Source organism: Theobroma cacao, chromosome 9 (assembly GCF_053813885.1).
Source record: "Theobroma cacao isolate CCN51 chromosome 9, ASM5381388v1, whole genome shotgun sequence".
In the NCBI taxonomy this organism is placed as follows: Eukaryota; Viridiplantae; Streptophyta; class Magnoliopsida; order Malvales; family Malvaceae; genus Theobroma; species Theobroma cacao.
The window spans coordinates 5451010-5725625 of record NC_142647.1 but is presented as its reverse complement, the minus strand read 5'-3'; the positions used below and the strand labels follow the sequence as shown (position 1 = coordinate 5725625).

Here is a 274616-nt window from a genome sequence, read left to right as displayed (position 1 = left end):
GACAAGAACAAGCAGGATTGTGTGTAATTTGATGCTAAGGAAAAAGAATTATTTTGCAGCTAATCTTGGATGACCAAAGTCCCATACAAGAGTGGGCTAAAATTCAAAAAACCCCCTCTGTTGCCGACGATCGTCGTCGTCGACGCCGATGAGTTTTGTATTCGGGGACAACTTTGATATAGCGCTGTTGATAGTCAAATTCAGAATCATCCCTAAGTCAATGGGGTATGTTGACTTGTTGACTCCTCTGTTTCACTTTGGACTAGGCCCAGACCAATAAAAAAGGTCCGTTAAAGTATGTTACATGTCATCTGTTGATTTTGACGCCAGCACCTAAGCTTCGAAGTCATTCCACCAAGTTTCACACATTCAACTATATATACTAGAAGAAACATTAGTGTTCTGCCACGTGTCTTTAAAAATCATTTTGTTAATTTAGATTATTATCTTAATCACTATGAACGCTTTTAATGAAGTTATGTTAGAAAGAAAAAAACAGTATATGAAAGAAAAATTATTCAATGCATTAATATAATAACATTTTAATTTTCTTTGTATAATTTAAAAATTCATTTGATATAATATATAGAGTAATGGTTTTATATATAAAGTTACAACTTTAAATATAAAATTTTGACCTAAAAAATTTAAGATTAAGTTAACTGAAAGTGATAGCTCGGGAAATTGTTAGCTTTTCATATATACTAGCACTAGTACTGCTAGTAGTATAATTTACACAGTAGGTCCAAATCAATGATAATGAGAGTTTATAAATAAGAGATCCTCTGTAAAGTGTTACGAAGACTTGGAGTCTTCAACCAAAACAAAACAGAGTCAATCTTGCTTTGTATGGGTCAAGTCACTCCTAAATATAAATACTCCACTATCACATTTTAAACCACTTAAAAATTTTAATTATGTATTAAATTTATACAGTATTTTCATATCAACATCGTCATGTTTATCAATAACAGTATTGAGTAATGCTAAAATGAGTAGTAGATTATTTTTACTAATGGTTACTTTTTTATCAACGTATTTATCAAAGGTATTTGAACAGAAAAAATGAAAAAAAAAATATATATATATATATATATATGTTTAGAATTACTGTTTCGTAAAATTACTTTTTCATTCAATATGGTGGCCGAATAAATATAAAAGGTACTAGTATTTGTGTTTATTTATTTTGTATAATCTCTATAATTTATAGATAATACAATGCATTGAGAAATATTAATTTAAGAGCATTAAAACTTGTTTAACAAACAAATAAGTGTAAATATGATCTAGACTCCTAGTGAACTAGCTTTTTTAAATCAAAATCTCGAACCACCTATATAGGTTTGGTTTTAAAACTTTTGGATTATGAACCGATTTATGCCTTCATAGGACTAACCTTACAGTCCAGTGCAATCTAAGATCCATCTTAGATCTTATAATTTGTTTAAATAATAATTAAAGTAATAATCTTTCATTATGACAAATATAAATTACGCTCAACTAGTGTATTGAATTCAACTACAGGAAAATTCTTACATTTATGTTATAATTTCATTTATTCAAGTATTATTAGGTTTTATTCATTTAAAATTTCAATGCTTCGTTTAGTGATGTTGGTTGTTATTTTTTCATTCTTTTATTATTAGTAATAGATACAATTGTTCTAAGTTAGTGAATCTTTAACTTAAAAATTAAGATTTTAAAATAAAAATTCAAATCTCACATTTTACAACTGTTTAATTTAGTTTTTTATACAGTGATAATTAGTTTAGGGAAAACTTGTTTCGATGATTCAATGTGGATGGATGAATGTTTAGATCATATGTCATCATAAAAGCACCTATTTAAAAAAAAATCATAAATCATCGGTCAAGTCATGAAATTATTTTAAAATTGATTTAAATTCAACAATTTAAAACTAACTTCACTGGTACTTATCATTGAATCACTACCGACAAATATTGTTATAGTCAATTTTCATTTACAAGACATCATAGTCATTTGAGTTGTGAACGCAATAAAATGAAGCTATGGTGTGAACTTGGAAAATCATTCACGAAAAGCCATAAATTTAGTTCGTCGAAACATCTTCTTGGAAAATCATTCACGAAAAGCCATAAATTTCGTTCGTCGAAACATCTTCTTTCATAAAGGAGACAAAAGAACAACAACCCAAACGTTGACCGCGGTTGTTAGAGATGTAAAACGACGTAGTTCCTACATCCTATTGCCGCGATTTTCATGGGATCAAGATTAGACCGCCACGCCAAAATCCACGTGGCACACGAGGTATTAGGAATATTTGTTACACTTTACTTATCGGAAAAAAAAAATAAAAAAAGAAAATGGAAATATATATATATATTTTAAGTCGAATTTCATTTTCCACACTTTGATCATCGCCACTCAAAGACTATATAAAATGCGAAGCACAGGGATTAAAGCTCCTTTATATCTTCTTTGGAGAAAACGCAGAAAAAAGAGCTAAAAGAGCGATGGCGCAAATTCGAGTGACGATGGAGGTCGGAAACGACGGCGTTGCAGTGATCACCATGTCCAACCCTCCCGTTAACGCCTTAGCTATTCCCAGTAAGGCTCTGCTTAGCCAAACTGTATCTCCTTCTTTTGATGTCTTTCTTGGTCTTCATTTCTGACGTGGTGATGTGATTTTTCTTTCCTTTTCTTTGTTACTGTTCAGTAATTTCGGGATTGAAGGAGAAATTCGATGAGGCAACGAGGAGAAGTGATGTCAAAGCTATTGTTTTAACCGGTAAATTTCCAGATTTTAAATCAAATTCAATAAACTCTGTTTTCTTTCTTTCTTTTTTTTAATGATTATCTTATGTTAGAATTTTTATTATAAGGTAGGCATGTTAATTATTGGAACTCTCTTTACTGATTTTATTTATTATTATTATTATTTGAATTGGTTAATGAAGGCAACGGAGGAAGGTTTTCTGGTGGTTTTGATATCAATGTTTTCCAGAAAGTTCACGGAACCGGTATGAGATAGTTCGTTAGTTAATTAGACTCTTTGCAGTTTTTGTTGCGGTTAATTTTACTAATTTACAAGTAATTACTGAAACTTACTTAATGAGAAGTGGAAATTTACAATCAGTATTTTATTGGTGGTTAAACAGGTGATATATCGATTATGCCTGATGTATCCATCGATCTTGTTGTTAATGCAATGGAAGGTCTTCCCTCATCCTTTTATATATATTCAGTGTTTTGTGAAGTTATTAATTACTGATTTTTTTCCCTTTTTACTTTTATTTATGATCCTCTCATACGGTTCTGTTTTGGTCGTTTCTTTTTTTTTGCTCAAACTGTTTTGGTCATTTCAGATTGTAAGAAGCCTCTTGTGGCAGCTGTTGAAGGATTGGCTCTTGGAGGTGGCTTAGAATTAGCAATGGTTTGTTGTTTTCTCTTTTGATTAGTAGTATTTTTTGTGTTTAACTTCTGCGAACTATTTTTTTTTGTTTGTACAGTTGTCTGATCCTTGTTATTCATATTGCAGGGTTGCCATGCACGTATTGCTGCTCCTAGAGCTCAACTTGGCTTGCCAGAGTTGTCACTTGGAGTGATTCCTGGATTTGGAGGTATAGTCACTAGTATATGTTGACAAAAATATTCACAGATGTGCAATTGTTCTGAGTTTGGAATTTGGATAACTACTAGTTTGTACTTTACAAGCATTGACTGATTTCTTATGCTATGGCTCTTTCACAAGGCACACAACGTCTTCCAAGGCTTATAGGGCTGTCAAAGGCCATTGAAATGATGCTGGTAACACTCCCTGTCTGTGATGCCTTTTGAAATTTTAATGGCTTGTTAACTTATTTTGCCTATTATTAATGGCTTGTAATTAATTCTGCCTTGTCATTTACCTATTCATGACTATAAAAAGGGAGGTAGGGTGAGAGAGAGGTATTGCTCAGCACATTAAAAGGTCCAGGCATTAATTCCATTCTCTACTAGAGTTAGAAAACTTTGTCATTAGGTTTTTATTCTTTTGTTTTAAACTAGCTGCTGGACATATTGTGTGGATTAATTTAATTTTAGTTTTCAACTAAGAATGTTTTTTTGATGAAAAGATTTTTAAATAATGATTTATGGTTAAAACCAATAATTGGATTTAATTTTCCTTCAATGGTTCTAATAGCATGCTAGGGCGAAACAGCAAATCTACATGTGTTCTTTATCATAAGCCACTAAGCTAATGCTATATCCTTCACCATTGAAACTTTATCTCTTAAAAGCTTTTCATTGTTAATGGTCATGGAGTCATATTTTTTTTCTCTTAGTAAATCTAATTCATATATATGTATAATATCTTTGCAGTTATCCAAACCAATCATGTCTGAAGAAGGAAAGAAGCTGGGTCTTATTGATGCTATTGTCCCTTCTGAAGAGTTACTGAAAGTTTCTTGCAGATGGGCTTTAGACATTGCAGAGAGACGTAAGCCATGGTTGCGTTCCCTTCACAGAACAGACAAGATTGGGTCCCTCTCTGAAGCACGGGAAGTGTTAAGAACTGCAAGACAACAAGCAAAAAAGACTGCCCCAAATTTGCCTCAGCATCAGGCATGTCTAGATGTAATCGAGGAGGGCATTGTCCATGGGGGATATGATGGAGTTCTAAAGGTAATTTTTTTGAGACCTATTTCATTTGCATAACTGTCTTCCTTGCTGATGAAATGGCTTCTGCTGTTTACCTGTTATAGTAGAATGCGGTTTTTTTCTTGGCAATGGAGCATTTATAATATCTCATAAACTTTTGGGGTGTGCAGTATGGATTTCATAGGATCCCTTGCATTTAATATTGCTATCTATTCATTTATATTTTTCACATAGGAATTTATCTACACAGGAGGCCAAAGTTTTTAAGGAGTTAGTCCTTTCAGACACTGCAAAAGGTCTTGTTCATGTTTTCCTTGCCCAACGTGCTACATCAAAGGTAATTTGCTGATACCTGGAATACTTTGCACCTTTTTCTTATTTTTAATTCCTCCAGCAGTAATTAAGCTAGTGATGGCACTTGCCATGTGTAATACTTGGCTGTCTGGTGGAGGATCCAAAATAGTTGATATTGAAGTCTCACAAGCAATTGGGATCTTTTGTGGCTTTTTTCTCTGAAATTCGCAGGTGCCAAATGTTACAGATGTTGGCCTCAAACCAAGGCAAACAAAGAAAGTTGCTGTAATTGGTGGAGGCCTAATGGGTTCTGGAATTGCTACGGCTCTTATTGTGAGCAATATATTTGTTGTTCTCAAGGAAGTTAATTCTGAATATCTCCTGAAGGGAATAAAAATGATAGAAGGTGGTTATTTCGTCCATAGGTTATGATAGCTCTTTCAGTAGCCAACAAACTGACAATAGTAGTATTTTCTTGGCAAGGAATTATAACATTCTAATTCTTATTTTTAAAATATAACGGTAATAATTATTTTAGATATATATGTTGCAGATGGAACTATTCATGTTTTAGAAATTTAATACTATCGTTTTTCTCCTCTTCTTTATTTTTGTTGGCAGCAAATGTTCAAGGTTTAGTAAGTAGAGGAAAATTGACAAAGGATAAGGCAGAAAAAGCTCTCTCAATGCTTAAAGGAGTTTTGGATTACTCTGAATTTAGAGATGTGGACATGGTCATAGAGGTGAGCCATGCTATGGAATTTATAACATTTCCAAACCATCGATTGCTTCAGTTTGTGTATAAAATGGCCCATCAGCTAGCATTTTCCACTTGGCCACACATAAACTTTCATGATTATCTTTACTCAGAATATGTCAATCTCTACTTAGTAACTTTGGATTTTTTGATGTTGGAGGATTTGCAATTAAAGATTTCTAATGTAGTTCCTCTTTGCAGGCTGTTATTGAAAATGTTCCTTTAAAGCAAAAAATATTTAGTGAGATAGAGAAGGCCTGCCCTCCTCACTGCATTTTGGCAACAAACACCTCCACTATTGACCTCAATGTAATTGGAGAAAAAATTAAATCACAAGATCGTGTTATAGGAGCACACTTTTTCAGGTGATCAAACTTCATTGCCATTCTAATTTTTTATCATATGCCTTATATATGGAGGAATCTAACATCTCAAACCTCCATGACTTTATGTTGGCATTACTTTTGAAAGGCATTATTTGGCACTTTTGGAGCATAGCCTTTCTTATTGCATCTTGTGGCCCTCATGGATATGGTGAGAGGCTAGCATTTCTGCAAGAGCGTTGAATGATTATAAGGAGCTATCTCAATATAATCTGTATAAGTGAATAAGTGCTGTACATGAAGAATACAGTGCCAAGCTGTTAAACTTTCTCATCAGTTCTCTCGCATACCTTAAATTTTTTTTTATTTTCAACTCCAGTAGGAGTAATCACTAGGTACACTTCAATCATAGTTAAGATGGATCTTCTTAGATCAAATAGATCCTCATAAAGCTGTTGACGAACAATAGGTTATTTGAACTTTTCACTTTTTACCACCTTTCTCATCTTTCATTTGGTAGATTGAATTTTTGTGGTTGGCATATCCCGAGAGTGGTTTTTAGGGATCCTGACATAATTTGGATTCTGAGTGTTTCTTATGTGGACACTTTTGGAGTCAGTGGCACTTTTCACCCATAGTAATTTTGATAACACAAATGCTATTTCTCAGAAGCTTCAATTTCTTCCTTTCCTAATTTCCTTTTTCCCCTTCCTCTTCACACCATTTTCAATTTATTAATTTGCAGGGATTTGCTTGTTTATTAGGAAACCCTGTTATAACAAACATCAATTATGGCCTTTGGACAAATCATGGATGGTGTATGATTTCTTTGTTCAGGTTAAATAAATGAATATTTAAGGAAGTAATTATACCTGAATAAAACAGATTAGACCTTAAATAAAAAGATTGCCGGTTCCATAACTGTCAGTAAGTATGCTCTCTCTCTCTTTTTTTATATGGTACATGTGAGGGTCACTTTGACTACACAAAGAGAGGTAGCTTTCTCCCATTCCATAAGCCCCACCCTGCCCTCCCCGAGATTTGAACCTGTGGCCTCTAGATTGAAGTTACAAGTTTTAGCTATTGGGGCATATCTTTTGCTCTCTGCTTAACTGAAGTTGAACCATTTGGACAAATTTGCATTATATTTTGTATTTTCTAATATTGACCTTAATAAACCTGCTCTTTTATCTTATTATTTGACTTTTCTCTCTGATAAACAGTCCTGCCCATGTGATGCCTCTTTTGGAGATTGTACGAACACAAAAAACTTCCCCGCAAGCAATTCTTGATCTTATGACAGTTGGGAAAATAATAAAGAAAGTTCCTGTTGTGGTGGGTAACTGCACCGGCTTTGCAGTCAATCGGACATTCTTCCCCTATACTCAAGGTGCACACATATTGGTCAATTTAGGTGTTGACGTGTTCAGAATTGACCGAGTGATCAGCAATTTTGGCCTTCCTATGGGGCCCTTCCAGTAATGTTCTTTCCTTTGCATCAGATAGCTTTTTCATGATTTTCAGTACATATGTTTCCAACTTTAATGATCTCTTGTACAAAATAAAGAAGGGATGGAGAGGGAATTAATCAAATAAATTCCGTGTCATGGAACTGTCATGTTATTTTTTTTTTAATGAGAAGCATGGAACTGTCATCTTACTTGATTGTAGCTTGGGTGTAACGATGATTACTGCATAACATATGCTTCTGCAACTCACAAGCTGGGAACCAGCTGTCTTTCTGTAAGGGGGGAAATCTAAGAAGTGAAAAATTACTGCCACATATTGGTACATCTGCACAAATACTTACAACTGATGATTCATATTTGTATCTGGATGTTACTGATGGCAAAGTAGGTAATGGACCAGTTAAACATAGAGCTCTGTTACTGATCAGATTTCAGTTCATCTGCTTGTGGAGATTTGGTTTGGAGGAATACATATGAAAGTATATGTCCAGGTATATTTTTGATGGATGGTGATAAGTTATACTTCTCTTTTGCAATACTTGTAGGCTTCAAGACTTAGCTGGCTATGGGGTGGCCTTGGCAGTGGGAAAAGAATTTGCAAATGCGTTCCCAGATCGAACATTCAGATCTCCATTGATTGAACTTTTGGTGAAAAGTGGACGGAATGGTAAAGATTCATTCCTGGAATATTCTTTTCCCCTTAGATAGTGTTGTCAATTCTTGTTCCTCTATTGTTGGGGCATTTTATGAATTGTTGGTATTTCAGGAAAAAACAATGGGAAAGGATACTATATTTACGAGAAGGGAAGCAAGCCAAAGCCTGATCCTTCAGTGTTACCTAGTATTGAGGAGTGTAGAAAGCATACGAAAATTATGCCCAATGGAAAGGTAAAATTTGCTTTCAAAAACATTCTATAGGCATGATATTTTGTCAACCAAATGCCAACTTCAAGTTTTATGGGCCCATAATATAGTTATAAGCAACAGGCTATAAAAGACAAGACAACAACTGCCATCAACTTTCTGTTTCCTTCATAGGCAAAATAGCTAATGTATTTGTTATTGGCAATTGTTCAACAGCCTATATCAGTTTCTGATAAAGAAATTCTGGAGATGGTACTCTTCCCAGTAGTCAATGAGGCATGCCGGGTGCTCGATGAAGGAGTCGTCGTTCGAGCATCAGACCTTGATATTGCATCTGTTCTTGGAATGAGCTTCCCATCTTATCGGTAAGTGCTTTTGGGGCAGTTTCTCTTTTGTCCTTTCTTTGTGGTTGGGGGGACGAAAATTGAGGGACAGTCTTTATTTTATTTTATTTATAGCTAATTTGATGGTTTCCTAATGTCATTGCAAAGTTTATCCTAAATAGTACTTGCTTACGTCTGAGTCACGTGCATAGTATCTTGTTGGTTAGTGTACAAATTAGTACCTTAATAGATATGTAGAAGGGGAGTAACATTATCGTGGAAGGTTATGTTTAGAGTCATTCGTACCTGCATTATGAGGAAGTTCATGTGTGGAATCTATTTGGGTATAGTCATTTGTTGTATGATTCAGGATTAATCCAGAAAATCAACTTGTTCTTGTCTAGTCCTTTTCTCTGATTATTGTTTAGCCTGATCTGACGGTGATTATCTCCTTTTTTGGCAGTGGTGGTTTAGTATTTTGGGCAGATACGGTTGGGGCAAATCATGTATATAAAAGTCTAAAGAAATGGTCAGAAATGTACGGTAGCTTCTATAAACCATCAAAGTTTTTGGAAGAAAGAGCCCTTAAGGGCATCCCATTGGTAAGAACCTTACTATATTTTGTTTGATTTTCATTTTCTTCTATGTGTGTCAGAATTTTATTGGACTTGAGACACATCCCTTGGATCTCATGCTACTCAGTTTCCTATTGACATTATTGCAACTTCAAAGCATCTCCATTGTTTAGTTTAGGCTCGAATGCATTTTTCCGCACGCAGACGAAATGTCTGTCCCGTTTAATTCTCTCTCTCTCAATTGAGTTTAGAAAGGAAAAAGATTCTGACGTTCTTATCTTTCTCTATTTGCAGAGTGCAGCGGCAACGTCATCTTCATCATCAATGTCAAGGCTCTAAGGCAAATGAAGTTCAAACCCATCCTCAGTCATTACGCGTGCGTGGTGGATGAGGATTGTTATACAAAAGCAATAAGAATTTGTTTTCATAGAAATATGCCTGCCTTCCTATTTCCTTCTGTTATTCTCAGAAACTCTGAAAGCAATAAAATTTATAGTAAGTGAGCGAATTGGCTATGATTTGCTTTGCCTCTTCGAAATCATTGAAGGTTAAATTAGGAGGAGCAGTCAATGGGATGAATTATTATGTGCTATGAACAGATGAAAGAACGGAGTAGTTTGTTCAGAGGAACTGAGATTTTCCATATTCTTCTTCGGCTTGATCCGCCGTCAACCTGTTCCATCGCCGATCTGGCAGCCAAAGACCAAATATGTTAGTGGCCGCTTCACCTGCTCCCTTCCCCTCACTCCTCTCTCCGCCTTTCACTGTCACCATTAATCTTTCCTTCACGTAGAAAACAATTTTCCCAACATCTAACATACCAGGTGTAGCGGATATCGTGTGCCTTTTAGAGGCTAGATAAAATATAAATACAAGAACAATCACTTTTACGAATTTTTAAATCTTGAACTTTCTTTCACAAAACAGAGCTGCAACATACTTATATGTATATATATATACATATATTTTAATTTTCTACACGTACATTCCTATCGACAAATGCGATCCAGAACTATTAACTTAGCATCCAGACAAAAAACAGGGGTGAAGACTAGTCAAACAGTTTGGACCTTTTTTGAATTTTTTTTTCTCAGTTTGTAAAATAAAAAGAGCGTTTCAATTTTGTTCATCTTCTTCCCTTTCCCTTTCTTGTTCTGAACCATCTATGAAAGAAGAGGCATAATCCAATTGTCTGTTTGAAGAGGAAAGAGCAAATAGCGAACCGACTTGAGGACCATGCAGCCATGATATAGCAAAGAGAAAGAAAATTTTTCATTTCAAGAAGAATAATATACATATAAACAATGAGGACATTAATTGTTGAGGCAACTCCATGCTATAAAAAAAATCCCTCAAAAAATATGGATGGGCAAGTAGCACCCGATACAAGACAACTAATTTCCACGTGTTCTTTGACCATCACTCACCAATTAAGCACCTAATCAGCTTTCCCTTGGTCGGAAACTCTAAGCTACATACTCCATGAAAAATTATAAAATTGCTCTTTGTCTTTGCTAAAAATAGGAGTAGATTAACGAAATTCCTAGCATCTAACAACAGAAGCTATGGTGGTCATTAGCATGTAGCCTATATGGTACCGTGCAATTTACACTGGTATGAGCTCAAGCTATTGTTGAGACAGAAAACTGATCAATATTATCAATAATGGGAGAAATTAATCAGAGCTCTGGTCAATTCCAAGAATGATGCCCACAATCACCTCGATATTGCATCAGAACTGAATGTGGAGTGATCAGTGGTATAGTGCAGAGAACTGCAGTATCATACCTTGGGACAATTGTCAGCATTTGGGATCTTTACATCTGCTTTTCAGCTTTTGTTTTAGCATCCCCATTTTCAGGAAGGGATGGAACTCTAGGGAGATCATTATTAGCAGTGGTGACCACCGCAGCAGCCATCTGAGATGTCTTGACTGTAAGTGGACTGACAGTTTTCGCAACTCCATTGGTAATGGATCCCTGTCGATTCCCAGCCTCAGTTCTGACAATTTCAGTTCCATTGCTGAGTGGGCCTCTTTGACTAACTATCTCTGTTCTAGCTAATGATGAACACTGCGTTTCTGTGATTGAAACAGAGCAGCATTGTCAATTCCCAATAGTTTTATGCATGGAACAGATAATACACCATAAGATAGAAGTATATAAATTGAACAAGTGCACTCTCTGCCAATTTACAGAAAGCAATTTACTTCAGCACTCCACGATCAGAAATTTGCACCTAGCCTAAAAAATATAGCAATCACAACATAGGATATGTAAATCTCAGCGGGCTGATTGTGCTGATGCAAACTTCTTCCATGATAGAGAACCCATCAAACATGAACCATGTTTTACATATACCATCATAAAACTACTATGCCAAAAAAATAAAATTACGTAAAGTTAATTCAACTATCAGTGAAACAATATTATCTTAACTTTCTAAAGTCCAACATATCCCCTTTATTTTATTTTTTTTTTCATATCCCCTTACTTTACACATCCATAAACTGAATATTGGGTTGATAAACTGGTTCTTTCCTAGTTATTGAGGAAGTTTTTCATTGACTGAGGAAGTTTTTCATTGACTGTGCTCTGCAAAGATGGTTTCATCATTTGAAACAATCTTCATTTTCATGAGCACAATATAATTAGTTGTGAATGAAATTTTCAGAAAAGGAAGAGGGAAACTTGCCCTTTATGTCTCCAAAAGTGATAAGCCTATTGAGACAATCTCGGAACTTTGTCAGAACAATTCTTTCCTGCTCTGCATAAATCTCTGTCATGCCCTGTCCATAAGGCAATTGAGAAGATGTGCTGCAGCCATGGCCCATGATCCCATTAGGAGAAGCAGCTGCCATGAACATTGTATCTTGTTCATCACACATCAATGCCAAAGTTCCTGGTGACATAGGTCTTCCCTTTGGCATATCAGCACCATCTGAGCTGGAATCCTCAGGGCCAGCTTTATCAGCCTGGTTTGCACTTGAACAATCGTCAGCCGTGGTTTTCTCAGCATCAGAATCCTTCTGGCTTTGCAGCCTGTCTTGAGTGGATGATGCAAGGGAAGTTTCTGTCTGATCTTCTGCCCGTTTTTCGGTTAAACTTCTCTGATCTGAATGCATACAGAAATTGAAGGAAGATCCATTAGATGAAAAAGTGGCACAATAATCACCTTCTTCTAACTGACTCAAAAGTTAATTGCAAAAAAAATTTACAGCTGACATACACGGGGAATGTCCTACTATTAGTTCTTACAAGTACTCACTAAGGCCAGAATGCAAAGAAGTCAAAAGAAAATATTTATGGAACCAACATCAATATTGTTATTAAAACAGTTTTAACACAGCATGTGTTCACAAAGGAAGTCTCCAACTTTCAATCCGGATAGTATGTTTTTATTTGAAACAAAAGTTGTAACATTAATTACTCATCACATGAAAGAAAACGTACCATTAATGTTTTTACATACATGTACTAGCAGAATAATCAAATAAACCAGCATCATACAAATTTTTTTCTATTAGATAATAACATATCAGTAGACAAAAACAGCTAGAGATGAATAAAACTGCAAAGCAAGTATAAGCTGATCATCATACATGATAACATTCACACTGTTTTCCAAAGAACAAGGACAAGTAACCATATCCATGCTTACTCATGCAAACGCATGAATAAAGCAGAGAAGTATGTCAGACATTAGCCATTGCAAAGGTAGCCTGTAGTCCAGCGGTTTTAATTGTTTTACATGCATTCCCATTTACCTGCAAGTGTCTTTGCAGCTTCTCCAGATAAAACTACCAAAACAGAGCAAAGCTCCCTCAGGTCCTGCTTTTGAATGATGTCTGCTAACAGAGACCTTCCACCAAAATGCACAAGTTAGTTCATGAACATGCAGACTACAAATATCTTTCCATCAAGACACTCCATTTACCTATATGTGAATTTTGATGGGCCTACTGCAGCAGTTGCACCAGCACGAGAAACTGGCATGGAAGACAAGGAAGAGGACGGTGCAGAAGCTCTGATATGATTTGCCTGATTAACATATAAAATTAGTAGCAAATATAAGTTCTACAAGCATAAACTAGTAATGATGAGAAAGTTTTATGGTGACAAATGAAGAACAAATCAAATGTTAAGCAACAGCAAAAGAAAGAGAATGTAAAAGTTTAATTCACTAGCTGAGGAAACATTCTTTTCTTTTTTAAGCAAAACGAGTATTACCTTAAGACAAAGTAAAGTATAATTGAAATAAGATTCACAATGTTTCTCAAAATACAAATGTTAATACATATGCAAAGACCTGTTTACCTGAGGAAACTGTCCAAGCCTGTGAACAGATGGATCCTTGGCAGTTGAGCCAAAGAACAGTTCTTGACCTTTTCTCTTTTTAGATACTGGAAGGGATGCATAACCAGAGGATCCAATAGCTCCAGTTATGGCAGCATTTGCTGCCTGCTGAATATATGCCATGTTGTTGGCATGGTCTCCATGAAATAGAGCCTGTCTCTCTTCACTTCCCTCAAAATTCTTGCAGTCCATACATTTGCAGTTTTCAGAGCAAAGAATGTTGGCTTGGAAACACTCACAGTACTTTTTAAGGCACCCAGATTTCTTGCAGTGGCATCCTTTGTTGTGCTTTCCCAACATTAAACCTTCCCCAGCCTCTTCCTAAAAATAATTCAAAACTAGACCATAAGAGAACACTAATTGTAGTAAGCAAAACCAAATCACAAAGGCATCTGCGCTATACTTTGAATTTTACATTTTGCAATCAATACCCAGGCTCTTTTTTCATAAGATCAATTTCCAATAGCCCAACCAGATAGAATTCAGAGAAGAGGATATTAACTATGTGCTAAAATCAAATGGATATACATTTCAACAGAAGAATATCATTTTAAAAGATTCTGAATATTTCAACAGGCCCATCGATGAGTAAAGGCAACAAAACCTGTGACCCCAGCTAGACATTTTATGAGACCCATGAATATTAGTATCTCCACAGATAAAAATTAACTAGTAAATTTTTTGGCTGTTGTTGAATCTATATTGTGCAAATCTGTAAGGTAAATTTGTATTTTATACATGTGAAAGAAAAACTAAAACAAAACAAATCAGGTTTGACCCACATACTCTGCAATCCCGAGCACCATGAGGGCTGCTAGCAATTTTTGGCCTGAATGCGTTTGGATTACGCTCCAAAGTTGCTTCAACAGCATCTCGCCTTGCAGCTTCATTCTCAACATTGTTATAACAATTAACACAGTTGCACCCATCACAATATATTCCAGATGCAAAGCACTCACAGTACCTGATCAAGGCATTGCATTATTAACTTTATTTTATAACATTGAACAAGTTGATTATAGCTCACATACAAAAACGGCTTAATCACATTATATGAATGGAAAAATCACACATGAGAAAGAGTAAGGTAAAAAAATAGTATCTAAAATGCCAAGGCATGCTGCCTAATGCTACCTATAAAAGTCATAAATCTATCTTCATCTATTTCCTGTCATGCACACTTCTCAACAGATGAAACATACAAGAACTGTGAATCTTATCAGTGTGCTGGAGCACATCTATACATCTATAATCAAGATCCTAAGCTAGAAAACCATTTTAGATAACATATAGCGAAGAGGGTAGAGATTAAGTAGACTGAAAGGTTAGCTTAAGGAAATTTTTTAACAGAAGCATCTGTTATTGAAGCATGCCTAGGGTTTTGGCACAATTGGATGGAGAATGAAGTGCATTTTTGAAAACTGAAGGCATGGTCCTCCTATTTCTGCAATTAGTACAGTTCCTCTTATTTCTGCAATTAGTACAGAAGGAAATATTCCTACACCTTGCACTAATTACATTTCAAGGCTGCTTGGGCCAAACCAATCTAAATTTGGAAAAGGTTTGGAAAGGTGATGCAGAACAAACTTATAAGCCAGGAATTACCCCTTATCAGCCTGAAAAAAAAAGGCAAGATTGAATTCAGCTAGAGGCTAATGATAAAAAAATTAATGTTTGCGAGACATATTTCTAAGAACTATGCATTAACTATATCAGTGCAAAATATAGAAAAGAGTATTTACTTGATTGTTGCTGATTAGTTCTAGTCTTCTTTCCATTAAAACATAGATAGATATAAACACTACACCAAATAGGAAATAATAAACTTCCCTATTTATGGCATAATATTTCCTTCTATTATCCAACTCAACTTTTCAGGTTTTTTCTCTTAATAGTCTCCAAAGTCATTTGACATTTCTTTCCCTAAAAAATTTGAAAGAAGAAGACAAATCAAATAACAAAGTTTAAGGTAATCAGATCAGGGACATTGTTAAAGTACCACGATAAGTTAGGCCCAAAAAATCCTAAATGATTATGGTCACAAAACAAAACCTTAATCTTTCTAGCTAACCAAATCTGCTGTTTCTCCATAATCATTATGCAAGTAATGATTAAATGGATCAATACATACAGATGGTCACCTCACCATGCACAGAGAGGAGAGGTGGTGGACAGAAGCTGCAGATAAGTGTGATCTATCATCTTTCCAAAAAGAAACATCTGATTTCTGCAAAATGATACACTAAAAGATACTAGCTACAACCTAAATAGTTTATTTGCCCTGCCCATTTCATGAACCCTAAAGTTGCACATAAGGAACAAAGCTGATTTCTTATCTTGCACAAAAAAGAGATTGCATGTCTTTGTGAATACAAAATCTATGATCACATGGCACAAGGAACCCAATGTAGAACAGTTTGTAAGAAATATACCACTAGAGCCAACAGGTAGAATAGTTACAACAGCTGTTCAAGAAGATATCAAGAGCAAAGCAGCATTGAATCACGGAAGAAGAACTCATTAATCTCAAAAAAGGATATATAATGCACTTACAGTTTCAGACACCGAGAATGTTTACAGTTACACTGCTTCTGCTTCTTTGGAGTACCATCTTTTAGTTCATTTGGTCTTGGTTTTGCTTTTGGAGATTCTGGTTTTCTGAAGAGAGCAAGAAAGAAAGAAAGAAAAAGAATAGAGTTAGAGTAAAGGTAACTAAATTCCATATAAAAATTTTCAAACAATGACAGATTGTAAAGTAATCCAGCAGTTCTTGAAGTTTGAAGCATTGACTCCTGCAGTGTTTAAACAATTAACTTCAAGTTTTGAGTGAATATCTTCAATAAATGCAACACATATCTGAGAAGATCAGCATTAATAATTACAACAAGAATTCCATCTGCATTTTTTAAGATTAATAATCATCAGAGATAGAAAGGGAAAAGCAATGCCAAACACATCCTCAGTAGAGATGCAAGAAGCTATATATGGTGACTGATAAAGCTCAAACAAAACCAAAGTCCCTACAAAGCAACTGATTCATGCCTTCATTCCAAAACAATGTTTACAGAAGAAATTAAAGCAAAACAATTAATTTAGAAGAGAAAAAGGATGCAAAAGTACCAATTAACCTCCAAGAGATCAATTCCCAGAAAAAAAAAAAAAAAAAAACCCAAATTCTTCTTATCAGAAGCAAGAATCACTCAACCTTTATAAAACATAGTTATTAAAAAAAATAATCAGAGTTTGATTCAAAATCATTGAAACTAAAGAATTAATTTTGAAGCGTGTGAAAGTAAAATGTTAATCAGGACAGGGAAGACCGTAACCCCAGGCTTCCTAACTATATACACTCCCAAAAAGGGGAAAAAAATTAATTTTTCTAAAATAAAAAATTAATGCACAGAGCAAACACCAAAAAGATAACAAACTAAAAGAAAAAAAATCACAAATTGAGATTGCAAAAACTCACACAACCCTCGATGATGCTGTAGTAAGAGGAGGAGGTTGCGTGGCGGCCACAGGGGTGGTCGCTATCACCGGCGGCTTTATCTGTTGCTGTTGTTGCTGTTGATGTTGCTGAGTAACAGCAGCCGCCGCAGCCGTAGCTATCCCTTGTGTGGATTGCGGGTGTTCCGGCAAAACTACACCTCCAGAAGAAACCCCGCCAAAACCGGCCGTGAAATCAAGCTGCCTTGCTAGTTTCTTCGCCGGAAAATCCGCCGTATCCGATTGCACCTTTTTTGGCGGGAAGTCACCTCCTTCTCCTTCTCCTTCCCCCATCCAATTCTAACTCCCTTAAGTTTCAAAAAAGTTTAATCAAATTCCAATATTTTTCCAATTCCCCCACAGAGCCACAGCTGAAAATCGACCAAATAATCTCACAAATTGCCTTGAATCAACTCAAATTCACCCACTTTTAGATCCCAATCTCAATCTACAATCTCCAAAACCTCAAATTACAAAATATCCGCGATTTCTCCAAGCTCGAGATTTCCACCAAAAAGTGCCAAAATATCGAGAAGATTTTGATTCCGATCGATGCATAGAGTGGTAAAAACTAAAGAACTTTAGAGAGAAAGAAAGGACTAGGGTTTTTATAGCAATGATTTGGTAAAAAAAAAAAACGAAGGGAGAGAGGCAAAGAGGGGGCCTTTTTTATTTCTTGTTGGTGTCCTTCTCTTCTTCTTCTTCTTCTGCTTCGTTCCTCCTCCCTCTCTCTTGCTAAGTTTTGAAATTTCAATTTTTTTGTGTTTATTGAAGGGTGAGATTCGCGTGGGTTTTAGATCCGACGGTTCATATCGAAAGAATTGATCTGACGGGTGAAATTCATAGGAGTGAGTGTGGTGAGTTGGTAATCGTTGGATCTGATTAATCGCAACCTTTCCACAAAAGCTGTGCGGGTTAAAACTTAAAAGGGTGTGAGTGAGGGGAGATTGTAAAGTGAGATTGCGACTATGGAGTGGGAGTTGTTCACCATTGTGGTTGTGACACGTGGAGGATACGTTTGGGGAGATTATCTTTTGACGTTTGGCGTGATGGGATTGGGTGATAGGATTGGAGGAAGATATGTGAAAAAAAAACGAGGGAACATTTCCAAGATTCGGCTCCGTTAAAAGGTAAAAATAAAAATAAAAATAAAATTGGCGCTAAAAGGGCTTAGACGTTTGCTGACTCGGACGGTTAAAAGTACTAGTCCCAGTGAAAACCAAGATTCAAGAACCAGGCAAATGCTTGAGTTACGTCTGGCCAAAAATAAAACAATGAGGGATTTTACGAGAGTGACGTGTGAACGTGGAACAAATGCTTGAATTATGTAGTATTGCAATCATTTTTCTGGTTTCACAAAAGGTATTGCTTGTTTGATTTAGTAAATGTGTGTACTAATAACCAGTGGTAGCATTAAATGCTTTTCTTCTGTTTTATTTTTGCTGACTAACAATAATTAAATAAAATGAATTATAGAATTTGATTATGGAAATAATTTGAAATTTTTTGATAATACAGGAAAAAATATAACTGCAACTGCACAAAAGGCCCTTGATCGAGTCCGAGATACACTAGAATATACATGAACGCAGATCTTTATCTTATCTTATACTACTAAGATATAAAAAGCAGTTAATATAGAAACCTCAAGACGGATTCAGCAGACTGAAATTCAGAACAAAAAGGGGTAGGAACACTAGTCAAAGCTCCATTAATTCATGTTGAACTGTGGTCAAAGTCTACGCCTTACAAAGATCGTAAAGAATCGTCAGACGGTGAGAGTGAAAGACATAGATGATAGCATTTGTTCCAATGATTTTGCGTCAACCAAGTCAAGTTGCAACGTAGGGTCTGGGCAAGAAAGAAAGCGCAGCCTCCTACCTCCTGCATTTTAAATAGACTACACCGCTAACAGTAGTTTCTTCTTTCAAGTCAACAAAAACAATACTGAATAACGAGACCCACAAGAGAATGCATCAATCCTCAAGTCTCACAAATTTACCAAATGTCTTGGGGGAAATGGAAATAATAAACAAAGCACTGACTATTTAAGTCCTAGCAGTCCCCTTAACACTTCCCTCAATTTACAGAAAACACATGCTCCATGTAAACCAATACTAAAAATTCTACCCTTGCTAATATGCATCTCCCATTCGGTCTCGTCCCACACCACGTCGATCCTCTCGTCCTCGTTCCAAGTACATATCGCGACGATATTCTTTTGGTGGAGGAGCACCCCTGACTGGTGATCTGCTCCTCTCTCTCACATCACGTGGCCATCTTCCTCGGGGAGGGAGCTGTGGAGGTGGTGGAGGTGGAGATGGTGGACGCCTTTCATACCCTTTCCTTTCATTGAAGAAGTTCTCTCTTCCCCGATCCCGATGTCCCCAATCCATTGGCATTGGCCTGTCAAATCTATTTCTCCCCCTGTAGTCATCATCTAGAAAATCCAGCCGATCTCTACGCATGCTATGATCAGAAAACCTGCCTTCATGCCTCGGAGGTGGTGGACCACCAGCTCCAAACTCTCTGGGGCCCTCCCTAGCCCAACCACGAGGAGGAGATCTAAAGCCATTCATATTCCTCCCAGGCGGTGATAGATCCATGGGAGAGCCAGGAAAGCGCCTGGGAGGAGCATGTGAAGGTGGAGGACCAGGATAGCCTCCACGAGGACTTCCCACAGGTGCATATCGAAATCTCCTGCAGTTGTTACAGTATTCTCTCCTTGCAAAGTTTAAGTTTCTACATCTGAGACATGGCAAGGACATAAAGTAAAATGGCAATGTCAGATGCTTCAAAGTTGTAAATGTATAAAGGTGCGTTTAGCATCACAGGAACCCCCTTTTTGCCCCAGTTGCCACTGGAGTCCCACCGCACTGTGCTGTGGTGCCAAACAGCACTTAAGAAAAGGCAATAAACAGAAAATAGAATCTGTCATCTGTGCTAGGAAAGCAGAACAAAACTTTAAAAAGTTGAGATTTATAACTCTTTCTAATTAACATATGTTCATCCATCAACATAAAATTACACAATCTAGGTTTCTTCTCAATTTTGAAGGACAAGGATCAGCACAAGAGTGCCTCAATTGATATAAAATTAATAAACAGGGAAAAAAGAATGTGTTAAAAAAAATGCAACACAAGAAGCATAAAAATATTTAAAAGAGGAAAACTAGAAACAAAATTCACATCATGAAGGTTATAACTTACAAAGGATCTGGGCAGACCCAGTCTCCTTCCCTTGGACGCACATTAGGATTATTTCTAGTCATGCCTTCACCTCTGAAGGGTCCAGGACCATATCCAGGCCCATCAAAACCTCTGCCGAGTGGCCTGCCACCACCCGGTCCTCGATTATAAGGAGGTGAAGAGTCTCGATATCTACCAGGATCCCTCCCATTACCAAAATCACGGCTTCGTGATGGGCCACCTGAGCGATCAAAATTGGAACCATAACGGTGATCTGCATCCCTACGACGTACAGGGGAACTAGAACCTGCACGAATTCTATATCCTGGAAAAAAGCCAATAATGCCTATAGATAAGCAAAATCCAATTACATAAGGGAAATATAATGGAATATGATGTATTTATGATGTCGGAATCCATATGGCCAATGAAATGTCCAAATGACCAATAAAATAAAGTTTGCCAGGACAGTTACCACTGATCAAGATCTCCTCATCATGGGTATGGAAAGAAAAATCCAGAATAGAAGGGAATACTTATTTCAAACGTTAACTGTCCTTGTAACTTTTGAAACACAACATTTTACCAGTACATAAGCGGAGGCAACGAGCAAATCTAAACCATGAGTATTACCAGTACCCAATGCACGTTAGAACAGCTCACAGTCCTCAGGGAAGAAATGAGATCGAGTTTTCCTAGATCGCCAAACCCATCTATCTTGTAACTTTACATGCTTAAAGATGGATTATCAACCTAAAAATATGTACTATCAACCCCAAAATCATAAATCTGGAGCAACCACATTTGAAGTATCAGGGAGGTAGAAGTAGGAAAAGAACAGCATCCACTTCTGCAGCATGTAGATAATAAAATGTACATACACCTAATACAAGACAGTCCAAGACAAAAACCTTTAACCACCACAATTCAAACCAAAAACTGTCGTCCAAATTGCCTTATTCTGAGCAACGAAGCAAAACTAAGCGGAGTAAACCACCAAATAATATCCACCCATGTGGAAATAGATTAAACCAGTAAGTCAACAGCTACCAAATGGTCCGCTTTTCTGAATAGCTGGTCTCAGCACACTGTTTGAAAAGGTTCCACCAAGCACCCAAAACATGACTTGCAAGCAAACAACATTAAGAGTTACCACCCAAACCTGAGTTTACTATCCCTATACACAACCTGGTGGGTAGAAAGTAGAAACCAGCAGGGCTTCTTCAATCCCAAGGAGCAATGCATCATTCACTGACCACTTTTTATATATGCTTATATCTCCAGTAACTTTCTCCACCAGCTTAACTACTCAATTAAACACAAATAACAAAACACGCAAGACGCCTTGAGAAGATAGAATTTAATGCATGAAGGAAATTCCACAATATCCCAAGCACTTGTAAAGACTACTACTAACCACAAGAAATTATTATTCTAGAGCCATCTAAACAAAACCTAGTTATCCATCCTAGAGAAAAAAGAAAAAATAAAATAAAATAAAAACCATAAGCAAACCAAGTAAAACTCCACCCCAAACGCTCCATTGCCGGTTACCAGATACTCCACCATCAAGCACTTCCATAAATTAACAAAACTAACAAAAGTCTAAGAGAGCAGAGCTCCATTCCCACCAAAAAATTTAGTTATCATGGTCCAATACTGTCTTCCATTAATACATACACCGAAGCCCTCAAACACACTAGTTTTTCCAGCCAATAGACCAACCTTACCATTGAGCATACCCAAAACTTTGATGTTGTCAGTATTCTGATTCCCAGACCATGCTTTGCAACGATCTTGAAACACTTAACCACAAACTTCTTAAATTGACATTTAAAATTAGCATTTCAAATTATATATGATATTCTATCGAACCCAACCCCATAGTCACTATCTTCAAACTCTTGCCCAAGCTGACACAAGTGATAATAGCTTCAAAACCGAGATGCAATAGCTTGTCTTTAGTGATCAGCACCACAAGTTCATTCATCATACCCAACACAAATAGATGGCATTTGGCACAAAACATTAACCCCTTTAACACAAAAAAACAATAAACCCCAACAATGATCCAAGATTGCACTCACACCAACATGCCTTCGTCAAGACCCAAGTTCTTGCAGGCAACATTCACAGCTGTAACACACAACAGGAAAATTTATTCGCAACTCGATACTCCATAAGGGTATTAGATCCACATGCTCGACATGCAACATAAGGAAGAGATAACAGGTTGTAAAAACCCATCTGTTATGTAATTAGTACATAGTCATTGAACAAAATACAATGTAATTAGTACATTTATGTATAACCATCTGTCATGCTTATGTCAGATTCAGATATGTCATATAGCATCATGGTAAGAGGACTATTGAAACAACACAAACAGGACAGATTACAGGACATTGCAATACAAACATAAACAAGGCCCTTTGTATGACCTATTTGTCACAAAGATGTATTCATACGAAGTACAAAATAAACTGCAATTATGCTGTTTCCCTCACAGCTGAGTTTCCTCTCTCAGGAACATTAATCATACAGGCGCCCCTAAATTCACTCAGTAACCTATCAATCATATACAAACTCCTAAAAAGCACAAATCGTGCATAAATCCGCTGAAAATGTAAATTGGCATTAAATTAAAGTCATTTAAATTCACCAATGCCTTCTATAAAGCTGCAAACTCAATCACACAGTAAATTGCCCATTTCACTTTAAATTCCAAATCCTACTTCGATCTAGGGTTTCAAATCACATGATTCGTTGTACTTTCAATTAAAGCAATGCCGCAAAAGTAACTTGACTCTACACTGTCAGTACATTAATAAAAATATTGAAACAAAATCAAACAATAAACAAAGAATTGATTAATAAATTAAGAAAGAAAGAAAGAAAAACGAACCAGGTTCATCGTTGTATCGATCAGAGCGAGAATAAGGAGGCGGCTCACGACGGACCTCTCCAGGCTCGTAATCGCTACCACCACCACGGCCTCCTCCTCCACCACCACCGCCATCAGCTCCGTCGCTGGCCGAAGGCCGCACAACGAGGCTGCTAAGGAGCGGCTGGTGATGCGACAGCTTTTGGTCCTTGTCTCTAGACCCCATTGCTCTGTCTTTTTCCTTCCCTTTGTGTGGGAGCGCTTGTCTGACACCAGATCGCGCAGAGATTTCGGATACCGCGGTGCTGGTGGGGTATATCAACCCTAGCGCCACGTATTTGGTTTTTGGCCGTGAATTTACGTGAGCGGCGGTTCTTTTTTTGAATTTTGCAAAAGAATCCAAAGAGTGGTTCGTTTTGCCCCCGATGTTTCCTTTTGTTTTGGAAATAGCCCCCGATTCTTCTTAATTTTATACTTTATTCCACAATTTTTCCCGTTTATTACATATAATTCCTTTTAATTGACATAACAGTAAAGTTTTCGTAAAAATTTTAGATGCTCTCTTTTACTTCCACGAACTAAACTAAAATAATCTTCTTATGTTACAGAATTACATTTTTTGTCTCCTTTATATTATCTTCTTAGCATGTTTCTAAAAATATATATTGTCTTCTTGACACGTACATACTATTCATTGTATACCTATTGAATAAATAAGTAATTAAATAAGATGATATCACTCAAATTTGCATCTCTTCTATTTTTTATTTTTGGAGAATAGTTTATTCATCCATCATAACTAAATTTCATGTATTTATTCTCTCATTGACCCCTTCTTTGGGTTTAAAATCTCAATAAGAGATTACTTTGAAAATAAGATAAATTACTTATCTTATAGTTTAATAAAATGCCAAGCTAACTCTTATTTTTTATTTCTTTTTTGAATTTTTGAATGTTTATTTGACAATCTCATTTTTATAACTTTTTAATAAGAATAAAAATTTTATATTTTGCTCAATGTCATGTCTTTTTTATAATATTGTCACTCTTAAGATAAACGATAAAGACTAAGGTTTCAAGTCTCCCTAAGTAATCCTTTCTTTTCAAGCTCAATTTATTGTTAACAATCAAAGTTTGTCCTACAAGGAATTCGTTGTCATGACTAGGTATTGATAGAATGTTTTTGATGTTATTATTTTGCTCATTTCCTTTTCCTTTTTCTTGTGAGATTGCATTTCTTTTTTAGAGTATAAAAGTTTCATTAAGTCTAGTGTCACGAGTCGGAATTTAAACTTAACTTCGTGTTTTCTTAAGTTTTGATCCACAACATTTGGTACTATAATAGACTTGAATCTTTACTAACATAAGCTCCATAAAAGATACAAGGATCGAGGTAAATTCGAACTAGTATAAGAATCATTTTCCTTTACGAGTAAAAAACCAATGCAAAGGGGGCGTTATGCAATTTGATGTGGTAAAATATCACAGTTCTCGTATCTGTACAAAATTGGGTGAATTTTAGATATAAAAATATGGGTCTTCCATTAAGAGTCCTAGGTGAATTATAAGCGATAACTTTGTATACTCCATAAGGTTAGCCTTTTGAGAAAAGGGTAATGCCCTTGTAATAAGTGGTATTAGAGCATATCCAACCTTAACGTGACAAATGGTTTCCAGATTAAGCACTTTCTAGGGAAGGCAAGTATGGTGGCTGACAGTGAAAAGGACGTTGTTGGATTGAGTGGGTGAGGATGTCGCACCTAACCCTTTAGGAAGGAAGTAGGCAGGGGACTTCCAAAAATCCCATATCGGGCAGGTAAGGGAGTCTTAGGTAACTTATAAGCAATAACGTTACACACCCCATCAAGTTAGCTTTTTAAGGAAAGGATAATAGCTTCGTAACAAGTGGTATTAGAGCAAACCAAACCTTGATCCAATTCCACGCCAAGCACCTGGAGGGGGAGGTAGGCATGGTAAACGACGACGACAAAGGTGTCATCATATTGGGTGGGTGAGGATGTTATGCTTAGCACTCTAGGAAGGAAGTAGGCAAAGTGCTTCCAAAATCCCACATTGGGCAGGTGTGGGAATCTTGAGTGACTTACAAGCAATAGTATAAGGTTGTCAATGTGTAGAGTACTTCTTAATTTTGAAGTACTTGAACCCTAACCCTATAAGAAATAAAATACCCAACCCTATTAACTACTCGAATATTTTTAAAAATTACTACCATAACTCTAATACATCCCCACTACCTTATAATTACCCTAACCCGTTTAAAAATCTAAGTATGTAAAAAAATTATTAAAATGCTATTCATGGGTACCTAATTACTCAAACCCGAATCCGTACCTATATCCATATACCATAATATTTCTCTTACATATTTCATATAATTTACTAATAATTAAATTAATAAAAACACACAAATAATAAGATTTAAATTTAAATGATCAAAAACAAATGTCTCAAACATAATTAATAATTTTATAAGTTATAATTTTTTGAATGTTAATACAAAATATAAAGTAAATATGTTCATATTTAAAGTGTATACATATTAAAAGTATTTTAGTATATATATATATATATATATATATATAATAGTAATTACATTTCTTATAAATGAACCCAAATGCATATAAAGTATATATTAAATGATATTACAAGTCAATTAATATATCATATTTCATTGATTTATTTAATTAACTATATAAGTTTGTCCTTAATTATATGAAATTAAAAAAAAACTAAGTTTTAAAACTATTATAATCTCACAACTTCCTTTTAGATTTATATATTATAAGTTTATATAAACAAAGATATATATATATTATAATTAATAATTTTATAACTTATAATTTTTGTAATGTTAACATAAAATAGAAAGTAAATATGTTTATATTTAAAGTATATATATACTAAAAATATTTTAGTATATATATAATAGTTATTATATTTCTTATAAATTAACACAATATATAAATTATATATATTAAAAGACATTATAAGTTAATTAATAATCATAGTTTCATGAATTAATTTAATTAACTATATAGATTTGCCCTTAATTTCATGAAAATAAAAAAAAAATGGTTAGGTTCCAAAACTTTTATAATTTCAAAAACTCTCTTTAAGTGTATATTTTATAAGTTTATATAAATAATTATATATATTATAATTAATAATTTTATAAGTTATAATTTTTTTAATGTCAACAAAAAATATAAAGTAAATATATTTATATAAAAAAATATATAATAATAATAATAATTATTATTATTATTATTATTATATTTCGTTTTAATATGATATGATGTTCATATGATTTAAACATAATTAATAATTTTTAAAATTTTAATTTAAATATATTAATGTCATCACATTAATAATTAGAGTAATCATACTTTTCATATATTTGTTAGTTTTTTAATAAAATGAATTGCTAGTAAAGTTGGTAAAAAATATATATTTTTTATTTAATTATTTAAATAATAATAAAATATTTATAAATGGTATTCGAGTAGCGAGTACCCAAGGGGTGGTACTCAAACCCATTCTAAACTAGATTATAGGATATCCTAACCTTATATAACCGGGTCGAGTATCTGTAGGTACCCTATAACAGGGTATCCATTGCCATCTCTACTTAGTGGCACTGCATACCTTATCAGGTTAGCCTTTTGGGATAAGGTAATGGCCACGTGACAAGAATGTCACGGATCTCACATCAGTAAAATAAGGGATAGGTATTGGGTATATAAATATAAGTATTCCACTACCTATCAAGTATGCCTTTTCGATTAGGAATGTGAAACTGTGATTTATAAACTTATTTAAACTCTATTTTCAGAGTTAGACAACATGACGTTGGGTAAATACAAAGTTTGAGGTAGACTTGAATTAATGTAAAAGTTCTTATCCTATAAGTAAAGAGAAAATGCAACAAAGGCGTTGCACAATTGGGTGGGATGGAACGTTATAGTTCTCACATTAATAAGAGATGGAGTAGGTCTTAGGTATATAAACATGAGTCTCCACCACTTATCATATATATATTTTGAGTTGAAAACGTGAGTTTGTGATTTATAAACTTAGTTAAGTTATATTTTCAAAATTTAAGTTTGCACGAGGTTAGGCCTAAATTTGGACCTGTAACATCTAAGTCGTATCAAAAGGTGATTTGTCTCAAAATTGAAATATATATATATATAGTCATTGCCTTCGAAAACAAAATGAATCTAAAATCTAAAAACTAAAAATTTAGAAAGTGAAAAATATTAAATTGTGAAAATATATATTTTGAAATATGATAGAACATACACTTTTTGCATAAGTTTTTTGCACTTGACATTTAAAGGAGCTTTTAAATTAAGTTTCAAATTGTAATTTGTTTTTATTACACTAAGTGTTTATTTGCCCTAATTTTTTTTTAGTTTATCTATATCTTAAAAATAAAAGTCAAGTTAAAGAGGATTTTTGAGAAACTCTTAAAAAAGTAGCTTTATCTAAAAAATAAAATTGTAAAAAATATGTTTAAAAAGAAACTTTAGAGAGGAGCTTTTGTTTCTTTTTTTATTTAAAAAAAACAGGTCAATTTTTAAGGAAATAACTTTTTCTCTATCAATCTTCCTCCCCTCTCATTCTTATTCAAATCACCATTAATCTCGATCTCCCTTTCCTCTACCTCTTTTTATAAAAACTAATAGAAAAAAAGAAAAAAAATATAAAACTCAAAAACAAAGTAGCAACATTTAAGATTTTTTTGTTCTTAAAAAGATTAAGAGAAAATAAAATTCAAAATTTAAAGCTGCATTATGATATTATTTAAAAGTTTTCTTTCTTCTTCACTAAAAAGGATTTTAATGTCATATGTATCGTTTCCTCTTTTTTTTTTTTGGGGAATTGAAGCATTTGATTGCTTGCTAGATCAATAAAAATCTAATACTATTATTACTATGTAAGTTTGAGTATTGTTCCATTTTTTTAATTTTAATATTTAAAATCGTGTATAAACTTGAAGAAGAGTTGTTTCGTTTTGATTTATTAAGTAATCAAAGATGACATAAATACCATTTATGATAATTTTAACTAAACTTAAAGCTTGTATAATTTATTTTGTCAAACAGCTTATCAAACAGTTTTAATTAAATTTTAAAAGTTATTTTGAAAGTTATTATTTTTTATAAAAACTTCAAAATAACTTTTAAGTTAAAAAAAGTTAGGCCAAACAAGTACTCAAGATAATAAAAAACTTAATGCTTAAGTAGACCAGAGATGTCAAGAAGAATTATTAATTTTTTAAAATTACGTAAGGACAGAAGATTTTAATATATAGTAAAACCTCTATAAACTATTACCTTTAAAACCATGAAAATTTATTAATTAATCAAGATATATTTTATCAATAAATTAATAAATTATTAATTTAGAAATTTATTAATAAAAATTGTTTTGTCAAGATATTCTTTATTTTTTTTCAAAACATTAAACTTAATACATCTATTATGTATTGTGATTATACAAATATTACCAAATTACAAATTATTATTATTCGTGATGAACAAATTTTTGAAAATGTTATGGAAAATGACAAAAAATACGAAGTTGAGGACTATAGTTTTATACCAGAGCCTATCTCGTGCAAAGATGTACTTAAAGCAATAATCACATTATATAATTTTTTCTTGCAATACGAAAACATAATAGTAAAACTTTTTTATGTACTAAAAAAAATTAGAAATAATATCCAAAGAGACATCAATTTAAAAAAGAAACAAATAACATTGAAGTAATATTTTATAAAGGCCTTATAGTTGAGTTATATATATATATATATATGATTTTGATAAATAAGGAGATTATTAGTTTATATATCAAGTGAGATTTATGTATTTTTTTTAATGTATTATCTTATAAATTTAGTGAATTATTAATTTAATACGTTAATTTCAAATTGAGATCGATTAAAATTAGTAATTTATAAAATTTTTACTATATATTATTATTATATAATAATAATAAATTTTTTTATAAATTTATGTATATTGTTATAGTCCATTCGTAAAACTAAGAACAGTGACAAACATTACACACTTTCTTTAACATAAAATTTTGAGATGTTAATCGTTGGTACATCTATTTCATTATACATATTGCTTTTGGATATATGAAAGGAATTTGCTTATCTTACTCTATCCTTTTTGGATGTTTGATTCAATATGGGAATGCCAATCCTGTTAAAAAAAAAAACAGTATACAAATCTATTATAGAAGGCCACAAAAGGTGAAACTTGCCATAAACCTAAATCCTATTTGCAGTAAGATTAACTTATTTACACCACTCCGAGGAGTGGCAGGCGTCGTAAATCAACGGAACTGCAAGGTGCTATAAGGATAAAGTCATAAAGACATCAGCACTACCTTGCCTTACGCAACGGCGACTTCCACAGGGCACAGACCAACAGGTCTTTAGTGCTGCAATAATTCAAACTTCTCTCATTTCTAGACGCTTGCCACTTGTCCTGCATACGACCGTGGAATAAAATTCCCCATACCCTAATTGACTAAACTACCCCCATCATCATCTCCTTCCACCGACCTGTCAACTTCGACTGGAAGACAGGTGTCCAACTGGAAAAAACCAGTCGAAACACCGAATCGAAACCCCTTTTTTTCTCGTACGCGACTGACAGTGAGATCATAAATAACGTTTTTTTTAAGACTTAAATTTGATTTCCCAGCTGTGCAAATTTGTTTTTTAGCTACTAATAAACTTAATTAAATTAAAAAAAGATTTATTAAGTAGCATTAGCAAACTTGTTCCTTTCCCGTGCTTTTTAATACAGCCCAGTTCGCTGTGGAAAAAGAACCATTGCCTTTGCTCTGTTTCCTTGCAGCAGTATTTAAGAAGCCTCCAGTCCCCACTCCTCATAAACCAACCCCCGGCGCACGATAGCCCCTAACCGCACTTTTTTTTTACATTTTCCTTTACTTATAAATAACTCGAGAGCTTTCTCTTTGTCGCGAAATTTCGTAACCTTAAAGTGAAGTTGTCTCCAAAATTCTATGCTGATTATGTACGGCAGATCTATCAAATCATCTTAAGCGAGGTGATTTTAATTTTAACTTTTTTCATCGAATATTAACTTTTTTAGCGTTAATCTTTGTTGTATTTCTTTTAAATGATCATTTTGTCGTGCAATTTTTACTGTGATTTTATATTTCTGTAAGTTATTTGGTTTGATTGATGAAGGCGATCAATTATAGTTTCATAGGTTTTAGTTTAGTTTAATACGAAGATCATCTGTTTTTCCTTTTCCTTCTGTTTGGTTGTTAGAAAAATCAAGGAAAAGAGCCTTTCAAAAAAAAAAAAATCAAGGAAAAGAGAAAATGAAGTGAGTTTTGAACGGTAAGGATAGAAGTTAGCTTTAATTTTCAGATTTTTAGTGTCAACCTAGTGAAAGTGGGAGGTTAGTTTTTGTGTTATTATGATAGCAATAGAGAGTCGTTTGCTTTTTATTGACGCTAAGTGCGATCTAAACAGTTCTCTTTCGGATTAATCTTTGTTATGAACTGTAGATTGAGATTTTGTTTGACTTGTTTTGAATTGATGGGAATTGGCCAAAATACAAGCTGTTGAATGTGAATTTGTTTCAGTTTTGTATTACAGTTCTAATACAGGCAAATAAACAGAGCTTTGCATGTTAAGTGTTCTTTGATGAATGAAGGAAATGAGATTTTGATGTTAAATGCTAATTTATGTGCAATGTGACAGTAAGTCTTTACCAAGACTAGCGAGATCAAGTGATTTGAAGGCCAGAGCTGGCTGCTTTAGTTTGGCATGTGGGGACGTCAACGTGAAGCACTCTCAATGTACAAGAGGTTGTCATCAAGAGATCATTCAACTGTAATGGATGTAGAAGAGAATTCAGGTAAATTTATCTATTGACCAGCTGAGGGTCTCTGCACAGCCATGGTTGTCTAGTTGATAGACCCAGAACCAACAAACTTCAGTTCGATTCTAATTGCCTGAAGCGCTCACTGGTATTTATCCCCTGAGTTGCGTCTTTTTGAATTCTGTATGCAGAAAATTTTTAACCAATGGCAGGATTTTGAAATTTGATTTTTCTTCTTTTTTAGCGCTACATTTTTCAGTTGCATAGTTCTTTTGCTCTCTTTTTAGTTCACCCTTCAGAAATTTGCATTTGGTGATCCATGATGCGAAAAACAGATTAAAAAAATTAGAGGTTGTTTTAGGATATCTAACCAATTTCCTGGAAAATTATGAAAAGGGTTGCTTGAATGAATTCTTTAAAATTTTTTATGAGCATTCAAGAAGATTTTTGTGCTTAACTATTGTGTATGTTTAGCTCTCTTACAGAACAGCATGGATGTGGAAAGTACAAATCCTTCATGGAGGCTTTCTTTCCCGCATGTACTAGTGGCAACCATATCTTCATTCCTATTTGGCTACCACCTTGGGTTCGTGTTCTATATCAAACTGTCATCTCTATATTATTTTCCTGCTTATTCTTTTTGATTAGTTAACATGACTAGAAGCTTATGGTTTGCATATTGACTATTCTATACAGGGTAGTTAATGAACCGCTTGAGAGCATCTCTTTAGATTTAGGTTTCAGTGGGAATACTCTGGCTGAAGGTGACAACTTTTTCCCATCTTTCTTTTTTTTTTCTTTCTGACTTTCACATCTAAAGTAACATGATCGGCTTTATTATAAAATGTTAAATGTAGGTCTGGTGGTGAGTACATGTTTGGGTGGTGCCCTTATTGGATCTTTGTTCAGTGGTTGGATTGCTGATGGTGTTGGGCGCCGTAGGGCATTTCAGTTGTGTGCTGTGCCTATGATTATTGGTGCTTCTATGAGGTAATATGCAATGGTAATCAAATGCTGGTGATAGTTAATTTTTTTGCCATGCTCATTTCTTTCTTACTGACTGCCGTGTTCTTTTTTTTATTTCCTAGTGCTGCTAATAATAACTTGCGATTTGCACTTGACACCCTCCCTTTTTTAATATATTAGTTTACTTTTGATGCATTGAATTATATTTTTTTTATATCTGAGGAAGATGGATTAGAAGTTTATAACCTTGAGAAAAACTTATGTGTCACTTAAACTCTACCGTCTTGAATTAAGTTAGAATAGATAGGACCTTGATTAATACATGTTACATAATTATTTTTCTTCTATTTTGACCTGTGGTAACTTTTGCTCTTACATCATTAGTTGTGCAGAGGTCATGTAGTGAACTTGTTAATATGTGATATACAGAGTATTTCCTTAATGTCCTATGAAACTTTAATTTACTTGCTTTAGTCCCCACATGATTCTGTTCTCTTTGTTTCACTTTGTAAAGTCTGAGTTTATAAGGAAAGCAATAGGACTCTGAAAAACAAAATTTTCATTTCAGTGCAACAACAAAAAATTTGGTGGGTATGCTCATTGGAAGGTTCTTAGTTGGGACTGGAATGGGACTTGGTCCACCTGTTGCAGCTCTATATGTGACAGAGGTATCCACACTGTTGATTTTGTGATGCATTAATTGTCGACTTATATAGCACTCTCTCTTTTGTGCATGAACATAAAGCGGATTTTTGTTACCTGATTTATGTACTCAATGCTTGTAGGTTTCCCCTGCTTCTGTGAGGGGTACTTTCGGAAGCTTCATCCAGATTGCAACATGTCTGGGACTTATGGGGGCTTTGTTTATCGGAATCCCTGTCAAAGACATTGCTGGCTGGTATGAATCATGCTTTAGGTAGAATTTTTTATTGATATGTTACTTTTCTGACTTATTTTGCTTAATTTGCTCAGGTGGCGCATTTGTTTTTGGGTCTCCACGATTCCTGCTGGGTTACTTGCATTTGCCATGATGTTTTGTGCTGAGAGTCCACATTGGTTATACAAGGTTTGCTCCCTCTTTTTCATGATCTGCAATTTTAAATATTAACTATTCAATCTTAATAGTATCATATGAATATTGAAACAAAGCCTTGGATATTGATTCTTAACATAACTTTTTTCCCCTTAACTGTGCGTTGCTCTAATTATCTGATTTTATGTAATATAATCTCCATGGGTGTATGTGTCGCTTCCTTGCTTTTATAGATGCAATTCATTGGTTAGAATCAGTATCAAGTTTTACTAGATCCCTTTTGGTCATGTTATTTGTTCTTTGACTTTTGCTGCATAAAACAGTCCCATTCTTCTATTGAAATGTTTCCGAAATGTGCCCACCACCTGTAGCATGCAACCAAATTCGACAAAAACAGATTGTCAGTTTTGTTAAAGTTCAAGTTGAAGTAAAATGCTTATGTTGTCTTGGTGGTGTCACACAGCAAGGAAGAAGTGCTGAAGCGGAAGCTGAATTTGAGAGGCTTTTAGGTGGATCACATGTCAAATATGCCATGTTAGAATTATCCAAATTTGACAGAGGGGATGATGCGGACACTGTGAAACTCTCAGAATTGCTCTATGGCTGCCATTTTAGAGGTAGATATTACTCTTTAGGCTTTCTGAGCAGTTTTTTATTGGCATAATGCTTTAAAAAGTCCTGAACAATTCAAGAAAATTCAAATAAGCTCTTTTTCTTTTATTGGATTCAATCAAGCTCTATTCTTTTTTTGGGGGTCAAATATACTCTTATGACTAATTGTTGACTAATTACCATTCGTCAAAATGAAATTTTTTAATTTATGCTCATGTGGTACTGACACGGCATGTTGACTGGTCATAGTAAAGGGGTTGAAATTGCCATGTGACAATGTCGTCATGCTACATCACCATCAATTATGACAAGTCAGCACACCATGTGGCATAAAAATGACATGTGTCATTTTGACTAATGCCAATTAGTGAACTATTGGTCATAAAGATTTATTTGGCTCAAAATAAAAGTACAAGAGATTAATTGAACATAATAAAAAATAAGGGTTTATTTGAATTTTCTTAAATAGTTCAGAAACTTTTTCGGTTTTATGCCTTGTTTATTCTCTCCATTTTTTGCATCTACAGCTGCTATTGCTGCCACCACTGTAGCTTCCTGTTCTGCTTTGATTTTTCCCTTTTAGGCTTTGTTATTCATGTTCTCCTTTTGCAGTTGTTTTTATTGGGTCAACCCTCTTTGCTTTACAACAGCTGTCTGGTATAAATGCTGTATTTTATTTCTCTTCATCTGTATTTAAAAGTGCGGGAGTACCATCAGACCTTGCGAATGTGTTCATTGGAGTTGCAAATTTAACAGGTATACCTTATTTCCTTAATGCCTGTCTTGTGCATGTTGTATTATGGCATTTTGCCTTGTCTCATGATCTATGATTTTTCATTCATGATAGGATCTATCATTGCGATGCTATTAATGGACAAACTTGGAAGGAAGGTGCTTCTTCTGTGGAGTTTCTTTGGCATGGTAAATATAATTCTTCTCACCAATTTTCTCCTGGAAAGCCCTTTCATGTATAAGTAGTATTCTAATATTGCTCCATGACATGTATTCAGAGAAATAAAGAAAAAAAAGGCATATTGTCTACCCATGGGCGTCTGAATTTACGTTCGTCAATGCTTTACACATGTTTTGTCTTTTGTGCCAAGAGAAAGGAGCCCTCCTTTGTTAAAGTGTTCCATTTATCTCATTTTGAAATGAAATCAAAATGATTTTTTCTGTGAAAGAAGCTAGTATATCCTTCATAACAAGGACCATGGAAGTACAGTTATTTAGACTGCTGTTACCATGTTATGGATGGCTCAGCTAAAAGCAAATATATTTTCTTTTCTTGAATGCAAATTATGACTAGAAATTGGTATTTATGTGTGCATATGATTTACACAGACTATATCAATGGTTCTTCAAGTCACTGCAGCAAATACTTATGTGTCAGGCTCTGGATCTTTATACCTATCAGTTGGCGGCATGCTAATGTAAGTATTGATTAAATTTACCTGTTTTTAAAAACCTCTCAACACCAAGGTCTTACACGGCAGAAAGTATTCAAAATCTGTGGAAGTCATAGTTGGAAATCTTGGTTGTAAGTTTAAATGTGTTTGGATCCTCAGAGGCTCAGACCTGACTGACTCTGACCAATGAAATAAGCAAAAGCTTAGATGTGTAATTGAATGTCCTGCAAATAATGAAAAGATTATCAAATATATTTAATATTACTCTTTTATAAACCACGAGCAGAACTGTTAGTTTGATTATGTTCATAATTATGGAGATATAAATTGCCTATGATGTAAAATGTTAGCCTTGGGCGCTGGAAGGCAGTTAGAGATACAATTTCCGGATATGGACTCTAATTTGAACTTTGTGCAGGTTCGTCTTTACATTTGCACTAGGAGCAGGTCCTGTTCCAGGTCTCCTTCTACCAGAAATTTTCCCTAGTCGAATCAGGGCAAAAGCTATGGCAATCTGTATGTCAGTGCACTGGGTAATTTTCTTTTCTTTCCTTCCATTTTCTTTGTTGGTTGTTTGCTTCTCTTCTTCCAAGAATGAATTTGTATCCTTGTGAGTTGTGACAGCATATGCAATCAAATTTAGTTACACAAGTTGGGATATCAAATTTTAGCAGAGAAATCAGAAATAGATCCCTACTGCTATATTATCTTCTGATGGTTTTTTGTTGGTTGCTTCTGCACTGCTCTTCAGGTAATTAATTTCTTTGTGGGCTTGCTGTTCCTTCGTTTGCTGGAGCAACTTGGGCCACAGCTCTTATACTCGATGTTTGCAAGTGTTTGCATGATGGCTGTGGTCTTCGTTAAAAGGAATGTAATGGAGACAAAAGGAAAATCTCTTCAAGAAATTGAGATAGCTCTTCTCCCACAGGAATAGAGGGTATATTTTCTTCTCGATTCAATCTTATTGATGAAGTTGCTAGTATAAGCTGATCTTACTTATATATAGAGCAACCAAAACGAACCGCCCCAACACGTACAGACGCATCTGCTTGTGCACACAAGCACATGTTGCTTGCATTTGTGTGCATGCACACGTACTGTTAAGAGAGTTTCTTGTATATAATTCCTTCTCATTCGGTGGAATGGATTCATATGCAGGTCAAAACATAAACAAATGGGAAGGGCAGGAATTTTGATTGAACAATAGATCTCATGGAAACCAAGTTTGGCACCAGGCAGATGTTTGACATGAAGTAATAGTTATAAATCCATCTGGCCCTTAATTCATCTGGGGCCAATTGTATTTTGTGGAGAGTTCATAATATTGTAGTGAGAGCGATGTATTCCGGCATCAAATGATATTAGATGCGCTGTGTATGTGACATTTTTTTATCAAATCTTTATGGTTCAATTTGTTTTTGCTTGGTTCCGAGGTAAAATTTCGTATCTTTCCATTTAGGGTCACGCGAGCTGCACTAAATCCTATGCTTATATATAATTAAAAAATATCATATGCTTATATGTAATAATCTAAGAAAATTTTAATAAAGTGTATAATATGTTCATGATGCTTTTTATTAATAATTAAATCAAAATTCTTTTACTGAAATAATTTCATTTGGAGTAACGGATTTTTTTTACTAACAGCGTAAGTGGGATTGAAAGAATCCGACAACATTAACATTAATATATTCGCCGCATATATAGTCAATGCACACTGAAGTGCTTCTGCGGTGCTGCGTCCTTGACTGTTTTCAGTCGCATTATTATGTTATTGCGGATGAATGGATAGACTTGCCATACATGCGTCTGCAGTGAATCAAATTTAGTCGCCCCAAATGATTCTCTTCCTTGTTCACGGCAGTGTGCACACCTGTTAAGCTAAGTTGTTGAAGGTGGTTTGCCAAACGATTCTTGCTTCCAGACTATGTTGCTGAATACAAGAACATATTCCTATGGGCTGAGGACCTTGGAGAAGATAATTTTGATCAAAGGCAGCAAGTATATTCTTCATTTTATGTGAATAAGATTTTAAATGTACTAAGTCCTTCATGTCAAACTCCTAATCTTGTCTGCATACGTACATACTTACATGTCAAACTCAGTTTAGCTAGGTGGGTAACCATGTTTGCACCCCCAATTATTGAGAAATCATATAGCCCTGTTCATTTTTAGATTTTTACCCTCATTTTTCACAGTTACTAGAACTGAAATTTTGGTTTTGAGCTTAAAACATATCCAACTTTTTGTAGATATTTGTCTATAGGTAAAGGCGAGGGACTGAAGATATCACAAAGCACTTGATCAGTTGATCTGAGGTGCATCATCGAATCACAGCACACTGAAGGAATTCAAGAGTGCACATGTTGGTTGTGTAAACTATTGCAGACTCCTTTCGAGAACAAGTCCCCTGTTTCCTAAATTATATATATAATTAATCTTATTCATAATTTAATTTTAATGAATTAATAATATTATAATAATATAATTTTCATTAATATAATAATTTAATAAAATAATAAATATTATATAATAATTTTATTTAAATAATTTAGATAATTATTTTAAGGACTCGATATGCCGCTTAATTATTATGCACAAATAATTTTTCAATTTATGGATTGGGATACTAAGTAGTGTTTGTTTGACTCGACTTTTTTTCAACTTATTTATTTTTTAAAAGTAAAAAACAGATCAAAAATAAATTTTAAAAAGCTTTTAAAAAAGTAATTTTTTTGAAAAAAATAAAATTTTGAAAAAAAGAGTTTCAAGAAAAACTCCTACAAAGAGTTTTTTATTTTTTAAATATAAGAAATTTTTTTTGTTTCAAAAATATCTTTTATCTGTTAAAAATAATTACAATATTATCTTCTAAAGAAATACTTTTTACGATAATTTTAATCAAAGCTATAACTTATAAAAAAAATTTATTAAATAATTTTAGTTTAATTTTAAAAATTATTATTTTTTATAAAAATTTTATATTAACTTTTAAATTAAAAAAAATTAAGTCAAACAAGCTGGTAATGTACATGAGTTCATTTGAATTTGAAAATGAGACAAGTATTTAGGCAGCATATGGTGTAAGAGATGTGATTATTTAAATTACATTTACATTATCGGGTAAGAAAATAACCAACCTTGCAGCAAAGTAATGGAAAAACCAATGGAGTCTCAGATTGGGCCACTTATTCTACAAGGTTAAAATATCTATTTAACATTTTGCCTTTCTTCACTCGGCAAGATTATCGAATCCTTTTTCCCCCACCCTAAGCACATGCTTTCGTTCGTCCTGCTTCTTCTTCCTGCTATTGAAGTCCGAAATTGCTAGGGTTGAAATCTGAACTTTTTGCTTAGTCTTTCTTCTTTCTCTTTTTCTTTAAATCTGATTTTTTCTTTTCTTTTTTTAATTTGGGTTAGGGTTCTTCTTCTTCCTCTTTCTCTTCTTCAAATCTGGGTTTTCTTGATTTGGGTTTAGGGTTCAATGAGGTCTGATTTATCTACTTTTTTTATTGTAGGAAAACAAGACTCTAGCCATCAAGTTTTGACTCTTTCACAGGTAAATATCGGATTTTTAGCCAAGATTTTTCTTCCATTTTACTTGTTTTATTTGTTGACTTTGCTGAAGATGGAATTACTTCTTGGTGTTCTTGTATTGGCTTGCTTGCTTCCTTTTGTATCTGCTGATTTACAAGGTAAAGAGTTACTCTTCTCTGCTTGTGTCTTCCTATGAATTCTTCTGTCTGGTCTACTACTTGGTTTGGTATACACTATTGGTTTGCTTGCTGCTGTCTGCTCAAACATATTCGGCTAAGGCACCTCATCTCTGGCTTTTGTACTGCGTTCACTTTAAGTACAAAACATAATGATAAGTAACAGAATTCACATATATCAGCATCTACATCAGGAAAATTTCTTTTTCTTTAGGAAAAAAATGAGCCAAAAAGATACGTTAAAAGTAAGAGACAACAATTAGATATTGCAATTATAAAGGAAAGTTTGCGAGCTGTTCTCTAGCAAGTTTTTATAATAAAATTTGGCGAACATTTTCTGGAATGGTATCCAATGAGTGATTTTCATAAAAGGGAGAGCTCCTTAATTGGAAGGAGCAGAAACATCAGCAAAGAAATTGGGTTTAAATTTGGCACTTTGCCTACCCACCTGGTCTGTATGACGTATGATTCAGAGTTCAGACAGCTAACTTGCAATCTTTTGAAGATTATTTAATTTCCCCACCTTCCCTCTAATATATTATTACAGCTCAAAACTAAGATATCTGTCTAAATCCTAGTTGGCATTTGTGCTTAGCCTAGAGAAATGGCAATGAGCTTGATCCTTGATTTGGGGGTTGGTTTCATGTGTGTTTAGCTTAAAAGCAGTGCTAGCAAAATCCCGATTTGACTTTTTTAATTTTGTATAAATAAACAAGATATGGTGGCTTGTTCAGGAACAAAAGATATGTTTGGAAGGAAGTTGGAAATTAGAACTGACTTTGCAATGAAAATTATTGGGACTAACATGATTGGGATAGAATTTGATTAGATATGAACGAGACAGGACAGCTGAACTGCCAATTTGATACCTCATATACACATTATCACATGGTTGTAATTTTAGGAAGGAGGCTGGCGGCAGCTCAGTTTTGTGTCCTGCAGATGTCTGTTTTTATTAAAAACACATGATTTTTCTTTGTTTCTTTCTTGTATTTCCTTTCATGTTTATTTCATCTTGCATGCTAATTCTGGTTGGACCTTTCATGTGTTGCCCTGCCTTCCCTTCTCACATTAGAGCTGCAAGGACTGTTTGTGATTTGGTGCTAGCTTTGAATCTGTTGGTTCTTGGCTGCATTTGCTCTATGATTAAAAACAACAATTAAATGAAGCCTGGTGTTCGTTAGTTGAATAAGATTTGAATACATAGCTAAGGTATTGAAGTTAGTGAGGTAGTTTAGTAAAGACTATATAGCTCATATAAGGAGCACCAAATATTAGAAACTTGTTTTCCCCATCTCATTCGAATGCGGGATGGGTAAGTTCGAACGCACATTGTTTTGTTCTTCATATTGTTTGTCACAATCAAATGAATTAGATGCTAATATTGTTGATGAGAAGTAAAATAACAAATTCTGACCGAAAAAAGGGCCTGCACAAATGGAAGTCATAATGTAATTTATGGAATGTAATAACATTTGCTATTTAATAGTCTTTTAAAACATGTAGAATTTTTTTTTAAATGATAAAATAAAACAGGTATATAAATTACTTTTTAAGGAGAACTTCACATGTATAGAGAGTATAAAACTCTCATTTTTTGTGAAGGCCTCCTTTATATAAAGGGGTGTCCTCTCTCTTAGAGTATTGTTTTCCTAGTGTTTCTGCTATTTATTTTCTTGGTATATCTCTCCCTCTCTCGCCGGTTATTCTCTTATCTAGGGTTGTTTCAAAGCCAATCCAATTTCTTTTCTTTTCCTTTTAGCATGCTCGTTCTAGGGTTTTGTTTTTCGCTAATGTTATTTTGATTAAAGTCATTAATTGATGTAAATAATATTCTGACACTGTGGTATTACTAAATATTAATCAATTTTTACCACCAGTGCAGGCCGGGGACAAAAATCATGGCTTCACGATTATTTATGACTGCTGCAGAGAAGATCAGGCCTGCAGCCATGAGGCGGCAAGCCCTGTCATTGACCGATGCAGCCGCCTCCAGAATCTGTCAGCTTCTTCAACAGCGTCAAAGACCGTTCCTTCGATTGGGTGTCAAGGCTCGTGGTTGCAATGGCTTATCCTACACCCTCAATTACGCTGATGAGAAAGGAAAGTTTGATGAATTGGTTGAAGACAAGGGTGTGAAAATATTAATTGATCCAAAAGCTTTGATGCATGTGATTGGAACCAAGATGGACTTTGTAGATGATAAACTCAGGTCTGAGTTCATTTTTATCAACCCAAACTCTAAAGGGCAGTGTGGATGTGGTGAATCTTTCATGACAACAGCTGGTACTAGTGGTGGAGCTGCTAAACAGGGTAGTGATTGAAAATTACTAGAAGACTTGTAATAAGATAGGATTTGTACTAACCAACAAACTAACGGGAAAAGAAGTTCAGCATACAGGTGAGCTTTTATAGCAATTTATAGGTTCAAAACATTCCTTTAATACTGATGCTAGTTTGGCATCTGAAATTGATTCCATTTGTTTATGCAATTGTCATGTTACATAAGTTCTAATAGAAGTTGAAGTAGTTCATTATAGAAGCTAAAATATTAATCAATGTTTGAAAATTTAATCAGCTAGTAGGAGAAAGGAGAAAGCAAAAATGGTTCTATCAGAAGATGAAATTAAGAGGTTGTTTCTTATTTAGGGTTATTTCGAAGTCAATTTTTTTTTTTTATTTTCTTTATAGCATGCCCTTGTTTTCTGCTAAGTTTATTTTGATTAAATAAATAATATTAGGCACAATACTTAAATTAGTCTCTAAATTATTAAAAAAAAAGGAAGTGTCAGTGTTTACTGTTATATAGTTAGAACTGGATAATAGGGTTTTAATCAAATAATCCTATCAACGGTATAATGTCTAAGCATGTTTCCTGTTACATGAGCATTTACCTAGTAAAAACTGAATAATATGGTTTTAATCAAAAGCACAAGTAATAATCCTATCAAATTGGTTAGTGGTCTCAAAACCCGATGGATTTTAGTTAGGGCATGAAGATAACCACGATGCTAGTTTAATGCAATTCTGGGTTTTGGTCAGTAGCATCACTAGCAATGATAATGTAATCTCTTTGAAAAAATTGATTTATTTAACATGAAAGTATTTCCACCTCCTGGCAATTGCCAAATGGGGTTGTTGTGAAGGAATATTTGATTTTGTGCTCAATTGTTAGCTCTGTTCAACACAGTAATTTTGTGTCCTGATAGAATAGTATTCCCTTTGTAGGCTTGTAATAAACATTAAGTATGTATTGGAACAAAAGCTGGAATCAAAAAGAAAATTACAAAGGATAATCATCAACCAATGGCATCAAAAAATACAGTTATTAATCAGCTTTTTATAAACTAGGCAGTACCTAAATTCTCTAAAGTATGTATTGCTGCTTTGCTCTCAAGATGAAATCAACTTCAATTGGGATAGGTTGCCCCAAGAAAGGGATGGGATAATCAAGCATGGGAAGGTACCCATCACAATCCATAAAAGATTGCAAATCCCCTGCCCTGAATGGGTGCCCTCCTTTTTGGCCCTTATTTAATATTATACCATGTGTCATCTGCTAATGAAACTAAGACCCCTTTGATTTTTGATGGAAAAGGGGAGTTTGTATAAATGAATTGCATTGAATTTGATCAGGTAATTGACAATTTTGGCGACATAATTTTGAACGGATTACGCTTGGTTATGTGATAGTTTTTTGATTACATAACTACGTCTTGATTGATTCATTAACACATATCACGTTAAATATTAATTTTTTAATACAAGTATTGCATTATAATATAAAGGTCAAATGTGACATTACTCTTAATTTTTTTTTAAAACAAGTGTTTTATGGATTGACCGACGCTCAATGTAAAGAGACATTAATGAATTAACGGTATGTTTTGGTTTGTAAAATGAAATAAAAATTGTAAGAATATAATATAACATAAATAATTATTTTATAATTTCATAGAATGATGTTTAGTTAGTTAAAGCATATAGAAGAATATGCAAAGAATAAATATAAAAATATCATTTTACCCCTCAATTAAAAATTAATATTTAAAACTCTCATATATATATATATATATATATATTTGTCTAACATCATTTTATTATTAAATAAAATAATAACTTAAATTTTTAATTAAAAATTTTCATCACATTTGTTAACTCCTACAAAAATATCATCTCAACTTTTTTCAAAAATAATAAATGTTTTTATATACCAAAACAAATTTTTTTTTATATTTTCTTTTTCTCTTATCCCTTCTGCCTTCTTTTTCTTTTTTGTTTGTCATTTTTCACCCACCGTTGGAAAGAATCTACTCGCCCGAGTTGCTGATCTTAAGCGGCCTTTTGCCATCTGAAAATTGGAATGAGGTAAGACAATACTCTTTTGATTATGCCTTTCATCAACTACACTAAATTTTTGGCGTTTTTAACAAAAAAAACAAAAAAAGGGGAGGAAAAGCTTACACTTTACCACATGTATATATTTCTGGTTTTCACAATTAATGCAGTGCATACAACATACTGTTTTAATACAGAGACATGCAACTTCCAAAGATTCATGATCTCTCATCTTTCTAATTGCTGATTTTTTAACTATACCTTAAAACAAATTGGAATATATAATTTAACTGTTCAACGATATACCTCAATACCGACCAAGCTCAAGAGAATTGCATGGAAAAACCACTGCTGGTGGTCCTGACATTAACAGGGCCAAAATCATCGAAATCAGAGTCAGAACCCATGTCATTATAATCATTCCACCCACCAGGGGAATCCTCATCGTGGTCATTCTTTGTAAGAGGGACATGCAGCTCAGATATTGGAACTGGAAGAGGCTCTTCATTGAAATACTTGTCATTGAGCAGTTCCATTGCAGTAGCTCTATTAGCTGGGTCATAACAAACAAGCCTTTTGACAAGAGAAATTTCATAGGGGGACCGATTGGGTAAGCAGGCTTCTAAACCAGTTGGATTTTCTATCTTGGCAAAAGAAATTGTTCTGTAATCAGGAAGTTTACAACAGCCTGGCCAGACCTCTTCAGTCAAGTTTCCCAAAACACTAATGATTCTGCCCAGCTGATCAATGTCAGAAATCCCTGGAAAAAGGGGCTCAAGAGTTAGCAGCTCTGAAAAGATGCAACCCAATGACCACAAGTCCACCTCTAGTCCATAGTCTGTTGATCCATAGAGTAGTTCAGGGGCTCTGAACCAGCGGGTACCAACACAAGATGTGAGGGCACCATGTTCATCATCCCCCCCTTCTTCAGCCTCGTATGAGTAAGAACTCTTGAGAGGATCATCTTCAATGTCACTTATAGTACCTGTTGCAAGACAAGATGTGTTTCCGTCATTAATATTTGTTTCTTTGTCAGTTTCATCCAAGGCGTGTCGTTTAGCCTTGAGCTCAACGAATTGTCTAAAATATTCTTCTCTACTCATGTCCTCCTCCACTTGGTTATTATATCCTGGATTTTGTAAACTGTCAGTTCCAGGGACAGCATCTAATGGTGGCGAAATGTTTTCGTGATATCCTGTGTTCTGCTCGTATGGTTGTTGGTTATCATTGTCAGCAACAAATCTGGGCTCCATGAGCATCCTTGCCTGAAAACAAAGCCAAACAGACATATGACACATCGAAGATAACAAATTAAATAAACAGCACAGCTCTTTTATAGACAATAACTCACACAGCACTCGGCGGTCTTGAGAAACACACTAGAGACACTAATCACATTCATACAAGAATATGTACCAAGGCTGTGAGATAGATGTTGCAATCAAGACTAACTACTCAAAACTAGCAGTTGGAGAGTTCTAGCAGCCGAGTTGTCAAGTTAACACAGCCACCAAGGAACCACTAATACTTAGTCGAGACAAAATCTCCACTTCTTTCAATTCCTTGATCCCATCATTCTTTTGATATACCTAGTATGAAACATGAGAACATGAAAAGCGCAAGATGCGGGCCCAGACCAAAATCCACAAAATTTAAATTACTGAAAGCACGTTAGTAACAATCAAAACAAATGACATTGATGCCAAATCTTTACAGCCTGTGCCTGTACTAACCGTTTATTGACACCGAAAAGTCATATTATGATATAATGCATGGGGCCAATGCGCTAAGCTTTCCTGTAATTATCAGGAAACCAATGGGACGTCCTAATGATATTGTAGCAAGTCAATAGAAAAAGCAATAGTATTTCATAATTTAGCATCAACACCTCTTATTAATGCAAATGCATCACCTCATTTACCATTACAAATACAACATTTGGATGACAAAAACACCCAGAATGCAGAAATTTGAAAAAATCCCGTCAAACCCAAAGCATCCAAATTTTCTTCTCTGAACTTTGGTACAGATCAATTTGATCACATGTTTTGAAGCATCTGCTAAAAGAACAAAGGAATAGACATAGTTTGAGAACAAAAAATTTCAACATATTCCTAATCAGATTATTATTCTACACACTGGCGGTGGACTTTATAAACGCAATGGGCGGGTTTATACACTTGATAAATGGTCATTGAACTTAATCATCGGGCTATTATCTTGAACACTTAGAAGCTCTGGGTTTATACACTTGCTATGTGTCCCGTTAAATTAAAGCAAATCTTCCAATCAAAACTAAACTTCATTCAAGATCACCAGTCACCACACTTTTCTTCCCAAAGCTTCACATTTCAACTATATATCTTGTAAGAAGCAATAAAAAGGAAGAGCACATACATTTCGCAAAACCGAAGTTCCCCAACAGAACCGTTAACTCAAAAAACCAAAATCAAACTAAAGCTAAGAAAATCCAATAAAATTTACCTGACCAAAATCAGCTAACTTAAGAACCCCATCATCAGAAACCAACAAATTCCCAGGCTTTAAATCCCGATGAACGATCATGTTCCGATGACAGGCGTCGACCCCGCATAAAATCTGAAGCATCCATCTTTTAACTTCTCCAAGTCGGACCCCACCTTCCTTTCTTTTCGCTTCGCGAATAACCGCCGCTAAATCGGTCCTCAAGAACTCCAAGACGAGCACGGCGTCCTCGTCCTCCCGCCAGAAGTACTCGTGCAAAACGACGATGTTGGGGCAGTTTTGGAGCATTTGCAAGGCCTCGATTTCTCGGAACGCCGATTGGTAGTCGTGGACTTCCTTGAGGGCGACTATGAGGTTGTCGGAGAGTCGACGGGCCCTGTAGACGTCGGAGTAGGCGCCTGAACCGACGCGTTCCATGATCTCGTACTTGGCGACGATCTCGGGTCTGGTGTGGATACTCCAGCTCTTTGGTGGTGGACGCTCCATTTTTCTTTCTTTGTCTGATGATGTTCGAGGTTGCCTTTTTTCTGTTGTGCTTCGAAGAATCGATCTGAAAGAGGAAAGAGCGAGCATAAGAAGTTATAAGCAACGACGACGTTTGATGAAGTGGGGTCACATTGCAGCACATTGTTTGGTCCCATTATTGGGCCCGACATCAAAGCCCAGGAGGCAAAGAGTTCTTTTAGCAGAATGTTCTTCCGGGTCTTAATTGAAGAGCTAAAAGGGCACAACAGAGTTTGTCCAGAAGGCTTAATATCAAGTCAGGGACGGATCAGAATTGGTAAGCCGCAATCAGACAAACTTAATTTTTAGAATATTAACTTAAAATTAATCCGAACGATAAATGGATTTTGATTTGATTCACATTTTAAAAAATATAGTAAAATATCAATAAAATTTGAATTTTGATATAATGGAAGACATAACTATCATGTCTGCATATATCCAATGATCCCATACTTCGTTTCTTGAGCCGATGATTCTGACACCTATGCGTGGTTAGATAAGAGAGGGGAAGTTGCCTCCTTACATGCAAATTTAAGAAGCCGATCTACCTTCCCCACTTCATATCATTTATTATGGTTCAGTCCCTGTCCTAAAATCCGCTGGTTCCTTCCTTGTTCTTATCAGGGACACAATTGAACCTCATAAATTGACAATTTTTAAGTGAATGAACGTTACCGCTGTACATGTGGTTGAAGTCTTGGAAGAAATGGATTATCATCCGTCCTTTTTTTCGGTGGCGCATGTGCTTCGAATAAATGGACGATGACACACAACCACCAGTGAGCATTGCCAAAATCCTTGTCAAAAGGAAGATTGTTGATCACTTGGATTCAATTAATACCTGATTTTGTTGATAAATGTCGCTTATTGCTTGTAAATTCCTTGTCTAAGCAAAAGGATTCTATTATCCATAACTCTTATATCAGGAGTTCGCTTGCACTATCTTTTCTGCTCAATAATTTTTCAAGAACCAGAAGATGTTGAACAAAGAAGTAACATGAGATCCTAGCTGAAGGGTAAAAAGCAAATGACCCGTGGATAAGGAGTTAAACAACATATTTAATTCATAGCAAGTTATATTTTCAGCAGCAACCACAAAAGAAGTTTTACAAAGTAATACTAATAATACACGAGAGAATGAACAATTCCCTCTGTCTTTCTCCCCGTCAGTTTCTTGGTCCAGCACAAGTCATTGAGTACCCAAAAACATGAAAGCATCTATGAAGTTTGCTTAGTCAGGAAGCAGCACTTGTCAGTGGCTGATGACTATGGATCCACAACCACACCATCTCCTAATCAAGCATCACATCCTCCACAGACCAAACTCCTGCTACAGATGGCAAATAATTAGTACTATATATGCACCCAAGGCAGTGAAACATTTGCTAAGTGGTCTTATATTCCATATCGGTTAAGTTGAAAGATTTATAGTGACCTTATTCAGGTCAAGTCTCTTCACCAATGGTTACTTTGTTTTCTGATTGCAATGCCCTCAAATTGGCACACAAACCAGACCAGAGCCTTGGGATGCCTTAAATAAGTCTAACCATGTAGAGTGATCTGAATTCATAGGAAACTTTTCCTAGAATGTTGATCCTATAAAAAAGGGGGCATTAATAGAAGATACGGTGCTTCATTTAAAAGCATTGCCCGAACAGTTCACGTGTCCTTTCCATTTTCCTCCCTGATTCCCTGTTCTAAGGGAGGCTTTGGCATGATGCAAAGTTCCAGAAGACTTTTTTTAACTCATCAAGGACCAAAAACAAATTTTAAGGGGTGCCCTCCCTATAATTCCAGTTGTCTTTGTTTCGGAAACCTATCCCTTCCAGTTCATCAGTGATAATCTGACAGAACTCAGCCTCTCTATGACCATGAGGATTCTGTAACCTTGTCTGAATTATTTGTTATAATGGTACAACACGACTTAAGAATGAACACTAATATACCAATCTTTTCAAATGACAGGAATAAATCTTAAGGCTTAAAAGCAACCAAAACTACCGAAAGAGAAGAAATGAACTACTTACGCAATTGAGCAGCCAGACCTTCGGTGCCTTTTCTTCCTTGCCACCTCCTTCCTCCTTGGGGGTTGAAGAACAACCTTGATTGCAGTATCAAAGACTGCTTTGACATTCTGAACAGTCAACAAAGATCAAGTTTTATTCATTAAAACATTTACAAAACAATACACAAAAGGAAATATATATATATAAAGAAGGAAAAGACAACAGAACAAGCCTTAGTATAACGACATGAAGAATTCACCTGCTGAGTCTTGGAGCTGCATTCAATATAAGCAGCTGCACCAATTTGTTTCCTCAGTTCCTCTCCCTGTGTAGCATAATCTGAATGAGCTACTTTACTTCATGCTAAAACCCAAATACTATCCACAAATAAAAAGTTCACAATAAAGCTAAACTTAAGAAAAGCATTACCTGAGCAGATGTTATAATGTTAGACCCCATTTGATCAGCAAGATATGCTCTATCCTCCCGCAGATCTGATATAGATAGAAAGAACATAATTCAATGTTACTCATCAAATCCTTTCAATATGTATGAACATACTTCTGTGCATAGTTATAAGATAAAAAAATTCTCAGATAGCTGCCTACCTAGCTTTGTTCCAACCAGAACAATCGGAACATTTGGTGCAAATCGACGTAATTCTGGCATCCACTGTGAACAAATCAAATGGATAATTTAGGATATTGGATATGACACAGTAAAACAGCTCCTGACGTGATGCCATTAATCCAATTTTCCTAACATCAAGATTCCATTAAAAGACATTTGTGCTGAGAAAGAATACAAAGCCAACAGCCATTTGACTTTAATTTGAATTGGAATAAATCCACTTTTTTCAAACATGATCTAAAAATATCAATAGCCAAAAGTCCTCTTTTTTTTTTTTTTTTTTTTTGCTTATAGAACGGAAGAAAAGTTAAAAGTAGAAGTCATTAGCATCGAAAATAGTACCTTCTTGAGAACGTTTTCATAGCTTGCTCTGCTAATGAGTGAGAATGCTAAGACAAATATGTCTGCACCTCGGTAACTCAGTGGCCTTAACCTGCTATAATCCTCCTGACCTTTGAATCAGATGAAAAACGAAAACTCAATCAGAAAAGAAGCATCGAGCAAAACCCATCAAGTTATTCAACCAATCATAGCAAGCAGCGAAGAAGAGCTCAAGTTTACATGTAAGAAACCCCAAATACCTGCAGTATCCCATAAACCCAAATTAACAACGCTCCCATCCACAGCCACATTGGCACTGAAATTGTCAAACACTGTTGGTATGTAATCCTGACACAGAAAAAAAAGCAATAAAGCTTGAGAAAAAGAGCAAGCTTACTACTCCTAAGTTGCATAAATAAGAAAAAAAAATACCCAGTGTGTAAACTTTTGAGAGGAACCACTCCTGAGTTTCAAAGTACATAAATGCAATAAAACAAGGATAAGAGCGAATTTCAGCAGGTTGGTACTTCAAAAAACTTACAGTTGGGAACTTGTTGCTGGTGTAACAAATGAGCATACAGGTTTTTCCAACAGCTCCATCTCCAACTGTAACACATTTAATGAACTTTGAAGCACTCATCTTCCTAAACTGGAAACACTGGTAGTTCTTTAGCTACAGCACTAATATATATTAAAACTCCTTGAAAAGTTCAGTTAAAGGAAGCAAGGTGCAGCTTCAGAGTAAAAGACTAATATAAAAGTTAAACAAGAGAAAGCAGGAGGTAAGAGAGAGAAGTGTTCTAAGGTGAGATAAAGAGTGAGAAGATTGTGGAGTTGAAGTCTCCCTTGCAAGTGTCAAGAGAAAAACTAATAAAAAAACACATCAGCTTGTGAGAGAAGTAATCATCTGTAGTCAAAGGGTCCTATAGCACTTTATCGTCCCTCTCAATAGATTTCAAAAATCTAACAGATAAATATTTTGAAATGCAGAAAATGGGGCCCCCTCTCAAACGGCAACCTATGGCCCTTCTTCATTGTTGGTTTCCAGCTTGTGTTTTTGACATTATTTATTACTGCTAAGGTAGATATGATTAAACAAATAAACCTCCCATAAATTCTAGTCCAATAAGTTTCAACTGCTCATCCAACTGTTTAAATTTCCATAGAGCATCTTCAGTATTTCTCATGTCTTTAAATGATATGTAGTTTCCTTTTATCAATAGTTCAATACTTAACTCTTGAAGGATTGATTGAGTCTGAACCTGAAAAACAATGTTAGTATTACAAAGTTTAAATATTTATCCCAAGTTCCAAAACTCTTAAACAACTTACTAGTGTCAGCAACTTCATTCAATCTTTGATAGTAAGTGATTTTGGATTCTTTAATGTTAACCTTGAATGTTGAAGCCTTGTGAAACTCAACGTTATCATACCTTAACAAAGAGATGGACCAACTTATCTACCTTGAATTAAGGTACCAAAGTCTTAATAAATTGCCCCATATTTATGGGCATAATAAATTTATATTATTTTGAAAAGATCATCCTATTTTACCGCGGCCAAAAGGTAATTAGAAAAGACCCAAGGGCAACATCATTTTTCTTGAGGCCCAGAACAAAGGTGTAACAATCCATTATCAAATGTCTTTTCTGCATCTGTGCTCCACATAAAAAACACAGTAACAGGTGGAGAAATGGTTTCTTTAATACTCTACCATTTTAAACAGTTTTTTGAAACGAATGCGACCGTTAGGTTCATTCAATTTATTACATCAACAATCGTGATGTCCTCTTGTCGTTTGTTCCTATTTATCATACACATGCAAACTACTGCAAAGGACAAAGTAGATTAGCCATATTTTTCTGCAGTTGCCCACCATGCTACTTTCCATGCTTGGCCCAAATCTCTATTTTTTTTTTTTTCAGGTGTTCTTTTACTGAAGCCTGTAATAAATAAACGTGGGGTAAGAAAGTATTTTTCTTGTTTCTTTGGTCACCAGGTTTCTGCTGCTTTTCTTGAAAAGAATGACCAGTCTTGGGGGACTGTGTTTTTGTGTTTCATGTTATTTATGTTTGATGGCAAAGGTTGGTTGGGTTCGTTGGCATTAAATGCTTAGCAGGCGGGGAGAACATGAAATGGCAAAAATTGATTTGGTTGTTCTCCTGTTTCCATTGTAGAGTTCGGTTTTTTCACCTGCCCTTGAATTGTCACAACTTGTGCGTTAAATGGATTCAAGGAAGAGTTAAACCTGAACAAGAAAATGGTGTGTTCTAATGCAAAGAGTTCACCTTAAGTTCAGTAATAATGTGAAATTATTATCACAGTATATTGTTTTTTCTGCCAAAAATTATTCTGTTTTTTTCAGGGGAGAAAAGAAAAACTGGGGTGTTTGTGGGGAGCAAAGAAAAGATCTTACAAGATCCAGCTGTCTTGAACCCAACTTACAGTAGATGTTGACAAACCATCACTAAAAATAGTGACAGTGTCCAAATTCACTGAAGAGACAAAGTGTCCCTTAATTGGAGGATATTTGACAAGTATGCAAATTCACGACTTCATTACACTTGCATTATTTGAACAAATACGGTTCATGTGAATGATGAATTCTTCGCGTTCTTTCAAACAGGGAATTTCAGCTTAGCAAGCACTTCCCTTCCTCCCCTCGGGGGAGTGGGGTTTTATTATAGGCCTAACTCAAATACCAAAATCTTACAATCCCGTTGTTTCTTTTTTGGTTGGAAAAAATCAGACATTGGGAGACTTGTCACCCTCATATTTTTTGAAAGGCTGACAAAAGAGACTTGAACCTGCATACAAATCTTGCAAATGCTTCCTCAGACCTAAGCTGGAGTCATGATTTAACTATAGAACAACCAAATGAACTAATACTGAGGTTTAAAATTAAGTATTGAACTATAAAATACAAGTGCAAACCACTGCACGATTGGTTTCTGCGGTAAAGGATGATACTACAAGCTTAATTTTGTATCCCTCCCCTCTTTCATTTCCTAATTTACATCACAGTTTGTCAAATGACAAATAATAGGAAACTATGGAATAGAAGATAATGTAACTGTTGAGCTTCAATCCAAATGGATACTGTTGGAGTCAATAATTTACTTATCTCTTAACTCCAAAAGCTCACTTGTCCAGAGGATTAGATTTGTCATAGATTGCCTCGGAATGCTGAGTTTTCATTTTGCTTACTCTTTTTTTTGGTTATATTCAAAAGGATGAAACCAATCTTTATTTTGTAGCACTTTATTTCAGAGTCTAATGTCTATTTTTGTTTTTTTTTTTCACTCACCTAAATGTGATATGAAAAAACATTATAATAGAATGGAATTGAAAAGATTGGAACCAGACCAGACAATAAGCTCCCATCAAAATTGAAGCTCATACTTTGGGGATGGAATCTGATATTCTGGAATTCCAGAAGGTAAAGTATATCTGATGTCCGATCCTCCACTAGCACCATGAGTTGAAACATGTCAGCCCAAGTTTCCTTAGAACCTCGTGAAACTCATAACTAAGCACCCAAAAGGGGAAAAAAAAGCCAAACAATGGAGAAGCTGAAATAATTTCACTGGCCTAGTTCACGTTTTTTGGCATCATTTCTGTCAGAATGATCATGCAGATCTATAATTGATTTAGGTATTGTATTAAATTAAGCTATGGGGTTTGGTTGGCTAACCGATGTCTTTGACCTTGTAAGGCATGATTCTTATTAAGGGTTCAAGTGTAATTTGAAATCATGTAACTGGCAATTACTATATATTATTTTAATAGTTAAGGTTGTTGATCAAAATGATAAGGTGAACCTTAAATTTCCAAAATTTCCCAAGCTCGGCAGTCAGTACCAGTGCCATCATTTGCCACAAGGACATGATAACAAGCTGGAGTTTTGTTGAGGTTTGAGGGATGGGCTTAACTAGGCCATTAAAGCAAGAGCCCAAAAAATTGCTTATGGAGCACCTCAAAGTGCTGATGATTTAGCCCAAGAAGGGGTTCTGCTGATCTGATATCCTGAGAGTTTTCTACAATGGAGCCTTTTCAAAGATTGTGTCGTTTTTTCTATTATTATTCTTTTTTTTTTTTGAATTGGTGGGTACATATAGGATGGTTGCATTTTTATGTCTCTTGGAAATAAGCTGTGTAACTCTTTATTTCTACCCCTTGATTTTTTTTTTTCTGTAAATGATGCTGGGGCTAACGTTTAGTAGCCCTGTGATTTTTGTTTTGTGCAGGGATGAATGCTATTTTGATCTGTTGCTGGGTGGTCTTTTGTACATGCGTTTTGTTTTCTGATTGGCAAGCAGGTTCCCTTTGTTATTGAGTGACAACAAGGGCTCGATGAACTTCCAAGGCAGCAAACAAACCTCCGAGACGGTAATAAGGCTTTGGAGAGATTAGCGGGGAATGGGCCTTTGATGCCAAACAAATCATCTTAAGCTCCATCTGCCATCAGGCATATTGCATTTTCATCTTTAGATGAACAACTCTCTCAAGAAGAGTAATCTAATTTTAGTTTCTGCAGAAGAATGGTAACGTATCTAATAAATAATCATTTCCTTGCTTCCTAGTTTCTACCCTCTAGCACAAGTCCTTTAACATGGAAGAGGCCCTGCTAAAATCTTGAATGTGCAAATGATCCAACTCCCCTTACACTCTTACACACCTAATTACCCCTATAGGGAATGCAACTATCTACCATTCAAACAGAGAAGCACTCTGAGAATTTGACTCGGTAGTTGGAGCCCTCAAGCATTTGACTTGGTAATTGATGCATGATTTCCCCACCCAAAGAGTAAGATTCGAATCTTCTCTTTCCCCCTCCTCCCCCACCCCCTCCCTCCTAAAGAAGATAAGAGAGAGAGAGAGAGAGAGAGAGAGAGAGAGTAACCAAACAGTTTCAATATATTTAGCTGCCAATTGATCATAGTTCTTGCAAGAGCATTTCCTCTTACCATGCCAATTACAGCATTGCATACAAGTATATAACATTCTCATCATGCCACATACAATGAAAGAAATTAAAGAAAGGTATCTGTTATTACCATAACCATCAAGTGCTACATATAACAATCCACATCCCAAGCCACTAGCATAAAGACAAAAGGATAGTTCAACAAGATGGCTAGGAATTTCAAAGCCAAAAGGACACACCTCTGTGGACAAAGCAAATCTAAAGAGCTTTAAGGATGTCATCGGCACTGGAGACGGTAAACTCTCCTCCAGATTCAACATTTGCAGCCTTCACCTTGAGGTCCTCGACCAAGAGAGCAAACCTCCTAGAACGAGTGCCAAGCCCCTTCTCGCCAAGGTCAAGCTCAAGACCAAGAGCATGGGTGTATTTCGCTGAACCATCAGCCAGAAATTTGACATCCTTGTTCTCTGGGTAAGTTTTGGCCCAAGCTTTCATCACAAAGGGGTCATTCACTGCAAATTCAATTCAATACTAAAGTCAGATTAAAGCAACTTTACGAATGCTACAAAACCAGGACTAAGTTTCCTTTACCTTCAAACACAACAAGATTGAAATTTTGTCAACCGTCTAAAGTCAAATCTGGTATTCACGTATCAAAAAGTGTAGAGTTTGCATTCTACTGCTTGCAATTTTTTGTTTTTTTATAAATTTTTTTTATGATTTCAAAGCAACAACTTTTCAAAGAGAATGTCCTCTAATGATATGTTATTCATATCAAGATAGGACCTTAATTCTATTGAGTCTTGACCATCAACCAAAAAACAAGGAAAGATAAATTTAAACTAAAAAAAGAAGAAAATCAAAGCAGCAGAACAAAAAAAGATTTATTAGATTTCATGGAAAAACATTTCATAAGGCAAAACAACACACACTTTGTTTGATACTAAGATTGCTAATATTTGTTTCCTCAAAATTAGAGTGCAAATGTAAATACTAAAAACGAACAAATAACCAAAATAAAAGTTAAAATCGTGCATTTTGTAATGGAAAAACTGCATATTTCCTTTTATATACAAACTCAATCCTAATTTCTACTCTACGAACACTATTTTTTTTTTATCAAGAAATGAAGATTTTAATCACAGAAATGACGTCAACATTCTATAACAATATATATCCTCAATCTACGCTAAAAATTTTAGACTAATTTGATGCTAATTGAACATTAATTTAAAGTAAAACAGACAAAAACAATATAAAGGAAAAATGAAAACTAAAAAGTTACCGCTGATGCAAATGATCTCATCAACACCCTTGAGTTTAAGCTCCTCAGCTTTCTCGATGAATCCAGGCACATGTTTCAAGCTGAGTCACACCAAATCAAAACCCTCCATTGAAATATCCGCTAAAAAATAATCAGCCACGTTGACGGGCAACAAACGGTTAAAATACGAGAGGAAGAAGAGAATTGTTTTATTTTTTTTACCTGCAGGTGGGGGTAAAGGCACCGGGAACACCAAAAAGGATGACCTTTTTACCGGCAGCGAGTGAGTGTACGGACACCTCCTGGAGCTTATCCTCTGCGTCGAAGTAGGAGAGAGAACCGTCCGGAAGCACGTCGCCGACAGCAATCGGAGCCATTGGATAAAATCAACGGTGATGTTGTTAGTTTGGCAGATGAGGCACTTGATCGGATGGGACAAATGAAGGCTCCGATGAAATGAATCGAAATGTGAAAATAGTGTGAGAGTATTTATAGGGTTTTAGGACTTTGAGATCGTGATTTTTGGAAGAAGGTTCTATTAGCTGGATTTGAATTACTTTGAGATCCGCAAACCAAAATAGAGGGAGATAAAATCTATGCGATCCCATTTTATTGGTAAGGCAATAACGCTGTGCCACGTAATCAAAATTACACAAAAGTTTACTTAAACTAGCTGACCCTCCACGCCATCAAAGGATTGTTCCGCAGCATCCCTTATTTTTTAGTTTTACTCACACATGTGGCTAATTGGAGAATTCTTTTGGAAATCTTGTTAAGATTTAAAATTCAACTGATTTGACGAAGAGCTTATTTGACTTAATTTTTTTTAATTTAAAAATTATTACAAAGTTTTTATAAAAAATAATAATTTTTAAAATTAAATTAAAGTTATTTAATAAATTTTTTTTAATAATTTTTTTTTATAAATTATAATTTTGATTAAAATTATTGTAAAGAGTATTTTTTTAGAAGATAATATTATAATTATTTTAATAGATGAGAATATTTTTGAAATAAAAATAAAAATTTTCTTATATTTTTAAAAGAAGAGAAAAAAAACTTCTAATAAAAGCTTTTTCTGAAATTTTTTTTTAAATTTTATTTTTTAAAAGAAAATTATTTTTTTAAGAATTTTTTAAAATTTTATATTTAATCTGATTTTTACTTTTAAAAAATAAATAAATTAAAAAAAAATCAAACTAAACAAACACGAAATGTGAAAATCTCGTCGGCACTTCCTTTTAAAGATGCTATAAACACCTTTTTGATGAGGTTGACTTGCGCTTGGCCGTGGCGCTGCTGACCGTGTCTAAGGTCGGCTCGAACCACCGATTCAAATCCTCCAAAAAAGGAAAGCCTGCTTATGGACAATGGCATTCTTTGTTTAAACGAAGACCAAATAGTATACAAGCACTTCTTTGTTTTTGGGTGGGGTAGGTCAATTGATAATTGGTCAAAAAATTAAGATATTTCTGTATTATAGTATTTTTTTAATTTAGTCATTTTATTTAAAATTGTAATATTTTAATTTTTTATTTTTAAAATTATTTTAATTTATTTTTTTTAATATTTTTCATATAAATTGATTATTACAGTATTAACAAAGCATTGATATAACATTAAATATTGACATGACATATAAAATAAAATTAAATTACTGATGTGATATTACCATGTCAATATATCAAAGTAACATAACAATGTCACATTACACTTTGAATTTTGGTTATTGACGTGGTAGTGTCTTGGCTTATGGACACGCTAATGTGGCAATGATCAATATTTGATGTTACATCAACGTTGACGTTAACACCATAACAATCAATTTAAAAGGAAAATGTTAAAGTGAGTTTAGGTTGCTAATGTGATACTACTATGTCAACGTGTTAGTGTGACGTGATAATGCCACATAACACTTTGAATTCTGGTTGCTGACATGGTAGTGTCACGTTGATTTGGTAGTACCACGTTCAACAACCTAAGCCCACTCTATATGCCAGATCAATATTTATAGTGTCACGCAAACGCTGACGTCAACACTATAATGATTAATTTAAAATAAAAATATTAAAAGAATTAAATTAAGATAATTTTTAAAATAAAAAAATTAAAATATTATAATTTTGAGTAAAAGAACTGAATTGAATAAAATGCCTTAATATAAGAACTTTTTAGATATTTTGATTATTGATAATTTCACAGCTTTTTGAGCTGTTATCTTTAATTCTTGATTTATATCTTTTGAGAGGTGCTAAATGATCTGAATCTAAAAAGAAAAAAATAAAAATAATAACACTGAAACTAAATAATACTCTTTTTTTACACTGATTAAAGATGAACTTAGATAAAATAATTTATAATTAAAGCATTTTTTAAAATAAATTGTACTTATTCTTAATTAAATAAGTATGCATCGAGGATTGTTCAACCAACGACCAGCATGGGACAGGTCATGTTTCTCCCATTTGGATGTTTTGCCAAGATTTCAATTGATTTTTATCGTGTACTAGAGATGTGCCGCTTGCTGACTATTTCTTGAGAGTTGAAGCGGTCAAGAAACGCTTATGAAAGTGGAGTAATTTCACATCGTGTATGGGCTTTTCTAAGCTGTTACGTTTAGATTCTCGATCAATTATTCCATTCACAATGGTCAAAATCTCCAGGTCCTCCATGGAGTCAAAGCCGGAAAAGGAGAAATCACTTACCCTGCTTGGAAAAGCTATATGGCAAAAGGAAAAATAATAGATGAAATAAAGGAACTATTGTCTGTCTCTTCATTTTTCAGATTCAAGGTTCTCTTCTCGATATAATTATAAAGAAATTCATTGTCTCCCCATTTAATATATAGATTTTAAGTTTCTAGGTTTGGACTAGCCTAACATAAGCCTTTACCATAAAGAGGATGTTCCAATTTTCAAATTCTATCCTTATATAGTAATCTAAAAAGAACCAAAAAATAAAAATTTTCGCAGTTAGATATTAACCAGTGAGAAATTTCTTTATGTACAACTTATTGCTTATATTGTAATTGCCGAATGTCCAGATCAACACCAACCCAAACACAATTGGGAATTCCTTAAACTCGTCCACCTCTTCATCTTTTTCACCTTTTTCCTTAGTATTCTTGACAAGATTCACAAGAATATGGATCTGTGGCAGTCAATTGAAGCCTGCCTGGTGGTGAAGGTGATCAACTTGAATCTCTTCTACTTATCTGACCAAGTAGAGATTCAATGTTTCCAAGGCCCCCAACCATCAAAGCCTTGAGTTTATCTCAAGGTTTCTGATCGGGCAAACTTTATTAAGAAACTAAAGGTGCGCTGAAGGAAAATAATACAAAATCATTCTTAGGCAACCAACTTGAATCAGTAAAATGTAAAAGTTTTGCTTTATCTGACATTAATGGAATCTAGATATGAGTACCAAGGACCAAATAGACAAAAACTTTAACAAAATAACTGAAAATGCTTTTTGAAGCATAAACTGACCAATTAATACATATCATATAAGCCATTTTATTATAATATCATCAATGACTATGTCTACCTTGGTTTCTTCGTTGCTGTATTGAGCTTTTAACCTTTAGGATAGTCATATCCATCAGAATCCTATTGTGGCAAACGTTAGGTGATTGATCTTACATGCTGCCACGTGGACTTGGGGAATGCTAAATGAGCACTTGTTTGTCTTTTACACATAGGGAAGAACTCAAGGAGAACATGACAATCGAAAAGATCATGAGTCCTATTGGCACTCTGAAGACCACAACTCATCCAGCTTCAATCTTCAATATAAACTACATCAGTAATAAAATCATAATTGCAATTCCAACCAAAGCATAATACCAGTTGAAGCAGCTGATGAAGAGCCCCTCAATTTAAGGGTGTTAGGATTGCCAAAACGATGCAACATGGTCAACCAACAAGCCTTAGTGCCAGCAGCTCCTATAGGAGTAAGAATAAATGACAATATAAAAGCACCAGCTGGGCTGGTTTTGGAGACATACAACAACTTATTATTTGGTGGTTGCAATCTGGATATGGAGGTCTAGTTTGTTATTGTATTGCTGTTAAGTTTCAACTGTCATTGTTCCCCAAAAGGGACAAAATGTTGTAAAATGTATCATAAAAACAATTAAGAAAGAACATGATGTGGGTGCTAGCTAGAATTATAAGTTAATAATCCCATGCAGGGTAATCAATAACAAGGTACAAAGCAAATAGAAAGAGGAAATCATGCATGTGATGAGTAGCATTTCACATTATGTGTTTCCAATACCCAGATTAAAATTCCTCAAGCAACAAGGTAAAGCAAAAACATAGTATCTGGACATGTATCTCCATAAAAATATATAGTAACTTTCAACCAGAGATTTTGTTTTTCCCTATAAGCATGTGAAATTGCATGCATTAATTGTTTCCAGCAAATTGACACTAAAAAGCTGCATTACCTTAAAGTTGGTTCCAAGCACACTATTAAGTCCTTTGAGACAAAGATGTGATTTCTTCAGAGTACATAAGTAAAGATAGATACCTCTGAACATAATCCCACATATTGTGTTCTGCCGAACCCTAATCAATGAGGAACTTTAGCAAATAGCTTTCTGAAAAAAGACTAATGACTGATCCTGGTGAAATTAGATGAACCTAATCCAAGTACGAACCAACAAAGAAAGGCTCCCAGAACAGGAAAGAAATTTCAAATGGCTGATCAAATGAACAATATATTTGTTCCTATAGAATTGAATATTTGATATTCATCAAGTGCAAGATCATATATGCTTGAATGCTCATGATTACAAGCTTCTCAAATGTCTCATTTTCTTTTTCACCATTTTCTCAGATGTCTCATTAGCATAACAAATAAAACTTGAAAAGTCATGACATTATCCTGACGGTAACTTGCATGTGTGATTGCATAGAAATCTCAACACCCATATGGAGTCCATCAAGAAAAGCATGTTCTTATCTAAGACTGGAAAAGGCAATGGCTCCAACAAGTTGGCAAAATTAGACTACTGAATCATTTTATCGAAGACTGTAATATGCTTAAAATAGATATTTCAAATCATATACCTGAAGAGAAAACTGAACTTCCCCAAAGCATATGACTTTCCAGAAAGGTGGTAATCAGAGGGACCAGTTAGACTGAAGCATAAGAGCCAGGGTTCTGGAATTTCCATCTACGACATAAGCAATGCCTGGCTTCAAGTTAAATCTCTTACCCAGGTTAAATTTTATATAGGATTCAATCTGAAACTTGTCCCAGTTTCCTGGAACTTCAACAATCCCACCAAGACTCATACCCCAACCAAATACATCTTCAGAAAAATCAGTCAAATTAACAGCCCATTGTAAATGTTTTGAATTTGTTTGTTTCATCTCAATCCAACCTGCAAGTCTTTTGTATTCATCAAGTTCTGACTCCAACTTTAGGGCAATAGACCCAGTTTCCAGGATGTTTGTCGTAAAAGGTGGAGAAGATGCTTCAATTATTGTATCAGCATCTTCAAGATGTCTTGAAAAACCAATTGGCATAGCAAAGGCTCCAAGGCGGACATTACGACTTGCTAATTTAGGCCCTCGGTGAAGGCCTAAGAATGAGAATTTCAATCCTATTGGAAGCTGACAAACAACTTGAACAAAAGTACTACAGCAATGTTCATATCTCATCCCAGAGACAGATTGAGCCAGCGAAGCAATGATATTTGACTTTCTCACTGTCATCCCAATTGCACCTCCATTATGCTGATGCAACAGGGGTGGCCCAAATGATAAATCAGTGAGGCCCTTTTCCTCCTAGACAACAAAACAGAAATTCCAGGTTAGTGCCGAAAAGAGTTTGAGACAATAACTAAAAGTTCACATCATTATGGAGTCTGATCGGTAATAACAGTAAAATTCATGCAAATAGATGCAACTCGATAAAATGGAATGCGCAGAACCATACAGCAAGAACACATAGTTTGCACAATTTAGTTAAAACACTTCTCCACAGTTATAAGTTCATAAATAATTTACAAGCCAGACCCTACAAGACATCTATGTCAATGGTTAAAACTTGAGATTCCAGGTCTCAAGTTCGAATCTTAGGAATAGTTGCGAGGCTTACAGAAAGCGGAAGAACTACCTCACCTTATGTAATCCAAGGTCTAGTGGATTGTACCTGAAGGGAAATGTCGGAGGCAACATCGAAATCTCGAAACTGAGCTCCAAATGGAATTGCGATAGCAGAAAACCAATCACCAGCATTTGCTTTGTAAAACAACTTAGACAGCGAAAGTGGAGTTCCATATACATCACCATCAGTACTTGTATCCCTTTTCTGATTAGCCACGAACTCAACCCCAACCGAATCTTTATCCCGAACAGTTGTCTCAAATCTAAACCTGGAACCAACCCCAGTTCTGATTCCTGCCCGTCCAACCCCATCCCAATGTTCCTCGTCGACATTAGACATTAACAATACGGCCCCAAGAAGATCAACTTCACCCCTCAAATGGGTACTTGATTCTTGGAACGGGTTCCCCTTTGATGTTCTGTAAAATGAAAGTAAACGTTCGACTTTGTCTTGTCGGTCTCGGAGTTTCATCAGGTCAGAAAAAGATTCTCGCTGAAGCCGCTTCAGGATTTCAATCTTTAAAACAAAAAAAAATGGTTAAAATTAGGAAAAGAAATCGACAGAGAAAGAGATTACAAAAATGAAAAGAAAAAAAGATAAATACCGGATTGCTGCGAGATGAAGATTTAACGAAACCTTTTAGCTTCTCCACTGCTGAGGTTATGCAATCCATTTCCTCGAAGGTTTTTGTGGGTTTTCGATGAAGGGATTGCTGGAAATGTTAAGTCAGGGTTTTACCTTCTCTATTTGAAAAGCGGGAGCGGCAAGGTTTGTTTTGTGAGCTTGGTGGATTAACAATTACTACAAATTTATTATTTGACCTCGATAAATTCCCATAACTTAGAATGAAGAAAAAGAATAAGCATCAGTTACTGCCGATCTCAAAATTTACTATGTGGAACTTAGATCAGAATGAGACACGTACCAATCGGTCCACATAATATAATAAGAGTGGGAGGACTCAGAAAAAAGAAAGGGCCATAGATTAATTAAGAAAATGAGTTTTGGGCTTGGACATCGAGTGGGAGCAGCTCTGTATGTATATTGCGAGCTGGAGAATGGAGATAATCGCGAATAATTTTTTAACTTATTAATGCGATTTACCTTTAGTAAATGAGAATATCTGTCATAAAAAGTCGTAAAAGAGTAATACATGGTTAAGTCATAGCATTACAATGAACAATTTTGTTTCATCTTATATACAATTGTCAAGAATGAAGTCTGAAAATGAGGACTCTTTGTTTTTGTTTTCTTCTTTTTCTACTTTTTCCAGGTACCCAAAATGGGTTTTTGAACGGTGCACAACGTATCTTAAATTAGCAATCAAGTCCATTTGTAGGCTGCAAAAGAATGTTCAGTGGAATTATTATCTCTTCCAAATTGTTATGTCATCAAATCAATGTGCTCTCTCCATCATTTACAGCTTCCTTTCTCCTTTCCTGCTTTTCTAACTCAATCCCCATGCCTGCAGAGTAAACAAGCTTTGACAGTTAACTATCACGGCATATCATTCAATTTTAGTGAATGTTTGAAGGTTGGATGAGGCATGCATCAAATCTGTTGAAGATAAAGAGCAAAGGAAATTTTTTTTGTTTACCTGAATTCTGCCATCAGAGGTTCCGATAACTAAAACTTCTTCATTAGCATCAAGAGTCATGCATAGAACTTTACTATTAGTTCCAGTTTGCAATATTTCAATTCTAGTATGTTTTTTCTGATCCCAAACTTCCACAATTCCTCCTCTGCATCCCAAGTATATCAGCTCTGAGCTTAGTGCCATGGACCTCACTTCTGAAGTAGTTGGCAGTGATCCTACCATACTATAATTTGCAGCGCTCCAAATCTTTGCAGGAAAAACAAATGAAAGGTAAAAAGGAAGAAAAAGTCATTGTTTGTCACCAAAATGAAGAAGATCTAAAGGGAAGTATAGCCAAAAAGAAAAAGAAACCTTCACAGCCACTCCATCTAAGGGAGGGCTGGCTGAATATATCAGTCCATTGTGAACTTGGAGGGCATGGACAGGATGTGCTTTGCCTAGTAATTTTCTAGAACCACTTTGAATGGTACTGAGCGTTCCTGACGCCAAATCAAGTTCCTGAAAATCAAAATTCTTGGATTAGGAATTTAGGATTTCAAATGACTGAAAAAAATGAAAAACAAATTCCAGAGAAGCTTCCAGCTTTTAATTTTGTCAAAGAAAACCCAATACCTGGATACTGTTATCATGGCATCCACAATACAATCTTCCATGTACAAGAGCCAAGCACTTGATGTATTTGTTTTGATTCAATAGTTTTGATTGTCCATTCCATGCGTGAACCTGCAAGGTGTAGAATAAAAAAATTTTAATTTCAGTTATACATTCAAGTACCCTTTTCAGATGCAGAAAGCTAAGAAAATACAGCTACTCCTTGTGGAATGAAGCGTGAAATGATACCCAGCACAGAGAAGAAGAGTTAATTGATCTGATACCTTGACACCAGCTCCTTGCGGAATGAAGCAGGAAATGCTGTTGGCAACAACTAAGTTATGAACCTGATCCTTCATATCATGTACTTGTACACAATGTATTAGTTCATCGCCAATGGACCAGACCTGCTCATCGCAAACAAAATGTATCAGTGTCGCCATTGAGTTGATGTAATCTGGAAGAAGCATAAGAGCATACCCTTGCAGTTTTATCAAGTGAACCACTATATAATCTTTCCCCAGATTGTAGAATATACAAGCTTGTAACAGGCTTGGAATGTTCTCTAATTTCTTGGACAAGATGAAGAATGCTGCCTCTACCAGTCCAGACCTTCAACATTTTGACAGAATAGTGAAACTCAAATTTCATAACTTTCTACATCAAGTACAGTTTCAGCTAGAATAAAGTAGCAGTTCAAAAAGCAGTCTTAATGTGTTCATGCTTGAGTGCTTTAGTTTATCATATATAGGGCCAAGACTCCACTTTACAGTCAGGTGAGATAATCACCAGGATCAGTGCCAAACTTGTATCATCAGTTAAGGGCTGCAATTTCTCCATAAATAAATTCCACATAGGAGAAGTGGCTGAATAAACCAATTGAATACTACCCCTCATCCATTGAAAGCTCATATACATATTGGTGAAACCCTTTCTAAGCATGCTTGTATACCACCATTTAGAACATAAGGAGCAGGACTTCAGGAATGGGAAAACTGCAAGTTGTTTTCGTCCAAACAGGATGCAAATGCAATTTCTTTTTTAACATTTATATGGTATAGAATCTGACATATGTCCATGTAGTTGAATATCCTATGTATGTTTATGTACAATAAAATTTAACATTAACTGTCGTGCAATAAAATTGGTACAATTACCAAACAGTCAGTGTGAGGATTGTGAAATATAACATCAGAACAGAGCGTTACCTTGATAGTTCCATCTGAATGGCCTGAAAAGATCTTGTCTTTGAAACTAACCATTGACAATACTTCTCCATTCTCACTGGAGTCTACTTGAACTAGTTCTTTATGATTCCACATGTCCTGCAGCACGACAGAAATAGACAATTTCACTTAGATACCTCTTCTTCTTCTGGAATCATAACAATCAGAAGTTTAACAAACTTACAGCACTGGACTCTTGTCCTTTAGAGAGAACTTTGATAATTTCGAATGCCAAGGGGGAGGATTTCCTAAGCTCTCTTAGACCTTTCAAAATGTCCTTCATATAGGAAGCCAGATCACGCAGTCCTTCTGAAATTCAGATAATCATCCATTGTTAGCCAACTTCATAGCTAAATTTGCAAATAGATCTGAGCGATGAACTGGTGTATAATTTCCCGTTACAGGAAATTTGCTATAATTTATTACTCTATCCACTAAATGCTATGAAAAATAAGTCATGATTGTTATCCTGTTGGCACCAAAGACAGCCACAAGATGAGAAGAAAAGAATAAATGGATTTCAAGCTCAAAGAGATACCTCAGAGCATTTTTGTGCATCTTTTAAGCATGTATGCATCAATTTTTTACTTCAAAAATTAGAACCTACCAGGGTCATGAATGAAGCTTTTGAGAGCCAACAAGGAAAGAGTTCTGTCTTCAATGTCCTTCGCAGTCTTGAATATCGATATAAAGCGCTTGAGTAGGCAGACTCGAGCTGCTCCTCTTATTCCTGTGTCTGGAATAACACTGAGCATGTGTACAAGCCATGTTGCTGCCACAAAGCACGCTGAACATAGCTCTGCAGATCTGCTCTTCAGCCCTTCTGCTAAAGCTTCAAAGAGCAGACCAAATTCATGACTTACTAAAACAAATGCCATTTTTCTTTCCCAAGCATCAGCTGCCTTCTCTTCTTGCTATTGATGCCATTGCCCATCGTCAAAAAAAAAAAGATGAAAAACATGTAATAGCTTCAGTATTGTAAAGTAGCAAAAAAGGCAAGCAGCATTGATGATCAACAACCAGTTTGCACTTTTTCGAGAAGACTCACAGATATATCTTCAAATTTTCCAGGATTGTTGTGTAACTGCTCCATCCGCATGAGGTTTCTGTAATTTTTCTCAAGTCCAGCACGTTTTAGAAGAAAAGGCCGTGTAAGGGGCTTCCCAGAGCCAGTGAACCTCCCCTGCAGTGATACAATTGTCTCCGCAGCTGCAATTTGAGCAGCGGGGAATTCTGAATTTCTGAGGCATGAAATGAGAGTATCTATTGCCTCTTCACGGTATATACTCATCTTTCTTGGCTCAACCTAAAAAGCAAGATATACTATTAATAGTTTAATGCTATCATCTTAGGAGATGTAACCATCTAAGCAATTGTGAAAGATTATTGAAGCCAATTACTGCATGAAATAAACAAATCCTAGAATCCATAGACACAGATTTCTCATATATTAAATTCTGGAGGGAAATTTTAGGTCCAAACCAGAAGATCAAGTTGGAGTAGGAGACCCGCCACAATAGGACATTGGTCTTGGAGAGCTGTCTGTAAATAAACAAGGAGACTGTGCATTGTACTAAAAGCACCTTCATCCCTGATGACGTTGAGAACTTGCTCGTTGAATGTCCTCCTGGAGAAAACCAAATATTGGAAATTCATTCATGCAGGCATGCGACAATAATGTATATTGACTAACACGAAGATAATATACCTGTGTAATTTGACTAACTCATAAAAAAAGTAAACTATCTCAAATCGTTCTTCACCGCTTGTGCCCAAGAAGCTTTCTAAAACTGGAGCCAACTGAGCTTTATCAGCTATGATGTTTCTGCATTTACCATCTTCCTGTATGCATCTTCGTAGGATACCAACTGCAGCAATCCTCTCAACTGCCCATTCAGCTTCCAAGCTGCTGACAATACTTTCAATCACTTTTGAAGAAACAATTATACTGATAATTGAAGATGCAACATTCTCTTCATTGCTCTGAAGAATTTGTCGCAATAAGAGAACAGAAGCTGTTTTTGGCTTCATACACATTTTAGGCATATCATCATCTCTCTTCTTTATAATTGCTAGGAGGGACTCCACCACATCCATTGCTACTAGGCCAGTGGTTGAAGGTTGTAACAGATATATCAGCACAACCGCCTCCTCCAACCCTTCCTTAAATAGAGCCACAATACGTTCTACATCAGAGTCAACTCGGGTAAGTGTATGGATCACAGCATCGTCTCTTGACCCCAGTTCACACAGGAGAAAAAAAGTGGCTTTCAACACTTGGAGGTCGACAGAATTGAACAGGATCTCCACAAACCCATTGATTACTGGAGGTTTTGAGAGCATAGTTAGAATATCTGGCTCTATATTCATGTCTTGCCAGAACCTCTCTATTTGGAGGACAGCCCTTTCAGACTCCTTCAGAATTTCAGACATACAAAGATTGGTAATCGCTTGGCGTAACTCATTAATAGTTCTATCCATGGTGGCTTGGCTTATGACGCTATTAGGGGAAGTTGCAGGAACTATTGACTTGACCATTGGCTTAGATTCTATATCTTGATGGTTCTCAGACTGATGTGGGACTGGACCTGGATTCTTTTCTTGCCAGCTTCCTATGAGCCTCTTGAGGACATAATTTGTTTTCGGCAGCTGAGTGCTTTGTAGATTCTGGCGGGTAATTGGGCATGTTGAGTTTCCTCGATCCAGCCATTCCTGGATTGCTCTGCGCTCATATGTCTGACCTGTCTCAAGGGTGACTGGATCATCAAATATATGGCTTGTGATGGGGCATACAAAATCCTTAGGAGGTGTATGTTTCCCACTACCAGGGGGGTTACCATTATCTGCCATTAGATAATCCAGGGAGCTGATAGATATCAGGAAGAATCCAAATATCAGAAAGTGAAGTACACAATGCAAAGATTATTACTAATTTTCTGTATTACATACCGACTGGAATCAGCAAAAACAGGCTGCTTTTGTTTTTGTGTTAGGCTCTTTCCATTTTCCAACAATGCAATTTCTCTGTTGTTTTCCTACAAGAGACAAACACAATATTTCAAAACTAGAATACCTGCATAGTTGGACCAGTCAGGGTGGAGATTTCATTTCTTGTTTGTATCGGTTACCTCCATCTCGGCTTCAGGTTCCGAGGAACAAGAGTTGGCCTCGGAAATAGACTCCAGTTCAGAATCAGAATTCAAATTGGACGATGTTGTCAATGTCCTGGAATTTTGTTTTTTGAGGATCTTTACAGAGACTCTCTGAGGAAAAAATGGAGATTTGGATGTGCTGCTGCTGCTACTATAAAATTCAACTGACCTTTCTCCTTCAGCCCATATTGGCTGCAGGAATTGAAGCGAAAGTCATTGACCTTGAATAGCAAGCAGGACTAAACTAAGAATAGTCAAAGTGAATCCAGAGAACTGTTCTTTCACACAGAAAGGTATGCATCCATTAACCAAAAATATACAACGATAGCCCACTTGTGCAATAGCTGTAGCCCCTATATGCTGTGCAGAAGAGATCATAATGATAACATTTTAAAACAACAAAAATCATGGGCATAATTACAAACCATTTTCTTCAAGTTGGAAGTTGAAACCTTGGAATAATCCAATTGATATGATACAGAAAAAATTATAAAAAAAAAAAAAAAAAAATCATGGAAGGCTGATTTAGTTATTGGAAAAATGTAGCAATCAGATGATTTTATGTTGAAATCTATTAATGATTAGTTGTTGTAAGAATTAAATTACAAAAGATTAGTGGCCCACTATTTATCAATAGAAATTCCTGAAGAGCTCTTTCAATCTAATTTGCAAAGACACATTATTAAGGCTGTCTGGATCTAATTAACCGCTTTTAACCATATTATTTGCAGACTAAAGATGCTTTCAGAGGGTCCACTGCCTCTGGTCCAGCTCCCGGAAGGTGTGAGGCACACCAACACCAACACAAGAATAATTCCTTATTTATATATGTATAAATGTATGTGTGTATTCTTCCTTTTGTTTTGTATACTATTCTCTTTGTTTGACAGATTCAAAGATAATCTACCAAACACACACAGTGGAGAAGAATTTCAAGCACAAGAGAAAACACGCGGTTAATAGATTTATATGAATAAATGAAACATGGACCAGAAAGTGTCAACCCGATTTCACCGCAGGAGATCCTCGAGATAGGAACAACTGCAGTGAATGGTAATTATACTAGGCAAAAAAATTTTGACCGTTGAAGAAGTAGAGCTGTCAACTAGTAAGGTAGATATTATTTTTTAAGACTCTATTATTTGATAAAATATTTAAATGTTATAAACACTCGATTAAATTTTTTTAATTTTTAATCAAACTCTGTATCTAAATATGTTAGACGTTACTTGTTAAATATCCATACTCATTTAATATCTAATTAAAATAAATTTAAAATTATTTTTTATGTATATTATTAGTGAAAATTAAAGTAATAAATTAAAATAAATTTATAAAAAATAAATTAAAGTTTAAAATTATAATTAAAATAATTAATGAATTTTAGTATGCATTACATTAATTATAAAAAATTTATAAACAAAAATAATATATATAAATCTAAAATTTAATATTAAAAATTATAATTTATTATCGATTTCGAGCAGTGAATATCCTAAAATCACTACCCGATCAGCTTACCCCAATTTGTGAACTCTATCCAAATCTGATCATCTTGATGTAACTTAATCGAGCACACATTATCCCACCCGATTATAACCTACCACCCTGACTCAAAAGAGGTAATTTAGGCGAAGCAATTCAAGTATAATTATGTAACTACAACTATCGTGAGCAGGTCATGCACATTAATAACAAGAAAAGGAAATTCAACTGAAGAAGAAACTATTAAAAGCTGCAGCATTACATTATACCGTCCGTTTTTCAGTCCAAGTTCCTTGGTTTTGATGTTCTTATCTTCCTGGTAGTAGTCTAGTTCTTCATCTTTCTCTGTTTGTTTCAAAACCAAAGCCGGTGGACTAATCAATCTGTTTCCATCATCACTATTTTCTAAAACCTCTTTGAAATACTTAACAAGAACCCTGCAATTTTCATCAAGAACCTCTTCATAATTTCTTTCCAATTCCTTTAGCTCTAAAGCTTGATCACCACTCATTTTCGATAACAGTTTCGAGCATGGAACGACCACGGATACATCACATATGGAATAATCATCAGCATCATGATTCACATTTGGTGATAAAGATGATAAAATGGTTGATCTTTGTTCATTGAACCGTTGAAGAACAGGCAGAAAATGAACGAGAAAGAGGTCCTCGAAAAGAGTAGGTGCTAGTTCTGATCGAGCCAATGAAGGGTCAAGATAAAAAACTTGTAGGAGACTGAGGGAGGATTTGATGGGTTGGTTGGAGAGAGAGTAAATGAGGGATAGAAGGAAAGAGGAGAAAGTGGCTTCAGGATAGGAAAGGAGGAGCTTTTGAGCAACGCGGAGAGAGGAGGATTGGATGGAGGCATTAGAGGCGGAAACGGCGTTTTCTAGAGTTTCAGCTGCGAGGTTTAAGGGTTTGAGAGTGAGTTGATCAGAGGGCAAAAGTTTGCGGCGAAGGGTCGAGAGAATGCGGTGGCGGAGCTCAGATTGTGAAAGGATTTCGGAGGTGAAGGCGGTGGTGTGATGCAGGATTCGGGATGATGTAGTGGCAGTGGCCGCGGTGGTCATGGCGGTGCAGTGTTGCTACTGCCTAATGGAAGCGGTTGGTGTTAACTGTCAAGTAAAAAGTTCCGAGAGAGGTTTTCGGTGTAGGGTTTTTGAGGGACTGAAGATGAAACGTAGGCCGGAAGGGAGACGATTGTAACGGAAATACCCAATTTTTGGGCTGGCGCGAAGACTATGGGACGGCTCATCTAAATGACCGACCAGTCCTCCTTCGTCTTGCTGGAAATTTTAGAACTATCACGAAAAGGGCTTTAACAACATTTCCGCTGAAGATGTTAAAAAGGTAATTTAACAAAAGCGAACTTTAGCGGCGAATTGAATCCTTTGATAGATGATGCAAATCGAAGAAAAGACAAGTAAGACGAGCCCCACTTGCCGACCAGGCCGGCCTCGCTGAAACGCGCTTCTGGCTTACTGAGACTGCTTCCAAAGTGGGCTATGCCCAGTTTCCTTGCAGGTGCAACAGGTTCTTCCATTTGTCGTCAGGTTTTCCTTATGATCAAAGCAGGACACTTGGAATTCTAGATGGGGCCATCCCTTTGCTGAATTGGCCTCCTAAAAATGGATTAAGATTCCATGGAATGCCTGCTATATCTTTCAAACCTGTAGCCATTGATATGGACATAGCTATGCACTATGAATGATAAATTATATTCAGCTGGGACGGGACAATATATTCTTAGCCCCACTTTCTTGTATGTTTTCTTGCCTCAGTGGGCTGAGCCGATTATACACAGTGCATTTTCATAGATTAGTTCAAGTTCAATTAAATAAAGATTTGGTCATACCAAAAAATGAAGACGTATTGGATTGACAACTTGCAGCAAATTTTGATTGATGTGAAATCAACTTGTCATCTTCGCAGCTTACTTGTACCCTCGAACATTAGTATCTGCCCTTATATTCATTCACTTTATTGCCTTGCCTGTAATACGGAATTGGAAGTAGAGGATATAATCCTTCTGCCAATTTTGTTGAGGCAACCCTTTAAAGATCAGAGAAGCTCTAGGCTTCTAGAAAAGCTTCAGCTAGATGTTCATAATTATTCATGCAAACAGGTCTAAGCACAAGGAAATATGAAAAACTAGCGTTTCAAACCAATGTTATCAAATACAAATGAGACCCAACGCTCACAAGGGTGTTGGAACTTACATAATTGTACTAGTAACTATCAAAATCCAAATTAGAATTTTAAAAATCCAAACAGGATGTCTTAGAAGAAAAGGTGCATATACTCATGAAGACAATAGGGAAATGAATCCAAGCAGAACACTGACTGAATTTTGGGCCGCCAAAGTGGCAAACACAGCAGCTTCATTTGACAAGGCAGAACCCCCGCCAGCTAAATCAGACAAGGATCTAAATGCAATAAAAGGCATCTTTTGTTGGTGACAGACCAGAGCAATTGCAGCGGTCTCCATGTCGATTGCAGTTGCATTGAACTTGGAGTATAAGAATTCTCGATAAGCTCTATTGTCCGTAAAGACATTAGCGCTGATCCCTCTTTTTACTCTCACCACCATTGGATTTCTTGGTAAGCAAGTTGTATTAACGCATCTACCAAGGCTCAAACCCTGTTTCAAAAAATTGAAATCAGAATCTACTGAAAGAATGTGCTTGTCTTTTTTTAACCAAACATGCAGTCAAAGACAGAAATATAATGGATCTTTTGGGATGCATTTAATTTACCTGAACTCTTTCTGCAATGGCAAAGTAATGCTTGTTGACTGGAACCCAAAAGGCATGCTGCCTCTGCTCAGGAATTCCATTCACTGGAAATATTTCTTCAGGCTGATACCAAACATTGTTGAGGAGGTTCTCTGAAGACTTACTGCATTCTGTGCCATTGTTGTAATCTGAAAACTTAAGGTAACCGATTTTTCTGGTGTAGTCTCCATTGGATTCTAAAGCTAGCTCATCCTCAGGTCCATCTCCATACCTCTTTAAACATTAATTAATTGTAAAAGGAAGATTATAAGGAACTGGTCAATGTATAATTTTAATAATTAAAAGGAAAGACAAGATTTCTGGCCTCTTAAGGCACGATAATATATATATAGAAGGTTTTGTATCTATAGTTTGCACTTCTCAAACAAAAGACCTTTTTGATCTTTCTTATTGCAAACAAGAAATTCTTGAAATGGAAGAAAAAATTAGTGCATTGCAATTGATTGCACTCCCAATGGATCCCACACATGTGATTCCAATGGTTTTTGTAGTAACTTTTGGAAAACCAGGTAACATGTCTGCAAGATCCATACACAAAGCAATCTAAAATGTCTACTACGAAATAATAAGGGGTAAATTGATCGGTACGCATGCAGCATGTATCAAAACTCGTTTGGCGTGGTGGAATAGGGCAAAATACTCAAGTGGAGACTTTTCCATTAATGATTTTCTTCTTATACCGAAATGTCTGATTCAGGGAAACAATTACAAGGCTATTACTAGGAGCAGGTAATTTCATGGACACCACCACCTGCTGGTAGTTTTAAGTTAACGGGGATGGATCAGTGTTGGGTAAACCAGGCCCGGCAGGCGTTTTTAGGGTTGAGAATGGAATTGTGAAGGTTGTTTTCCCCAAATCCATAGGGGGGGATAGACTCAAACTTCTCCGAGTTCCTAGCTACTTGAGAGGCCCCCTTGTTTGTGGCTGACATCTGCTAATTCACATACATTGATCATTAAAGGCGATTCAGCCAATGCAGTTTTATGGGCAAATAATCCTGATAAAACTCCTTGGCGTTTGAAAATCTTGTCCAATCATGTAGTGAGAAACTGGAAACAAATTTTCAAGTTCAAGTGATTAAAATTCCTCTAGAGTGCAAATCTCTAGCAGATGCCCTTGCCAGGGAAGGGGTGAATAGGCCCAAGGACTTGGTAGGATGGCTGTGAACAGGGGGCTTCATGTGGGCAGTGATGATAAATTTCTTCGATAAACAAGAACCAGTATAAGGGTTCAATGATGGAATCTGGCATTAAGTTACCCTTCAAAGCTGAAAATCCAATAATCTTTAATGCTAAATATATCACCATATCACATAGATCATTGGGGGTAGGGAGGAGGAAAAAATAAGAAGTTCTAGTACCTGCCAATTCCAAAGACCTGTATGAGCCCAATATTGAGGGATGGTTACATCTCCAATTTGAAGCTGAGGATTTGCACTTCCTGCTACTCCATAGTGCAGAACTCCTTTCACCTTGAATAGGCTGAGCAGCAATTGTGTAGCTATACCTGCATTTAGCTATAAAAATTCCAGGGGAAGAATCAATAACATCGAGCAACCAACAAGATAGAGAAATATTAAAAAAAAAAAAAAAACAGGGAGGATCCAAAATTCACGTACCATGCTTAACCCTGTCATGACAATAATAACCTTTTCATTTTTCAAGCGCCCGATTCGAAACCTCCTCCCTGGACAAACAGAGTCATTGGTTTAATCTACATATAATTTAAAATTTAACCCAGAAAATGCCATGACAAAGAAATTTCATGTACCTGAAAAATCCAAGTAAGGAAGCTCGAGATCGGCCACAAAACTACCAGATTGCATGAGAGGATTCATCTCAAAGGAATTTGGCACTATTATACCTAAGTATGGACCCTCCTCGTTTATTCTACTGATCTTGCTCAAAGTGGAAGAAGAAACTGCACCATAGACTCCATTGCTACCAAACCCCAAAACAAGAACAACCAGAAGCAACACCATTCTCAAGCACAACACCATTTCTTCAGAGTCAACGCTCACTTTTGTATGCTTCACATCTCCATAAACATGGAAATATATGTATATATATATGCTTCACGTTTCATATACTGACTTACATGTTTGGATACAAAATGCTGAATTCCCACGGTTTAAATTATTTCCATGATTAAATAGAAAGTCAAGAACGGACAAATTGTTTTGTCGACAACCAAACATTGGAGGATGAGATATGAGGATAGTACTCGTAACGTAGTGAAGGAAAGGAAAGAAGAGTTGCGCTGTTAAGTGGGTCCCTACTGCCTAGCCGTATAAGTTCAACTATTAGAATATGGGGACCTGGTGTGATGTAAACATGATCTCGTGTAATTCAAGTTAGGTTGGCTGGCTTGGCTGCTGCTTGTTACTCGTTAGGCTTGCAAACCTGGCTGGAATCAGGAATCCGGAAGCAAATTGTAAATTCATTTTAATTTTTTTATAAAAAAAGAAAAGAAAATTCAAAGTTGACTCATTAAATAAAGAATACGTACACTTACGATCCAACAAAATAATTAAGCGTATTAAATTCATTTATATCTTAAACTTATTATTGTAACATACTACACTTGAACATTTAATGTACTGAGTCCATGGCTCATCCTCATCTCAAATTGCAGATAATCGCTCCACGTCGGTCCAAATCAGGCTCATGGTGTTCAATGGGAAACTGCCCTATAAGCCAATCTGGTCGTCTATGGAAACTTTATCAAAATGAAATTTGCGTCAAGTAAAGAAAGAAAACTAATGTATCCAAAAAAATACCAAACTTTTCAACTGAATTATGTATATATTTTGGCTACTGACTATACCCATCTATTGACATATAAAAGAGTTTGATGAAAATGAACTTCTTCTACTTTATCTTCAGAATAGTCATCAAATAACATAATAATATATCCTGATCAAGATAAAGAAAAAGAGATTATTGATATTTGCAGTCTGCAGAAGAAGTAGAGAAGTCTAACTGTTGGATCATAAAGCCCACTGACAACATCAACGTTTCCTAGGCAACCCTCAACACTATGTGGCCCAGAAGAAAATTAAGAAGAAAAAAATCATGGCCCAAAACATAATGGGCCACGGTTTCTCATTCTAGTTCTGTTATAAAGTTTGAATTGACGTTACAAGATTCAAATCCAAGTATTATACAAGGTTCGGTTATACAATGAGCGAGATTGGAACTTTATTTTATTTAACATTGTCAGTTTTTATATAGAAAACCAATTAACACACACATATATATTGCAAAATATGTTAATTAGTTATGATAATTTTTGGGTTTTTCATGACTAATTAAGTTTAAGAATGGGATATAGATTGAAATTTGGAGGGAAAGTTTGAGCCACATGGGCTCATTAATTTAATGCCTTCGTCACTGTTACTATTTTATTCAAAATCCAAGTAATTCATCATATAGGAAGAGCAGTTATCAAATAATGATCAAACTGGTGGTAGTTTTATTTTTAAAGAGAAAGTGATAATATGCATTAATGAGCTATACATTAGTCCAAGTCACGTCTCTAGAAAGCATTAAAATCAAATGTGCATTAAGAAAACCTTATTAAGATATCCTTATTCTTTTTTCTTTTTTTATTTATTTGAGAATAGAATATTCCAATCGCATTATTTAAGTAAGAGATATATGCAATTATTATATATCCTAAATTCCTAATTTGCAAGCAATATTTCCAGCAGAATTGTTTGGTTTTGGTAGGGTTGCATATATTTTTAGTAGGAAATACGTATGGGACACCATTATTGTGCTTGTACTCGTACTAGGGGGCGAAAGAAAGACATTAATTCTTTAGGGAAAAAAAAGAAAAGAAAAGAAAAGGAAGATTTAGCTAGCTTTGCTTGGAGTAGTGGGGTTGGTGACATTGCAAACCATGCCAAACAAATAACATCATATTGACATGAAATGCATGCGCCACATGGGACAGAATCATTGACACATGACACGTGTCACATCTTGAACATTGATGTTAGAACCAATAAAAATACTTATGATTTGTGGGTTGAATTGATGACATAAATAGGGGTGTTGCATCTTGCACGTAAATTGGAGTATGATGTAATTTCCTTCTTGTTAGAATCTTATATAAAAAAAATACGCACGTGGGACTCTTGTCACCATATATTTTTGGAGACATTTTCCATGAAAGGGCTTGGAAAAAAGGAAGAAAAAATAATTTTATGGAAGTCTAATATTGGTAAACTCTAGGCTTTATTATCTTAAAGCCTGAATTCCTTAATTTGGCTTATATAGTTATATATATGCTTAAAATTAATATCAAATATAAGGTAAGATACCATACTGCCGAAGATGATGATGATTCAGGAATGCTGCTTTCAGTCAATGCAGCATTAAAATGATTAAATCATACTACTAGAGAACTGGATATACATGAAAGCAAATAGTGTAGCAGCAGCTAATCATAATTTAAAGTTAAAGCTAAGAAAAATAACGATAAGCTTAAAATCTCAGTAAATTAGAGAGAGGTAGGTCTCTGAATCACCCAAGCTAGAGCTTAGCACACAAACATCTACAAGTCCAAGAAAGATTGTATAGCATCATGAGCAATCAGCCTTAGACTTTTTAGCAGAGTGACTGCTCATGATGTTATATCGTTTCATGAAGCTGCTCTTTAGTCTTCTTTTTTGTTGCTTTTTTTTTTTTTTTTGAAGTCATGTGCTGGATAAAGCTGCTAGCTGCCCTTCCAACAGTTGTAATAACCATTTTCTATCGGAATCCGGCGCCAAGGGCAGGAGCCCAGTAATCTGCTCCATTGTCACTCCCAACTTGCAGTGTGCATGACACAGGAACCAGGCACAGCCCTCTACTCCTCAGGTCCTTCTTCGGTTCTTCATGAGAATCCTGGAAAATGGAAAAGTAAATTTATTAATAATTCCATTTTATATCATGCATGTAAAGGGAAAAAAGAAGGAAGAAGGAGGAATAATGTTACAGGGCGGCGAGAGTTACCTGCTGATCAGGACCACCTTTCCTCTTCATGCAGTTATCGTTCAACAGCTAAACAAAAAGATGGCATCCGAAAAAGTATTAGCATTTTAATTGATTTGTCAAACCAAGCATCATTGTTTCTTATTTGTTTATAAGATGTTAATTATTTCAAAATGCAAACAAAGGGTACTGATAATAATTCTATTCTTTTATAGATCTTAATAAAGAATAAAGCTATAAAGCTGAGAACATTGTTCTTTTGACACTATCTTTATTGGTCCTCAAAAAGAAAACACAGTAAACGGGTAGCTATTCCAATTAAATTCAAGTTTCCCACTTCCCACCAAGTTCCTTTGAGGCAATGGATCCAATAAAGCTTATTATACATACCTGACCGGGGTCTTCAGGAAATATACAATTTCTCTCCCCTTGAACCTAAACAAAAAGAGTATAATCATTAATCAATTAATACCACATTATTCAAAATTTATATTCTTCATGCACATGCATACATACACAATTCCACGTGCAGACGGATTTTTATCCTTTTGTTTTTTGGCTTCGGGAAGTGAGAAATATTAAGGATGATGGAAATAGTTTTCTTACAGATTGTTGCTGCCTCATGTTTCCTGATCCACTGCCCAAGTACGGTAAGCTGAGAGCCTACATTCAAGGGGGATATACATACTATAAGCGAAGGAAGACTTCAATATAAGTAAAGGAATGTTAAAGGAACATTGTGAGGCTGAGGCTTTAAACACTGTGCCGTCACTGGTTCATGGTTGTTTGCAAAAAAGAGTGGGGGAAGGAAGAAACATCACCTCAATTTGACTCTGAAGGAATCTGATGTACCCAATAGCCTCTAACAAGACAGAGGCTGTGTCAGTCTGCAAAAGAGAAAAATATCACACCACAACCCTCCAAAGTAATATTTAATGTCTTTTTCTTTAAAAAAAAATGCTTAAAGAGGGGGAGGGAAAAAAAACACTATGAAGAAGGAAGGAAACTTTCATCTTTGGAAAAAGTCCTTCTTTATGGGTTTCCCCGTAAAGAATACAAATGTTTTTTATTCCATTTTCGTCTGCAAGATCTAAATCTTTGAGCCTTCTTAACTTCATTGATTAAAGCTAATTACCTTCCCAAATGGAGAAACGAGCTGGTGAAGTGCAGTAATTCTGTCTCCTAATTTTTCCTTCCTCACCTGGTATTAATTTGCACAAATTAATCAGAAAAAACAAGTTGATGAGAACTTGATTAGGTTCCGCCATTAATTACTTTTAACTAAATTATGATAGTAGTATTCTTTTTGTTCTACATTAACAGAAGAAAAGGGATCATAGCTATAGCCAAAGAATCGTCATCCGTGAAGAAATGGACAATCAAGTGAAGGACAACTACTTTACCAGCCCACGGATGTGTGTTTTTCTGCTTGTGGGTATCTTGTGGGTGTGCGTGCAAATTGCGTTTTTGTGGAGTGTAGGACAGAGAGAGAAGGAGAGAAGGCTGAAAGGGTTAGGTATTTTTACTGGGTATTTTTTGTACATTACCTTGAAGGTAGATTGGGTTGCAGAAGGTTGAACCCTAGCTTTCTTTAATGTCCCACCAGTTGCAGTGCTGTTACACTACAGAAAAAGAAAAGAAAAGGAAGAAAGTAAGATGAGAATTCTGATTGGACAGCAATCTGATAAATCAGAGACGGTTAGTTAAAAAAAAAAACCCTTCAAGGCCTAGAAGAAGACATTCAGCTAACTAACCTTGTTATATAAAACACTATTCATCAACCACCGGTTGTACTACTTTATCAAAGTAGAATAGATCAAATTATGGGTATAATTCATGCATAAATTTGATAAGTACTTCAAATAAATCAGGAAACCCTAAAATGTCTGGAAATTTTTTTTCTATCTATCATTGTATATATATCATGAAGAATTAATACTCTCTGCTCTTTCCTTTTGTCCCGTTCTCAGTACCTCAGAAGAGCGATCTGGAGGTGGATGCCTTACATCAGCTTTGTTGCCAGAAAAATCCAACATGTTACTGCTGAAACTTGTTACGCAGGATTTGGGGGATGAGGCAGGCATTATCTGATGAGACCAAGCTGGTTTAGTTGCCTGATGAAAATCTTCATTTGCATGCCCATACACATAGCTGCTTGCGGAGTTTTCTTGCTTCACATCCACAACAGAAGCATTTGAGGCTTGGTGTAATGCTTGTTCCTCCCAGTTCTCCACCTTCTTGGGTACTTGAACTTGAAACTGGCCTATACCACCCTTTTCTTCTTCACCCACGAATCCACCCCTAAAATAACATGTAATAACTCAATTAAACTGCCTGTCTTTTATCAGCTCATCAAGTCAATTTAAAGATCGAGTCCAAAACATGCATCGTGTATGTATAATACTGTAAGAGTATGTGTAGAAAACAAAAGATAGCATTAATCTAAAGCCGATACACAATAGATAGAGAAAGAGAGAGAGAGTTACAAGAGTAGTTGACTCCAGGACTCAGGAAGCTCCTGGTTATCATGCCAAGAAGGAATAGGAAGTGAAGAAGAGGAGGAGGAAGAAGAAGAAGAGGTGGGAGTGTATTGAGGGAAGAAAGTAGGAGGAGGAGGCAGGAAAGGAGAAGGTTGTTGATGATGAGTTGGTGGGCGCATGCTGTTAATGCTCCACCAGTTAGGGTTTCCGGCCATCATCTGCTGCACTGTTGAGCTCTGCAAGACTCCTCGGTTCATGGCCTTTCCTTAGCAAAAACTTTGATGATGATGACGGCGGTCACTTGAAACTCTCTCTTTTAATTACTCCTTGTTTTCGTTTCCCTTTTTTTTGTTTGCTTGAAGCTAGCTCCCAAACAAGTCTTTGAAGAAACTTTGAGAGGTCTTCAAACTCTGGTTTAAGTAGAGAGAAGAAAAGAGAAAGACCCTCAAGTCCTATTTCTTGAGGAGAATTTGAATCATGGAGTTTTGAGAACCTTTATTTTTCTCTCTTTCCTTTCTTTCTTTATGACTCTGCCTTTTTCTTTCTTCCTTTCTTTTATGTTTTTCTTTTTCTTTCTTGCTTTTTCGCTGCTTTTGCTTTATCTCAAAGTGGGACAGAAAAGGCGCAAGCAATTCTCAATTTCTTAATTAAATAACAAAACAAATTAAAAAAATAAAAGAATTCACCGGCTACTGTAACTTTTGACATAAACCATTTTTCCGTCATAACTACTCAAGTTTTCACTCTACTAATTAATTATAAATCCTAATTAATTAGTTCATAAAATTGGGTTTTTTTATCCTTTTCGGTGCTTGGCAAGAATTAATTTCTAGACCAATAGAAAGATTGTAAAGAATAATGTTCTATCTCTTTAATAATAGTAGTATCAAAGAAAAACATAAAAAAATATAGAAATAAATTCGAAAACATTTGAAGAAAGCAAAGTAGAAATGAAGTAACTAAATATATTTAATCAAAAGGAAATAAAATTGAATAATTATTGTTATCCAATTATCAAAAACTTGAGTGATGAGCAAAGTTAGTCGATCAGCTATATAAATGACGGTTATTGGATAGGGGATATATACGGAGTCACAATTATTTGATGGGTCTAGTGATTATTGATCATATTATATATATATATATATATATATATATATATATATATATATATATATATATAGCCATCTAGCTAGCTATGAGCAAGTATGATTTCTCGGTTGAAATCAAGATTGAATTTGTCTGGTCTTGGTATAGTGAACTTTCCTTAATTCTGAGGTTACATAAATATTACAAAACATTATCCATATATAGCATGTGGTTAATACACCAACTTCCAGCTAGCTATGGTATTTGCTTTCGACTTATACTATACTTTTTGGAGGACCACATGTCTGTAGTTATGATTTCATTATTTCATCAAAAAATAAAAATATCTAGCTGTATTACTTTGATTTAAAAAAAAAAATTGGGTCGATTAATTGAACATAGAATATTAACTAATAATTTTGGGTCGATTCAAGTTCAACACAGTAGAATATTTGGAGGTAGTGGCGGTAATTGACGTCAGGATGATGGGAAAAACGGAAAATATATATATATAGGAGTAAGGTAAGGGTGTGTTTGGATTAATAAGCTAATGAACGTGTGGAAAATGAATTATTGTACAGAACGATGACCCGCCAGTGAGAGGACAGACAGGCCACACTTTTCAAGAGGTCAAAATCTAGGGTTTGGAGGTCCCTAGGCCCAGGTCTTCAAGAGAATGATTACCATTTCCGAGATCAATATTTCATCTAGTACTAGTACTATTATATAGTATATTAGTACTAGCAGTAGTATTTTTCTTTTCAGATTATTTTAAAAGAAATACATCTTTCCTCCCTTGTCACCTTCTCTATTTTTTCAATCAAAATTCAGTTTCAAATCTCGTTTTTAATTAATAAAAACTTTTGTATCTATAAATCATCATCTCTAAAATATATTTACATTAAAATAGTGATAAAAGAAACTTCGCATCTATTAAAATTAGGAATATCTTAAACATATATACCTATAGTCAATTGATTTTATATTAAATACTCATTTTAAAGAATTCAATATTATATTAGAATAGACACTCTTCCCATTTGTTGACTCCTTTATGGGTTCTTATTTTGTTAATTCACGACACATGATAAGTCAATAATATAACAAAATTCTCTCCACTTATTAATTATTGATTTTTTAAATTAAATATACATCTTAAAATATCAATAGTTTATTATTTTTATAAAAGTATAATTTTAAAAAATAAAATTTTAAACTTTTAATGTTATTATCGAATCACACTTTGAGATGTGAATATGTCCCCCCTTTGATAGCATTGCAAAATGAAAAGGAAAAAAAAAAAAAAGTGTTACTCCATCTCTATTGTATCGATACATTGTAAAGTATTAACTAGTAATATTCTACCAAAATGTTCTTGCAAACTGTAAATGTCGAAAGGACAATTATTAATTTCTTCTTTTAGAATTTACACTTTCTTGTTAGCATGCCCTAAACTGAAAACCATGTACAGTTAATTGACAAAAATAAGATGACAGCCAATAAAGTTAAAAGAGAAGAATACTAGTACTAGTTTTAAACATCCAAGTATAGGGCACGAGATTTATAAAGTTTTTTTTTAATCAAAATATTAAAAATAATCATTATTGTTGCACCAAATTAATATCCCAATTGATTTTACATACAAAATTAAAAAATTTTAGGCTTCCAAACTTTTTCAATAACTAGAATTAATGTTAGTTATGTAAGAATGGGTCTCAACTTAGGATTAATAAATGAAATTAATTATTGGTATTTATGCTCCAGATTAACTCAACATGTGGAAAAAGGCCATGAAAGCAATAATTGTTTGATAAAAAATCTCTAGACCTTAGGAGTGCACATTTTCAAATCTAACCGCCAACAAATCAATCTTTGCTTGCGGATTCTAAACTTACATTATTTTGTTATTTTAAAATGAAATCTTGTAATATAAAACAAATAAAATTATTCTCTCGGAATAATTTAAGGGATTATTCCCTTGACAAACATTCCCTTGAACCGCATTTCAAAGTTGCAAACAAACAAGCAAAAAAACCCTTAAATCTCGAGCTAACCTGACAAGCGACTTAGGAACACGAAAACATTATTCTTGGGTAGGTTTGAAGGGGAAGGGAAAGAGGGGGGGGTGTGGAAATGGCCATGTCTTTTGTCCGTACTGCCAAAATCTTTGTCGCGGGCGCCGTGTCTTTTCCCATGTACCTCCATTTTTTTACCCTCCCCCTTTTTCCTATTTTATGTTGCTTGCCTCTATTCCGGGTAATTCCCCTTCCCCCATCCAAAGAACAAAGATGGAGCAAACCCCTCTCTCTTGTCTTCTTCCTCTTTCCCTTATATTCTTTCTTTTTCTGTTTCCACTTTTTGTTCACTAGATCTACATCCATTTTTATATTAGGGGGGAGTTCATAATTCTAATTGATAGATTAACCTCATTCCTCTAAAACCTTTTCATTGTTAATTAACTAAAGTATTTGAACTTTGATTTTTGTTTTAATTTATCAAGTCAGCTATACAGTAATGAATTTAACAATTGTTCTCTCTTTTAATAGGATTATACTATACTCCAATTAAAATTTACAAATTTTTTTCAACTTATAAGATCATGAACAATGTAAGTTTCTTTTTTGAATAATTAGGATATAAAATAAAAAATTGAGTTTAAATTGTTCGCTGAGATTTCAATAATGATTTTAAGTTCACACCGACTAGTTAAAAAATTGTCCAAAATTTAATGAGTAACAAAACAATTATTAGCTCCTCGACAGACAGTTCATTTAATTAAAATTCTTGCTTAAAAAACAACAAAATTGATGCATCATCACAGTCAGCTAAATTAATGTTTATGTTAGGCAAAGCATGATGAGTTTTTGAATCATCTAATTGTCATTACACCAAAACAAAATCTTAGAAAGAATGATACCGACACCTTTGAATTGGCATGACTTGCCGCAGCTTGTTGTTTCCACAGTAATATATTGTATCCCCCTAAACTATCGAAATCAACAATTAATTAATATCGAAATCGACAATTAATGTTTCAAACCTTGGCCATGTCGTTTCCTCAGAACTCGAATATTAACCCCATCAAAGGTTGTGTTTTTTTGTTTCATCTTGTTCATGCTTTAATCATTGGATTCCTCATCACATGCTTTTATACTAATAAATTAGGGTTTAATTAAAGCCATAAATTCTTCTTTGTGATCCCAAGACAGCTTGTTTTTATATAAGCCCGTGTACCTTAAAACCCTCGCCTTTGTTCCTCATTTTAGAGGCTCCCCAAAACCAAAGGGGGAATGCTATAACTAGGTACATTTTTTTCACCTAATTGTAGTTAATGGTTAAAAACAGAGACAAACAACATAGCTAAGAAACATGTATTGTAAGTATGATGTAAACGTACACTTTCATTTTTGTTTGTCCTATATGTGGCAGATGAAATGAAACCCACAAAAGAAATCCACTTGCCTCCTTTCAAAATTCACCAGTTTGTGAATCGCACTTAAAATTTGTACTCGAAAAGCTAGCTATGAGCAAATTGCAATTGTATAGTTGAATTTTTGAACTTTTTTTTATTGAAATATTCATTAAAGTGGACATATAAAAGTTGGGGTCGATGATTAACTATGTCTAATTGCCTAATGAGCATTTATAAACCGGCTTATCTCATCTTTAATTAATTCTAGGCCTTTTATAAGTGTGTTTAATTGATAATTAAATTGATAGGTAAGTAGAGAAAAAGAAAAGAAAGATATTGTATATACTGGGGAAAAAGTGATAGAAAGAGAGTTTGGTCTTTATGTGATTTTTGCTTTTCTAATTGTTTGAATTGGGAGTAATGATAAGAACAATAAGATAATTCTTTTTTTTAAAAAACACACATACATACCAAAGGCTGGCCAACCTTTTTTCCTGTCCAATAATTTGTTTTAAGATATAGTTTCGTGACCAAGTCCGTGGGTTAACCTTTCATCACATTCTAATAATTTTTCAAATTTATACAAAAGAAAAATAAAATATTTTTCTTTTCGATATAATCATTTACAAATATAATCAACTAAGAAATAATTTCATAAATAGTATATAGTTGGAGACAATTCAACAAATTAAAAGAATTGGATTGACCGCATACATGCATAATATGATAAATGTAAAACTCGATAATTTCAAAATTTTTATTTTCTAATTAAGATAAAATCTCGTTGATAGAATTTAATTCACGTGTTATTAATAAACATTTTGATATAATTATTTCTATAATTGATTTTATAAATATATTTTTCTCAGTATAATTGATTTTATGTTACTTCTCTTTAATTGGCGAGATAACCAAAGAATCAAATATATATTTTTTTTATTAAAATTAAAAAAAGATGTTACATATATAAAATCCCTTGAAGAATATATATATACCCAAAGCTGAAATTTCCTTAAATTTTCTGTGACGACAATGCTGGTTTAATCATTAATAATTAAACAATCATCGAAAAAAAAAAAGTAAAAGACACTTTGGTTTTCATTTGAAAATCAAGGGGCAGATATTTTTAATAGTTGAAAAATCAGCATATATCTAGAGTTGGTGGCAATAAAGAAGAAAGACATCTTGTTTGCATTTTCATGTTTTTGTCAGTTTCTCGTGCAAAAAGTATATGAAATAGCTTACGCCTTTAAGAAAAGGAAATAAAACTCTATTTTATACCATGGAAAATGCCCTTTTTGTAACCTAATTCCCGCATAAAATTGAAGTACATATTATAATTAGTTTGCTGAACCTCCAATCTATAGACATCATGCTTATTGGTAGTAAGTCTTATTTTCCTTATCTATTTTGCAAAAAAAAGAAAAAGAAAAAAAGAAGTGTAGGTAAATCTCCTACCAAATTTGAAGAAATGATTGCCCAAGTGCATGCTGTCAATCTATTATATTTCGGAATTATTAAGAATGCTAGCATTTTCGTGAACACAAATCATTTCCTGCCCAAAAGAACATCATTTCCCATATCAACATCAAATCCAATTTACTTAGTAGTCTGAAAAATATTTCACCAAACCATATATCGTAAAATCATTGATAGTCAATTTTGCAACTTGTCAACTAAATATAAACATTATTTGAAAGAAAAATAAAAAGTTTAACAATTAATTTATTCCTCATTAGACGATTTGTATTGACTGAGAATTTCCCTGAGTTGTCTAACAAAGATTGAAGAGGCATTTTTAGGTGAAAATGATATCCTGGTGCTTTGTTGGCTTGGCGTGCACGCATTTCAAAGCATCCAATCAATCTCATCCAGACATGGTTTTTTTTTTTTTGTGGGATCAAAATCAGCTAATCATTCCATAGTTTTTTTTTTTTTTTGCTTTTCTCACCTTTTTCTTAGGTTCTCCTTTTAATTAATTTTAATTTATGCTTCATATATAGTTCTAGTTTTTTAATTTTGCATATTCTTCATAAGGCATCATTTTTTTTAATCAGATATTAAAATAATATAGAATACAAATTATTTTAATAAGGGTGTATAGATAGGTTATTAAAGTAGTTATATAATTAAAAAATTAAAAAGGAATAATCTTGGCAGACAATAGAAAGAACCATATCTCAGTAGAGTATAAACAATTCCATCAATCATTCTCATTTTGAAATAATTAATCAGATTTCTCCCTTTCTTTTTCTTATGTCCTACTAAAATACTGATCCCAAAACCCTCTCACACCAAGCCTTTATTTTTTTTTTCTATTTTAATCCCTATTCTTTTGTCTTCTTATATATCATATGGGAAAAAATAATCCCCACTTTGCAGTTTTTTCTCTCCACTCATTCAGCTATATTGTTTTTTTATTATATATTAAAATAATTAACAATCGGTTATTTCTACACTAGCCTTTTCTAGCTTCCATGTGTCGAAAGTGTGCTGAAACAGAACAAGTCAATGGGGTAGAGGCCACAAAGTGAAGAAAAAGAAAGATTTAATTTTCAACCAATCTATTTGTTATGAGGCAAGTGTTTTTCCGAAGTCATTTTCATAAACTTTAGAAAAAGCTTAATTTCTGCTTTTATTACCTTACCAATTACATATTTAATATGATGCAATGAGTGAAGGAGATATATCCCGGGCCAAAAAACAACCAGCAGCTGTAACTCTACTTCTTTTAATAAAGTTGTGCTTATTTGCATACGTGTTATATATATATATTATCATACACTAAAAGAAAGATTCTAACACGATCTATTTTTAAACTTTAAGAGAAATTATTGACATTTGTTTTGCAAAGTTTGATTTTCTTGGTTTCCTCTTATGAAAGTCTCCTATTGTTGAAGTGAGATTACATTAATGTCAAATTGAATCTAATGGACAACATCAGACTTAAAATGACATAACAATCTACAATCAGACTAAACTTACTGCACATACCCCTCCTATGGAAGCTTAAATGAAAAACCCTTTTCCTCAGCATACAAGACGATCACCCGACCCTTAAGAAAAGTATATATCTAATCACGAGATACTTTTGGATTAAGAAGATCGAATGTGAAAAGTTGAGATATAGCTAAATTTTGAATTGAGTTAGAGCATGAACATTGCTTGGAGAGGTAAGGGAACAAAGAAATGAAAGTAATAAGTACGTAGTTACAGCCTACAAGACATTTGAAGCGTTGGATTAAACACGATTGTGATTATTGAAAACATGTAGGAAGGTGAAATGTATATAGCTTAATATATTTTAATTTGATGTAAACACGATCATGCTTGATGTTTTAGTAAATACCATAATTAATTAAATATAACTCTTTTATTAATAAAACTCTTTACCTTTCAAAAAAAAAATTGACGATAGATAACTCTTAATAATTGTAAGAGGACAAGGTGAGTTTGCAATAATCACTCCTTAAAGTATGCACATACATTAAATGAAGTTAGGGGCAGGGTGACGAGGTGTAGTCAAATATCGCATGTAAAGAATAAAATTGTACAAAATTTTATTATTTTTTAAATTAAAAAACAAAAGATTTACATGAAAAAATTTATATATCTTAATTATTTGAGATTTGGTGAATGTAAAATACTATACTTTATTTTTTTTTATAATTACGATAATGAAGATTCGAATTTTATTCTTTATACAAATGATCCATACATCAATCAACGAGTCAAATGCTCAGAATACTATTATACTTTATGTTTATATTTTATGAAAGTATAAAATTAAATCAATAATTCTATAACCATAATTATACAGATTCATAATGAGAATGATCTTTTGTTATAATTTATTATGTGATAACTATATTAAGTTTCACAAAGTTTTTTTTATGTGATTACACGTAAGAGTAAATCTAAATTAATTTAATAAAATATTATTTAACATACATGATATATTTGTTACATTTAATGCGAAATCAAGGAACAAACTAAATAAACCAACAACGAAAACATAAAATTGGACAAAATCCATACTTAGTGAGACTTAAATTTGAGATCTAAAATATTGATAAATGGATAAAGTTAAACCACTGATCTAACCTCCTTTCCACTTTTAAAATAAAGGAGAAAATTGAAAATAAAAATAAAAATGAAGGAAAGCAAAAGAAGGAAGAAAGTGGGTGAGTGGGTTATATATTTATTTAAACTCTTCAATCGAAAACATTAATTGCATGTCTCACAAAATTTGTCTCATTACAAAATAATAATAAAAACAAAATCATATTCCTCGTTCCGAATAGAATAATCTTTCATAAATAAGCGGAAAGGAATATGCTGATTGGAAATTAACGGTTAAGGGGGGGGTATTTCAGAAGAGGGTCCCATGACCAGACTGTCCGTTAACATTCGATTTTCAGAAGCGTGGGACAATAGAAACAATGTCATCAGATCCGACGGTGGACAATCATTCGAGTTTAAGCAATAGTGCCAAGCGAAGTACGAACGCAAAAAGGGCTATCTACCTGACATGGCAGATCACGTGCCTGGCAGCCCATTAATCAAACCGAACTTTATGGCCATGGTCGAGTCCAAGGCGCTAGAGGACGAACCATAAACTGAGATGGGTCCGTTGCCCACGTGCCACCACACGTGTAAACCAAGCAATATAAATATAAATATATTATTATTTTAAATTACTCAAGAAAAAAGAAATTGTCCAAAATGACTTATTCAACTTAAAATTTTCTAATTCAAATACTGAAAAGATAAGATTAAAATTTATAAAAGGCGAAAAAGATACAAAGTGCTTTTCACCGAGTAATGCTCATCAATTTTTCATACGTACTAAAAATAAAGCACGTGTAAGCATCATATTTAAGCATGTCAACCTAGATTCATGTTTTGACCTAAAAACTTTAAAAAAATAAAGTAAAAGGTGCAGATTCATGTACAACTTGAAAAAAGGAAGAAGAAAGTAGTCAGAGTTCAATTGGATGAGGTTGTCCACTAAATTGGCATACATTACAAATGGGATTAGTCAAATACTCAAATTTAGTTTTTCTTCTTGTGCATAATTATGTTAAGGGTTTGTGCAATGATGTTTACTTTTACCTTATTTTTATTGTATCATCATTTTGGGTAAGAACTTTGATGCTTGTACGCTTCTTAGATTAATGGGTTTCCTTTTATTTAAATTAACAAAAAAAAAAAAAAAGAAAAGGCAATGTATCAAAATTTCAACTACTTTATATAAGACAATGAACATCTCTATTGACCAATTTATATCTTTGCAATAATTAACCACAATACTCATCTGCCAAAAAGAGAAGGAAATAAACAAAATTTTACAATTAATTTTAGTATTGATAAAGAGGAGGTGTTCACAAATCCAAAAGATAAGGGAGAATTCCACAAACAATTTGGGTTTTGATTTGTTTGGAAAAAGAGAATAAATAAATAAGTACTTGTTTAATTTGGTTTTTCTTTTTCAGCTTATGTACTTTTGAAAGTAAAAGTCTCAATTTTTCAAAAAATACCATCTCTCTCTTAATCAATCTCCCTCTCATCTTTCTCCCTTTGCGAATCAGTCTTCTCCGATGTAAATTATGATTTCCTTCTCCTCTATTTCTCTCTCTCCAAATACTACTAAAAAAAATGTAGCAATAAAATAACAAAATTTAATTTTTTTTTATTTTTACAAATATTAAGAGAAAAAAAGATAAAAAAATTCAAAACTGGATTTAGGTATTATCTAAAAGTTTTCTCTCATTTACCAAAAAGAAATTTAATGTCAAATATATTATTTTCTCTTTTCTCTTTTTTCTTGGAGAATTAAAGCATCATGGTTCGATTATTTACTAAATTAACAAAAATTTAATACTATTACAACTATATAAAATTTGAGAACTGTTCCATTTTTGTATGAATTTTTTTATTTTAATATCTAAAATCATATATAAACTCAAAATAGATTTATTATGTTTTGATTTATTTGGTGATTGTAGATGACCTGAATACTTTTGATGATAATTTTAATTAAAGAGTTTATATAATTTCTTTTGCTAAATTGCTCACCAAATAGTTTTAATTTAATTTTAAAAATTATTATACTATTATTTTTCATAAGAGTTTTATAATAACTTTTAAATTAAAAAAAAACTAAGTCAAACAAGTTCTAAAAAATAATTTGTTTGGGTCTTATTTGCCAATTTGATGATTGTTGGTGAAGATTTTAAATATGATACAAGTAATTAATCAAATGAAAAATTAGAAGTTGACATTAATTTGGGGCTATGCTTGGAAAAAAACTCAATAATCCAAGTTCAAGACTTTGGAGTCAACTTGTCGGGTCGATTCATGCGTATAAATCAAGTTTGTGAAATTAGATTTACTTCTAGCCTTTAGACTTTTATAATCAGGCCAAGGAAAAATATAGGAGATGCTAGTCTAATGAGGTAGCCTGTCAACTAATTTCCTTTATGTACATTGTTTTGTCGTAATTTATTTATCTGCGCATTTAAGTCTCCAAATCTATGATAAGCTTTTTGATTTATCTCATCGCTTATATTTTACTTTAGTATTTTAATTAAAAACCATTTTAAAAAAGTATTTTATTAATTGAAATTAATTATTGGTAATAATTAATGTCGATTTTGAGTTATTATTTTACAAGCGAATATCATTATCACTACTAGTTAGTTAACCCAAAAATTTGTTTACAAAAATTAAAATCTAAACTTAATAAAAATTCATTTCTATGAGATTGGAACTATGGATTCAGTGCATTTCATGCACATAAATAAACGCAATTAAAAATACATCACTAGACATATTAATATATATTAATTCATTAAATCTAAGTTGCATGAAAAAATTAATGAGAAGAAAGAGAGTTAGGTTTCATGTGTTTGTTACTAATTTAATACTTACATTTTTTTATATACTTTTTGGATAAATATAAAACGTGTATATTGTGATTGAGGAGAAAAAAAATTGCTCTCGTTGAGACTTATATCTGACATATAATTATCTTAGGTTGCTTTTTACTTTAGAGTATATTTGGATACGATTAATCATGGAATAATTAAAATATTTTTTATTTTATTAAATTAATATTAACAATAAAATAAAAACTAAAAAAATTTGAAAGCTTTTGAAAGTAAAGTTAACTATGTTAAGTAGAAACATAACGGAAATAAATACTGTCATATTTTAAATCTAAAGGGGCAAATTTTTATTATCTCAAACCACAAGGTTTTTTTTTTGTAATTTAGTTTTCTTCTTTAAAATTTCCTAAAAACTAACAGAAAAAATGTATTTAATAAAAAACAAGAAAATGATTAGAATGTTATATTTATTATATAATAATTTATTGTAAAAGTAAATTCATTCATTTTGTTATTAAATAAAAATTAATTTTTAATTTTAAGAAAAATATTATTTACTTTCAAAAGAAATTTTAAAAAATAAAAATTAAATAGAATTTAATTATGAGAAATTAACATATGGACAAGATCACAACTATTCCAAACATTTTTCAATAGAACAAACATGTATCAAAGTGTCACACAACAAAAAGGTAAAGAAATAAAGAAACAGGCTACATTTAAAAATGGATTTAGATTAGATTATTGGAGCCCTATAATTAGGCGAAAATTATCATGATTAATTATGCAAATTAAATAATTGGGAGGGGATAAAGAAATTTGAGATTGACCTTGGTTTCAAAGGAGGTCAGAGAGGCGGTTTGTGGGGACAGCTAGCTAATACAAATACAACTCTTTTTTTTTCATTTCTCTATGGGCTTTCCATGTTTGAAAGGGACTTAAAGTTTTTGGACTGTAATGCCTGGCTAGTGGGGTGGGCCCCTACTTGGGCCCACCCGGCCCTCCTTTGCCTCCCTACTCTCAGATAAAAGAGAAAATTGTCCCTGGACGCCGACCTCTAACAACTTCTTCCTCTTGTTTCCCTTTTTTGTTTATTTTTTACTTTTTATGTTTTTGTATTTTCGCCAAAATCAAAACCTGGGCCCCTCCTGTAATTATTTCACTCGGACTTGCATTTATATTTGTTTCTTTATTTTTCTTTTAGGTTGACGTCAGCCTAACATCAACAATGACATGTCAACCCATGTCAATTTTTGTGGCCCGAACCCATGACTCCCAACCAGGCTCGGTTCTGATTTTCATTTTTCAAACCATGGAGCCTCACCTCTGGCCAGGGCCACTCTCTAGAAATGGGTCCTTTCACCTTTGTGAGGTGTTTTGTTACGGTTTTTGTATGAATGTGAATTTTGTATCGTATTTTCAACGAACAGGGTTGTAAAGTTTCATTTTGTAAACAAATTTTCAACGTAAAATAAGAGAGAATGTCATGATCTTACAAAAAAATTATGAATTTCACATTAATTATATACTAAAATGATATTAAACATACAAAAATTCACATTACTTTTAACTTAAAAAGTGCTTTTTATGAAAAAAAATCATAAAACCAATAGATCAAAATGAACAATTACAAAAATTGATGTGAACCGTGACATGCTGCCTCACATAAAGTTAAGAATTATAGTATGCCCCTTTGAAAAGATAATGTTAAAAAATTAGGTTAAATTCAAATTATTGGACATGAGTTTTTTTTTTTGTATATGTTAATGATAATTATTGTAAGACTCAAAGTTAAAACTTATTGATATTGAATGTATCATTTGGAGATTAAATCATGCAGTTATATCTTTCGTTCCCATATTTTTCCCATCTTATGGCCTCCTTGTCTTCTCATACCCTTCCTAATTAGTCTCATTGTATCCATATATATCCAAATATAAACTAAGTGTAAATTAAAATTCAATTGGTTGACATGTGATAAAAAAATTAATTTATTAAAATATTAAAACTTATTACTAATAAAAAGTGAATGGCGGGAAAAAAAAGGGAAATGTGTTACTAATAATTTATGCTTACACCAAATCGGTCCACTATCATTTCCTTTGTCAACTTTTAATGATACTTTGGTCATGTAAATCCGACAAAGTTAATCCAAGCAGATCTAGCTATAAACCACGATTATAATTGGATAAACTCTGTAAAGAGCAAGACTCTTTCTCATTTGAGAGAGAGGGAAAGGGAGGAGAACAAAACCAAACAAAAAGGAGAGATGGGTGTTCTTACCTAACTTGTTTTCGCAGTTAAATGTCTTCAAAGTTTGCCTATGGTTGACCTCTACATGCTTCGGTTGTTGAGAAATGTTTCGAGACCAACGGTCCCAATTCGTCAACTTTCACAATCATCTCTAAAGCTAAACACACATTCTAATTATTCAAGTTTCCGACTCTCAAACAATGATGACACTTTGTGTTCTTTTTCTTTTCTAACACCGTCCTACTTCTTATACTTGTTGCCCAATGGCCTTCCCTTTCTTAAGACTTTACTCTTACGCTAGACAGAGAGATCAAATTTTCATGCCTCCGAATCATCATTGTCTTAATACCCAAGTTTCAATGTATTTTCATTATCAGAACAAGAAGGACGTTGTTTGTGTTCATATTAGTACTACGTAAGTACAGTACACCTTAATCTCAACATGTGAAAGTTTTGTATTATTGTATTCTTAGCATATGTATTATCAGTCACATTTGTCACAAAATTGGGCAAATTCCATTTAAAGCTTATTTAATGAATTTTTTTTAATTTTAAAATTTTAATTTTTTTTCTTTAAAGCACAAGATTTATAAACAATAAGTATTTATTGTCCCTAAAAACCATCCCATTAGGTATAATTTGTTATCATCAACTTGAAAATTTTAGTATTTGTATATAAAAAAAGATAGTAAACTTATATGCTTACAAAAAAATTAACATAAATACGTTATTGTATAATCAAAATCTCGTAAAATCTTTTGTGAATTCTCTAGGAGGTTTGTTTATCAGTAACAGATATATGTATGCTTGATGCAATTTATTATTCTCATTAAAAGTTCAACTTGCTGGTGAAAAAATAGAGAGAATAATTTGAAGTTTGCTTCAACAATTATGACTCATGAGATGGCAAAATTGTTTATTTACCAGAAAAGAAAACAGAAGAAAAACCCGGCCCACTAAAATTGGGATGTGAGAGTGGGCCAAAGCCTAAGGATCATTAGTTGGGCTAAAACCACAAGACAAACCCAATTCTAACATCGGACCGTCAAGCCCAAATCGAAGTCTTTCTCCTTCCTGTAGTTTGAAAAACGGATTCCCTAGCTTTGCGTCTCTGTCCTAAAACCCCCCTTAAAACCTCCGATTCAATTTTCAATTTCGTTTTTTTGAAAGAAAATAAAAAAAATGGCAATATTTGGAGCAAGAAAATTTCTATCGCGAAGCTTTTCGACTCTTTCTCCTCTACCCTTACGCGTGTGCATTGTCGGAAGCGGTCCCGCAGGCTTCTACGCCGCCGAAAAGGTATTCAATTTATCATACTTGATTGATCACTTCATAATTAAGCTTAATTGAATCTGAATTAGCTGATTTTCTGATTTGAACTAAATCACTAGATGTTGAAGACGCATCAAGGATCACAAGTTGACATCATTGATCGATTACCTACGCCCTATGGATTGGTACGCTCCGGCGTTGCACCTGATCATCCTGAAACTAAGGTCTATTCCCCCACTCCCCCCCTTTTTTTAATGAGTGGCCAATTGTTTTTTTTTTCTTAATCGTTTTGTTGTTGTGTAAATTAATGTTCTTAGTTAAGCTAAGTTTTGGTAGAATGCCTGCAACAGAATGTAATTAATCAATTCTCTCGGGTTGCGCAAAATGGAAGGTGCTCCTTTTGGGGGAATATCACTCTGGGATCTTCTGTATCTCTGGCGGAGCTGCGGGAGCTTTACCATGTTGTAAGATGTTAGATTACTGACGTTTTCTAGTGTTTGTTTTGTAGGCTATAGCGGTTAATCTGTTTACCTTTATTTTTTTATTTTTTGGTATGCTTGTTTATTTTGACGAAATTTGAATTGAATTGAGCAGGTTGTGCTTGCTTATGGCGCGGAAAGTGACAGAGTTCTAGGCATTCCAGGGGAAGTATGTTCAATGGAAATTAGAGTTTTCCTGATACAGTTGCAGTGGCTAATTGTTAAATATTTTGAATCTGTGGGAAATGGTGATTTTTAAATGGAGCTGTAATGGCTGTTGCTCATGAATTTTTTATGTAAATTTTGTATATAGGATCTGAAAGGGGTTCATTCAGCTAGAGAGTTTGTTTGGTGGTATAATGGGCACCCGGATGGAACAAACCTGGACCCTGACTTGAAGAGCACTGATACAGCTGTTATCCTTGGTCAGGTACATTTTGTCTTTCATCAATTGCTATGAAGTTAGCTTGATAGCATTATGGCAATGCTTAGGCTGGTCATTTGAAGGTTTTTTTTCTCATTTAAGTTAAAAAATTTCGTAGTTGAGTAGTTATTAAATTCGAGTTGGATAGGGCATAGTACCAATTCAAGGGGAGGTAAGGACAAGTGGAAAGGATCTGTGAGGCATTAGTTAAGATTAAGGGCTATAGTCAAGTGTAATGACTTAGAGGATTTGATCAGAGACATTTTGATTTCAAGTTTTCAACAAATGAGATTTGTGCAGTCATTCTATGATCAGGTATGCTTTGAAGGCATTCATTGGGTACATTCAATAAATGTAATAAAAAATATATGACTCTTATGATATGCAAGCTTATTAATGATATGAATAAAGATCAAGATCTCAGTTAGGAGATAAATTTTTTTATTGTGGTAATTTATACCCAAACCTCTCTAATAGTGAGTGTTGTTCAAGGCTGCTATAGATATGTTAGTATCTGTTGAGGATGTGTTATATGTCAGATATATGCAACTTTCTAATTTTGGGTCCCTGGAAATGACTGGTTTGCCAGATTTATAATTTTTTTTTTCTTCAACCATAAGTGAAATGAAGACTTGTTGCTGATAATATATTTTCTACATGTGGGCCTCCATGTCATAGACTTGGCATTATTAGCATGCTGCAGTTTGAATCGTCTCGTCCTTTGCAGACATGCCAGCTAGGCTTGTGTCCATCCTTACAGCAATGCAAATCCATAATTTTCAATGCTTTCCCATCCTGCACTGTTATGGTTGGATGTGATCCCTGATATGTGTGTTGGAGTATAGATAGCTGTAGTATTGATGTGTTAACTTTTCAGGGAAATGTGGCTCTTGATGTTGCTCGTATCCTTTTACGACCAACATCTGAATTGGCAACAACTGATATCGCCAGCCATGCTTTGACTGCTTTGGAGCAAAGCTCTATAAGGTTTCTCATCCTGTTCCTTAAAAGTAATTCCATAAATCTGTTCGCAATTTATCAGATTTTATGTTTAACGAACTCAATATTATTACAGGAAAGTATATCTGATTGGAAGACGTGGACCAGTCCAAGCAGCTTGTACTGCAAAAGAGCTCCGTGAAGTTCTTGGTAATTCCATAGTGTATTGGAATGCATTATTTTCTTAATCACAGAGTCAAGAATGTTTAAATAAGGATATGCTGTTTCGCCTACTAATAATTCTTTTTTGGTGTTGACCCTTGTCTGTGGAGATGGAGGAATATTTGTCAATCTGAACTTTGTTTGGAAGGTGGACATTGTATTCTTGAAGTTGTAGCTTAGTATGACTGGTGTGGAGTTGCTGTTGTCAAATGATCCATTTCTCACACTCTATTCTGCATAGTTTGTGGTCAATTATAACATACTTCAGATTACTTGCAATATGACTTATTGCTACTTTCCATGTGAGGTCTATGGATTATTAATACTTTGAGAAAATTGCTGTTCGTGGAATAGAAAATTGTTCTAATTCTTTGCAATTTAGATAAGTTTTAACCCTTGTTTTGCAGGTATTAGGGATTTGTGTATTGACATAAAGGAAGCTGATTTGAAGATAACCCCAGCAGATGAGGTACATCTTACCTTCTAATCCTAGCTGGTTTTCCAAACTAATGTACGTCATTTGTTTTTTAATACAAAAAATAATAACGATTATTGGTATTTGCTATTTTTAGAATTTTTTTGGGGTTGGGCGTTGGGAGGGGGGGGGGGGGGGGGGTGTGTACTAGGTCTTTGGCTAAGCAATGAGAGGTATCCTTTTCATTAGCTTCTTTAGCGTCCAGTTCTTTGTATTTATGTTTTTGCCATCTTCATGTTATCTTTTTATAAAGGAAGAAATGAAAAACAGTCGTATTCATCGGAGGATTTATGAGTTACTCTCTAAGGCAGCCATTGCTGGACCTTCCCAACCTAGTTCAGGTCAACGTGAACTTCATTTTGTTTTCTTCCGTCAACCTGATAGGTTTCTAGAATCATATGACAATGAGGGATATGTTTCTGCGGTGCACCTTGAGAAGACAGCTCTAAAGGGTATCTCTTCTCTCTTTAAATTTTTGCAGTATATCTGCTCTCTCTCATATGCAAATTTGTGAACTAAACAGTATTGAGGCTGTGAAACACGAGAAATGATCCATTAAATATAACTTCATTTTGTAGGTGTTGGCCCTGGAAAACAGATTGCCACGGGTACTGGACAATTCGAAGATCTTGCTTGTGGGTAATTTCTTTCCTTCTTTCATTTTTTTTCCTCCCTGGATATCAGGCTTTAACTTTTAATATACATTTCCATCTATGATGTTGATGTTTTCCCCTACTCATTTGAGGAACTTGGTTGTAGATATTTCAAATATTTATTTTGTTGCACTTCATGTTGTCATGTAATGACATAGGGCATATTGCTGATTGCTTGTCCAAAAGGCAAATGGTTTGAGTTATAGTGAGTAAAAATCCCTTGTTTATAGTGATATGACCTGCTTTCTCACTGAAATTTAACAATGAGTTGTGACCTACTGAGAGAATTTCTTCTTCCCTGTTTTTGGAACCTCAAGTTTGATTTCTAGTAACTCTGTTGTGGTACCATGTAGTAATGTTTTTCTTCCTGCAGGATTGTGCTAAAGAGTATTGGCTATAAATCAGTGCCAGTGGACGGTTTGCCATTTGACAATCAGAAAGGTAAAGAAAAGAATAGCTTAACTAGTAATCTGGTATTATTTCCTACTTTTTTGAGAAATAAGCTAATATAATTTTGTATAGAATTTCTCTGGCCAGCTCAAGCTTTTCTTACAAAATTTGAAAAGAAAAAAAGATTGCTTACTTCTCAACTCATGCAATTTTCTCCAGGTGTGGTACCAAATATAAAAGGTCGAGTTCTAAGTGATAATTCAGGAGATCCTACATTGCTTGAGAATGGCTTGTATGTCTGTGGGTGGTTGAAGAGAGGGCCAACAGGCATTATTGGCACAAACCTTTACTGTGCTGAGGAAACTGTAAGTTCTCTCATGTTGCCTAAACAGATATTTTGAGTTTGTTTTGAAGACCAGGACTGGCTTTGTTGATTGTAATGTTTAGCATCTTATTAAGAGTTACATGTATGTTCCTAACTGCACCCTTGTTATGGCAGGTTGCAAGCGTATCAGAAGATCTTGAACAAGGAGTGTTACCATCAACAACCAGCTTGCCGAAACTTGGACGAGAAGGACTCCTCCAGATTTTGGACGATAGAAACGTCAGAGTTGTTCCATTCAGTGCTTGGGAAAAGATTGATGAGGAGGAGAAGAGACTAGGGAGTTTGATAAATAAACCCAGAGAGAAATTGACGACATGGGAGGAGCTACTGAAAGCTGCCACGGAATGAATGTGCCCCTTCTCAAGTGTTTTCTTTGTCGTCCGAGACAGGACACAGCACTTTGGAAGGCTTGAACCACAAGAATATGCCCCTTCTCTAATCAAATACTTATATTTTTCCCTAATTTTTTAGGCCATAAGATTTTTTTTTGTTGGTGAAAAGGAAAAAGATGGTTGTTGTCCCTTGTAACAAGTTGGGCTTGAAGGGAAACTGATTTTTTATTTTTCTTAGCCATTAAATTGAATTGTCAAATAAAATTTGAATTTTAAATTTGTTCCAAATTATTTGTGAATTTTTCTCATGAACCTGAATACCTGATTGTCTAGTGCTTGATTAACGTGGAGTGATTCATAGGCCATTTCAGATCTTACCTTATTGGGCCATGCACCCACCAATTTTCCCAAATCCAGCCCCAATAATAGGGCCATGACGATATGGGCAATGTTGTCAGCTATTTTTCATTTGTTTTCCACTTTTTACTATTTAAAAGTCCTGCACTGCATTGCTGCTGTTAATAGTGGCTGATTGAGAATGAGCAGTACCATCTTTGAATCCATTAGATACTAAGAAAAGGTTGTAGGAGCCTAGAGCTGGCACCGAATTGCAGGGATTGCATGCCTTTTGTTCTTTTTGGTACTCTCTTGGATTTTTTAAGGGTACCCTCTACAGTTTTATTGATGTGTTTCCACAGATATTTGTCTTCATCTTTCTTGGAAACTAGTAATCTGCTGCTACCTTGTCAAGCATCAAGTTTTTTTCATTGCTTCGGCAAATTTAATTGGCCGTTGATTGACCAGAGCCATCTTAAATCATTGTTTCACTTTTGACTGAGGGTGGTTTGGAGCCTAGATCAAGGCTTGCATTGAGTTGCAGTTACTGCATGCTTTTTGGTAATACTCTCTTGGATTGTTTGAAGATCCCTTTGTGAATTACGACTTTATCTCTGTGCTTCTACGGATATTTTGCCTTTTTATCTTTCCTGGATATTAGTACTCTGATACCATGAACAAGCATCACGCATCTTTCGACTTTCATTTGTTTGCCTGTAGATAAATTCATTAATGGATTTGGGGTGGGGGTTAAGGCTTTGATCAGAAACATCTCTCCTCGATCCTGACATGACATGTAACTATGGCATTTGCTTCACCATTTCAATAGCCAGCTAGTTCCTTTCCTAATTAGGATAAATTAATAGGTGCTAAATTTTATCTTGTTTATTTATTTTTTTCATTTCAATTGTGTATCATGAGCCAACGCCCAACTGACAATTCCTTATGGGCAAAATAGATTGTGAACAAAGTCAAATTCCACCCATGTTTTTCAATGCCAACCACTTGCCAAAAGCCAGCATCTCCAGAGTGATTTAGCTGCTCCAAAGTCTACACTATTCTGGATATTATCATGAGAAGATTGAAGGTTGAAGCCTGAATTACTTTCCAGACTCCTCAGGGCTCCTGATGTCACATCAACCTGTCACTTCTTGCACCAAAAAGGATTCCAACTATAACTTCCACTAAAGATATTATGACCCCAAGCCTTTAGAAACAGCAAATTGAAAGGGACTTTCCCATTTTGGGGAAAACAGCCATAGTTTTCCCTCTTGCCCCCTCAATTTACTCTCAAAAGCTCTCCCCTATATAACACTTGGTTTTAAATTATTACGCTTCCAAAACGTGACATGATACTTTCATGCATATTCACCTCCCAATATCTCTTTGATTTTGAATTCTGACCTTATAGTATGGTTCAGGAGTCATATCATATATTTTGCAGTTCAAATGTCAACCCAATTTTGATCTTTCTTTCTTTTGTTTTAAATATGATCATTACAGATTTTCCTGTCTGTACCTCATCGGAGTTTAATGATGTATTTAATGCAACACACTAACAAACACGGTTCTCACATCCAATCTTAGACTCTAGACTATAGCCTCTAAATAATCAAGTTGGATCCCTTGTTCCTGTTTGCTGCTGTGGTTATGCTCAAAGAGAGAGACTGACTTGACCTTCTTAAGCATCCATCAGTTAGCCTATAACTTTTGCATGTCAAAGGAAAGGTCCCGTTCGATGTCAAACTCTGAACAAACTCAACCCCATTTCTCAGCCAAGAGATTTTAGAGATTTCCTGGGTTTTGATCGTAAAAATTACTTGAATTTCTGATTCTGGTGTCACCAAAATGGAGCCAGACATCATAAGGAACAAAGCACAGTATTTACAAGAGGAAAATCTTTCTTTCCCTTTTCTTTTTCCTACTAAACTTGATTGCATGCATATGAACAGGGCCTGATAGGACATGTACTTGACCTGCTTTAAACCAAAATTTTCAAGTAGGATGACTAGTGATTAAAAATTTTGCCCTCAATTGGCACTGCTGGGTAATCTCTTTTCTTCTTTTGCTATGTATTTTTACTTTACGGGTTGAACTTTTACGCTGAACTCTGCTGCCATTCTGTCAGCTAGCCAGTAGCTAGTATGATTCTACTCTCACTCCCGATTGTTATTTCATGATTTCTCCATGAAAGCCGGCACTGACATGTCTTTTTGGTCATATGCTCGTATTTTCTCTGCATCCAGCAGCAGCATCTAAAAACTTTCTTTTCCTGCTTTTAAATTGAAGGGTTTTGCTATTATAACTTTATCATAGAAGTAAACGAAAGCCATGATTCCATGAGACTCTCCTCTAAGACACATGCTAGCCATAGATTGAATTCTTCAATAAACCAATGCAGATGCCTACTATGTCGCCGGAATGGTTCAGATGACCGCCTGGATAGTTGATGTCTTGGAGAACAGCTATACATAAGTTTTCAATCACACAGAAAAACCTTGATCAATTATGTACTGATTGTTGGTACATGAGGTAGGATTCAAGCCCCCTCGCTCTCAATAATTCAGATGATATGCATGGGGGCCCTTTGATAGAAAGCTAGTGGGAGTACGATAAAAGCCTGCATTCCCACTACCTATCAGTTCTAGGACATCAAGCTCGAACTCTTGTCTTCATAAGACCCACAGTTTCCAGTAACAGGTACGAAGGGCCTTTGAATGTGACAATTCTTGGATGAAGGAAAGTTGAACTCACAAATTTGCTTGTTAATTCACACACTTCACAGTTCACGGAATTGGAGCCAATTCTACAGAGCCTTAGTAATGAATTCCAAATCTCTTCTGCTTCAATAGGAAAAAATATTTGTTGTATGTGATTGACCTTTCAGGGCTGATCAGCTTGGGAGGAACTGAGTTCATTTCTTACTAGAGTCACATTTCGCCAGCTAGAATGTTAATCAAAGTTTGGCTTAACTATTCTATAATTGGAATAGATTCTTGTGGTGATGAAGTTGATCACCTTGATTTTCAGCAGGGAGCAGTGGATTTCTATTTGCATCTTGAAGTTGTACAGTGATCTATAAACCTATGGCGGTGGGGTTCCATGGTTCATGGCCTTCCTCCTGATATAAAAGCTTAAGTGTCTGATGCGCAGCTGTTGTTATTATTCATATATAGGGTATGATGGTCTATTCGGGACTTGGGAAAAGTTTGTGATTCCTCCCCATTTGTTTAATCAAATCCCGCATGGGGTCGAGGGGTCCTGTTTTGAAGATTCATGTTGTCTCCTATCTCTTACCAGAAAGTCTTTGGTCCGATTATGACCACCATTTTCACTTTTTGGATGTTGGACATTAGTTAAAGGTCCTGTTTGCTTTGTCAGTCTAATGAAACCTTGCATTTCCAATAGTTTGGACTATGATTCACTTTGAAACTAAATTAACTAACCAAGTTTTCAATAACAATTTGATCAGCTCTCTACAGGGGTGTCTCAATTTCTTCGTAGTATTCTCAAACTTATGTCATCTTCAGGCAATGAGACACTGGAACAGAAACAGGCAACCTTAATGTTATGTTATCCATTGTCAAATGGCAAAAACGTCAGACTATAAATCCTTGTTTCATACTGAATCTTCCTTCCTCCGATAATTGTATTCTTCTCTTTGCCAAGGGAAACCAATGATTAAAGGGAGTAGTTACTCATGTTCAGCCTTTCTTAATACGTTAACTTCTAAAAAAAAGAACTCAATGCATACAAAATTCTAATAAATAACTTTTGGAGAAAGAAGTCAGATCTTAAAAATCATATGTAACATAAAATATCATTAAAATCCAAAATAATTCACTTTTCTATAAGCTTTTTTGCGAAGTTCACACGTGCAGCTTTAATAAAATTTTTAAGTTACAACTTAACTTCAGTCATATCAAAATAATCATGATTAAAAAGAGAATTAATATTACGAGATTAACGGACACGAGTCTATAGCCTTAGGTACTGGGACTCAAAACTCAAAACCCTTCCTCTCCTGTTCATCAAAACAAATATGGAAGTAATATTCAACCTGTCTGTAAAGTATAAAATGACCCTATACATCTAGCAGTAGAGAACTTGAGTTTGCTCTTGGATTTAAACACTCTGGCAATGATCTCCTCCCTCCCTCGCTGACTGTGACTGCCATTAGTGTAGAATTGATACCCTGTCGAAGCATTGAAGGGGGAGAACAAAAAAATATACTAGAATCATGATGTGAGTGGAGGTTAAAAAGCTTAGCTTATCCCATTATCCTGTTAACCACGTGGGTACTTCCCTGTAAGGAAAAAAAAAAGTGCAAGGAACAGAGGACCCGCAAAGTTGCAAATGCCCACCACAAAAAGGAAAAAACATAGGATTAGGGAAGATAGTTGAGCTTGGCCAAACACCAAATACAATGAAAAGCAGAGAAGGAGCCAAAAGGGGCCATCTTTCATGGAAGTGGGCTGGCCACACCACACGCTTTCTTCTTTCATGCGAACACCCGCTCCCTAACTGGTTACGCTGCCAAGCTTGAATCTACTATTCTACTATATACTTGGCACGGATATTAGTATACTCTCACTTTGCTGGCCATTTTTCGGGGTCCCACCGTAGAGAATTTTGGGCATCGGGGGGGCCCCATTATTGCTCTCCAATGGGTGGGGCCCTGTTGCGAGATTCTCTTTCTCTCTTTTTCATCGAGCTGATAAGTTTGGCTAATGATGGATGGTGGAGGGTACTTCCAACACTGGCAAGTGTAAGATGACGATTGGCGGTCGGCCATGGTTAGGGTGGCGTTTGAGCTTTGCTGGGTTGAGAAGGGAAGTTCTGGTTCGTGTGTTTTTCGGTTGATTTCTGACGACACACACGAGCTTGAAGAGTTGCTGGCAAACTCTGGAAACTATAATGGTTAAACTAACTAGTCCGTTCATAAAGGTGAACAGGTTTTATATTCCAATTGAGACACATTTTTTCGTTTTCACTCTTTTGTTCTTAACCGTAAAATACATAAAGAAAAATTTACTATTTTACATGAACTTGTTTGACTTGATTTTTTTTTAATTTAAAAGTTACTATTAAGTTTTTATGAAAAATAATAATTTTTAAAATTAAATTAAAGTTATTTGATAAATTTTTTTTATAAATTATAATTTTGATTAAAATTATCATAAAAAATATTTTTTTAAAAGATAATATTATAATTATATTTAACAGATGAAGATATTTTTGAAACAAAAATAAAATTTTCTTACATTTTTTAAAAAAAAAAAAAAAAAGTTCCTCATATGAGCTTTTCCAGAAGTTATTTTTTTTCAAAATTTTATTTTTAAAAAAAATTACTTTTTTTTAAGAGTTTTTCAAAATTTATATTTGACCTAACTTTTACTTCTAAGATATAGATAAACTAAAAAAAACAGGTCAAACAAGCACATACGAAATTAGTTCATTGTCCTATTTTTATTATAGTTTTTACTTTAAAAAAATGAGAAGAAGTTAGTGATAAGAGAAAGCTTACTTTCTATGATATTACAGAAAAGTACTGGATTAACATGATCCTGGGACTAATTTTGCTACTTAGTAATTTTTCTTATAAAAAAATTATGTTATGAAAATTCGGGGTTTACTTATACTTAATTAAATTTTTTTAATTAAGAAAAAGAGATTTCAAATTTTATTATTTAAATACAAAAATTATGTACTAATTAATAAATTAAATACACATATGTATATATTTAATTAAAATTGGCTAAATGTTAAATAGTGATATTGCTGTATGATATTGCTAAACAGCTTTAAAGTTTCTTTGTTTTTTCTTGTATTTCTACATTGCTTTTGGACATCATAAACAGGTTAAATTCTTTGGTTTTTTAAAGCTTTGTCATAAAATCAGACAGGTACAAAATTGAAGAGAGTACATCATGAAAAACAAATCTAGATTCAGAGCCAGGAAATTTTTGCTTTTATTTTTTTTTTTTTTACTTTTAAAGATTTTACCAACTGGCATGAAATCTTGGGTGTCTGACTTATTACAAGTTCAAGATGTTGACAAATTCTGAGACATTGGGTGAAGTTCAAGAAAGACCAATTATAAAAAAAAAAAAAAAAAAGGGAAAAAGAAATGTTTTAGACCTTGGAGAATTGACAAGTTGGGAAGTCCATTGTCACACCCTTGTGCTCCGACCCTACTCCAACAGTCCACAAAACATCTGTACTTTGGAAAAATTGGCCATTGAAAGTGATTTCATGGCTCTGCTCCATCAACTCCCAACACTATCATTAATCACATACTTAACAATAATGCAAAAGGGTTAGCAGATAAAGCAAAAACAACGCAAAGGGTAAACCACTAATCTGATGAATGATGATGTTTTGGGGACTAACTATGGCTAGGTTTTTTAAGGGAAGAGCATCACACCTAACACACCGTGCAATACAAGGGCCAAGACAAATTTGCATTTGGGGAAATATTGTTTCCAATTCAACTAGTAATTAACAAGTACTACTTTAAGGGATACCGGTCATTTGGAACGATGCCGTCTTGTCCCTCAACGACCCAAGTGGCATGGATGAGTGGACTTTTCTTTTAAACCGTGCAAACTTTAATTATTAAGATATTTAGTAACTTACTATTTATAGTGCAATTATTAAACTAATAAATTTGAGGCAAACGCTAAGCTATTTTGTACTTTCATTATTATTCAAAGCGTAAGATCAGACATTATCATTTACAGCAATGTCGACAAGATTTCTTCGTATCATTATCAACAGAAAGGTTTTTTTTTTCCTTTTTTTTTCTAGAAAAAGGGGGGATGGAGATTGCCCTATTTGCTTTAATTACTATTCCACGCCCCACTAATTGCACATTATCTTCAAATTTCTTTATCATATAATTCTGTTATATTTCTTGCAATAATATTAAAAATAAAAAAAATTTTATTTGTAATTAATGTTTCACTTTATGTTCATTTCATAATTTTTACGTTAAGTATTAAATTTTAAGAGAGTGACATTTTATATCGTGATGGACCAAGCGTTGAATCTTATACATTAAGAAGTGCAATTAGTTTGGATCATTTAGGTGGATAACAGTTTGCCAATCTTTAGTTTAGTTTACCCATTAAGATTATTTAATAAACAAATTATGTTTAATGTTTAAAAGCTATTAATGTCTCACTTGATTACAAACAAAACAATGTTCTAAGCTATTGCTAAAAAGAGCTTTCACATATTAAGCTATTATTCATGTCCTACTTAACTACGAGCAATGATCCGACCATGAGAACCTTAAAAACAAACTTGGAAGAAACTTTTTATTGCTTGAAATTTGTTCCATAACCGAGACAGACAACCAAATAAAAAACAGAACATAACAAATACAAAATATTTTCCAACAGGGTCACTTACCTTTCAATTCCCCACCAGCACCTTCGAACTGCCGTTTTTGCCTTTTCTTTCTGCCCCTCTCTCTCACTTTGACAGCGTTTTATTTTCTTTTTTCCTGCAACCCAAACACCAAATCAGCCAAAATACTACCGATCTAAGTAGATTTTATATTTATTTTTTTGTTTTTTCACTTTAAAATGCGAGCAGTTTTGGCCGTTTAAAGAGGTAACGCACACAGCAACAGCTCTCGTCTCGTCCTTTCCTTTTCTGTGATTCCGTGCGGTTTCTCTCTCTCTCTCGCTTTTTTTTCTTTCTCTCGTCTCCAAACACTGTCTGAAAGAGGGGTGCACTTTAGATAAGCTCCTTGACACGTCAAAATAATGACGGTGCACGTTAGTACACCCGGCGCATTTTCATTAGCTTACATATTTTTAAAAGGGACATAATCGGAAAGTTTGCTGGGGGAGGAGATTTTCTGTGACTATTGTCGGAAGTGGTTCCCCACAAAAAGGCCGTTTATGTATAAGTTTTAAAAGTTTATACCTTTACAAAAACTCCCAAAAAGAAACTATTTTTCTTTGGATAGAAGTACAATAAACAGTTCCATTTTTAACTGGATTTTTACTTCATCTTCTTACAGTGTTGAGACTAAAGATATAGAGTTCTGTTTTGTGTGTGTGTGTGTGTGTGTGTTATTGTTATTATATAGAAACAAAACCCAAAGGCCAAAAGTTTAACGGAAGCTTCTTTTTCTTTGCTTCATGATCAAACCTCCAATCTTTCTCTCAGTTTCAATCTAAAAGAAACGAAAGCTCTTTTTTTTTTTTTCATTTGTTTTTGTTTTGTGGTTGAGCTCTGCTTTTACTTCTTGATGTTCTCTTTTTGATGTCTAAGCCAATAGAGCACGATTACATAGGCTTGTCAGAGCAGCAGCTTCCTTCAATGGAGAAAAGCTCTGATGCTGGTAATAAAAAGAATGGTTTACACTTAAAAGCTACTGAGTTGAGACTCGGGTTACCTGGCTCCGAGTCACCAGAGAGGGAGGATCATGACCATAAACTGCTTTCACTGAAGAGTTTTGTGTCAGGGGCGAAAAGGGGTTTTTCTGATACACTCAACGGTGGCGGGAAATGGGTTTTTGGTGGTGGGAGTGGAGGTGGATCTGAAGGCTTGTTTTCTCCTAGAAGTGGCGGTAGTAATGGAGGAAACGGTCTTTCCGGGTCGGATTCGGGTGTGGGCGGTCCTGTTTTGAAGGATGAAGCCGCTCAGAAGCCCGTGGTGGGTCAGGAGAAGAAGCCTCAGGTTGCCGGTGGTAGTGGCCATGGGAATGGGAATATTGCTCCTGTTTCAAAGTAAACTCATTGCTTTACTTCCTTTTATTTTTAATTTTGAGAGGAGAAAATAATCTCTTCTGTGGTAATTGGTACAATGAGAAAATAACTTCTGTTGACTTTTTTTCTTTTCTCCCCTTAAGTTATTTCTTTTTATTTTTTTAGTGGCAGGTTTATAGATTTTGATGGGCTTTTCTTTATACCTCTTTTTGTTCGTTAGAGCAGGTATTAGGAAAGATGAAAAATGTGATTAGTGGTATGATTCTCCTTATTTTGGTTTCTATAAAGGGAAATATTAAAATTATTTTAAAAGAAAAATAAAATGCTAGTAACAACATTGACTGGGGTGAGCAGTGGAGTAAGGCTAAAAAGAACGTGTGAATTATGTGTGAAGAATTTGTTCTTTCAGGATCTACATGCTTTAGCTAGTTTTCAAACTTTCGATCTGTCATACAATTAAATGGTATTTTAACTATTAACAATTGTTCTAAGGTTGATCTGATATTGGGGATTTTTCATTTTTCTTCTCTATGAACAATTGAGTTGCTTCATTAATTCTGTTGCATTGATCACTTATTATTTGCTTGCGAATTGAACTTCTTTGTTTTACCTGCCGCATATATTTTTATTGTACGAACTTGTCTGCTATGTAGTTATTAAAACAAGAAGATATAAGTTACGGCCTTGCTATTTTGGTATCATAATTGCAAATTATTCTCAATGTAAGAAATTTGATCCCTCATTTTTCTGTTCAAATTTAGCAGGGCACAAGTGGTTGGATGGCCACCAATTCGCTCTTTCCGGAAGAATACAATGGCTTCTCATCCTCCGAAGAATGACGATGATGCAGAAGCCAAGTTGGGATCAGGATGTCTGTATGTCAAAGTTAGTATGGATGGTGCTCCATATCTGAGGAAAGTTGACCTCAAATTCTACGGCAGCTATAAAGAACTCTCCTCAGCACTTGAAAAGATGTTCAGCTGCTTCACAATTGGTATTTTTTTTTTCTTAACCTATCCTGTGTGCTTTTTCAACGCTTTTAAATGTCAATCTCTATATTCCTTACTCAGGCTATCCACAAGTACAAACATGCGAGTGCCTCACTCAGGCACACTCAAAATCACAGACTAAAACTGTTTGGTTGCCAACTTGGCATAATCCTGTCAATTGTTTTGATGATTGGAAATGGTATGCACAAAAAAATACATAAGGGAAATTTTCTTTATGAATATAGAGCAAAAACCTTCTCTTTGTCTTCACCCATTCTCTTGCTTTTTTCTTTTCATTTGGTGAGAAGAGAGGAGAAACAAGGTGAGACGGTGGACGAAGGACAAAGGTGGAATGTTAAATGTATCTTATTAGAATTGTAGGGTATGGTTGGAAGACTCATGCTACCTAAATCAGGAAATTGTGTCTTACAGAATGGACATGTGATGATAAATAAAAAATGATATTAAAAGAGGTTCTTTGATTCTAAAAGTGAAAGTGCTCTTTTAACCACGATAGAAAGAACTGTTGGTCCTGTGATGTTAGCTTAGATTAAACTTCTCTGGCATCACCATGGCAGCAAATTTGAGTTTTTTTTTTTAGGTTTTTAATTATTTAAAATTGTTTTCAAATAACCAGTTTGTCTTAGTTGTGTGAAAACCAACATGCATGTTGAAAGGATCTGCATGTGATATAATGATGATTAAATTGGGGAGGCATTTGCAAATCTGCAGGAATGCCCCTGTCTGAAAGGGTTTAATTTATGGTTTCTTATTAACTGGTTCAGGTCAGTGTGGTTCTCATGGAGTTCCTAGCCGAGATGGGTTGAGTGAGAGTCGATTAATTGATCTTCTGCATGGCTCCGAGTATGTACTCACATATGAAGATAAAGATGGTGACTGGATGCTCGTCGGTGATGTTCCCTGGGAGTAAGTTGTTTTGCAACTCAACTAAGTAAAGTATCCCATGAAGGAAAATTGGTTGGATGATATGAAATATATCAAGTTATTCTGAATCAGATTTTTCATGCAAATTTATTAATTGAAAGCTGGAAGTAATTATAGAAACATCTTGAGTTAGTTTTAAATCTGTTCCAATTAAATGATTCTAATTTCATAATTAAAGTTTCCAGAGTGTAAGAGTTGCAAAAATAATCCACTAATTTGAGCGACCTGCTTTGTTGCAGGATGTTTACTGACTCTTGTAAGAGGTTGAGGATCATGAAGAGTTCAGAGGCCATCGGCCTAGGTATGCTATTTCCTGATTTACATTTCCATGTGGTTATCAAATTTAATCCAAAAAATTCTACTATGTTCTTGTTGAGTTTTGATTGCCTAGTCATGTAATGCAAAATGGCTATCCTGTCTAAGTTTTAACTTGTTATGTCAGCATATGAAATGTTTGTTAAAAAATGTGATGGTGTGAGATTTTTTTTATGATACTTGTTGGTTGTAAAAATCCTGTTCAACTGGTTTTTGGTTAGCCACATGACGATGATTAATTGTGGAAGAAGCAATCATTAACACATGTTTCTGCATTATGCAGCCCCAAGGGCGATGGAGAAGTGCAAGAATCGTACCTAGACGATTTGATGCTGTTGTAATTACTGAGGCAAAAGATGGAGGTTGCTAGTTGCTACTATCCGAATGTCAAAGCCTTTTACTGCTATCAAAACTGGGTCGTCTATTTCCTCCTAAGTATGTTTCTAAGCATTGAACAAGTTATGTACTGTATAAGGGCTAAACAAAAAAGACTCCCTAGTAGGCAATATATACTATTTAGACATATCCCGGTTTTTAGGTTTGTTCTCTCCCTCATGTTTCTGTCATGTATTTGATTGTCGTCTCTGCTTAAGGCTACATTGTTTCATATGTAAATGGTTTGCTGCCTGTCTAATCTCTCTCTCTCTCTCTGAACAAAATAGGGTGCCATCCATTACAGATTTGTTCTCGCATTCGGTTGCTGAGAAATTGAAAAAGGGCAGTGAAAAGTTGAGAAATTCTGCATTTCATTGGAAATACACAGCCAGATAAACTGAACTGTTAACATATAAAACTACCTGGTCTGACAGTTTCCGATAATCTATAATCAAATTTGACAGGTTGTCAATCCTAAAACTTGACCGAACTATTATCCCTGAAATCAAGATTTGGTTGGCGAGGTAGAAAGGATGGAGGCGGGTATGTAGGAGGAAGGGTTTGTTACATAGATTACGTGATGAAAGGTAATGAATTAGAAAAGGCATGTCGTCAGAGGACGTTTAAGAGTTCCTTTCTCACCTCACCTATTAACTATGAGATTGCGGCTTGGTCATGTTCAAATAATGAAATGCTTTTGTCGTTCCTGTGTTTTAAATCCTTGAGGTTCTTTTAGAAGAAATTGGTACAAACCCACCAACCATCCCTAAGAAAATAGTGAGAAGTGGAGAAGTTCCAGCTCCATTTCTTGTCAACTAGGTCTAACATCAAGGAATGGGACTCTGGAATATGCATGAACTGAATCCACTTACTTACCGGCAACTACTAAATCAATTATTGTCCGTTTATTACAGGCCCATAAAGGGCAATTATCAAGACGCAAAAATACTCTATGGGCTATGGCGTTGCGCAAGCCTCTTTCAAGACCAGAGCTAAAATGTGAGCACAAAATCAACTATTCCTTCACCTTTCAATAACTACAGGATCAAAGCCGCCTATTTGGCAATTGCCAAGAGGTGAAAACACTTTCGTGTTACATAAAACAATTTTACAGAATGTCAGGGAATATAAACATTTAGCAAAACAGAATTGTCATTTGGTTTTGAGATGAAACAAGAATAGAATACACAGAAATTGGAACACAAAGAAATTAGCTAAACGAGATTACACTAACATTACAAGTAATGCTACTGAGCAAAACCCAGAATTGCATTCAAACTAGCATCTTAGTTGTCTCCATGCCCTAACTACAATCCATTAGGTTTTGAGACCACCAGCCGATTTGATAGAATTATACAGTTGTGCTTTCAATTAAACCCCTGCTATCCAGTTCTAACTAAAGTAGGTAAATGCTCATGTAACAACTGATCAAAAAAAAAAAAATAACACATGTAACAGGAACCATGCTTAGACAACATATCGGTAGGTGACATAACGACCAGCAGTCTCACTGGGCCGAATTATCTTCACAACTTGTCCACGCTTCAGCCCATAGTATCTTGCAATTGGATCGCTCACCTGAATACGGGGCAGCTGCATTCAATCCATTCCAAAAACACAATGATCAGAGACTGGTAAGACTTGTAAGAGAGAAAATAAATGCATTCAAAAAAATGACACCAGATCAATGGCTGCCTTTTTCAAATAGAGATTGATTGTCATTTCCCTCTCTACATTAAACAAAAGACACCAGAAACACACATCCATCATAAAACACAAGCCAGCCTTCAAAAGGCATTTACTATGAACCAATATCTAAAGAATTGCATTGTCCTTATACACACTTCTTTTAGCTACTGAGCATACATGCAAACAAATTAAGCATTCCTACTAGGGCAGCTCATGTTCCAATTTGAAGTTGCAGTGATTCTACAAAACAAGATTCATGTATCTGTGATTCTATACCCAGTTAACCAATTAGCTCAGAGAATATATTACATGAAGTATAACCCTGTAAAACAACTAATATCATACACCAATAAAGATTTGTGCAAATCACTTTAAAATACTTGAATCTACCAATACATAGTAATTAAGATCAGATAAAACTGACCTGTGTTTCCTTTACAGTATATCTTTGCAGCAGAGTCTTTTTCTCCTCATTAGTAAGCACCTGATGCTCAGGAACAAGAGAATGTTCTTTTACATTAACCAGGAGCTCTGATTCCTGCACCAATGAAGAAAAAAAAGCAAGCCTTCCCTATAAGATTTAATTACAGATGATTGAAATAAATTCCTCAGGTAAAAACGTAGAATAAGTTAATCAAAATAAGTTCAAAAAACATCCTTAAAACATCAATGCTTCACTATATATTGCTATAATGGGATGGAAAAATATACTGATGTTAGAGCAAAATTTCTAAAAAAATTTGTGTTCACCAGATAAACATAGTCATTCAGTCTAACCATCACACCAACCTGTAGTATAGTGTTTGGCTATCATCTCGATGAGCTCAAGAAAGTACAGTTAATTAGATAAATCATTGCCTTAAAGCTTTTCATTATAGAAGAACATACGCCAAGCATCCCATCAAGATTTATTAATGCAGTCCTTGATTAAGAAAATGATCAACAAGCATGATGATGACTTAAATGGAATCAGAATATCATATAAGCAAATAAATTTGACCTGGAAAACTTCCAAGTGAAATTTTGAAGAAATTTCATTAATACATGTCCGGGCAAAGGGAGTTAAATTCTGTTGCACAACCAGTACAGCCCTGAATACATTCTCTGATTTCATGCGGTTAGTATACGTCTTCATTGTCTTGACACCAACCTTGGCTTCATCAGGGAAAAAAACATAGATCTAGTCCACCAAAAAAACAATAACCCGTAAATCAATGCAGCAACATACAAAAATAACTGCAGATCAAAATAACATAAGCAACAACAAGTAATTAGACATATGACAGGGCCATATTATTATACATTCAAAAGCAATTGAAAAATGACTTGAACTAATTGCTAAAATGAGTTGAAAGTTGAGATATATTTAGGGGATACCTGATCAGAGTTGTCGTTTCGCTTAGTTTTATTGATAACCAGATCTTCCCTTTTCATGTTTTCGCCATATTTGGAAATAAATTGAGCTTTGGTCATGGTAATCTCAAAGTCTCCCACGAAATAACCCCTATCTTTCAACATCTGCATTACCGTCTTTCGGATTCGAAACAACCTCTTGATTTCATCATCCGATAGAACCATTTTTGTTGTCCTTTTTCCTGATTAAATTTTCAAACATTGAATAATATTTAATATTTAGTAATAAAAGAGTGAAATAACTCAATAACAATATTGTTTACATTAATCAATGGTTTAATCAAAATATACTTAGCAGAAAACAAAACCCTAAAACTTGAAAAGGCATGTGAAAAAGAAAATAGAAGATGATGGCTTCGAAATAACCCTAGAAAAGAGAATTACCCGCTAGAGAGGGCGAGTGATACCAAGAACGACGAACAGCAGAAACTCTAGGAAGAAAATTCTCTTTGAGTCTTCTCCGAATGCTAATGTAAAGAGGAAGCCAGTTTCGCCTCGCGAGTTTCGCTATCTCTTTTTCGTTTGATTAAAAAAGGCGGTTAAGAGATGAGGGGTTCCCTCACGGACCAAGTTACTAACTCGGTCGTATTGCTTAACTCAGCGGTTTTGTCTTTCCTTTACACGCTGTGATTTTATTTATTTAATTATTTTAATTTATTGGAAGGTTCTGCATTTTTGGATATTGTAGTTTAATTAAGTAATAGTATTCTATAATAACTTTAATTAGATATTTTATATAATTATTTTAACAAATATAATCTTATATGTCTTAAATTTTTTATTTTTCTCCAATTATTTCGGACTATTGTTTTCAAGGTATAGAAAAAATTAGTTGTACTGTAATGTTTTTATTTAATGAACAGAATATAACATTTGAAATGTGATTTAGAGAAAAAAAAAAGGAGAAATGTAATTAAGATAATAAAAAGTGGACATAATACCTAAAGAGCGTTAATGAAATATTTAAAAAATTTAAATGAGTTTTAATATTTTATTATATTCAATCAAGTCTTTATTTTTTAATTATGTTTAATCAAACTCTTTTATTTTTATTTTAAATTAAATAAATCCTTATAATAAACTTTTTAAAATTTTTATTAGTCAAAGCATCACTTATTATTTTTTATATCATATAATACTAATATGGTATCCTAACATGTTATAATGCAGGGTAACATCACATATTTATATAGCATGATAACATGATTACATGACATTTTACTTTTTTTGTTAGTGTCGTATGAACATAAAAATAATAAATAATATTTTGATAAATAATAGTTAATCAACCATTAACTATACAAAATTTATTTGACCAAAAATAAAAAAACTAAATTTGATTGGATGTAATAAAAAAATAAGTATTTGGTTGAATTTTCTTAAATATTTTGAAAACCTTTTAAAATATTAATGACATGTTTGGTACAAGGAATAGCTAAGTCATTCGTCTCTTATTTTATTCATTTTTTTATTTTTTAATTTAGTTAATTTTTAAACTTGAAAAAAAATGACAACTCTTCAAACTCTTGGTTTAGCCATTTCCCACCTCCTCATGATATTGGCTATTCCATGACTATGGAATAGAGTCCAAAATTTATTGGACAAAAATATTCCTATTTATTAAAAATAATTACAATCCTACAAAGAAAAAATAAAAATAAAAAAAGTAAATTAAAAATTTATATTAGTAATTTAATACTAAATTATTAATGTTTAAATTTTAATGAAATAGAATTAAAAGATTAAAAAATAAAAATACAACTAAAAAATAAAAAGAATTTGAAATAAAAATTATATTAATAATTTAATGATAAATTAATTAATATTTAAAATTTTAATAAAAATATAAATTAAAAGGTTAAATATGAAAAATTATTATTAAGTTATAGTAATGAGTAATTTTTTCTAATTTAATTAATTATAATAAAGAGTATTTTATTTTGATGAAAATAAACTTTACTATAATAAAGGCGATTTTGTCATTTTATCATTTATTCTTTAACTATTTCAAAATTATTCTTACAAACTAAATATTAGAATGAGTTATAATAATAATTTTTATTTTATTCTATTTCATAAACCAAACTACATAATAACAATTCTACTATATTAATTCATTATTCTATTCTTACATAATAACTGTTTTATTCTATATTATACTGCAAACCAAACGTGTCTTAAAATTTAAAACTAAACAGAACCTTGTACCTTGTCAAAGTGATAGATTTAGTTCTTATACAATAATTTGTAAAAATTGAATCTCTTTACTTTTCAAAATTAATAATATCAATTCAATCGTTAATGATGTTAATTTTTTGGGTAAAAAACCCTCACTTTCTTAAGTTTTAATTGAAATTACACGAATGTCCATTAGTTATCAAAACAGACACTCCACCCTAAAATATATTTTTCGCTGGACATATAGATCCAGCCATTTCTCAACTATTAGTGTTTTTGTCAGTTTGATAATGTGGTGAGGATAGCAAAATAATATTCTCTTAATTAATTTTTAAAATTACTATTATATAATTTTATTTATTTTTATTAATTAAAAAAACAAAGCTCATCATCTGAGGAGCCTCGATCTGATGCCCCTTTCCTTTAGGAGCACCGCCCAGTTCTCCCCTTTCTTGGAGAGCTGAGGAGCACCGATCGATGCTTCTTATTTTTTTAAAAAAATATAATAATAATTGTTTAAATTAATAAATAAAAAAATAACATTTTAGTTATTTCATAATCTTTGTTAACAGTGTTTATACTCTTGGGGTAAAGTGTTCATTTTAAAAAATAATTGACTCGCTTGAAATTTTAATTAAAACTTAAGAAGGTGGGAGTATTTTACTTTAATTTTTTTATTTTCTATGCTAACATGACATTTAATTGTGTTAATATAATATTTTTTATTGATGTGACATTAACTCTGATGTCATGACAATAATTATATGACATTGTATGAATGTAATAATAATGTTGACATTATCTGACTAAACATTAACGTGAATTTTATAAGTGCTGACGTTGGATTCAATGGAGGAGAAAATGGATAAAGGTGAGCAATCAGGTGGTTCGGTTCATCATATATGAGAACCAAATAGATCAAACATTTTTAAAAAATCGATCAGAATTGACAAAATATAAAAAAGAACCAAAACGATCAAATATCGAATTAGTTTGGTTGGTTTGATTATAGACCAATGAATCAAAATTTTATCACTTTTTTTTTTTGTAAATTACAATATTAAAACTTATAAATTTCATTTATAATTATAAAATATACAAATAACCTAAACATAAAAGAAAAACAAAACATTTGTTCATTCACTTGTACGATTGTGTCTTTTACCATAAACCATCAAATTAATATTTAAAATTATTTATAAAAAATTTAAAATTTAATATAATAAAGAGTCAAGCTAATATATTTAATATTCACAAAATAAAACTATTTAGGTTTAGGTTTTTAAGAAAGAAAGAGTAGAGATTAAAAAAAGAGTAAAGGTGAGAAAGAAAGAAAGAGTTAAGAAGAACGGATGGTTAAAAATGAGGATGTGATGCGGGGTGCGGGGTACAAGCTGAAATGGCAGCTGTAATAACTTAGCAATTAAAAATTGAAAATATTAAATATTTTATATTTTATATAAATTTAAAAATAATATATAATATTATATATATTAATATATATAAAATATTAATTTGATCCTTTGATTGGTTCAATTTAAAAATTTAAAAATGGAGAATCGATCAAATAAATTAAATTGACCAAACGTTTTAGACTAATTTGACCAAACTGTTTTACCAAAATCACATTTAATTCGGATGAATATTAATTTGATATAATTTTACTCACTCGTGTAAATGGGGGGTTAGTAGGACTCTTGTCTCTTAAAAATTTAAAAATTTTATAATATATATTTTTATTTTTTAAAAATTTATTTTTATAATAATTTTTTTATTTGGTGAGACATTTCATACCAATTAATCAACAACTAATTTTACTAGACTTAAAAGACTAAAGTAACACAGTAAAATTATTCTCCATGCTGCATTGCCCCAAGATCCCGTGATTTGACCACCTCTTGTTTACCTCTTTAAATGCGAAATTCTAACTTTGTCATTGATTGGATTGTTCAATGTGAAGTTGCCATGTGAAATATATTATTGTTAAATGGAAAGAAGGTCACAATTTGGGTTCCTAAACATAAAATTTTTATTTAGATTTTTGATTTATCACGATGAGTTACTATTTTAATTGATTTTTCACTTGACAGTAATAAATTTCATATGTCGACTTCAAATTAAACAATTTCACATCAATACTTATAAAATCTATTTCTATATTTAATCATGCCATGTTAACACTATTCTTACGTCATTATTGAGAATAGGATGCAAATTTCCCAATACCAAACGACTAAGACTTATTGCATAAATGTAAATGTAGGAAATGAAGCAATAATAAGATTCTACTTCAAAAGATGAAAGGGACTCAATTTAAAGAAAAAGAAAGTAACCTTACACGTTGGCATAATTTGTAGTATTTTATTTATTAATTACACAAAGAAAAAAATTGTCAACCAAAAAGTTAGAAAAAGATAAAAGAGAAAAAGGCTCAAAACTTGTAAAAAGACAAAAGCTAAATTCCCCATGCATGATGTAAAAAAAAGAAAAAGAAAAAGAAAAAAGCAGAAGCCAAAAAGAAAATACAATTTGCAAGCTTTTTGTATTAATTAAAATTAGAAGGAACCTTTGAAAACCCATTGTTGTAATTTCAAAACGTGGAATTCTAGTATACGTATATTCCCCACATATTCACAAAACATCTGAAAAAAAATACCTAGGGCTAATTAAAAGAAAGAAGAAGCAGCTGCTGAATCTTCTATTCTGTGCTTTTGTTAAAAGGATTCCCAAAGAAAAACCATGAAGCTGAAACAACTGGAAAGCCTCTTAGGCGGTCTTCAACAGTTCTCAAACCCAAAGGTCTTCCCTTTTCTGTCTGTTTCTCTCCCTTAACCCCAAATAAGGAAAAACATAATTTGTTAAAATGACAGTAGTTGTTGAATCAGTTCGTGGTGGGATATCTGTTTTCTAGTGCAGGTGGAGCTGGAACAGTACCCTACTGGACCTCACATCGCCGCTGGGTTGCTCTACACGGTACCGAACTTTTGATGCTTCATTTTTCTTAACCTTCTTTCATTTCCCATGTAAATGACTACTTGGGTATTAAGCTTTTCCTTATTCGTTTTTTAATTTTTTAGGCTGAGAATTCATTTGATGATATTAGCAACAAGGTTGTGGCTGATTTTGGTTGTGGATGTGGCACTCTAGGTGCTGCTGCTGCTCTATTGGGTGCTGAGTGAGTTTACCTTTTGCCCCTCTCTTCTCCATTCTCATTCTCATTCTCATTCATTCTTCCCTTGTACTTGTAGATTCCTTAACTTGAGCTGAATTTGAATATCTAAAAGAATTTATGTTTTTAAATGAGAGAGAGAAAAAAGCTCTGTATTTGCTTCCATATCTTTTGTTTTTATGTGGGCGTTCTGTTGCTTGGAATAGGCAGGTTATCGGAATTGATATTGATTCTCAATCTCTTGAGATAGCAACAATGAACGCCGAGGATCTTGAGGTGCTCTCTCTTTATTGATTTCGATCTATAGTAAGGCCTAGAGCTTTTGTTGGCCTCATTGACATAGTTCTGACGTCTTTTTCTCTCTATCAGTCTATCTATTCAATGCAGTTTTAATCTATGCTAGTTGATTTGATTATTTTCTTAGTAATTTATACATTTCATGATGCGTTGCTTTCTTAATTGAACTTGCAGTTGGACATAGACTTTATTCAGTGTGACATCAGTAACCTAGGATGGAGAGGTAACAATTCCTTCTCCTTTCCTCTCTATTTCCCTGTCAGCGTATGCACACACTTGAAGCATAATTGTCCTAATTGGTTTTTACCCCTGGAAATTACCAGTCATTCTGATATGAACATGTTATTCTCTTATGAGATGTAATCAACAGTTAGCTTGCAGGAAACGGTGATTCTCTAGCACATTGAAATATTTGGGTAATAAAATACAGGAAGTATATGGCTAATCATTTTCATGCTTAGAATTTGTAGGTACATGGATGACTGGCTCCACAGTAATTGAACTTCTTTCTTCTTTGATTTATTATATTTGTAGGAGATGTACTAAACATAATCTATTCATTACTTTGTGGCCACTATGTTATGAGTATTGAATCAATCAAGAGAAAAAAATAGTAAAAATTAAGTTTAAAACAATATGTATGTTAAAGGAATGATCTACTGCCTGTTTCCCAATTTTAAATTCTTGTGATTTTTATCTTCATCTTACGGTCTCCATCTGTTTTTCAGGTCAAATTGTTGATACCGTTGTGATGAATCCTCCATTTGGAACTCGAAAGAAGGGTGCTGACATGGATTTTCTATTTGTAGCATTGAAGGTAAAACCACTGACAAAGTCAAGATGTTTCAAATCCTTTTTTTTTTCAGCTTGTTTGATCTAATAAGCATATTTGTCCATATCTTGTATGTGCCAGGTTGCTTCTCAAGCTGTTTATTCATTGCATAAGACCTCAACAAGAGATGTAAGTAATTCGCTTTGCATTTTCTAGTAGTTGAATGGAAATCTATTGAAATTACTTGCTCTGCCCTTAATTTATTTTGTGTACATGATGGATTTAAAACTAAAATAGCAAATTAACTAGTCATTGATTAACATTTGGTCTCCTGTGTTTCATGTTTTAGTTCGCATAGGTATTTTGGTAGTCAATAGTTCCCTCTAATTTAAAGAGTGCAAAGTAATCGTCTTATTGTTGTGAAAGCGATTATTTGCTCTTAATTATCTTCACTGTAAAATCAGTTATGTTTATACTATCAAAACAGTCCTGCATTTTTATTTGCCCAAATTTGCTTGCTAATTAGCAACATTATTTCATCTTTTGTTGCCAATGTAATTTCTCATCGATTTGTCCCATATAGTCTGTTTCTTCCATGCACAACGTTAGCTGCTTGTGCTGTTTGCATAAGGATTTTACTGTGACTAAAAATTGAGATAATTTTCTTTCCTCACTGTAGCATGTGAAAAGAGTGGCCTTGAGGGACTTAAATGCTAGCAGCGCTGAGGTCTTGTGTGAGGTGGGTAAAACAAGCTTCACAATCTGATGATATTTCTTTTATGACCATAAACGAACGTTGCCATTATGCATAAGCCTTCACAGATGAGATTATGCTGATGGTTTGCTGAGTAAGCTGTCAGCATGATCTGGGCTTAGGCATATATTCTACTGCTTGTTGCTTGCATTGCACTCTTTGAAATTGCTTTTACTCTAATTTTTATTAAAATATTTGCTTCCTATTTTCTCTCTTCCCCACCCCATTTTATGACCAGCTCCGTTTTGATGTTCCCCAACTATACAAGTTTCACAAGAAAAAAGAGGTGGATATTGCTGTGGACCTCTGGCGATTTGTACCCAAAAGGAGTAGGGGAAAAGACATTTAACTGCCTAAATGCTCATCGAGACCATGCTTGAAGTATATCTCACATTAAACGAACAAAAAGGATGATCCTTTTAACTCCCCTTGATTTTGGTACTGGAGGTGGCAGGTGTGGCTCTGTAGGAGAAACAGATTCAGGAATGTGACTTCATGTAATAGTTGATGAGAAATCAAGAAAGTCCTCCGGCTCCTTATGTGTTTGCTTCGCTATCTTAATTTGAGACACTTTGTAAAATCTCTATATATCAATTTTGCAGTCTCATCTGGATTAGGGAAACTAGCTCAGAGCTGGGGCTTTCAATCAAAATCTCACTTATCCTAAACGTTGGACATATCCCTGTGAATGACCTGGGGAAAATTTAGTATATGTAACAGCTAAATATTAGTGTCCGACGGGCAAGAATATTCTTAATTGGGGCAGAAATTATCACAGTTAGAAAGGCAGCACATTCGGAGATAGCAGCGGGCAACCTGAGCCTGGCCCTCAATAGCCTGCAGGGAAAAGGTCTTTGAACCTGGACCTGTCACTCTTCTCTTGCAAGTACGAAGCCAACTTTTGAGTTAATTTAATAATTCCTCACAAGTTTCAGTATTTCCATTTTTGCAAAACAATTGGAAAGATACTAATCTCATCTTACAAAATCAGAAGTAGCTTTTAATACAATGACGCCCACTACATTGAAAACTTGCTTAATCACATCAAAAAAGAATCACGTTCCTCTCGACCAAAATTAATTCCTACCACCAACCAGATCTCTCAGTCGCCTCCATTGTTTCCCATTGGTATCATTGGAAGTTCCATCTTAAAGCAACATCTTCCTGTGTCATTCTTCAGTTCCTATTTTAGTATCTTCAACTGTCTCTCCAAGAGTAAATCGAACAAACCTTCGGACTTTTATGTTCTCACCAAGTGCTGCAACAGTTTGCTTTACCAGGTCTTTAACCAGCACACTGTCATCCTTAATGAACGGCTGTTCCAAAAGGGCAAGCTCTCCAAGCCTCTTTGAGACCCTCCCTTCGACAATTTTCTCTCTAATGTTCTCTGGTTTTGATGCAAGATCTTCTCTTTGCATCTCAAGTTCTTTTTCTTTACTCACAACACTCTCTGGAACTTCTTCAATGGATACAAACTGCACCTGTGGACAGGCCACGACTTGCATTGCTAAGTCATCAACCAACTCTTTGAATTTTTCGCTTCTACCAACAAAGTCGGTCTCACAGTTGACTTCAATTAGTACACCAATGCGAGAGTCGTGAATGTAGGAACCAATTCTGCCTTCAGCTGCAAGCCGGCTGGATTTCTTGTCAGCAGTTGAAAGGCCCTTCTTTCTAAGGTATTCCTGAGCCTTCTCAAGATCGCCTCCAGTTTCAGTCAGAGCTTTCTTGCAGTCCATCATCCCAGCTCCTGTTTCATCACGCAGTTGTTTAACAAGTGCAGCAGAGACTGCTACTGTTGGTCTGCAAAAGAGATATGGGTGAATATAAACCATGCAAGAAATTATTGGAATAAAAACAAGGCCACATTTATTTTCTACAAGTATTTTTAGCACACATGGTGAAAAGGCAATGCAATAGAACAAATACATACAAAAGGGAAATTTTCGCATTGTCGGAGGCAACAACTGATTTTCATTCTCAAACCTACTGCCTAATCTACCAAACATATATACAAACACAAAAGTGCCATGTTCTTAAATACTTCAGAAATTCAAATTATAGACAAAGCATTGACCACTATGATATTGTAGGGAGTAAGAAACCAGAACCATGGAAAACAGCCACTTACTTCTGATCAACTTCCTTGGCTTCCACTGAACCTGATTGCTCTTTTCCAGCAGTAGACACTGGTTTTGCTGCAGTTTGGGCAGCCACTTCAGCAGCAAAATCCTGGCTTTTCTTCTCCAGGCCCTCTCCAAGATTGAACCTCACAAATCTTTTCACTTTTATATTTTCTCCAATGGTTGCAATAGTCTGCTTCACCCAATCTTTCACCACCACCTTATCATTCTTAATGTAGGACTGCTCGAGTAAAGCCAAGTCCTCAAGTCTCTTCCTTATCCGACCTTCAACAATCTTTGATCTGATCTGCTCTGGTTTCGATAAGAGATCTTCCTTTTGCATCTCTATTTCTCGTTCCTTGTTTACAACATCCTCAGGAACATCTTCTGGAACAAGATATTGTACTTGAGAGCAGGCAGCGACCTGCATGGCTAGATCATCAACAAGCTCCTTAAAAATGTCACCTCGGGAGACAAAATCTGTCTCACAGTTAACCTCTACCAGGACACCAATCCTGCTATCATGAATGTAAGAACCTATTCTTCCTTCAGCTGTAACTCGACTGGCTTTTTTTGCTGCACTTGCCAAGCCTTTCTTGCGGAGAAACTCCTGAGCTTTAACAATGTCCCCTCCAGTCTCTGAGAGAGCTTTCTTGCAATCCATCATTCCTGCTCCTGTTTCTTCACGGAGCTGCTTTACAAGAGCCGGTGATATAGTTGCTGCTGTTCATGCATATGAATCAATAAATTGAGGAAGATAAAATAAATGTCTTAAAAAAAATATAAATATTGTATAAAAACACAATAAGTATCATGAATGTCTTAATACACACACACTCCGCCCATCCAAATTGAATGTCCACATACAAGAGTTTTAGGAGTCCAACGATAAAAACAAGGCACAGTTTCAGGATATCCCAAAATGAATAGTGGACATTCAATTTGAGATGGAGGGAGCATACTGTATTGAAAAGCACAGACAAACAATACATTTTTGCAGCTTTAAAGTTTCCTTGCTGGATTAGAGCTTAATTCAAAAGTTTGTAAGATGCCTCTAATAGGTTAGAAGAACTGCCAAAGTGGATAAATTATAAACCTTTAGTCACATTTTCCTTAGGGGCAGAGCCATTCGAATCTGTAACCTCATCATTCTTCTGAGGTGCAGGTTCTGCCTCTTCAACTTGTGAAGTAGAAGGAATTTCAACCTTAGAAACTGGTGTCTCTATCTGCACTTCAACTTTGGTATCCTCAACTTGATTCTCTGCTTCTTCAATCACTTCACTTCCTGAAGACTTAATCTGATCATCAGCAGATTCTTGAGATGGATCAGAAGTTACATTGTTTTCCACTGTATCTGTATGCAAGATCAACAATAAGAAATACATATACCAAAAACAGAGTGAACAAAAATAACATATCCTTATTTTCTCTATTTCTTTTTTCACGAAACAACTATTGCTTAGTTAGGGATGAGAATATGGAACGCCATAACTGACACAATAGTCATTCTATTGCATCAAAAACTGTACTTCCCAAACATCTTGTAAAAGAAACAGAGAAATGAACTAATGGAGTTGGATATATCTCAAGTAATTCAAGAAAAAAATAGTACATTTATGAAAAGGTTGTTTTTCACTCTATAACTAATTTAATAGAACCTTGAGCTGTATCCTCTTGCAAATTATATCTTGCTAATAAACCATTGCTTAACAAAATCCTTGAAAATAGATTTTTAGCTCTTCATTTATTTTGTTTATCAGACAGTGATCCCTTGTATATGATGCAGAATCATAGATATTGTGTTTCCATTCATCATTTGGTGATGATTTTTGTCACAACATAGCTACCAGTGTTATGGATATCTACCTTCAGGATCCTTGGGAACATGAACGTCAGGTTGTACACCTGTGCTGGCAATGCTGCCATTTTCTCCAGGAATAGCTCCAACTTCCTCATCTTGAGCTGATGCAGCAGAAGGACTTTTGCCCTCAGCTAGAGGTGTTTCTACTTGTACTTCATCTTTCAGTGTGGAAATTTCATCAGCTACTGAATTTGCTGAAGTCGTAACTTGATCAACTACTTCTCCAGATGATCCAGCTGTTTCATCATTTTCCACCTCATCTACTGAAGGAGACTCGGCACTACCTTCAGGGGATAAAACTTCAGAACTCTCCTCTGTTTCTTTTTCTGTGGTTTCCTCAGCCTTGTTTGCAGTATCAGCTACTGTATCTGTTTCCTTTTCAGCTATTTCTGTTTCCTTTTCAACTATTTCATTTGCTGCAGTAGAAACAGTGGCCGACTCCTCAACTGGTTGAACCTTTATTTCCTCTGACTTTTCTCTCTGATCCAAAAATGCAGCAATCTCCTTATTCTCACGGAAAGCTAGCACAAAAGGATTTGTTGCAGTATGAACCACACCTTGGCTGAGCTGTGAGTCCAATTTGTTGTCATCCTCTTCTTTCTTCATCGTCAAGGTTACTCGTCCCCTTGAGATGCGTAACACACGTACATTGACTTCTTGGCCAACCTGCAGTGATGAGCCTCCCATCATACTCATAAGTCCATCATCAGATTCTTCTGATGTCGGCAAGAATCCTTCTTCCCCCTCAGGAAGGGATATAAAAGCACCAGACCTAGTTAAATTCTTCACCGTGCCCTCTAGGTCTTGTCCCTTGACGAATTTTGAACTTTTCACCTCCTCCTTTCTCTGGCTGGGCTTTGAAGCATTCTTCCTAGCAGGCCTTGCCCTATCAGTAGCGGCAGGACCATCTTTTCGTGGCTGGCGTTTACTAGCATCATCATTTTCACGCATAGAAAGAGATATCCTCCCACTATCAGTGTTCACTTCAACTAACCTCACCTTCACCTCTTGTCCAACAGACACAAAACTTGCAACATCCTTAACAAAGCTATCACTCAACTGGGAAACATGCACCAGCCCATCTGTGAAAGCTCCAAAATCAACAAACGCACCAAATGGTTGGATTGATCTTACTTTCCCAGTAAACATTGCACCGGGGATAAGCTCCTCATTCTTAATAGGTGGCATCTCACTCTTTCTAACAGGTCTTGTTTGTCTGGACTGAGTTGGAGCAGGACTGGAGTCTGATTTGCTGGTCGATTTTTCACTTGTTTCAACTGCATCTGATTGTATTTCTGAGCCTCCACTTGAAACGTCTGTCACAGTAGAATCAGATTCCTCCACTGCTACATCAGTCCCTGTGGCCGATATATGTACTCCAGGTTTTCTATGTAAAGCATACCCTGTTCTGTATTGTGGAAACAGTGTCACACAAGTTGAGAGAGGTAGGATAAATCTTTGTGAGGGTAAAGCATATCTTGTATGTTTTCTTGGTAAACTGCATCTTGTTAAACAAGTATTCTTCCTTACTGTACAGGCAGTTCCAGGAATAAGTGTGATGTTGCTAATGGAACAGGGGATTACAGGAGTCATGTTGACTTGAATGGCAAAAGTTAAAATACTGTCTGCACTAAAATAAGTGTTTCATCTGTTTCTTCACCTGCAAGAACAAGAATGATGTGCTCAAACACATAAATTTCCCCTGAGTTTGAGATAAGGCATAAGATGTCCAAGCACCAGTTGTTCTAAAATCAAGATGCCTAATATCTTCTATAAATACAGAAAGAATTAGTAATTTAATTCAGCACGCAGCAATTTCAATCATAGGCAAGATTCTGGTGATTATATTTTTCATGCAAATCAAAATATTTCATGTTCAACTAAAGGCTTGATATGCCAGGCACAATAGGTTCCAAGTGTATATTAACTGTTTTGCAGCAAACACATTAGTTTCTGATAATAAAGAGAGGTGTATTTAGCTGATAATTATGCTTTTTAGATATTTCACAAATCATTGAGAGTTCAAATTTTCACTTTGCTTTGATTAACAGATTCTCAATTATGTGTCTTCTCTGCCTATTTGGCCAAAATCATAAGTTTAAAAACACAAGACACGCATATGCAACATTTTTAATCTAACTGTTCTACAGCTAGGAAAAGTCTCTATCTTCAATTTAAGAAAATAATATTGAATTTAAAGAAAACGAAATTCGACAACTTTTTCTCTTTTAAGCAGGATTTCAAAGCAAAGAAACAATAACCAAATTATCACACTGTGCATTTGAACATTATATCAACTAGCAAAAGCCCTTACCTTCAGAAACAAGAGTTAATTCTTATAAAGTGCATTATGGACCAATGACATGACTTCGATAAAAAACTAACCAAATTCTTTCTTAACAGAATAGAAGAGTTCCTTATCAAAATTCAATTCGTTCACAGTTTCTTTTTCTTTTTGGGATAAATGTGTTGTTTTATTCACTTTGTTCACTGTAACAGTAATAGAATTCCACTCAAAAACTAAATCCCAACATTTCCTTCCCAATTCGATAACAAGCATAGCAAATTCATTACCAAAAAACCAAACAATTTCAAACTTGACATGACTGCGGCCAAAGAGAACCAAAACAGGAAAAAAAATTAACAACAACCCATCATTAGAAAATCACAGAAAAACAGAAAGCAACTTCAAAACCAAAGACCCATTGGCTTATAATCAAGCAAAAATGATACCTTTTTGAGAGCTAAAGCTTTCTGGGAAAAGTTTTCAGAATGAACTAAAAATAAGTATCAGAAACAAACCCAAGGTGTCGTTTGGTGATAAAGCCTATTCATCACAAGTGAAGAAGGAGGAGAGGGAAATGAAAGGTGGGGCTTTAAATCCTTATCTTTGGTTTCATTCATGGTTAGGAAAAAGTAAAAAATACGATGATGATTATGGGCTCGGCTCGGCTCTTGCACAAGTTTCCTTTTTTTTTTTTTTCTTTTTTCCAGCCTTTAGCTTATGATTGGCTAAAAAGCAAAGCTGGTTAGGATGGACTTGTATTCTAGGGCAGAGGGGCCTATATTTTTCTTAAGGGGCCGAAGATAAAACCCAAACCTGTTTCCTAGACGTCGATTTGGACCTCTAGTTCTTTGTTTCTTCTTCTAGAAAGAAAGTTGGACCTTTTACTTCGGTTTCAGATAGTTTGCTCTACTCCTGGGCTACTTTAATTCTTTTATCTGATAAAATGAAAATTCAAACTTTTCAACTCAATCCCTTGTTTTCCTTTTGATGTTGAATGATGCATAGATATGCATGAAATCAGAATCTCCTTCTTATGAATTTTTAGAAAAGTAAAGAAAATAGTGTCTAAAGAAAGTGGGATTTTTTCTTTAGTAAATTTGTATCAACTTTTCAGGGACAAAGCAACAAGAGAGAGATTGTAATTAGCTTTTGTTTTAAGCGTTATGATAGTTGCGGTTGGAAATTGACATGAATCACATCAAAAGCAACAGCTTCAGTTCATGCGGGAAATTCTTTAGAATCTGTCAGCAGTTTTTTGCATGGGAATTCCAATGCCATTTGCAAGCAATTGTGCCACAACAAGTACGACACATGAAGCTTACCAAAGTATTGAATTCTCCTACAATTTCTTAGGGATATTGGAAACCATATACATCATATTTCTTCAAATTGTCAGATTCAGGCACTATTACTGAACTGATGTAGTATAAAATCAATCCCTTTGTTCTGGATTCCTTGTAGATTTGCAATGAATCTGCCTCATCGATATCATGTCAGGCCAATCCTCTTCAAAGATATGGCTTAGCTTACATAAACTGATAAACAAGCTCTTTTAAACATTTTTCCACATCTTCCACTTTTTTGAACAGTGAACCCAATGATCTTGATAGACTGGAAATATTAAAAAAGAGAGTGATGCATGTCACTTTCTTGACTTATTATTATGTGAAGGATCAAAACCTTTTTGTTACCTAACACATTTATAATGGTAAAGAGCAGCAAATGTGAACTCATAAAATATATAGTATATTTGCCCACATGCATGCATGCAGGCTAGCTATGCCTTTTTGTACCTTGAAAACAAGTGTTGGGCAGCAGAAACCAAATTCCGCAGATTCATCATGAAAGTATAATAAACTAATAATGCAAGCATGGGCAGAAACCATAAACAATACATCACCCCTGGAGGAGAATGACCTCATACCTTGCATAACACTGCAATTACATGACAAATTTTCAGGATTGTCGAACAAGGAAAGTTCATAGGGCTGATACTCCTTTATTCCCAATGCTAGAAAAAGCAGAGTTTTATAATCCTACCCACGTGGGAAGGTGACAAATTGTGGCTCATATTTTGTCAAAACTGCCTGCAATTTGATCATCTTGAGTCTAGTTAAAGGCTTTGTACAAAGAAAGAATAAAGTCTATTCAAAGGTTAATGCAAATCTAATTATGAAATATTATGAACATTTGCCCCCAGAAAACAACAATTTAATAGTAAGTTTCCTTTAAGCATCCCCTTCATAGTCTCAAATTAAATCTTCACATGTGCATTGAAACTTGAATACTCTTCCTTCCTTTTATCAAATGTTCATTGAGTTTGAGAACTTGAAAACTGTTTATTAAGTGGCAGAAATGATTAAGCTAATAAGATTTCATTGTTCAAGTGAGCTTACTCTAATTGGATGATTGAATGGATGGAAAATTTGATAGAAATCCTCTATTTGTTATTTAAAAAGAGAAAAAGAATAAGCCAGCTTGATTTTGTTTAGGCACCATACATGGGACTTGTAAGCTCCACTAATTGATAGTCATAGAAAAAACCAATTACTTTCACAAAAAGTTGACTTGTTTTCCTCAGAAATTAAACTTGAATAGGTAAAACAAAGGTTAATTAAAAGCTAGTTGGACTGACATCTGCAACTTAAAATTTATGGAAGCTGGCAAAATGTGTGTGGATATAATAAAAATCCCCAATTGAATAAATAAAATGATATGAATCTTTAATTTAAAAGTGTTTCTTAACATAATTGATTGACAATGCAATACATGTAACGTATATCATTGGAAGGAAACAATATTTATTGGAATTTTAAGCCAAGAGACTTAGGTGATCATTCTGGATTTCTAAATCAAACAACATCAGAAAACCATATCCAAGATAGATCATAAGAGCACTGGGGATGTTGGTTTTATGAGTGGTATTTTCAATAATACAGGAGACAATGAGGACCAAATGCATTGATAGTGCCCCATTTCCAAGTCATCAGTGGGGCCCATCAAAAGGGTTTGTTTTTTCAATTAGGCATTGCCATTGCCATATCCAAAGAAACCAGCCAGGTGTTGAATTCTGCAGCATCTTCCACATGTGGGTCAGGAGCTCTCCTTGCAGTTTCCAGTTGTGCCAGACACCCATCAATCTTAATTATACAATTCTTAGAGGCTTCTTGCATTTTAAAATATGCAAGGAAATCTTCCACCTAAGCCAAACATGGATTTAAGGTTTATTTTTCCTTGGCTCAGCTCTCCGTAAGCTGATTAAAGGGATCTAGGTATCCTCAAGGTTTATTAACTCAATCATGCAGCCTTTTTTTTTTGGGATGGTTAAAGCATGGGATCTTGGTCACTACCTAAAGCATTTTAGTATATAATTTGTGTTAAAACGCACATGATCCACCAAACCATAGGCTGTATAATTGGTTGAATATAATATAACAAAATATTGTGATTAATTTCTAACAGGAAAGAAACACAGGAATCTTAACAAGGGGAGAAAATAAAAAGATATTTATTGAAGAATATATACTATGGTATGGTTACTGTTTGATTCAGGAGAAAATATTATATAGAAATTAGAGGAAGAGCTCTCTCTTAAACTCTGTCATATATAAATAGAAAAGAATGTCGAGACTCAACATTTTTTTAAGCATATGATGTAATATTTATCTGTTAGCCTTGGCACTTTTTTGCTGCAATTTCAACCTCAAGAAGAAAATTTTTAACATATTAAACACATTAATAGACAATCTCTACATATACATTTCGGGAATTCAGTTTAGATTTAATTTGTTAGTGACACATTTATAGTATAAGATTTGATTCATAGGATACATATGTCAGTACCTTTATCTTGATGCTACATAGCTTGCAGCTGTTTTGGAACCAAATTGTATGGAGGAAACCAAAGCACCCCAAAAAGAAAAAAGAACCAAATTCTAAACGTCCAGAAGGTTAACATGCAATTCCCTGCCTTGGTACATCGAACAGCTGATAATCATCTCCTGAAGGGACTACCTTTTTGTTTCCAACATATATTATAAATATGTTAATAGTTGCATGATCGTATATAATTAAACCGAAAAAAAAAAGACTGCAAAGTAATGCATTTAGATGTTGTATTATAAATATGGTACACCTTTGTGTGAAATAATAGTTGGGGCATGCATGATCTGACTTCTTTTTGCACAAAGGGGTCAAAGCAAATGTTTATAGTTTATTATGCACTTTTTTCTAAGCCATGGCACTAGAAAACCAAATGCAGTACTGATACACAACTATATACATTGTGTAAACAGAAAATTTTTAAATAAAAAAAAAGAATATGGTTACTAATTATATACTAAAAGTAAAGATCACATCACACTAGCTGATGTTGAATCAATCTTTTCCGAGAATCTTAGGATATTCTTAGCTGCATAATTTATATATACACCCAAAGCTGAGATACCTAGACTCTTTCTATCCTCCCACATCTCTCTTCATCTTAACCGTAGATTTTGAAAAAAGAAAGAGAGACAAACCGATAAAGAAAATGCCCTAAACTAGCTAGAACAGCTTTGGGAACAAGTCCCCATACCAATATTTCAGATTAAATAAAGGTTTAGAATCTCATATAAAATAGGATTGCGGGTGATTTTAGTGTTGTAGTTGGATCATGGACGGATTTGGGAATGGTGGGGAGGGGCTGCTCCCTTTGCCTTTGGCTCTCCGAAAAAAAAAAAAAAAAAACTATACATAGACACAGCGTTTTCCTAGGGATTACATTTGCTTTGCAAATCGTGTGAAGTAATGCAACCTGTAAGGTTTGCATGTGCCCACAAATCTATAGTAGATATGATATTCTCTACATCTCTCTCCACTAGACTTTGTCTTTGTTGTTTCTAATATTTTATCATTGCTAACTACATCACTCATCAAATCACACCAAATCAACATAATCCCCTCTTTTCTTCTCTGTTTTTATTAATTAATTATGATCATTTTAATTTCATCATTATAATTATGTTACAATGTGGTTTAAAATATTAAGCCATCCCCCCCCCCCCCCCCCTGTAACCAGAAAAAAGTTAATTAAATTTCTCATTTCTCAACTCTATATCTCCTTTTGGGAGGGGTCAGTTGGTCTTACCAAGTTAATCCCCATGTAGACTTTCTGAGAGTTTTTAGGGTTAAGCAATTCATGGAACATCAGCTGCATGTTTACTTCCTCCTTACAATTCTTATCTTTTTTATATGGTTTTTATTTTAATTAATCATTGTTAACTTGGACTGATTGGGGTTTTATTTAAAGGGGATTATCATGAGCAAAGAAGAATATTCATGCGTCAGCATTGAACGACAACACGTGGCGTAATACTAGTAGTGAATCCATGGCCAGTTAGCGGTCACATTGCTTAACATAACAAATTAATTTTTATATTTTCCTGAATCATCTGATTCACGACTATGGAATTAAATAATTGTTGTTGAAAATGATAATAATAATTATTATATATCTTATTGAGCAAGGCAGCATTTTTCACAGGTTTGCATCGAAGCTTAGCATCGGAAATCGAATAAAAATTTATTTTTTGGGGGGTGCATGCAAGACCACAACAATAACAAATTCAGGAACCAAAACAAGTGTTGGATTTGTGTGATACATGTTTTCTTCCTTAAGCCAATACTTTTAGGATGCTTTAATTTAATCTCTAAATGCTCATTTGTTTCAAACATGTTTGGAGGAAAAAAGAGTGATGGGGAGTCCCTCAATATTATATAGAATAATTAACCAAACCTTTGAATTGGGATTCATAATTTAACCAATGATCCCTCGCCCCGCTTTGACTTACTTTGCTTTTTAATGTTGTGCAACGCAAATTTATCCTCTTTTATATAACCCCATTCCCTGTATATTTTAATGAAATCTCTTATATCGATGTATTTCTGTCATAATCGATTGGTGTATAATTTTAATAATTTTGAAAATATTAATCAAACGGACTCTTAATAATTTTAAAAAGAGTTTATGATGAGCTTCGGGTGATTTAATTTCCAAAAAAAAAAAAAAAAACTCGAAAAAGTCTCCAGAGGTGTGATGAGTTTAAACTGTGGGTATTATTATAAGGACTTTTGCTTTCTGAATGAGGGAACTCATATTTTAGTGTAAAAAAGAAAAGGTTATGCCTGCAATTACCCAGCAAATGCCATACTCTGGGAGGGATTTAAGGGGGTTTCTTTGGTAATTGCAAGAGGTTCACATGTCTTTATAAGAAATTGGAAGATTCTCACTTTCCACCACACAAACAACTCATAAAATATGACCCACAAATCATGCGTTAAACAGCTCAATTAGATTTGGTTCCCCTTTGGCTAATTCTTAAACAGGATATCTTCCCTCAAATTATCGCGATCTTTCGGTCAAATTAGCCTCTCCCTCTCTCTCCCTCTCTCTATATATATATATACATATACATATACATATTTATTCAGCATTAATTCTTCACAAAATTTAGTTATATTTTTTTGTATAATATAAAGAAATACTTGATTTTGGAGAATTGAACCCTTTTGAGAAATATATATTTTACATTGCAATCTCTTTTATGGAAACATTCAAACAAAAATTTCGAGATTGATACAAGTTTGGATATAATCCCAAAAATCCCTGTTAAGCTGCAACCAGGATTTCTAGAATCTATACTTGAAGGCCATGCTATATGCCTTTAGAGTAGTAAGTTTTTTCCCCCTTTTGCTTAATATATAGAGAATGTTGTCTAGAACAAGACGAGATAGAAATCAAAAACTAAATACACAAATGAAAGATACACAAAGCAAAAACCTTAGATTTCAACCTTAACTTGGACGTGAAATCCTGTCTTACCTTCTTTTGAAGGAGCGTGACATGGACCCTTGCAGTGTAGGTAAAGTTGAAGCTATCAACGCACTGCAATGGCGCGTAGGGTTTGAGATTTTGGCTAAGCTTAATTTTGAAAGAGACAATCCCTTTCAGGTCTTAGGCTTCGAGGTCTATTTAAAATTATTAAAATAAATTAAAGAAATAATATAATACTAATTTGGTTTTTTTTTTTTATTGCTTTTGGTGTTGTCATTAAAAAAATATATAAGGTAAGTACTCAAAAAAAAAAAGGCAACACAGAGGTAGTGGAAAAAAATGAGCATAAAATCTATGTGTATATATATATATATATATATATATATGGCTAGTAAATCTGTACACAATCTGATCCAGCGATGCAATAATTACTTAGGTGCAAACAGCTTAAAAAGGGAGCGGAGATCTCTGATTCCTCAGCAGCTCTCCTTTGCCAGAAAGTTTGCTGCAAGAGAAGGCTTGGGATTTGCAAAGCTAAACTATCTCTCTCTTTTCTTTCTTCTTCTTTTTTCTTGTTTTATCTCTGTCTTTGACATATTATCACGGAAAAAACATAGAAGATGGGTAGCAGTTATTTTGGAGAACCAAACATGGGAAATGAAAGAGGAGGGTCGTCTTCGAGAAAAGGCAAGAAGAGTAATTCAGACAAGCCTAAGCAACCCCAGAGAGGGCTTGGTGTGGCTCAATTGGAGAAGATCAGATTACATGGACAAATGGGCTGTAGCTACCATCCTTCTCTTCACGGACCTTACCCTGGAAATTTCAACCAGGTAACTCCTCACTCTTTTTTCCTTTTTTTTGCCTTCCCTAAACCCTTCTTGTGTTTTTTAAGTGCTTAAAAGATTATCTGGCTATAGCAGGTGAAGTTTTTATTTGGGGAATTTCATTAAATTTTTCTGTACATGCAGGAAGACATGAGAGTGCAGACAGCTTATCCATCTATGCCATCATCATCCTTTTCTTATTCATCAACCTCATCAACATCCTCAGCTTCTTATGGTTTCCACCCCAGCATGATGGTAGGTGAACCTGCTCTTTGTTGTCTCCAAAGAGTACCATAAAATTCCAATTTTTTTTTCTTCAAAAAATTGATGGGTCATTGAGTGCATCTTTGAAATGATTTTCTGTGTCACCCATTTGTAACTGCTGTTTCCTAATAGATGATGAGGTAGTGTACCGCTAAGAGGAGAAAATACATGGCAGAAGATTTTTGGTGGATATTGCAATATTTGTTTAGCATCCTCATCATGATCATGGCATACAAGCTTTGATGGAAATAGTTGTCTCTTTCTTTATGAATTTGTCGAAATTATGTTTGTATAAGGATCCTTGAAGTTGCTGACTTTGTTTACTTGGTGCTAACCCTAGATACTTTTCCCCCAAGAAATAAATTTTCAGTACTTCATATAATCATATTGTCATCCCCCACCTTGATTGCTGTATATAAATTATTATATTGGTGAATAGAAGTGTTCCAATGAGAACAAGAATTTAAGAAATTAAGGAAACTGAATTGATTGTTTATGTATTACTTTATTAGTAATTCTCTATAGTCTTGAATTGCAAAGTAAATTAGTCAAATTTACCTGATATTACAGATGGGGCTAGGTGAATATGATCAAAGAGCAAACATCAGATATGGTGATTCCCAACCTAGTACTGCAGCAAGGTGAGTGTAATTGACTTTCCTATCCTATTTCTTTTCACAAGAATGACCTTTTGGTGAAAATCTGATTTCTCCTTAGAAGCTTGTTCTAGGGTATTTTGTGCTTATAATTAATATCTCCAATCATTTGCAACAGTTGGAACCCCGGCAGTGGCATCTTAGACACTCAACATTTTGCACAACCAAACATGACCAGACAGCTTCTAAACCTACATGTCGAGGTTGCTACATACTCCCTTCATATGTAGATGTCCACATTAAATGTAGAAATGAAAGCTACATAGATGGCATGTCAAGATTCTGTTTTGTATCTTTGAGCAAAAAAAAAAAAAAAGATTCTGTTTTATATAGAATTTAATATTTTTTCCCTTCCTTTTCCTATATACTTATAGGATTCACAACCAAAAAAGAGCAAGAAACACAGGAGCAACTCATTGGGATCTAGCAGTCAGAATTCTGAATCAAGTGACACGCAAGAGCTGGATTTGGAGCTTAGACTGTCATTGTAATCAGCAGTTTTCCACCAGTTAAATGCATGGACTGCATTTTATGCTTCCCTTAGAATTGTAAGTTCAAAATAAGCAGTTTGGTCTTGCAATTCACATACAAGTTGAGCAAGTTGATGAACTTGTTTGAATTTACATTTGAAAGGAATCTTATGTAATGAGAGGTAGATTGACTTGCTGCATGAGATATAGTAAAAATTTCATATTCTTGTTCATGAATTTTCAAAGAAATGAGGATTAAAGTCATAATTCTCACAAAATTCAATTATTTTGAGCCTAGCAGTCAGCATCTAACAGTCGCAACTTCATGAAATCATATTAAATCCCATTAATGCATTTGAACCTTAGTCCTATTGTTCAATAGTTAGTCACTTTATTAAAGAAGGTAAAAAAGGAGATTAGGAATATAACCGATCAGGGAAACTGTGGTCAACCCAGTACGTGCTAAGTGGGGATTAAAGCTTCTCAATTAAGGTAAAAGTAATAAGGGACAACTTTGGATGTCTCCGAATCCTTTTCTTCAAATACATGAACTTACTATGTGGCATTGTTGCAAGCGACTGACTTCATGGTCAAGCAGGTGCTTTTGCCTTTAGAAAAATGAAAATGAAACTAATATTAAATCCACTAAATTAGGGTTATGTCAAACAAGAAATTTATATCTTTTGTCACCTAAATACAAGCCCTAGCTATCTATACTACAGCTAGGAATTTCTAAGGAGCCAATCAATTGGCATGCGAGAAATTGCACTTGACACAAACAGGAACATACTAAATTTGAATCACAGTGCCATATTATTATGAATATGGTCTATATATACTTTGATTTTTTGAGATTTAATAGGTGGTATAAACCTACGAGGTAACTAGTGGAGAGAGGAAAAGGTGAACTGCTTTAGCCTATGGAATCAGTACTTTCAATCTTATGCAATTTGCTTTCCTAGTGGCTCCCAGCTGCATCAAAAGTTTAAGTTTGGTTTTGGTTTGGAATCTTAATTTGATCAACTGATTATGTGTCTGCTTTGAACAATGAAGTGGAGAGAGATAAGGTATATGCTTTATATTTCATGAATATGTGTCAGATCTTCAACAATGCCACAAAGAGAAGTACTGCAACTGCTTGACAAGGTTCAGTTTTAGTGATGTTTATTCCATATTAAAGTCGATTTTTTGTTAAGGAATATCATTTTCTTTTTGTTTGAGAGGTTTGGGGACCAGGAGAATGGTTTCAAATAAAGTTTTTGATCACAAAGTTAATTACTTACACATGTCTTAGATTCAGCTCTGAGGAGGCAGATCATTAGCAGCATTTTCATAGCCTTCCCTCTTGAGTTTTTTATGACATAGACGTAGCAAACCCAGCTTGGCAAAGATTAGATTGTTTGGCAGCAAGTAGCATGTGTATATAGGTACCAAATCCTAAAGTTGCTGCTCTATATATTTAAATGCCTCTCTTTTCCGTTTTTTAATGTGTCTTTTTGGATTATTAATTCAGAAAGAATACGGCAAAAAGAAGAATGGTTCCGTTCCAATGCCCATCAATCAACTGTTGGAGACATTGGAGCAGCCATTGTGAATGTAATTTTTCACATGTAAAATCTCTTTTATTAGCCCTAATGCTGACCAATAAGCTTTATATGATGACCAGTCAGATTAATCCTCGATTGCCCTTTTACTTTAATCAAGCCTAACTAGATAAAACCCTAGGAACTAGGGTTTCTGTCATCCTTTATTTCTTAATTTTTCTTTCTTCTGCTGAGTTTTTTTTTTTTTTTTTCTGAAAGGCTTTCTTCTGCTGAATTGAAACTTAGGGTTTCTGATTACTGTTATGTAGGATCTTAGCTCAACCTGTCTGGCTCCAATCTTTTGCATCAAATTTGTTTGTCATTATACCATGAGAGGAGTGCATCACAACTGAGCTTGACGTGTTTGTTTTTTGCTTTCACTATACATAAAGTTGCCTACTTTAATATGCAGTGTAAAAGCTATGAATATACCCCCAGATACAGCTGTATTAATTTGTCAATCATGGAAAAGATATGTTTGTCATCAAGACCAAAAAAGCTTATTAAAATTACTTTTGGTGTAATGAGATTTGAACCAAAACCACTCTCTTGATGTGTGTTGATAAATATCTAATCTAGGCAGCAACCCAAGGTAAATTCTAGTCAATTGCATAAACATCAACACTAATTACAATTAGAGTGAAGCGATGGGACCAAAGCACAGATGTGTAGGGGTGTTTTGGAATGGCTTTGGCTTGGATAAAACAAACTCAGTTGCCCACAATCTTAATTTCATCATGGAAGAGAGAGAAGGAAAACTTTGTCACAGTACCAAATAGCATTAATTTCTTCCTTAAAGGGAAATATGAGAGAATGTTCAATAAACCTTTCCCAAACCAGAAAACAGGACACCGTGCTAATTTTGAAAACTTTCACAAACAGGAATTAACAGGGATATGTGCCCCTCTAAGTAAACAAGAAAGGACCTCATTTCCTCGCGCCTATTTGTTTTTCAGTTTTATGATTTCTTGTCATTAGTCTTTTCAATCATTATTGTAAAAATAAATAGAAAATACAACATTAACGTTAAATAAAGATTATAGAGATTTGAATCCTTGTAATCAATCAAATGAGCATAAAGATAAATTATATATGTGTATGTATATATAAAATTGTTAATAAAAAAATAATCGAGTTTTTCGACATAATCAATTTTGATCATTGGATTCTCCTTATTTAGTTTTAAATTTACCTAAATTACAATACAAGCATTAAAACTACCCATGCCCCTGAAGAGAAAAGAGTTTGGAAGTATTGATAAAATAAAATGAAGACTTTTGGATTGGCCTGTGCATAGCGGGTATATTTGCCTGAGTCATCGTCTGGAATAGCTACTATCATTGTTGAAAACTGTCATTAGTTTTAATTCAATTTTAGCTTGTAGATCATCATTGATATTTCTTTGCTGATACGGTAACTTCCAAGTCATTATCTTCTCCTTAGCAATTAAGAAAAACAAATTTCAAAATACCAATACTAAGCAGCCCCACAGAGGAAATATATCATTCAAAAGATAAGATCAAAGTTCAAATCTGGAGGAGGGTGGGTGGGAACTCTAAACTGTGACAGTCCAGTCAAAAGAGAGACTACCACAATTTCAATTTCTTGCTTTGCGAGCCAGGGTGGGCAACTCTCCATTTGCTCCCCTATTTACCTTGCACAACCGAAAAGGGGGAAAGCTTGGATCATTGTATAGCACCATCAAACTTTCTTTCATTGAAATTTGTAGGAAACTTGGCTTATGAGTATTTTGTCTGTTTGATGGAATTTTCAATGCCAAGCCCTACAACAGAATCTAAGGGACTGAATTAGAGCTTGTGCAATGTACCCTGTTGCCATAAATGTTGCTCTTACGGATATTTGAAAGGAGACAAGGCACAAGGGGTTAAGACAAAGGGACCAAATGTCTCCTTATCCTTTGATTTTTCTGATCCTCAATCATTCAAAGTCCCCCTTGCAACATATACCTTCCTGTGAATCCCTGTCTTTCCTTGTACTCTTAACCCTTTTGCCAAGCCGAGGAGATGGATGGTTAGAAGCTAGCAGACATTCTTTCTGTTTTGATTGGGGGCTAATTCATCTCCGCTTGGTTTGCCATAAATCAGGTGCTGTCTAACATATTGGAAAAAGTGGTTACTTGGCGTTAATAGAGAATGTAAAATAATTTTTTTCAATGAATGTGACTGTCTACCTGTGGAAGAATTTGTTTGAAAGACGATTTTGGGCCGTGTATGGCAATTACCAGACCGACCTGGGTTACAAAGTGTTGTGCTGAACGTGCAGTATGTGTTTTGGTGTTCTTAATTATCTGAAGATATATACATGCCTTGATTTGATTGATATTATATTCTGATTTCATGCGTTAACAACAATTGCCTTGATGAGGGGGGTTCGGTTCTACTCATCTTCTCAAAATCTATAGGCATTGAGAACCCAAATGAAATCTACCAGAAAGTCTAGCCATCAGAAAAACATTCGTGATATTTGTCCCATCAAAATGGGTAGATTCACATAATCTTACCATTTTTAATGATTTTACAAATGCGGTAAATTGGGTCTTAGGGCCGCTAACATCGCCTCGGAATGTGAAGAAATGTGATATTGCGGATTGAAGACCTTAACAGGAAGGTGGGAAGGTGGCAGGTTCAACACATCCTAGGGGAGGCAGATGTGATGGCTGAGGGCTGGACAAAGCCGGGATGCAAAGACAACATGACATGATGTGATGATGTGATTGGTGGGGAACTCGGGAGGTGCTGCTTCTTTGTGCAACGCAAGGTAGAAACCTTTATTTCATGGCTTGATGTAAACTGGAGGAAGTTAATCGGCAATAGAAAGTCGTGATTTGTGGATATTTTTCTTATTGAAAACTCTGCAAACAACTTGCGAGTCGCTGTGTTGTAACCCGAAAGGGGTAAGGTCCTGTTGAAGGGCGGCTTTGGGGGGAACTTCTGATATGGTTTGAGTCTATACCTGGTGAAAAGCAAGAAATAATGTTGTGGCTGGATTTTTGAATGTGAAATCCTGGGTGGATTGTATGGTGAGCTGCTGAAGGGCTGTTTTTATGCCGTTCCTCTGTGTCTAGGTAGTTGGTCTGCTGACATAGCTGTGTGGTTGGGAACGTGGGATGCTAGAGGCTGGTTCTGATCTGTAAACGATTAGCAGTGGCTGTTACGTATTTTCGTTCATCATGTCTTACTTGCGGATACAGACACCGTCTACTCCGTTTGTAACAAAACAATGTTATTAATAGAAATCGTTTGCTTAAGGCCTGAGAACCAGTGAATGAAAATCAGGTGAAATCAGTCAATTTCAAGTAGTTGTGAATTCAACAATCCAAGAAGTATTGCACGCAGTACGATTTAAGTCCCCAACAAACAAAGACCTTAGCCAATATGAACACCCCAAAAATAGTTTTTTTTTTTTTTTGCTTACATTGATCCCACTAAAATTAAATAAAACTTAAAGAAAAAAATATCAAAAGTTAAATTTCATCTATTATCCCATACAAAAAATTAAGCATCCAAATATTAATATGTATCCAATCTTTAACGCTTATATATGAATTTTTAAAATCTAAAATTTGTATTGCTTATTGTTATTATTAATTGATAAAAAAAATTCTTCTTGAGTGATAAGTAATCTAACCATTTGCTTTTTTTAATGATTGTAAAAGGAATTAAAGTTAATTGTCAGAATTATAAGAAAAAAGGGATTGATGCTATTTTTGAAAAAAACCACAATAAAAAACAAAAAAAAATATTACAATTGTCCAATTACATGCATCACTGCACGGATACACCTATTTATGAATATTACAATGTATTCGATTACTATCATTTTTTTTAAATAATGGAATAATATACTTAATTTTATTATTTATATAATAAATCTGTAATTTACGTATAACTTGTTCAAATGATATTATAAGATTATTTGAGTTTCTTGTTTTTTATGATTAACTATTAGATAATCCCACTGAAAAGGCTTTTTGGGCTATGGCACTGGAAAATCCATGTTTGAAAATTTAGTAATAGTATACCAATGGCAATAAACAAAAGATAGAAGGCCTGTAGACAGATTTGGCTGCCGCGACGTCTTCCTAACGAGCTCAACTCCATTAGAGTTTCTGGTTACCTGCTGAACTCTTTCCGAAATTAAGCTTCTTCAGGGCCACCATTGAAATGAATACAATGTTCCTATAATTAGCTAAGCTAACTCTTATTTTAGGTGTCCTCTAAACAGGGAGCCAGCGCTAATTTTCCATGATTTGTACGTAACTGATCATGTTGGAAAGCCTTGGATTAGAAAGATGCGGAGAGGAATGAGGGGAAGGGAATTTGGAAGCTAAGACAACATTTATATATATAAAGGAGGGAGGAGGCTGTATAAAGAAGCCGCAGCAGGGATTAGACAAGTAAATAAAGTGTACAATTATGACGATGTTATGGAGAGGCCTGTGTATTCTACCTCTCCTTTTTGTCTCCGGGAACTGTCAATTTTTGTTCCCTTTTTTCCATCCGTTTAATAATCCAGGCAACGGCCTCAACCTAGGTGGCGTCGTTCCACAAAATGCTAATGGCTTCTTTCCATTTTCGGGTGGCTCCCCTTCTGGTGGAAGCTTATCTGCTCAAAACAAGGATGACGGGAGCTTAAATTCAGGCTCCGTCAACGTTGCTGGTGGCTCTGCTGACAATAAAAAATGGGAAAGCAATGCAAAGGACAAAATCAAGACTGGATACAAGGGCAAGTGGGAGCTGTTTGTTAGAAATGCCGGTGTCTCGGCCATGCACTTGATCTTGCTTCCCAAGATTGACCAGGCTTTGATGTTTGACGCCACTGTTTGGAAGCAGTCAAAATTAAAGTTGCCTGGCCCGCCTTGCCGTGACGTCGAGGGAACCAATGAGCAAGACTGCTTTTGCCATTCTATTCTCTTGGACATTGACACAGCAAAGATTAGGCCACTCAGGGTACATTTTGCTTTCCTATTTTTTCATGCATTTATGGTGCCTTTGACAGAGACGGTGGAAAGAAGGGCGGGAAGAATTATTCAGTTGGCCTACTTATAATATAATCTCATCTTATAAATGAAAATGTTTTCACATTTTTTTTGGTAACAGTTGAAATATGACACTTGGTGTTCATCTGGTGCCCTTGATGTAAACGGACGGCTAGTGAGCACTGGTGGATATAATAACGGATCAGACACTGTCAGAATTCTCGACCTTTGTCCTACCTGCGATTGGAAAGAATATCCTGGAACACTTGGAAATGGAAGATGGTATTTAACTTGACTTATGCACTATAAAATTTTCATTTTCATGCATTTTCGAAGTTGAAGCTGAGTTGTTTTTGTCATTGAAGGTATGCGACACAGGTAACCTTAGGAGATGGTAGGTTCATGGTTTTTGGTGGTCGTAACTTCCCAACTTACGAGTTCGTCCCACCAGAAGGGCAACGCAATGATAAAAGCAAAGTCATCCCTTTCAAATTCCTGGCAGAAACCCATGATAAAGTGGAGAACAATTTGTACCCTTTTGTCTATCTCTCAACCGACGGAAACCTCTTCGTCTTTGCCAACAACCGTTCCATTCTGCTCAATCCAAACAATCAGAAAATCCTCCACGAGTTCCCCGTTCTCCCAGGTGGTGCCCGGAACTATCCAGCATCGGGAAGTTCTTGTCTCCTCCCTATTACACTTCAACCAGATGAAAAGCGTAAAGTCATCCCTGCTGAGGTCTTGATATGCGGCGGTACATCACACGATGCCTTTACCCTGGCAGATTTAAAGCGCCCGAAAGTGTTTGTCCAAGCAAGCAAAGACTGTGCCCGCATCGATATCACCAAGAGGAATGGAAAATGGAAGATCCAAAGCATGCCATCGCCTCGTCTTATGGGAGACGCCGTGGTTCTTCCAACAGGAGATGTGCTGCTCATCAACGGTGCCAAGAGTGGTTCAGCCGGATGGGACGATGCCAGGGAACCAAATTTCACTCCCGTCTTGTATAATTTCCGAGTAAAAGAAGGTGGTTCCAAGTTCACAGAGCTTGCACCTTCGACTATTCCCCGTATGTACCACTCATCCTTCGCACTCCTTCCTGATGGAAAAATCCTCATAGCTGGTAGCAACACAAACCCTGGATACCAAGATAACGCCCTCTTCCCCACTGAGGTTCGTGTAGAAAAATTCTCGCCACATTACCTGGATCCAGCATTGGCCAAGTTTAGGCCTGAGATCGTACCTGACCAGTCCGCCAATAAGATTCATTACGGAAAGAGATTCACGGTGCAAATACGTGGTGCTGATCGGACCCTGGATGACGAGGATCTCCAAGTAAATATTTACTATCCGGCTTTCACAACACACGGGATCTCCATGAATCAGAGGCTGGTTCGATTAGGAATTGTTCAAGTGGATAAAAACGTTTCCTCTCGAACCCACAGCATCAAAGTTCAAGCACCCATAAACGGCAACATTGCTCCTCCTGGTTATTACATGCTCTTCGTGATTCAAAAAGGGGTGCCTTGCCGCCGTGCCATGTGGGTTCAGATGCTCCCCTAGGCCTCATTACTTCAAGCTCCAGTTTAAAAAAATTTCAACAACCAAAAAGAAAAAAAAGTCAGAAGAATTCAAAGTCTTGACAGCTGATTAGCCTCTCTAAATTAGTATATTCAATATAAATTATGATTTCTTGTCCACATTTTGTTAACCAATTGTAATGTTGGTTGTTCAAATCATGAAGTCTTGAGGACAATTTTTTTTTTTTTTTTTTTGTGTTTCGTTACTCCTCAATCTAAATTCTTCAATTTTTTTTTTATTTTCTTTTTTGGGATTTCTGCAATTGACACGAGAATAAATGTTGGTTGCTCAAACATCCACGTCTGCCAAAGCAATTAGAACTTCAAGGGGATGACAGGAGACAACTCTGTCTTTCAACAAAACACGAAAACTTTAACGTTGTCAATGCGCGTGCACGTCTAAGACTAAGAAAGACATTGATATTTCTATTAGTCTCATGCACGATATTTCATTTCTCTTCCTACTCCTACCGTGTACCAGCTGGGCTCAACTGACCAAACTTTTACTTTAATTATATGATTAATAGTATTTCTGATTAACATCTAAAAGTAAGACCATAAAACTAGCTGCTAGCCAGTATATACTTGATTTTTATTTTAGTTTGTGCACTCCTCAGACTAAATTCGCATTGTTTTTCTTTTAATTTGGACATAAATTCTTCGGAAGTTTGTCAAATTTGACAGAACAACAAATAAAATAGCCAACGGGGCAATATTTCTCCAGCAAATCCTTGCCAAGAGTTATGATTTATAGTACCTCATTTATCGTAATATACCCCCAAAATTACAAGGGTTAATTATGTAGTATCACGCATAGTTCAAAACTGGCTGTCTGAGGGGAGCACCGATCATGTAATTAACCATAATACAAAATAAAAACTGAAAAAGTCTTTATATGATTGCAATATATGAACTGAACTACATGTTTCTACATTGTATATGCACTTTGTTTTGAGTTTTCTAATTTTTGGTGAAATGATAACATATTCCTTTTCTTTGCTCTCAAATAATTTTATGGGGGAGTCAAAAATCACGACAAGTTCAGCATATTTCAAATTTTAATTAAAAAATTGTAATATAATGGTTATCTTAGTCAGGCATATGTTGTGGAACAGGCTATATAAAGCCATCAAGAACAATGGGGAAAAGCATCCCTTCTCAACGGCATTGATTGACAAATACAGAGCCAGCTTCTCCATTGCAGTTGAAAATGGCTAGTTTGCAAGCTTCGTTGTTGGCTCTATTCATCTCTGCACTTGCATTTAACCAAAGTTTTGTTGAAGCAAGGTTTTCGAATAGCATGTACATAAATTGGGGCGCTTACCATTCAACTTTTACAAGCAATGGTGAAGACCTTCAACTTGTGTTGGATCAAACTTCAGGTAAAACAGTTCCGTTTTCATACACTTGCAGGTGCTTGGTTAAGCTATTCTAATGCTAAAGCAAACATCTAAGTAAACTGAATCATATTGCTTGCTCTTTTGACATTACAATGCTGCCTTTGATTTTGCAGGTTCTGCTGTTAAATCCAAGAGGGCATTCTTATTTGGAAGCATTGAGATGCTAATAAAGTTGGTACCAGGAAACTCAGCTGGAACAGTCACAGCCTACTATGTAAGTTTAAGCACAAACAACTACCTACATGTCTACATCAAATAAAATAGCAATCACTTTTGATAATTGTCAGCAAAGCTTCTAAATTCAGGTGTCTTTCATCCTGTTATCATAAGTCAAAACTGAATTCCTCAAGAAAACCACATTCAAGAAGATTAAAAGTTGGTAATTAAAATACAAGTGAAGGGAAACTTAATTCCAACTAAATATTTTGAAGTAAAAATATTCGTTCACAGCATCAATGACCACATATAGATGGATTTAAACCCAGAGTACTGGTCTTTAAAACACTCGAGAGGAAATAGAAAGAACAAGAAGAAAATTACATAAATTTTAATCTTTCATTCTCAAATATATGCAGCTGTCCTCTACCAGGGACAAGCACGATGAGATCGACTTCGAGTTCTTAGGTAATGTTTCCGGACAACCATATATTGTTCACACAAACATCTACACTCAAGGAAATGGAAGCAGAGAACAGCAATTTTACCTGTGGTTTGACCCAACTGCTGATTTCCACAACTACACCATACACTGGAATCCCACCGAAGTCGTGTAAGTTAACTTCCCTTCAATTACACTAGAACATCATGTTCCTTTTCTCTAAATATATTCATTTGAAATCCAGTTCAAAAACATGGCCAATGCGGACCATTTTTCTGCTGTTGTTAACTTTTCAGTGAATTCCAAGACAACCAAAACATGAAATTACAAATCTTAATGCATTTCCCTATTCTCATGAAACTAACCAAAAATACTTAATGGTTTTAGGTGGTACATCGACAACCTGCCAATTCGTGTTTTCCGAAACTATGAGAAAGAGGGGATTGCTTTTCCAAACAAGCAAGGAATGAGGGTATACTCCAGTTTATGGAATGCGGACAACTGGGCAACTAGAGGTGGGCTTGTCAAGATTGACTGGAATAGTGCACCTTTCATTGCCAGATTCCGTAGGTTTAGGGCAAAAGCTTGCAAGTGGGATGGGCCAGTGAGTATCAATCAATGTGCCTCCAGATCCCCAGCAAACTGGTGGACTTCCCCAACTTACAGCCAGTTGAGCAGTAGTAAGATGGGTCAGATGAAGTGGGTCAGAGATAATTTCATGATCTACGACTACTGCAAAGATACTAAAAGATTCAATGGACAAATGCCTCCTGAATGTTTTAAACCGCAGTTCTAATCCATATTCCCATTTCTTTTCCTACTGCATTAACCAAAAAATTATTTTGTTACATTCCGCATTTCATTGCTTTTTTCCTCTAATTTTTGATTGAGCAAATTTTGTACGGTTCATAGTGTTTCAATTGTATTGCAGCTTTTTCCTTTTTCCGTTCATTCAATAAATTCAGCTCGTTTAATCATTGCTTCTACTATTTTATTTTGCTTTACAAGAAAAAAGTTAGGAAAAAGTAACAGCAAATGGTACAAAGCAAAATCATAGGAATAGATTCAAAATGATAAATCACTAAAACATAACACTATTTCTCACAGAATCGTTCTACATAATAATAAAATTATGTATCTAATCGAAGAAAGGAAAAAAAAAAGAGCAACGCACATGCAGATCACGTGATACAAAGCCAAACACCCAAAACAATAAAACCCGTACCCAATAGTGCATGACCGACCCGGGTCTCCTCACCCAGCAGGATTCCAAACACGGCGGTGGCAGCAAACGTCGTCGCATTGGTGACGGGGACGGCAAGCGAAATCGGGGCCTGGCTTAAGATAGTGAAAAAGGTGGCGGAAGCGGAGAGGTTGATGAGGAAAGGGAGGGAGTATTGCCAAAAGAAAAGGAGGGTCAGCCAATTGGATAAGGAATCGAGGAGCTTTTGGTGGAGTTTGTGGGGTGGATCCCGAGGGGGTGGAGTGGATTTGAGAGATTGATCCCACAGGAGTGCGCCGCGGCGCATTGCGGCGTTGGTTGCACCCCAGATTAGGCCCACCGCCAACATTTTCTCCACGCCTCCGATCATTGTTTCTGATCGTTGTTTGGGCTGGCACAAAAAAAGATCTTGCAAGAAGTGACCGCAATGCACGAGCAAACTCAAAACGACTTCGTTTTCGTTGTAAGAAGAAGGGATGGCTTCATTGACTTGTGTTTAAGTGAAGTCCTACCTGGTCATTGGTTTTACTTTGTTTTTCCCATATCCGGATCCCTTTTGGGGTCTGGAGAGGGCAGTCCGCATCTAAGATGCAAACACGTGTCCTGGTATAAAACAAACGACAAGGATTTCCCATGAAGTGATACAATAAAACAAACCGTTGTCAGTTAACTTTTGAGGCAAACGGCGCCTACAATCCAAAGATTCCTGCTAATCTCACTGGAAAAACATGGAAAATCTCATCGGAATCTTCACCTGAAACGATTTTGGTTCTCAAGTTCTATCTTAAAATAAAAAATTTCCAACAAAACCCACTATTCATTCTCTTAATAAAATTTTTGAATTTATGTGTGAGAAAGAAAGCCTCAGATGCTGGCAATTGTAAATTGATCGGAAAGTAATGTCAGGGGATATTATCTCTGATATGCTCTTAAGCTGTATGTGAATTTTGTTAATCTGACGGCATGATGATGAGCCAACAATCAATTATTACTTTGGCCACTTCAACCCATGCAGGCTTACATGTTCCTTTTCTGCTATTGTTTGATCCTTCTTCGACCTTAACAAACATGCTTTTCCAATCCATGTAAAACTCAGTTAGATTCCATATTTAGCTAGAAATCATAAGTCCTTTGTCCTGTTAAGTTTTCATTAATCAAAAGTAATGTTCTTGTATATGGCAGAGAAAAAGCAAAGAACTAATTTTATAAGCAAGAACGGATGAAGAGTTCAAACTCTTACTAATTAGCTGATTACTATCAAATAACAAGCTAATTTCTTCCTTGTTTCGCTTTCTATTAATCTTTCTAGCTAGATGTTAACTTGACAATTATGATGGCTACTGATTTAATTTGTAGGAAGTTTATTATGTTGGTGACAATTTTTTATTTTTTAAGATTTGGAATTAATTGAAAGAGAGAGAATTACAAACTTGATATTAATTTCTTACATATATAAGATAACACAGTAGTTTAGAAAATCCTTCATGGGGTCATCATGGTGTATCTTTTTCATCCAATATGCCTCCATATCTTCAGCAGTAACCTCATCATTCCATCTGATGTTATACTTACGTTTTCTTTCATCCTCCTCCTTAAGAGCCTCGGTGAGAAGTTTTTCGTCAATAACCAGGTCGTAAGGAACATCAGTTCCCCAGGTAGCAAGTTTCTTCTCCTCTGCAGGAGGAGGAACATCCTCTGAGACTGCTTTACGTGCAATATTAGCCTTCATCAAGTCTGTTGCTGCTTCTGCAGCCTCAATGACAGCGGCACCAGTACAGTAACTATTCCGAATTGTTCGCTTACAACCAGAGGCGGAGGGGAGGGGCGTAGTGGGGGCAATTTCAAAATTTTTCTAATTTACATTTATTTTTAAAATTTTAAAATTTTTTCGCCTCTACAAAAATTTTTAAATTTTTTTAACATATTTTAATTTTTTTAGAATTTAATAATTTTATCCCTATAATAATTTTTTATTTGATAAGACATCCCACAACAATTAGTTAACAATAAATTTTAATAGTATTAAAATAAAATCTATTACAATAGAATTATTCTCAAACCTTATTTCTCTAAAACCTCACAACCACCTCCTATTGTTCTTTTTTCTTTTTACTAAATACTATAGAAACTAAAAAAAAAGTTACACCTTTTTGCTTGTCAACTTTCTTTGAATAAAAAACTTTTAGTCGATAACTCAATTTTTCTGTCATGATAATTAGTAAGTTTGATTTATTTACTTATTTTTTTTAAATATTTTTAATTTTTAATTTTTTCTTTATTTAATAATTTTTACTTGATGATTTTGATTTAGAATTTACTGTCTTAGTCATTTTTTTGTTAAAAGCAACAAAATAAGAATTTGATTAAGTACTTAATGTTAGTTGTTACTTATTTATTTAGGGATTATTTGATTGTTTTCCTACAAATTATTTGTGTTTTTTTAATTTACTTATATTCTTGTAAATAATTAAGTTTTTTATTCAAAATTACTTCTTCATTGAATTGTTTATTGATATTGTATTTAATTTTTGTGATTAATTTTAAAAAATTGCTTCCCGTTGAATTATTTATTGATAACCTTTAATATTTTTTTAATGAATTACTTTCCATTAAGATTTTTGTTATTATATTTATTAATTTTTGTTTGTTGTTAATTTTATCTATAAATTGGGATTATTATCGTAATTAAATTATTTATGATTATATTAGTTAATTCTTTTAAATAATTAATTAAAATTAATTTTTTAAATAATTTTAAAATTTTATTTATATATTTTTATATGAATTTGTTTCATCTAAATTACTTTATATTGTTTTCGACTTTTCACTCCCCCCAAAACACAAAATCCTGACTTGCTTACAACATTTGTAGCCCCATCGGTGACCCTTCCACCTCGAACCCCAAACACTTGTGTGGTTCTTAATAAAAACATCTTCTTCATACTTGCTTTTCGGAAACAACGTTTCCATTCCCTTTATAACTCTGCCAGCACGATCATATTCAACTTGCCTCTCACTTAATTTGTCCCAAGAGGAGCTCCATTGGTATCTCTTCTTCAGTTGCTGCATTGCCATGCTTTTCCGTGATGGTATCTTTGGTCTTTGATTTCAATTTCTCCTTGATGACCTTATAATTCCTGAACAGGAGTTGAGCTTGAGATAGAGCAGCCTGCATGTGAATATCTTGACCTTTATCAAATGCTTCCCACGCATGAATATTGAGCTGCTTGAACTCCAAAGCTTGCCCACTCATTCTATATTGATTATCACCTCCATAGAACTTCTCGTTATGGTCAGCATCAGGAAGAGGATCTTCACGCATAGATCGAGTTTTAGGATCATAATAAGCGGAATTGACATCTAAGATTCAAAAGATATTTCGCTGTGTCTTCTCGAATACGCAAATTCCTGGCCATACCCATGCTTCCTCCACCTGTGGTCCGGACAACGCTTCTCGACTTCAGCAAAATCCATCTGTTTGCTCTCATCAACCTTCAGAGCGTCATCATCGTCATCTTCGTCACTAACCTCTTCCTCCCCATTGTTTTTACTATTTTTCTCTTCCAACTTTTTCAGCAGGGGTGGAGCCTCCTTATGGAATGTGGGGCCAAATTTTAAAATTTTTTTTACATACTAAATAAATTTTTTTATTTTTTTATAAATTTTCTTAATGACCCATCAAAATATATTTTTATTTAATAATTAATACAAATCAAGAATAACAAAATAATTTTACATGCTTGACTCAATTTTAAAGTTTTTTATTTTTTTAATTTATATTATTATTTATTTTTATTCTATATACTTATATTTTTTAAATCTCTATAGATTTTCTTTCACAAATTTATACAAACCATCAATCATATTCTTTTTCTTTCTTTTTTTATTATGTCATATACGGATTCTATCTTCTACTTGTCATGTTTTTCTTTTTTCTGTTATGCGAATTTTATTTTCTCTAATTTCAATCTTTAAAAATAAATAAATTATTATATAATTCTCAAATATAAGTTACATATTGCTTAACATTTTATCAATATATTATTTTTTATTCAAAATAACCAGTGTATCCTAGCATGTATGTTGCAAACTTTAAGTAATAAAAATATAAATATAAATTGATAAAATGAAATAATTGTATTTATTTCAATACAATTTATTTATTATATTTATTTTCAATGGCTCTCAAAATAATTTTTATTTAATATTAATTTTATTCTTTAAATTGTTTGATAAAATTAGAGTCATTATGGTTAGCATATTCTTAGTTAAGCCCAACAAATAAATTCTAAACTAATATGTTAAGCCTATCAAATTTACAAAAAACTAAAAGTAAGTTTATTAATCCAAACCTATTAAGTTTTAATATAAAGTTTAGCTTATTATAACATATTATATCTTAACAGTCCAACCTAATAACCTATCATAACATATTATATCTCAATTGTTCAATCTAATAACCCAATATGTTAATTAGCAATTTAAGAGGCAAATAGAAAATAAGATAAGAGTTACAACACACAAAGTAAAGAGGTAATTCATTTAAGTTTAAAAAATTATTTTCTCTTCCATTCTTGAGTACAAAAAGTAAGAAAGACTCATTTTATAGTTTCATTTAATCATATATATATAAATGATACCATTATTACTATTAATGTACATTTTTTTATATAGTCAATGTCTTTTGAATTTTATTTAATTTTTTAAATAATTAAATTATATATAAAATTCTCTTTAACTGTTTAATGTCTTTTTCTATTTGGTTTCCTTTTGAAAATGCTCTAGCTCTGTCCCTGTTTTTTAGCTGCTGTTCTTTCAGATTCTTCCTTCTAGCCTCATCCCTTGCCTCATACCTTTCAATGACACGGGCATATGTGGATGCATCATAACCATTCCATCAATTTCGCTTGTCATCATAATCCAGTTCAAAGGTCTCCATCTTTTCATCAGGTGCAATATGCATGTTTGTTCAATTTACTTCCTTCGTACGAGGCCTCTCTATGCATGCCTTTGAATCATGTGTGATTGCCACACAATTTTCGCAAGCACCTTTTGGATAATTATTTGCCTGAATTATCTTTGCACCTCTATCAAACCAAGACTTCGTGTAATTGGGATCAGATTTCCATTTCCTTTAATGCTTCAATCTTGGTCTTTCAACATTAAGATACCAAGGTATCGATGACATACACTGAGGAATATGAGGGCTAATTTCTTTTCCATCGTCATCGACTTCAGTAGATGCAAGCCCTGCTTTTCGAGTTTTTTCTAATTCTAGCTGTTTCCGGTGATCCTCCCTTGATTTAAATGCAACTGATGCGATAGCCATGGTTGAATCAAGAAAAGTTAAGCAGAAAATAGTGAATTTAGGATAAAATTTCACAAATTCAATAAAAAAAAACCTCACAGATTTGGCATCCAATAAACCCTAATCAAAGAGAAAGGATTGTGAATTTGCAAGTTACGATTATTAAAATTAACTAGTACTAGCGTTATGCAATGGTTTTATAAAATTTCATAAATAGTTAAATGTAATGAAAACTGAAAATTGTATTTGAAAGGATTTATAAAATATTAATGAAGAAATATAAACACACTTAATTCAAAGTTTAAAAGACACAAATGATTAAATTATAGACTTGAGATTTCAAAAATAACTTAATCATACAATAAAATCGTAAAACAAATTCCTCTCAAAATTAACAAAAAACATAACACAAATGCAATCCTTCTTCATTTTATTTCACGTAATATTTATAATTATATTATGTTTCAAGTGTTTAACTGCTGTTACCTTGAATTCAATTTAAGCATTTGAAATGAAATCAAAATAATTGGTCAACAATTGATTACATTAACAGCAGGAGATAAAATTAAATTGTTTTAGTAAAATCACAAATTATTAGAATTCCCTAAATCAAGCTCATCAATTGAATTAAAAGCTTGAATAAAAATAAAAACAATAAAGAATTCAAATAATAAAAGCTTGAATAAACAAATGAAATGAGATAAAAAAATTAGAAACTTACACTAATAGTTTCTGGTTTCTGTATATAAGCAATAACATTATTAAAAAACATAATAAAAACCCAAATAAAAAAAACTGGATAAACAAAAAATCATGGAATTAATTATTTTATTTTTATTCTTACCATTTTTTAAACTAATTTCATAAATTTAAATTAATGCATAAATTGAAATTAAATAAATCAAATAAATAATTAAAAAGTAAAACAATTAGAAGAAAGAAGAAAAATAAGAGAGAAGCCAATTTATCTGTATCTAATCTGTTCAATCAATTAAAAAAATTAAAAAATTGAATTTATATTTAAATGCTCTTGACCTTCCTGTTTGTTTTTTCCTTTCTCTTCTCTCCTCTTTTCTCACCCCATTCTTTCATTCCTTCTCCAGATTCTTCCTCTAAGCAAAGAGAGAAAGCGGGGAACACTCCAATGAAGAGAAAAAATTCTGGATGCATGGCATTACAAAATGACGAAAATGCCATGACCTCTCAAAAACACAAAAACCCTTAAAAACCTTAGAGTAAGAATAAATAAAAAAACTTTAAAACAAAAGCATACATAAATAAAAACTATATAAGAATAAATAAAAGAAAAATCAAACTTGAAAAATAACAGCGCAAAAAAAAAAAAAAAAAACCATGAGCATATGAAAGGGAAAAACCGAAAGTAAAATACAACTTCTTAAGAACCAAAACATAAAGCAAATTAACACAGTCAAACCAAAGCAACACAAAAACTACAAATCAAAACAAAATGAAAATCACAAACAAAGAAAGATTCATACAATGATAAAACCGAAATGCAAAAAATAAAAAAAAATACAAATCACAAATCAAAAAAAAAAAAAAAAGGAAAGAACAATGGTTGAACAAATCAAAGACCAAACAAAACAAAGAAAAAAACACCAAAACAAACAAAGAAAGCCAAAGAATAAAAAAGTAAAAAACGAAAAGAGTTGTAAAAATTGAACAAAAAGATGAAAACAATGTGGAAAGTACGTAAAAGAAGAGAGAAGGCGGAGAAATCCAGGGGAGAAGCCAAAAATTAGAATGGAGAAAGCAAAGTAGAAACGGTGGAGAAACCTAAGAAAGGGAAAAATGACAACCAATTGAACTCTTACGGGACAACTCTCACTCAATTAGAGTGCCACATATCAACTAATTGAACTATTGATGTATCACTCTAATTGAGCTCAATTGTCCCCTCCAGAGGACAATGTAGATAAGTGAAATAATCTGTATTTATAATATTATAAAAATATTTAAAAATCATTTTTATTATTTTTTAAATAATAATAACCATGAGAGAAAGTATTTAAAGTTTGGATGAAAATGTTATTAAAGTGAGTATTTACAAATAAAGTGAGAGGTTAATTTATAGGATAATTACTCTGTAAATTTTAATCTTAATCTGATCCAATCTATACATAATCAAAATTTAATATATATATATATATATTCAAATTTAAGAATTTAAATATATACTTTTCGTGTTTAATCTGTTGCTTTGTTTGATTTTGTCTGAATTTCTTGTATTATAACATAATATACATTTACATATATATATTCATAATATATTTGTCATTTAAAATAAATTTTAATTATTATATAAATAATACAATTATACATAGTACTATCAAATAAGAATCGAAATTCAAATTAAAAAGTTCTAAAATTGTCCTTATCAAATAAGAGTTTTAATGCATTCAATGATTTTTATTAAAGTATTTTTTTATATATTGAGGATAAAGCAACTAGTTACATCATTCTAACTCATGAAACACTTCAAATGCCCGCAAGTAAGAAAGTCTTAATAGTTAATATATTCCGGTGGAGAGTTAAATAAGTGTGATCATTTTTCATGAAATATAGTCATCCAATCGACATACTGATTAGTTTCATCGTATATGTTAAAAAATGTACAATCTCAATTCCACTTAAGAAGTTTCTTGATTCCTTTCAACATATGAGGATTCGAATTTGATGAAGATATAGGCTTGGATAATTTCTGTAATGTTATCAATGAATCCAATTGAACCAAAACATTCATGAAGCTTTTTTTCCAACATAAGATGAGTCTATGATAAAGAGCCCATAGTTCAACTGTAATATTTTTTAATCTTAATAATATTTTTTAATTTTAATAATATTGAATAAAATACTTTTTAAATATTTTAAATCTAATAACATTGAATAATTTATAAATTACTATTATAAAATTTCAATTATTTATATTTCACACTTTATATTTTATTTTTATAGTTATTATTTAAAACTTTATTAAAAAATATTCACATACAACTCATGTAAAAATACATACTAATAACATCTAAATATAATCTACAAACTTTCATACCTTTGAGAGAGGTAAGATAATTGATAAGACTTAAATACCGTATCTTTGGCACATTTATTATCTATACATGAGAACATATTTATCTTTTATGATGGTTATATATTATTAAGTGTACCAAAAGATAATATAATTTACTAAATCAAAGCTTATAAATGTCTTACAAATGATATCTTCCAAACCAGATAACTTAAATTCAAATTTTCATTTTAATACAAAAACAATTCTAGCTTGAAGGCAGAGTAGGTATAAAAATATGAGAAAATCATATCTATTTAAATAACTGTAACTCATGTAATTGTTTGAAAAAAAAGGTAAAATTCAGAAATTAGCAATCATTAATGGTTAAATTTCATCTAGCATCTTCTCTTTGAAAAGTCTCAATGTTTTTTTTTCTCGGAAACGTCAATAAATCGTGAGAGACAATAATTATGCGTACATATAGCATAACTGACAATGTTTAATTTTTTTAAAAAATTATTGAGAAGAAAAGGTAAGAAATCTTAAGATTGAAAATTTTATAATTTATGAGAATTTATTAAATATGAAAAAAAGAAAATATTTTTATTATGTAGAATTAAGTAAGAAATAGCTATTTTTTAAAATAAAAACAGCGTCATCTAGCAATATGTTTATGTTAAAGGGGGTAATTTGTTTTTTTATTATAACAAATCTTTCTTGTTTCCTCTTTTTATTTTGTTCCAATGGAAAGAAAGTCGCAAATTAAATTGTGCCTGAGTGGCACCGGTTTGCGTGGTGGCTTTGTCGTGGGATTAGACCAAACTCGTTGCGTCCGAGTCTAAACATTCCGCGGTCCCGCCAACCTCATTGATAGCTCTTGCTATTATCCAATAGCATCCCGCCACCTAATCTTTAATTTTCCTCATCGCTTTATTCGTCTAATTTGGGAGAGGCAACATTTTCGCATTGGATTGGGCTTTTCAACCCACATGGATATAGACATGTAAATGATAATCTATTACCTATTTAAAAGGAAAATTTTCATTTAACCACGTGTCAGTTATATCATTGCCCACGTTTTTTAATCTACTAACCCATGAGTCAGCCAAACTTTGCAGGAGAATTAGTCAAGCAACGTTTACCCATAAGTCAAATTGATATCTCTTTTGCTCATGAGTCAGTCAAGGCACATTTTCAAGTTAGTAGTTTTATATCTTTGTCAATCATGCTCAAGCTTTAACAAAGGAGATTGAAATCTCTGATTTTGCTTAATAGGGAGGCTACGCCAAGTTCTATTATATGGAAGCTCTCAATTGTCAATTTAAAAAAAAATATCATCATTATCGTGGTAGCTACGTCAAAAAATTCATTCAATAAAAATAATTTTTTGAAAATGATAAGAGTTCAGAATTGATAGATTTATCACAGTGTCTATTAATACTTAAAAGAAAATTACATAATATAAAAGTCTTTTGATAAATAATAAAAATAACAACTAATTGAATAAAGTTATTGATGACTTACCAAAATTATTGGAAGATCCTAAAATTATTTTCACAAAGTTGATTAATTTTAAATAATTATAAAAGCATAAGATAAAAAAGTAGTAATTAAAATTGACAATAATTTAGAAAATTTCATCATCAAAACTAAACAATTTTCAATAAGTGTAATTAATATTCATTTTATTTTGACTTTCAAAAAATATTCATTTTATTTTAATAATTTTATTATATAAATTATGTAACTTACCAATAATTACTTTTAATATATTATAGTTTCTCAATATAAATTTTATTTCACTGTTAGAATCATTTAATTAACAAAATATGATTCTGTCAACTTTAGTATATATTAAGATATAAAAAATCAAATATTTTCAAAAAAATTATTTAATAAAAAATTTTGCTTAGTAAAACATGAGAAAATATTTTGAAAATATTAATTTTGTAAAATAATTATTTTAATTTATTATTATTGCTATTATTATAACATTTTTGCAATTTAAATTTATTTATTATTTTTATTATTATTTATATTTATAATATTATTAAATTTAAAATTATTTTTAATGAAAAATTTAACACCCATGCGAAGCGGTCACCACTTTAGTTATAGATGTATAACTTGGCTTTCGTTTCAGAGAGTGATGTATCATATAGGTAATCACTCGTTTCGCAAAGAGGCTGGGGTTAGATGATTAAAGACGCCACCGCGCGGGCGCCGCAGCCAGAGGATGAGAAAACACGTTTAATGTTGAGAGCCGCCCAGATTTGCCCTCCGTCACTATTTTATACCCATATTTTAAAAAAAAAATCATTTAGCAGCGGGCAGATTAATTTACCATTCTATCCTTCCCAAAATGACCAAATTTCCAACCATAGGGACCGCCGCGAATAAATGCAAGAGGAATAAAAGCCTCTAAAATCTAAAATTACCTACCTACCCCTTTCGCATCACGAATCCCATCACCAGTCAACAGGTCAACGTGCGTCCTTTGCACCTAACCCAAATCCCCAAACTACCCCTTACACACATTTTCATTTCTCTTTATCCTCTTCCTTTCTCTTTCTCAAAAGCCACGCAGTTTCTTTCTGTCCTTTTTTGCGAGTCTGCTCCTGTGTTTGGTTTCAGTTTCTAACAAGAAAAAAACGAAGGAAAAAGAAAAGGATAAAACCTGAAAAACCAAAAAATAAAAAAGTCGTTATCAAAATCCTTCAAAGCTCTTTCTCTAGCTTTGATGATCTGATTGATCGAACTCGTCGATAAGCATGGAACGAATCGTCGGTGGCAAATATAAGCTCGGCCGTAAGATCGGCAGTGGATCTTTCGGTGAAATTTTTCTTGGTTCGTCTCTTCCTTGTCTTCTTTCTTCTTTTAACTATCTTTTTCATTTTTTTCTTCTTTTTATATGAAGTGATTTATAGCGATTTTGATTTCGTTTCGGCAGCTACGCATATTGATACGTTCGAGATCGTCGCTGTTAAGATGGTAAGTGTCTTCTAATGCTTTGCAGATTCATGATCTGATTATCGTTTAAGCTTTTTTGTGTAGAAATAATAGCTAGAACTAAAAATCATTTTTTTTTCAAAAAGATTATATATTTTTTAATTTAATTTTGGCGGTTACAGGAGAACAATAAAACGAAGCATCCGCAACTGCTTTACGAAGCAAAATTGTACAATATTCTTCAAGGAGGAAGTAAGTACTGTACTGCTTCAGTTTATTTATTTATTTTATGAAGATTTTAGAAATTAGAATAAATGAAATAACGAGTTATTTTTTATGATTTTAATTGATGTATAGGTGGAATTCCAAGCATAAAATGGTCAGGTGTTAATGGGGAAGATAATGTACTTGTTCTCGATTTACTCGGACCTAGTCTCGAGGATCTCTTTGTGTACTGTGGCAGGAAGTTTTCGCTGAAAACTGTCTTAATGTTGGCTGATCAAATGGTGAGCTTAAATTGGTGACATTTTGTATTCAATTGTTGCATGAATGATTACATGTTTTAATCTTAAATCGTTGGATTTTCTTTTTAGATTACAAGAATCGAATATGTTCACGCCAAGGGATTTCTTCATAGAGACATAAAGCCTGATAACTTCCTAATGGGACTTGGTCGCAAAGCAAATCAGGTTTATATAATTGATTTTGGCCTTGCCAAAAGATACCGAGACTCCACAACTAATCGCCATATTCCTTACAGGTAGTTTTTGGGTTTAGTTGGTATTTATTACTCCTCGCCTTCATGTTTTTCTGATTTGCTACATATAAACCACTTCTGCAGCATTTATGTCAGTCTTGATTGCTGTTACTGAAATAATTAACTTTTGCCTCTAACAGAGAAAACAAAAATTTAACGGGGACTGCTCGTTATGCAAGTTGCAATACTCATCTTGGAATAGGTAAGGAAAGAGGTTTTCTTTTTGGTCATCCATTGAGATGAAGCACTTAATTCATTAACTTGGATATTTATATCGTTATGTTTTTGTTGTAGAGCAAAGTCGGCGGGATGATTTGGAGTCACTTGGCTATGTGCTTTTATATTTTCTCAGAGGAAGGTAGCCAACCTGTTTTCACTGATTTTTATTGCAAATAAGTTTCTTGCATTTGGCTATTTTGGTATTTATTTGTGTGTATTTAGCTGACTAAATGTTTCTGCATATAGTCTTCCATGGCAAGGTTTGAAAGCTGCCACAAAGAAGCAGAAATATGATAAAATATGTGAGAAGAAGTTGTCCACTCCTATTGAGGTGTGTCTGCATTTTATATATCTTTCAGTTCTACATTGTGGTTCCAGCATGATTTGATTAACATGGCTGCTGTTTTCTCTGACTGTTGTTATCAAGGTTCTATGCAAGTCTCATCCTGTGGAGTTTGCATCATACTTTCATTATTGCCATTCTTTGACATTTGATCAACGTCCTGATTATGGGTTCCTGAAGCGTTTGTTCCGTGATTTATTTCTTCGTGAAGGTATTGTAGGATGCATTTTACCTTTCAATTCTGTAAAAACCCCTCAACATTTTTTTGCTTGAAATTGTTGAATGCCTGTGTCGCGTGGTGGTTGTAATTTTTCTACAGTTGGATGTGCTATACTCTTATGCCTTCATCTATGTTCAGTAAGGCTCTTGTTTCAAAGCATGAGGCTTATGAATGCTATTGAACAAGCTGATTGTGATCTAGAGTGATGTCCTTTGACATTGTTGGTTAAATTATGCTATTGAAGGGGGAAGAAAAGGCCTCCTGCCAGCTGGCTTGATGGATGTCACAGATGTAGATGAATAATTTTATACATAATCTTCTGCAAACTAATATTTGGTTTTTTATTATGGTAGGTTATGAGCTTGACTACATATTTGACTGGACAATCATCAAGTACCAGCAGGCCCAGAAAACTAGATCTCAGCCTCGATTGTCTGTCAGTATCTCAAACTTATACCAAAATTTGTTATTGCATTTAGATTGAATATGGTATCTGGTATTTTAAATTGTAGAACCTGCATAGTAATTTGGTAGTTGTATCCTTTAAATGGAACATTGCCATTTTGACATGATTATATTTCCCAAATTACAGCCAGTTACTGGAGGTAGCAGCAGTCATCCATTACCTGTGGATGTGGATCATCATCAAGGTTAGCTCCTGCTGCTGCGCTTTCTTCTCAAATGACGGAATGGTGTCTTGAGGAATTTATCTATTGGATAAAAGAATTATAGAAGACCTTTAATAAGTCAAAAGCAAAGATCTAATATTTGTGTCAGATTATGGTGTCTTTAGTAACTAAGTTATGCTTTCAGATTTGGATGTTGCATCAAGGTTGGAAGAGCTTTAATCTTGGTGTCACTTTTTTTTCTTTTTCTTTTTTTTTTTTTGGTTTAGTGAACATTATTAGTTTATTTGCCCTTCTGAAAAATCTTTCAACAGTATGAGTTTAATTTCCCATCTGAGGGAAACTTTTATATAAAAAAAATGATTTTCTGAAATTTTCTTTACATATGTTGCGTCTTGAATGGTAAAATGTATACCATAAAATTAGCCATCCTCTCTTGTTGGGGATATTTTAGCAATACCATTATAAGAATCCATAAAATTGCGTCTTGAATGGTAAAATGTATACCATAAGTCAATGGGCCTAGTCTAAGGTAATGCCTAAAGTAACCTTTTTTGCTGTCTTTCTTACTGGGACTGGCACTGGATTTTATATATCCATAAGAATAAGATTACATAGGTAAAAATGATAATTTAAAGAACAAAATAGTGAACTTTCAACTGGAGACTATGTCGATTGTAGATTACTGAAGCTAGGTAACTATTTTGTTCAACCTGAATTTCCTCATTGAAAACTGGTTTCTAAAGTTTTCACATCCCGCCTCCAATGATTTCACCTTTTTTTTCTTTTGGTAGGTTGGGTGGGTAGAGGCTTGACTAGACACAGATGCCTGGTTGCTTTCAGTAACAGGCGACTGATATGATTATTCATATGCTTTGGAAGCACATATCTATTAATTTATGAAATTGATAGATAATACAAATCATATATGTAGGAATATTTATGTTAGCTATTTTGTTGTATTGTATAAAAAGCAAGGAGATAAGGCTGAGGTTTAAAACCATTTTATGATCATTATCTTTAGAGAGATTTCAAATTCTGTTATTCTTGATGTTAGTTTTATTTGGAAATAATATTAAGATTTGGTTGTTATTTGATTGCCAGCAGGCTTCAATGCCACTTATTCGAATGACGTCACAGAGCGCATTAGATCAAGTAATGTTTCTGGTCCAGGTGTTCGCATGCAATTTAAATCAGCAACAGGGAAGAACTTGGTTTCTGATGCTACAGTTGACAAAAATGTAAGTTTGTTGATCTTGTTTCAAACTAAGACGGAAAATTTATGCTAACTATTCTTGTTGCTTTTTAATAGCACTTATGCATGTGTAGGTATTAATGGATACAGTTCTATGTACTTGATTTGTCTTCATTTTTTTTTTCTTGCGTTTAAATTTTGGAATGCGCTGTAGCATCCTTGCATTATTAATTTTCGTGTCTATTTTGGCAGATTTTTGACTCTCATACACCCTCATCATCGTTTGCACCTGCTGGCACCTCAAAAAGAAATGGTCAGAAATTGCCCACTGAAGCTGCCAATTCTGGCCATGGAAATGGAAACAAAATCGGACCTTCCAGTAGTTGGATTTCATCATTGCAGCGCATTTCGTCTGCCAAATGATGAAAATGGTAATTTATCCACGCATAGATCAGTTTATATTAATTTGGATTCTATCCAAATTTTCTGGCATCATTGTCCATATATTCTGAAATATACCTTTAGCTATGATTCTGGTCAAGGAGACTCTAGTGATGTATCGTTTGAGTCAGTGGGTTTTGGTGATTTCATGTTATGCATTCTCGCCTTGTATTTGATTGAGAGCTCTTAGTGATGTGTTTATGGAGGCCTGCAAATTTGCGGCTAATATGAAGATTTGTATTAGTTAGCCTAGAATGGCAGTTTCCCATGGTACAAACACATTGGTTGTTATGTAATACGGATACGTGAAGCTTGTTTGAATCCTGAGCTGTACATAGATGTCATAAATGACCCACAGCAATCTTTATGTTTATGGTTTTATGTGAACATGAATTACATGTGATGAAATATATTGCTACCCAGAAAATAATTCAATTTCATCTTGACATATGATTGGCAAAAAGTAATTTTAATTTGCGTAGTTTACAATTTTATCAGCTACCTTTAAGGGACTCATTAAGTCATGAAATTTTTTTTCTTCAATGTTTTCTTCTTGCTTCATTCTTTCTCTTCTCAAAAGCCTTTGCAATATATATTTGTTTCCATGCATAACTTCAATATCCTCATGTTGGACTTAAGAAGACTAAAATATTCTCTAGGCCATCCTATATTAGAACAATGAGAAGTTAGTTGTTCTGTCCTTTCAAAATTTATGGTATGAAAATTTTTCTAGCATATTGTTGGTCATGAAACTAATTTTAAATAATCCTCTCAATTATCAGTTAATACTTTCTAATTTGCAGGACTCATTTCTGCCTACAGTACTGTTGGAAAGGGTGGAATAGGGAATTACAATTCAGGAATGCATACAAAGACCATAAAACATATATTTCTCTGCATGCTAACCATGGAAGATCTAGTAATGGCTGCAAACTACTGACTGGTGAACACTGAAGAAACCATTTATGGTTGGTATTTTGTCTTGTATCCTGAATTCTGCAAATATCAACAGTGTACATGCAGTAAAGCTCAGTTGTATGTTCGATTTCAAGTTGATGATTTTGGAATTGATTGGTCTACTTCAAGGAGCACATTGCCTCAGACTGGAATGTTGACAGGCGGTGTGCCAACAATGTGTAACTAGTAACTACCCAGCTTGTCTTATTATGTAAAAATTCTGATAGAAGCTGTTCAGGATAATTAGAGAAGATAGAAAGTCGACTACTATTTGCATATGCTGTGGCTACTTGGGTTCTGGAGATCTGAAGAGCTCTGTGGGGCAAAGCTGGACTTTGAGAACATTTTATGTCTGGTTTGAAGTTTGAACCAGGTGGGGGATAAAACATTTTCTCTCATCAATTGTTGGTCTAGGAATAGTATTGCTTTTCTTGGTCAGTTGACACTTGTATTAGTCAGGGCTCAAGATTTTGTGCATCTGAAACCAGATGACGGTAGCATTGCTTCAAGCTGCTTCAAGTATGTACAGCTTCTGACATCCTCTTCTGATAATTATTCTATTCCAGAAAGTGGTGCAATTTATGCCATTAGTGGAGTTTGTGAAATCTGAAGTTAGATGATCAGGAATATTCTGTTCCTTCCCCAGATAAGTGGGGCTCCTTAGGATACATTTTCGGTCTTCCTTGACGAGGAAAGAGGAGTGAGGGGAGGATGTCAGACCTGAAGGAGTAGGGCTGGTTCAGGAAAAGATCTGGGAAACTAGTTGGAAGGCAGTTAGTATTGGCATGAATTCTTGAGAAGGGGGGACATGCAAGCGTTGTGTTATGGATCTTCAGCTGGGAACATCGGTAACCAAGTTATCGGTTATCAAATGTCAAATGGGTTTATTAATGCAATCTTTTTGTGTGGTCTTTTCCTTTGTTCTTTCCGGGTGTTTCTCCGCTTCTGGACGCCCCAGGTTTTATTTGGCCGTTGAAAACTAGGAAGCTGGGCACCGTCAACATGTAATAATACAAGGGTAAGAAATGTTTCGGTATGTGTGCGTATAGGGTTTTAATTATTTTATTCTTACGAAAGTTTTTAATTGTAATTTGTACCTCTTTTTATTGTGTGCATTTCATTTTGAATTATTTTGGAAGATCAGCTTGCAATTTGAAACGAAAGCAAGATAAATAAAGATTCCAGGGTGAGCTCTACTTGCATAATTTAAGTTAAAGCTAAAATATATATTTCGTGCGTTAGTTGTACGTGACATATTCAGGGAAGAGAATGCTTCTGAGAATTGTGATATCGTTTTCGTTCTTGTTCATTCAACCTAAAGGGCTGCGTTTACGCATTCATTGACAAAACGTGTCATCCTTCGCTAGCCTTGGGCACATGGTCTGAAGTCTATAGTGTGAAACCAAGATTTTTCTAGTTACCAATTGAATTAAGTAATTTTGTTGTTTATAGTCTGTCTGAAACCAAGATGTTTCCTTTGGTTTTTCAAGAGTAGTAACCTCTTTTGTGGTTATAATAATTGGTATCATCACCTTTCGAACTAAGCGCGAGGGCCGGTTTAATGAGCAAATCGGAAACAGGGAAAAGATAAATCATTTGGAAGAGATCTCAATCCATTTCTTTGAGATTCTGAACCATTAAAAAAAAATTACCATTTAATGGGATTAGCTTACCGGAGGTAGCTAATATCCATTCCTCATCTCTAAGCCTTTCAAAACGGTCACGACTTTGGCCAACACAAGCCCAGGCTCTATGCTGTTAGCCCCAACTATTCCTGCCAATAGTTTGAGTTTCTTCCTGGTTCCGTCGTCGTGAAACAAGTTATTCAGGCATCCTTCATCGTTTGAAACATCAGTACGAAAACAAGCCAATGACTCAGCGTCTGAGAAATCTTCGAGCCCGGATGGGTCACCACTCACTCTATCCAGAATCAAAGACTTTGTTCTCTTCGTAGCCCTCGAATTTGCAAGAGCATCAGTAGCCACAGGCTTCGAGATGCCAAAATGGTCTTCCCGTCTGGAGCAGAAGGCTGTAATGAAATGGTTGGAACAATCAAAGATTACATATTGCTTCCTTTCACGAGGACACAACTTTGTATCATCCGAGTCTTCTCTTGGAGCCATCTGTTTCTCTACTCCCTACTGAATTGGAAAACACGAAAAAGATGGCTCTCTCATATACAATAAAGTAAAACTTTTACACGAATGTCTTTGAATTTGCCATAAAGAAGGAACGTTACAAAGTGAGGCAGGACAGCAGACTTGTAGTAAACTCTGAAACTGAAAAGTTGAAGAAATTATGATAATATTGAATTGAATGGAGCTAAAATTTCGGGGTTTAATGGGAAATATGGTTGGCGTCATTAAGATTTTAGCATTAAGACCGAAACCACCTGACTAAGAAGGGTTTAAATCAAGAACCAACTGCCTATCTAAATGGTCAAGACTACTGGGATTTGTTGGAAAACTACAGTCAAAATAGAATATTAAATTGAGTAGTAATAGTTTTAAAGTAAAAGGGGAATGTTTCACCATACAAAATGAATTTAGCATCTAAAAGAATGTTTCAATTATGAGACTGTTCATTTTGTTGTTTGGAATCCAAAATTTAAAGCACAGTACTTGATAATGACAATAAATCCAAGCAAAATTGGAAGAATAGGGAAATCTGCAGAAAAACAAACTTCCCTGTTGAATAATTTGATTCATCCAAATATGAATTTGCTCTTTTTAATTGCCTCATAAAAGCATACAAGTGGTAAGCTTGTAGGCTTTATATTCTTGCTCAATGTTACTAATATTGTCTGATTCAATGCAGGGACATACTTGGACACGAGTTTCCAACCACTTTAAACATAGATTAATACTAATCAAATTTAAAGTAAGATATGTATTAGATTTCAATAAAAGCAAAATTCAAAATTGTTCTTTTAAACTTGTGGTTATTACACAATATTACAATAAAGTTATAGAATTTCAGGAGCAACTGCCTCATTGTCTTTGTCCTTTAAGTCATTTGTAGAATGCAAAAATTGGTCTATCGAAACCAGTTCTAGTGCCCGACAACCCTGATGTGACATCTTCTACCATTCTGAATCCAATCTGCAAATGAGATACATATCGCAAAGCAATAATGATTAACAGGAGCCTACAAAGTTAAATTTTCCATCCAACCTGAAACCTCAACATCATTAGCAAAGATGCAACACATACCTTATCCAGAAGAATTTCCTGAAAACTCTCTGGTCGGAACATTATACTGCGATAATTACTTGCTGTTGTCTGCAAAATATTGCGGAAAGGTTTTTAGAAGATCTAGTCAAGAAATGAATTTAATGAAACACTGATCAAACATGTAAATTTATGTTGAACATGTGGCAATACTTTAGTCGTAGATAATCACAGAATGCTCTTGTAAACAGAAACAAAGAAGTGAGAATATACTAGAACAGTGGTGAACATATACGAGCAAGTCAACACTGCACTCATCATACTCAAAGGTATCACCCTATAAATGTTCACATTAATTGAATAAGAATAAAGAGCTATACCTCAGAGACTCTACGGTTCTTTTCATATGATTCCCAAGGTTGAGGTTCCAACACAAAAACGCCACCCTGCTCATGATCATAAGCAGTTCAGATGATACTGTACATGCATTCTTCCATGTGTGTGCATAAGTGGAAAGAAAATTGATACTCATTGCTAAAAAAAATTTCTCCCTGACAAGGCTGTGTGTTAATTACCGGATGAAGAAGCCTCCAAATCTTTGTAAATAAAGTAATCAATCCATCATCACCCCAGTTCAGGTGAATCCACTTTGTCACGCTCAAACTGTGTTGCAGAAGAATTCATTTGAAATCAAAACCAGCACATCTATATATATTATTTTCTGGAAGTCCTTTATAATTAACCCCCCCCCCCCCCCCCCCCCCCCCAACCCCTCTTTTCTTTTTCATTTAATGTAATCTTTAATCAAAATTTTCAGGGGAAAAACTAAAAGTTCAAAAGGGAGTAATACAGAAAAAATGAAGACTTACCAAATAATTGTATCATAATGCTTATCAGGTGGACAATGGCTCTGCACAAAATTTTCTCGTCGGAAAGACACTATATCAGATAGATCTCTTTCTCCAGAAGAATGATAGTTTAGACTTTTGTTTGTGCCTTCGTTTGACGATGCATCAGTACATTGCTCCAAACTGTTTACTCCCTGTACAACCTTTACACTGGAATCTCTTGCTTGTTTCTTCTGAGCAGATTCCACTTTCGTAATTTTTCTAAGGTACCAGAATGCATCCTCAATTAGACCTGGAGGATGAAAAATGAAAATTGCTTTAGTCTTCTTTCAGTTTCAACCTGACAATGAAAAACTTCCATACTGGGGCACCACATGCAGGTGGAACCATAATATTAAACTGAAAATTATATCAATTGTAAACCCCTACTGACACAACAGAAAATATAAGCCCCAAATCAGCTTGTTTACACATGTATTCACTATGTTCAACATGCTTGAACATGACATGCACTTACAAACCTAACAATATTCCACCACAGGATCGTTTGATTTACTCTGATGTCTTAATTCTCATCAAACAATACCACAAAATAAAAATTAAGAAGACATAGAGAGAAACAAATTCCATCCTTTAATCAACATACTCAACTTATCCAACAAACTAAAATATATGCACAGACAAAATGTCAATCTTCTCACGATATTAGGACTGCTATTAGAATCTTACCAGAATCAATGTCGAGCCCAAGGATGCTGTGGCAGTTATACTCTTTTGCTGCAGAAGTAGGAATAAAATCATCAATTCCCCCATGGGCAAGTACGAGGCAAATGCTGCGAATTCACATCATATTTATGATGCTAACATCTTACAATAGAAAATACAAGAGACACACGGAAGCATGCACCCTACATTATTCCCTGGCCACACACCACCCCTCCCCAATAAAAGGGAAAAAAATGAAAAAGAAAAGCAGCATACCCACAAGATTACGTTCTACTTTCTTTCACAGCTTCCTAATATCCGATTCTTCATTCACATAAAAACGACCCGTTTTCCATCACTTAAAACTACATCTTTGACACCAAATCAAAGCATAAATATGTTTTCCAATGGCAAAGTTAAGACCCAGAATTGACAATGAGAAAACAATAGTATAAAGAAAAAAAAAAGCAAATAAGTGATTGAGAAAGAGGAATTTAGCAAAAGTACCAATATGGATTGTAATAACGCCGCTGTTACAACCGATATCCAGACAATCCTTCCCTTCAAACCACTCCTTCTTCAATACCTTAATCCGAGGATCTTCTTTTACTTCATGACCTGGTCCAATCTAGAACAACCACGTACGTGAACAATTAAAAAAAATCCAAATATTTCTAACGTTCACTTTAATTTCTAAAAAAAAAAAAACGAGAAAAGGAAAGGAAAATTTACTCGGTAGCCGTAATAGTTTTTGTAATTGCCGAAGGGGAAAACTTGTTTGCGTTTCTTGTTTGGGTTGTTCTTCACCTCCATTTGGACACTGCTTTTGGCTTCGGCTTTGGCTTCCCCCTTCTTAATCTCACGTTTCTCTTTCTGCTTTTGCGGTTTCTCCAATTTCTTGCGTTTGGTCTCGTTCTCTACTGCCATAATTTCCTTCGTATGGAAACGAAAGTGAATAACCCAACGCCGTTTTTAAACTTTTTTTTCTTTTTTTTTTTTAAAAGGAAAATCATGGGGTTTTAGGGATGAGTGAATAGGGTTTTAAAGGTTTCTGAAATGAACCGCTCCGCGCCAATGTATTCTTAGGTTCTGTAAAACTGGAACCGGACGGTTTAACCCTCTGCTCCAGCTCAATAGTCAAAAACCAATCAACTCCCTCCTCGTCACACGTCATTGTCACTCTTTTTTGTTTTTTATTTACAGAAGGTGATTCCTATCATTTCCTTGAACAGGAATTCATACGAATATACTCCCACTATATTAACGGCTGAACCATCCACAGGTGTCGATTTGTGTCATCGCCCAATCACACAGGAGCTAAACCCAACATCAATTTGGTGGGTTTCAATCGGTATTTTCTCTGACAAAAGTGTTTCAATAATCACCTCAGCGTCTAACAATTGCCTGGGAGCACAGTGCATAGTACCTGACTGCCCGTGAGTGAATCCCATCAACAGAGGGGGAAAAAAAACCTAATGAAAATGCCTATAACTTAGCTCGATTCAAGAAACATGCCCCCACCGAGATGACGTCTTGGTTATATCACATGAAATATATGGTTCAAGAATCCAATATGTACTTGAATATTATGCCGTTCACTTATTTCATGCCAATGCCAGCCAAGTTAGAAATCACGGTATTGCTTGTACCAATTGAAAGAAAAAATGGCCTGAACACCCTTACCCACAGTAAGAATAAATTCTGTCGGAGCTCACTATTTGTGCTGCATTTGTTAAAACACATCGGTTCAAGGACATATATGACTGTCTAACAGATACATAATGCAGTGATGCAAATTTTTAACTACGTCTTACACGTTTTTGGTGAATGCTTTAAACAAATTTTCCTTGGGACTCAAAAATTAGAGAATCAACTTCAAATACATAACATAGCAGACACGGATTACTATAGTACATTTTGTATGCTTACAGGCAACTCCTAACAGGCAGCTGAATCAAATGTAAGTGTTTTGTGATAATATTTCATTGAAATAAAATAAGAAAGATAATTAAACAGAAACTGACATCTCAAGATCCCTGCACTTCTGTGAAGCTAATGGCTATGCGATTGTCCCGTTCAAGATTTATCTACAAAACGGGATTGGCTGTGTTCTCATGGGAAATTTCTTCAACAAATCCTTTCAGCTCAGGTTCAGGTTCCAGTGTCAAAAGGATACTATGAGAATATGCCCGAAACTCACTCCAATTCCTTGAGGAAATCGATGTTATCAACAAAAACCTGCAAAATTAAAGAGCAAAGTGAGTCAATTACAAAAAAGAATAAGCAACACAAGTTACTTCATCTCTTAAGTAGAAACAATCAAAAAAATGAAGTGGTGCTGCATATTAATCAAAAACAGAAACCTTTTCTACAAAAAGCTAATAGAAGTCTATATTGGAGCAATGCACATGAATGAGCAAACATTCTTGATGTATGTTCTTTTCAGAGATGTTGTTGATATCTTTGTGTTGAAAGGCATTCAGCACCATAATTTTCATTGCCGTTAACTCAGTACACTCAATAAAGATGTAAAAAGTTTATGCAGAAGCTTATTTTGAAAAGTATGCTCCAAAATTTCAGACTTTTCCACTACTTGGTGGCATGAAACTGAACCAACAATAACAGACTCATCAACAACATTGAACCCCCCCCAATCTTCAACTTACAGAATACAACTAAGTTGCATCACATTTAAGAATATAGTCTTCCAACCATGCTGGACATGTTCTTTGAATGGAAGTTCACCTATCATTATTCCCAAAGAAACTGAATACATTGCTAGATGTTAATGAAACCAGATAAAGTTTCAAAAGTTCTCCAACTAAGGAAAAGATGATGAATTTGGCCCCAAAAAGAAAACAGGCATACCGTCTTCCAACCATCAGGATCTAAGCATGCAGTGATCTTGGTGTTGATACCAGGTAATGGTCCAGGTTCCCGGGTAATTTTCCCACCAAAAAGTTTGACTGCCTCTGCAGTTTTGTAAACATCATCTGTGCCAATTGCAATCTGCACAGTCGCAAGTGATAAGCCTTTAACTTGTTCCCATGAAATAAGAAATAACGGCTCGAAAAAACAAAGTAGAATCACAAACATACTGCATGGTTATGTTTTGTTTCTTTATTATTTTTTTTTGAAAATTCAATATATATTCATTACAGAGGGAACCAATGGTACTCCTCTGAATGGGAAACAGCCAAGATTCAGGTCTGTTACTTTCACAGTCCTGAAGTAATATCTCTGAATCATGGCACCAAAAACAGAACTCAACAATCAGTACAAAAGAGAAGGGTTCCCGGGCCTCTCAATTGCCTACCAGTAACCCTTCCTACAAACAAGCTCAAAAGAGAACCCCTGTTCCGGCCAACAAAACCCCCAAACATCTAAAAGTCTCTGACCATACCAAAAAACAACATATTAAACCACATATTCTTTCTTTGTAAATACATAAAAGTATAAAAACACAAGAAATCACCAAAAACAGTTGCCAAAATCCACCAAAAGAAGTTCCCCCCTGCATGCATGGTTATGTTTTCCAAACAAAGAGAAGTAAAAGCTTTTAAAGATTGAAGTGAAAAAAAAAAAAAAAAGCAGAAATATTTCTACCTGAGCATACGCATTTCCCTTGTCATAATCAGTGACCCCATAGTTGTACGTCAACTCAAGCACGGCATTTTTATCTTCAGGCCCATAGCCCATCATGGCTATTGTATACTAAAAGGAAAAATCACAAACATATGTCAGTTCATATATCTGAGGTGACAATAAGGACATGCAAGAAAGCACACACACAAACACGCAATATGCACACTTGAATCCTTCTTTGAAACCCTAAACTCCCCCAACCCCTTTTTCTCCTCTTTCTTTTTCCTTTCTTTTTCCACTTCTCTCCCCAGAATACACATTTTAACTGGTTATTTGCCAAATGAAATAGTGGATAGCTGTTTACCTTGTACTCTGGATTATCTCGTGTGCGAAGAAGCTCCATGCCAAAGGCCTGAGAGGAAAGGAGATAGAGAGTAAGACCTACTACATGACTTAAAAACATAGTAACCTCCCAAAAATGGCATGTTCATCAGTTTATGTAAAAGACTGTAAAATATCAGATATTATTGCCCAGCATTTCCCAGCAACTCTCACCTTCTCATAGAAATTTATGGAACGACCAAGATCACCAACACGTAGCATTACTTGGCACAAGGGTTCAGGAGTAGGCCCCCTTTCCAGCAGTTCAAACTTGTAACCATCAGGATCCTCAATAAATGCAATTACAGTACTACCACCTTTCACTGGACCAGGTTCTCTGGTTACTTTTCCACCCTTGGCCTTTATAAGTTCCACAGTCTTGGCAACCTAATCAGTGGAGCATACAAGCATTTGGCTTTAGAAACCAGAACCTAGAAACTCTAAGATACATAACAGTCTATCATCTTGTTAAAAATGGAAAACAGTAACACAATTTTGGAAGCCAAAGTTTGAACTTACATCCTCAACAGCAATACCAAAATGACCAAATGCAGTTCCGATGTCATACTTATCAATACCGTAATCTGGCAGGCATCATTCAATGAAAATTAATATCCACAGCTGAGCTCGTATATACTGTCAACTATAATATTCATATATGGAAAAATATTTATAACAAATAGTTACAGAATTTCAGATTTATCATCATTTAGAAAAGCAAAAGAGTATAGGATAGCTTACTGTAGGTGAGTTCAATAACAAAGTGAGAATCTTCTGGCCCATATCCAAGAAAGGCATTTGTGTATCTCTCCTCAGGTATGTCTCGTTTCCTCAACAGCTTCATTCCCAGGCACTCAGTATAGAATCTGCAACCACCATACATTCAAGTTTGGTTCAAAGATTCCAACCACAAGATTGTTTAAAAAGAACACATCTATCTCGCAATCCATTCATGAGATTAATAAAGGAAGCAAAAATAATACTAATACATCTTGACACATACTTGATGGTCCTGTCCAAATCCCCAACTCGATAAACAACATGGAGCATTCTTCTTTTATCCTTTTTAACCCACTCTAGGGCAGTTTCTTCGGCAGCTGCCGTGCTAGCTTGTACCACATTTCCGACCAGAGGCGTCCCTACCCTGCTTCCCTCAGCTATCAACAGCTTAGAAGCTTTCAAACCAAAGAATTGCAATTGCGGAACAGCTGGATAACATTCAAATAAAGGAAATGATTGAATCCATACAAATTCATTTCTTCCATTCTATAAAATTCAGCAGAATCTCCAGAAGTTGTTACTATAATTTTCGCAAGAGAGAAAAATATGCAATTATTCTAACAAATTACTGATTGTTTCAACCACTGCATTGTAAGCAGATGCATCTAAATTCCTTAAAAATCTGATATTTAAATCTTAAAACACTCTAAAATGAACTCCAGAAGTTCAACTTCAATGCCCGATACCTTCTAATTCTTCCAACAGTAATTAAATCCCCAATTAACTAAAACAATTAAAACATATATAAATAACTAAATTCTAGGGAATACAGGGGAAATAAACTTATAAAAAAATAGAAATAGTGCTTACTGCTGCCTAGATGAGAGAAAAGCAGGCGTCGAGGAAGGTGAAACGGGGAAAGGGAAACGCCAAAACGCGTACTAGGAACACCACCGGAGAACCTAAACGACGAGAGCGACGGTCGTATTGAGGAGGCCATGGGAATTATCCTCACCATCTTCGTGAATCTCCCTCTCTATATATATATATATATTAGTAATTTTTATTTAAAAAATAAAAATCTAAGCAGTTTCTATCTCCTCTAAACTCCGAGTCTGTGATGTTCGCAGGAGCTGTCTGTGACTGTGTCTGTAGCGTTTCTCTATATATATCTCTCTCTCTCTGCCTGTCTGTCTTTCTTTGTTTCTGCTTCTGTTTCTGTCCTGTGCAGTGAACGAGAGAGTGAGGTTGTAAATTTGCGATGAGAAGTTATTTATCTGGAGATGTAAATAACATTAATAATTAAAAAAGAAAATGCGAATATAGAAAAGAATAAGTAAAAGCAAAAACAGCTACTGCCTATTGGAATGTTAGAGAGTGAAGCCAAAGCCCTTTGTGTTCTTTTTTTTTTTTTTTTGATTCCAAAATGGCCGTACAATTGGACGTGGTTCACGAGTCACGACAGATGTCCAGATCCCGTTTTGAGGGGTTGCGTTTGTTTCTCTCCCTTTTGTTATCCACGATTTGCCTTGCCAGTTGCCTCTCTCTCTCTCTCTCTCTTTTCTTTTTCCCTCTTTATTTTTCTCCCTTTTTGGTTCGCAACGCAAAGAATGGGCATCATTTTTTTGTACTTAACGTGTCATCGACAAGTTTATAATTATTACTACCTTGGTGTTAAGGGTTTAATCTTGAACCTATTATCTCATAATCTAACTACATAGCCAATTTATTTTTTGCAAATACATTAAGGTTGGAATATAATAATTCTTGCTTCTTCTCAACAAAAAACCAACACCTAAGACAATAAATGGTATTAAATCTAGCCCACAAGATTTGGGCTTTACAACATTTCTCATTTCTATACTCATAATTTTGCTCCTTGAATGCAATTGAAATTGGCTTTGTCCTCTACCGTCAAGCTTACACTCTCCTCCAATCATGCACATAAGATAATTTTGTACTCTAATTAATAGCTAATCTTTTGATGGACATAAGAACTTAATGGTAAGTACATTTGACTCCCTAACTTTTTCTTTTAAATCCAAGTCCCATTTCTCCAATACTATCAAAAACTTAATGATCAAACCAGAAATTAAAATCGATTCGAATGATTAATCTAACTACCCTTTTGTGCTTTCACAAAAAACATTTAACCAAATCAAAAGTGCACTGTTAATTTTGGAGCCTTCTACGAGCAAATTGGACATTGGAAGACGAAAAGAGCCCAAACGTGGGGGGGAGATAATGAAAGAGAAGAGATATGGGCCCATAATGTCATGGACAAAGCCCGTTTACAAGCTTTTACTCCATGCATAGACAAAAATGTGGTCCATTATTTATTAGTAATGGTTTCTGCTATTTTTGGTCCTCAGGTGAGGGGAGGAAAGAAGAGGAGAGAGGTGGCTCCCCATACATAATGTTGCTGCTGCATGTAAATAGATATGCGAATGTAGTTTAAAAACATAGAATGGCAATTAAAAATCCCTTTTATGAATATCTTCCATCTGAAAATTCTTATCAAATAACATTGTAGAAGACGACAAGATCGAATATTCTCTTCCAAAATCGAATAATAAACATTCTTTTTTTTCTTTTAAATTTCAAAGTAATAATATCACTTAATCCAGCATCAAAAAGGGCCACACTTGTATCACTAAAATGGAGCACAAAGTACTCAAACAATGAACAGTGCTTTGTGCCTTCCAGAACCCGAATGTCCCAAACAAGTCTGTCTTGTTTTGTCCTTACACTTCTTAGCTCTTTATGTTGCACTTTCCACAAAAAAAATCCCATAAAATTTAGGCTAATAAAACTAAAAGAATCCTTAAAACAGTTCAAAGCCACAAAAGTTTTTTTGGCAGTTCTGTGTAAGCCTCCATGACTGTATCTGGGCATTTTTTTCATAGCTTGAAGTTAAATTAATAAAAAAATCCACCACCCACACCCCCCTCCCCCCCGGGCCTTCCCCCCACCCAATCCTTAAAATATTGCTTTAAGGAAAAAGGGGCCAAAATACAATGTTTGTTAAAGGCCCGCACTTTGTATAGAGCCAGAGGGACCAACTAAGAAAAGATCATTACTTCATTTCATCCAATGCTGATGAGCTGATCGGTGGCGGTGCAGAATTCAATAATAATGCAGACATTGGGTGAATTCTTGTGGTTTGGTGATTTTTGGTCTAAAAGCTGATGTGACATTGCCAAAAAAAAATGCACCACCCTCAAAAGAAAAGAGTAGAAACTGGGTAGGTGGGTGGAAGCCAGAAAGCTAAAGGAGGAATTCCTTTGTGTGTTTGTGTATGTGTGTGGTTGGAATGTTGTGGCTCACCCCTTTCTGAAAGAGGAAACAGGTTAATTGGGGGAATTAGGATTTTGTTGTTGTCAATTAGGTACTTGTCTTTTATTATTATAACTAATGAAATGAATTCCTTTGAATGTGACAACCCTCCATTGGAGGAACATGTGAGCTAGGTTTGAAAAGGACAGCTAGCTTTTGAAAGCCTAAGGCAGGGCCCAAAAATTCTAACAAGTAGGCATAAATATTTTTCTGCCCTATCCTTTATTTTGTTCTTGTAATTACTGATTAGTTAAAGCTCTAAGGTTTTGAATATTAGAATACTCATAAATTTTCAATAACTTCTCCTATTCTTTTGACTTTGACCTAAAAAAGGTGGAAAAAAAACAAAGGAAAAAACCTTTTGACGACACTGTAGAAATTGAGGTATCATCACTATGGGCTTTCTTTTTCTTCCTAGTAGTAGCTTCTAACACTCATTCCTAAACTCTTCCTAGCAAGTCAGATCAGCATCCAAAATGTTCTATTGTTGCAACCACCCGGAATGAAAAGTCACTTAGTTTTTTTATTTTTATTTTATGGTGCAAATTAAAAGAAAAAAATGCTTTGCCAATAGGCCATAGCACATATCTGATTAGACCATCAAATCTTTTCTTAGCTTAACCATCTAATCATCCACCTTTTCTTTTTCTTTCTCATTTAACAATTTTTTTTTTTCTTTTTGAGACTGAGTGAAAGAAAAAAGGACCACGTCAGGAACCAAACTGTGGGAATTAATTTGGCCAGCCCAAACATACCGCTCATTAATAATAGATACAAATGAGAAACAGCTTAGAGCCGCCCGCAACTCTGGGTCCGGGGGCTTGAGGGACAAATATAAGAAGAGATAACGAGGGACCCCTGGAGGGAGAAAAAGGGGGGCTTGTGATAATTATCCGACGTGGGTGGCGTTCTCAGTCCCTTTGGAGTGGCCCTTTTCTTTGTTGGTTGCCACATCGAAACCAGCCCTGAAACCCAATCAATGATTGTTACATGGAAGATTCAGCTCACACAGATTTGGAGGACTTTCAAAGTTTAAAAAAGTTTAAACTCATTCGATAATAAATAATAATAAAAGGACAGAACAAATTTTCTTTTTTCTCCTTGCAAGATTGGGAGAAACTTGTTTGTTGTTTTGTGGACTTTGTTATCTACCTGAAGAAAAAGGAGCAAAAGGGGTGAAATGGTAGAGCCTTTATAGTGGAATTGTTGATAGTCACTCGACCTGAATAAAAAAGATTTCGGCTCGTTTGGTCAGAGTCACGAGGTGGTGAATCTTTTTGAACATGATATGTCTCTGAACAATCAAATTTCTTTTTAATTTCGTAATATATATAAAATTTAATATTATTATTTGAAGCACAATGACAAAATTAACACTTGAATATGTCTCATCGCTGCTATGCATGAAATAGTTAAAAGTTTCCCTAAATAACCATATCTCTAAGATTGCCATTGGCTTGTAATTTTAAGCCAATAAATAAAAGCTGTTGACAGTGTTACAAATCTCATATTAATAAAAAATAATATAAATTTTTTATTTATAAATATGAATCTCCAATTACTTATCAAATATGCTTTTTGGATAACAATAATTATTATCAAACAAGTAAATGCATATCGAAGAAGATACTGAAGATCAAATTAAATTTTATCTTTTAATATATATTGATTTAGTTTTACACCTTTTTATATTATATTAATTTTATTTTTAAATTTCATACTCTATTCGCATAGAAGATGTACGTTAAATTCATAAAATAATTATAAATATTTATCTGCTCATTTGATACAATACAACTTTTATTGTTAAACAAAATACCAAAACAATAATATTCTCTATTGATATGATAATAATATGATATACTAAGGAAATAAATTGTTAAATTTAAGGATTCATTTTTTAAAATTCTAATAACATATAAAATATGTAAAAAGATATAAGCCTAATTAATTTTACATTAATGTAACTTTATTCTCTCTGTCTAGATACGTATATATAAGAAATGTAAATATCAAGAATATGGTTGTTATTGAGTAAATTACAAATGTCATTAAGTGGATAAAAAAATTGTGCAAATTTAACAAAAAAATTCTCAAAATGAAAAGCCATCCAATATGCACAATTACCTTTACAATGAACATAAATGGAACATGACAATTTCAGTTTCTTTGAATAATCTCTACAAAGGCATTTATTAATTGTTCAAGGAGAAGGAAACCAAACACCTTGGAAACCAAACACCCTGGAAACAAATAACTTTGGAATTAGATTCTAAGACGACAATATCAAATATAGTGGGAAAAAAAAGGGGATTGTTTTCATAATCAGACTTGAAGCCTGTTTGGTCTATTTTTTTTTTAATTTAAAAATTATTATGAAAAATAATAGTTTTTAAAATTAAGTTAAAGTTGTTTGATAATTTTTTTTATTAGTTATTTTTTATAAGTTATAATTTTTGTTCAAATTATTATAAAAAGTATTTTTAAAAAAAAGATAATATTATAATTATTTTTAATAAATGATGATATTTTTGAAATAAAAATAAAAATTTTCTTATACTTTTAAAAGAAAAGAAGAAAAAGTTCCTCATTGAAGTTTTTTTTTAATTTATTTTTTTAAATATTTTGTTATTAAAAAAAATTATTTTTTTAAAGAACTTCTCAAAAGATCATATTTGACTTGATTTTTACTTTTAAAAAGTAAATAAATTAAAAAAAAATTAAGTCAAACATGCACTTGATTCAAAAAGGTAAATAATTTTATCTAAAATTATTACAAGTGCTCTCACTTTTTTCCCTTTAATGCAAATATATCGTTGGATAGCTGTTTCCTAGCTTAAAATTAAAGAAAAAAAAGTCTAAATTATTAGACTAGGTGGTTTTAACTACTCCATGAATGATAACGACTTTAAAAACATTGTATGGGAAAACCATTAAATGCTTTCCTCTTTAATGTGAAAAACTAAAGAACCTTGCCAAATACAGAAAGACTCAATATAATTCAGTACGGTCATCATGTTATTTTTAGAAACATTGGTAATAAAAGACTCTCCCTGTTTCACTATTTTTAACTTCTAAAAATAGATTTTTTGGTAAAAATTTAAAACCTTAAAAATAGTAGCAATAAATTGAATTTATGTCGTGATTTTGCCCCTAGAAGAGAATACTCTCTCTGATTAGAATTGACTGCACTCGATAATATCATAAATCTATTTTACATCAAAAAGAGGAAAAAAAGGAAGAGCATATAGTAGTATCAGTTTAGGGAAAAGGCGTAGTACAACTTTATTCAGCCTAGGACAAGAACAAGCGCGTGAGAGAAACGCTCGCGAAGCCAAAAAAAAAAAATTGTTACGGGGCTTCTGAGCATTGTGAAACGTTGTCGTGTCGTCTCCCTGTGGTGCATTGCGCACCCCTCGAAACTTTTGAACTCCACGTTTCCTGCCCGCGGTTCCACCACCCCATGCACCTTACGCACCCGTGCTCTTTAATCTTGCTATGCTAACTTGCGCTCTCTCATCTGGGTGAGTGCCTTTCGAGTTTTCCACTGAAATGAGCTGAAACGGACCCTCTTTCTCTCTCTCTCTCTCCCCGTTCGTTCTCTAAATTTTTGACTCTTTTCACTGGTCACGTTTCTTCATTTCATGTATACTATTTTAATAATATTTTTAAAACTTTTTTCTTTTAATATACTTCAGTAAATTTAAGTGTCATTGCTTTTCCATTGTTTTTTTCCTCTGTAACGGTTTTTTAGAACAGTAGATCAGCGATTTTTCTCTCTTTTCTTCAATCTTCTTTCCATTTGCGAAATTCCGAGAATTCTTTCAACAAAGACAACGTGGAATCGGTTGAATTTTCTCTAATCCAAATCCAAATCCTTTTTCTTTTATTCTCTTTTTTGTTTCCTACTCATCAACATCCGCCATTCACTGCGTAGTCTCGGGAGATTGTAACAAAACAAAAATTCCAAATCCTCTAGCATTTTTTTCAAAAAAATTCTTTCCCTTTTTTTTTGGAATTTTGAATTTCCTTGAAGAAAAAGAAAATTGAGAACGGGGTGAAATGAAACATTTGGCGAGTTCGGAACGTACTTTGGTTTGCAACTCTTGATTTTTGTTGAAAACAGTTGAGTGATGGGCTGCGTCTACTCGAGAGCTTGCATCGGCGAGATTTGCGTGCCGAGAGATGCAAGAATCAAAGACCCGCAAAGCGCAAGGCCAAACGCGGCAGAGATTGCCGTTTTCTCACCCGCATCTTCGAACGAAGACGAAGAAACCAGAGACCAAATCCACTCTCAGTTAAGCATAAACCGACCCGGTGACCCGGAGCTTGGCATCACGCGCCTCTCGAGGGTTTCGGCTCAGTTCCTTCCGCCGGACGGCTCCCGAACCGTTAAAGTTCCGTCGGCCAATTACGAGCTTAAGTATTCTTACTTATCTCAAAGAGGTTATTATCCAGATGCTTTAGATAAAGCTAATCAAGACAGTTTTTGTATCCACACTCCGTTTGGAACCAATCCCGACGATCATTTCTTCGGCGTTTTCGACGGCCACGGTGAATTTGGAGCTCAATGTTCGCAATTCGTCAAGAGAAAATTATGCGAAAATTTATTAAGAAATAATAAATTCCACGTCGACGCCATCGAAGCTTGCCATGCCGCGTATTTGACGACGAACACACAGTTACAGGCCGATAATTTGGATGATAGCATGAGCGGGACGACGGCTATAACGGTTTTAGTTCGTGGTCGGACGATATACGTGGCGAATTCTGGTGATTCGAGAGCGGTTATAGCGGAAAAAAGAGGGAAAGACATTGTGGCCGTTGATTTGTCAATTGATCAGACACCGTTTCGAGTTGATGAGCTGGAGAGAGTGAAACTTTGTGGAGCGAGAGTGCTTACATTGGATCAAATTGAAGGGTTGAAGAATCCGGATGTGCAGTGTTGGGGAACGGAGGAAGGGGATGATGGTGATCCTCCGAGGCTTTGGGTGCCGAATGGAATGTATCCTGGGACGGCTTTTACGAGGAGTATTGGGGATTCGATTGCTGAGACAATTGGGGTTGTGGCGAATCCGGAGATTGTTGTGTTGGAGCTTACTGAAGATCATCCTTTCTTTGTGCTTGCTAGTGATGGGGTTTTCGAATTCCTTTCTAGTCAAACTGTGGTTGACATGGTAAGTAAGGGAATCTTTTGAATGTATGAAACGTTGATCATTAATAAATAAACTGAAGCTTAGCGTTATTGCTGCGGTTGCATCATTGGCACTAGTTGTATTGTTAGTTAGATTGCTTAATATTTGGTTGAATTGGGATGACAATTTTAGTAGTTGGCCTCCTGTTGTAACAGTTTGGAGTTGAAAAATTGATATTCATAAATTATACAAATCTGGAGAACACTTTATTGAAGTCGCTTCATGAATTTCTAGTTGTAAAAGGCTTACTATCTTATATTTCAAGTTTTTTTTTTCTGTATGTCTGATGATAATGGTATTTCTTAATTATTTTCATCATCTTATAATTGGGAATGTTTCATCTGTCATTAGCCTTACATGTACAATTTGCTGCCAAAGTTTATACTTTCCTTGTTCGTTTCTTTCTTTATTATTAATGGTCCTTAATATTTTCAGATTGCAAAATACAAGGATCCTCGTGATGCTTGTGCTGCAATTGTGGCTGAATCTTATCGACTTTGGCTTCAGTATGAAACCCGTACTGATGATATCACTGTGATTGTTGTGCATATTAATGGATTAGCTGGTGTAAGTGAGCAAGCTTTTTGCAACAGATTTATTTCTTGTCTTTGCATTGTTATTTGTTTCTCATTGGTTTTTCCCATCAGACTGTTGATGGTGAATCAGCTAAACCTGCTACTATTTTACGGCCTCCTGTTCCTCAAGTGTTAGAGGTGACAGGATCAGAATCTCCTTCAACCCTTAGCTGGAGCTCTAGGAACCACCGAGCAAGGCATGACTTATCACGTGCTCGTCTTCGTGCTATTGAGAGTTCATTGGAGAATGGGCAAGTCTGGGTTCCTCCACCTCCAGCACACAGGAAAACTTGGGAAGAAGAGGTAAGCCTTCTGTTATTTTTTATTACTTTTGCATACATAACAGGGTTTCCTCACAGAACCATGCTAAACTGATCTGTTTTTGTGTTACAGGCACATATAGAGCGGGCTTTGCATGACCATTTCCTCTTCAGAAAACTTACTGATTCGCAGTGTCATGTTTTGTTGGATTGCATGCAAAGAGTTGAGGTCCAACCAGGGGATATTGTGGTTAAACAGGTTAGTTATTCAATTTGCAGTTAATTTCATTTATTGCTTCTATTGCATGTAATGCTGATGTTGTTCTTGAACTGCATGAGCAACATGTTTTGAAATGGTTTTACTGCTTCATTACTGTCGTGTAATTTATGAATAACCCAAGCAAAGATGCCAGTGTAGTAGTGATGAGTAGCATAATTAATGCTTGAAGCACTTGCTAGCTACAAACCCCATGAATAAGGTGTGCAAGGTCCATAAATTTTTTCCTGCATATAAGCATGCTCTTTGGGTGGCTGGTTTTGGCTTCAGATTGAGGTTTTCTTTCACAAAGCTGATTAGTTCAACTACCTTGGCTTCACATGCAAGGAATGAAGGAGCTGATCTCTTAAATACAGTTCTAGATGGAGATTTGACATTACTACAATAGAAGTTGGGAACCTAATTGTTGTTATATTTTGCAGGGTGGTGAAGGTGACTGCTTTTATGTTGTTGGAAGTGGAGAATTTGAGGTCTTGGCAACTCAGGTTTGTTTGTTTTGTTCCCTATGACATTTGAACTTACCTTTCAGTTCAAATGTGTACATTGCTTGTTGGGGTTCAATGCTCAATCTAGTCATGTTCTAGTTCTCAGTTGTTGTTTTTATGTGTTATTAGTGAGTTCTTAGTTCATGATAAATGTTTATATTCAGTGAGATTTAAGTTTTTCACCAGAAACTATACTGGCAGGAAGATAAAAATGGAGAGGTGCCAAGGGTTTTGCAGCGGTATACAGCTGAGAAGTTATCATCATTTGGGGAGCTGGCACTGATGTGCGTTCTTTTTCCTTTCTCATCTCATAGTGAATTTAGAACTCTATAAATCTATTTTCTAAAGTTGACAAATTGTTTTTCTCAGTGAAAATTGAAATGTACATTTAAATACTGAAGTGAATTGATGCCAAGTAACAAACCAGAATTAGAATAACATGTTACCAACATTTATTTGGAGTAGCAACAAAGCACTAATTTGCTGAATTTTCTTAACACCCATCATTCATGATTTTGGAATATTTTGATTTTTTTAGATATTTTTGAAACCTGTTGGTTTCTTGGGAATTCGGATATTTTACCACTCTTTCTGGCTAAAAATGTGGTACAATTTACTTACCATGATAATTTTGATCTGTTCCTATAAAGGTACAATAAGCCTCTCCAAGCCTCTGTGCGTGCTGTGACAAGTGGAACTCTTTGGGCGCTAAAGCGAGAAGATTTTCGTGGAATTCTGATGTCTGAGTTTTCTAATTTGTCATCCTTGAAGTTGCTTCGCTCTGTGGATCTTCTATCAAGGTTGACAATCTTACAGCTGAGTCATGTTGCAGATTCTCTTTTTGAGGTGTCCTTCTCTAATGGGCAGGCCATAGTTAATAGGGTAGATGTTTCTCCTTCTAACATTATATTTCATTCTGTATTATTTTTTGTAGTGTATTTTTTGGGTTCACATTATTGTTTCTTATATTTCTCGTGTATCTGCAGAATGAGGGCCTCTCTGCATTGTACATTATCCAGAAGGGCCAAGTGAGGATTAATTTTGATGTGGATTTGTTAAGCAGTCCTAATGTCTGCAGCCTGAAGTCTGATAATCCCAAAGAGGACAAGGATCAACAGACTGGCAGAGAACTGTCTGTTGAAAAGATGGAAGGAAGCTATTTTGGGGAATGGACACTTCTTGGTGAACAGATGGGCTCTTTAAGTGCAGTTGCAGTGGGTAATGTCACATGTGCTGTTTTGACGAAGGAGAAGTTTGATTCAGTCGCTGGTCACTTGACAAAGCTTTCCCAGGATGATCAGAAGTATGTCTTGGTCTCATGCATTAATGTCACCTCCTTGTTTTTTTCTTTTTTCTCCTGTTAGGATGTGTTCCTTCTATAATTCACATGAAGCTTCCATTTTAGATTCTGCATGTAAGATTTTAGAGTTCTCTAACTGAATTACAATGTACTTTTTATTCTTTTTTTTTTCTAATTTGAATGTTTAATACTTTTATTGAGAATGATATTCTTGTTTTTGTTGCCATTTAGATCTAGAGACTATTCTCCAGATATGCCCAAAGATTCTGTCAAAGAAATTGATATGTCAACTCTTGCTAAAGTGAGCCTCTCTCAATTGGTAAGAAGTGCTTAGTTCTGCCTCTGCCTTTTAGTTAATCAGTGTTAGCTAAATATTATCTTCAAGAGACTTATATCTAAAACTCAGCTAATGTCATATGCAGGAGTGGAGAACTAGTTTATATTCCACCGACTGTAGTGAGATTGGGCTTGTATTCCTAAGAGACTCAGGTTGGTTCCTTCTTTAATGTATATATGTCTCTGTTTATTTTTACTTAGCAATGGTAATTTAAGAATAAGGGCTTTTCCTTCTTTAACAAATATAGGTGTAAAAGTTAAATAATATGTGATATGTCTATTGATTATGCACGCTTAGGAGAAGAAACATGCCAAGTCATGTCAGGTGATATGGTATTATAGGATAATAAGCTTGTTAGGTGCTATGTGATGATGTTAGGGAAGTTTGTTATGGAGAAAAAACTGATGAATTTTTCCTTTGTACAAAATGGATTGATTACCAGAAAATTTGCTTAGTTTGAAGAGGTTTTCAAAGCAGAAGGTTAAAAAACTAGGAAAAGAAGCACAAGTTTTAAAGGAGAAGGATCTGATGAAGAGTATGAGTTCTGCAGCTTGTATGCCGGAGGTGCTATGCACTTGTGCTGATCAAATGCATGCTGGAATTCTATTGAATACATGCCTTGCCTGCCCTTTGGCTTCAATACTTCACACCCCTCTAGATGAACAATCGGCACGGTTCTGTGCTGCCTCTGTCATAACTGCCTTAGAAGATCTACATGAGGTTGGATTTCTAGAAGCAGTCCTTTTCTTCGATTTCATTTCCCCAATTCTTTGTGCATCTGTTATTTATTTCAGTTTCGTCTTTCGACATCCATATTTCATTTGAATTTCAGAATGGTGTCCTTTACAGAGGTGTTTCTCCAGATGTTTTAATGTTGGACAAAACGGGCCATTTACAGGTTGGTACCATTTATGTTGTATTATACATTTCGTTCACATGTATAGTTAAACTGATATAATTTTATACATGAAAAAACGTTTCCCCTTTCTCTTACTCATGAAGGGTGCCAAATCACATGGAGTTAAGCTTAATTTTTTGTTTTGTTATGCTGCATTATAGCTAGTCGACTTCAGATTTGGGAAGAAGTTATCTAGTGAGAGAACATTTACAATTTGTGGAATGGCAGACTCTTTAGCACCAGAGATAGTTAAGGGCAAGGGCCATGGTCTTCCTGCCGACTGGTAAAAATGCATCTTAGTCTCCATTTGCTTGGTTTGTCATAAACCTCTTCATGTTTTATTTAGCATGTAAAGGAACATGATTGAATAATTTGAAATTGCAACTTTACCTGTTTTCACAAAGAAAGAAAATTTAATTTAACCATGATTGTTTAGTTTAGTTAGTGCAGTAGAAATGTCTTAATGCTAAGGGGATGTTTTTGTTGGCTTTCTGAAGGGTAAAGTTGAATTTGATAAAAGAAAAGGACTACTGTTAGTTCTTTTGCCTGCCACTTAATACACTGTGATTTTTCATATATTAGTTCTTGAAGTTTTTGATGTGGATTTTAAAGATGAATTTCCATCAAGGCAGACCTGAGAATATGGGTGGGTTGGGTCTTAATTTACTGTTTCTTACTGATGGGGTAAAGAAGGTTTAGGCAGTTTGATGTTGTGTTCTTTCTCTTTGCCCCTCTTCCATGACATTAGTCTTTTGAACTGTTTAACATGCAGGTGGGCACTAGGAGTCCTGATCTATTTCTTGCTGCAAGGTGAAATGCCGTTTGGATCTTGGAGAGAAAGCGAGCTTGATACATTTGCAAAGATTGCAAAAGGACAGTTTATTCTTTCACAAAATTTAAGCTCTGAAGTTGTTGATCTAATCACTAAGGTCTTTTTATTACCATTTCTTCTTCTTCTTAAATAGCTCACTGAAATCATAGAATCACTCACATGCTTGTGTTAATATCATTTTTCAGTTACTTGAAGTTGATGAAAATATAAGACTAGGAAGCCATGGTCCCACTTCTGTTAAAAGGCATCCGTGGTTTGATGGGGTTGACTGGGAAGGGATCAGAGACCGGAGTTTTCCTGTTCCTCACGAGTTAACTTCTCGTATAACTCAACATTTGGAAATTCATTCTGAGGATTGCCCTGTTGCTGTTGCTTCCCCACCTCAAGACATAGTAGAGCTAAATGCTCCAGAATGGCTTGATGAGTGGTAGAAGAATGATGTATATGGTTTTCTATCTTTCTACCTTTTGCAAACGCATTGCAAGTGAAGTTCCATTCTGTTTGGTGAGATTGACTACTCGAGTTTCGGAAACTGGAGCAGAGAAATCATTGCAGAAATTCAAGTGTAAAGTTGCAGGCCTTAGATTGCTCATGATTCTGTGATTTTTTTTTTGATGCCGTGAATTCAGAATAGCATGGGAAGAATATCTCAGTTAGGTGATAGTGCTCTGTTGCGAAATTAGCCATCTAACCAATTCAGTGGATAGCTCAGTTAATAGGTTTTTGATTCTAAAATCTTCAATTTTTTACATATTTCCCACTTTTGTAAATAGGTAAATATGTAAATGAGGGTTCCTTGGTACTTCAAGCTTTCCACGTTACTTTTGATGTGGCAGTAGATCGTTTAATTGATTGACTCTGGGCAGTTTGGGTCGATCGTAGATGTACGGCATATGGTATGTTGTTTAATAGCTAGTCTATGATTGACCTCTGTAATTCATATTGCAAAGTTATTCGACCATTTAGATTTCTGATCCCTTTTAATTATTTGAAATCCAGTTACTTCATGCAAAGCAATCCCCTCCTTCCCAAGAGAAAGGAAACGTCTCTATGGGAGGAAATTGTTGCGTTGGTGTTTTGTTTATTTAACCAAAAAGGCCTGCTTTTAATGAAGAAAAACCCAAAAAATCCAGGGTGTTTTCGATCCAGTCCTCCGGTAAGAATTGGGAAAGAAAGATTTGGTTTGAAGTCGAGGCTTGCCACGTATTGATCTTGTCGTGAAGGAAAGGAAAGTGAGTTGTCTCAGCGAGAAAGGAGGTACCCTTTTCTTAGCTCTATTCTCGACCAAGTTCTAGAGGAACCTTGTCACCCTACAATTACGGAACTCATTGGAGCTCATTCTCAATGTTGTGGACGGATTGAGTTGACGAGGGGCTAAGGATTATACCTGTCAAAATGGGCTGGCTCATTGAGCCAGTCTATTTTTATTTAATATGGAGTGGTTGAGTCATGAAAATTTAGATTTATATTTAAATCGGGTCTAGATAGGTCAACTCACCAAATCAGTGGGTTGAGGTGGACTAGGGCGGATCAGCTCTATGAATTAAAAAAATTAATAATTTTAATTAATTTAATAATTTTATATATTTAATTATATAAAATTAATAATTTAATTATTAATAATTTATTTATTTTATATATTTTAATGTGTTTAATATTTACTTATCAAATTAATAATTTTAATTTATGAATTAAATTATAAAATAATTTTATTAATATAAAATTTATTAATTAAAATTATAAAAATAAATTTTTTAAAAAAAAAATGAGATGGCCCAACTCAGTTCATGAGCTAACAAGGAGTGGACTGAGTTAAAGATTTCACAGTTCATATAAAAAATAGACTGATCCGACCCGGCTCATATTTTTCAACTCATAAAAGCTAAAGCCGGGCTGACCCATATTGACAGGTCTACTAAGGACACACTTTCGGATTGAGTGTTTGACTGGCAGAGCCACTCTACTACCAGAAAATTAAGCAGCGTTTGCAGCAAGGAGGTAAACAGTACTTCTATTACCTACCGCACTGACCAATCTGCTCTGATGGAAAAATGAAGGTAAGGTGTTGTTTCAGACAATATGTAACGAAAAAATAGTCTTTGGCCTTGAACACGTTTCGCCATCCATGAGTTTCAAAGTTGAATTTTGACTTCTGTATTGATTGCAATTTGCTGAGGTTTGACACCTGAAAGCAGGAAGATGGGGACTCATCGTGGCTTCTATGTGAGTTTTTTCTAGTTGTTGTACTCTGATACTTTTTGATTCTCCAGTTCCTCACATGGACGAGAGGCTATTTGAGGCTTCTCGCAAGGGTAACACCGCTACTTTGCTCCAACTTTTAGAGGAAGATCCACTTATTCTTGAAGATAATAGCAAACATGCCTCAGTTGAGACTCCTTTGCATATAGCATCCTTACATGGGCATACCGATTTCGTAAGCAATATTCTCAGACAGAAACCAGGATTTGCTAAAGTTGTAAACAGCAAAGGCTACAGCCCCCTTCACGTGGCTTGTGCAAATGGGCATGTGGAAATAGTGAAAGAGTTGCTGAAAGTTGATGGGGAGAGTGACCATGAGCTTTGCAGACGTAAGGACAAGAAGGGGAGAACACCTATGCATTTGGCGGTGATTAGAGGGAGAGACAGAGTTGTTGCTTCACTGATCTTAGCTTATCCAGAGTCCGTGAGAGAGGTCACGGATATAGGGGAGACAATTCTGCATCTAACTGTGAAGAGTGAAAATGGATGTAAAATGCTTAGAGGTTTACTTGAAGGGTTCAAATATAAGGAGATGCTCAACTGGAAAGATGAGGAAGGCAACACTGTTTTGCACTTGGCTGCTGTGAGGAAACAACATGAGGTAAGGCAATTGAATCAGTTTTGTGAACCCGCTATAGCATAATAAGAAAATACTCTAGTTAAGAAAATAGACACCTCAGTAAATTATTACCAGTTTAGTTACAAGTTGAATGAATTATTACTGTACTTTATTATAGTAGTTGAATGTATGAAAAAAATTGCCTGAGTTATACGCTTTTCCTAATATTTAGGATTAAACTTCAGACATCATTGCATATCTTGACCTGGCCTTAGATGAATGAAATACCATTATATATGCGTGCTTGAGCCAAGTTTGACTTTTGGGAACTTTAGGAGTGTTGTTTCATGAATTCTGATCTATCTGATCAATCATAGATCAATTCTCATACTATTTGGTATACCATATCCTCACAGTTTACACTAATTTAGAGATTAGAGTTTTATTGGATATGAAGTTATGTACAATGTGCTTCATGCAGGTAATAAAATTGTTGCTATTGCAACCTGAACTTGATGTGAATGCAGTGAATTCCAATAAGTTGAAGGCCTTGGATATTTTGCTGAAAGGTCCTAAGCAATCCAATGATCAAGAAATTGTAGAGATGCTCCATCTTGCAAGCACTCCAAAAGCTGATAATCAAGAATTACCAGAACAATCTCAAGCAGATGAGACTGTTATTGATGTAGATACAAAAGGGAAGTACTCGACCTCAAAAATGGATACCGCAAGTTCTCTTGAGTGGCTTGGCGAACTGAGAAGCGGATTGATGGTAATGGCAGTACTAATAGCAACTGTGACGTTCGAAGTAGCATTAAATCCTCCTGGAGGACTTTGGCAGGATGGGGTTCCTGCTGGTTCTAATATCACCAGGCTCATGAATAGCCACAGACCAGGAAAAGCAATTGCTGGAGAAACCTCACCCAACAGCCTCACTTGGTTTATGGTATGGGACTCCATCGGATTTTTAGCATCAATGAGCATCATCGTAGTGTTGACAAGCCCCTCGAAGCTCAAGGGGAATACGACCAGGTGGAAGTACATTCGTTTAATGATGTGGGTGGTGATAGCTTCAGTTCACATGGTCTTCCTCTATGGTGTTCAAATAACCACTGCCTCGAATATCTTCAAACGAGCAGTGATAGCGCCTTTTGTGTTTTTCTATGGAGTTGTAGGTTTATTAGCCCTGCGTTCAGGATGGTCTTTATTAACTGAGTGGTGTGATCTGTTTAAGGAGTTATGGACAAAGAAAAACAGATAAGCTAAGCATTTACATTCTTTCCGCAAATGGTTTTAAGACAATATTGCCAGGGACAAATTTAACTGGAACAATCATCTATGTTCCATTCAAACAACCTTCTCTACTGCTGAAATTTGACCCATTCCTACTCTTAAGTAAATCAAACCATAACGAAATTACTTGGTTAGTCTTACATAAATGACTTGGACAATAACAACCACAGGTTACTGAACTTGTTTGGACAGAGTTCCTTGGTCAAGGCTGCTGCTACAATTTTTTTTTCCTTACAAGACAAGCAGAAGCATCCGGTTTTCTTTGTTTTCCAGGTAATAAATGTGATTTAAGGATTTTATATCAAGTGGCAGCTGAAGAATGTACCGTTGTAATAAATAGAAAGGAACCTTCAAAGATGATTTCATTGGATTCCGTGGCGCAGGACAAGAAAGAGGGCCTCAGCTCTTACGTTAATACTACAAACAGATTAACATAATACCAGCTCTTTCGCCAGCGATTTAGACAGGCAAAAAAATATTAAAAATGGCTAAAATTTGAGAAACCGTCGTGGGTTTGAAACATTTTCCATTGTGAACGTGATGATGAGGTAACAGGAGATTAGATGTTTGTCTTTTTTTTTATGGAGTTAAGCTAATTGACCCAATGCAAAAAAAAAAAAAAAAAAAAAAAAAAAAATCATGGGTAACGAGCGAAGCAAGTTGGCATGCGTGTAACTTGTGATTAAACTTATAACAATTGAAATTAAATTGCCATATAAAGAAGAATAAGTATGCGACCAGTATATTGCAAGTTGACAATATGGAAGCTTAAATATTGTTTTAAATTTAGGTTAATTATATCCTAATCTCGTTATTATTGTCTCTATTTACACGTGGGGTTATGATAATAGTCCAATAATTGAATTATATTTGTTCCATCTATCTTGAAATTTTTAAGAATCACAGCCGTGGCTTTGTTTGATAGTTGGTAGTCAATACTAGTTAATATAACTTATTTATGTTAAGTCTAGAAAAAGTTGTACTGTATTTTGAGGTAACTTAAAGCATTTGAAATTCTATTACTTTTTTTGGGTTTTACTTGGACAAATGACATGGTATCATGGGCAGGCAGATGTGATTCTCCAAACCAGATTCCTTGGGTCTGCCACTAAGGAAACCTTCAAAAAGTAAACATGCTTAATTCAGAAAACCTGGTCGGCAAGCAGGCTCTTTTTGCTGAGTTCCATCATCTACCAAATAAGAAAACATCAAACATAGCATGAGATGAATTAAGCAGGCAGCTTTATTGGTTGCTGTTGGTTATGTAACAAAGAGGCTGTACCTTCAATACAGTAATGTAATGAGTAATTCCTATGTATCTTTTTGGACTTTTATCTATTGCAGAAACATAATCCTTTAGCAAAAGAAAAAAACAGAATGAAATTCGGGTAAAATCAGGGAAAATAATCAAAGGAAATGTGTAGCTTTGCCGCACAAAATGCAACTACCTACATGAAACTTTCTCCAGGAATCAACAGATTCATACATCTAAATCCTGTGTTGAATTCTGAGATTGTTGAGAACTTTCTCTATTGGCAAACCATTGAACTGTTTTTCTGGCAATTGGCAACCACAGCCGCCTTATTCTTTCCTCCTTTGTATTGGTTTCAGACAATAAAGACTGACTTGTTCTGTTTCTTGGACTGACATCTCGAAACCTGGATAAAGCAGTGATCTCTGACATTGATCTTTTCTCAGCTTGATTAACAATCATTGATGTATGACTCGAAGTGGCTGAAAAATTTGATGTTGAAGGAAGAGCAGGAGCTGAAACTGGATTGTTTTTGTTAATTGAGCTAACTTTGCTCTCAAACAGTCTCTTTATCTCCAACTCCTCCTTGATCTTCATAATTTGCTTGTTTTCAATTGGTCTTGTTATTGTAGACTGCCCATGATCATTTGTTTCCAGGGAAGAAAATCTGTTGCTGGACATCTCGTTAAGCATCTCTGAATTCAAGAACATCAGGTCCGAAGAACTCACACTGCTCCATCTGTTCTTCAAAACCACATCAGATACAATGATCTTGTGCTTAAACTTATGGAAGACCCTCTCGTCATCATCCTCGTCAGCAGCTTCTTCTTGAATTAGAACTTCATTTTCGATATTGCCCTTTTCAATTTTCCGGGAACTGCTTCCGATGCTGAATCTTGATGAGCCATGACTCTCTTGCTCTCTCTGGATATAAAGCTCCATGTTTGAGTCCTCTCTTAGCTCGGATTGATTCCATAAGAACCGCATACTATTTGAATATGTAAAGATTGTTGGGTCCTCGGTGTTGATCTTCTGCCTGCAAAGAGGGCAGCTCGAGTGCCTTTCTAGCCACCGATCAATACAACCAATATGAAAGGCATGTTTGCACTTAGGCAGCAACCTTAAAATTTCAATATCTTCAAACTTTGATAGGCAAACTGCACATTCAAGCCCTTGTTTTGATCCTTTAAGGGAAGAGAATTTAAAGAAAGGAAGTGATTCTATAACTTTCTTGTCAATTCCAGAGAACTGAGACCTTGTTCGATGGAGTATTCCAGGGTGACGATCACCATGAACTGTTGCTCCCCTGTGACAGAATTTGGCATAGACAAGCAGGAAAAGCGTTAAGGAAAACATGACACAGAGAACACCTATGACAACTGCTAGGCTTGGCCGGAAATTTGAGACAGCATCTCCTGAAGTTGCATCACTCTCGCTAGAAGGGGATTGCGCATTGACATTGAAAAGCAGGAAAAAAAGAACTAAACAAATCACCCTTAATCGATTCATTGGAAGAATTGTATCTCAAAAAAACTTCCCAGAATTCTGATGCTTTCCTGCAGCCATTTTAGCTGGAAAATGCACGTTTCCGGAGCAGAACTTCTAATATTCTATATGGGGTTAGTTTTTTATGGATTTGTTATGCATGGTCCTAACTAACATGTCACTCCCCCAAAAGGGTATCCTTCCTGTTTGTCAGTTTCCTTGTGTTCCTTTTGGGCTGTGGTTTGCAGCCTTCTTTTTATATTGCAATGCAGGTTTTTAAATGTGAAAATTCAGAAGTGATGACATGGTGGAGAGGCTCTTTATTGAATACAAAATTTGGTCTCTGCCCTGGTGGCTGCTTCTCCTGGATAGCAGCATGCCTTACAAGAAAAACATCTGATATCATCCGTGATGACAAATTAAATTAAGGTTTTTTGTCCATTCTGATGCCGCCTATCAAATCATCAATTCTACATAACAGGGTTTCGTACCATAGAAAAATTCCTGGTGAAACTTGGAACAATAATGTGCATTTGTCATTTTAGAAACAAGCTTTCCAATCGGAGAGATCCCAAGGAGGATGAACTTAAGGTCAGCCATTAATGTTAAATTTCTGTTTGTTGTGTTGATACTTTTACTTTTTACTGTTTTTTTTTTTTAGTTTTTTTCCAAAAAACAAAAAAAAAAAAACTAAATATAACCTCAAATTTTCATTAGATAAAGCTGTTTGTCTTGTCATGTATTTAGCATCTTCTAATATCTTCATTTTCTGGAAAAAGAAAAAGAAAAAAAGAGAAAAAGTTTGTTCTTCTTTGGTTGCTGTGACGGGAATATCAAAGTCCAGTTAGATTCTAATTATAAAAGTCAGAGTTACTTCCATTAAGATAAGGACAAAGTCAAGGGGTTGCATCTAGTCTAGCTTTGCTTTAGATTAGGTTGTTTTAGGTGATCTCACCGCATAGCCGATCAGCTGATCTTGCCAGCTAAAAGACTCCGAAACCAGTAATGAACTTTTTCTTGTAGCATTATGAAAGATAAAAACACCAAGTCAAATGGGAGAAATTCTTGGAAAGTCACCGCCATATCCTCTCAAGTCTTCATTTAAACCAGCCTAGAATGAGGCCAGCCTAGCTTCCTGATCAATAAACAAACTATCCAAACCTCCAGGAAGTTTCTCTCATTTTTATATACTGTATATGTTTACCAAAATGAAGACAATGAATGTCAATATTGCAATTTGAATTCTAATATGAACCGCGTACACTTGATGATTCATACAATTTGTCTTTTATCATTTCAGAATGTTAAATCCTGTCGAAGTTCTAGGAAGACAGAGAACATTCAAGTGAGTCTTTGGTATCCAATGCAGAAGTTAAGGGAAGAAGGTGAGTTTATGTTGTAAGAAAGCAAATGATTATTCATATACTCAATTGGGAAACCAAGCTGTGAGAAATAGACAGACACATGAAACCCAGCAGTGTTTTCTGATGAAGCACATGAGATAAAACCCAAAAGGGGAAAACCCAGAGTCAAATAACTATACCACAGGCATTACAGGTAATCCACAAATTTGGTATTCATTAAAAAAATATAATATAATATATGATCTATGTATGTACACTTGTATACATATTGGACGTAGAGGAGCAATAAAATAAAAGGTTGTTGTTAATGGGCTGTGACGTTTACCGGAGTCATGACATAAGAGAAACGAAACTTCAAGAAATCCAACCACTTCTCCAACTCCGAAACTCTGTTTCTCTTTTTGCCACTGCATGATGACGGGAATATTATTACCAGTTGGTTTTGAAGAACCACACCGTATCTGTACCCTGTAGAAAAGATTCTAAGAAAACGGTATGTGCTATCATGCCGAGGTGGGAATAACTGTTATATGCTGTGGACCTTATGTATGTAGGCTCCAGCCTTAGGGTTTTCATGGCCATTACACTGTCACTAAAAAACCCATGCTATAAACTTGGATGCAATATAGAAACTTTCTATTTTCTTCCTGTTCACTACAAGGACTGCACAAGGTTGATACAAGTCTCAAAGGATAAGATGAAGTTGGTCATCCAAGATGAATCTAAGGAACCCTTTCAATTAACCCTTCCAAAATCAAACCCATGAACTCCTCATCCTGCCAACATCAGCAACTACAACACATAAGATATTCTCATTTGATGATTTAGTCTGAAGTAATCCCTGACAACATACATGAATTGCATTCAAAAGAAGTATCATAAAAACATTCAAACATCCGTATATACCAAGTGGTTGAGAAATCTCCTTATCTGCTACAAGAAGATGCCAGAATCTGAAGCTTAAACTGCTGTCAAATAAAATACAACAACAAAAAGAAGATTTTGTTGAGGAACTGCTACTACAGAAGTAAAATGCTTAAAATTACTATTTGGCAAAGAAATTATAACATACACCTGCAGTAGTTAACTGCAGCAGCTAATACAACCGGAAAGGAAACAAATAACTAAACTTAGTGAGAAAAGCAAGGACTCTCACTAGTGTATTTGAGGCCATAGCAAGTCATACTTGATTGCATGTCAATGTATGTTATGGCTTTTAAGCTTCAGCTCTGAGCAGAGGCAGCAGGATTGGTACTTGGAAATGTTGCTAAACCATTGTTATTATCTGGATTAGTGCACTCTTCACTGGCATGCTGAACAAACTCTTCAGGAGACATGTGGGTACCATGGCAAGCACAAACAATCTTTATCTGATTTGCACTGAATCTGTAAGGAACACCAGAAATTGTTCTACCATGTGGGCCAGTACCTGTGGTTGAAACCCATGGTAAATGTGGATAAGAACCAGATCCCCCAAATTTCAGATCTGCAGCAATACCAGGCTTTATGGCAGAAAAATCAAGAGATAAGCCCTCTGCTGTTGACCGATCAGATGCAGTATTTGCTCTGAGATTCATAGCGCTGCCTTTTACATCTTCCTCTGCCTGAGTAGACGAGCCTTCCTCCGTGGCATGCTGTTTACCTTCTCCTTTGACTCGTTCAAATGTTCTGGATTGGGCAGCCTCAGAGGAATTGCGAGCAATTGTATGCACAGAAGCTACATTCAACAAAGGGAAAAGGAAACAAATTCATTAGCTAGGTAATAGCGGCCATAGCTCAGTTAGCTTTTGCTTCAAGAGACTTATTAATCTTGCTCTAGTTAGGAAAGAAAGTTTTATATATACTCAACATCAGGATAGCTCAGAGCACTCTATGAAGCGTAAAAGAAACAGATCACTGGGCATATTTAGAAATCATATCTCCATCGGTTAAACCCATCAAATTGTTACTACCCCTGCCCCCATTCCTCCTTTTTCTTTTCTTCAAGCAAAGAGAGAAAGAGATATACCTTGTGATATTTTCAACCCATCACCATGCTTATCCGGATTAGGTGGACCCCTAACGGCATAGGAAGGGTGGAACTGTGGAGGGTGAGAGACCATCCCCCAGGGACTATCCTTATCCAACATTGGAAGTTGGACAGATGAGTAGCCAAACATAACTGGCAAGTTTCCAGGATTCACAGGCTGGGTGCTAGACCGTTCACTATTTCCTGTAGGCATAATCTGTATCATGCCAGGTAGTGTATGGCCTGCTGAGCTGGGTGTTCCAACAGGGTTGGAGTCCTTCATAGGTAATGAATAAGGTACATTCATGACATTTACTGATTGAACCGGGAATGGGTTGCCATAAGTCAAGTTTCCAAGCTTAACCTCCTTCTGCACCTCAGAAGAACCACTAACTCCAATAAATCGCTTGGACCCATCATCATGTAGTGAAATTAGCCTCGAGGTCGAACCCTCAACTTCAGACTCTGCCACATCTTCATTTTCAGCAGTAGAGCCATCTTCTGTGGTTATGGAGATATGTGATGTCTTGGGCTTTTCATGTAAATCGGTATGATGAGCTTCTCTTTCAAGCTTTTTTGGATTGTTTATCTCATCAAACATCTTACGTTTACTACCTGCTTCTGAGCGTTTGTCTTCATCTAATTCAGCAGACCTGTTATTGTTTGTATCCCAGAGACCTCTACCATTCAAGTTCACGGAAGCTTCTGCATCACCGGTGGCCTTGGAAAGATCATTAAAGAAGTTTTCTGAAGGTTTCACTGAATCACTTCTTTGAGAACCCACACCTTGATCCTGTTTCTGAGTGCCAGCTTGAAAAAAGTTTTTAAAGTCGTCCACAATTTTGACGCCTCTATCGCCTTCTTCTGTCCTAGTATCTGAAGAGCTACCAACTTTGCCTCTGGATTTGGCTGATGCACCACAAGATAGACCCAAGCTAAGCTCAAGCCCATTGTCATCCTCCATTTTATAGAATCACAGTATATCACTGTGTTCGAGCCGAACCTCTTTTGACCTCTGCTAATCCTCTCTATATACCATCTATCACAAAAAAATGTAATACAACTTCTGCAATATCCATCTAAAGTTGCATGCCTGCACCAAAGTCAAACTTATAAGGGGAATTACAAGAGTGAAAAAACTTAGTTCCAAACAATATTATCATATATAAAAATCTTAAAAATGAAACAAAAAATTATTAATCTTTGGTGATGGCCTGTAAAAAGAGGAATTTTAGGCTCAAGCCAATTCAATCTATTTGACAAACTCATTTTCAGATTAGTCTGACCCAACTCTATAATTAGAAAAATGGTTAAAAGAAAACAACGAAAAAACAAAAAAACAAGAACATTATGGAAGTTAATGGCTACCAAATGGAAGCTGTGATCAACTACTAAATTCATTGCAAAAATTTACAAAATTCTGACTACTCTACACTAGCTAAACACTTGAAGAGATCACTACCAATGATTACTCCAAAAAAACATATTGAACTGTTACTCCAAAAACATCCATATGATCTAAGAGCAACGCCAAGGCTCCACTTATTCGTGAGGTAAAGGTAAGAAAAACAAATAACTTTCAAACAATCAAATTATGAACAAGCCCAAAAATAAAATTCTCCATGATAATAGCCCTAAAGCAGCTAGACAACTTAACTAAACTAAAAGATTTACCTTTTTCTTCATCTTTTGTTTTTTTTTTTTTTTTGAAAGAGGGTCAGAGTAAAAGAAAAGGAAGAAAATAGCATGAGACCCAGAATCTGTATATGTTTTTTTTTATATATTCATTTATCAGCAAAGAACAGGTACATCCAGATCCATTCATTAGCAAAATCAATGAAACCAATAACCCAGAAATAAGCATAACAATAAAATAAAATCAAAACCAGAAACAGTTTGGACTAAAATTCATAACTAGATCCAAAAAAAATCAGAAACCCATATTCAAAAATCAACAAACTTCATCAAAACCCCCCACAAATTCAGTACAGAAAAAAAACTCAAACAAAAAGCCGCAGAAATCCCCAAACTTCAGAATTACTCAAAAAACAATAATCATATAGAGACAAAAAAAGAGAAAGAGAGTTACCTAATGGAGACAGAGAAGATCAAAAGAACCAAAGCCAAAGATGTCTTTGCCCATGCACAGGTAAAGATAACACTGAGAAAGAGAAAATGTTTAACATTTGCTATTGCTTTTCTTATGTTATTTTTTTGTACCATGTGATTATCATGTGCATTTGTATTCTTATTGCCGCTATCAGAACACATATTTATTTCTTTTATTTTTATTATCTTCCATGTCCAAAATTTTTGCTAATTTGCAACTTTGCCCCCATGTTGTTTTTGTTTTCACTTTTGTCCTCCTATTTCTTGTCCAAAAATGTTCAAGGTACTTTGTTGTTGGTAAGATACACTGGTCACTGGACTGACTGGATCATTTTTGATTGTTTAACTAATTAACTCTCCATCTTAGATTATCTAAATACTTTCTATACTAAATTATATCCAAATCTTACATCATGTGAATAAAGACTTGCTCTATTTTTTTGTCATCTTTTGCTGTTCATGAAGCAATATACGAGGAAAGCAGGAGAGTTAACCTATGTTCATTTGTTCTGGTCTGTCTTTACAGATATTTATAAAGAATTTAGCAGTTATATAACTCCAAACAGCTTCGAGTTGAGTTCAAAATCTAAGCCATGTAAGACTTACCCAAAGGGGGCATTGGTTCTCAGCAACCAAGCAGAGGTTGACAAGTGCCTTATACTTTTCTTTCTTTCAAAGGGAGAAAAAACTACTCAGTAGGCTAAGCTGAGTAATTAATAGAATTTAAGTGCTAAATTGAACATGTTACTGATAATAAGTGGAAAATCTGATTTGGTAACTAGACCAGAACCAGACAATCTTGTGACAGATGCCCCCTTCTATCTGGAGCAGGAAACAGAACATGCAAACATGTTTGTCACCAATGGTTTGTGCTAAACAAGAGGGAATGGTCATGTAATTGCAACCAATGATAGGATGTAAGACAAAAGGTTACAGCTGCTTTTCATGTTGTTGCCGCAGATTAATTGAACAAGAACATAGGCCAGTAAGGGAAACGTATCATAAAACAAATAACAAACGTCAATATAAGATATTCATTGATATAAAGTAATTCCAACAAGGGTATTCCCCTTTACCATTTTCCACCCTAATATAGCCAACATATCTCATATATATAATCCAGGCATTAGCCTGCCACTTCCGAGTCCTATTTAATATACCTAAACCTAAGCATCAAAATTAATATACCAAAACCTAGCATAGAAGAAAAACCTACAAGACTGTCAGGCATCTCATCAGAATGGTCAGTTCTAGTTCAGCCTTTTCCTCTTAATTGCTTCAAACACTTCCAATCTTCTTGAAGTGATCACGAAGGAAAGATCCCCTGTCTGAAGGTTCCTAAACGCCCACAATGTAACAAAATCTTGATGCGCAAGTAAGCTATGATCAGTGCAAAACTTCATCCAACCTTCTTTGAGGACGTGAAATTTGGATGACCAAGTTATAAACGTCATTGGGTACTCCTTCCCATTTGCATCATAAGTTTTCACAGGAATCCCATCAGTAGAATCCTCTTCTTTTTTCAGCAATGGCATCACAGCATTTTGCACGTCAGACTTGTTGAGTGAAAGCCTGCATTGACTAACCTTCACATCACTTTCTGTCAGCTGCTTCTCAAATGGTTTGCTGCACCTTCCAATGAGACCATTAAGACGTGCCACAGGAGGGATATCTGGTGGAAAGTAGCTGCTCAAAGGCAGGCATAAGCTGGGGGTTCCTGGCAAATTTTGTGCATTGACGCTTCCTCCAGTTGGATTTGGCTCTTTTAGGGCTTTGGGTTTGTTTCTTTTTGCTCTTACTTGACGAACAATCTTGGTTTTCAACCCATTCAAAGCCAATGCAGTTTCATTGCTCAATTTCTCGTACTTGAATGAAGCAACAGTAAGAGCAGCCAGATATTGCTCCCTGTATTCTTCAGGATAACCATTCTCAATTCCTTTCGACTTGTCCATGATTTTTTCTTTCTCAGAAAAGGGAGATAGTTTTCTTGTGAAACTCTAGCCGTTATGCTGGAAGAAGTTCAGTCAACATCTGAACAAATATACATTGCAGATAGGTCGGTTGATGAAAACAAGGTCGGTTGATGAAAACAAAGGGTTTTATTTTTTCCGTTACTGTATCCGTACAAAGAACACAGAATCTCGAGAAAATCCGCTCGCGATCAAGTTAGGTCTTTGTTACATTAGACTCCCGGACTGTCAGAATCTCTTGTAGGTCTACAAGATCTTTCCCTTCCCCCTTTCTTTGTTTTTTTTTTCTTTTGCCTGAGCCCATATTTTGCAAACTCTTTAGGCCCATCTTGTTTAAGCCCATGAATTTATCATTATGCCGCACTATTTTGGGTCTTTCACTGCCATTATTTTCGAGCTTTTTATTTGATTTTTTTTTGAATTAAATATAGTTATCATTATTCTTTTCACCTAAAAATATCTGGAGAAAAAAACAATTTTAACAAAAAAATAATAATAATAATATTTCAAACAAACTCTTCTTTTTTTCACTTTCTTAAAACATTGATGATCGAAATCAGAATTACTATCATCCTATGCATATATATTTTTTTGATTTGATTGTCTGAAACATGTTTGATGGTAGTCTCCAAATGAAATTAGCAAAACATTAATTGCAATGATTAAGTCATTTGGTGTTATAATATCTTTAATCACAACATTCAAAGGGAAAGCCACTAGAATGACTAACTAAACCAGCCTTACTTAAATAATTTGGTGGTGTAATTTGCATGAATGAAAACCATAACTCTTTTTCAAATTCATGTTAAAGGTGTGATAAGGTAACGTTATTCGCATTCCATGTTCACCTAAAACTCTAATTATTATTATTTAATTGATTTTTTTATTTTTTTAAAGTAAGTTAAAAACCGTGTATAAATAATTATTAATATGGGTAAAATCATAAACGGTAAAAATATTTATAAACTTGTCCACTATCCACTTATTTTTTTAAATTGGGATTGATTTATGACTGCGGTTACTTAAAAAATAATTTTTGTATACTGATTCTACCACTATATTGACATCCCAAAAAAAAAGATTTAAGTCTTTTTTTTCTTTTTAAGCCTAAATCTGCGGTGCAGATGGTACCCAACCTTAAACTCTTAACAGCTTTTCTTTTGCAAGTGTTTCAACCACTTCAATCTAACAATCATGCAAGCAGAGCCGATAATGCATTTTCGCATTTGGCTCATACTTTTAATAAAATTTCACATTAATCCATGGCATAATTAGCAGCCACAGCTAAAATCCTGCTGTCTCTAGCTGACGGTGCTGCCCCTTCTGCCTCTTCTTGCCTACCATCATCTCTCACGATCAAGTAGCGTTCCCTCCGAATCAATCTCTCACTAAGTGATTTAATTCGCTTAATTTCTACATGTTATTCGTAAAGAGCAACACCAAGCTTCATCAAATTCGAATAGAGCAACATCAACCTCCTTAAATTTTGATACTTCTGGAATTTGAACATGAATTACTCACGGTTTATCAATATTATTATTATTTATTTAGAAGCGGATTATCAATGTTAAATTTATTTAAGAGCAATTTATTATGTTATTTTTTTAAAAAAAAATTTCACATAGACTTCTGTTTGTGTGGTATGACATTTTTTTATATAGAGTTATTTTTTTTTCATATAAAACCTTATATTTCACTTTTATTCTCAAAAAACTAATAGTGTTAAATTTTCAATTAATTTTTTTTTATAAAAAAGTCAATAAAAACTTTTCTTTTATAATTTTTTTGTTTAATTAAAAGAATTGAGCATTTTTGTTATTACTTCAAAAAATTGTGTATAAAATGACATTCATAGCATACATAGATTATTCAAAGGATAATAATAGAACAGCATAAGTAGCACACATGTTTTCTGCTTTAGTTTATAGGGTTCATGATTTCTACCCGAACGAAGAGAATGTCCATAGAAATTGGACCCAGCAGCTTTGCCTGGAGGAAGAAGAAGAGTCGGAAAAACACAACTAGCTAATATGCCCTTGTGCCTTCTGAAACAGAGATTTTTGGCCTGTAATTCATTAACAATTCTTTTCAGTTTTTGTTTGCAAAAAAGAAAGGAAAATCTAAATAGATGTTTGTAAGACCTCTGGGTTAAATGATTTTCCCTCATAGTAAATTAACTTGCTTATTTGTTTGTACTTGATTTGTGATTCTATTTTGTGGATATTTAGATATATATATATTATAATATAACATACTCAGAACAATTAATAGGACCTGTCTTCATAATAGGATTGAAATTTTTACATTGTGAAAGATCCAATATAAAATAGAATGATAAAACAATTCATGGACAATCCCACTTAATCCTTATCTAAATTCCATCGAAGGTCCTATTTTCCCTTACTTTTATGTAAACAAAGACTGAAAGAATCTTTGTTGAATTTACAGACCAAAAAGCTTTCATTCAAAGAGGAAAAGAGAATCCTCTTCAGAGGAAAATCCTACGTGGTGATTTGTTAGCTAGTTGTGTTTTTTGACTCGTCTTCTTCCTAGAGGCAAAGCTTCTGGGTCCAATCTCTATGGGCGTTCTCTTCTTTTGGACAGAAATCATGATCCCAATCCACTAGAGCAGAAAATATGTTTGTTACTTATTTTATTCTATTGATGCCTTTTGGATAATTTATATATCTTATGAATTTCATTTTATATATAATTTTTTGAAGTAATAAAAAAAATAAGAAAACGTTCAATTTTGTTTAATTAAACAAACAAAAACTAAAAAAATTATAAACAAAATTTTTTTATTTTTTTACAAAATATTAACTAAAATTTTAAGTGAAAAAAAAAGATAATCTTAGGGTGTTAGGTGAGAAAATGTTATTCTACAAGAGGTTTTTGTAGAATTTTTTTTTTATTTTAGAGTTTATACTGTATTTGATATATTGGTAATATATTTACATCGAAATTATCATTTAATTATGGAGCATCACATAAATTTTTTTTTAAAAAGCTAAAATGAATAACTAGAGTGATTTTATTAATCCTAAGATAAATTAATTAATTAGAATGATTATCTACTTTTCAAAATTTTTTTTGAATAATTATCTGGTAAATAAGTGAATTTGAATTTAAATTTAATTTATTAGTTTCAAATTTTTTATTTGTGTAAAAAAAAAAACTATTATGATAATAACGTCAGAAAACTTGAAGAAAGAGAATATACACTTTACATACGCCACGTCCTTGTCAAAACAAGTGGTCATCAATTTAGCGCGCTGAAATGCTGAAATTGTGTGGGAAGGATGAGCGAGAAGTCAAAGCACGAGAAAATATATATTATCAATTTATCACAATTAATAAACAAGTGCAAGTGGGGCCAATTTAAAAAAAAGGAAGAAAAAAATTAGATGTGGCAGACATTTGATGTGACAGTCATTTGACACTCATGTGCCTGTGAACTACTTAAGCAGAAAAGCTCGCCAAAGGGGATAACCCTAAACACTACTGGCCTTTTGAAATCATATTTCCCCATCGATTGAAGATTGGTCAAAACGTACGTTCTCAGCAACCTCATCTCTATCCAAGCCTTTTTTGTCAGGTCGAAAACTTTGAAAGTATGAAGTGATATTTGGTTGGATTTACTTGTTATCTACGTGGATTATATAATCTTAACCAATTAACTAGTACAGTCCTTTTTGGATTAAAAAAATTGAAACCATTTGCTTGTTTGGGGTCAAGATTCTCATGGATCGGTGCTGTCCTCTAAATCAGGGGTGAGATGGCTTTGAATCTGGTTTCCAAATGTATCAAACTCTAATCCAATAAACTAGCAGTGGGTCAAGCAAAATTAAGGTAAGATAATCACTGAATGAGAATCCATCGCTAAACTTGGCTGTACATCCTAAAGATTAATAATAAAAAATACATTAATTGATTATGATAATACAACCTGTCAGTTTCATCGACAAAACAAAACTACTATAAGAATACAGCTATTTTTTTTCTTCATACTATTGTCTGGTAGTATGAATATATAAAAGTCCCTCTCACCTAGTCTTTCCTTCAGAGTTTGTTTCATGGGAAGATATTTTGTTTAAACGGCCGCATAATTGTAGACTATTCTCTTCCCCAAAGTCTCGGGTTTCATCAGGTTGACCCTTTGTGCCTATATAACACCATCTGGACTTAACTATTCGTCGTGTGCGAGAGCAAGAGTTCTGGTATATTTTTTCCCCTTCTGTTAGTGCATTCTTAAGAGGGTGCTAACAGGAAACACAGACAGAGGGGAGGAAAAGGAAAGGAGGGAGAGAAAGAAGAGACTGGAGACATGGCTGGTGGAGGGTTCGGCGGCGATACGGGGGGTTTGAAGAGAGCTCATCTCTATGAGTACAAAATTACCAAGTATTTCGTCTTTTCTTGCGTTGTTGCTGCAATGGGAGGATCCCTTTTTGGATATGATCTTGGTGTTTCTGGTGAGTTTTTTTTTTTGTCTGATTCACTGTTGTTTTCTTTTTTTCGTAACTCATAGGCTTTCATCTCTGTTTTCTTGCCTGACTTCTGTTGATTGTATAAATATTACCAAATGTTAACCTGAAACCTCTAGATTGTATCTTCTTCCAGATATACTAATTTGATTGAATATGTAGTTTTTCTCCATACTTATATTTATATAACTGTCCTTCCTTATTACTATCAAAACATGATTATCTTTATTTTTGAGTATTAACAAAAAACAAAAATCTATTGTGTTGTCATCATTTTCATGAGATTTGCCATGGTTTAATGATTATGACCATATTCATTACAGTTTGACTCTCCATTATTTTAAACCTTTTTTTTACTCAATATTGCAGAAAAGCCAATGAATTTGCTTGAACAGATAAACATAAACAGAGAGAACAGGCAATAGTTAGGACTTCATTTCCCATTAGGACTCTACTAGATATGTTAATCAGATGGAAATTTTCGTGTGCAGTTCTGTGTCTCTTCAATTTTACAGAGCAGTTTCACCTAAATACAGTGTATTTCTTAATTTTCACGATTTCCTTTTAAATTCTTCATATTTTATTTGACAAGTGGGATACAGAATAACGTTTAAAAGACCATACTTTTCAACTCAATAGATATGTTTTCTTCACTGAATTTTTTTTTTGGAAGGTTGTAATTCATTAAAGGGCCATTGGCCAATAAAAAAGCAGAGGAGGTTTGATGTCTTTATGCAGCATTGGGGCATAATGAATTCAAACCTCTAGGCAATACTCTCCACTGAATTACTAGTAGGAGAAACGTTTTCTGCAGGACAGATTATTCACTCTTATTCTATTTTACATTTATGAACAGATTTATGTGCTTTGATTCATAAGAGGACAATAACATGCTTATTTCAAGGTGATGACAATTTACCTTAATACTGGTTGCAGGTGGAGTGACTTCCATGGATGATTTCTTGAAGGACTTCTTTCCAAAGATATATAGAAGGAAACAAGCACATCTCCACGAAACAGACTACTGCAAATATGACAACCAGCTCCTCACGCTTTTTACATCTTCACTATACTTTGCAGGCCTCATTTCCACATTTGGAGCCTCCCATGTTACCAGGAAAAAAGGGCGTAGAATGAGCATCCTTGTTGGAGCAGTCAGTTTCTTCCTTGGAGCAATCCTCAATGCAGCTGCAATGAATGTCTTCATGCTGATTGTAGGACGCATTCTTCTTGGTTCAGGCATTGGATTTGGCAATCAAGTAAGACCAAAGTTCCTTATCTGAAAAATATTATGGTAGTTTCTGAAGTCGCTAACTCTTTTCTTATGCTAATGGTTCAGGCAGTACCCTTGTATCTGTCAGAGATGGCTCCTGCAAAGATTCGAGGAGCTGTGAACCAGCTGTTCCAATTGACAACCTGCTTGGGGATCCTGGTTGCAAACTTGATTAACTACGCAACAGACAAGATCCATCCATGGGGTTGGAGATTATCTCTTGGCTTAGCTGCAGTTCCAGCGACACTGATGTTTATTGGCGGCCTTGTGCTTCCCGAGACCCCTAACAGTCTTGTAGAGCAAGGCAAATTAGAAGAGGCAAAACAAGTTTTGGTAAGAGTCAGAGGAACCACCAATGTTGATGCTGAGTTTGCTGATCTTGTTGAGGCTAGCAATGCAGCACGGGCTATAAAGCACCCATTCAGGAATCTTCTGCAGAGGAAGAATCGTCCCCAGTTAGTATTAGGGGCTCTGGGAATCCCAGCTTTCCAGCAGCTCACCGGCATGAACTCCATTCTCTTCTATGCTCCTGTCATGTTTCAGACCTTGGGTTTTGGCTCAGGGGCATCCCTCTACTCCTCCGCCATAACTAGTGGAGCACTCGTTATTGCTGCGATAATTTCAATTCTTCTTGTGGACAAGTTCGGTAGAAGAGCATTCTTTTTGGAAGCCGGTATTGAGATGTTCTGCTACATGGTAAGAGAGAGACACATATTTTGGCACTTTTTTTTTTTTGGCCTTTTCTCTAACTAATTGGCAGGCACCATTGTTATGTATCGGGATGCTAATACTTTGAATATCTTATCGTATCCAGGTGGCTTTGGCTATTACTCTGGCCCTGAAGTTTGGAGAAGGAAAAGAACTTTCAAAAAGCATTGGTTACTTTCTTGTGACAATCATCTGCTTATTCGTCTTAGCATACGGACGGTCCTGGGGTCCTCTGGGTTGGCTAGTTCCTAGCGAGCTCTTCCCCTTGGAGACTAGGTCAGCTGGCCAGAGCATGGTGGTCTGTGTCAACCTCCTCTTCACAGCTTTGATAGCACAGTGCTTCTTGGTGTCACTTTGTCACCTCAAATGGGGAATTTTCATTCTATTCGCTGGCTTGATATTCATAATGAGCTGCTTCATTTACTTCCTCTTGCCTGAAACGAAGCAAGTTCCGATAGAGGAAGTCTATCTTCTTTGGCACAATCACTGGTTGTGGAAGAAATACGTGGAAAATGACGGGCGAGGTGGATTTGATATGGGGAAGCCACCAGCGTAAAACATCCTATGAGAAAACGTTGTCGAAATTCTTTGCTATCAAGATGTTAATGCTGTTTGGATTCTCTAATAAATAATTTTCTGTAATTTTTTAAGAGGTTACGTACTTAGGAGATGTGGAATTAATATTATCCATAATTGGATAATGATTTATACATCTTCTCAATCTTTTCACAACTCACTCTTCGTCTATATTTGCAACTGTAAATTGTATTTGACTTTGTCTTACATTGACTGCCTCTCTGCATGTGAAACTTAACTGATTAAAACTGGTGGACTAACTAGTATATGGTATAGTAATTGTCATGGCTGAAAGAAACTCAGTAGTGGTTAATTTAAAAAAAGCCCATAGCAGCATAATTACAGTATCCCTTATTTGTTTTTTTTTTTTTTTTAATTTTGAAACTCTGTATTGCCAAGAGGGTTTTTGTAATTAATCCTAACCTTATCGGACAACATCGCTCTTTTCGAATATCAAATCAGCATTGCAATTGCCTCTTCAAAATCTACGGGCATGAAAGTGCAAGTTTTTTGGGTTAAACAGGAAGTCTTGGAAAGCTTTGTAGAACACAAGCTACAACTAAGGACTAAAATGGAAGCATGTGCTACTAAGAGTGGTCAATTCATACCATAAACGGAGATTATCTGCTAAGGGCATGGCAAAAACCTGGAACCCGATGCAATGAACAAAATTGGGTGGTATGTAAGCAGGGAAAATCTCATGCTATAAAACACAATAACTACACCTTTGAAAGCGCCAATGTGGATTAAGCTAATAGCTTAGCAAGTTCATCAACTCCCAGGCTTCCTCGTGGTACTATGTCCAGATGACGTTCATCTATATATTTGATTCTTTGAGTTTTAGAGGCTTGCTTCTCGTTTCCTCCCTTGTTGGGAACTGCTTTGAGTTCTTTCACTTCCAAATTCGCAGGTTCTTGCTTTCCATTCTTTTGGACAGCCACCTTTCGAGGCTGATGCCTAAAAACTGGCCCAGGCGGGGCAGACCGGGCAAAGGCAACTGCCCTTTCGTATATAATGTCAGCATCCAAAGTAGCATCATCTAATACAACTGCACTCCCACTCTCAACAGCTTGCTTCATGAAGAGCAAAACCCTCTCAGTACAAGGTGCAGTCTTTCTTGCTGGCCCATTAATATCTTGTGAAGCCTGAGCAACATCTTCTAGCTGGTCAAGATTCAGCGAATCCATAACAGAAGACTCTGACTGGCTTAGAGTATTCTCGGAACTTCTGGGCATGACATCACTTTCCAATGGCAGAGCTACTGGCTCTTCATTTTCTATACCTGGATTATCCAATATTGGCTCAGGACTGTAGGTCTTGCTCATTGTTTCAGATTCGCTACTGGCACATTTGATATCCCCAAAGAAAGTTGCACCTCCTGAGGTATTCCTTTTGCTTTCTGACTCATCATTGGCATAATCTATCCTATCTAATGTTGATTCAATAGTCTCCATTTTAGCTGGCTTTGCATCAAGAACTGCATTTGGTCTGTCCTTTTCAACAGAGGACTCCCTTTGCTCAATGCTAATTTCTTGAGAAATCATGAGTGGCTGATCTGTATAACCTGCTTGGACACACACAGGTGATAATTCTTGACCTTCCAACTGTCCAAGGATGGAAGTTGCATTCTCTGCATCCCTTTCCTCTACACCTGAGTTAAATGCTGGTTTCAGGAAGGAAGACTTCCAGTTTCGTCCTCTCCACATTAGTATGGATTCATTTTCAAAAGAGATTAGCACGCATGGGACCAGCTCCTGCAAATGAAGAATTAAGGAAATTGAATTTAACATTCTCTTAATATAAAAAATTTCACTTATATGTGAAAGAGAAAATAAAAGATATAAACTATATAAGTATACGGAACCTTAAGTTTAGCACCAATTTTCCGGTAGTCGCTTCCCTTAATCCCTTCACAATTAACCCGGACAAGTTCACACTCTTCAAATGCCTCCCTGACATTTTTTACAAGGTCAGAGTACACCCCATTCTTTGCTGCAAAAAATTGATAACATTATTTTAGATTTCCAGAATGGGCAGAACTAAGGCATTCTTTTTTATAAATTCACTTTCCACTATCACTAGCAGCTTACCAAGCTTGCAAATTGGCATTAATTTCCTTCCCTTCTTTCTCATCTCACTCATTTCTTCTACTGTTAGACCCTCAGGGGCCTTCTGAATCAACCGTGGATACATAGGGGTAACAGGTTTCCACAGCATAAGAGGGAAGCGAGGACGAGTTTTATAATTATAATTTCTACCTCGGAAAAGGAATAGCACCCCTCCTCGTCTGTAAATAACCTTCCCTCCTGTTCTTTCCTGCCGAATCATCCATAAAGCGAAAACGATGCACCAATCAAACAATTCTACCAAGCATAATCCCCGTATCCTCTCATAAATCAAACAATTCCACAACATTAAACAAAACAATCTTAAAAATATTAACAACAGAAGTACCAACCTCTAACTGCTCACACACATTGTCCATATCGACCGTACAAACTCCCTTGCATTTTATCTTGCAAACTCTCCGCCGTTTCCAATGAGCATGTATATTATCTAGCATGTTGTGTGTCAAACCATCTCTACCTAAACATAAGAGCAAAAATCAAAAGAAAAAAAAAAGGCCAAAGAAGTATGATTCAGATTAATGAATAAATTTTACAATTGATTACTACTATTCTGTAGAATAAATAAGAATCCCATCAGATCATTATTCATTACCCATATTCAATTGTCGTTTTGACTTCAAGCAGCCGTTAACTAACTCCTTGACCTCCTCTGCATTCAACGGCTCTCCCAAAATCTCCTCCCTGGACTGGACATACCTTGGGCCTGTCCCAGGCAAATATGGGCCGGGCTTCTGTATGGGCTTGACCCCTTTCTTATTAGGCGGAGGCAATACGAAAGAATCGAACTCCTTCATCTTTTTCTTACTGGGCGGCAACGGAGCCCGGCCCGTCCACGGTCTAGGCATGGTCGAAGGCCCAAACGGCGAGTACGGCGGTTCCCTTAGCTTTATCGGCTTCACTTTCGGCGTCTCCGTGTAACTGTACTTGAACTCGAATGGCGCGCCGTCGATGACGAAAGAGATGCCATCGTCGCCGATGGAGACATTCGCAGGTTTTTTATCCAGTGGTGTTGGTGGCGGAGGGTTTGCGGTTTTGGAGAATTTGCGAAACGCCGGGTGGTTTGGGGGTTTGGAGTACTTAGATTTCTTGCCTGGAATTGAAGGATTGGAGGGAGAGGACGGTGAGCCTAAGGATTTGTAGGTTTCAGTTGGTCGCGGACTGGCGGAGGAGGGGTCGATCGTGATGGCAATTTTGGTGGCGGAATCGAAGCGGCGGTACCGGCGGATATCGTCTTCGATTTCTTGTTGGGCGCGTTGGCGTTGGTTGAATTTCTCGGCGTTGGCGTTGTTCCAGCGGGAGAATCTAATCTCCGTCGGCGGACGATGGGCGGGTTCGTTCGGGTTAGGATAAGGGTTTGGTAATGGTGGCGCGAAAATTGGGAATGAGATGGGCAATTTTAGCGCCATCACTTTTAGCTTTCAGTGAAGAAAGAAGAAGAAGCTAAGCACAAAGTAATAGTCTTGTCGTACCATGAAAGAAGACGACCTCAACGATGTCGTATTGCCAGATTATCCCCTTTTGTTTTTTCTTTTACCGCTTTGGTTGAAAAACTGAAAATATCTTGTTTGTATGGGGAAATGGCCTCCTTTTATAATGGCTTAATTGTAATATTTGGAGATAATAAGGGTAAATAATTACTGTTGATCCAAGAAACTGCTCAGTAAGAAGTTCCCACTTCCCAGTAGTAAGCTCAAGCCTGACCGACAGTGGAAGAAGATTGAGTGCTTGGCCAGTTCACGATGGAGAATTTGTTAGGGTACTTTCCCTGTCACATAAAAGTCGAATCTTTTTGAAGCACTTTCTTTTTCTTCTGATTTCATGGAACAGTCAGAAATAGTGGTACATTTTCTGGGTCAGTATTCTTCTGATCTTACAATTCTTGCAATTTTACCCAGATGAATAGATGATAGATCATCATCAAGAATGAGCTCTGTCTTTTCTCTTCCAAAAAAAGAAAAGAAAAGAAAACTTTTCGCTGTTTAATCTTTGCTTGATTCATTCTTTATTGTTTCTTGGTTGCTTGCCTTTTCTTCTTTGTTTCTTGCTTTTATAATCTACTAGTTTGTAGCGTAATGTAGTAAATTCCATTGGCCACGCAGGCAAGATTGCACTTTTTTGCTAATCCACATTAATAATTGCAATGGTTCATAGAGTTGCAAATGTTGAACTGCGGCTTCTTGCCTATGAATAGAAGTATCTAACTGAAGCTCTGTTTTTATTTGCTAGATTGAGTGCTAGATGTATATTGTGATCGTTTAACATGTGGCTATGTGATATAGGGTTTCAAGGTTCTAATTTTTGTATCTAAGGTAATTCATGGAACTTTGATATTGACTGCCATGGAAATCTTTGCTCTAACTCGGAGGCTCTTTCACGCTGACATCAGAAAACTGCTAGTGATCATTGGGTTGGCAGTTTCTATCATAATTGTTTTTCAGTGTTTTGGACTTCCCTATGGGAAAAGATTTTCGTCATCACCTGCTAATAAGGGGTCAATAGGTAGGCTGGTTGGCAATGCCACCATTTTAAATAATTTGAACTTGGGTAAACTCTATGTTGATAATGTGGTGGCAAACAATGCTAATGGCTCTGGTTCCAAGGAAGAAGTTAGGTACAGGAACAAAACACCAGAAGCAAATGTTGATTCTGATGTGGCATCCAATGTTGACAGATACCTTGATGATTCTTTTCATAAATTCAAGGATCAAAATTCCGATGATATGACATCAAAGCAGAGGATAACCCAGGGTAAGAATTTGATGAATGGATATGTTACTAGTACAGATGATAGTTCTACTCAAGTGAATGCTGCAGAAATTCAGCATGATCACCTAGGGATGGTGGAAAAGACAAAAAACAGTGAGAAGATTACCAACGATCCAAAAGCCACCACTGGCTATGGTATTGTGCCATTTGTATCAGCTGTAGTTGCTACTAAAGGCCTACGAAACTTGGATCCTAATTCAGCAACTTCTGGCTCATTCTTTGGTGCCAACTTATCTTCAGTGAGCAATGGCAAAAAATCTATGGAAACCCGACATAGGAAATCTAAGCAGCCCATATCAGTATCCCAGATGAATGATTTATTGCTTCAGAGTATTGATTCTTCTCATTCTTCGGTAAGAATCTCACCCCCAAGGTCTCAATTAAGCAACGGGACTCAGTTAAGATTATGGATTTTTCACTTATATCTTTGTTGGTAATAGAGACCAAGAAGGTATTCAGCACGTGATCGTGAACTTCTATCAGCAAAACAAGATATTGAGAATGCTCATATTTCAAGAAAGACTCCAGCACTTTATGCATCTGTTTACCGGAATAGTTCCAAGTTTAAAAAGTGAGTGTTTGACTAATCTCTCGCAACATGTTCATGTTTAAGCTAAGTACTTAAGTGTTATGGCTTTATGCAAATCATTTGCAGGAGTTATGAGATGATGGAACAAATACTCAAAGTTTACATATATAAAGAAGGTTTAAAGCCCATATTTCATCAGCCAATGCTGAGGGGAATTTATGCCTCAGAAGGATGGTTTATGAAACTCATAGAAGGAAACAAAAAGTTTGTTGTGAGAGATCCCAGAAGAGCTCACTTGTTTTACTTACCCTTTAGTTCAAATATGCTTAGGACAGCACTATATGGACAAGACTTTCAACATTTCCAGGACCTACAGAAATATCTTGGGGATTATGTTGAGTTGATTGCAGGAAAATATAGCTTCTGGAACAGGACTGGAGGTGCAGATCATTTCTTTGTTGCTTGTCATGATTGGGTATGCCATCTCTGCATCATCTGCTTAAAAATAGTGCTATAATCATTGAAGTAGGAACCTGATATACACCATTGCTTTTGGAGTTTTGGGATTCTTTTTGTGTGTGTGCATGTGGTGTGTATGGCAATCAGAAGTAGTTGAGGGCTTATGCTTGTATGTTGTTTAAAAACCATCTAGACGTAGTTTAGACAAGGGCCTCATTTTGAGGACCATAAGCCACAAGAATTGTCTCAATATTAATTTGCAAGCCATAAGGTGTCCTATCCAATTCATGAAATACAACATACTTATTTGCTAGTCGAATTTTATAAATATTAGTGATGATACTTGGTTACTAGTTCAGGACTGTCTAATTCCAAAATGATAAAGCTGTAACTATCTTTTAAATTCCCTTTCCTTCTTCCAGCAAAGTGAAGTACTCGAATTAATCCAAACCTTTAAGATTCTGTTGTTAGTGTTATTATTATTATTATTATTTTTATTTCTTTGGCCAAATTCAAATTAGTAGATTAACAATTGATGTGAAATATGGAACTTCAGGCACTCAAATTGACAAAGCACCTGAGAAGTTGTCTTAGAGTTCTTTGCAATGCCAATGCTGCTAAAGACTTCAAAATAGGAAAGGATACCACTCTCCCAGTTACATACATACGTTCTGCAGAGGCTCCGTTGGAAAATCTTGGAGGAAAGCCTCCTTCAGAGAGAAACTTTCTGGCCTTCTTTGCAGGGGGGATGCATGGTTATCTCCGACCAATCCTACTGCAGTACTGGCAGAATAAAGAACCTGACATGAAAATCTTTGGACCAATGCCTCGTGATATTGAAGGTAAAAGAACTTACAGAGAGCACATGAAAAGTAGCAAGTATTGCATATGTGCCAGGGGTTATGAAGTTCATACGCCAAGAGTGGTTGAGGCCATTTACTATGAATGTGTGCCAGTTATCATATCAGATAACTATGTGCCACCTTTCTTTGAGGTGTTGAACTGGGAGGCCTTTGCAGTTTTTGTTCAAGAGAAAGATATCCCTAATTTGAGAAATATTTTGCTCTCTATCCCTGAGGAGAAGTACTTGGAGATGCACTCTAGAGCGAAGCTGGTGCAGCCGCATTTCCTTTGGCACAAAAAGCCTGTTAAGTATGACTTGTTTCATATGATCCTTCACTCGGTCTGGTACAATAGAGTTCTTCACATAAAAACTAGATGAAGGTTTTTATTCTTGAAGTTCTTGGAACTGGGAAAGAAAGGAGGCATAATCCACGGGTGGATTGCTGATGATTTATGCACTGATTTAGGGAGACTGAGAAGTCCAAGTTTGCTGATACAAATTATTCATCAGTGTATATGAAATGAAACTGACTGATATTGTTAAAGGTTCTGTGAACAATTCGAGAACAAGTTGTCATCTGGCCTATGAAGCTGTCACTGATGGTGCAATAAGGCAATAGCTCTACAGTCATATGTTAAGCTTGTTTCCATGCGCCCTCTGACTGAAGCCAAAGCACTCAATGCAGTAGTTGCTACCATTCACCGGTTGTGAGCTTATACTCTTTGAACGGTCTAGCTTGGTCCTCAATTTTCTAGGCTGTACATATGATAGATCCTATTGTAATGAATTCTTAACCTAACTGATCATTCTTTTACGTGGGTGTATGGTAACTATTTAATGTGAATGTATGACTCGAGCAAGGGAATTTAAATGCCTTCATTGCCTTTTTTTCATAGATTTTAGATGAGTTTTATGTTAATGAAGTTGGCATATTTCTTTTGCTTACACAGCCTGACACATGGTGCAGTTCAGTTAAAATGTCCTTTTCTTATCCTGCAAGATGGATGGGTGTACTAAGGTGGAAAGAGAATTTAGTGATTCAACTATAACTTTTGTAACATGAAAATTGGTTTGCCTTTAATTTAAGCAATAAAAGAAGGCTGCTTATTAATATAAGTAGGAATGAATTAGTGCTGGAGGGTGTTTATCCACTAAGTAAAAGAGTTAACTAGCAAAGTTAATAATAGAACGAAATAATAAATAAATTCATTAAAAAGAAACAAGAAAAGACTTAAAAATGATTAGAACAAAAAGAATGAAGCAACAAAGACAACTATCAAAAGCAAAAAAGGAAACTAAAGAAATTAAAAGGGATTAGAAGCAAGTCCAATCCTTTGAAAGACAAGCAATATTTTTTAAGTGAAAAGAGAGTGTTTGAGCTTTCCTGCCATCATCACACCGGGAAAAAGAATTACATTGCCTCTCTGCCTACGCTCCATTTACTCAGCTTTGAACGACCGTAATCAAATTCAGAGCCAGAACTACGTCGTTTCTTTCCTCGGCTTAAGCCGGTAGCCTGTAAACTGCAAACTTGACCTTCACCATCCACTTGTTGAAGCTTAGAATCAATAAAAAGTAAAAACTAAAAAAAGTCACGGGATTAATGGCAGATTGACACTGTATAGACCCTTTAAATTAACTAAAGAAACCAAAAATATAAAAAAATAAATAAATTACCGTCTTAACAGTAATAATGCAATTAAGAATGAATTCTTTCCTTCTCTATTTTAAACAAAGGAATCCACCGTTTATGAATTGATAAAAAAAAAAAAAAAAAACCCACCATTTTATTCCTTTCTTTAAAGAAATATTGGTCATAATTAATTTTCCAGGGCCACAGCCAAAAAGTAAAAATAGTAATACCGTATACTCTTTACCAATTTCGCGACTCTTTGAGTTTGCTCCGTTTTCATTTTCATTTGTTTTCGGTCTTCCAACAGTCAAGCCTCAAGCAATTTTTTCCACCGGCAAGACACCGAGGTTTGCGTTTTTCATTTAATCCTAAATTTAGTGTGTTAGTTAACTAATCAATGCTTGTTTTTCAAGTGTATACTAAGATGTTGAATCAAAAATCAAGGTTGTTTTGTAAAGATGTCAGTTTAGCATTTCTGGGTGTTAGTTTGTGAGAGGCTTGTTTTGGGTATGGAGTTAGTTAATGGATTTAAAAAGCTGTTTCATAGTGAAAATAAAAGATGGGTTCTTTTAGTTGGAGTAGTTGCTATTACTCATTTATTGTTTCAGTCCTTTTTGCTTCCATATGGGAATGCTCTTAGGTCTTTGTTGCCTGGTGATGAGGGTTCAATAGCGAATGATAAAGATGTGATTTTTGGAATACTATCTTCTGTGAATTCTGCAATGGTTCGTAATCCTCTTACCATCAATGCATCTGATACGAGTACTAGAAATGTAGTCATTAATGGGGTGCTGAAAGATGGTAATAGTTCTAATGTTGGTGGAAGCGCTGGAAATGGTGGTGGATTAATGGGGGATCGCAGGGAAATGGAGAATGGTTTTGCGTCTGAGGGAATGGAGTCCGATGGTAGAATTAAAATTGCTATAGATAGAAATATCGATGATGATTATGCATCTGAGAATGCTGAAGATCTAAATGAGATTTCTGTGTTGGATGATATCATTCGAGATCAAGATAACTCTCCTCTGGAGGAGGTTGTAGAACCTGGACAGTTGGTTTCAGCTGACAAACTTCTGGAGAATGATGCAAGTCAGACACCAAAAGAATTTGGACATGTAAATACTAGTTCACAAACTCCTACCTTGGCATCACCTGTAGTTTCTTCATTGGCAATGGAGTCCACCGACGAAGCTGGACATGGCTTTACTCTAGAGACGGTTGTGAAACACGCCCAGGAAGTCTCAACAAGCAAACTGTTGGAGACTAGGACAAGTCAGTCGCCTAAAGAACTTGGGCATGTAAATATTGCTTCACCATCTCCTACCTTGGCGTCACCTGTAGTGTCTTCATTGGTTAACAAGACCTATTTGAGAAACTCCACTAAAAATGCTGATTCCCTTGGTTTTTCAACATCCCTGCTAAGTGATCATCTGACATCAAAAAATAATTCTGCAATGATTGCTAAACCAGGGAGAAAAAAGGTGAGATGTGAAATGCCACCAAAATCAGTGACCACAATAGAGGAGATGAACCGCATATTAGTATGGCACCGTAGGTCATCACGTGCAATGGTAATCTGTATTTTCATGAATGAATAAATATTTCCCTTACTGCTTTATGTACTGAATGTAAATTAAACTTTTTCTTATTTGATTGTAGAGGCCACGAAGGTCTTCTGTACGTGACCAAGAAACCTTTGCCGCAAGATCACAGATAGAGAGTGCTCCTGTCATAGTGAATGATCAAGAACTTTATGCTCCTCTTTTTAGAAATGTTTCCATGTTTAAAAGGTACGTCCACTTTACGTATAGCTCTGGATGTTGACCTCCATTTGTAGATTTGTGCTAAACTGGTTCTTTCCTATGATGACTTTGCTCCGAACTTCATTACCTACCCTTGACATTATGCATAACATCCAGTCTATTTCTCTTTTTGGTCACATCAGACACCAATGTGACACTTAATAAGATAAGGCCTCAAGCAAGTCCCTTTTAGGTTAACTTAAACAGCAATTATATTCTGGGAGCAGGAAGTTTCTGCCTATGTATTTTCTGCGGAAAACCTGCCAACCAAATTTTGATGCAGCTTATGATTTTCTTGTCGTTGAGTTTGAACATGAACATGATGTGGCTGTTGAATTTACTTTCTCTTAGCTTTATTCTATTGAATTAGTGCTGCAGCTTAGGCATGTTGTACCAACTTGACCAGTGGTACTTTGCAACAAGATTAGACTTATGCCAAGGCATAGAATTAGTAAATTGGATAATATGTCATATCCATCTGGGACTAATAAAACCACCCTTGTTCGTATTTGGTTGTGATATAATCAGGGTGTCTTTTATTCGTGTTCTAATTAAAGACATGCTTGTGAGTCTGAGACTAGCATGACACATGGTGCAAATTAATCTAAAAATCAGTGTATACTTATTGTAAGATAGAAGACCAAAAAATAAATGGGAAAGCAAAATGTATCATCCCAGAACTTCTTCTGATTTACTATTGTTGTTACACTGCAGATCTAATTCTCTCAATGCATCTATCTTTGTCTCTACATGTGCCTTCCAGCAGATTGTCCATTAAATATAACTGCCTGAGGCACTTTCGGAAACTCTTGTGATATCAAACTAACACTTGCTTGCACTTTGCAGGAGCTATGAACTCATGGAACGCACACTCAAAGTTTATGTCTATAAGAATGGAAAGAAACCTATCTTTCATCTACCGATACTTAAGGGATTATATGCCTCAGAAGGATGGTTTATGAAACTGATGCAAGGGAATAAGCGTTTTGTTGTAAAGGACCCTCGAAGGGCTCATCTGTTTTATATGCCATTTAGTTCTCGGATGTTAGAGTACACCCTTTATGTACGAAATTCTCATAATCGAACAAACCTGCGCCAATTTTTGAAGGATTACACAGAAAATATTGCAGCAAAGTATCCTTACTTTAACAGAACTGGTGGAGCAGATCATTTCCTTGTTGCTTGCCATGATTGGGTATGTTCTTCAAGTACCATTTCATTTTTTTACTTTTATCCTATGGATTCCATGGAGCATATTATTGTGCTTGTAATTAGATTCAATTTTGAAGCAAGTTGTTAATTAACCAACACCGACTTACTTCAACAAATCTTTTGTTATTGAATACCACATCATTTTAGCAAGGTTGCTTTAGTTATTTTGGTGTGCATATGGCATAGACATGGCAATCTTTTTATTAAGATGACCATGGCACCACTATGTAATGTAGTGTCTCTGTTGGTTTTTGGTTTCACCTCCTTTAATTATTTTATTCTAGACAATTTATGTGTATGCATATTCTTGGATGTCATTGAAATGTGATAACTGGATTCTTATAGGCTCCGTATGAAACAAGGCACCACATGGAACACTGCATTAAAGCTCTCTGCAATGCTGATGTCACTGTAGGCTTCAAAATTGGGAGGGATGTTTCTCTGCCAGAAACATATGTCCGGTCTGCAAGAAATCCTCTTAGAGATCTCGGAGGAAAACCACCTTCACAGAGGCACATTCTTGCCTTCTATGCTGGAAATATGCATGGGTATCTGCGTCCAATCTTACTAAAATATTGGAAAGACAAAGACGATGACATGAAGATCTTTGGTCCGATGCCTCCTGGTGTTTCAAGCAAAATGAATTATATCCAGTACATGAAGAGCAGCAAATACTGTATCTGCCCCAAAGGTTATGAGGTCAACAGCCCAAGGGTAGTAGAAGCCATCTTTTATGAGTGTGTTCCTGTTATTATCTCTGACAATTTTGTGCCACCATTTTTCGAAGTTCTGGATTGGGGTGCTTTCTCAATAATACTTGCGGAGAAAAACATTCCCAACCTGAAAGACATACTCCTCTCAATACCAAAAGAGAGGTATCTTGCTTTGCAACTTGGTGTCAGAAAGGTTCAACGGCATTTTCTCTGGCATGCTAGGCCTGAAAAGTATGATCTCTTCCACATGACGCTACATTCAATTTGGTATAACAGAGTCTACCAGATAAAACTCAGGTAGGAATTTTAATGGGCGTTTAAATTGTTAAGTAATGCAACAACTTAGCAGAGAGTGGAGATGCGAATATAAACACTAGGCCCTGAAATAGAAAATGGGCTGCATCTGCCTCTGCCTCCGCTTCCTAATACATTCTGTCAAAGCTGTATAGAGCTTCTGTTTGAATGTGAGAAATAAGATGAGGAGGTACTTGTAATTGAAATCTGAGTACATAGATCATTAGTAAAATGTACATCTATTGTTGTATCATTTGTTATTGTAAAAGAAGAATAAAATGCTACGTTTTTCTTGGATATATATGGAACAAATGACATTTTTCCAAATAGGCAGTATCTGCAGGAGCTATCGTGGCTGTGAAGCCCATCATTCCTTCTGATTCTTACTTATGTAATCCTATTTCTTTAATTCAGATTGTGGTGCTTAGTGGCTTCATGCTTTCCATCTCAAGTGTACAAGTGTTTACCTGCTGGCTTATTGAGTCAGAATCCTGTGTCGTATTCTTATGTTGTAGCTTCAACAGTTAAAGGTTTGCCTGATTTCATTCATCCACTGGACGTTTTCATTGCCAGTAAGACAGGTTGCTGAACTTGAGTAATTTTGTCTGCGTAACAGCTGCATATTTGATCTTTTGTGAAAGGGGGAAAGTTAATCATCCACGTGTCACAGCTGTTTTTAATCAATACCCTGAAATATCTGAAAGTGATTGATTGAACTGACATTGAGATGATCAATCATGGACCTGGCCCATTCCCAACCAAACAGGCATACAGCTCAGTTTTCTAGCACGAAACTTAACCAAAACACTTGAAAACAATCATGATGTAACAAACAAGACTGTGTCTTTCAATTTTCATGGAGAGCTCTCTCGGTGGCATTTCTCCACGCTTACGCAAAGAGTTTGTTCCCAGAACGCCACGTGTGCAACTACTCAATCAAGACCTATCCACTGCAACTGTGGGCTCCCACATCCCAGACTTTGCTTACTTCTTGGACACCCAACCACAAATCACCCCGCGTGTACTACTTAAACTCCTCAGATTCCGGTTTTTACAGTTATTGTCGGTTAAATTTAAGAAACCTTTTAACAAACCAAATCCAAGTATCTTTCTTTCATCTTCTTCTTTTTTTATGCAAAACAGAAAATTATCAAATTTGGATATTTTGTGAAGTGGGGCCAGAGCAAAACTTAGTAGAAAAACCAACCAGATGACGTTACTGCTCCATTCAATCTCCATGACATTCTTCATTCGGTTGTTACCATTCCCAATATATACAAAGTCATTCACTTTATTTCTTTTTAGAAATAAAGAGAAAGAAAAGAAATTCTTGCACTAACTTTTGCAGTGCTCTTTGCTTGAACATCTGGCTTTCTTGGAAATGGGGGTATGTAGATTTTTATCTTGTTTCCTTTCCTTTTGTCCTCTATAAATTTGGCCTTGCAAAATTTTCAGTTTCACATAAATTTTCTGTTTCTTGGGTTTTGGTTTTTGCAGAACTGAGCCTCTCTTCTTCATTGTTGGACATCCACTTTGTAAGTCAGTCTTGAGGTTTAGGTGTTTGAAACTTTGAATCAATCTGATCGGTTTGCTGTATACGAATTGTGATGTTGTTTGTGATCTGTTTAATGTGTTTTTTCCTATCCCATTTTTCATTGTTGACTGAGGGAATGTAAGTGTTTGTAGTTGAATGTGGGATTGATTTGTCTTAAATTTCCAATGAATCACTGAATTATAATGGAAAGCATTGGACAGTTCCCTTAACTCAGATAAGGATTCTAACTCATTTTAGAGTCAGTTTCGGTTCTTTTCTCCTCAATACTGACTCCAAAAGGGGAACAATAAGTACTAAAAGAAGCTGCTGACAAAACATAATTTCTTGGAGGGCAACTGGATGGAAGTCATAAGTATAATGCTATTCCTTCCAGAATTGTAATGGATAGTTTTCTATTGAATTATTTTTCTTTCTTGGATGCATAGAGTAAGTCTTTTTCAATCTTTTCCTAGCTTCCTAAGAGATCCTTCTTGTGCTCTGAAATGAGGTTCATCTTATTCTATGGCAGGGTTTGTTCGGGAGTTTAAGCCATTTCAAAGCTGGAAAATTTAATGGGAGATTTACAGACCAGTGAAGGAATGAACGAAACCCCCTTATCTGTAAGTACTGATTAAGCAAATTCGGACTAAATATTTCCTTGAGGTACATCAGAATGTTTTCTTCCATTGCATCTTTAACCTTTAATTTGATTAGAAGCTTGATTAGAAGCTTAAATTTTTTCATCAGGTCTATCATGGTGTTTCGAGTAATATATGTCATCCTCTGGATTTTCTTGTATTTCCCTCATTAATGGATGACATTTTCACCCGTCTTTTAGCATGGACTGCTTATATGAATCGCAGATTCATCAATTTCGTAGGTGAGTTCTTCACATTGGGTTGCAAATGCGCATGCTCTTGTGCATGGTATAATGAGCCAGCTTTTGTAGCTTATGGGAGTTCCATTGTTACCTGTATTTTTTCACAACATAACAGCTATGTTTACATATTAAGATGTTTCTGCAGAAAATCTCGTTCTCCAAGATGTCTACAGATGCTCAGAAGATTCAGTCGCCATTACTTCTGGACAGAATCCAAGATCTTCAAGCCAGAGCATTTGTAAATCTGCTCGAGAAGGATGCTCATCATCTTCTACATCTTGCACAGAAAACTCTTACTCTGCAATCTGTGGAAAAAGATCCTCAGAACTGAGGGAAGAACTCCTTGCAAACACAGATTCTCGAAATACAATAACCTATCACAGTAAGCGAGGAGCCCCTTTCATTTTTCAAGGGTAATAATTTTCTTCCCCTTAGCTTATTCATGACAGTGAACTATAACAACTCACCAATATGTGTAAACTAAAGTCATGTCAATCCATTCTATTTTCTGACTACAGAATTCTTTAATAGGATTTCTTTTGTTCTTCAAGTGTGATCAGTATGATAGTATAAGATATGGGAGCAAACTTGAAAATACAGAAGGAGCCTACTAATTGTGCTGTGATGAATATCTGAATACAATGATTGATTCTTCCATAATTCTCTCACACTTCATGTTTGAGTATGCTACTACCCCATTAATATAACAGCAGTTTAGAAATGCTGTGGGAATGTCGGAATGTCATTTGCGGATGTATACAAAGTTACCCTGAATGTTTGCTATCGGAATTACTAATATGGCTGCAACGACTACTGTTCACAGTTATGCATTTCTATTAGATTTTTGTTTATTTGTCTACCTTACTTGCAGTTGCTTCTATTGGTTGTAGGTTGATGTTCCCATTGTTTGGTATACGGCTTGCTTGGAGTTTGGCTCTGGCCTCGTGGAGATGTGCTCTCTACCATCTGAGAAGCACTCAAGCACAAGTCTATAGGTAAAAGAAGTTGGTTTTTAACTTAGTAAACTGGTGGATTCATGTTCCAAACAAAAGAGTCCATGGGTGGTGTCTTTCTTTCTTTTTTCAAGGGTTTCATTACTTTTCAATTATTTCCATATTCTTATTCTCGTCATTTCTAGGTTTTCATCTTTCATAACATAAGTAGTCAATTTGTCATCTTCAGCATTAAATCCCGGATGCAGAGAACATTGCGTGGTTCTTCTGATGATATTGGATGGTTGCAACGCAATCCTGGAATGGCCCCTGTAGAGAATGGTACAGCAAGATTCCTGGAACTGCTTCAAGCCATAAGGTACCAAACAAATTGAATTTCATTTGCTCTTGGCAATCAATCAGAGGTTATTTGGTGCTAGTTGATTTGAGATTTTGCATTCAGGAATGGAGAACACACATTGCCCAATTCATTTGTATATTTACTAGTGCCAGGTATGAGAATATTCTGTTGTGATAGCTATCTAGTTTTGTTCCTCATTATCAATTTGAGATTTACTATAGCCTTCCCTTCATTATAATGTACATTTCTAATTTTGTCAGGCCTTTTTAGCAATCATGGCCCCTTATATTTTGTGGCCACTAAGAGATTCTTTTCAAAAATGGGTCTAGCATGCCATATAGCAAAAATTCCGAGCGAGGTAATTAAGAGTTGCTTGGTAAATTTATCTAGACCTTAGGCATAAGAAACTCTAATTGTCCTATTATTGCATAGTTAAGCAGTTTGGCATGGCAAATTTTATTTTTTCTTTCCAATTCATATTTGTATATCTTCTCAGTTTTCCTTCCTACAATATCATGTTTTTATTCGAGCTCTTATTACTTCTTATACAAAGGCATCAGTGGCGCAAAATGCATGGGAACTGAAGCGATACATTGAGGAGCTTTACTGGGGATCTGGAAAACGTGTGATGCTGCTTGGGCACAGCAAGGGCGGAGTTGATTCTGCTGCTGCATTATCCATTTATTGGTCTGAGCTGGAAGGCAAAGTGGCAGGACTGGCACTGGTCCAGAGCCCATATGGTGGCACCCCCTTAGCTTCTGATATTCTTCGTGAAGGCCAGATAGCTGACAAAGAAACTCGTAGGGTCATGGAGCTTTTGATATGCAAGATGATTAAGGTAGTCCTTCCCTCTGCCCACGAATAAATGCCCAAGGTAGTCCTTAACACATGGATATGATGATTCAAGAAGAAAGATAAGCATAATCTTATATTATTCTAGAAACCTAGAGGCATACATTAAGATTGATAGAATGAAATTCACACTTCAGAGTCAAACATGAGGTTTTGGTATAATGTTTTGTACCAGGTTATTATTCACTAAAAGGCTTGCGTATATGCATGTATTCACATCTATATTTATTTGTCATTTTTATAAAATTTAAATTTGATGTAAAGATTTTCATTGAATATTCTCAAGGTTGAATTATTTCAAAGTGCACTGCAATTGTAGGTGTGGGCATAAATGTTTGAAATATATCTTGCAGGGTGACATACGAGCACTGGAAGATCTTACATATGAAAAGAGAAAAGAATTCATCATGAAGCATAAGCTACCTGAGGGCGTCCCTCTTATCTCTTTCCACTCAGAAGCAAGGGTGGCTCCTGGTTTCCTTGCTACAATGACACACATAGCTCATGCAGAGCTTCCCTGGCTTCCCCTTCCTAAGTTTGGGAGTGCAGAGTTTGACAGTGTTGGTCGACTGGGACACCAGGTACCCATAGTAATTCCAATTTCTGCTGCCATGGCTGCATGTGCACTTCACCTGCTGCTCAGATATGGGGAGAAGAGCGATGGCCTAGTGACATGCCGTGATGCTGAAGTTCCAGGTTCCGTTGTGGTCAGACCAGACCAGAAGCTTGACCATGCTTGGATGGTTTACTCTTCATGGAAGAAGAATCCTAATGAGCCTGACGCTTGTGAAATGTGTGAGGCTCTTTTGACTCTACTCGTAGAGCTTGGGGAGAGGAAGCAAGAAGAAATGGAGAAGTTTGGAAGTAGTTCATAGTACAGAACAAAGTTTTTCCTATCACTGAAGTTTACTAATTCTTTGGCTCGGCACTTCCTAATGTTTTGGGAACATCAGAAGCAATTGCAATTTCAGAAAAAAAAAAAAGCTTCATTTTTTTTCTTATTTGAGAGCTCAAGTATTTGCCGAGTTGGTGATGCTATTGCTAACAAGTTGTAGTAATGGTATGTGTTTTGCCCAATGAGTTTCCTTAGAAGTGGGATAAAATATTGTATGTAGTAAGGATTGTGTTCATCATTTTCATTTTTTATATACTGCATAAAGCAGTGGGATTACTAGCATCCTTCTTTCCCAAAATCATCTAGCAAGCATGAACCAGCTATGCCGCATAATGAGTTGGCTTTAGCATGAATAAAGCAGGCTATAAATAACCGGCATACAAGGCTAAGCTATGAATATAAGATTTAAAACATCATAAATCATCAAAACAGAGTGATAAATCACCACCATGCTGAAAACACGGATTCTCTGACCACCCCTTATTTTGCTAAAGAATCCTGTGATAAAATGAATTTGCTGCGGATGACTGCTGAGATGTGGGTGAAGGCTGATTTGTCCCATATAACAGTAACTTCTTCTGATCTGCCTTGGGATTCATTGAAGACCCATTCCAAGTTGTTTGACATCCACTTACGATCAATAGTTCCGACAATATTACTAGATAATTACTCTCCTGTATTCAAACCATATCAACTTTGTTTGCGTTTATTACCCTCCTAACCATTCTGACTTTGGCGGGGTTTCCCAAGCCCGTGACGTTCCAAGATAGCATGCATATAGTGGACTAGCAGCAGAAAGAAATCCCCGCAACACTGCACTCGGACTCGGATAAATGGAACCAAAGGAGAATATAACAATCAATGCCAGTCGACAAAACTCAGTTAATACCAGTCAGCAAACATTCCCCTGACGTATGATGGCTCAAAACATTTGCAGAGAGAGAGTGCAACGGTCAATACCAGTTAGAGAATCCATGGAACCATATGCTGAAATATCAAGTGCTTGAATTGTAGATAGGAAACAATCGGTAGAATCTTTGCGTCAGCTAGCTAAATAGTGAAAATTAACAGTCATCATCTTTTATTACTATATATATTCCTGCACAAAGAAGTGATAGAATCAAACTTATTTTGATATAATATACATTGTTGGGATCAAAATTACTTAAATGCAATTTCTTTTAGTCCTCATATTTCCAGAGTAACAACTTGATAAAAACCATGCAATATCATGATCCACAATTTGTAGCGAGTCTACCTGTTTGCTTCATTTGCTGCAGCATAAGCCTCATAAATTCCATCCCACTTCACAAGGTACTCCTATTTCATGTCATCGCCCGAGTCAATAGATTGCAGCAGCCACAGCTTGCCTCCAAAGTGGAGATACCATTTTACCGTATTTTTCTTTTCATTTGATCTCAAGGTTCATAGTATTTCCCTATTTAATATAGGTGTGAGTGCACATAATTAAGTCAAATGTATATTGTTAACAACTTGCTTCCAGGAACTTATATATCACTATAAAAAGGAATTGAACTTCTTCAAAATGCATGCAAGGATGTTGGATTTTTTAGTAGAGATTTAGTTTAACACAGTATAGTTGAGAAAAAGTAGCTAAGCATGAAGAACAGAGTAAGAGAAAATATTTTGCTCTAAACAATAGGTTCTTCTGTTTCTGATATGCATTGACTTAGAAGATATATATTACAAAGACTTAACAGGTAAGCTTTGAACAGTAATTAGGCACAAGATTACATACTAATCATCAGGTAAGTCATTCCCTAGGTGCATAGCTATCGTAATTTAACAGTACACTAACTGACCTAATACAAAAATAGTCACACATAGTCCTAAGGTTAACAGCCTGAACTGATGTGATTTTCAATGCAAATCCTATTTTAGGAAAGAATCTGCCTACCCTCCTGCTTGCTGATATGCAAGGTGTTGGTTATCCTGGATTTGTCTAGTTTTTTATTTGTTGTGGGCCTTTGGCCCCCTTCATTCCAATAAATGAAAAAAGAATATTGCTAGGTGACATATTAGCACCAGAGGATCTCAAGTATGAGATGCGAAAAGATTTTATTATGAAGCTGTCAGAGGACAACCCTCTTATGTCTTTCCTCTAAGAAGCAAGGGGGCTCCTCGTGTTTAGGGTGGAGTTAGTTAATTTTTATTAAGAAGATCAAAAGTTAAGAAGAATAAAAATTAAAAATTTTTAAAATTAATATATTAAATTTAATTATTAATAATCAAAAAATTTATAATAAATAATAATTTTATATAACATGTAAATAAAAAAAAAATATAATAGTGTTTTAGGAAAATTTTATTCAACGATGGTAATATCTTTTTAAATATAAATAACTAAATTATTTGTAAGAAAATTATCATCTATTTTGTTTTAAAATTTTGTCTTTCTCAATATAAACTACTAAAAATTAAATTAATATTGTCAATATCTAATATTCTTATTTTATTATATTTAAATTTGTAATACTAAATATTAAACTATAATGTATAAACTATAAATAGTTAAATACGATATACAGAATTAATAATTTTTTCTTATACTCAAGATAATTTTCTTTCAACTAAATATAATACATAAAGCACATTAAAAATATAAACTCAAGATAATTTTTTTCTTATATAATTAAGATTAATAAAAAATAACATATTAGTAAAATTTTGAACAACAACCAATAATGCAATACTAGAACTTATATTTGATAATTACATATACAATAATTTTTTAATTTTTAAAAATTAAAATTATTAAAAATGAAATCCACATAACAGGAAAAAGAAATCATGATAAATAGGAGATATAACCTATATAACAAAAAAAAAAGAATGTGGTTGATGATTCATAGAAATTTAAAAAAAAATCTGTAGAAACTTAAAATATATGAGTAAATATAATATAATTAAAAAATAAATAAATATAAATAATAATAATAATAATATCAATAGAAAAAATTAAATAAAAATTTTACCTTTTTATAATTTCACAATATAAGGACAAAAAAAATAATGAGTGGAAAAACTTAAAAAATTTTAAAAAATTAAGAATTTGAGTAAAATTGAATGAGCTTGTAAATTCATTTTATTTATTTTTTAATTATATTAATTATTTAATAATAAATTGTTTTAAAAAATTATTAAAAATATACATAATATATAAAAAATTTCAAAAAGTATCCCCCTCCATTACAAAGGGACGCTCCGCCCCTGCTCGTGTCCATTGCACAATGACACACATAGCTCACACAGAGCTTTCTTGGCTTCCCCTACTTAGTTTGGGATGAGGTATCTGACAATTAGTGTTCGTGAAGCCAGAGGCCTGCTACTTCCAGTAATTCCAATTTCTGAATTCTGACGCCATATGGCTGTACGTGCATTTCACCTGGAGCTAAGGTGTTGAGATTGTCTTAATAGGTTAAGTTTATAAAGAATATAGCTATTATATTTAAGTTTTAACAATGCCTTTCACAATCAACTCATCGCCTCAAATGAAATGAATGATTAATAGGTAATGGGGTGAGGGAGGAATCTTGGTGAGGGTTTTTGAGGACTTTTGGTGAGATCATTTTTTGAAGAGGGAGGTGTGGAATGGGAAAGGGAAAGGGAAAGGAAGGGACCATGGAATGGCCAACTCTTTTTTGAGTTGATTCATAACAGCTTCCAGGCGTAGGGAAAGGCGGCGAAATTATGGCGATTGACACGAGATTAGGTGGAGAAATGGGGCTTTCCAAGATCACTGATGGTTCTGAAAGGTTGAGAATGAGAGGTCAGACAAAAGATGACCAAGTTTAATTCTCTTCAGTATTTTGAAACAAAAAAAAAAAGAAACAAGGAAAAGGTTGAAAAAAAAAAATGGTCTTCATTCACAAACACACATGCAATGAACACTCCACACACTTCAATGTTCTTTTTGAGCCTTGAAATTGAGAGCAGCTGGTGTCTTTGTATTGTGGAGGTTACTTGCTGCTTTGCTCTCATTTCTCTTTTGGTTTCTGTCGATAGTGGTTCTGAGCGCTGGAAATCTTTCTACTTGTTCCCCATTTTTGCCTCCATCTTTTGGCGTTTTAAGTTTGGAAGGCTATCATTTCTCATTTTTTCTTTTCTTTTTTTTTTTTTATGTGATGCTGCTGGATTTTATTTTTTTATGCTGCTGGATTTCTTCTCTGATTCATGGTTCCTGTTGTTCTACGGATAATCACCTTGGGAACCAACTGTGGGTGCTTTAGCAAATATTGGGAGTGGTTGGTTGCGTTGACTCTGTCCTATGACTGGCTAGCTCTCAAGGTCATACAATTGCAAAACAAATGAGGATAACAAATGGCAAGGACTTGACAATAAAGAGTCAAGTGAAGCAAAGGAGGTCTGGCAGTTTTTGATCATGGCACAAGGACGATCCTGTGATGGTCCATGGTTACCTACGTTGGTATGTTGTTTCGTTTTCTACCAGCTGCCTAGAGAGTGACCGCGGCTAATTAAGAGGATGCTGCTGTGTGAAAGACTTTTCGATCAAAGGGACGCTGTGTCTGTCACTTGTTTGGATGTAAATTTTCAAGAGTTGAGTCCTTCTCTTGGTCAAAGGAGGAGTTTTTTGTAATTGTATAACTGGGTCTCAAGAGTGGTAACAATTACCAGATGCTAATCTTTTGTATACATCAGTGGCTACGATTGTAGGTCAATAGTTTTACTTGGAAACCTATGGATTTATAATCTCATCTGCCGAAAGGGAGGGAGACCTTCTCCTGCATAAAAGGAAATCATAACTTTCAAAAAAAAAAAAATGAATGATTAATAGATTTGTACGTCTTCATGCTTAAGCTTGCACCTGAATAGATGCAAACTAAAAATATATATTAATAATGCACTACACGTTTTCCATGAGCAATACGTTTCCAAGTGAATGGATGATTGATATAAAAGCAGGTGCAAGGCTAAAAAATGATTAAAGAAACATTATATCACTCCATGTGCAATATGCTTTTCAAGATTTGAATGCCAGAATTCTGATATATATGATATTTTGAGTTTTCAAATTCTAAAATAAAAGACGGGGAGAAGAGTGATGGATTGGTGACATGCCGTGACGCTGATGTTCCTGGTTCAGTTGTAGTCCGACCAGCTACGAAGCTTGAGTCCTTGACCATGCATGCCAGCTAGCTAATGGTTTAGCGTTCATGATCCTAACGGATGTAAAATGTAAGAGCAAGTACGAGAAACTGGGAAACAGTCCGTTATTTACAAAATTTCAAGTTTTAATTTTTGGGTTCTGTCCAGCAAATGCTGTAATGGCAAAAACTTAAAAAAGTTTCACGCTTGCAGTGCTGCCATTGAAGCGCCTTAACTGGCGTTGATGCCTAGCATAAGTGTTGGTGTTATGGCCAAGAGCTTGCTTAGAAGTGCAATAAAGTCGTGGGCAGGAGGGTGAATTGATTTCTCAGTTTTTACTGCAGAAACTTAATTCACAGAAAAATTATAAAGTATCAAAACTACTGCCAATGCAAATGACAGCAGTTGAAATCAAAATGACTTGAATCCACAGCATTAACATTTCTAGACTACTCCGATTTGATGAAAGTTCCTATCTCATACACCATTTCCAGCAAAGCTACCTGTCTCACTTATTACAACCATAACAATGCGACTACTGCATTGGCAACGCTACTATCACCACTGCACCAGCAAATGCCTTTAAACCTCTGCCGTAGCCACCCATCCGCGCTCTACCAATTCACCAATCACCAAGTACTGCTACTTCTCTTTTTGGTACGCTGTGATAAAAATACTGAAAGAAGGTTTCGAATCTTAAATCTCAATCTCGTTCTTTTTTATTTTTTTGCAAGAAATAGATGGCAACCGTTAAATTAAGGCTCTGACTGTTCACTAAGTGCGGCTTCATGTGCCGAAGCTAATTGAGTAGGGTCATGGGCCCTGACGGACTGGTTTTGATTGCATTACTGGGCTGTAAGTTAATGGTCTATAAGATTGGAATTTACTCCTGACGCGAAACCAAAAGGGTACAAAACGAAGCCTCCGGTAATGGAAAAGTACTGGATCAACTATTGATGGTGTTAAATATGGAGCTGAGTAATTTGCCATCAATGAGGAATGAGGAGGGCCCGCCAGAATCAGGATTGCATTATTGCTTCCCGACTCGTACGCGGTGGTATGATCACCCCGTCGCTCCTCCCAATTTCGAGTAATGGGGTCCCAACTTCCCAACCAAAGCCTGGTGCTGCTACCATACAAAACAATATCCAAGAGGATGACGATGGTTCATTGCAAAATCATTATTGCAATTTACATTTTCTTTGCGAGGTTTCATATTTATAGATTGATGAATTATATGAGTCCATAATGAAATGACTGTCGGAGGTAAAAGCCCATAAACCGAGTTAGGCTTCCGAGTCTAAGCAATAAATTTGGTAGGCCCAAAGTGTCCCCAGCCCATTAACTGTTCATAATCTTCATAGTGGCCAACTACCAATACTTTACCATTAAATAATAGATAATGACCAACGCCAGCACTCAAAGCTTCATCCAAAGGAGGCTGCAGTTATACCAATCCAAGTACCTTTTGGCTTTGGTTAAAAACACAAAATTGACCATTATAGCATCGTTTTCTTTTACAAAATCAAGATTTTTATTGCCAATTGAAATATTTTAGTAGAGTAAATGATAAAAATGAAAAAGGGTTCTGACTAGTGCATTCATTATATTTATCCACAGAATCAAAACTCAAAAACAAAGTTAGCAAGAGCTTTTCCACCGTAGGTTGTTGGTTATCAATCATAGGACAAAACAAAAGAAAGAAAACTCCCCCCCACCCCCAAACGAGAGACGAAGAAACACCCAGATAGCGAAAGGTAAAATGCTCGAGGGGCTTTCCATAAATGCCATGAACTAATCTTATTAAGGGGGTCTCTAGTTTTCCTCAACTCCACATTCAAGTGCCAAAATAATTCACTCGGAAAATATTCGTTTTTTAATTCAGCATCAAAACGGACCCCATTAGCCCACATTGTTTGATAAAATTAGCCAGCCAATTTGTCGACCAAGAACGTGTGGAAACCAAGTGCCCAAAAATTCCCCAAACAAAAACGAAAGTGGCTTCAATCCAATTTAATTCATCAAATTAATCTAGTTTTTGACAGCTCACAATTATAGTACGTTTTCCACACACCCTCCAGACGTTTTGTTATATGTGGAAAAACATGAATTTAAACAAGAGAATTTAGGCCTTTGTTATTTATTGTTAAAGTCAAACACTAATATATATATTATTGGGGGTTCTTATAGGCTTTCAACCATAGGCTTTACCCATCATTCACAGGAAATATAAAAGGATTTTGGGTTCCCCGTCCCCTTTTTTTTTGGTCGAATGAGTAATTAAGTTCATTTTAATGCTTTAAAATGATCTTTTTTTTTTCGTTGTTTATAGTATAAATACAAATGAAGATTGAAGAATATGAGCAAGGTGAAATAAAAGAGAAACGAATGAATAGAATGTACGAAACCCAGCCTCCTGAATTAATCTCTTCCAATCGTGTCATTATCACATTGGAATAATTCAAATTGCCCAAGGACAAGCAAAGATAAGAAAATGATAACGAAAGTTAATTAAATAAAGGGAAACAAATTTAATTATGGTACTTCATATGAAATTTCATGATGAAATGATGTCAAAAAATAATGTAATTTACATGAATATCATCAAAATACCGATGTATGATATTAAAATACAAACACAAAACGGTGTATTTTCTTAAAATGCTACATCTATGATTGCAACCCTCCCAAATCTATTGTCATTTCAAGGATTCCCCCTAGTTGTAGTTTATTTAACTTAAAAAAATGGGATCATGGTGGGGAAGCTGACTCAAAACTTTGGCTCCTTTCCAAGAAAATGGTAGAAGTAAACAAGAACAAAAAATTAATCAAAACACTTGTTTTTGTCCTAATAAACCATTTATTTGCAATAAATGTTTAAGTCCATAATAGGCAGATTATCAGCTGTGATTCAGTCGCATATAGCAAAGCCTGATCACACACCATCATGCTCCAAAAAGTTCACCATTAATTATGGGGAATATACAAGCCCTGTAGAGTAAAATGATAATAGCTGAAAATTGATCACAAACCCAAAGTCAATCAACATCAATTTTTTTTTCCCAAAGTTTCATTTACAATGAAATTACTCTTAATTAAAGCATATGTATAAACTTTGCTCTTTACAATTAATCACAATCATAACATTTTCATGGCAATTTTAATTAAAAGCATATGAAAAAAGAGAAAGAAAAAGAAAGTGGGGGAGGGAGACATTCAAAATGTTTTCCCAGATGATAACTGACAGTTTTGTGGGAGAAATCACCATCTCATCCAAGATCAAGAGAACCAAGACCTCTGCAAACACTAAGCAGAGCCCCATGATTCTGGATTACTGGGACTATCAATTATGAACACTCTCTCATATATGGGACCCCAAACCGGTTGCAGGAATGGCATATTTTATTCTAATTGCTCATTTGTCTCCAATGAAAAGAGTAACATAGATTTTCTCACTTTGGGGTATAAAAAGTATTCTTTTTATTTACTCCTTTCAAAGAGAGGGGAGAGAAACGATTTAAGGTTTAGAAAATTTAAAAAAAAAAAAGGAAAAATACCCAATAGAATATTCGTTTTCTGGGAAAACTTCTAGTCCGTTTATTTATATTAGTATTAGATTATAATATCTTGTGTTTGGACCATTTGAAGAAGTTCAGTTTTAGCTGTTTGATCCATTATCATTATGATTATTTTTGAGTTTCTCACCCCCTAGCCTTAGTACATCATCATTACTTAAAATTGCATGAAAATAAACAAATAAATAAATTAACCACTATATCCTAATGGAATAGGACAAGCAAAGCTCAAAGGGATTTCGTGCAACCCCATTTCTTTCCCCATAATAGACAAGTGACATATATATAAAACTTGTCATTGATAAAAAAAACTTCGATACTTTGCATTATTGTACAACAAAACATTAATTAATTAGCAACTAACAATAAAACCAAAGGCGATATTAATAATATTGAAAAAAAGAAGCAAAATATGTAGCAAAAGAAGGATGGCAATGGAATGTGGGAAAGAAAAAAAAAAAAAAGCTCAAAAAGCTCGGAGTGGGGTAAATTAGTCAATCTGTTTAGGGTTGGTGAGGAACAAGAACAGTATCATCATTGTCACCACACACATTGGACAGCAAATATTAGGTCAAATTTAAAAACTTAAAAAAAAAAAAAGGAGTTTTTATTAGAACAGTGAAAAGCCGAAAAGGGTATTCTTCTTTGAGTGGAGTGGAGTTGTACATAGGAGAAAAAGAGAGAAGCGAAGGGAAAGGCTTGGCTGGCTAAACTAAATAAGTTGAAGTAAGTAATGCCCCCGTTCTAGTATGGTACTTAGCAACCTCCCCGCAGCTTCCTCAATCCTCAGCCAGGCGGCTCTGCCAGCTGGTTTAATTTTGTGAACCCAAAACACCGAGCCCTCTCTTCCTAGCTAGGTCGACCCTTACATTGTACCCTGTGACACCCCTACGACCTCTGGGGTATTCCCAGCTCTCCCTCTGACTCTCTCTTAAAATAATAAGATGAATATAGAAATGTGCTAATATGGGTAAATGTGAGAGCTTCGTCATTAATCGGTGATGATGATGAGGTTAGAAAGGCCAGGTCGGCCGTGTGTGTGAGTGTGTGGGGATCACTTATAAACACCACGTTTTTCCTTCGATTGTTCTTTGCTCTTTTTCCTTCCCTTACTTAAAACCCCCCCTTCCCTTCCCCTCCTTCGCATTTCTCTCCTCAAATCAAAATCTCCCTCTTTCTCTCTTTGCTCTCACTCTCAATCTCATTTCCTCTCTCCCTTCTACTTCAACAAGAAAGAAGCTACCAAGCAAAAACCTTCACTTTCTGCATCCTTTATTCATAAACTAAACTTCTTTAAAGGTGCTTACTTTTACATAGTTAACAGTTTGCTGTTAGCATCATATTGAATAGGATTTTAGTTTTAAGAAACAGGGCAATGGGTGACTCACCAAACTCGGAAACGGAGTCAAGCACTCTTAGCAATAACTCCTCTACTCTGTCTCTACCTTCACCATCCTCCTACGTCGGTAAAAAGAAATCGGCTGATGACCCTACACCCGACCCGAAGAGGCAAAAGCGTCCGAGAGACAGTAGCAAGCACCCGGTTTACCGTGGGGTCCGAATGCGGACGTGGGGCAAATGGGTATCTGAAATTCGAGAGCCCCGGAAGAAGAACCGGATCTGGTTAGGCACTTTTTCGACTCCCGAAATGGCTGCACGTGCCCATGACGTGGCAGCCTTAAGTATCAAAGGCAACTCTGCGATTCTCAACTTCCCCGAACTCGCCGGGTCGTTGCCACGACCAGCTTCCAACTCGCCTCGTGACGTCCAAGCCGCCGCTGCTAAAGCTGCCTCAATGGAGTTCTCAAGTAGTAACAGTAACCACACCACCACCACATCATCGTCGTCGTCGTCATCAGCGTCCACGTCAACGTCATCGAATGTCGATGACGTGTCGACACCGGAGGAGCTGAGCGAGATAGTGGAGTTGCCAAGTCTGGGAACGAGTTACGAGTCGGCCGAGTCAGGGAGCGAGTTCGTGTACGTGGATCCGGATGATGGGTGGCTTTTGAATCCCAGTGGCGTGCCGTGGTATTATGAAGAAAATTGTGGGTATTTTGGGGACGAAATTTCAATGCAAATGCAAGAAAGTGTGATTACAACTGGGTTTGGTCCTTTACTATGGGATCATTAATGCATAACCAAAGAAAAAAAATTCTACGTGTGCCCGTTTTTTGGTCTAAAAATCTCTTTACAGTTTTTATTTTACGAAATTGCCCTTTTGCAATTTTTTTCTCTAGGAAAGGGCAAAAAAAATACCTTGCTTCGGTATCAAGATGTTTGTGCTCGGTTTGCTAGAGTTTTTGGTCTCTTCTTTCAGCAGTGGTCCATTGGGGTGAATCAAATCCTTAAGGGAAAAAAAAAGTGGCAAATTTTATAAGAGACATTGAGCTTGGCATGCAGTTGTTTTGCTTGGATTGGTCAAATTCTACTGCTTTTTAGAGAAAGAAGAATAATGTATGTGGTAAAAAAGTGTTACAAAGCTTGGAGAACACTTAATCTTTTTTCAATAGGATAAAGAAAAGGTCAAGACAATGGGTTCTTCTTCTTCTTCTTCTTGTGTATAGTTTATTTTTTTCTTTGTTTGATCTTAGCTTTTGTGTTGATTTTGGGCATTGACAAGTGATGTGGAGTAATTAAAGCTCATATGTTTCTGTTTGGAGTGATTCAATGTTGAAGACACTTCCAATGCGTTTGATAAAACCATTGAATTATAATAGGCTCAAGTCAAAAATTTTCACATGGGTTATGCATATGATGTGTTTAATTACTGCATTACACATACTGATTTCTGGGGTGCTTCTGTGCCTAATTGTTTATTAAATGTTTACTATGTATACTTTTTTTAAAAATATATAACTTTAAAGAAAATTTTATATTTATGACTTCTATTTTGGACTAAAGTGTTAGTCCTGTCAAATAATGCCATCTGCCCTTAAATTGAATGTGCTTTCCTGTGTTGAAAACGCAATGTTGAAAAGAAATTGTGATGTACAATTTGAAAGATTGATGAAATTCCCTTGTCGTTCCTCCTCCCCCACCCCCCGCCCCCAAAAAACAAAAAACTTGAATAAATCCCAACAATACAGCTGCAGATAATAGATATTTTGGTGCTATATCAAGCTTTTAGACGCATATACAAAGAGTGATAAGTGACCAAGAATCTAGATCACCCAAAAACACATGGGTTGGGTATACCTTGAAAGATTAAACAGCCAAACCATTTAGAAAGCCTTCATTTCATCTGTCCCAATCTGGCCATGGAAATTGAAAACTATTATGTATAAAATAATGGTCAGGGTTCAATGGTTTTAAAGATGTTCTCCCATATATACATTCTTCTCTTAGTACAATAAACCTAACTCTATGGAGCAGTAAAAAGTGAAATTGATTGTTTTTCTTGATTATAATAAATGGTCTGTTAAGAGAGGCTTATTCCTTTGACAGCTGCATTTCAACCACCGTGTTCGTATTCTTCTCAGGTCCTTACAATTAGTATTTATGTACATATCATTCTGATTCTCCTCTCTCCATGACAAACTATACTTGTTATTTAATACAATAAATTTTGAGATGTAGGTATGATGCCAAAGCCTCTGCCCCTTGGCCATTTGCAAATTTTAGCTGACACCATATGACATTAGAGTTGTCCAACAGGTTTGTTTGGATTTCATTTTTGTTTCCCCTTTCCCCCCAACTCTGGTTGGTTAGCTTTTCTCTTTTTCTATTTTTCTTTTCTTCTGCTTGATATAGGATAGTAGTTCAATGCTCCCTAAACTTCACATACTTCCCTCTAGGGATATTCACTTGCCAATTTGATTGAATGGAAGAAATGGAGATTTGGAATTTTATAATAGAAGATAGGTACACTTATCATTAAATTAAATCTTCCAGTAGTAATATTAAAATAAATTATATTCCTTGTAACTGCTTATGAGCAGGAAATCAGGAATCAAATTACTACAATGGAAAGGTGCATTATTTTCCATCTGGCATATATATGGTCATGTGCGAAGTCAAAGAAACAGTAAAGTCTCATGTAGTTCACGGATGGAAAAGTTTGACCAATAATTTACAAAGAGCCTTCCAGGCAACTGCAGGTTACTGGATGCTGAGCTCAACAAAAACTGGTAGCGCAAAGAAAACAAAATGAAAAACGAAAGACCAAATTAAGGAACTTTGAATTAAATACTACTTGTACAAAACTCAACTAATTCATCTTGGTTCCACAGTTTCCTCCCTTAATTTTCAGGCAAAAACTCAGTTGTTATGGAAATGATTGGGTCTCTCTTTCATTTCAGGGCAATGTTTTCTAATTCAAGCTGGAGGTACTCAAGAAACAACCAATCTGAACTAGTTAATAAGTAATAATAATCCTCTTCCAACAACTTTGGGTGGGGAACAAGGAAAAATGGGCAAATGCAAACCCACAAATTTTTTGTCCTTTCGTTTTCAAATTTATGAATAGTTAAGCTTGCAAATACAAATTAGTCATCCCTACATGCTCCATATCTAGCTCACAAATAATCAGCTCCTGCATTAAACTTTTGTCATTTCCTGTCTGCTTATTAGCCCTGGAGTTCTCGAGAAAAAAAGGTAAACTCTGGTGGAGTAGTACTACTCCATTACAAAGAGAAACTTTTCATTAACTGACAAACAAAAAAACGAGAGAGCCCAAACCCACTTTCCATTTCCTCCTCTTTAACATTTTCTCTGCACCATGCCATGGCCTTCTCCACCTCTTGAGTTGTCTTATTTTTGTTTAAAAATATAAAGAAAAACAAGTCAAAAGCCGATGACCTATTGCTTAGCTGGAAGATGTGAGAGCAAGGCCAAAAATATAAATTACGGGACCCCATTTCATCTCTCTATTTATGTCCTTTTATAATGATATATATGTCTTAATTCATACTACTATTATGCCTTTTCATTTTTGTGAAAATATTAATTGCTAGTGTTTTATGTGGTTGGAAATTGGGAGTCCTTAAATCTAGCAATAGGATTACATTAATTGGTTTAGTGTCTTTTTAATGCTGGACACAGCAGAACAAAATTTAAATAAACTGAAATTAATGGATCGATAATCGATAATCAGTCTAGCTGAAGGAATGAGGCAAAATTAATGTTTTAAGTAATATTGTAGATCCCATTAGAAGCAGAGAGCGATTTGCTTTCTGTTGCAGTTTCTGTGAATTTTTTCTCGTAATCAGTCGCACGTGCACGTTTAATTACATCGTTGACCTTTGGTTTCTAAATGGAATTATTTGGGAATCACAATTTGTAGCGCTTTAATCTTTTTTTAATTCATGTTCAAATTCATAGAAAACCGAAATAATACGCTGTGGTTCCTTAAATTTCAAGTGTCATTCTTATTGCTCCGAAGCATTGCTCGGTCCTCAGATGTGAACCGCATAAAATCTTCCTTATTTGTTGCCTTAATCTTGTAAATTAACCACTAATCAGCGCTACAAAACATGAAACCGGCCGCCCTAATCATGTGTTTTATATTAATAATCCTCGTTCCGGGCCCTAACTTAGAAGCGCGACAAATTGAATAATACTGTTTTCTTTCGAAAAATGTCAAAGCTTAATGACCTTTTTCCTTGATTTTTAGTCAATATCAATCTCCATAATCATTCTTTTTTCTAATATTTAATTTCCAATCATCGTACACAGGTATGAGGTGAGCCTTCGGCTTCTCTTAGCATGCTTCTCACACAGAGTCAGGTCAGCAAACTTGGGCGAGCCTTTTTTCGATCTATCGGATTCTATGCCACATGCTTCATCAGTTCATTTAACAATAGTTCAGTAGTTTGTATTAGCAAATATAATAAGCCATTAATCAAATACTAATTAGAAGAAAAAGTAGGAAAACCCTAGCTTAACAAACACGTTTATTAATATTAAAACACCGTAACAAATATTGAAATTTTTATTAATCCAATTTTAATGCAGATGTAAAAGATTCGTATCAGCCTTGATTGATTTCAGACAGGTATAATGTGTACAAATTATAGTGATGTTGTCCCCCCCCCTGGCGAAAGCTTGGATTCTTATATCTCAATTTGTTCTCTAACAGATTGATTCTCTATGAATTATGGCCTAATATATTGGAGTTACTCCCACATGTTGTAAAGGCAATTATGCACAAGAATAACGAGACACAATTGGATGAAATGATTAATGCATTATTAATTTTTTTTGTTGGTGGACTACATTCATGATCTCTGTATTTGAAGGGTCAACATTTTTGGTAGGCTTTCAGGGGTAGTTAGTTTGTGCTAGTTTGGTGGCTCATTTGGTCATGAACGCCCCTGCCACGACCATATTTATTACACAAATTTTAGCTCACAAGTAATTAACCTGAATTTCTTATAACACAGTGGCCTTACTCATCAGTATAGTGTTTCAGCACTTAGCCTTGTGAGAGGGTCGAACCATTCCACTAGGTAGAGAGAGGGGCCATCAACAAAGTGAAACAGTTAACGTTTTCATATTCTCTTATGTGGGACTGATCAGAGTCCTTTCTTTCTTGGTTTTAATTATTACTGTTATTTTTCTCAAACCTTAAACAGGGTCCAAATGCATACATTACAAGACAACTATCATGAAACCTCTCTCTCTCTCTCTCTCTCTCTCTCTCCTTCCAATTGAATTTGGCAACAAAATTGTGTCTTTAAAGGCATCATGTATTGTCTGCTTCGGACAGTCTGTACGTTTGGTGAAGGGGATATTGGCACTTCAAAGACATTAGTTCTTCAGCCATTAAAGTAATAGCAGTAACAGGAGTATTATTAGAGCTTCTCACCAGCCTTCTTTAAATTTTGAGCAGCTATTATCAATAACAATTAGTTCACTGAAATTTGGTGAATGAAATTTAAGCATTGGTAAAGCTTTTTCCTCATATCAGTTTCAATGTGGTCCAAATTTTAAATCCAACAGCAAGCCTCCCAATACCTTAGGGGTGGTCTTTTTGGTATTGGCTTTGGACTAACTTTAAAACTAGCTATATTTGTCCATTTCAATGGATTCCAAAGATATTCTCTAGACAAGAAGTGCCAAATATTTTTGATAGGTTTAGACCTATTAACCTAACAAAATATTCTCTCCAGAACTGAGAAAAAAAAAACCCCATTTGCTTCAATAATCAATACTTTCACCAACTCTCATGAATGAACTCCCTCCAATTTAGTCATTATTAATTAAACTAGAATGAGAGGAGTAAACGGCATTAATTAAGACACCAAAACTAAACAAAGAATGGGTTCAATTGAGTCACTTTTGTTGAGCACCATGGAGTCTAAATCTGTGGTTACAATTAAATGGTTGCATCCTCCACTTTTCGAAAAGTAGAGATGAGCAACTATGTACATTCTTACTATACAAATTTAGAAATCACCATACGTTATTGGATTGACATATATCTCTCAAATTTTTCCATAATGATATGTTGAAAATGACATTTAAACATATAATTTTGAACCATTTACAAAATATAGTTAATTTTACAAAGTGTAGAGATAGTAGCATGTGATTTACTAGTTATCTATATATTATATGCATCAAATATGTATGAACCTTAAATTAATTAATTAGCCTTAATTTTTCTTATCTTTCCTTCTCCAAATATAGTTACTGACTCGCTTTTATTGTTCCATCGGCCGGCATTGGCAATCAAGTACTCATGTGAAGATATGATCTTTGGAGAAGAAAGTACAATTTTGTTGTGTTGATAGGATATATAGCAGAAATTAACCATTAAAATTGGTAGTCTAGCTAGGCTGCACATACTTAGGCTCCACTAACTCCATAATTGTGAAAAGAGCTTTTCAGTTTGTAATTTCCAGTTCATCAAACCTAGAGATTGGCTAAACTCGTCAACTAAGAATAGCTAGGTGGTTTTACCACTCTCTTGGCAAGAGATGCTGGTTAGTACTTGCTAGATTGGGGACGTTGGCAAATAATACGACTCCAAAACGGTGGCTGCGACGGCCTATGGTGGTGCTAAATGCAAGAGTAATTCTTTCCATTTTTGAGCCTCTATATCATCTTAGACTAGTCTTAGACTGGAGTCGGCTCAAGATAATGGAAAATGATTTAGAGATTACTCGGTTGAGCCATTTAATTAATATATAGATAGAGAGATCAGCAGCTAATACAAAATTTATGGATTTGGTTGGAGTTGGATGACCAATATTCAACAAAATTACATGATTTAAATTTTTTTACATCAAATAAATTAATATAATGACACTAAACAGATATTAATCACAAAATTAAATCGAAATCCCAAGCCTGTAACGTATAGATTAATTAAGTTGGTACTCGCATGTAGGACATGCATACATACTTCTACGATCAAAAGAGGATGAAACATAAAGTAAGTGATCAAATGTCATTGATTTCCTAAAGTTGGGTTTGTGTCTTAAAGCATTATGGAATATAAGATTGGTGTTATAACCATTGGATGTTGGATGTCACATTTGGATTTTTGTTAGCCTTTTAGTGTCCCTTCAACGATAAAGGAAAGAACTTTAAAGGGAAAAGAAACAGTGCAGCAACTGTTCTTGTTCTTAGAGTATACTGCATCATTAGCTTCTCATCATAATATTTTGATTGCACCTAGGAAATTACTATTTGGTTATCATTACTCCTGGCCTCACGCTTCTTCCTCTCGTTTGATTCCTAGATGTATACACAATATTAGAGTGCTTTTGGAATTTCATGTTTAATTAGTGGGTTTCCATTGAATGATGGGAGTTGATTTTAGTTGTTCTTCCTTTTTTCTAAGCTGTGTTATGGTTGTAGTTACCGTTCAAACTCAGTGTCAGTGAGACTTGAGATGGATGAGACCCAAGCTCTCTCCATCTTTTCTCAATAATTAATTGCAGAAGGAATAAATTTATCAATAATTTGTCCACTTTCACAAGACAGCAATTGCTATACCTCCTCATTGTATCCAGCACTTACTCTTTCAAGCATACATTCATTTTCTCCATGATAAATTTAGTTCATATTATACTTTTTCTATCTCACTTTTCCATTTTGAATCATTCATTACAAATTGTACAACTCAGAGAAATAATTTAGAAATGTTAATTTAAGAAATGGAGGAAAACTTAAATGTGTGACCATATATCATTGGCTTTTTCTCTAATTAATAATGTCTTGCAATTGTTCATATTATACATGCATTAATTACACCTTTTTTTAAAGTTATTAGTTAAAACTATATTACCATAAAAAAAATTAGTTGATCTTTAGATCTCAGTTCAATTGATCTCAACAGATGTGAGTTTAGTCTGAGTTTAGAATAATTAATTAATTAATTAATTTAGTTGATTTTATTGATTCTTTTTTCATAGATTTAATATGTGATAAATAAAAAAATTATTTGACTATAATTGAAATTTTTACTTGTAATTGTCATTTCATCAAAAACATATTGATCATTGATTACACATGATGGAAACCCGAGCTCAAGTGTCTAATTGAAAATTAATTAGAGTAAAAGCCTTATTACCAATTTGGGCTTAACATAAAAGCAAATAACTTTAATGTTAGGCCTACTCTAAGGAAAGGAAAAAAAACAATTTAGAACTGTTCTTTGTTCCAAAAGCGTCAATGAACATTAGCTTCTCTCTAATCATAACATTTTGATTTGAACCGTCACCCAATGCAATGCCTCCAATTATAAAGCAACTAGTATTTAGTTATCATTACTTACTGGGCCAAGAGAACAGTTCTTTCTTGTTCCTTTTGTTCAATCTCTAGGGACACCACTCTTGGACTTTTGTTGTTTTTGATATGGGTTTGTTATTCTTTGATCGGATGGAAAGTGATTTAATCTTTCTTTTATATATCCTTCTTGTATTATCATGGTAGTTAATTAACAGGCAACCCTTTTTTCTTGAGATGGAATGATGGATAAGGCTGAGCCTAAACTCATGACTTTTCTTAACAAATATTAATCCTTGTTTAGATTTTGCTGATAGGTTTTTGTCATATATCCATGGGTGTCAACTTCACAGTTCAGCAATTGCTGTCCTCCTTTTTGTGTCCAGCACTTTAAAGACTTTTTCCAAGTATAAATCATTCTCAACAATAATGTCTAGGAGCTAACCATTTTCTATATGCATTACAATTGTACAACCACTAATTAAAAAAAAAAAAAAGCAGCCTAAGCAGCAAGGGCTGCCTGCAGCCAACTTTAATTAATACTAGGATATTCCTTGCGACCTTTTGCAACACCAAATGCCCCAATTTCACCATGCTTTTGACAAGACACATAGAGAGAGGGAGAGATAGTAAAGTCCACAAATAAGAAGGTACTTTGAAGGATACAAATCTTCCAGATTAACATTATAAATAATATATTCTCAAATGATTAAAATTTTGAAGTAAAAAAGGACTAGTGCTATGCATGCTTTCCCATTTCCATGCACATTATCTAAAGAGAAAATTCACAGGCAGCAAAGTCAATATCCCTCCATATAAAAAATTTAGTAGGAACAGGATCTAGCAAAGCTGATTGTCTCAAATCATTAACAACTTGAAAGGTATAAAAAGATGATGCTCACTTCAAGCTTTTCCCCTTTCCACGTTCACTATAAATAAAAACCCTTTCTCCTTTCAGTTGCGTTAGCATATTGATCACGGTACATGCATGGACTACTTTTTTCTCTTTCGGTAAATTATGGACAACTAAGTTCATTGTTCAATGAGTACAATGGCAAATTTCACACGTGTTACATGTGTATCATCATATATAACAGTCTTTTAGTACTTGGTGTTTGTTAAGACATTGATCCAAAGAAAAGAAGAAGGAAAAGCAAACGTTATAATTTGCAATTTTCTTCAAGTGCATTATTAGTTTGTCAGACTAATACTACTACACAATGAGCCTACTAATCCAATTGATTAAAGACTAAAAGCATAATTAATTATGCTGCTAATGCTGAACGCTCATCGCTATCCTTTCGTGTAATCATCTTTTTCTTATGCATGTCTGTTTCTCTCCAAGTGGTCCATTTCTAATGCCATCAATGTCCCTTTCCCTTTTTTAAATGTCTGTCCACTTTTTGTTGCCGATTGACAACACTTTTGACAGTGATTAAGCCATGCCCTTTTCGAATTTTTTTGCGAAAATTATTTCAAATGTTAAGATTGGTATTTCATTTAATGTCGACCTTTTTTTTTTTTCCTCTGGACCAAATATTTACAATTAAATCACATTTTGGTGAATAATCTTCCCACCCTTTCGTCCAAGAGGAAAGAACAAAAGAGAAAACAAGTTTCTCTTGGGACAAAGGGAAAGGACGATTGAAGTGGGCGAAAGGGAAATACATGGTTACAGTCTTAGCCAAGTCCTCGCCCTAATCCGACAAAATCGTTTTGCCCCCTTTTTTTACATTGACCATAATTATTATTAATAGACCAAACCAAAGTATAAATCTTCTTAAAAACACAACCAAAAAGAGGTTTCGTCATGTTAAAAAGGTCAATTAAGCAAATACCCCATTCCCCTTTCTTAACTTAACCATAAAGTAATTACATGAAAAGAAAACATTAAAATATAAATAAAAGAAGATCACATGGTTGTAAAATACGAAAATATACAGAAGATCACATGGTTTAGATAGATGATGAAGCGGCAACACGGAGAGGCCCCGCCACCTCCGGGGGAACCGTGCTTTGGGGAGGTGAAAGATAAGCTGTCACTGTTCAATATGACCCAAATATCTCCAGCAAAGCAGAGTGGGAAGGGGCGGTGCAAGCGTTGAAAGGAGGAAGAAACTGACCAATGAACAGTGACTGTCGGCACACCATGGTTACTGCACGTGCAATTCTACTGAATCCACCGTTCCCCCCTCATCATCAGGCTCTGCTCAGTATTTTCCCTTTTTTTTTTTTTTTCCTTCTCCAGTCTCTCTCACCCTCGCTTGCTTGCTGCTACCTGCTGGCCCCGTCCCGTCTTTCCGGCAGGTAAAAAGGTCTCCTCACAAGTGGTCCCACTTTCTTGGCTTTTCTCGTTTCAAGATTTGCGGCTGTCTCAAATCATAAAGAGAAGCATAGGTCAGTTGACTAATTTTGACTTCGTACCATACGGTTTGGGTTTTCTCTCTTTGGGCTTGAAAGATTTGAAAAAAAAAAGAAATATCGATGGGCTTTGGATGGAAATGACATTATGGCCCAATTCAAAAGTTGCTTTTTCTCACCCATCGCTTTTCTTCTTCAATCATTCAACTCCTTTTGAGATCAAAATTTGGATTTAGGGGCGACAACACCGTGTTCGTGGGTCCTGTTTCAGATAAATTGTCATTATTGGCATGTCAATATTGGAATTTATATTTAGAGCCTTGACTTAGACTATAAAAATTGTTAATAATTATTTTTAAAAAAAGAATCATGATGTATTAAACTCGAGTAAATTAAATGAATTCTTATTATATGTATTTTCAATAATTAATTCTAGTTGTGCCTCTGGCACTTAAAATCAGCACCCACCATACATTTTTATCAATTGAGAAGATATAAATATTCCATGTTTAAAAGATTAAAGATGCTACCTTTAACAATGAAGCATTTTGATTCTTATACGGGTTTCCTAAATTAGAGAGGACAATTAATTGATGGGCAACACTTCCAATTTTGTCGTTTTAAGAAAGGCCAAAGGCAACAAGGCATCAATAGATTGCATAAATATTTCTCTAAGGAGCTCGTATTCATTTTGCAATTTGCTTTGAATTTGATCAATCCCTACAAGGGATGACAAATTAATTTGTATTTAATCTATGCTTAAAGCATCCAACAATCCAAGGCCCATTTTGTCTGTATTATAATTGATTTAGCAGGCCTTCAAACCGTTAATTCGGTCTTTAACCAAAGAAAAATAGGCTGAAAGAAGTAATTTGCACAAGTCGCTTACCTGTTTTTCTTTTTCTTTTTTATGATTAATTATAAATATGGAAAATAAAAAAGAAAACTTCCTAAAGGTGTGTATATTTTATTCACATGTTTCTCATTTTATTTATTTATTTATTTTATAGTTACGGATACATCGAACAATGGACAAATGTAATCAAAGCTTGAGTCGGACACTGACCTCACTATATTAAATTGGACAATGATGAGAAAGGTGACCAATAAACACAAAAAAAAAAAAAAATATATATATATATATATATATATATATATATATATATAAAGAATTCTTGGTTTTGATAATGTTGTGGGGGGAGTCCCTACATATGATTCATGACATCAACTGGTATTGCAGACAAATGCAAACTGTCCTTTAAGGGAAGCAAACAAATTTGCGCCTACTTTGCGTAATTAAACTTTTTGGTTTAGTGTTTTAAGATCAATTTACATCATTTTCGATGTTTCATTTGAGTCGTAATTCGATTGAAAATAATAGATTTAAATTATGCCGTTATTTTATTCAGTGAAAAAAATGATGTGGACAGTAGAGTATTAGAGTAAGAAGGTTCGATTACACGAGGCTATGTAAAGAAGAAGCCCAGTTATGATATTATTAGCACATCAAGGACAAATTAAGATGTAGTATTTCCACCTATCAATATATAAATTTATATAGTATATACTATTTTTATAAAAAAATTAATATTTTATGTATATAGGTAAATTTTTTAATTTTTAAAAGTAAAATTAGAATATTGTTATATTTTTTGTTTATTAATATTTTGAATATATTTTACCGGAGAATAATAAAATTTATCTAAAGAGATGCTTTTTCATTAGTAAATATGATTAAATATCAAGTTGGTTGAAGTCAACATAATATGATTTTTTTTTGTTTAAAAAAAAATCATATTATTTTGACTTCAAACAACTTGATCTTTTTGTTTGTAGCATTAATACTATTTTTTCTTGTAGAAATAAATATCGTTATAAATAAATAATTCCTCCGTCCTACTTTTATTGTCTTTGTTTGATTTCAATAATTTTAAGATTTTTTTATTTTTTCCTGTGTATTTGATAATTCATGATTATTAATGTAAAAACAATTAAAAAAAGAAAATTAATTTTAAAATATAAAAATAATATTATTAAAATTACTTTTTATATATAAAATTTGCATGATACATACTTATCTTTTTTTCCAAATGGAATGTATGACCAAATTGGAGTCTTTCCTAAATACTATTTCTATGCCAAGGTACACATGTAAACATAATTAGATGAATTGAATACTTGAGCTGAACTTACCATATGCCATTAGATTCCTTACGTACATTAGGATGCATGGGAGAGCCGTATCTGGCCGAGTTGAAATTAATTCAATTATTATGTCCAGCCAGGCTTACCGGGAATTTGGAAAAATATTTTGATGGACCTTGTCACCAACCATGGAAGGGTGGCATGGACCCCATGGGTCATGGCCGGATTCCTCCCAAAAAGATTTGACATATGGAAATGGACTACCACTTATCCCGTCCATGGCTACTCCCATATCCTGTTCCTACACCCTAGTGGTCCCCTTCAAATGCACCTATAACAATTTGCCGACGTAAGATAAAAATCAATCAATTACACTCCTTCAGATCAGGTTCCTGTAATGAAACATTATTGTGTATAGTCAGATCGTTCGTAGTCACGTCGCAATCGCCAACTGATTTTTTTATTATTTGTTCGTGAAGAATACACAGTCAAAAGTTTGACTTGGGAAGATTAAAGGAGAGCCTCCAGATAGAAAGGGTCGGTGCTGCCTTGGTGTCATGGCGAGGAACAGAACAGAACAGAGCAGGGACCTCGGGGATTTGCGGCGTCTACAGATTTTTGGACAAAAATCTTCTCCTTAATATTATTTCAATGCTCGAAAGTTCAAAAAGAAGCAGCCAAATCCCACACGTGGGAATCTGGTAAGGCCCGCACGTGTTTGGACCTCTTTGCTTGGCTGAGCTCTCCCTCAGTAAGAAAAAGGGGTTTTGTCTTTGGTGGAACAGATTGTCATGGAGAGAAGGCAGAGTCATTAGGTGGGTAAGTAGAACAACGTGGCGGGGTTGTCTGTTTTTTTAGAAAAAAAAAAAGCGAATGTATGTTCTTTTCCTAACAGTCCAAATTGGCTGTCCCCCCCACCCCTCCCTCTGTCCATTTTCCCTCGTCTCTTTCTTTTTTCTGTCAGGCCAAACGTTTTGATTTTGTTGTGAAACATGAGTTTTATTTCTCCTTACACGAATGAATATCTGCAGAGTAAGGAAATAAAAAAAGAAAGCAAAGAAAATTTGTTTGGTTGAAATGAAAACAAGTTCGATTCCGTTTCCATTTCATCTTATGTTGGCAGTGGCTCGTCCATGACTCTGTTTGTGTTAAGCGGGAGTAGGAGACAGGATCTGGCGATTTCCATGTGAATTTACCATTGCCCATGCTCAGACAAAAAACTGCATCTGCGGCAGATAAAAAATGAAACCGCTCCATTTTCTCTGTTAAAACAATCAAACATCATTTCCGCATGTATGGACAACTGAAATTATTATCTGTTTTATTTTTCACCCCTATGATTGTTTGGAAGTTTTGACTTTTAACCTTCTAGACTGTTAACAGACTGATTGATGTTTGCTCCAGAAATTTCGGATTTTGTCTAGTATTTTCCTTGCGTGGTACTGTGGAGTCCGGAAGCAAAGCAGGGCAAGAGAAAATGTCTGATGATATGGTAATAATGACATGAGAGTAAAGGTCTTGGAGCTTGATGAGCTTGAGTTTGTTTTTTTTTTTTTTTTTTTTTTTTTGAGAATTCTTGACCCAACCCAAGCAACATTGGATTCACAATCCAATGACCAAATGACCAAGTTAAGGACAAGATTCCTGGTGATCCAGAACCCCAAAAGCTCCGTTCAACATGGCGTTTAAATGGAACAATCTTGCTAAAAGGAGCAAACCTCCATACCTCCCAACAATTTTGGCCCAAACTATCAACATAAAACTATGTTGTATGTAGATGAAATTAGATAGCTAATTGCTCATTTTTCATAGCTCTTTTAAGACTTTAATGGTGCAATTAGCCATTATTCCATGACTGGTTGGTTGGTATGCCTGGGAAATTAAATATTTCTAGACTCAAAATGTGCCAATCCAGGTACCAACTAATTGGTAGGTGTTACGAACTGCATATGCAAGCAAAATTGAAATACTAATTGCTTTATACTTTTCAGCTGTTCACTTGCTCTACCAAAATTGGCAAATCCAACCCATTTCTTTCCGTAAAGTGGGCCTAACAAGCATCCCAATTACCTTCAGCGAACAAGGGTGGATGTTCTTATGTTTACCGCATTTTTACGGAGTTTGCATATGTTTCGAAGGAGCACTGAGATTTTGTGAATATGATGGAGAAGAATCCTATCCGACCTAGGAAATTTCTGCTTCTAGAAAGGAAACCTTTCTTGTTTTACATGCTAACGCAAGAAAGAAATAATCCAACTCAACCAACTGAAAACTACGCAATATGGTGGAAAGAAAGAACTGTTTCTACTTAATGGGCTTTGACGGTCCTAAAAGCGTGGGTCAAGACTGAAAATTCTGGTGGCCCTGTTAGTTTTAAACGTTGTAAAATGCCCATCAGAGCGTTTAAGATACTACTATTTGCTGAAAGACAGCTGTCTCATACCACTCGAAGTCGCTTTGGCCGAGTGGTTAAGGCGTGTGCCTGCTAAGTACATGGGGTTTCCCCGCGAGAGTTCGAATCTCTCAGGCGACGGATTAAAACTTTTACATTCAAGTCATCAGAATCTGTTAAATTTTCATTACGTAGACTTTCACCAAAAAAACCGTCTGCACATTTGATCTTATCTCTCTTAGACATTTTTTTTTCCAGAAATAATGCATAACAATCCTTAACAAGGAACGTTGTTATTAGAAATTCTGGCAAGTGTATTGTAGCTCCTGTGATTGAAACAGGCCTTAGAACTTGTCATTCAATCACAGGCCTTAGAACTTGTCATTCTTCTTCTCAAGAATCCCACAATAGTTAAATAGAAGCCCTTCCCACTATTTGAAATCTCTGAGGAAAGGAATTCCTTCCATCGACTCTTCAATCTTGGCTGCAGAAGGTTTACTTTTGAGATTTTTCTAGCAAGGCTCAGTTGATCTTCTGATCTCTTTGAGATGCTCATTACCAGTAATCCTTGCACGAACAACTTCCGCCAACAAAATGATGGAATCTGTTTGAATCTCGCAAGATGATTGGCCTCCCAATAATTTTAGACACAAATTTCATGAATAAATGGCAATCACCACAAACACGAATGTTCTTCATAATCCTAATGGGTGTTGTTGCTTGGGGCTTTTTGATCAATCCAAATGCAAGAGCAAGTTTCTCACTATGGTAACAAATGGATGCAAACTTTTCCTCCTCCACCACATTATGGAGAACCAGCTTTGTATCAGGCATAAAGCCAGCTTCCTTCAATTTCTTAATCAGTCTGCTCAGTTCTTCATATATGATTTCTGTCTCTGGATGACTTCGATCTTCTGATACAAACTTGTGAACTTCATTATCAATCTCAATCCAACTATAAGCAGCAAACTTCTTGACATTCTTAATTTTCATGAGAGATCTCACAGATGCCACATCTTCCCATCTCCCACAGGTGGCATACAAGTTTGAGAGCATGATGTAAGGTCCTGCATTATGGGGTTCCAATCCAAAGAGACACTTAGCAGCCATTTCCCCATGTTTGATGTCACCTTTTATCACACAAACAGAAAGAAGTGTCGACCAGATTAAGGAATTTGGTTCATGAGGCATATTTTTAATTAAATCCACTGCTTCTCTCATGCAACCTGAACGGCCAAGGAGATTGATCATGCATGCATAGTGATCCAAAGTGGGTATTAATGAATGCTGTTCACTGATGGAATCAAAATATCTGCGTCCTTCTTCAATTAAACCAGCATGGCTACAAGCAGATAGAACAGCCACAAAGGTAATGCTATCAGGTTTCAAGTTTTCTTGCAACAATTTTTCATAAAGGGCCAGGGCCTTTAAATCTTGTCCATTTTGTGCATAACCCGCAATCATGGCATTCCAAGAAACGACATTCCTAGATGGTATCATGTCAAAAACAACCCAGGCATCCCTAGTGACTCCACATTTGCAATACATATCAACAAGGGCACTAGACACAAGCAAATCATCATCAACTCCAAAATGAATGGCTTTCCCATGAACAACCTGACCATGACATAAAGAGGCTAATCTTGCACAGGAGCTAACCACACTAGAGATTGTAAAATTGTCAGGGTTGACACCTTCTAATAACATCTTGCCAAACAAATTTAGAGCATCTTCTTCCTTTCCATTCTGTGCATAACCAACAATCATTGTTGTCCAACAAACCTTATCCTTGTTTTTAATCATGCCAAAAATTTTACTTGCCTCATCTATCAATCCCCTTTGAAAATAAGCACCAAGAACATTTGAGACTGTAACCTCATCAGGTTTCAAACCACCTACTTGCATCTTCCGAAACAAATCAATACATTTCTCAGGTTGCCCATTTTTCAAGTAACCAGATATCATCGAATTCCACGAAACTATATTCTTATCTCTAATTCTATCAAACAACCACCGCGCTCTATCAATCTCGCCACACTTAGCATACATATCAGTCAAAGCATTCCACACAAAAACATTCTTTCCCAAATCACCAACAACAATTCTACCATGAATCTGTTTTCCTTTCCTCAAATCCAGTAGCCGTGAACATGCATTCAATACACTCACATGAGTATACTCAGACGGCTCAAATTCCTCTTTATTCATCCTCGCAAAAACTTCAAGCGCCTTATTGGAAAACCCACTTCCAGCCAAACCCGCAATAACAGTATTATACGAAACAGAATCACGAAGTCGAAAAGGCATTTGATCAAACACTGCTATCAAATTCTCAATCGACCCAGATTTCGCATACGCAGAAAGCATCGCGTTCCAGGAGATAACATCTCTTTGAGGCATTTTATCGAACAGGTTTCGAGCATCCAAAATTTTCCCAGATTTGGCATACAAGTGAAGGAGACGATTGTGCAGAAACGTGTCACTGGGTGTAAAATAGTGAAGATCCATATGAGATTGCAATCTCTTGGCTTGGTCGCAATCGTTGGCTCGGACGCATCCCAGCACGAGCCGCGTGTATGCTTCAGCGGTCGCCTGGCCACCGATGTACAGTGAGTCAATCGCCTGCCGCAGCTTTTGCCTGACTCTCATTCTTGGCAGGGGTTTTGTAATTTTTTGAATTACAGTTTTCTGTTATGATGGGGTTAAATAACATGGCGGGAAAAAATGTGTTATTTAGTGAAAAGTGACCGTTACGTGGAAACTGGATCCCAAGGACATGCAACAGTATACGGCGAATTTATGGAGTTCACGTGAGTTAGATGGGGAAGCCCAAAGTTTACTGATGGCAAATTTAAATTTGGGAAGTGTACCAATCTATTTGTTTAATGTTACAAAGGGGAGTTCACCAATAAAATTAAAAAGGAAAAAATATATATAAATGCATGGGAAAAATGTTTTCCTTTTTAACTTTTGATAATAAAACCTCACCGCTATAATAAACATTCAGAGAGAAAAATCAAGAAAGAGAGAGGCAATTTGGTATACAAGACTTTTTTTGGTGCTAGATGGTTCACCCTCCCCACCTTAAATTCTCCCAGCATTGGCATTTGCTGTTCATCAAAAGAGTTGGTGTTGTTTGTTAGATGTTCTTTCAATTACTACAGCTGCTCTGTACTTTTCTTCCCTTCTCTTCTATGGCTTTATCCCAACTCCAACTCAGCTTTATTTGTACTTCTATTTCACTACCTTTAATGATGGCTTCTTAATTAGGCTGATATAAAGGACTGTCCCAAAAGACTTGTTAATTGATATCAAATCATGGTATTCAATTTTAAATTTCATGTTGAACATATAAAAAGATATTAATAGGCTTATAAACGTGAGTATTACACACTCTATCAAGTTAATTTTTTTTTAAAATAATGACTATGTAATCTATACACTCGCTATTGAATCAAATATTTTGATACAATATCGAAATATTATTTAAAGAAAAAAAACATTATTGTAGTATTTATTTTTCAAAAAATATAAGGAAGTGTCCACTATCCATAAATATTTATTTCAATTTTTTTAAAAAAAATATTATGAGTACTAGTTAAGGTGTTAATTAATATACGGATTTGTGTGTTTGCTGCAATATAATATTTTGAGTTTGGTAAGAACAATACGTTACGTAATAAATTTAAAATATTATCTTGCACTATTGGTTCTATAAACACTTCTTATAATATTCTTTTTTATAAATATTTTAATTATTAATATCATTGCAAATGTTGTGTGATTATAATGATTGTTGAAGGTGGAGAGCATATTTAGAATTAATAATATAATCCTGTGTCACTAAATGAGATTAATAATATGTGTTACAGCTTTAGAGATAAATATTAAATTTAGGGATTCCTTTTATTATTATAAAATTGAAACAGAAGAATAAAAGGGTGAATTACAAAAAAGGGCACTAGACCAAGAGCATTTAGAGTCAACTATCATATTAAAATACAATTATCAACAACGAAATAAAACGATAGTAATTATTGAGAAGGAAATTGAAAGGACAACCATACCCTCAATTTGATCTGAAGAGAAAGAGAAAGTGAAGAGACGAGGGGGCCCGCCGGCAAGGTTGCACCACCGGCTGCCATTAGAGATGGCGGAATGGGGCATTAACAGATCTGGCTTGTTTAAGGTCTAAAAAGAGGCTGTTCATGGCCGAATTTGGCCTTAAAAACCAGATCTGATGTCTCTGCATGTTTTTGATCGTCGCCGACGGCAACTCCTCCTAGCTTTCTATCTCTCTTTACTTTTAGTAAACAGTTGAAAATGATAAAAAATAAATAAATAAACACGATATCCTTCTTTAACATTATATAATAACATTTATTTCCTTTTTAATTAATATTTTTTGCTGTTGGAGCAAACACCAATTATTTTTGTTTTTCTTCCCCTTCTGTAATTTCCCAATTAAAAAAACTTAAATCCCACTGCATACTTTTTTTTTCTTTTGTTAATATAATTTTGAAATAGTCGTTCAAGCAGTTTAATTTGTATACTTTGGACATTTTCCAAGGTCTAAACTGTCATAATCATAGATTTGGTGTTGCCTGCTGGGAGGCCTTGAGCAAGTCTTTCTGGTGCTGCAATTATGTTTCTAGTACCAAAATTAACTCATTATTTTATTAATGCAACGGGTAATTAACGCTTAACCAAACCATTTGGAGCGCACACAAATCACCTTCGTGATCTAAAGGCGCACATACAAAACAAAAACCTTATAGAAAAAAAATTAAAAGCCTATAAAAAATGCAAAATTTTATATAAAAATAAAATAAAAACTGTAAAAATTTAAATGCCCCATCAATTACGAGTCAACCTTGCTGGTCAAATAGCTGTATAGAATAGTTTAGGTGCAAAAAATTTAGCCTAAATGGAAATTAAACAGAGTTGCTAATATTATTTGAATGGCAATAATTTGTGAAAAAAAGTAAGACATAATACTTAAAAAAATTCTTAAACTATTGACGAAAATTTAAATAAATCATTTTTTATTATAATTAATTAATTTTTTATATTTTAATTATAAATCAAATATGTTTTTATAATTAACAATTTATTAACTATTATCCATCAAAACGTCACTTGTCATTTTATATCACATACTGTAAACATGACATATTACTATATCATAATATATGAAGATGCGATATATTGATATGACATGATAACATAACTACGTGATATTTTCACATTTCATGTTACACAAAAATAGTTAAGGATGTTTTGATCAATAATAATTAATCAATAATTAATTTATTTGATTTAAAATAAAAATATAAAAATTTAATTAAAAATAATAACTTATTTAAATTTTCATAAATAATTTAAAAAATTATACTAAAAAAATTAATTCATGAAATTTATTTGAAAATAATGGACATCAAGACATGTAAACGTTTTAGTGAAAGAGTTGGTAAGACATGCTGATCTGTCTTAACCAAAAAGCAAAGGAAAAAAAAAACATAGAATCCGGGGTGGTGGGGTGGAATAAAACGATAGATTATGGGGCGGAAACAAAGGGTGATAGATGTTCTAAAGTTAAAAAAGTGTGTGTTAGATAGATAAGAGTCGATGCCACTTCCCCACTTTACGCACTCTCATTCTTATATTTCTAAAGCACACGCACCTTGAACCCAACTCTTTACGCTTCTTCTCCTCTGTCTTAAGATTCCAATATTCCATGCATTTCTCATAACCGATGGAAACTTGTCTGATTCCTGTTGGCTTTTTTCCCATATCATCATACCAAAACTTTGATCCATTTGTTATACTTGGAAGATGCAGAGTCTTACGGTGAGGAATAGATTGGGCAGGAGATGCAATGGGGAGTCGTTGTGTGGGTAATAAAAAAAGGGCATGCCTTTGAGATACTGATAGCAGCAGCTTTTTCATTATATATATAATCTGACAGCTAATATTTCAGTGTTAGTTGTGTTGAAGTTGCAACACTACCAAACAAAATTAATACTACTTCTCATTCGTCCAAACAAAACACACTCTACAAAATCAATGCCACCTCACCAATTTGCACTCAAATTGGTTGGTTTTTGTCTAGTGAGTCACTCAAGCTCTAACACATGATGAAAAATGTATCCATAATTTCATCTACATATACCAATATATAGAATAAAAATTAAAAACAACTACCCTACTATGACACGCGAGCAAAATATAAATTTAAAATTAAAGAGCTCTTATTATACAAAATGCCAAATTATGTGCATGTATAAATAGTGAGGAGCAACAAAATTGTCCCTTTTTTTAAAGTATAATAGAAGTCTAGTTAATATTTTAAACTAAAGAAGATGATCTTTAGTTAATGTATAATCTTTCTATATAAAAAACAAGATTCGAATCATTCTTTTCCTAATTATAGAAAAAAACCATACACTGCAACCAAGCAAGATAAAAACTAATCCTCACAAATTATATCACTCTAACAACAAATTTTTGTATCTTCTCTTCTTTTTTTTTTTTTTTTTTAAAAATCATCTCCTCTCTCTATATATCTCCCAAAAAAGCATAAAAATAAATAATTGTTATCCATTTGTGATGAATTTTAGGTCACACATGCATTTCAAAGATATTGTAACACCATTATCAATGAAATAATAAAAAGGTTATAAAAGAGAAATAAAAACTCACCGATACATTCACACTTCAACTTCCTCTCTTCCGTCTCAATTCTCAACTCACTAAGGAAATAAAGAAAAAGCAAACCAATAAGAATGATTCGGAGTTTAACATTACCTTTTGAATCTCAAAAATCTCATTTATGTGAATTGTAAATTAAATGTCGAACTAATTTATCAACTTTTTTTTATGGCATAATGGTGTAAAAGGTTTTAAAAAATAATTAAATAAATTTTATTTTTTAAAAAATTTAAATTAAGTTATTATATTTTTATTTTGATATTAAATAATTTTTTATAATTAAAATTAACTAACTATCATTAATTAAAATATCATTCATCAAAACATATTAGTATCTCACTTTGACACCACGTAATATAAAATAATAAATGATGTTTGATTAATAATAATTAATGAATTGTTAGTGCTAACAACTTATGTGATCTAAAATAAAAATGCAAGAGCCTAATTGAAATGAAAATTTATTTAAAATTTTTTAAGTAGTTTATATACTTTTTTTTAATGTTTTCACGTTAAAAAAACTCCATAGCGTTGAAATTTCAACAAAAAATTTTTTTTCACCGAAAAAAAAGAGAAAAAGTCCGCAATTATTTTCAATTTTTTTTTAAAAAAAAGGAAAAGCATAACCGTTTCCCGCACGCGCTACTGACTCGGCTACCTCCAGACAGAGAGCACATCATTTCTTTCTTTTCTTCTCATCCAATTGAATCACTTTTTTCTTTCTTTCTTTCTTAACCAAATCCTTTCACTGTCCAAAACTCGGTCTATTTTTCTCTTTGTAAACCTTTTGTTTTTTTTTTTTTTCCTGTTTGATGACATTCCCTGAACTTTCATTGTGTTTCCTTTAAAGTGAAGCAAGAATTTCACTGATCCAAACAAACAAAAATAAGAAACAGTAAAGTAACCACCCCTTAAAACCTTCATCGTTAAGCCCTTTTCTCTTTTAATTCATTTTGTTTCCAGAATTCTTAACATGTCGAATAGATTAAGGGACAGAACTCCCAGCCAAGCCAAACGACACAACCATCTACACGAAACGGCGGCGATGCCTAATTACTTTACCGAAACGCTGACGTGTCCTTTGGGGGAGCTGGCGACGAATTTATCGGATTCGGAGCTCCGGGAGACGGCTTACGAGATTCTGGTCGGGGCCTGTCGGAGTTCCGGCGGGAAACCGCTGACTTACATATCACAGTCGGAGAGGAATTCCGAAAAGGCGCCGGCCCTCGTGCCGACGTTGACGTCGTCGGCGTCGTTGCAGAGGTCGTTGACGTCCACGGCGGCGAGCAAGGTGAAGAAGGCTTTGGGGTTGAAATCGTCGCGGAGGAGGAAGTTGAATGGTGAGTCGGACTCGGAACGAGTCAAAAAGGCGGTTACGATTGGGGAGATGTTGAGGGTTCAGATGGGAATTTCAGAGCAAACGGATTCCAGGGTTAGAAGAGCTCTGTTGAGAGTTGCTGCTGCTCAGGTTTGTTAAAAAATTGCATAGTGACCTTTTTTTTTTGAATTCTACTAAGAAAAGCAACCTTTTTTTTTGAAAAGGTTTCTGTTTGTTTTCATTTTATTTTTATAGTTAAATGGAGAGGAGAATTGGGTTAAAAGAAAAAGATTGTTTAAGCTTGAGCAATTTGGTAGCAATTTGTTTTAAGCTGAATTAATTAGAGGCTTTGATTTTATAATTTTCGTAGTGTGACTTATGCTGGAGTCATGAGTATTGGACCCAAATGGATAATTCAATTGTTGATTATTGCAATGTTTATGGAATTTGAGTGTTTTTTTTTAAATGATTTTTTGCTGGACAATATTTCTTATTTTAGTTACAGTATACTCATATTAATTTTTGGGTTTTTGTTTGTCTTTATATCAGCTTGGGAGACGGATAGAATCAATAGTGTTGCCTCTTGAGATGTTACAACAACTCAAGCCTTCCGATTTTCCAAATCAAGGAGAATATGAAGCTTGGCAGAGGAGAAATCTGAAGCTTCTTGAAGCTGGACTTCTTTTGCATCCTCTCTTGCCCCTAGACAAGACCAATACTGCTCCGCAGCAACTACGACAGATCATTCGCGGGGCCTTGGAGAAACCCTTGGAGACTGGAAAAAACAGTGAATCAATGCAAGCTGTCCGGAGCATTGTTTTGTCTCTGGCCTGTAGATCCTTTGATGGGTCTGTTTCCGAGACCAGCCACTGGGCAGATGGATTCCCATTCAATCTCAGAATTTACCAAATGCTGTTAGAAGCTTGTTTTGATGTTAATGATGAAACAGCTGTTATTGAGGAGGTTGATGAGGTTCTAGAACTCATAAAGAAGACATGGGTGGTCCTTGGAATGAACCAAATGCTGCATAATCTTTGTTTCTTGTGGATTTTATTTAACCGTTATGTGGCAACTGGTCAAGTGGAAGGTGATCTGTTGTTTGCTGCTAATAATCTATTGATGGAAGTTGAAAAGGATGCAAAGGCAATGAAAGATCCAGATTATTCCAAGATATTGAGTGCTACTTTGAGTGCAATCTTAGGTTGGGCTGAGAAAAGGCTTCTGGCCTACCACAATTATTATAATAGTGATAACACTGAGTCAATGGAATGCGTTGTTTCTATGGGGGTTCTATCAGCAAAGATAATGGTTGAAGATATCTCACAGGAGTATCGTAGGAAGAAAAAGGAAATTGATGTGGCTCATGAGAGAGTTGATACATACATAAGATCATCACTCCGCACTGCATTTGGTCAGGCAAGTTTCCATTATTTCAGCATAATGTCCCTGCATATGAATGTTTAGTAAATTCATTTTGACATTTTCTGTATAATAGAAAGGTTTTTAGTAGTTGCAACTTTCTGCTGGCATCTTAAGTATGAAAATTTTCCTGTTGTGTTGTCTTCTTCAAGCATCATCTTTTCTTCTTGCTAAACCATGATCTTGGTTGTTTCATTAGCTCTTAAATTATGATTCTAGACCAAGCTCTTTTTTCCTTTTTTGAAATTTGTATTTAGACCAAGTTTGTCTGTTAAATTTCTGTCAAAAAGATGACTCAAGGTTCTGTCTGTTGATATGTATTTAGACAGATAAAGGAGAAGGTGAAGTCTGGCAAACGTTCTTCTAAGAACCAGCAAAATCAGCTTCCTTTCCTTTCCATCCTTGCACAGGATGTCAGTACTCTGGCTTTCAGTGAGAAGGCAATATTTAGTCCAATATTAAAGAGGTGGCATCCTCTTGCAGCCGGTGTAGCTGTAGCCACTCTTCATTCCTGCTATGGGAATGAACTGAAGCAATTTGTTTCTGGCATTGGTGAATTGACACCAGATATACTACAAGTGCTGAGAGCTGCTGACAAATTGGAGAAAGATCTGGTGCAAATTGCAGTTGAAAATTCAGTAGACAGTGAGGATGGTGGAAAGTCAATCATAAGGGAGATGCCTCCTTATGAGGCTGAATCCGTAATTTCCAAACTGGTTAAATCATGGATAAAGACAAGACTAGATAGACTGAAGGAATGGGTTGACAGGAATCTGCAACAAGAGGTATGTAGCTTTTGCTCCTTTTCTTTAATAACTTGATGGTGGTTTGGTTGAGATGAAATATTCTTATGTCATTCTTCAAGCCTAGGAGGATATTATTCCTCTTACTATAATAGAAGAGCTGAAGATGAAGCTCTTTAGTGGGAAGATTTTGTTTATGTTTGTAGCTTATACTGCCATGGCTTAAATCTCATTTTCAGTTGTTTATACAGACCATTAACTGCTATGCATGTCTATTTATCATCTCCCTCTAGGTGTGGGATCCACGAGCCAATAAAGAGCGATTTGCTCCTTCTGCTGTTGAAGTTTTGCGAATTGTAGATGAAGCTTTAGAAGCATTCTTTTTGTTACCAATACCGATGCATGCTGCTTTGCTTCCTGATTTAACAACTGGTATTGACAGATGTCTTCAACATTATATATCAAAGGCAAAGTCTGGCTGTGGTACGTATCACATGGCCTAGAGAAGGCCAACACATAGATTGTTTTCTTCTTCCTCCTATATTATCAATTTTGACTAAACTAAAAGGAAAATACACTATCTTCTGATCTACAGGAAACCGAAGTACTTTTGTTCCCTCAATGCCTGCATTGACCAGATGTTCAACAAGGGCCAAATTTCCTGGTGTATTTAAGAAAAAAGAAAAGTTTCAAATAGCACAGAGTAAGAAATCTCAGGTTGGGACTACAAATAGCAATGGCTCCTTTGGCATACCCCAGCTGTGTTGTCGTATTAATACTCTGCAGCATATTCGAACTGAGTTGGATGTCTTGGCAAAAAGAGTTATTGGCTATCTTAGAAATTCTGAATCCACTCATGTTGACAATGTTGCCAACTGGATGGGGAAAGCATTTGAACTTTCAACTGCTACTTGTGTGGAAGGGATCCAACTACTGTGTGAGGCGACAGCCTATAGGGTCATCTTCCATGATTTAAGTCATGTTCTTTGGGATGGCTTGTATGTTGGGGAAGTTTCATCTTCTAGGATTGAACCTTTTCTTCAGGAGCTTGAGCATTATTTGGAGGTTATTTCATTAACGGTGCATGACAGAGTCAGAACACGACTTATTACAGATGTAACGAGAGCTTCTTTTGATGGTCTCCTGCTAGTTTTACTTGCCGGAGGCCCTGCTCGTGCTTTCAGTCTGCAAGATTATGAACTAATAGCAGAGGATTTTAAGTTCCTCACTGATTTATTTTGGTCCAATGGTGATGGACTTCCTACTGATTTGATTGAAAAGTTTTCGACAACAGTTAAAGCCGTCCTCCCATTATTTCACACTGATACTGGCAGCCTGATTGAGCAATTCAAATCTGTGACTCTAGAGAGTTATGGTTCTTCCGCTAAATCCAAGCTTCCACTGCCACCAACTTCTGGCCAGTGGAGTCCAACTGAACCAAATACACTCTTGCGAGTTTTGTGTTATCGGAGTGATGAGACGGCAGCAAAGTTCCTTAAGAAGACTTACAACTTGCCAAAGAAACTCTAACAATTTTTCTGGTGAAAACAACAGTCCAATGATGCAATTTTTTGGTAAAAACAGCTTGAAGTGATTCATATAGCTTCCCAAGTTTGTCATGTCATAGGCGTTAAAGCCCCGATAATATACCTTTGGTGGGAGTGTTGTTAGAAAAGTTATACCTCCTGAGGTAATCTATGTGGCACCTGTATAGTATTTTTGTTGGCTGGAGCAGTGTGAGGTTCTTGGCCATTCTTTTTTATAGATATGATTATAATTATTCTTCCTTCTCTAACCATTTGTAATATTATTCCCCCACAAGTGAAAACCAAAGTTGCAGGATACAAGTACAAAGGTCTGATTGATTAACTTATTTGAGGAAATTTGAAAGGTTTTGGTTCTGCTTCAATGAATTGGTGTTTGTATTTTATGGTGGTTGTTTAACAGCCTTTGTATGGAGAATTGTGTTGCTTATTGAATGGAATGCAAGGTTTTTTTCCAACTATTCTGTTAAAGATGCAGTTCTTAGGTTTACAATTTGCAACCATTATAGATTGAATCTTCGCTGCCAAAAGTGAGGCAAGTTATTGATACCAAGTGTCTTTATTTTTGTGTTTTTTGGGCAGCAGAATTTGATTGATTTATTCATTTTTTACAATAAAGAGTATTACTGTTGGAACCTAAAAATCTCATCTCACCTTTGTCACTTAAGCTAAGTTCAAGTGGTTAAATAAGCTTAAGCCCGAGAGCTGCATAAATTTGAAATTTGATGGCTAAGAGATGACTACCTCCAAAACAGTTGACCAAAAATCTCTGTTGTTTCCAGTGGCTGAAGCTAATGTAAGTGCTGAAAGAGATGTTGTGATGTAATTTAAGCTCATTGTTCAAATGGGAGACATTATTTGGCACACTACGCAACAGCACCGGCGACGAATGTAAAGAAGAAGTAAAAAAAAAAGGTGTCATGTCAGTATCACCCAAATTTTAGTGAAAGGGTAAATGTCATAACCGTTGAAAAACAGTTAAGGCAAAGGAAATTTCGTGGTGCCTACAATAGAAAGCAACCAAGAGAGATTGCAGTATTTGGGCAAGTAAACGGTCGGAAGATTGGCCCAACCTTTTCCATTTGTATGTGTAAACAATTTACTTCTTCTATGGGAAATTGGGAATGGAAAGAAAAACATGAATAAACACAAAGGTTTAGACATTAACTTTTATTTAGTGTTTTTTAATTTTAAAAAATTAAAGAAGCTTATAATATTTAGATTTAGTTATTTCACAAACCGATTTCTCCATTATTTTATAACATCGGGCGGACTTCAAATACTTGTATAATTTTCTTGAAACGACTTTTTCTGCATATGTAGAAAATGATGAATATCTTGAAACGGCTTCCTCTGCATACGTTAAAAATGATGAATATGGATCAGATAATACAAGTAAATAGTGAGTGATAGCCTTTCACAACAATTCTCCCATAAGGAAATATTGAAGTACGTGCACCACAAGCCAATGCTATTAGAATCTGCGAAGCTCAAGATTATTAGTGGATTTATCACGAAGGAAGGAAGGAAGCGACGAGGATGTACATAGAAGAAGATTATTTGTGGTTAGGTGGTGCCGGACTGTTTATCCAAGGAAGTTTCTAATAACTTTCTAGGTAATTGTTGGATCATTGATTTGTCTTTCTTTTTCTAACTAAATTTGCCTTTTTGGTGGCCCAGTTGTAGCACATGGCACCAAGCCAAGGATGGAAGAAATGCAAAATTGATTTTGTGCTTCCTTTCCCCCGAAAACTGTGTTAAACATTATGATAATCATTTAGTACAGATTACAAAGAGGAAACGAAGCCTGCAAAATCTTTTTGACTGAATTGCATGTATAAAATGTATTTTCTCAAAGGAAAATCACCTACCATTACCATGCCTGAATAAACCCCTCTCTAAAAAGGCTCCCCCGTACAAGTTCTATGAGTTACACATAATTCACCATCCTTTATAAAAATAATCTGTTTCTTAGTGCCATGGGTTCTTCTTTCTCGTACCGCTTCTTTTTGAGCTGCTTGTTGAGCTAGTTTTCTGCAAATACATGAAATTAAAAACATCGTAGAGGTGAACACCAGATTAGATCTTCCGGCACACAAGACCAAAAAAAAAACAGAGAGAGGAAAGAAATAATTATCTGTGTGTGTGTATATGGATAATTGAGATAATCTCTCGACTATATGTACCGATTTTGATTTCTTTGTCTTTCCTCGAATCCGGTTCTTTTGAGGCTTCAGTTTATATATCCGAACCATCCAATGATGAGTTGTGAATACCTAAATTGAGAAAAAGCCAGAGAAATCTAATCAGGAAAATACTTAAATAGAGAAAAATTAATCATCAGTAGTCATCCACCAGTAGTTGACCTATAAATGAAAAAAAAAGAAAAGAAGATGTAACCATGTATACTATAATATCAACATCCTGGGAATTCTATTGGTCAAATATCAAATAATCAGAGCGGCACATCTTTAATCCACATGCATCAGCACGCCAAAAGCAAAAGATGGAGTTTCTAACATTTTATAAGTATGCCACAAGATTGCTAATTTAGGCCAATAAATTACATGCATCATGGTGAAATTATATGAACAAATACTATTGGCAAAAACTTCATGATGCACATGTGCTAATTGAATCACAATGAAAAGTAAAGATCATCTAACCTCCTCAAAATGAGAAAGTTTAAAATATTTCTTTCCAATTTCCGTCCGCCGAACTCTATCGAAACCTTTCCCATCTGTCTCCACAAACCTGCATATAAGTAATTATGGGATAAAGTAATTAAGGTAAGTACAAAATTTACCAGAACCATGACATATAAATTCAGAAACATTAATAGCTAAAACAGACCTGTAATATGAGAGTTTGTACATGAGACAATTTAGCATAGTTGGAGTGGCCTGGGAATCAATCCGATACTGACCATCTCTCTGTAGTCAGAAGCCAAGTTATAGAACAGTTAATAATTATATTTTTTTTAAAAGAACATTTAATAATTATTTATGAGTGAAATCAATTACACATGAAGGAACCTTAATTATCATCTGATTTCTTAGCCAAAACCAGAATATCCAGTCTTAACTTAATGCAGCAACATCTTATCGCCAAGAAATCCATATAGTATTCACTAATTCTTTCTTACTTTGTCCTGATTAGTTTGCATTTTTGACATGCACATACTTTAAGATACAAATATTCTTAGTATTTTCACTCAAAAAACTTACAAGGTAATCAGGTTCTTTGATATGGGGAAACACACCACCTCCGATACGAACCATCCATAGGAATTTATTAATGTCATCACTCGGGTAGCCAACGAGGCCTAAGATGTGAAGTAAATTGTCAGAAGAATAATATTTTAAGATAGCATGATCCAAGAAACAAAGAAGAAAGCAAACCTCCAAAGACGACGAGAATGTATTTTACATCCAAAGAGTGGAAGATTTCCCAAGCTGCCTTTTCAGGAGAAGACATGGCAGTACCAACAGTTGCAATATGAGTATTATTCCAGGTATTATTGTCAACAATGACAGTGCGGTTAGCCATAGCAGTCGTTTGGTAACCATAGTCCCACCATGATGCAACCTGCCAGGAGTTTCACTTAGCACTGTCAAAACTATACTTTATTTTGCCAACTTAATAGGTTACAATAAATTAAATTCAACAAAAGAGTCAGCTGCTACATGCAACATAAATCCATGCCCAGAAGCAGTAAGAGGAAAACACATAAATCAGCACAAATACCACCAATAAGGAATCAGAGCCAACCCATTATATGCTCAACATATCAACATTGACCACACAGCTTGAAAATTTCTTTTTCCATTATTTATTCTACAAAAATACAGGTATCAAGAGAATCTTCCTGCCCAACAGACTGCTTCCTAAAATCACACTCCAAAGCTAAGAAAACAAGATATGTTCAAAATCCAGAAAAGCTAAGAGTGGAGAAAACCCACATTGAAAACTTACTTTATCATCAACATCAGTATTATGGCGCAACCATGCATAAGCCTCTCTAAAATCATCAAAAACATGTAGACCATCATGTGAATGAGATGTTAAAACTATGGAGGGAGCTGAATAAGCTTCTGCTGCAGCCCAAACACAATGAACCTGCAAAGTAAAGTGCAACAGTGGTGAGAGGCCTTTTACAATTAAAACAACATAAAAGAAACAAGAAAGAAATGGGTCTACAAGGAAATTTCGTCGATACAAGAAGGAATAAAACTAGACATAGGGTATTAATTCCCATTGAGATAAATACATGTTTCAAACAGAGCAGCAATTAGCCTTTGCATTCTAGTTACTACGTTCATGGTAGGACTCATAAAGGTAGCCAAATTCATTGCCAAAAAAAAGAAGAGACCACCATCTTTAATGCTATAATCATCACTACCTATCATTTAAGAACTTTTAATATGACACATCTGAAACAAGACTAAAGAACAAAGGAGGCAACCATTATTCCACATGAAAACAGCATTGCAACATATGAGAAGAAAGCAACAAAGATTTACATTTGCCTTATATCACTCTAAACTTATAGCTCATCGAGATGATGCTGAATTATTTCCAATCATTCAAAAAACACAATCTTTACAAATAAGTAATCCATTCCTCCAAATGTTGAAAAAATCAGAGGATGCCTTTGAAAAGTATTACAATTTATACCTTTTATATTATCTGTCAGCACACATTCTTAGGACTCTTGCAACAGTCATGCCAACCTATTAATGCCGGAGCTAATTCAAACTCTAATATATGTAGCTTTGTCAAACCTATTAAGATCACTGAAAAGCAGAAAGGATATGTTTTTCTAATTGCAATGTTCATAAGTTGAGGTATCAACTTAAACCACTTGCTCTTGCTCTTTTCCCCCATCCTTCCAGTGCTGAGCTTATATACCTAGTGTGGGTTCTACAACCAGCTGATGATAACATATATCCACCTAGAAAAGGTAAGAAAAATGCTAACTACACAAATCCTTCTTTACAACCAGAAAAATCTCTCAGAAGTTACAGATCAACATCATATCACAGCCATAACAGTCTACTAAGTGATATATAACTTCTATAAGCACAACACAGGCAAAACCAAGCAAGTAAAGGATATAAAAAGGAAACATAAAGTACCACATAGAATGCACCCAGGAAGACAAGTAGGAGAAGAGAAATCACAGATGCCTCCAGAGGTAAAGCCAGAAGCCTCTTCTTCTCAGCTTTGGTCTTGGTGGAAGGTTTTTCCACATGCTCCCTTTCCTTCTTCTTGCTTTTCCTTGATGGGCGATCCTTTGATGTCTCCTCAGCTTTTTCTGTCTTTACTGCATCATTTTGGGCTTCCTTGGTAGCAGAACTAGTTTCCCCTGCCTTAATGATCAGAAGCAGCAGAAAAGAATTTTTAGTCCTGTAGCTGAATAACCTCATCAAATGATTGGCAGAGTATAAACTTCTAGTATAGATAAATAGAAGCCTGCTTACATCAACTTCAGTATTGCTTGATAGTCCAGGTAGCTGAAACTTGATTGATCTGGTGAAAACATCAAAAGCTTGGGAGAGAGCGATTCCAGATGTGATGCAAGCAGCTGGAGCAAGAACAAGCATTAAGCGTACCTGTATAATTAGACCATAAGTGGCTCACATTGATTAGGGAAAGGAATGGAGAGCAATGACTTGAAATTGACTGTGTCCATATTCCCCTTACCATCACTCCAGAGAAATATACAGATGTCACAATATAGAGTACCACAAATGAGCTAGCATCTGATAAAGGCAAAAAGCATGCCTGCCAACAAGAGGAAAGAAAAATTATTGATTATACTGCATAAACATATAAGTAAATTATTGATTATACTGCATAAACATATAAGTTACAGGTAAAATGCCAAAACTGTTCCAAAAGCTTGAGACTTACAATGATACCAGCTGGAACCAAGAATGCCAAAACATTAATGTCCATGAAGTAAGATGGCCAAGTAGGCGGTTGATGTTCACTAACACTAGCAATGATTGGTATATATTTGCTTGCATAAGTTCTGTAAAAATTGCAGTAAAAAGAAAAGGGAGAAAAACGTTAACACAGCTAATCTGAACTATGACTGAAGAAATGACACAGGGTATTACAACAGAAAATATTGTTTGCATGGGCAACCCACAGAGTGCTAAAAAGATCAAATAGTTTTCTGGCATCTCATTTAGGTCTTAGGTTTTAAGAATTTGCACAGCACAAAAAGCCCTTCAAAATTAGATCCACACCTAACCAAGATGTCAGGTTAATTTCAGTTTCAAGGTGCATCAAACTGTACCATCCTTTACTGCAATTCCTCCACTGCTCGTCATTAACACAGAGCACATTCACATGTAAGATAATGGAATGAGTTAGGTACTTACGGATCAAGCAGACTTAAGCTTCGTCCACTCCATCCCTTTGTTGGACTGGAAGCTACTAAAGCTATAAGAACAGCTATCACAGCACAACACACTGCCCTGAGAATAGAATGGTATGAGGTCATTTATCCTCCATGTTATTCATATGCTTATCCCAAAATCATAAGCAAGTGCACAATGAATACAATTCTATTTTTCAATGTATGCTGAATTGATTAATAAGAAACATTAATTCACAATCTATTCAATATATTCTGTTCTTAGTTGCCATTAGTACATTAATTCATGTTTCCCTGAAAATATTACAGGACCAGAAGGAAAGCTTACAGGCCAGCAGATATAACAAGTGTCACAGCAACTTTAAACATTTTGGGAGAGAGAATCCCCTTGATATAGTACACAAGAGCCACCACGTGGATAATAATGAAAACCTGCAGATGGGGAAAACAAAATTATGTCAAGGAGCAAGGAGTAGCATCATATGAACCAAGAATTAAAATAAGGTTTTTTTTTTTGGGGGGGGGGGGGGGGAGCGAAAAGAAAAAGAAAAAGATAAAGCATTTTGGCAATCTGAATAATGCTGTGAGGAATTGGGGACATCTTGATGTTATTGTTATACACTAACAAGATTTCAAACACTTCCCTTTTTTATTTGTCTCTTGTTCTAGACCCTGAAAACACCTCCATGAACCAGTAATGTCATTGGGCATTTAAAACACAATAGCTGGTCATACATCTACAGCTCCTTAAGTGAAACAGTTTATAACATGAAATGCTAGCATCAAATAACTGACTAGGACACAGTTGATTAAGGTTTTTGACAGTTACCCCAAAACTAAAAAGCCAGGACTATAACTACTGGAGATTAACAATGCAAATGAATTGCAACAAGAAAAATAAGAGAATATAAGAGGCAGCCAACAATTCAGGAAAAAAGCTCACCAAAAATGATGCAAAATGTTCTGATGTCATGACAGCATTAAACCCAACTACAGGCACCAAAGCAGCTAGCAATGTTCCCAGAACAACCTGCAGCCAAACACTTAAAATTTCAACTAAAATCAAGAAAGTCCAAATAGAATCTCTAAAAAGATTTCTGTCCTCTATTCAAGAAAAAAAAGTACATTCTTAAACACACCACCATCATTAAGTGAGAGGGAAGACTCTAACAGACCCTTAGTAGTAGAATGACCTATCCTCAGAGACAAAGTGAAGATCAAAATTAAATGGAATACATGCATGCATGCCCAACAAGTTCGAGCATCCATATAATAGACAAAAAAGCGCAAACACTTAGGACTTCAGTAAAATATATAATTTTCTGCACATTGCCAATCAATCTAATCTCTCCTAAATGATGTTTTTACTTTTCCTCGGTCTGTTTAACTCAACAAAACCTCCCAGTTTTTCACAAAAACATCATTGCAAAATGCTAATCATTGTTGACAACTGTTAGCATGAATTCTTCAATAGCAAACTGAAACACATATACTGTTTTTTTTCTTTGAGAAGATATTCCTACTGTTTATTGACTAATAATTGAAGCTTCTTAAGTGATGCAGGTACTTACAAGAGGAGCATATGCGATGTACAATCGCGAAGAATAGCGACCAGTTACAATGCATAAAAGCACGTGCATTGGAATGAGGTTGATAATGAACGTGTACCCTCCCCAAGAGCAGACCTGGAACACAAAATAATTAACTTAAAAAAATAAACAATAAGTGAAATAAGAACATAGATAAAAATTAGCACAAGAAGCCTACCATATAAAAGTATGCAATTGAATTTAAGGTAGCATAAAATAGGGATCCAGTATTTAGTGTCTGCAAATGACCAATAATAAATAAGAGAATAGTCAGATAAGAAAATAACTAATGAAAGGAAACTCCAAAAAAAAAACTAAGCAGCTTACCTATAAAAGATGACAAACTATCACCAGTATATTAGATGTGACTGTTCCTCAAGCATAAAATTGTAGGAAATTAAATGAATTCACTGCAATAAATTCTAACCTTTATATAAAGATAGAAAGTGAAGATCAAAGCAAATATTGCTACAGCTTCATTGTCATAGCTACCAGCCACAGAACGAGAGATATATGATGGTACCTGCAAATAAGAACATAAATGAATTGAACAGAGATGTCAGTCAAAAGACATGTTAGCACTATAAGCTGATATAGAAAAGAGGCATTGCCAAATATTGTCAACAGAGACACATATACAGACTGGTAGAAAAACAATAGTAACTTTTACGTATCAAAGCAGCAGCGTGGAATGATCAACCACTACTGTTCAAACTCGAAGTTTAAAATAATTATAATGAATGAATGAACACTGATAATGCTACAGATATCTCTTGCATGACCTACCATGGCCAAAAGTACAGCAGCTGTCAGTCCAGCACCAGCACCCTTAACTTCCTATGGAAGAGGCAATACAATATTAACACTAAATTTAAGGTTGACAACTATAAAAACAACTAACTAAACACATATATTTAGGGCAGTATAAAGACTGACCTTAGTTAAAAGGTATGTTGCCCATGACGCAAAAGCAGAAAATATAGGTGCAGTGAAAACACAAACGGTCTCCACAGACAGTGGAATATTTAAAGAATTTAACAACCTGAAGAAAACAGGGAAAAGAGAAACAAGTCAAAAGCAAGCAATGGCAAATTTATACGATAAAGAAATTAGCAAAATTTAATCGAAATAGTTTTTTTTCCCCATAAACTTTCATGAAAACATACCACCATATGGTGCCAGCGGTCAAAGTCAACCCAGGGTAAACAGTTCCACCTATCACACGCCCAAGAGGGTACCTTGAGTATAACAAAAACAAGCACATTCTATTCAGAAATCTTAAGTAATAACATAGCTAAAACTGTAAACATCATAAATTAACTACCAATGGGGAATTACCAGGTTCGATCATCAAACCAATTCCAAAATTCATATATCCCATTCTTTGTAAGAAACTGAAACCACCAACACAACCACATCATCTTTATATGCAGCTTAAGACACGGAAAAAATTGACAAAACTACCGATACAGATAGAAAGGCACTATAAATGGCAATACATTGTAAATGAGAGGGGAGTGTGGGTCAACTGACCTGAGTGACTCGATAATTAAAGTAAGGATCGAACTCGTGAATAACACTCTCGTATTTTATAACCTGAAAATAGATAAGTCCACGTGAATTTTACATAGTTAAGCAGCTCATTTGCAACAATAGAAAAAAAATCATTTTCCTTCACATTCCCTCCCACTTTATCATCATCCAAACAGAGGAGGATTCAAATTGGGCAATCATTAAATAGAAAATACTAAAGTTCAAATATGCGAGTCAATTTTCAGCTCATTTTTATATTTTTTATTTCTTAGCGGCGAAAAAGGGGCGAAAATCAATTTTTGATAAGAATATTACAGATCGGATCTAGAAGATTGTAGAAGCGCGGGAAATGAAAGATCTTACGGAGAAAAGACGGATCGAGAAAGCGAGAACTCCGATAAGAAGGAGGATGAAGAAAGAGAGAACGCCGCCGAAAGCGTTTCGTAAGGTGTTGTTGGTCATTAGCGTTGGGACGGCGGCGGATGAGGCCTCTGGCGCCGCCATTTACGGCCAACCAACGGTCCGATGCTAAAAGACAAAGAGAGGGGGAGAGAGAGACCGCGGAGGGGGTTTAGGCGTTGCCGTTGTAGGTGTGTTTTGAGTAGACTGAAGAGAGAAGACTTTGTAGGAAGCAAGAAGGAATGAAGGAACTACGAAACTGTCCCTGCTCTGAAATGACGGTGCGGGGTAATTTATGTGGGATCATAATGACGATATTGACCTTAGATTTGCACGCGGCGCGAGGTTATTGTTCTTTGGGATGGACCTTTGATTGGCTAGGTTGGGTGTGTTTGACACGTGGCTTAACGTTATTTGACTTGCTAACAATGCAAATGGCGTTTTGTTTTTTAGCTTTTAACTCAATGGAGGAAAAAAATGTTTTTTGTCTTTTTTTTCTTTTTCGGGTGCTTCACCTTAGACCTAGGTCTTTTTGGTCGATTTATTTTTATTGAATATAGAATGAGTTGGGTTTGAAAATTTAGGCTTATATTAAAATCGAATCTAAATGGACTAGTCCATAAAAACAATGGGATGAGATGAGTTGAGACGGGCCAGTTTAATAGCTTAAAAAAATTAATAATTTTATATATTTAATTATATAAAATTAATAATTTAGTTATTAATGGTATTACTTATTTTATATATTTCAGTGTCTTTAATATTTACTTATCAAATTAATAAATTTAATTTAAATTAAAATTTATTATCTTTTTTATTTTATAGTAATAAATATTATATGATAAATTGATAATGATTCAGACCTTGATACATCATTGCTATCTAAACAAAATTTAAATATTTTGCTTAAAGATGAGGATTGAAGAGGATATAAATAAGTTATGAAGTTTCTATTATTTGATTCTATACTTATGTTTATGAAATAGTAGTTTGTGTTAAAATTTTAAATTTTATTTATGTAATTTATTTATTTATATTTGGTGTGATTTATTTATTTGTAATATTTTTTTATTATTAGATTTATGAATTAAATCATATAACAATTTTATTGATAGAATATTTGTTAGATAGAATTATAAAAATATATTTTTGAAAAAAATGAGTTAGCTCAACCCAGCTCATGGATTAGTAAGAAGTGGGCTGGGTTGAGATTTTGATGATTCATGTAAAAAATGAGTTTACCCAACCCAATTCATATTTTTTTAACTCATAAGAGCTTAGACTCGAATTGGACCGAGTCAGCCCATATTTACACCTCTACTTCACCTTTTGGATTTGTAGCTATGGATTCATAATTAATTTATGTCTTTTTTATTAATATTTTTTAGCATAATATTTAAAAGATTTTTAAATTATTAAAAAAATATTTTTTATTATATTCGATTAATTTTGTATATTTTAATATTAAACTTTTACTATTAACTTTTAATTAATTGTAGTTAATAAAAAAGTTATTTGTCTTTTTTTATGTGAAGTGACATTGATGTAACATTTTGACACATTTTAATAAATCATGATATTATAAAATAATACTTTTTATTATTTACTTTAGTTATATTGATATTACGTATATATAAAATGATAAAGATTTTTAATTAATAATAATTAATTAATTAGTAATAATAAAAAAATTATTTAATTGATAATTAAAAATATAAAAATAATTAAATATAATAAAAATAATAATTTATTTAATTTTTAAAATAATTTAAAGATTCTTAAGTATTAAATAATTTTTTATAAAAAATATGAAATTTTAAATTTTATTTTATAAATAATAAAAATTCAAAATAATTGAAAAAGCTATATCTTATTGATGACTGATTGTTTTAAAAAATGAAAAATAGGATTTATTATGAGAAGCAAGTTGAAATTTAAAGCACAAATTATAGCTTTTTAATATGATCGTATGAAAAATAACAAAGCCATTTCATTTACCCTTTTAATATAAGTTGGACACTTAATCACGAACTTATACTGA

At 34.9% G+C, this 274616-nt stretch overlaps 36 protein-coding genes, 1 non-coding gene and 3 pseudogenes across 54 annotated transcripts; 19 read left to right on the top strand and 21 right to left on the bottom strand.

The window, feature by feature from the left end:
• Positions 1-2410: 2410 nt before the first annotated feature.
• On the top strand, positions 2411-9874 carry AIM1 (Enoyl-CoA hydratase/isomerase family). The gene is made up of 18 exons (XM_018128067.2): positions 2411-2592; positions 2702-2773; positions 2943-3005; positions 3144-3200; positions 3351-3418; positions 3524-3605; positions 3737-3792; positions 4348-4650; positions 4877-4963; positions 5152-5326; positions 5542-5663; positions 5879-6042; positions 7224-7478; positions 8015-8136; positions 8236-8357; positions 8550-8698; positions 9120-9258; positions 9526-9874. The coding sequence occupies exons 1-18, from the start codon at positions 2499-2501 to the stop codon at positions 9568-9570; spliced, it is 2175 nt and encodes a 724-aa protein (XP_017983556.2). The 5' UTR covers positions 2411-2498; the 3' UTR covers positions 9571-9874.
• Positions 9875-10481: 607 nt separating this feature from the next.
• On the bottom strand, positions 10482-17962 carry LOC18588573 (Tesmin/TSO1-like CXC domain-containing protein). The gene is given in 9 exon segments (XM_007013065.3): positions 10482-11057; positions 11060-11311; positions 11926-12345; positions 12998-13092; positions 13168-13271; positions 13548-13907; positions 14373-14550; positions 16140-16244; positions 17056-17962. Coding segments are annotated over 9 exon segments (1869 nt in total). The 5' UTR covers positions 17367-17962; the 3' UTR covers positions 10482-11013.
• A 926-nt stretch (positions 17963-18888) lies between these two features.
• Positions 18889-23492, bottom strand: LOC18588572 (RNA-binding protein-like protein). Its single transcript, XM_007013064.3, has 3 exons — positions 23166-23492; positions 20282-20585; positions 18889-19820 (listed from the first exon to the last, which is right to left on the bottom strand). The coding sequence occupies exons 1-3, from the start codon at positions 23368-23370 to the stop codon at positions 19208-19210; spliced, it is 1122 nt and encodes a 373-aa protein (XP_007013126.1). The 5' UTR covers positions 23371-23492; the 3' UTR covers positions 18889-19207.
• A 6505-nt stretch (positions 23493-29997) lies between these two features.
• On the top strand, positions 29998-36470 carry LOC18588571 (Major facilitator superfamily protein). 4 transcript variants are annotated; one of them, XM_007013059.3, is made up of 15 exons: positions 29998-30256; positions 30922-31078; positions 31517-31628; positions 31739-31806; positions 31900-32032; positions 32577-32676; positions 32794-32906; positions 32981-33074; positions 33505-33658; positions 34266-34409; positions 34501-34574; positions 34995-35083; positions 35478-35592; positions 35811-35996; positions 36218-36470. In XM_007013059.3, the coding sequence occupies exons 2-14, from the start codon at positions 30988-30990 to the stop codon at positions 35991-35993; spliced, it is 1470 nt and encodes a 489-aa protein (XP_007013121.1). In that variant the 5' UTR covers positions 29998-30256; positions 30922-30987; the 3' UTR covers positions 35994-35996; positions 36218-36470. The 4 variants fall into 4 exon arrangements, with proteins under 4 accessions (XP_007013121.1, XP_017983660.1, XP_017983659.1 ...); XM_018128171.2 differs by lacking the exon at positions 29998-30256 and having other exon boundaries at positions 30938-31078; positions 31528-31628; XM_018128170.2 differs by lacking the exon at positions 29998-30256 and having other exon boundaries at positions 30944-31190; positions 31528-31628.
• Positions 36471-38232: 1762 nt separating this feature from the next.
• LOC18588570 (iron-sulfur assembly protein IscA-like 3, mitochondrial) lies at positions 38233-41264 on the top strand. 2 transcript variants are annotated; one of them, XM_007013058.3, is made up of 3 exons: positions 38233-38391; positions 38578-38618; positions 40653-41264. In XM_007013058.3, the coding sequence occupies exon 3, from the start codon at positions 40674-40676 to the stop codon at positions 41094-41096; it is 423 nt and encodes a 140-aa protein (XP_007013120.3). In that variant the 5' UTR covers positions 38233-38391; positions 38578-38618; positions 40653-40673; the 3' UTR covers positions 41097-41264. The 2 variants fall into 2 exon arrangements, with proteins under 2 accessions (XP_007013120.3, XP_007013118.3); XM_007013056.3 differs by having other exon boundaries at positions 38234-38391; positions 40658-41264.
• Positions 41265-43222: 1958 nt separating this feature from the next.
• On the bottom strand, positions 43223-46154 carry CAK1AT (CDK-activating kinase 1AT). The gene is made up of 2 exons (XM_007013055.3): positions 45595-46154; positions 43223-44375 (listed from the first exon to the last, which is right to left on the bottom strand). The coding sequence occupies exons 1-2, from the start codon at positions 46078-46080 to the stop codon at positions 43434-43436; spliced, it is 1428 nt and encodes a 475-aa protein (XP_007013117.1). The 5' UTR covers positions 46081-46154; the 3' UTR covers positions 43223-43433.
• Positions 46155-47140: 986 nt separating this feature from the next.
• Positions 47141-49877, bottom strand: ROP9 (RHO-related protein from plants 9). 2 transcript variants are annotated; one of them, XM_018127603.2, is made up of 8 exons: positions 49600-49877; positions 49319-49406; positions 49080-49189; positions 48716-48779; positions 48537-48601; positions 48367-48432; positions 48129-48235; positions 47141-47431 (listed from the first exon to the last, which is right to left on the bottom strand). In XM_018127603.2, exons 1-8 carry the CDS (start codon positions 49696-49698, stop codon positions 47398-47400), a joined length of 633 nt encoding a protein of 210 aa, XP_017983092.1. In that variant the 5' UTR covers positions 49699-49877; the 3' UTR covers positions 47141-47397. The 2 variants fall into 2 exon arrangements, with proteins under 2 accessions (XP_017983092.1, XP_007013116.1); XM_007013054.3 differs by having other exon boundaries at positions 47272-47428.
• A 4214-nt stretch (positions 49878-54091) lies between these two features.
• LOC18588567 (peroxiredoxin-2) lies at positions 54092-55757 on the bottom strand. The gene is made up of 3 exons (XM_007013053.3): positions 55472-55757; positions 55271-55350; positions 54092-54497 (listed from the first exon to the last, which is right to left on the bottom strand). The coding sequence occupies exons 1-3, from the start codon at positions 55624-55626 to the stop codon at positions 54244-54246; spliced, it is 489 nt and encodes a 162-aa protein (XP_007013115.2). The 5' UTR covers positions 55627-55757; the 3' UTR covers positions 54092-54243.
• A 2861-nt stretch (positions 55758-58618) lies between these two features.
• LOC18588566 (GDSL esterase/lipase) lies at positions 58619-62312 on the bottom strand. Of its 7 annotated transcripts, none has more exons than XR_001929163.2 (4): positions 61974-62312; positions 61415-61885; positions 60325-61047; positions 58619-59925 (listed from the first exon to the last, which is right to left on the bottom strand). XR_001929163.2 is itself a non-coding variant. In XM_018126562.2 (3 exons), exons 1-3 carry the CDS (start codon positions 62040-62042, stop codon positions 60379-60381), a joined length of 1209 nt encoding a protein of 402 aa, XP_017982051.2. In that variant the 5' UTR covers positions 62043-62310; the 3' UTR covers positions 58619-60378. The 7 variants fall into 7 exon arrangements, 1 of the variants encoding a protein (XP_017982051.2); XR_016028500.1 differs by having other exon boundaries at positions 58619-59820; XR_001929164.2 differs by having other exon boundaries at positions 58619-59045.
• Positions 62313-62539: 227 nt separating this feature from the next.
• Positions 62540-70756, bottom strand: LOC18588565 (putative E3 ubiquitin-protein ligase LIN-1). The gene is given in 15 exon segments (XM_088810165.1): positions 62540-62834; positions 62967-63212; positions 63318-63464; positions 63579-63689; positions 63842-63971; positions 63973-64169; positions 64766-64882; positions 64968-65092; positions 65391-65697; positions 65832-66089; positions 66266-66410; positions 66492-67649; positions 67733-67818; positions 67912-68127; positions 69683-70756. Coding segments are annotated over 15 exon segments (4071 nt in total). The 5' UTR covers positions 70493-70756; the 3' UTR covers positions 62540-62816.
• Positions 70757-71500: 744 nt separating this feature from the next.
• Positions 71501-74386, bottom strand: LOC18588563 (Phosphorylase superfamily protein). The gene is made up of 5 exons (XM_007013049.3): positions 73989-74386; positions 73837-73904; positions 73579-73734; positions 72179-72430; positions 71501-72063 (listed from the first exon to the last, which is right to left on the bottom strand). Exons 1-5 carry the CDS (start codon positions 74215-74217, stop codon positions 71725-71727), a joined length of 1044 nt encoding a protein of 347 aa, XP_007013111.3. The 5' UTR covers positions 74218-74386; the 3' UTR covers positions 71501-71724.
• Positions 74387-76565: 2179 nt separating this feature from the next.
• Positions 76566-80236, bottom strand: LOC18588562 (basic helix-loop-helix (bHLH) DNA-binding superfamily protein). Its single transcript, XM_007013048.3, has 9 exons — positions 79684-80236; positions 79171-79498; positions 78745-78819; positions 78333-78398; positions 78019-78084; positions 77804-77860; positions 77588-77632; positions 77219-77266; positions 76566-77110 (listed from the first exon to the last, which is right to left on the bottom strand). Exons 1-9 carry the CDS (start codon positions 79932-79934, stop codon positions 76976-76978), a joined length of 1071 nt encoding a protein of 356 aa, XP_007013110.3. The 5' UTR covers positions 79935-80236; the 3' UTR covers positions 76566-76975.
• Positions 80237-94438: 14202 nt separating this feature from the next.
• LOC18588561 (Pyridine nucleotide-disulfide oxidoreductase family protein) lies at positions 94439-99180 on the top strand. The gene is made up of 13 exons (XM_018126576.2): positions 94439-94620; positions 94713-94817; positions 94944-95057; positions 95188-95241; positions 95386-95502; positions 96374-96483; positions 96572-96645; positions 97065-97126; positions 97386-97584; positions 97711-97771; positions 98159-98226; positions 98395-98540; positions 98675-99180. The coding sequence occupies exons 1-13, from the start codon at positions 94504-94506 to the stop codon at positions 98906-98908; spliced, it is 1461 nt and encodes a 486-aa protein (XP_017982065.2). The 5' UTR covers positions 94439-94503; the 3' UTR covers positions 98909-99180.
• An 8029-nt stretch (positions 99181-107209) lies between these two features.
• PAP2 (phytochrome-associated protein 2) lies at positions 107210-110837 on the top strand. Of its 2 annotated transcripts, none has more exons than XM_007013045.3 (5): positions 107210-107975; positions 108716-108948; positions 109729-109870; positions 110128-110189; positions 110487-110837. In XM_007013045.3, exons 1-5 carry the CDS (start codon positions 107509-107511, stop codon positions 110522-110524), a joined length of 942 nt encoding a protein of 313 aa, XP_007013107.3. In that variant the 5' UTR covers positions 107210-107508; the 3' UTR covers positions 110525-110837. The 2 variants fall into 2 exon arrangements, with proteins under 2 accessions (XP_007013107.3, XP_007013106.3); XM_007013044.3 differs by having other exon boundaries at positions 107224-107975; positions 108719-108948.
• Positions 110838-111788: 951 nt separating this feature from the next.
• On the bottom strand, positions 111789-114224 carry LOC18588559 (DNA-directed RNA polymerases II and IV subunit 5A). The gene is made up of 5 exons (XM_007013042.3): positions 114065-114224; positions 113645-113862; positions 113268-113447; positions 112692-112805; positions 111789-112171 (listed from the first exon to the last, which is right to left on the bottom strand). Exons 2-5 carry the CDS (start codon positions 113843-113845, stop codon positions 112046-112048), a joined length of 621 nt encoding a protein of 206 aa, XP_007013104.1. The 5' UTR covers positions 113846-113862; positions 114065-114224; the 3' UTR covers positions 111789-112045.
• A 4253-nt stretch (positions 114225-118477) lies between these two features.
• LOC18588558 (S-adenosyl-L-methionine-dependent methyltransferases superfamily protein) lies at positions 118478-121588 on the top strand. Its single transcript, XM_007013041.3, has 9 exons — positions 118478-118657; positions 118775-118831; positions 118936-119033; positions 119234-119303; positions 119499-119547; positions 120053-120141; positions 120238-120285; positions 120776-120835; positions 121089-121588. Exons 1-9 carry the CDS (start codon positions 118598-118600, stop codon positions 121197-121199), a joined length of 642 nt encoding a protein of 213 aa, XP_007013103.3. The 5' UTR covers positions 118478-118597; the 3' UTR covers positions 121200-121588.
• A 161-nt stretch (positions 121589-121749) lies between these two features.
• Positions 121750-127725, bottom strand: EMB2726 (elongation factor Ts family protein). 2 transcript variants are annotated; one of them, XM_007013039.3, is made up of 5 exons: positions 127568-127725; positions 124840-126494; positions 124070-124327; positions 122982-123696; positions 121750-122653 (listed from the first exon to the last, which is right to left on the bottom strand). In XM_007013039.3, exons 2-5 carry the CDS (start codon positions 126425-126427, stop codon positions 122020-122022), a joined length of 3195 nt encoding a protein of 1064 aa, XP_007013101.3. In that variant the 5' UTR covers positions 126428-126494; positions 127568-127725; the 3' UTR covers positions 121750-122019. The 2 variants fall into 2 exon arrangements, with proteins under 2 accessions (XP_007013101.3, XP_007013102.3); XM_007013040.3 differs by having other exon boundaries at positions 122982-123693.
• A 6620-nt stretch (positions 127726-134345) lies between these two features.
• LOC18588556 (mediator of RNA polymerase II transcription subunit) lies at positions 134346-136379 on the top strand. The gene is made up of 5 exons (XM_018127088.2): positions 134346-134765; positions 134904-135014; positions 135594-135664; positions 135798-135882; positions 136054-136379. The coding sequence occupies exons 1-5, from the start codon at positions 134556-134558 to the stop codon at positions 136168-136170; spliced, it is 594 nt and encodes a 197-aa protein (XP_017982577.1). The 5' UTR covers positions 134346-134555; the 3' UTR covers positions 136171-136379.
• Positions 136380-142168: 5789 nt separating this feature from the next.
• On the top strand, positions 142169-144420 carry LOC18588555 (glyoxal oxidase-related protein). 2 transcript variants are annotated; one of them, XM_088809857.1, is made up of 4 exons: positions 142169-142286; positions 142395-142702; positions 142853-143013; positions 143097-144420. In XM_088809857.1, exons 1-4 carry the CDS (start codon positions 142169-142171, stop codon positions 144292-144294), a joined length of 1785 nt encoding a protein of 594 aa, XP_088665983.1. In that variant the 3' UTR covers positions 144295-144420. The 2 variants fall into 2 exon arrangements, with proteins under 2 accessions (XP_088665983.1, XP_007013099.3); XM_007013037.3 differs by having other exon boundaries at positions 142169-142702.
• Positions 144421-145479: 1059 nt separating this feature from the next.
• Positions 145480-147295, top strand: XTH26 (xyloglucan endotransglucosylase/hydrolase 26). Its single transcript, XM_018126630.2, has 4 exons — positions 145480-145693; positions 145825-145925; positions 146287-146480; positions 146697-147295. Exons 1-4 carry the CDS (start codon positions 145522-145524, stop codon positions 147103-147105), a joined length of 876 nt encoding a protein of 291 aa, XP_017982119.2. The 5' UTR covers positions 145480-145521; the 3' UTR covers positions 147106-147295.
• A 53-nt stretch (positions 147296-147348) lies between these two features.
• Positions 147349-148040, bottom strand: LOC18588553 (uncharacterized). The gene has a single exon (XM_007013035.3). The coding sequence runs from the start codon at positions 147899-147901 to the stop codon at positions 147491-147493; it is 411 nt and encodes a 136-aa protein (XP_007013097.1). The 5' UTR covers positions 147902-148040; the 3' UTR covers positions 147349-147490.
• Positions 148041-148975: 935 nt separating this feature from the next.
• On the bottom strand, positions 148976-152860 carry LOC18588552 (pre-mRNA-splicing factor SLU7 pseudogene; annotated as a pseudogene).
• A 5561-nt stretch (positions 152861-158421) lies between these two features.
• Positions 158422-164779, top strand: LOC18588551 (casein kinase 1-like protein 3). 2 transcript variants are annotated; one of them, XM_007013033.3, is made up of 14 exons: positions 158422-158714; positions 158818-158858; positions 158999-159068; positions 159174-159322; positions 159410-159576; positions 159714-159775; positions 159868-159931; positions 160039-160123; positions 160220-160346; positions 160709-160791; positions 160948-161005; positions 162089-162222; positions 162429-162607; positions 163421-164779. In XM_007013033.3, the coding sequence occupies exons 1-13, from the start codon at positions 158639-158641 to the stop codon at positions 162597-162599; spliced, it is 1287 nt and encodes a 428-aa protein (XP_007013095.2). In that variant the 5' UTR covers positions 158422-158638; the 3' UTR covers positions 162600-162607; positions 163421-164779. The 2 variants fall into 2 exon arrangements, with proteins under 2 accessions (XP_007013095.2, XP_007013094.2); XM_007013032.3 differs by having other exon boundaries at positions 162086-162222.
• Positions 164780-166410: 1631 nt separating this feature from the next.
• LOC18588549 (S-adenosyl-L-methionine-dependent methyltransferases superfamily protein) lies at positions 166411-169648 on the bottom strand. The gene is made up of 8 exons (XM_007013030.3): positions 169030-169648; positions 168805-168925; positions 168322-168369; positions 167614-167884; positions 167320-167407; positions 167125-167190; positions 166787-166855; positions 166411-166675 (listed from the first exon to the last, which is right to left on the bottom strand). The coding sequence occupies exons 1-8, from the start codon at positions 169222-169224 to the stop codon at positions 166586-166588; spliced, it is 948 nt and encodes a 315-aa protein (XP_007013092.1). The 5' UTR covers positions 169225-169648; the 3' UTR covers positions 166411-166585.
• Positions 169649-170158: 510 nt separating this feature from the next.
• On the bottom strand, positions 170159-174306 carry LOC18588548 (putative lactoylglutathione lyase, chloroplastic). The gene is made up of 9 exons (XM_018127999.2): positions 173854-174306; positions 173267-173471; positions 173005-173129; positions 172783-172847; positions 172438-172650; positions 172247-172294; positions 171904-172011; positions 171166-171306; positions 170159-170535 (listed from the first exon to the last, which is right to left on the bottom strand). Exons 1-9 carry the CDS (start codon positions 173999-174001, stop codon positions 170494-170496), a joined length of 1095 nt encoding a protein of 364 aa, XP_017983488.2. The 5' UTR covers positions 174002-174306; the 3' UTR covers positions 170159-170493.
• A 5559-nt stretch (positions 174307-179865) lies between these two features.
• On the top strand, positions 179866-187465 carry LOC18588547 (protein phosphatase 2C and cyclic nucleotide-binding/kinase domain-containing protein). The gene is made up of 15 exons (XM_018127620.2): positions 179866-181496; positions 181950-182081; positions 182162-182392; positions 182483-182608; positions 183049-183111; positions 183313-183395; positions 183762-183993; positions 184098-184414; positions 184643-184730; positions 184834-184900; positions 185191-185468; positions 185581-185646; positions 185808-185929; positions 186419-186575; positions 186664-187465. The coding sequence occupies exons 1-15, from the start codon at positions 180453-180455 to the stop codon at positions 186907-186909; spliced, it is 3252 nt and encodes a 1083-aa protein (XP_017983109.2). The 5' UTR covers positions 179866-180452; the 3' UTR covers positions 186910-187465.
• Positions 187466-188291: 826 nt separating this feature from the next.
• On the top strand, positions 188292-190584 carry LOC18588546 (ankyrin repeat-containing protein BDA1-like). Its single transcript, XM_018127621.2, has 3 exons — positions 188292-188535; positions 188749-189338; positions 189778-190584. The coding sequence occupies exons 2-3, from the start codon at positions 188757-188759 to the stop codon at positions 190555-190557; spliced, it is 1362 nt and encodes a 453-aa protein (XP_017983110.2). The 5' UTR covers positions 188292-188535; positions 188749-188756; the 3' UTR covers positions 190558-190584.
• Positions 190585-191814: 1230 nt separating this feature from the next.
• On the bottom strand, positions 191815-193574 carry LOC18588545 (E3 ubiquitin-protein ligase ATL42-like). The gene has a single exon (XM_007013020.3). It carries the CDS (start codon positions 193348-193350, stop codon positions 192070-192072), a length of 1281 nt encoding a protein of 426 aa, XP_007013082.3. The 5' UTR covers positions 193351-193574; the 3' UTR covers positions 191815-192069.
• Positions 193575-195564: 1990 nt separating this feature from the next.
• On the bottom strand, positions 195565-198930 carry NINJA (Putative interactor of JAZ). 3 transcript variants are annotated; one of them, XR_016028290.1, is made up of 4 exons: positions 198788-198930; positions 196699-197791; positions 195847-196407; positions 195565-195658 (listed from the first exon to the last, which is right to left on the bottom strand). XR_016028290.1 is itself a non-coding variant. In XM_018128098.2 (3 exons), the coding sequence occupies exons 2-3, from the start codon at positions 197660-197662 to the stop codon at positions 195914-195916; spliced, it is 1458 nt and encodes a 485-aa protein (XP_017983587.1). In that variant the 5' UTR covers positions 197663-197791; positions 198788-198930; the 3' UTR covers positions 195565-195913. The 3 variants fall into 3 exon arrangements, 1 of the variants encoding a protein (XP_017983587.1); XR_016028291.1 differs by having other exon boundaries at positions 195565-195655; XM_018128098.2 differs by having other exon boundaries at positions 195565-196407.
• Positions 198931-199901: 971 nt separating this feature from the next.
• LOC18588543 (putative B3 domain-containing protein At4g03160) lies at positions 199902-200825 on the bottom strand. The gene has a single exon (XM_018126784.2). The coding sequence runs from the start codon at positions 200757-200759 to the stop codon at positions 200058-200060; it is 702 nt and encodes a 233-aa protein (XP_017982273.2). The 5' UTR covers positions 200760-200825; the 3' UTR covers positions 199902-200057.
• Positions 200826-204852: 4027 nt separating this feature from the next.
• On the top strand, positions 204853-207974 carry STP14 (sugar transporter 14). Its single transcript, XM_007013014.3, has 4 exons — positions 204853-205249; positions 206198-206520; positions 206601-207230; positions 207349-207974. Exons 1-4 carry the CDS (start codon positions 205105-205107, stop codon positions 207796-207798), a joined length of 1548 nt encoding a protein of 515 aa, XP_007013076.1. The 5' UTR covers positions 204853-205104; the 3' UTR covers positions 207799-207974.
• A 426-nt stretch (positions 207975-208400) lies between these two features.
• Positions 208401-211487, bottom strand: CAF1 (RNA-binding CRS1 / YhbY (CRM) domain-containing protein). Its single transcript, XM_007013013.3, has 5 exons — positions 210540-211487; positions 210277-210404; positions 209909-210134; positions 209683-209810; positions 208401-209572 (listed from the first exon to the last, which is right to left on the bottom strand). The coding sequence occupies exons 1-5, from the start codon at positions 211351-211353 to the stop codon at positions 208565-208567; spliced, it is 2304 nt and encodes a 767-aa protein (XP_007013075.1). The 5' UTR covers positions 211354-211487; the 3' UTR covers positions 208401-208564.
• Positions 211488-211491: 4 nt separating this feature from the next.
• Positions 211492-215424, top strand: LOC18588539 (putative glycosyltransferase At3g07620). The gene is made up of 5 exons (XM_007013012.3): positions 211492-211799; positions 212227-213066; positions 213154-213284; positions 213369-213717; positions 214258-215424. Exons 2-5 carry the CDS (start codon positions 212287-212289, stop codon positions 214921-214923), a joined length of 1926 nt encoding a protein of 641 aa, XP_007013074.3. The 5' UTR covers positions 211492-211799; positions 212227-212286; the 3' UTR covers positions 214924-215424.
• An 881-nt stretch (positions 215425-216305) lies between these two features.
• Positions 216306-220498, top strand: LOC18588538 (uncharacterized). The gene is made up of 4 exons (XM_007013011.3): positions 216306-217749; positions 217838-217968; positions 218827-219175; positions 219538-220498. The coding sequence occupies exons 1-4, from the start codon at positions 216688-216690 to the stop codon at positions 220204-220206; spliced, it is 2211 nt and encodes a 736-aa protein (XP_007013073.2). The 5' UTR covers positions 216306-216687; the 3' UTR covers positions 220207-220498.
• Positions 220499-221367: 869 nt separating this feature from the next.
• Positions 221368-225935, top strand: LOC18588537 (uncharacterized). The gene is made up of 11 exons (XM_007013010.3): positions 221368-221586; positions 221697-221734; positions 222263-222353; positions 222481-222613; positions 222759-223026; positions 223504-223608; positions 223796-223924; positions 224009-224058; positions 224167-224264; positions 224460-224744; positions 225112-225935. The coding sequence occupies exons 3-11, from the start codon at positions 222306-222308 to the stop codon at positions 225631-225633; spliced, it is 1638 nt and encodes a 545-aa protein (XP_007013072.3). The 5' UTR covers positions 221368-221586; positions 221697-221734; positions 222263-222305; the 3' UTR covers positions 225634-225935.
• A 9289-nt stretch (positions 225936-235224) lies between these two features.
• LOC18588535 (dehydration-responsive element-binding protein 3 pseudogene) lies at positions 235225-237026 on the top strand (annotated as a pseudogene).
• A 13964-nt stretch (positions 237027-250990) lies between these two features.
• On the top strand, positions 250991-251072 carry TRNAS-GCU (transfer RNA serine (anticodon GCU)). Its single transcript has one exon. It is a non-coding gene; the product is annotated as a tRNA-Ser (tRNA).
• Positions 251073-251208: 136 nt separating this feature from the next.
• On the bottom strand, positions 251209-253824 carry LOC18588533 (pentatricopeptide repeat-containing protein At2g22070 pseudogene; annotated as a pseudogene).
• A 4543-nt stretch (positions 253825-258367) lies between these two features.
• Positions 258368-263124, top strand: LOC18588532 (Gls protein (DUF810)). The gene is made up of 5 exons (XM_007013004.3): positions 258368-259110; positions 259510-260376; positions 260709-261164; positions 261416-261605; positions 261718-263124. Exons 1-5 carry the CDS (start codon positions 258616-258618, stop codon positions 262650-262652), a joined length of 2943 nt encoding a protein of 980 aa, XP_007013066.3. The 5' UTR covers positions 258368-258615; the 3' UTR covers positions 262653-263124.
• A 1281-nt stretch (positions 263125-264405) lies between these two features.
• On the bottom strand, positions 264406-272832 carry STT3A (staurosporin and temperature sensitive 3-like A). Its single transcript, XM_018127546.2, has 23 exons — positions 272540-272832; positions 272177-272239; positions 271982-272037; positions 271810-271881; positions 271580-271685; positions 271430-271480; positions 271071-271166; positions 270822-270881; positions 270626-270739; positions 269998-270084; positions 269383-269486; positions 269059-269154; positions 268583-268703; positions 268373-268453; positions 268150-268281; positions 267805-268038; positions 266642-266785; positions 266068-266254; positions 265894-265991; positions 265520-265599; positions 265333-265420; positions 264853-264942; positions 264406-264700 (listed from the first exon to the last, which is right to left on the bottom strand). The coding sequence occupies exons 1-23, from the start codon at positions 272678-272680 to the stop codon at positions 264638-264640; spliced, it is 2364 nt and encodes a 787-aa protein (XP_017983035.2). The 5' UTR covers positions 272681-272832; the 3' UTR covers positions 264406-264637.
• Between the last annotated feature and the right edge of the window lie 1784 nt (positions 272833-274616).

Bases quoted from the DNA above. Each gene is read 5' to 3' on its own strand.
- AIM1 (XM_018128067.2), top strand. From the start codon at position 2,499: ATGGCGCAAATTCGAGTGACGATGGAGGTCGGAAACGACGGCGTTGCA. The intron at 5,327-5,541 runs GTGGTTATTTCG...TTTTGTTGGCAG, and splicing joins GGGAATAAAAATGATAGAAG to CAAATGTTCAAGGTTTAGTA. The intron at 9,259-9,525 runs GTAAGAACCTTA...CTCTATTTGCAG, and splicing joins CCCTTAAGGGCATCCCATTG to AGTGCAGCGGCAACGTCATC.
- LOC18588572 (XM_007013064.3), bottom strand. From the start codon at position 23,370: ATGGGGTCTAGAGACAAGGACCAAAAGCTGTCGCATCACCAGCCGCTC. The intron at 20,586-23,165 runs GTTCGTTTTTCT...GCTTTTTTCCAG, and splicing joins TCGATACAACGATGAACCTG to GATATAGAATTCGTGCAGGT. The intron at 19,821-20,281 runs GTAAGTTATAAC...GCCATGTCTCAG, and splicing joins TGGGTCTGCCCAGATCCTTT to ATGTAGAAACTTAAACTTTG.
- LOC18588571 (XM_007013059.3), top strand. From the start codon at position 30,988: ATGTGGGGACGTCAACGTGAAGCACTCTCAATGTACAAGAGGTTGTCA. The intron at 33,075-33,504 runs GTTTGCTCCCTC...GGTGTCACACAG, and splicing joins GTCCACATTGGTTATACAAG to CAAGGAAGAAGTGCTGAAGC. The intron at 34,410-34,500 runs GTATACCTTATT...CATTCATGATAG, and splicing joins TGGAGTTGCAAATTTAACAG to GATCTATCATTGCGATGCTA.
- LOC18588570 (XM_007013058.3), top strand. From the start codon at position 40,674: ATGGCTTCACGATTATTTATGACTGCTGCAGAGAAGATCAGGCCTGCA.
- CAK1AT (XM_007013055.3), bottom strand. From the start codon at position 46,080: ATGGAGCGTCCACCACCAAAGAGCTGGAGTATCCACACCAGACCCGAG. The intron at 44,376-45,594 runs GTAAATTTTATT...CTTTGTTTTCAG, and splicing joins AGTTAGCTGATTTTGGTCAG to GCAAGGATGCTCATGGAGCC.
- ROP9 (XM_018127603.2), bottom strand. From the start codon at position 49,698: ATGAGTGCTTCAAAGTTCATTAAATGTGTTACAGTTGGAGATGGAGCT. The intron at 48,433-48,536 runs GTAATGCTTTTC...TATGCTACACAG, and splicing joins ACATTATAACATCTGCTCAG to GGAGAGGAACTGAGGAAACA. The intron at 47,432-48,128 runs GTAAGTAGTTCA...TGCCATCTGTAG, and splicing joins AGGTCTGGCTGCTCAATTGC to CAGGAGTTTGGTCTGTGGAG.
- LOC18588567 (XM_007013053.3), bottom strand. From the start codon at position 55,626: ATGGCTCCGATTGCTGTCGGCGACGTGCTTCCGGACGGTTCTCTCTCC. The intron at 55,351-55,471 runs GTAAAAAAAATA...GGTGTGACTCAG, and splicing joins GCCTTTACCCCCACCTGCAG to CTTGAAACATGTGCCTGGAT. The intron at 54,498-55,270 runs GTAACTTTTTAG...TTGAATTTGCAG, and splicing joins TGAGATCATTTGCATCAGCG to TGAATGACCCCTTTGTGATG.
- LOC18588566 (XM_018126562.2), bottom strand. From the start codon at position 62,042: ATGGATTGCATAACCTCAGCAGTGGAGAAGCTAAAAGGTTTCGTTAAA. The intron at 61,886-61,973 runs GTATTTATCTTT...TTTGTTTTAAAG, and splicing joins CTTCATCTCGCAGCAATCCG to ATTGAAATCCTGAAGCGGCT. The intron at 61,048-61,414 runs GTACAATCCACT...TTTGTTGTCTAG, and splicing joins CCTCCGACATTTCCCTTCAG to GAGGAAAAGGGCCTCACTGA.
- LOC18588563 (XM_007013049.3), bottom strand. From the start codon at position 74,217: ATGGTGTTGTGCTTGAGAATGGTGTTGCTTCTGGTTGTTCTTGTTTTG. The intron at 73,905-73,988 runs GTACATGAAATT...CTGTTTGTCCAG, and splicing joins TCCTTACTTGGATTTTTCAG to GGAGGAGGTTTCGAATCGGG. The intron at 72,064-72,178 runs GTAAATTAAATG...TTTTTGAAACAG, and splicing joins CCATTGCAGAAAGAGTTCAG to GGTTTGAGCCTTGGTAGATG.
- LOC18588562 (XM_007013048.3), bottom strand. From the start codon at position 79,934: ATGAACCGAGGAGTCTTGCAGAGCTCAACAGTGCAGCAGATGATGGCC. The intron at 79,499-79,683 runs GTAACTCTCTCT...ATGTTATTTTAG, and splicing joins TCCTGGAGTCAACTACTCTT to GGGTGGATTCGTGGGTGAAG. The intron at 77,633-77,803 runs GTAAGAAAACTA...CTTTTTGTTTAG, and splicing joins ACATGAGGCAGCAACAATCT to GTTCAAGGGGAGAGAAATTG.
- LOC18588561 (XM_018126576.2), top strand. From the start codon at position 94,504: ATGGCAATATTTGGAGCAAGAAAATTTCTATCGCGAAGCTTTTCGACT. The intron at 95,242-95,385 runs GTATGTTCAATG...TTTTGTATATAG, and splicing joins TTCTAGGCATTCCAGGGGAA to GATCTGAAAGGGGTTCATTC. The intron at 96,484-96,571 runs GTTTCTCATCCT...ATATTATTACAG, and splicing joins TTGGAGCAAAGCTCTATAAG to GAAAGTATATCTGATTGGAA.
- PAP2 (XM_007013045.3), top strand. From the start codon at position 107,509: ATGTCTAAGCCAATAGAGCACGATTACATAGGCTTGTCAGAGCAGCAG. The intron at 107,976-108,715 runs GTAAACTCATTG...GTTCAAATTTAG, and splicing joins AATATTGCTCCTGTTTCAAA to CAGGGCACAAGTGGTTGGAT. The intron at 108,949-109,728 runs GTATTTTTTTTT...TAACTGGTTCAG, and splicing joins GTTCAGCTGCTTCACAATTG to GTCAGTGTGGTTCTCATGGA.
- LOC18588559 (XM_007013042.3), bottom strand. From the start codon at position 113,845: ATGGTTCTATCGGATGATGAAATCAAGAGGTTGTTTCGAATCCGAAAG. The intron at 113,448-113,644 runs GTATCCCCTAAA...TTGGTGGACTAG, and splicing joins GAAACGACAACTCTGATCAG to ATCTATGTTTTTTTCCCTGA. The intron at 112,172-112,691 runs GTCAGTTTTATC...GATTGAATGCAG, and splicing joins ATACTGTAAAGGAAACACAG to CTGCCCCGTATTCAGGTGAG.
- LOC18588558 (XM_007013041.3), top strand. From the start codon at position 118,598: ATGAAGCTGAAACAACTGGAAAGCCTCTTAGGCGGTCTTCAACAGTTC. The intron at 118,832-118,935 runs GTACCGAACTTT...TTAATTTTTTAG, and splicing joins CCGCTGGGTTGCTCTACACG to GCTGAGAATTCATTTGATGA. The intron at 119,304-119,498 runs GTGCTCTCTCTT...TTGAACTTGCAG, and splicing joins TGAACGCCGAGGATCTTGAG to TTGGACATAGACTTTATTCA.
- EMB2726 (XM_007013039.3), bottom strand. From the start codon at position 126,427: ATGACTCCTGTAATCCCCTGTTCCATTAGCAACATCACACTTATTCCT. The intron at 123,697-124,069 runs GTTTATAATTTA...ATGCATGAACAG, and splicing joins TAAGGAAAATGTGACTAAAG to CAGCAACTATATCACCGGCT. The intron at 122,654-122,981 runs GTAAGTGGCTGT...TCTCTTTTGCAG, and splicing joins GCCAAGGAAGTTGATCAGAA to ACCAACAGTAGCAGTCTCTG.
- LOC18588556 (XM_018127088.2), top strand. From the start codon at position 134,556: ATGGGTAGCAGTTATTTTGGAGAACCAAACATGGGAAATGAAAGAGGA. The intron at 134,766-134,903 runs GTAACTCCTCAC...CTGTACATGCAG, and splicing joins ACCCTGGAAATTTCAACCAG to GAAGACATGAGAGTGCAGAC. The intron at 135,883-136,053 runs GTTGCTACATAC...ATATACTTATAG, and splicing joins TTCTAAACCTACATGTCGAG to GATTCACAACCAAAAAAGAG.
- LOC18588555 (XM_007013037.3), top strand. From the start codon at position 142,169: ATGACGATGTTATGGAGAGGCCTGTGTATTCTACCTCTCCTTTTTGTC. The intron at 142,703-142,852 runs GTACATTTTGCT...TTTTGGTAACAG, and splicing joins CAAAGATTAGGCCACTCAGG to TTGAAATATGACACTTGGTG. The intron at 143,014-143,096 runs GTATTTAACTTG...TTGTCATTGAAG, and splicing joins ACACTTGGAAATGGAAGATG to GTATGCGACACAGGTAACCT.
- XTH26 (XM_018126630.2), top strand. From the start codon at position 145,522: ATGGCTAGTTTGCAAGCTTCGTTGTTGGCTCTATTCATCTCTGCACTT. The intron at 145,926-146,286 runs GTAAGTTTAAGC...AAATATATGCAG, and splicing joins GAACAGTCACAGCCTACTAT to CTGTCCTCTACCAGGGACAA. The intron at 146,481-146,696 runs GTAAGTTAACTT...TAATGGTTTTAG, and splicing joins TGGAATCCCACCGAAGTCGT to GTGGTACATCGACAACCTGC.
- LOC18588553 (XM_007013035.3), bottom strand. From the start codon at position 147,901: ATGATCGGAGGCGTGGAGAAAATGTTGGCGGTGGGCCTAATCTGGGGT.
- LOC18588551 (XM_007013032.3), top strand. From the start codon at position 158,639: ATGGAACGAATCGTCGGTGGCAAATATAAGCTCGGCCGTAAGATCGGC. The intron at 159,069-159,173 runs GTAAGTACTGTA...ATTGATGTATAG, and splicing joins CAATATTCTTCAAGGAGGAA to GTGGAATTCCAAGCATAAAA. The intron at 162,223-162,428 runs GTAAGTTTGTTG...CTATTTTGGCAG, and splicing joins ATGCTACAGTTGACAAAAAT to ATTTTTGACTCTCATACACC.
- LOC18588549 (XM_007013030.3), bottom strand. From the start codon at position 169,224: ATGGCAGTAGAGAACGAGACCAAACGCAAGAAATTGGAGAAACCGCAA. The intron at 166,856-167,124 runs GTATAGCTCTTT...AATATTTTGCAG, and splicing joins AGAACCGTAGAGTCTCTGAG to ACAACAGCAAGTAATTATCG. The intron at 166,676-166,786 runs GTATGTGTTGCA...TCTCATTTGCAG, and splicing joins AGGAAATTCTTCTGGATAAG to ATTGGATTCAGAATGGTAGA.
- LOC18588548 (XM_018127999.2), bottom strand. From the start codon at position 174,001: ATGGTGAGGATAATTCCCATGGCCTCCTCAATACGACCGTCGCTCTCG. The intron at 173,130-173,266 runs GTATGTGTCAAG...TGGTGGTTGCAG, and splicing joins GATTTGGACAGGACCATCAA to ATTCTATACTGAGTGCCTGG. The intron at 172,848-173,004 runs GTAAGCTATCCT...GATGCCTGCCAG, and splicing joins TGTTATTGAACTCACCTACA to ATTACGGTATTGATAAGTAT.
- LOC18588547 (XM_018127620.2), top strand. From the start codon at position 180,453: ATGGGCTGCGTCTACTCGAGAGCTTGCATCGGCGAGATTTGCGTGCCG. The intron at 183,994-184,097 runs GTAGATGTTTCT...GTGTATCTGCAG, and splicing joins GGCAGGCCATAGTTAATAGG to AATGAGGGCCTCTCTGCATT. The intron at 185,647-185,807 runs GTTGGTACCATT...GCTGCATTATAG, and splicing joins ACAAAACGGGCCATTTACAG to CTAGTCGACTTCAGATTTGG.
- LOC18588546 (XM_018127621.2), top strand. From the start codon at position 188,757: ATGGACGAGAGGCTATTTGAGGCTTCTCGCAAGGGTAACACCGCTACT. The intron at 189,339-189,777 runs GTAAGGCAATTG...TGCTTCATGCAG, and splicing joins CTGTGAGGAAACAACATGAG to GTAATAAAATTGTTGCTATT.
- LOC18588545 (XM_007013020.3), bottom strand. From the start codon at position 193,350: ATGAATCGATTAAGGGTGATTTGTTTAGTTCTTTTTTTCCTGCTTTTC.
- NINJA (XM_018128098.2), bottom strand. From the start codon at position 197,662: ATGGAGGATGACAATGGGCTTGAGCTTAGCTTGGGTCTATCTTGTGGT. The intron at 196,408-196,698 runs GTATATCTCTTT...TGTTGAATGTAG, and splicing joins TGGGTTGAAAATATCACAAG to CTTCTGTGCATACAATTGCT.
- LOC18588543 (XM_018126784.2), bottom strand. From the start codon at position 200,759: ATGGACAAGTCGAAAGGAATTGAGAATGGTTATCCTGAAGAATACAGG.
- STP14 (XM_007013014.3), top strand. From the start codon at position 205,105: ATGGCTGGTGGAGGGTTCGGCGGCGATACGGGGGGTTTGAAGAGAGCT. The intron at 205,250-206,197 runs GTGAGTTTTTTT...TACTGGTTGCAG, and splicing joins ATATGATCTTGGTGTTTCTG to GTGGAGTGACTTCCATGGAT. The intron at 206,521-206,600 runs GTAAGACCAAAG...CTAATGGTTCAG, and splicing joins GCATTGGATTTGGCAATCAA to GCAGTACCCTTGTATCTGTC.
- CAF1 (XM_007013013.3), bottom strand. From the start codon at position 211,353: ATGGCGCTAAAATTGCCCATCTCATTCCCAATTTTCGCGCCACCATTA. The intron at 209,811-209,908 runs GTAAGCTGCTAG...AATTTTTTGCAG, and splicing joins AATGCCAATTTGCAAGCTTG to CAAAGAATGGGGTGTACTCT. The intron at 209,573-209,682 runs GTTCCGTATACT...CTTCATTTGCAG, and splicing joins AAATTGGTGCTAAACTTAAG to GAGCTGGTCCCATGCGTGCT.
- LOC18588539 (XM_007013012.3), top strand. From the start codon at position 212,287: ATGGAAATCTTTGCTCTAACTCGGAGGCTCTTTCACGCTGACATCAGA. The intron at 213,067-213,153 runs GTAAGAATCTCA...TGTTGGTAATAG, and splicing joins TTGATTCTTCTCATTCTTCG to AGACCAAGAAGGTATTCAGC. The intron at 213,718-214,257 runs GTATGCCATCTC...ATGGAACTTCAG, and splicing joins TTGTTGCTTGTCATGATTGG to GCACTCAAATTGACAAAGCA.
- LOC18588538 (XM_007013011.3), top strand. From the start codon at position 216,688: ATGGAGTTAGTTAATGGATTTAAAAAGCTGTTTCATAGTGAAAATAAA. The intron at 217,750-217,837 runs GTAATCTGTATT...ATTTGATTGTAG, and splicing joins GTAGGTCATCACGTGCAATG to AGGCCACGAAGGTCTTCTGT. The intron at 219,176-219,537 runs GTATGTTCTTCA...GGATTCTTATAG, and splicing joins TTGTTGCTTGCCATGATTGG to GCTCCGTATGAAACAAGGCA.
- LOC18588537 (XM_007013010.3), top strand. From the start codon at position 222,306: ATGGGAGATTTACAGACCAGTGAAGGAATGAACGAAACCCCCTTATCT. The intron at 222,614-222,758 runs GTGAGTTCTTCA...ATGTTTCTGCAG, and splicing joins CAGATTCATCAATTTCGTAG to AAAATCTCGTTCTCCAAGAT. The intron at 223,027-223,503 runs GTAATAATTTTC...TATTGGTTGTAG, and splicing joins GCCCCTTTCATTTTTCAAGG to GTTGATGTTCCCATTGTTTG.
- LOC18588532 (XM_007013004.3), top strand. From the start codon at position 258,616: ATGTCGAATAGATTAAGGGACAGAACTCCCAGCCAAGCCAAACGACAC. The intron at 260,377-260,708 runs GCAAGTTTCCAT...GTATTTAGACAG, and splicing joins TCCGCACTGCATTTGGTCAG to ATAAAGGAGAAGGTGAAGTC. The intron at 261,606-261,717 runs GTACGTATCACA...TCTGATCTACAG, and splicing joins AAAGGCAAAGTCTGGCTGTG to GAAACCGAAGTACTTTTGTT.
- STT3A (XM_018127546.2), bottom strand. From the start codon at position 272,680: ATGGCGGCGCCAGAGGCCTCATCCGCCGCCGTCCCAACGCTAATGACC. The intron at 271,686-271,809 runs GTATGTTTTCAT...TGTTTTCTTCAG, and splicing joins ACCGCTGGCACCATATGGTG to GTTGTTAAATTCTTTAAATA. The intron at 270,085-270,625 runs GTAAGTACCTGC...GTTTGGCTGCAG, and splicing joins ACATCGCATATGCTCCTCTT to GTTGTTCTGGGAACATTGCT.